The 275,441-nt window shown below is 42.1% G+C and overlaps 18 protein-coding genes and 3 long non-coding RNA genes across 35 annotated transcripts in view; 9 read left to right on the forward strand and 12 right to left on the reverse strand.

The window, feature by feature from the left end:
• Window positions 1-440: 440 nt before the first annotated feature.
• On the reverse strand, window positions 441-24,038 carry mrc2 (mannose receptor, C type 2). Its single transcript, XM_018660633.2, is given in 30 exon segments — window positions 441-3,005; window positions 3,137-3,160; window positions 3,322-3,501; window positions 4,003-4,116; window positions 4,391-4,540; window positions 4,691-4,853; window positions 4,956-5,045; window positions 5,047-5,195; window positions 5,314-5,422; window positions 5,513-5,679; window positions 5,921-6,029; window positions 6,243-6,385; window positions 6,479-6,647; window positions 6,956-7,122; window positions 7,230-7,262; window positions 7,396-7,525; window positions 7,612-7,708; window positions 7,789-7,931; window positions 8,364-8,581; window positions 9,924-10,072; window positions 10,175-10,290; window positions 12,772-12,876; window positions 13,036-13,190; window positions 14,085-14,276; window positions 14,392-14,535; window positions 14,772-14,885; window positions 15,883-16,047; window positions 16,199-16,372; window positions 18,005-18,409; window positions 23,703-24,038. Coding segments are annotated over 30 exon segments (4,422 nt in total). The 5' UTR covers window positions 23,830-24,038; the 3' UTR covers window positions 441-2,784.
• Window positions 24,039-25,617: 1,579 nt separating this feature from the next.
• Window positions 25,618-37,021, reverse strand: tlk2 (tousled-like kinase 2). Of its 2 annotated transcripts, XM_018660622.2 has the most exons (21): window positions 36,322-37,021; window positions 35,106-35,188; window positions 33,542-33,619; window positions 33,373-33,442; window positions 33,245-33,288; window positions 32,973-33,071; window positions 32,192-32,293; window positions 31,916-32,008; window positions 31,609-31,719; window positions 31,327-31,463; window positions 30,927-31,079; window positions 30,760-30,826; window positions 30,561-30,658; window positions 30,377-30,458; window positions 29,849-29,940; window positions 29,649-29,738; window positions 29,343-29,512; window positions 28,717-28,855; window positions 27,405-27,516; window positions 27,135-27,242; window positions 25,618-26,891 (listed from the first exon to the last, which is right to left on the reverse strand). In XM_018660622.2, the coding sequence occupies exons 2-21, from the start codon at window positions 35,184-35,186 to the stop codon at window positions 26,718-26,720; spliced, it is 2,100 nt and encodes a 699-aa protein (XP_018516138.1). In that variant the 5' UTR covers window positions 35,187-35,188; window positions 36,322-37,021; the 3' UTR covers window positions 25,618-26,717. The 2 variants fall into 2 exon arrangements, with proteins under 2 accessions (XP_018516138.1, XP_018516139.1); XM_018660623.2 differs by lacking the exon at window positions 32,973-33,071.
• A 280-nt stretch (window positions 37,022-37,301) lies between these two features.
• mettl2a (methyltransferase 2A, methylcytidine) lies at window positions 37,302-40,909 on the reverse strand. Its single transcript, XM_018660641.2, has 9 exons — window positions 40,742-40,909; window positions 39,898-39,986; window positions 39,397-39,665; window positions 39,067-39,116; window positions 38,899-38,959; window positions 38,660-38,799; window positions 38,448-38,554; window positions 38,000-38,065; window positions 37,302-37,905 (listed from the first exon to the last, which is right to left on the reverse strand). The coding sequence occupies exons 1-9, from the start codon at window positions 40,891-40,893 to the stop codon at window positions 37,742-37,744; spliced, it is 1,098 nt and encodes a 365-aa protein (XP_018516157.1). The 5' UTR covers window positions 40,894-40,909; the 3' UTR covers window positions 37,302-37,741.
• Window positions 40,910-42,823: 1,914 nt separating this feature from the next.
• On the reverse strand, window positions 42,824-54,381 carry LOC108872765 (integrin beta-3). Its single transcript, XM_018660621.2, has 15 exons — window positions 54,135-54,381; window positions 53,018-53,103; window positions 52,492-52,696; window positions 52,063-52,315; window positions 51,767-51,929; window positions 51,486-51,647; window positions 51,276-51,371; window positions 51,090-51,179; window positions 50,856-50,990; window positions 50,341-50,770; window positions 46,653-46,875; window positions 45,594-45,694; window positions 45,223-45,342; window positions 44,671-44,837; window positions 42,824-44,556 (listed from the first exon to the last, which is right to left on the reverse strand). The coding sequence occupies exons 1-15, from the start codon at window positions 54,229-54,231 to the stop codon at window positions 44,491-44,493; spliced, it is 2,394 nt and encodes a 797-aa protein (XP_018516137.1). The 5' UTR covers window positions 54,232-54,381; the 3' UTR covers window positions 42,824-44,490.
• A 6,092-nt stretch (window positions 54,382-60,473) lies between these two features.
• rprml (reprimo-like) lies at window positions 60,474-61,994 on the forward strand. The gene has a single exon (XM_018660568.2). It carries the CDS (start codon window positions 60,841-60,843, stop codon window positions 61,174-61,176), a length of 336 nt encoding a protein of 111 aa, XP_018516084.1. The 5' UTR covers window positions 60,474-60,840; the 3' UTR covers window positions 61,177-61,994.
• A 10,776-nt stretch (window positions 61,995-72,770) lies between these two features.
• LOC108872736 (proline-rich protein 29-like) lies at window positions 72,771-77,897 on the forward strand. 2 transcript variants are annotated; one of them, XM_018660567.2, is made up of 6 exons: window positions 72,771-72,911; window positions 73,370-73,469; window positions 75,541-75,662; window positions 76,163-76,335; window positions 77,347-77,426; window positions 77,682-77,897. In XM_018660567.2, the coding sequence occupies exons 3-6, from the start codon at window positions 75,576-75,578 to the stop codon at window positions 77,735-77,737; spliced, it is 396 nt and encodes a 131-aa protein (XP_018516083.1). In that variant the 5' UTR covers window positions 72,771-72,911; window positions 73,370-73,469; window positions 75,541-75,575; the 3' UTR covers window positions 77,738-77,897. The 2 variants fall into 2 exon arrangements, with proteins under 2 accessions (XP_018516083.1, XP_018516082.1); XM_018660566.2 differs by having other exon boundaries at window positions 72,843-73,034.
• A 1,668-nt stretch (window positions 77,898-79,565) lies between these two features.
• tcap (titin-cap (telethonin)) lies at window positions 79,566-81,570 on the reverse strand. Its single transcript, XM_018660642.2, has 2 exons — window positions 81,237-81,570; window positions 79,566-81,009 (listed from the first exon to the last, which is right to left on the reverse strand). The coding sequence occupies exons 1-2, from the start codon at window positions 81,383-81,385 to the stop codon at window positions 80,619-80,621; spliced, it is 540 nt and encodes a 179-aa protein (XP_018516158.1). The 5' UTR covers window positions 81,386-81,570; the 3' UTR covers window positions 79,566-80,618.
• A 1,386-nt stretch (window positions 81,571-82,956) lies between these two features.
• Window positions 82,957-89,902, forward strand: LOC127142967 (uncharacterized). Its single transcript, XR_007814105.1, has 3 exons — window positions 82,957-83,080; window positions 83,197-83,372; window positions 87,129-89,902. It is a non-coding gene; the product is annotated as an uncharacterized LOC127142967 (long non-coding RNA).
• mreg (melanoregulin) lies at window positions 84,130-87,214 on the reverse strand. The gene is made up of 6 exons (XM_018660631.2): window positions 87,103-87,214; window positions 86,568-86,922; window positions 86,209-86,371; window positions 85,943-86,033; window positions 85,694-85,857; window positions 84,130-85,036 (listed from the first exon to the last, which is right to left on the reverse strand). The coding sequence occupies exons 2-6, from the start codon at window positions 86,660-86,662 to the stop codon at window positions 84,827-84,829; spliced, it is 723 nt and encodes a 240-aa protein (XP_018516147.1). The 5' UTR covers window positions 86,663-86,922; window positions 87,103-87,214; the 3' UTR covers window positions 84,130-84,826.
• On the reverse strand, window positions 87,910-97,338 carry stard3 (StAR-related lipid transfer (START) domain containing 3). Its single transcript, XM_051073839.1, is given in 16 exon segments — window positions 87,910-90,080; window positions 90,416-90,509; window positions 90,660-90,739; window positions 90,741-90,765; window positions 90,886-90,965; window positions 91,080-91,175; window positions 92,576-92,638; window positions 93,857-93,949; window positions 94,046-94,101; window positions 94,226-94,327; window positions 94,419-94,536; window positions 94,789-94,842; window positions 94,949-95,026; window positions 95,302-95,379; window positions 95,459-95,697; window positions 97,226-97,338. Coding segments are annotated over 15 exon segments (1,353 nt in total). The 5' UTR covers window positions 95,672-95,697; window positions 97,226-97,338; the 3' UTR covers window positions 87,910-89,957.
• Window positions 97,339-98,879: 1,541 nt separating this feature from the next.
• ppp1r1b (protein phosphatase 1, regulatory (inhibitor) subunit 1B) lies at window positions 98,880-118,311 on the reverse strand. Its single transcript, XM_018660603.2, is given in 6 exon segments — window positions 98,880-101,303; window positions 102,936-103,064; window positions 104,351-104,426; window positions 105,277-105,360; window positions 117,838-117,873; window positions 117,875-118,311. Coding segments are annotated over 6 exon segments (636 nt in total). The 5' UTR covers window positions 117,953-118,311; the 3' UTR covers window positions 98,880-101,070.
• A 5,572-nt stretch (window positions 118,312-123,883) lies between these two features.
• cdk12 (cyclin-dependent kinase 12) lies at window positions 123,884-174,145 on the reverse strand. Of its 9 annotated transcripts, XR_007814163.1 has the most exons (19): window positions 172,179-174,145; window positions 170,133-170,840; window positions 168,992-169,171; window positions 168,762-168,901; window positions 168,490-168,660; window positions 167,270-167,459; window positions 166,301-166,357; window positions 165,891-165,992; window positions 165,075-165,152; window positions 164,851-164,967; window positions 164,630-164,761; window positions 164,154-164,377; window positions 162,877-163,299; window positions 160,674-161,190; window positions 159,170-159,228; window positions 125,411-125,627; window positions 124,827-125,001; window positions 124,402-124,507; window positions 123,884-124,023 (listed from the first exon to the last, which is right to left on the reverse strand). XR_007814163.1 is itself a non-coding variant. In XM_018660555.2 (14 exons), the coding sequence occupies exons 1-14, from the start codon at window positions 173,351-173,353 to the stop codon at window positions 160,766-160,768; spliced, it is 4,122 nt and encodes a 1,373-aa protein (XP_018516071.1). In that variant the 5' UTR covers window positions 173,354-174,145; the 3' UTR covers window positions 159,445-160,765. The 9 variants fall into 9 exon arrangements, 1 of the variants encoding a protein (XP_018516071.1); XR_007814164.1 differs by lacking the exon at window positions 124,402-124,507 and having other exon boundaries at window positions 123,936-124,023; XR_007814167.1 differs by having other exon boundaries at window positions 124,022-124,507; window positions 162,907-163,299.
• LOC108872754 (neurogenic differentiation factor 2) lies at window positions 123,943-133,692 on the forward strand. 3 transcript variants are annotated; one of them, XM_018660602.1, is made up of 2 exons: window positions 123,943-124,031; window positions 131,310-133,692. In XM_018660602.1, exon 2 carries the CDS (start codon window positions 131,317-131,319, stop codon window positions 132,385-132,387), a length of 1,071 nt encoding a protein of 356 aa, XP_018516118.1. In that variant the 5' UTR covers window positions 123,943-124,031; window positions 131,310-131,316; the 3' UTR covers window positions 132,388-133,692. The 3 variants fall into 3 exon arrangements, with proteins under 3 accessions (XP_018516118.1, XP_018516116.1, XP_018516117.1); XM_018660600.2 differs by lacking the exon at window positions 123,943-124,031 and adding an exon at window positions 128,297-128,862; XM_018660601.2 differs by lacking the exon at window positions 123,943-124,031 and adding an exon at window positions 128,879-130,386.
• Window positions 174,146-176,602: 2,457 nt separating the features above from the next.
• On the forward strand, window positions 176,603-190,141 carry fbxl20 (F-box and leucine-rich repeat protein 20). 3 transcript variants are annotated; one of them, XM_051073857.1, is made up of 15 exons: window positions 176,603-176,707; window positions 176,986-177,175; window positions 180,995-181,056; window positions 181,967-182,021; window positions 182,184-182,258; window positions 182,409-182,503; window positions 182,637-182,705; window positions 182,793-182,888; window positions 183,118-183,244; window positions 183,917-183,991; window positions 184,654-184,784; window positions 185,248-185,308; window positions 185,535-185,579; window positions 185,693-186,061; window positions 187,665-190,141. In XM_051073857.1, the coding sequence occupies exons 2-15, from the start codon at window positions 177,134-177,136 to the stop codon at window positions 187,770-187,772; spliced, it is 1,410 nt and encodes a 469-aa protein (XP_050929814.1). In that variant the 5' UTR covers window positions 176,603-176,707; window positions 176,986-177,133; the 3' UTR covers window positions 187,773-190,141. The 3 variants fall into 3 exon arrangements, with proteins under 3 accessions (XP_050929814.1, XP_050929813.1, XP_018516076.1); XM_018660560.2 differs by lacking the exon at window positions 176,603-176,707 and having other exon boundaries at window positions 176,835-177,175; window positions 185,693-185,749; window positions 185,849-186,061; XM_051073856.1 differs by lacking the exon at window positions 176,603-176,707 and having other exon boundaries at window positions 176,833-177,175.
• A 3,396-nt stretch (window positions 190,142-193,537) lies between these two features.
• LOC108872735 (SH3 and cysteine-rich domain-containing protein 2) lies at window positions 193,538-217,146 on the forward strand. Its single transcript, XM_018660564.2, has 11 exons — window positions 193,538-194,561; window positions 203,221-203,569; window positions 204,899-204,993; window positions 207,880-207,964; window positions 210,269-210,384; window positions 211,269-211,338; window positions 211,559-211,647; window positions 211,762-211,850; window positions 214,543-214,594; window positions 215,766-215,903; window positions 216,725-217,146. The coding sequence occupies exons 1-11, from the start codon at window positions 194,475-194,477 to the stop codon at window positions 216,821-216,823; spliced, it is 1,269 nt and encodes a 422-aa protein (XP_018516080.1). The 5' UTR covers window positions 193,538-194,474; the 3' UTR covers window positions 216,824-217,146.
• A 15,212-nt stretch (window positions 217,147-232,358) lies between these two features.
• Window positions 232,359-235,304, reverse strand: 42sp43 (P43 5S RNA-binding protein). Its single transcript, XM_018660554.2, has 9 exons — window positions 235,101-235,304; window positions 234,915-235,015; window positions 234,745-234,841; window positions 234,512-234,600; window positions 234,137-234,210; window positions 233,829-233,909; window positions 233,461-233,690; window positions 233,158-233,211; window positions 232,359-232,908 (listed from the first exon to the last, which is right to left on the reverse strand). Exons 1-9 carry the CDS (start codon window positions 235,233-235,235, stop codon window positions 232,645-232,647), a joined length of 1,125 nt encoding a protein of 374 aa, XP_018516070.1. The 5' UTR covers window positions 235,236-235,304; the 3' UTR covers window positions 232,359-232,644.
• Window positions 235,305-237,219: 1,915 nt separating this feature from the next.
• Window positions 237,220-254,696, forward strand: LOC108872731 (disintegrin and metalloproteinase domain-containing protein 11-like). Its single transcript, XM_018660561.2, is given in 27 exon segments — window positions 237,220-238,480; window positions 239,238-239,428; window positions 242,187-242,263; window positions 242,644-242,710; window positions 244,518-244,600; window positions 244,731-244,794; window positions 244,877-244,937; window positions 245,340-245,521; window positions 246,696-246,767; window positions 246,976-247,142; window positions 247,250-247,334; window positions 247,850-247,940; window positions 248,470-248,521; window positions 249,104-249,203; window positions 249,478-249,549; window positions 249,672-249,764; window positions 250,201-250,281; window positions 250,369-250,419; window positions 250,501-250,564; window positions 250,691-250,796; window positions 250,979-251,098; window positions 251,229-251,386; window positions 251,389-251,396; window positions 251,592-251,703; window positions 252,508-252,598; window positions 253,903-253,920; window positions 254,239-254,696. Coding segments are annotated over 27 exon segments (2,484 nt in total). The 5' UTR covers window positions 237,220-238,278; the 3' UTR covers window positions 254,255-254,696.
• A 1,952-nt stretch (window positions 254,697-256,648) lies between these two features.
• On the reverse strand, window positions 256,649-262,004 carry p3h4 (prolyl 3-hydroxylase family member 4 (inactive)). The gene is made up of 7 exons (XM_018660563.2): window positions 261,432-262,004; window positions 260,106-260,255; window positions 259,849-260,020; window positions 259,612-259,740; window positions 259,378-259,523; window positions 258,760-258,843; window positions 256,649-257,258 (listed from the first exon to the last, which is right to left on the reverse strand). Exons 1-7 carry the CDS (start codon window positions 261,876-261,878, stop codon window positions 257,109-257,111), a joined length of 1,278 nt encoding a protein of 425 aa, XP_018516079.1. The 5' UTR covers window positions 261,879-262,004; the 3' UTR covers window positions 256,649-257,108.
• Window positions 262,005-264,146: 2,142 nt separating this feature from the next.
• Window positions 264,147-268,430, forward strand: fkbp10a (FKBP prolyl isomerase 10a). Its single transcript, XM_018660562.1, is given in 11 exon segments — window positions 264,147-264,449; window positions 265,269-265,414; window positions 265,510-265,699; window positions 265,795-265,940; window positions 266,045-266,234; window positions 266,316-266,461; window positions 266,573-266,762; window positions 266,967-267,063; window positions 267,065-267,110; window positions 267,202-267,365; window positions 267,485-268,430. Coding segments are annotated over 11 exon segments (1,701 nt in total). The 5' UTR covers window positions 264,147-264,252; the 3' UTR covers window positions 267,674-268,430.
• A 157-nt stretch (window positions 268,431-268,587) lies between these two features.
• On the forward strand, window positions 268,588-274,264 carry LOC127142945 (uncharacterized). The gene is made up of 5 exons (XR_007814058.1): window positions 268,588-268,839; window positions 269,706-269,769; window positions 270,384-270,460; window positions 271,983-272,044; window positions 273,851-274,264. It is a non-coding gene; the product is annotated as an uncharacterized LOC127142945 (long non-coding RNA).
• Window positions 273,522-275,441, reverse strand: part of LOC127142946 (uncharacterized) — a 6,470-nt gene continuing 4,550 nt past the window's right edge. Inside the window, exon 3 of the long non-coding RNA XR_007814059.1 lies at window positions 273,522-273,877. This is a non-coding gene — a long non-coding RNA (uncharacterized LOC127142946). The remainder of the gene's footprint in view (window positions 273,878-275,441) is intronic.

Consider the following 275,441-nt stretch of genomic DNA (forward strand, 5'->3'; position numbering starts at 1 on the left):
AGCAGCAGCCTATTATCAGGCAAAATCACACGTGACCTGCATAAAACAGCTGAAAGCATAGAGCATAAAAACCTGAAACAGAAAGTAGGAGAGAGTCTGTACAATTTTACAATATAAAAGTGGTAGCTGTAGGTTGGTTGTGTACCGAGAGACTTGGTGCAATAGAAAACACACAATCAGACGTTGACATGAGCAGGAGGAGACTCTCACAAAGCAGGCGCCGAGTGCCCTCTTGTGGAAAAACATCAACATCGCAGTCACAATTTACACATCAGTTCCTTAATTAATTTCCCAGCTCACTGCCTTGGAAAACTCAGGGAAAAAGAGGGAAAAACTCACCACTAAGTTATAAACACATGGGGAGGAAACTGGACAGTTTACTGTCTTCACATAAGCTCAGTAATGCATAATAATCTATAAATAACTATAAAAGCAAAAGCTCTGAGAACATAGACTTTATTCATTTCATATAAAAATGACACAAAAACTTTCAAAAAAAAGTTGAACAGGTGCTTCAGGTAACCTTCGCCGGGACACGAGCCAGCCTGCATCGCAGACACCATCTCACTGGGGAACACACCAAAGGGCCGTCGCACCTTCTCATCACCACCTCAGTAAGTTCACCTCTCCTGCACACAGAAGCAGACCTGTACAGTTCACCACCAGCAGAGGCCGGGGTAAGCCTGGGACAAACTGCTGCACCCCTTTTAGCACTCCTCCTCCTTCCCTACTCTCCTCTCTTCCTACGTCCCCAACTCCTCCTTTTTTCCCCCCTTTTCTCCTTCATCTGGTTTTTCCTTTTTTTTCAGTCTTCTCTCTGACCCCTCATGTCCCTGAGCCCTCCTTCTCTGATTGGTTCCAGACGTGCCACTGAGCTCTTCTTGCCGACTCAACATTCCACAGCTGGAGACTGCACACACACATACACACACTCTCTCTCTCTCTCTCTCACACACACACACAGTCCTATTTACTCCCTCTCTTCCTACCTTCCCCCTCTATCTTAGTCCAACTCACGGAGCAAAAAAAAAAAAAAAAAAAGGCTGTTTTTTTTCACAGCAGCTCAGTGAAACACCAAAAGCCTCAGACTGAAACGGCTCCAAAGCATTCCTCCGAGCAGGAAGACAGAAATGCACTCAGAGGCAAGAGCTGAAAGAAAAAAGAAAAATGTTTGAGGAGACAAATGAACTCTGAAAATCTGGTCATTACAATGCACAACTCTTAAAATGATGACTTCTTCTCATACGAAAGAGTGAATTCAGCTTTAAAACAATCTTTGGCTCTCATATGTACAACACTGTCATTCACATGAGGGATGTTTTCCTTTGTGGGGCAATGAGAGGTTCAAGTGTTGGCAATTATCCCGTAGAAAGTAGGAGAGCTTCCAAATGTCTTTACCAGTTGTACTCAAGTCAAAAACACACAATGAAACCTGCCTAATTAAAAAGACAAAATGAGAGAAAAATATCTGACAGATAAAAGATATCGAGAAATGAATCATGGTCCAAAAAAATGATGAATCAGACAAATATCAAATTGCAAACCCTTTTTCATGGCGCATACAAAGAAAATTACTGTCCTTAAAAAATGCTGAGTCAGCTCCAGATGGTGGCACGAGGAGCCAAAACAAACAAAAGTTAAGAATCACAGAGCAGCAACTGAGTCTTAAGGATAATGACTAAAGGCAAGCGGATGACTAAGATTGATTTAGATCAAGATAATAGTAGAAAGTGCCAAAACGTAGACAGAGCCTAATCATACGATGACAACCTTAATTCCTGCTGTACCAAAAAACGACAATGCAGTCTATTTAAAGACCACCTTTCAATACTAAGTTCTACTTATGTGCACAATTTTAGTGTACTGCCCTCAGACGGTTTGAGGTCACTGGTCCCTGTCACCTTCCACACATTCACATTTGGACTTCTTCCCCCTCCGCTCGTCTGACAGCTGGTGCCGACGTGTCAGACCCGAAAGGAGGAGAGAGGCAGGCTCACAAAAAAAAAACAAAACCAAAAAAACCCAACACATGCATCATCAGTAACAGTTCTCTGCAGCTGCACAGATAATGACAAATCAATGGGAAGGACACAAACAATAAAACAACAAAAAAACATAGCTCAAGTTCAGGTAAATACTGTCATGGCAAAGACAATTATGAAACTGAAAAATGAATTTGGTCCTGAAGAAGACTGACTGCGTATTTAAAGGACAGAGACAAATGGTTTTAGTTAGGAGTTGATCTGTGGCTGTGATTGTCCTTTTTTTCCCTTTGCTTTATGAGTCTTTCAATCAAAATGGGAACAAGAGAGGACATATACACCAAGCAAAAATGTACTTTGGCATCAGGGAAGACAGCAAGGAGTCATTTCATAAAACTGATTTTACGTTGAACTTTTCCAGCTGCAATAAAAACTAAACTCCCAGTAGATCCATTTACGGCCTTCATGGATGCTTTTAGGGAGAAACTGTACACATGGAATGATCTGATTTGTCTGGAGAAAAATTGCTCGAACTGTTAAGTCTTGGCAAGAGAGGATTGAAAAGGCCGGGGATTCAATTTAAAAACTAAATTATCTGCTGCGCTCTACACAGCCCTTCAGAACTTTAAAATCTTTTTTGGTTTTAAAAGAGACAACAGCAAAAAAACATAAATGCCACAATGTGTTTCTGAGTCAGCACATTGCAATCAGCCTCTCCTGTGGTCAGGTTGGGTTCAGTCTTGGGTTGGTCAGTTAGTCGGGTCCAGCAGCAGCAGCAGCAGTAGCGGCGGTGGCGGCCCTGCTACTCGGGCTGCTCGTTCAGCTCCATGTCGGATACCAGGATGTTCTTCTCAACCTGCTCGCCAAGGCTGGAGTTGGTGCGGCTGTAGCGGGCCCCTTCGTAGGACCCACGGGACCCAACTGTTCGTCGACGGTACAGGTAGATCACGCCGACGATCAGCACCACCAACACCAGGCCCGTCACCATGACAACAATCAGAGTGGGCAGATGGTCGCTATCCACTAGATAGAAGATGGAAATATGAGTTAGCATATATGCTGCTAATTCACTCTCTGGCAAACACAACATATATACAGATATTTGTCATGTTTCAGTTGAACACAATAACATGGCAGCTGATAATCATACTTACATATTACAGCTGAGGTTTCAGCACCTGCAAATGACAGAAGAGATATTAAGGATATTGAACAGACTCCTGATCATCATCCTCAGTGAATGTTTTCAGCTTAATGAAACCTTATATAACTTCATTATTCTGTAGTTTTGTTGTAACTAATTAGCATGCAAACTTTCTGCTTGTGTGTGTGTGCTTACTGCGTGGCCGTTTGCAGATGACTCCGTGCGTGCGATTTCTGCAGGAGCCCGGCTTCCACAGGCCGCTGTTGCTCTGGATCCAGAAGCAGGAGTTGGGAGACAGAACAGAGAAGGCGAGATCGTGCGCCTCCCAGTTGGTGTATGACATCTCTGTGTCCTCGCTCCACACTAAACCTCTACCTGCAGCAGGAACACAAACACACACACACACTCAGAGATGTAAACACTCTCAAGCCTCTTTAGTTTTATCTTGAGGAAAGCTAAGTCGTCATAATATGTCTCTGTTGAGTCATAGAGGTTTCCTGTATAAGATTTAGTTCTTAGCTTACCAAGCATGTTTCAGGGCATTTCTCTCAAATTATCTAATTGAGTGATAATAATGCTGTTTAAATAAATTAACTTTTCAGAGATAATGCACCTCGCTTTATCACATTTATTTGACACGAGAGAAACAGTCTTAATCAGGTTTCTTCTACTTAATTAATTCTTTCAAGATTATTCTATAAAAGAAATCATAGTCAATCGGGTAAAACACATTAAATTAGGAGAATTATCTGCAAGCAGAGCAAGATAATTTGACTACAAGTAGCGTAAAATTAATAAGATTGGATTTAAACTTTTTGCTGAAGGTTAATAAGTCTGCTGCTGTGGAGGGAGATGGAAGGCTGTCTGAGGCTGGACCTTTCACGCTGATGCCCAGCCAAGCTCCATGTGCCTGTTCTGCATAGCTCTGGATGTGTTCCCACACAAATCCGTTCTCCATCTCGTCCAAGATAGAGAGAAGTTCTGCTCCCACTAGAAGAGAGAAAAAGAAAGAAATAGACAGAGATGGAACAAAACAGAATTGATCATGTAGGGAGATTTAACAATGGTGCAGCAGGCTCGATGAATCACTTCTATATTTAGACGTATTGATGCATTTGGTCAATCGTGTTGGCAGTGGAGAAGGTCAGAAGTGTTGTGCTTAATTGGTTTTCGGTTCAGTGTCATGAGCTGTACAGACGGCACAGCGGGGAGCCTGAGCTGTGACTGGTGTAGGTTTGGGGGATCTCTTGCAACTCTTCCCTACCTTTTTTACAGGACATTCGTGCATCCTGCTGCAGTTTAAGACTTTGTAGGTTGAAGGCGTAACAGTGGTTTCTGAAAGGGACCCACGCCCACTCTCCCAGAGAGCGGGGGCAAATGCCAGGGTAGACCCACTGGTGACTCACAGGCTCATCTGGCAGGGAGAAAAACACCAGGGATTAACTCATTTTAACCTAACTGAATGATGTAATACTATGAGGGAAAATGAATGCCAAGTGAAGGGGTTTTCTGTTAAGGGCAACATGTAAACTGTTGTATACTGTTATTGTATTAACACACATACCACTAATTTGACAGATAGCAGCCTCCAGTTTAGCATCACAGGGAGTCATAATCCATTGTCCAGTAGTGGTCATGTGACCGCATCCAAACATGTGATTGGGCTCTCCATCTTTCCAGTTTGAGTATGTTCCCTCTTCTTCACCCAGCCAGGTGAAGCTTCGTCCCTAGAGAAAAAAAAAAGCAGATCACTACAAGTCTCCTGCAAAGCCTGGAAAACTCTAGTGATGAATTAAAAAGTAAGTTATTCTGTAAGTTTTTAGGCTCACTCCGTAGTTGTAGAGACCAATCCAAGCTGGCCGGCGCAGGCTGTTGATCAGCAGGGTGAGGTAACCCTGCTGGTAGGGATCCTTCACCTGTGGCCAGGGTGCCATTCAACGATTCGCACAGGTGCAGAGCGCCGGTCCAGTCCAGTCGTTTCTCCACCACCCGGTATGTCACACCCCCGAGCTCCACAGGCTTTGACAGGGAGGCAGGAATCAGCGCAGGTGCTGGAGGGAGACCTTGGTCTGAGGAAACAACAAAGTCAAACAAGATTTTACTGAAAGTCAACACACTTCTGTTTGTGGTGCAAGTCATCCCGACTCTTAAAGCACACATTGTTGTGGCTATAATTGAATGTCACACCTTGATGCCTTTGACAAATGAAGCCATTGCTTTCCATCTCACAGGCCCGGGAAGCCCACATGCCAGTGTTCTTCTGTGGGTTCCCATGAATCATCACCACGCAGTTTCCCTGAGAGGTGACAGTGAAATCATCAGAACAGGAACAGACCGAGGACAAACCGTGACATGAGTGGTGATTGGTGGGTGTTGTGAGTTGTACCCGGGTCTTGTTCTGGTGTGGCCCGCTGTTGTCAAGCGGCTCTCCGGGAGCCCAGTTGGTGTAGCTGAGCAGGCCGGCCTTGGACCACTGGAAATGACCTTTGGAGTCTGAGGTCAAACCCACCCAAAGGTCAACACTGGCATTGTTCAGCAGGGTGGTGACAAAGGCTGTGAGGATTGTGCATGAACAGACGTGTATGAGAAACTTATGAACAGATTCTTAAAATGTAGTGTACCACATTACATCCATTTGATGTTGCTCACAATGACAGATGATACAAATTTACCCTCTAAAATAATTAGACCTAAAAAAAATCTCTCCACATTCAAGCAGAAAAGTAACTTCCCACCGTCACCCCCCACCCTCTCTGCCTGTGACAGCATGCCAGCTGTATTTTGCTGTAATTACCTTGCTCCAAGTGATTGGACACCACTGCCAGTACGCCTCCTTGCGTCTCGCATTTCAACTTGGATGCAGACCATGTGACGCGGTATGACTGATCAAACACCCTGAAACACTGCAGAAACAGCAGCACAAAAAAGACAGCTCAGCTTAGGTTTACTCAGGTTGAGTTAGACAGTAAAAGGTGCATGAAATACAACATTAAGTACTTACTGTCTAATTGCTCTGCTTTCACTGCCTTGGATCTGTATATTTTATGTATTCTTCACATCCCTCATCCTTTATACAGCTAACATGGTAAATACGCCATGAAATCCTGGTGCTCTACCTTATGCTGATAGGAAGCCCATCCATCAGGACAGCCTGCAGGTGGGTGGGGGGATGATGGAGTAGGAGGAATGGTCCCTGTGACATTCACTCTCTTACAGATGTAGGGCAGGTCAGAGTGGCATTTTTGATCAGACCAGTCCGCTGTTAGGAAGTGAAAAACACATTAAGAACATGTAAGTGCACTGCATTTGATTAAGCCTCTTGAGATATCTTATCCCGCCTGTTTGTTTTTACCTTTGGTGGCGGACAAGTGGACACATCTGCGATCGCGGCTAAGTGGGTGCGGCCTCCCAAGAGCCCACGACACGTAATTGAGCACAGAATGGTCGGACCAGCGGAAACGCCCGTCGTTTTCGTAGGTGTGAAGCCCCAGCCACCAGTTGTCACCCTCTACTTTCACCATCTAAACATGAGAGAAAAAACGTGTTGAGACTACAGTGACCTGCAAGGCTTGTCTACAGAAAAAGAATGCAGCACATTTATAGAGTGTTACTGTAAATACACAGTTATATAATCTTGAACTGTAGTTACATGGTGTGGTTGCTATGCAGATTATAGACACCATAATTAGTGGGGACTTTCACAAACAGATTTGTGTTTGTGAGGTATATCTCATGGTTTTGTCCAGATCATCGCAGTCAATTGTATTTTCAATTGGATCAAATCAACTCCTATGAATGATGATAAACGTTTTGATAAAGTGTCCAGTGCCTTGCGTAAAGTGTTGGCCAGGAAAGCCTGCTCTTCAGCTGAGTGGACGGAGGCCAGCGAGGAATCAAACCAGGAGCAAATCCTCTGGGCCTGGTCCCAAGTGGTGCGGTGGTCAAAAAATTTATACTCAGCCTCCTGGAAGCCAATCCACTCTGGTGAACTTGTGCCTGATAGACGAGAGATAAGAAAAGGAAGGAAGAACCATAACAGGAAGGTTTTTAAATAAACACACAGAATGATGGGAGAAAATGAGAGATGAGGAAATAAGACTGACCTTCAGAGACTTCTGGCTCCTTCTCAACACTACCTAAAAACACATAAATAATGGAAAGGTGTTTTAATGAAATACAAACACAGCCAACATGAACTGTAGGTAGAAAACAGCAGTTATTAAAGATTTATTTAAATAGACCCATAAAAGAGCTCCAGTGCAGTTGTACCTCTAGGGATCTTGCAGATCCAGTCTAACTCAGAGTCACAGTGCATGGCCAGCCAGGTCATAGTGCCCAGGTCTGCTGCAGCACACTGCCGAATGTTGTAGTAGTAGCGGCCAAAGTTCTGGTACGTGAACTGAGACACAAACAACAATAAACAGATCCTGTTGGTACACAACTAAGCTCCAACTTTTTGGAGCAGGTACCGTTGTCATTACTCACAGCCAGTCCATCACTCCACTTCCAGCTGCCGTTGTCCATGGGGTTCCTGCGGTTCAGTCCAATCCAAAACCAATGCTGCTCGTGGTCCTCAGATTCCCTGTGGACCATACCATCATCATCATCATCATCATCATCATCAGTACCATCCCCATCAGCTGGTCAGAGGTGCACACCCACCCAAAGGCTTCGTGGAGAACCTGTAGAACAAAGTGCTCCTCGTCAGGGCCGCTGATGCTCAGCAGGTTGGCTCCATGTCTCCGGCAGAACAGGTGAGCCTGCAGCCAGCTCATCTTCTGCTCCAGCTGGGAGGAATGAAACACCTGCACACAGGTAGTAAAGATGTAGTTTAATTACTAATGGTGTTCTTGCCATTAGGAATAAAAATAAGCATTCATACTTAAAGCTGAGAATATTCCTTGTACTTTTTGAGTACTGACTAAATTGTGTCCACAGTACTAGACAGAAATAAATTGTCAAGAACTAAAATTTGGCATTATATAGTTGGGCAGATTCTTAGTGCTGAGAAAGTTCCTCTATTTATTAAGCCAAATAAAACATGAAAATACCCACTGATTATCTGAAAAAATTCACTGCAACAACGCTGAAAACAGAGCTCTTAAGTGATAAAAAAATTGCCACAAGGAAATGCATGGTTTTCACAGGACAGCAAAGTAATGAAAACTTAAGTGTGACTTTAATTACAAGACACTTCCAGCAGAGTTGTGATGGTGTCAAACATTTCTGGGACGAACCTTGTAACAGTAGCGCAGGTTACTGTTGCTCTTCCAGCCGGTGGGACAGGAGCCGCTGAGGCTCGGGGTGGGCTGAGGGACGGGGGGCTCGGGGCTCAGAGACGTGTCCTGGTTCTGTCGGCAGATGAATTTCGCCTTCGCTGACGCACACTCCTTCACCTCCCACAGACCTGTAGCAAAGCCTGTCGCCATGGAGACACAGCCGCCGCGGATGTTGACTGAAATAGATACAGGGTGAAACGTAGGTGAGCGGAGAGGAAAAGAGGCTGCTCTGATGAAACGTGTGGAAATGGAGGAATGATGTGGAGTCAAAGAAATGTGTGGAGAATGTGATTACATATTTCTTATAAGAAAATTATGAGTGTTCGATCTTGTATTTAACTTTTCACAAAACAAGGGCAACATCTCCAGTAAACACTGACTCCCCAGGCTCTATTCCTCTAAACTTCAGTATTGATCATCATTATGAATCATATTTTTAAAGCTGGTGTGTAAAGAAAGCTGATCTTGTAGGTGATGGACTTGTTTACTGATGAGATTTATATAATGCTGCATGTGTTTCAGACTTCACAGTAGAGGACTTGGGATTATAGTGAGTCTTTCTGCTACTACTCAACATCAGCTGTTAGATTTTGGAGGTTATGAATAAAGCCTTCCTATGAGTACTAACAAGTGTCAATAGTTAAAATATTGTCATGACAAAAACCTTCAGAGAAAGTTGAAGTTTTTTAATCTTAAATTTGCTAACTGAAGTAGCAAACTAGGGCCATAATCCTTGCAGAGGTCAGACAGTCTGTATCTTTGGATCTATCAGTGACTCTAAAGCCAGAGGACGCGCCCACAAATGGTTTTGACTACGTCTGAAGGTCTGCTTTAGAAATTACGGGCATTGTGAATCCAAAATACGCTTTACAAAGAGAATCCTCCCCCGTTTGCTGCCTCATTCCTGTGCTGCTGCCACGACAGTTTGCTGGAAGACAACACAGCAAAACACTTTACAATTTCCTGAACAAACTGGACCAATTTTGATTCATTGAATTGAAATCAGAACATACCCCTGCTGGCTGGTTTTGACTGCTGACTGATAATTTTCTTAGATAAACAAGATTGTCAGCTAATCAAAGTTGCCATAGAGCCAAATCAGAACATCAGGATGTAGCTCTGAATCTGTATTTTGGCAAAAGAACCTGGGAAACAACCCAGGTCCTTCTTCTTTGTAGATTAAATCCAAAACTGGCTCTGCTTCAGAATGGACCTCATGATTTGGGCAATTGAAAATCTCCAGCTATATATTAGATAAAACTTTAATAATCCCCTCAGGGAAGTGAACTCATCATAGCAACAGGGATAAAGAAATGAATAGGCGGTGGGTGGGGAAGATGGTGTAACAACCAATAAATAGAACACACTGAAAACATTACAGCAGACATAAAAGATTAGAGCTGAATCTGGTAGACCAATGAAAAACTTACAAATATTTAAACATGTTTTGACAGCTGAACTGATTAAAGCTCAGTCTGAAAACACAGACTCATTTCAACATGACATGTTGTGGCCTACCTGGCTGGTCTCGATTCCAGTTGGTGTAGGACACCTCATCCCCGCTAAGCCAGTGGAAAGAGCCAGGGCTGCTCTGGTCATGGAGGCCGATCCAGAAAGAATCTCCAGAACGGCCGAACAACAGGCTGTTGGCGAATGCCTGCTCGAACCTTTGAAGATTTAAAGGGTCTTTTAGGTGGGCAACATTGCCAAAACGGACTGTGATGTCCTTTAATTGCTGAATGGGAGTGTGTCAAGGTATGTGTGTGCACCTGTTGGTAATGGTAACAAGGGCAGCTCCATGGTCCTCACAGGATTTCCTGGCCTCACTAAAGGTGAGAAGATCTTCTCCCACCCAGTAACAAGCTGGACTGTGCCATTTCCAGCCCTGAGAGGAGAGGAGAGGAGAGATTTGTGAATTCATTTAAAATACTTTTTACATAGAGGGATAATGCAACCTTTCAAGTGAGTGAGACTCATGACCTCTGAGCTAGGTGCACTGATTGTGTTTCAGCAGCACCACTTAGGAAAAATAAGAAACTATGGCATTCAGAAGCCAACAACAAATTGGTAGAGTTACAGGAAAACAGAGTGGGGCAGCGGGGGTATTTGCTCCACTTCAAACAGTAATCACTTAATTCCTTCCACTAAATTTCACTCACTTCTGTTAAGTACTTTTAAACATGCCCTGCTTACTAACAGAGAGACAAACAAACAGGACCTAAAACATATCCTCCTTTGCAGAGGTCAAAAAACATCAACGGTCCCTCAGAAAACAATTTACTTTATCACTCAACACAAATAAGTTCACTTACACAAGCCGACTGTATTCCAAATGCAGAATAAAAAAAAGGACAAGTCTGTGCATGCAGAAATAACTTTTGCCTGGCCTCAATCCCTCCTGCCAGCTCATGTACTGTAGTTGTGGACGTGTACAGACACTGAGCGCAGCCAACACACAGGAGGTCACGAGGGGAGAGATACTGAGCGAGAATGATAGTGAGAGACAGTTTGTATATAGCTTTGTGTGAATAAGCTCAACCTCTGGCTTTTTTTGCACAACCGCATTTGGCATCCAGACAGAAACCTCAGAGATTACACTTGGAAAGGAGAGGCTTGATCTGTTGAAATTCACATCTCCTTGACATTCTCCCACTCTTTCCTGTCCTTATTTTCTGTGTCTTACAGTCAAAACATCAAGTCTCTAATGCTGACTGATAGCTTCCACCTGTAACATGTAGCAATAATGGAAGTATTTTTCTTTGTGTGGTAGTAATGTTATGAAATATTACACCCGATTTCACCAGTATGACTGTTATCTGTCAAGAAAATAATTTACTTCTCTTGTCAGGCTTGAGCTTAAACTATATATTACATTACAACTACATACCCTCAATCTGCTTTTGTCAGTAGCATTTGAAAAGTAGCAAAACACCACTGTCTTTTTTTCTGGAAATTGCCTGCAAAATGTGTAATTTCCAATCCAAATATATTCAAATCCTGGAGGACATTTGGCGCACTGTATCTTTTAACAGTCAAATTATCAAAAAATGAACACAGGGAACACAGAGAGTTCACATTTTCAATTAATTTAAGGCCCCCCTTGTGGCTGAAAGGCCTAAGCAGCTGCTTACACCCCAGGCTGCCTCTAACATTAGCAATCATTGCTTTAAAATCTCACTGTTAATTCAAACATGGAGCAAATGAGTTACTCTCATAATAAAAATGACTATCTTTGGAAGTAGAGAGCAGGAAAGAAATAGTATAAGGACTTACTGCTCCAGCAAGTAAAATGACAGCATTACGGTAATGAGCAATCCATTAGATTTCTTGAGAAATGAGCTCAGCGCTGGATGGGGTAAATGGTTTTGGGGATTGTGCGGTGTAATGTTGCTGAAACGGTCAGCGGGCTTTCTGTCATTGTTGTTTCACATGTTGCGCGAAGTGAGATCATCTGCTCGAAAACAAAAACTGTGCTGCCACAGGGGCCCCCCCGTGGCGCGTGCCATGCCAAATGACCCCCATCACATTACCACCCATGATGCCGTGCTCCCCGGGGGCAGAGGGGGAGGGTAAAGATTCCTTACACCAAACAAATGGTCCGTCCATACAGAGATGTTTGTTGACTGTAACAGCTGAGAACCAGCACCACCATCCACTTCATCATCTGCATCATAAATCAACACACGTACACAAAAATATAAAACTGCTGAGGGGCAGGGAGATACACAGAAACACACTATGGATTCTTTTCTCACCACAATGATCCCCTGTGTCACACATTACTAAAAAAAAACCCACACACATAGCACTTGGACTTTTCAGCAATGGCCAGGTAGGGACAAATCAGGTATGAGAGGCTGTGTAGTCTCATATGGAGAGAATTATGAAGTGTGAAATCAGAGACAGATGTAGATGGATTGTCCAGATGTGATTCAACTCACCGTCTAGTGGTCATGATAGCATAAATGAATGTTGTATGAACTGTGTGCACTTGTTATTTGAAGATAAAATCATCTTTCCTTGATTTGATTTCCTTAAAAATATAATATATTTTGTGTTTAAATCTTGTTTGTTAACCTCCCAAGTCTTAAAGGAGTGATTTATGTTACAGTAACAGACTGGGGGCGGACTAGTGGACCAGTGGAGGGGTGCAGGGGGAGCTCTGGGAAAAGGGGTCATAGGTGAAGAAATGACTGAAATATTTAGAATAATAATTATGCTCCCTGTAACACTACAGTCTGTCAGCAGCTGGAATGTGAACAATGAAATGTTGCTGGAGATCTGAATAGAGTCTTTATGGTGTAAAATGTTGAGGGGAAAATGAAGTATGTAGCACAAAAATGCAAAGAGAGAAAAAGAGTCATACTTGTTTGCAGTCTTGGTGCTGTGGTTTCCCGTCACTCTTTGTTCCTGGTTTCTTACAGATGGAGGGCAGGGTCATATTACAAGGGCTGTCGTCCCAGCGGCCGTCCTGCACATGCAAGCAAGACACAAACAGAGAGGGAGAGAGAACAGCTGTTAAATATATACAAACGAAGGAGAATCGCTGACAGTGAGAGTCCTTTTTACTGTGAGGTGATCAAGACCCCAGTCATCAGGGGTCAGCGTGAGGGTACAGGAGGTCACTCACAGCGCCCCAGATGGAGACGCAATCTTCTTGGGTGTTGCGGAAGTTATTGGGTTCAAAGGGGTGCCAGTAGGTGAAGATGACGGGTGTGTGGTCCGTCCATTGGAAGTCCATTTGCATGTCAGTGTCATGGAGCCCTATCCATAGTTGGTCAACGTCTGAAAGAAGACACAGATAAGAGAATCGGGTTAGGAAGACAATTATAGAAGAAAGAAATAGTCTTAAAACAGGATTAGGTTTCCAACTATGACCTTAATATAAAATTCTCACATTTTCCATGAGGTTCCATAATTAGATTGGAGAACTTCCCTGACCTAAAAATTTGATTCCTCACTTTATGTGCTGTTATTCAGCTCAAGAAAGACGACAGGGGGAGAAGGGATGTCTGGTTTCCACTATATTTGAGCTTCATATGAAGATATGTGCAGATAATTCAATGTAGGAAAACAGCTGGAAGCAATCACTTCATACAGTTAACATATATTTTCTATTTAATTATTTTAATTTTGTACCAGAAAATATATCCAACTCTATCAGGAATTATTTTATTTGGAGCTTGCACAGCTGAAACATTGGTGTGTTTGTTCCACTGTGCTTTAAATAGAAACTGAAAAACAGAATTTAAGGAGCGTCGCCATAGATTTGAGTGTGTGAAGTCTTTGTGAGCCCACTTTCTTCAATATCTGTTACATGCGCTCCTGTTCTTTCTTTTTGCCCTTGGTTGAGTATGATGTTTTATTCTTCTACATTAATACAGAAAATATTAAAATCTCTGACGTCGCCTGTCTAGATTATATCTGTCAAAATGCATATTTTATTTCTGTAATTGAAAGACCAGTGGGAACTTTTGTGGCACAGGCACACAACTCTGAAAACTTGATACAGAGGAGGCCAGTTTAAGACTGAAACACAAGTTGGATGTGTCAGAAACAGTCAATAAACAAAGATAAAGTGAAGGATGAATAAGATCTGTGAGGGTTTTGTTTCATTTCTGGCTCTTGACAGCTATGCAGATCAGAGGGAAAGGTCCATATAAAACATGAACAAATCACCTTTTTTCAGGTTGCGCAGGATGAACTCCAGCTCTGGTAGGGTGTGGATGCTGACAAGGTTGGCCTCCATCTTCTGGCAGGTTTTTTGAGCTGTATCCCAGTCAGTCTTCTCTGAAGTGAGTTTGTAGCAGCCAGCCTGGAAGGCCTGCCAGCCCACATCACACTCATATTTCTCATCATCTGCCCACGAGTCTGTGGGAGCAAAAAGTTAAAACCCATCGAGTTCTTGGACTTTGGCACCGTGGCATGAGTGTAACTGCTGTAGTTTGCTTTTAAAATGAACTGATACAAATTAATATACACTGACCAGTAGTGAAGGGGTCCAGGGTGGCATTCGGTCTCTTCTTACAGACATACGGCAGAGCAACAGAACAATCACGGTTCTGCCAACGACCCGATGACTCAGTTCTGATCACAGCGCAGTTCTCCTCCTCGGCATGGTTTGGTTGGTCTGAGGATGAGAGCAAGAAATATTAAACACAACAGAACATCACTAATGCTTAAGTGCCCTTGTTCAAGGCACTTAACCCCCTAAATACTCCAGTAAAAGACTGTGGTTGCACTGGAGGGCTGCCAAGTGAGTGTTTGAACTCAGAGCTAAGTGTTGCTAAAAATGAAAAAGTAAGTATTTTAAAAAATATCAAGCTTCAAAACTAAAAAAGGCAGATTTGGTTTTTACAGGCTAACCTTGCTCCCAGTTGAGATATTTAAGCGGTGAGGAGTCGGCCCACTGCCAGCCTCCATTGATGTCCAGGTCATTGAGGCCGATCCACAAAGCAGCGCTGTAGCCGGTCAGTAAACCTGAAACAGCAGGACAACACCTTTCAATATGACAGGAGCAAATACCATCTGATTGCTCTGTGTACTTTGGTGAAGGAAGACACAATACAAAGAGACACTCAATACTTAGGTCTGAAATACTCTCCAGTCAGCCATGATTTTAACTGTCAGCACAGCACTGGGTAAATGACAGAGCAGTTATGTAAGAATAGCCGAAGAGCTGCCTAATATTGGCAGCAGGGTCACAACACCCCAAAAATCAATTATTCCTTTTGGGAGAGTGAATGAGCAAAACAAATAGTCAGTGTTTGCGAGTCAGGGACATTATGCTGCACAGCAAATTTCATTGCTATTGATTTTTGAATTGTTTTGTTTGTCACAGACAAGCTAAATACACAAAAAACCAAAGTTCTTATCTGTGCCCCTGACAACATTGTGCCCATGGTGACTGACAATCCAGGACCCATTTCATCCTCAGTTCTCCTGACTGTTAGAAATGGTGGTGTTATATCTGATCGGGCGCTCAGTCTTGATAAACATGTTGGTTGTCTTGTACGATCTTGTTTTTCTCATTTACAGAACATTGCCAGCCTTTAATATGTGGTGTCTCAGCCTGAAATGGAGATGATCATGCATGCTTTTATTGCATCACAACTTGACTGTTGCGATTCGTTATTCTTCTGTCTGAACAAAACCACCCATGGATCGCCTACTTACTGTTTTTTAAATTTTGAGATAAACATGAAAATCCTCAAATTCCAAATAGCTCTTTTTTGTGTATCAGTCTGTAAATCTGTGTTAATTGTTTAACTGTTAGCTCACTGTTAATTGATTTGTGCTTGCTGCATGTTTCTAAGGCTGATGCTGATGTACTGTGTTCAGATAAAGAGTGTAAATGATTTGATGAAATAGGTTCAGGCTCTATCACTACTGTGTCACAGACGTTGGTGGCAGAGAAAGAAACAAACAGCTTCAACAGGAGTGGAGACCTCTTCACATAAATGCACATCGACTTTACCATTGATGTAGGTCTGCTCATGCAGCTTGGTGATGCTTAGCAGGTCTGCTCCCTGCTGCTGGCAACTGATCCGAGCCTCGCTCCACGACAGTGTAGCCTGGAAGTTAAACTGGTAACAGCTGTCTGTCAGGGGGTCAGTATCCCAGAATGTCTCACAGCCACTGCCTGACAGCGATGGAAAAAGATGAGAAGTCAGTCGGACCGGAGGGGAAAGCAGGAGGAAATAAGAGTCAAGTGAAGCGAAGCTCACTGAGTTTCTGGCAGTGAGCTGAGAAATGCAACAACACACTCCTAAACTTGAAAAGTGATAACTCACTCTTGACGGGGCAAAACCCCCAACGCTCGTCCTTGCCGTAGTCATAGGTGGTGGCACACCAGAGGTGGCCATCCTCACGCCCGATGCTAGTGCAGCTGTGGAACCACTGGCCATCATACAGGAAGGGTAGGTAGCAGGGGCGGCCGTGAGAGTTCCCCTGGATTGTGTAGATCTCTGCAGAGAGCAAAGAGAGAGAAGACTTTAAATCTCTACATGTGGCAGCAGAGATGGGCCTCGCATGTGTTGTCTAAAAGTTACGACCACAAACCGCGCTGAACTGAAATACCTTATCTGTTTTCTCAGCAACTTGTATAATCAAACAGAGGATGATGTTCCAGTCAAAACAGTAAAGTCAAACAGTGGTCAGCAGAAGGAAGAGTAAACAAATAAAAACAGGAAGGTTGTTGATGAAACTCTCTCTCTTTTCTAATGAATTTCATGTGAAAACAGAGTGGATTTAGAAAAAAGACTAGATCTGAATATTTATGTTCCAAAGCAGGGTCGTTACAGGATTACATTAAGTGTTTTAGGTTAGTTATCTGATTTGAGTTTGACAAAATACCCTGAGGTTGCCATTCTTCAGGACTCTCTACATTCCACCACATAGTATGGTGTGAGGAAAAGGGCAACAGTGAGAGAGAGAGAGGGAAAGGCTGGATCTGTCATGTTACCAAAACACGTTAGGCCAATGGAAAGTAGGGCAGACATGTTAAACGAGGGAGGAAAGATTTCTGAAGCTCCCTCCCTGACTTCTCTTTCTGCTCCACCGCTGGCTGGCTGTCTGGCTGCAGTGGAGCTGCTCCTCGACTGACTAATGTCAGAGGTATTCCTCTCCAGCAGAGAGCTGACTTCACAAAGAAACTTGTGAAGATCGGCACTTGAAAGTTAACAAACGTCAATGCACCCGATTCCCTTGCCACAAAAAAGTAAAAGAGACCTAGGAGAGGAAGAATAAAGAGGAAAGTAAAGAGAGATTTTCTGGTGTTATATTTATGGCAGATCTGGTTTTAATTCCCGTCAAGCAGAGCCTGTTAACTACAGACTCGTACGGCTGACTGAGCATCACAGTATAGTTTGTCAACGAGCAAGCGTGACATTTGATATCGGTAAGAATGGCACTGCCAGCGGAAATGAGGCTTAACAGCAAACCACCATGGTTAGATTTAATTTGGACAGAAAACTATATATATATAAATACAAATATACTTGAGGCAAAGGACAACTCTGTGTGTTTACTGGAGTTTACAAACACCGGGAATGTTTTCCTTGGCTCTCTGACTGGCAGCCGGCCACTTGTCCTAAAAGATTCCCTAAAAGCAATGTTTTGCTGTATCCATCTGATTAGATACAGCTGTGGCATCCACCACAGTGACTCTGTCTGCCACACTGAGGCAGCAAAACATGCAAGTGGAGGAGCAGCTCACTGGGTCACTACAGCTGGGGAGGTCAGAGCCTTTGGCCCTTTTAAATGAGAATGGTTTGCAGACTCTTTGAATGGGTGCAGTATGTGTGTGTGGCATTATCACTTTTTAAAATTTGTTTTATCTACAAATACATATACTATATTCAATCACTTTCCTATTTTCTTGTCCAAATTTAATTGAAAAATTATCACAAAATAATTTAAAGACTTAATTATATAAGCATGCTATGTAGAGCATGTGTATCTGTTTTCTATATTATAATAATAATCAATGTTACTCTGTAATAATGGTCTAAAAAGTGAAGGTATTTCAGTCAAGAATCTGGAAACTTTTTGGATCAAAAAGATAAGGACTGTACACCAGTGTTTTAAATTATGCTTACCGCGATATATTTTAGCACACAGGTCCTGCACACCACCATGCAAAGTCCATTTGAGCTTGGAAGAGGGGGCCGTTGAGGAGGAGTTCCAAATCGAGGGCGAGGGAAGATAATTGTTGAGGTTGTCCAGCACCTGGCCACAATTCCAGGTCCAACGTACCCTGGGGGGCTCGCGGTCGCAGGTGTACACGCCCAGAGGAGACCTGTCCGATCTGGAGGTGATGTTACCAGTGGTCACGCCCAGGCAAAGCGAGGAGCCCAGGTTGAACAGGCGTCCGCGGGTCACCCACTTCCAGCGCTGGTTGTCTTCCTCGCAGGAGGTCGATAGGATGAGGGAGTGATCCCGCACCCCCAGGCACCCCTGGGCGCCCTCATGGAAGAAAGCAAAGTCGTCAGAGTCCGGTGGCACTGTGCAGAGAGAGGAAAACAATGGCGTCAGTCGATCCTGCTGATGAAAACAGAATCCCATGTTAGCAGCTAGTGTGGCAAGAAGTCAGGGCACTGGATCTATATCTGCACTGACGGATGCAGTGCTGGGTTAGAACTAATTTCAGTCATGAACTCTGATAACCCTGTGTAATACACTTCAGTGGTATTAATTCTCTAATAATCCTGTAATAACCCTAAAATCCTTTATACACATAATATGACAGAGGTCTCAGCAGGAAGTAATTGAAATGTCATGCAATAAACTGAAAAGTGGTTGCACATGTTTTAAATGCAAGGTTAGCGATCACGGCTGAAGTAATTCACCGTGCATCAGGTCTCAAGAATTCACCCCATTTCCCCAGTTTAACCTGGAATAGCTTCTCTCCCTGTTCACTACAGTTTGTGGTGTCTATTTCTTTTGGTTTTGACTGTGAAGAGAGCAGCAGTTGATGGATTTGGAGGATAAATATATAATGATACTTATCATGGGAATCTGCAGTGACACATACATGCATTTGACTCATGTAAGTGAATATGTTAACAGGTCTGAATTTGATTAATCTGATGAAACTGTAATGATCCTCAGGGGTGAAATGGGTCACTGTTTCAGTCTGCAGACTTCTCACTCCTGTACACTAATGTCTTTATAGGTATGACTCTCTGAGGAGCTATATCTGCCTGCAAGGTGTTACCCACAGAGCCCTCCAGTATTCTCATATACATTTCCAATATCCAAAATAAATAAAATGTTAACAAAAAATAAAGAGTTGCTGAAAAATGTGTTGAACTTAACACATCCAGAGCAGTGGCCGGACGCCAGCCGCAGTGACTGGAATTTCGGGAACAAAACCCAACACCCCTTCTCCAAAAAAATATGTGGTTTTCCTTCACTCCTGTTTTTTTTTCTTTTTTTTTCTTCTTGAAGGGTTTAGCGATTGGTAACCAAGAAGCCAGGACTGTGAATGTACTGGTAGTGAATGTGTGTGAAGGTGGGAGAAAGAAAGCAAAAAAGAAACACATGTCAGGAGTGTAGGAGTGACTCTAAATTAGAACTACTTCAAAAAAAAAAAAAAAAACATATTCCCAAAATAAACGTAAATCTCTCCTCTGTCAGGCCTGAGATTCAGAGGAAAGACAGTGAGACCCTCAGCATTCCTACTCGGCGGGCTCCTGTGAGAGGCCAGGAAGTGGGGTAGGTGGGAAAAGATCAGTGGGCATTTGGTTGAAAAACACAACTCTCATGTGTGGGTACTTTAGTCTGCTCAGTCTGCCGCAATCCCTTGTTTCCTACCTCTCACGGCTAAAACGCTCTAAACCTCCTGCACTGATTTTATGGACACAGAGACAATGGAGTCTCATCAAGAGCTCCATAAAAAGCCCTGTAATCTGGAGGAGACGACCGCCACGCCCCTCTCCTTGCACTCAGGCTCTGCGGTTGAGTTTCTCAGAAGCAGTGTTAGCCCATTTGGTCGGTAGCAAACACAGTAACAGGGCGCAGTGGCAGGGCGTAAGTTTGAAAGCGCTCTGCGTGTAATCAGATATAATCACCACCCTGCTCTTTTTATAAAGCCATCCATCTCACAGTAACACCCAGCTGTTGGGCTTGCTGTACTGACAGTTTATTGTTTACATCATGATAAATTCTAATCAGAGCGAGTGTGATCCCTGACAATGATACTAAAACTTTTAAATCCTTTAAAAAAAGTCATATTCATACTGTATCCAAACACTGGTCCAATTAACACAAAACATCTCAGTTGCTCCTTTTGCAAAAGTATTTTTCCATGAGCCTGTTATTCTAGTCACTTCTATTAATGCAACACAATCCAGAGCTGGATGAAGTATAAAAAATGCAAGCGAAGACCTGTTTCTGTGGAAAATCACTGTCTGGTGTATCCATTGAGTCAAACGTTTGAAGGCAAAGACATCGCTGACCTCTGCCAGACCAACACTTTCTCAACAGCTGATTAAAAAACTAACGCTAACCTCAATTAGCTGATTAATCGTCATAAAATTGCAAAAATGTCCATCACAATGTCCCAAATCCCAAGTCGACTCACACATCTTGTCTGTCCAGCAATCAAAACATAATATATATCTAGTCTACCATCATTGGATACAAAGAAAAACAAATCGATTGACTAACTGATTGATCAACTAATCGTTTCAGCTCTTAAATCACACAGAATATTTTGCATTGGATCCTCACTATAGTTGATATAAAACCCTCTGTGTTCTACTTCACTCTGTTCTGCAATTACAGAGTGATGTGTGCCACAACAAACAATAAAATGTTGATATGCTATAATCTCAGCTCAGGATTTAGTAAACCATACTTGATTGGGTAGAGTTACACAATGCTGACTTGTTCACAATGCGAGGCACACATGTCAGTAAATCACTCTGATGCCATTTTCTCATTTTCTCAATGGGAATTAAAGCCATTTTTAGAAATAGACCACAGAGTCTGCTCCGATGGTGCCTTTGGGAAGATTTTCACACCAGAACCGTCCCAGTAAAAATCAGCATTACATCATGTTGAATCCACTTCAGTGTGTGAATATAAGCTCTGTATTAAAACTGTGACAATATGAGAAGTTCCTGGCAAAAGCAGCTACTGAAGCACTAGAAGACAACCTGAGGCTGAAGTTCCAGACAGCAAGAAGCAAATTTCAAAAAGAAGTTTTTAATTCCAGTCTGGAGGGGACACGACGGGATGTTTGATGTGAGAAAACTCGCGGGCAATCAGAGAGAGTGCAGAATTCCAGATTAACTTTAAGCCATTGAGCCCTGTGAAAGCTAAGCCACAACAGCTCTCCTGCTGTGATCTCATCCTCTTCTTTGCCCTGTCGCCCCCTTTTTTTCTTTTGTCGACGCCAAAGACAGTTTCCTGCTGAAGAGAGAGGCTGAAACCCACGGCCAAGAACAACCAGCAACACTCACCAAGAGAGGCAGATATTCCCAGAACCTCCACCTCCTCAGTACGGTCATGTGTTGGACCAGATTTGAGGACAATATTTGGGAATGTGGGTGATCAATCGTTTGTTTTTTTTCTTGTGATGTTATGAGTGAAACAAACTTCTCAATATCACACTGTTTGGTGGGTGAGTGTGAGTCACTGCAGCTGCCAGATAATTAAAGTGGATTGTTTTTTTCCCATTCATTTGCTTTATATATTTATTGTATATCTGATCTAAACTGAAATATGAGTGAAAGGCTGTTTCTGTAACCTTTTATTATTTTGACAGATGTCCGAGATAAAAAAAAAAAACAAACTGTTCCTCAGCTGGTCAGTGTGATAAAATGGCAACCAACAAATAGGCAGGAAATTCCACGCCTGCTGTGTTTGTTTCTTTGGTGTTTTACGGTGGTCTGGCCTCTCAGGCAACCCCAAACTGTGGATAGGTTTTACCTCATTCAAGAGGCATGGGAGAGAAGAGAGAGAGAGAGAGGGGGGACTGTTGGAGAAAAGGCCATATTTGCATTTTGCAGCCACACTCAGAAACAGAGCTAACTGGAACCTTTGGGAAAGCACACATTAAATTTAGAAAGCAGAGTGAGAGTGAGTGCACACTGTCAAAACTTTCCATCACTCCCACACTTATGCTCGGTATAATGGAGATAACGACTTATCACTGCGCAGTTTTAAGTTTACATCATAAACTTAGAGTGGTCAGAGTTTCATGCAATTCAGCCGTGCTCAATGAGAGCAGCGTGAAATAATGAACAACTTACTGTCTGAGCAGCACAGATCTGGAGCTGCTGGAAACTAACTGTCATCCCACAGAATTTTAATTTTAACTCTCATGCACAAATAAACTCCATCCCATTACAGCTCTGCCAGTCATGAAAAATAGCTGAATTTCCTATAAATCATCCTGGGTTTCATCATTGTCCAGTGATTGCTACAAATACATCAAGGTGACAACACATGGCGCAGGACAAGACTAACGTTAAACTCTGGTGGATGGGAAATGAAAAACAATTCCCATAACAAATACCAAAGAGACAACATTTCATAAACCAAATCAACAAACCCCTTCTATCCTTTTGCAACTCAGCCATTTGGTCTTAGAGTGATTGAAAAGGGATTCGCAACTTCAGCAACAGGGGAGTATGATGGCAGATGGGTGCAAGTCATTTTTAAAATTAAGAAACTAGGCCTTGGCAAAAAAAAAAGGCTCCAGATTATTTTAGGGGATGTGTATCTAGCTGTATATTCTTAGTGAGAGAGTAAACTGCATGATCTCAGTATTTTAATCAAACTTTAAGATCAAACAAAAACTTACAAATTAACATATTAAGCAGCTGCACAGTGACCTGCACCTCATATATGGTGATAACTGACAATCCAATGTGGTTAATCAGTTTCTATATGACAGCTGTCTGTGTATTGATGGCCAGAGATGACCCACATTTCATAATATTCAGATTATTTGACATCGAAAGCATATATTCTTTCTCTATAGGTCATTTTCTGTGCCCAAAAATCATGCATCTTAATCCCTGTTTCAGTCCCACTTCATGATCTCATTCAATCACAGTGAGAAGTCGCTGTGAAGTTGGTAAACTCAGACTTCCAATTGACCAGAAAAAAACAGTGGAAAAATAATTATGTGGTCATAAAACAAAAGGTTAGTTAATTGTATGGTTAGAGAACAGAAAGTGCTGTAATTTACTAATCAGATTTTTACTGGAAAACATTGTTTGGGTGGGTTTACCCTCTGCACACCATCCCATAACATGTAATGGTCTAGTAGCTGCTCAGGACTGGACTGAATGTGTTAATTGCAGCCTGTAACAGGATGTAAAGGTCACATCTGCCCTCAGGTTGCCCAGTGAAGCGTCACTCCACGTCAAGTTTTTGCAGTGTTGACAAGAAAAAAAAAACACAGAACCAAAAGCAGAGCCAAAAGCAGAACCAAAGAGCTATAAAATGCGTCGCTTTTCGGTTTTAGATCAACTTTATCCATAAATACAAAACGCAACAGAGAAACTAAGCCTGCAGCACCCTTCCTCCCACCTCCTCCCCCCAGTTTTTCTCCACATCTGTTTCCACTCACGGCTCGGACTTTTGGTTCGTGGCATACCAAAGCACCAGAAACCAAAATACGCACAAAACAGCTTTCGGTAATTGCTTTCTAATGCATTTTCTGACTAGAAGTCGGTGCCAAAACAAAAGCAATGCACAATAAGCGCAATGCCTGCTCGGGTTTTTTCCACTTTTTTACATGAATGAAATTGAGCGAGAGTTGAGATTTTTTTTCCTCACCCGAAACGCTCCTCTTCAGTTCCAGACTAAAGATGAATAAATATAAAGTGCATTTGTAAAATATAAGTTGCCGATTTGTCCATGTTCCTCTTGATTCCTTGTTTCGGTGACGGTCGTTGCCTTGCATGCTCACAACTAGGCTACAACACACGCACGCACACACACATACACATACGCACACACACTCGCTGCAAAAAAATCCAAAGGAAGAAAAAAAGTGAAGCCGGAGAAGCAAACTGCCCGAGTGTTTTACTTTGAAGACGGAGGATGCAGAGTTGGTGGCGAGTTTGACCGCTAGAGCTCCGTCTGCCTCTGAGTCAGATGAGACTGAAATGAATGGAGCAGCGTCAACAGTGTGTGTGTGTGTGTGTGTGTGTGTGTGTTTGTATGGTTCCCACCATGAGGTCCGGGGACCTCCGGAGGCCTGTAGTTCAACTTTCGGGACTGTCTTTGGGTTACCGGGTTTCTAACGCTGGCTTTATTATAGACGAAGCGTTTGTTTCATTTTGTCTAATAATGAACAAACTATTATCAATGTGATGCACAAAAAATATTAAATTGATGTGAGACTGACAGTGCAGAAAAAGGTAGCGTGGTTAATGCCTGACAAAGTCAATCTGACAGAAATGTTGCATTCACGGCCATGAGAAATATTTAGCCCCCTGGTGATATACTGAGCTGCAGTCTTGGAATAATAGTGTAAAAGCATAAACGCTATCAGGAATTTTGGCTGGAATTAAATGATGTTTGCAGAGTTAAAATGCAGCTCTAATTACAGCCTTTAGTGTCATAAACTATTCCTACGTTTGTTTTAATGGCAGAGGAGATACATATGACTGGAACACTATTCTGCTGATCTATAAATCAAATGTTGTTCTTTATTGTAGAATTACTTTTATTCCCCTGTCAGGATCCTGGGGGAATGATGACTCCAAGTTTCCAGTGATCTGATTGGTGACTCACTGAAGTTAACTTGCTGGGTGTAGGTTAGCTGTGCAGCACAGGTTACCATGGTGATCTTACTCGGTTAAAAGTGAGCCAGCTTAGTGATGACTCAGGAGAATTTGAGTGAAGCCCAAAGAGAGGTGGATTTGTGCTCTTTAGACTCCCTCTGATTTGTTTTGTACAAACATGCTACTCCTGCTAAGTTTGCATTTACAAAGCATCAATTTTGTTACTCTCTGTCAAAAAGGTCGGTATAGTCGACCCATGAGAGTATCAATATGGTATTAAGAGTATAATTAAATCCAAAAAAATCCCAGAATTTTCCTGTAATATTCCAATATAGGACTTAAGTTCACTGCCTTTACAGTAACTTTATCATATTTTGTTTTTAATAGTTTTCCCTAAACACTGTGGAGACTTGAAACTTTGTCTTCTCTATCTCTACCAGTAAACATGTACAATGTGTGTCTTGTGAGAGCTGCTTGTTATCTACACAGGAAAATAGACGCACAAATGAATTTCTGAGGTCTGTTACCAGAGTATGTATAGGCCAGTTATATTCTATTGTGGTCAGATTTTAGATGCTTCACTAATTTGACTTGTACACTACACAAATATTGTATTCATCCATAAAGTCAGCTCGCTCCAGATCATTTATTGGAGCAGGCTACAGTCAATGTGAGAATACAATCTAGATACAGCTTGTTCCCTGACCCATTTGCTCTTATCAGAAAACAAAACTGGATTCTGAATATAAACACTGAAACCCATTGAGGAATTTTTAGCTCTCACTTGCACATCTTCTCCTGAATATAGCTTTGATTTATAGTCTGTGAAAACAATTTTATACTGAAAAACTGTGAACAAAAACTAATTACAGACGTAACACTCATGAATACATTGCGAGCTGTGTTGTAAACAGAAGTAAATCCTTCATAGAAAGCAGTAACAGTAAACCCAGAACAACAAACACATTTTAACCAATAGTATTTAATGGTTTATGCAACTGTCTGCTAAGGCCCAATCTCCCCCACAGTACTATAAGGTAAACCAGTCCCTTGCATTTTATTGGCCAAAAATAAATTCAAAACATACCTAAATAAATATGTGTTTATGGTAGGGGGTCAATCAAAACAATAACAGTTCTAATTAAAGGCAACTTGAAAAACACAACAGTTTTCTCCATAAAACTGGTTAAATTGAAAAGTTGTTTAAAAAAATGTAAAAGGGGTCGTTCCTCAACAGCTTCCACTCCATATCAAGTAACACGACTCTAAAACCATTCATTATAAAAACTTAGGTGGAACACTGCCACCAGCTGGAAGTTATAAGCTTTGGTCACAGGAGTTTGACGAGGAGATGGGAGGGGAGGATGTAGAGGGGATAGTAGCTTCTGTCCCTCCTCGTCACAAACTATCTGGGTCTGGAATTTAAGCGGGGCAGAGGATCCCAGAACAGCAAGGTGGATGACATAGTGCCATAGATATTTAGGGTTCAATACAGTAACAGGTCAGACTGGTTCTCTCAGTTAGGTTCAGGGAGATGAGAACAAACAAAATGTTTGAGCTTGGGGAGTTCAGACTACCTCGGACCAGAATGGCTCATGCATGGGTGTATGTGTGTGAGTGCGTATGGGTATGAGGCCTTCCGCAGTCCTTTCCATCTGGCCAAGCTGAAGCAGTTCTATACTTCTTTTTATTTTCTTTTTTTTAAGCAGAAAAGAAAAATCCCAAACACTGAACCCCACTTTTTAACCAACACAGTGCCAAACCTCGCCCCTTACTGTGTAAGTCGTCCAGGGCTTTGACCCCCAGAACAATGCCACCCTTTTGAGAAAGGAGGACAGGTGGGCTGGGGTGGGTGGACATGAGAGGGATGAAGGGTGACGTGGGTCTCCCTTCGCAACCCATCCATGACTTCTCACGCACCCCCTGCCATCGTCTGACCAGCTTCTCTTGGGACTCTTCATGGCAAGGTGGGATGCTGTTGGGAGGGGGGACACAGTATGGCGTCGCCCCCACCCACTCGACTCTTTCAAATGGTTCAGTCAGTCAGTTAAGGGGCATGGGCTCAGTTTGAGGCGCTGCTGTTGGAGGAACTGGATGTGGAGGCCACGGCCATGCCCAAGGTGCCCGAGGAGGCCACCGACTTGCGGATGTGGGGCATGAGGAAGGGGTCACTGGCCAGCTGGTGCACATCAATGCGGTCCTCTTTACGGTACACTAGACAGCGCCTTATAAAGGCCTGGAGAGAAAAAAAAAAAATGAGTGGAATGACTGACAAAAGGGCAGATATCAGCCTTTATAATACGGTTTCCAAATATATACATCCAAAAAAAATCCCTCCTAAAAACTATGTATGTGAGCATAATTAGTTGCAGTATAAAAAGAGAATGAAAGGAGGGTATTCTGGGAGTGGAAGATGCATAAATGTGATGCAAACACTGGATAGACTAAACAAAAGCCATGAGATGAGGGAGTTCAGTACCTTAGCTTCAGGTGTGACTACTGGTTTAGGAGGAAACTGCACATCTGTTGCCTTCAGTATGGTGTTCTCCTGTAGGATGTCCTGCTGGGACTGGTTATGACCGAAGGGCTGGAGAGCAAAGAGAACAAGTGTTAGAAGTGAACAGGAACAATTAGTGTGTTGGTCTTAACGATCGATCTTAACGATGTTTTTTTACTTTACTACAATAAATATATGACTTTAGAACTGAATAACAGCTCAAATTTTCTTGTTACAGCATTTTTCTCCTACCTTTCGGCCATACAAACACTGGTAGAAAATGACTCCCACGGACCACACATCCACCTTGTTGGAGATTTTGGGTGGCTCCTTCCCAACCACAAAGCACTCAGGGGGCAGATACCTAAAGGAGACCGTTAACATAAAATCAATTCCAACAGACCTAATTATACTGTCCCCATTTATGAAGTAACATTACAGTGATTTAGGTAAACACTGCACACTAGGCATCCCTCAATAAGCACCAGGCTCTGTGAGTGTATTTAATTGTTTGTGTGTGGGCACTTCATCTTGCTTAGGGGACCTTTGGGCGTGCACTTGTATACCAGGCAGCATGGTATAAGTCAAACAACTATCGACCAGATGGAAGCTGAAGCCCTGTACACCCACATATCAAGACACACCTCAGTAATATTTTAACTGCTGTGACAAGAGCGATTGATGACCCAAGTATCTTGTGGAGGAATGTCTTTTAGTGTTTTAGCTATAACTGCACTTTGCTTTTGGCAGGGAGTTTTTACGGTTACTGTTGCATTACACATGCATAATACCCAACCTCAACGTTAGTATCAGCGACAAAGAACTTAACTTACTGAACATATTACATACAGTGAAAACTGAAGTAGTGTACTATAAGTATAGTTGCATAGCACTTCATTTCATATCAATTCCATATTATTGGTATCTGCAGATACTGATAAAACTCACATACACATTTTTTTCTCTTTAATATCTACTAGAGTGTTCCTGTGTCAACGTGCATGTTCTTTGCATTATGTTGTGAAATGACACAGTCAAACTGGAATTCATCATCTCTTCCATTGCTGGTGCAATGAAATCCCCCTTGTATGAGCCATGAAATCATTAAGCCTGGAGCACTGCTTCTGGCAAAACTAGACTCAATCCACTGTGCTGTCAGATACAGTGACCATACAGGACTAAGTGCTAAGTGTCAAAACTCCCTTCTACACATTTTCCATGTGTTTTGAAGGGAATCCACTAACTTGCTAGTACAGATACAAGATACCCATCTCAGACTGAGGCGTTTTAGCTTCCCAGTAACTGCCTATAAAAACACTTAAACAGGACACACTGCATTCTGGCATATTCTTGCTTTGGTATAAAATGCCTCCACACAGCAAAATTATGACTTACGTCCTAATGGACTGTGGTGTGGGAAACACTCAAGCATAGAGAAATATGTCAGCCCTGACTATTTGACATAAATTTGACCCTTGAGCACCAAGGCTCAGTGGTAATAATGAAAAGAGCAATTTATTACACCACAGATGATGACACCCCTGCAGCACAGTGTAAATCTTACCAGTATGTCCCTGCTCCCTGTGACGTCAGCTCCATCCCGTCCACTGAGTTGTAGCTGTCATCATCCATGATTTTCGACAGGCCAAAGTCTGTGATCTTGATCTCCCCGCAGGCAGTGCCGTTCACTAGGAGGATGTTGCCTGAGCAGGATGAAGAGAGGATTCACAGAAAATGTCTGAATAGTTCAGTTTATATTCACATTTTGAGTCAAAAATGACAGTTATGGATCATACAGCTCTACTGAATGCACAATGACTGTTTTCCGACAAAATCCTAATTTAATAACAGGCAGCAACTAGATTAGAGGCCTAACCATCTAAATCTAAATCATTTGCTGTCAACAGAAACCAGGCCAGACTTTAATAGGCTTGATCCAACTTGGTTCAGTAAATCATGATGAAATCATAACTATCATCAGCAAAACAAATATACTTGTGCGTCTATGTCTTCAGCTTGAACCAGAACAAAAACTCTGTATCAACACTACAGTGGCCGCAGCAGTATCTCGAGCAGTTCATTTAAGTGACAGCAATACTACTAATTTAATTTGTACTAATTCTGTGCCAAAGAAATTGAAACAAGATCATGCAAGCTCTCAGAGAGTAACAGTGTGGTGTGCAGACGCACCAGGTTTAAGGTCGTAGTGGATAATGGGCGGTCTGATCTCATTGAGGTACTTGAGGGCGTTAACGATCTGCATGATGATGGAGCGGCCCTCTTTCTCTGACATCAACTTGTGCTGCTTCAGGTAGAAGTCCAAGTCGTTGCCTTCGCAGTACTCCAGGACTGTGCAGAACCTGCCCCACAACAAAGAAGACTAATATAACCACTTCAGCAGGATTTAGTACACCAAATGCAAACAAATTAATACAATCTGCATAAACATGAGTAGATCTTTTTGAGGGCACATATTTATTCAGAATGGAAACTTACGAGTCAGTGTCAAGTGAAAAGTAGTCGTACAGTTTAACTATTCGTGGGTGGTCCAGCTCTTTATGGATTCTATATTCTCTGCATGCATGTCTGAAACAAAGAGCATTTTCAACATTTACAGCATTCATTTTAAATATGGTTATTAAACACAGTTTAACAGTTAATATATTATTGTATTGCTTTAAAAACTGAACACTCACTTGTGATAATTTTCCTTCTTCTCATCCCTCCAGTTCTTGTTTAACTGGTGGATTTTGACCGCAACATACCTTTGCTCTGTTAGGTCAAAGGCCTGGAAAATAAATTTCTCCTGTTAGTTAAGGGGCTGCATTTGGCACGACTTTGTTTTAGCTGCAGTGAGATTCATTCATCACTTTTACTGAGGCGACAACAGATTCTTGGAACAACTCTCACATTCTGGCACAATCATTCACTTTGAAATGTTGATGATGTCAACTTAGTGTAATGTAATCGAAACATGCATCCTCAAATATTTTCCAAAGTATGCACTGCTCAGCCACTAAAGTCACTTTCAGAATTAAAGGTGTTTGTTTTCAACAGTACAATACACACAAGGTCTTTGATACTATCTAAGCAGCAGAAAACTGGTATTTATTGTAAGGCTATTACACAAGATTGCACCAAACATGTTGAGTCCTAACAGAATGTTTTGGCAAAGGTCTTGAAGTGCTTTTTCTTTTGCAGGAAAAGATGGAAGTTTCTCTCACCTTGTAAACTTCACTGAAACCCCCCCGTCCAAGTAAATGGAGTAGCAGGTATCTATCATTTAGCGTAGGGTGATCTTTGAATCTGCACAGGGTGAAAAACAATACAAGTTCAGGAATTAGACAGAGCATGTGGACACATTAGTACAGACTAAGTAGTAAGGGACCATATAAGAGGAAATCATACTGGGAATTATCCTCATTGTGGATCCTTTTCAGTTCACGAATGTGCAGGTTCCGCACTCGCTCCAACCTCTCCAGCTCCGCCTGGATCTCAGCCTCCTCCTGCAAAGGACAAGATAAATATCAAAAGTTAACAACTAAATAAGGTAAGACCGCAGTAAGTATGTAGAAATAAAAAACGTGTGATATATATTGGTCATTACCTTCTTAAGATGGCCTAGTCTTAGCTTGAAGATTTCCTCCTGCTCATGGTACTCTGCCTGTGATAACCTGCAAGAACACAGAACCAGCCTGAGTGTTACTTCAAACATGAATGAGGGGGGAAAACCATTGGTATGAAAGAGAAGATGAATAATCAAAAGCATCGTACGCTTCACTTTCTGTTCCATTGGTCTTGCTTTTACGTTTGTTTTGTTCCAGGCTCGGAGGTGGAGTCTGGGCCATGGAGGGCGGCTTACGTTTGGCCAGTAGCTTCCTCTGCCTTTCAATATCCTCTCGCTGGGAGTTGATCCTTTCTTGTTGTCTGGAAACAGACAGGACATTAGTTGACATATGTACCTAATTAATTTCTCTGTTTGTCTGTGTATGATCTATTCTAAGCTCTCTGGCTCCCTGATTTTTCTGTTAGGCGATGGGTCTTGATAATTAAGGATAACAAATGAATCATATGTAGAGAAGTAAGTAGTTCTTTCTGGTCTGATTTTACCTCTTGAACAAATACAATTACAACAAGAGCATGAAAGGAGAAGTTAAAACAAGGTGATCCTCACTTAATGAGGTTTTGAAAGGCATATCCATCCGTCCACTGCTCAGTGAAAGACGCTCCATGTCTCACTGTGGTGAAGTGACCCAGTCGAAGCCTGTCCTGCATGCTTTTGTCCCGACATGCCATCTTCTCCTGTTTGGACTGAGGGAAGAACAGAGAAATACAGGCATCAATCCAGCGCTGTTGATTTCACATGGCTTAAATTAGGGCTTCTTCTAGCTCATGTCAAAAACCCACAATGACCAATCATTTTATAATAGATGATAGTGCTATGCAACAAACATACTTTTTCAATCAGCAGCTTCTTAGACATGGTCACACACTTGTTTAAGCGCTCCTTGTATCGCTCTAGCATCCTCTGCTGCTCATCAATTTGTCTCCTCAGATCACAGTTTGCCTGGAGCAGAACATACAAACAGGCAGGGAAAAGGTCAGGCAAAAAAGAATTACCTTGTTTATACATGTAAAGGCAGAAGGAATGTATCAACTCTAACATGCCTTCAGTGAAAAATCAAGACAGAGAACATGATATTTTCAAAAACATTGAAAATGGCAAGCAGAGTAGCAGGGATGAAATGTAATGTGATTAGTACCCGGAGTAAATCGTCTATTCGGCCCTCCTTCTTCTCCAGGTCAGAGTTCTTGTTGTTCTCCATTGCTGTTAGTTTCTCTATAGTAAGGTCAGACTACAGGGTACAGTGAGCACAAAACAATGTTAAAGGTGCATCATTCTGTATCAGTGACAAAATGCAGTGCAACAAGTATTCCCACCTTACAATACTGTATACATTATACGTAAACTGCCTTTTGAGTTATACCAGAGTTAAATCAAGTAACAAGCCAGCCAGGCCCCATAGTGTGACAAGTACCTGTGTGGCTTTGTGGAGCATGTGAAGAGAAGCAGGCTTCAGTGAACACGACGAGTGCTCTGTGTTGGCCGAGCTGACGGAGGAGGGGCTTCCCTGCTGCACCTGGGAGGCAGACACATTCATCCACTAAAAACCATACACCTACAGAGCGTGCCTTAATGTGTCAATGTCGTCATATTACAGAATTTATCAAAATGTGGAGCTGCTGGTCATGATAAAACATGAAACCAGACTGGCACAAGAAATTCGCATAAAAACAATGACCAGAAACTGTAGACATTCAAATGAACTATCAGAAGCGTGACACTGTGTTAAATTCTCACAGAAAAATTCTCAAATTCATCCCAAGGCTTTTGAGCTATTCATTTTACTTGAGAAGATGTAAAGCCTCCAGTTTACAATAAAAACACCAAAAACACCAAAAGCTGCGCGACAGGTTTATTTAAACTCTTTTCTACTATGATTTGACTGCCTGTACGTATATGTGTGTTTGCACTGCAAATATTTTCATTTATATCACTATATGCCAGTTCTACAGTATATTGCTCCTTATGATTCCTTTCTTTGGTTTTAGCTTTTGCAGGAACTTGGGTCAATAATGACAGATGATGATGACAAACTTAAAACACACTTTATGACTAAACGTTACTACAAAGACCACGTCAGATTCTTCCTACCTGTAATTTATGTTAATAACAAGCACGGACGAGAGAATGGCAAGAAAAAGTGTTAAGAGATAAAAAAGAAAGCATGAGACAGACCATAGAGCAGACATGCTCACCGTGACAGGAGGGTTGGAGAGGGAGTGTTGTGGGGAAGAGCGGACCACTGGTGGAATTCCCCTGGCAGGGCTGGTACCAGGACCGCTACCTCCCGCAAACTGATAGACATGTAAAAGAGAGAAGAATAGGAAAGCAGTTCAATGGAAAGACCAAGATGGCTAAAACAAGGGGTTAGAAAGTAAGTATGAAAAGTTAGGCACCCAGTAATAAAGAATCTTAGAGGACATGAGCTCTGCTGGACACACACTCGGTGCAATTTTCTGCTACTCACCTCAAAATAATCACTAATTTTATGCCCCCTTGTTCCTGCTTTGCCTGGAGGAGAGAGGCAGGGAGTTCAGAGAGAGGCTGATATTTGGGACACACAATGAGAGGATCAAAGCAGAGGGACAAACTTACCTTGGCTGCTGTCAAAGTGGTCTGCTTTCCGTTTTCTCACTCTCTGGTCATTTGCCTTTTTCTCGGGCGTCTGTCGGGAGAGCAGTGTGATTCAACCGGATGTACAAAAAAGTAACACAGAGAGATGGTTGGCGTAAAAAAATCTTGACAACACGTGATACAAACTAACCTCTAGCTCTTTGTCACTGAGCGAGCCCACACTGCATAGACTCTGATTGGATGACTCATTTTGATTCTGACCCGAGCCCTGTTAAAATGAGGTAAAAATACATGAAAATAAAGCAGAAGGAGTAATCAAATTCAGAGAAAACTGCATCTTCAAAATACGTGCACATGTACTTGTGTGTGCGTGCACTTGTTAGAGAGAGCAGACACAGAGTTAGAAAACACAAAGTAAAATGGGTGTCAAACTGAGGGAGGGGATGCGGAGGTTTGGCTAAACACTGTCGCCATTAACTTCCCACTGAATCTAGACCTGCATCAGTCCTAATGCCGGTTCCCTAGGTGATGCCTGTCAGTCAAATGAATCACATCAGAATTCAGCAGGCACTGTCCAATCAGGGAGAGATACTTAGTCATTCAGAGCACACCAGAGCTCTCTCACTGAACCCTCCTAAAATGGCTGAACATTAGGCATGCTGATGGGGATGTATTCCTCCCTCTGTCTGTCACCTTTAGATAATGTCATCCATTTTTCTCCTGTTCACCACGGTCTTAACCATTCTTTTCTGCGCTCACTGGAGAAAGCGGGTGAAAGATGCTCTGCTTGATCTAAGAATGACAGCTTGTTTTTACACCCCTCCCCCCTCCCCTTCCCCCCAAAATCTTGGTCGTTTGATCAGACTTGTTCAAAAGGAAATGCACTTTCCAATAATTTTAGTAGGCCCTCTCTGTTCCATTACCAAAAGGTGTGCTAGCTCTTTGTCCTCAAAGGGTAACAATTTTCCTTTCTTTTATGCCAACTCAGAGATGACAGAGAGTGCAGCAGAGACACAGAGCTGCTCAAGGTCAAGAAAAAAAACTCTAAGCTGCTCTATGACATTGAAGGGCTTTTAGACCACCTAACCATATTTCTTCATAGCCATTTGTTGACACATGTCTCCCTCACTGCCCCCCACACACATTGCATCTCTTGTCATACAGGGTGGCTATGGCATGATGCCTTAGCAAGAGCCGCCATTTTCTCTGCGGCAGCAGCCATGCCATGCTCTGGGCTCAGCTCTGCCTATGGCTGGCACAGGGCCCACTCCTGGCGCTGACTCTCACTCCCTAACTGTTCCAAGATCACCTTCCACAAAGACAGCTCCATCCATGTCATGAGAGAGAGGGTGGAGGGCTAAATGCTGCCTCCACTCACACCTGGTCAAGAACTATTTCTGCATTCCTCCTCTGCCTTCACTCCTCCTCCCCCTACCACCCCTGTCCCGTCTGTGGCCTTTTTGGCAGGCATCGCCACTTGCATATACAGCCACTACATCATGAGCCAGGGAGAGATGCCATATCACACCAGCCAAAAAACACAGACACGGCTCAACCTTCTCCAGAGACAGACAAAGACAAGGAGTGGGGCCAAGCTTGTCCAGGCCAAACAGCAGAATGATACTGAGGCGGACTGAGACAAAGGAGGGGAGAGATTCACAAAAATGTGTAATCAATAAAATCTGTGATTATAAGCACTTTGACAGGAGAGAGTTCCCATACTCCATCACTGCGACATCTGCTGTAACACAAACCTTAGCCACACCAACCCCTGTGAAGCGAGCCTCCAACAGCTCCTGTCGCCGGGGGTCCAGGCTATGCAGTTCTTCCATCATGGCTGCAGAGACAAGAACACAGATTAAGGAAGGCATTGTAAGGTCTGGTATATTCAAATGGGAGTGACGACGATCACTGTTTCAAAAGGCATTGGTTGTGATGAGTCATGGCTGTTTTTAGCTATATGGATGTGGAAAATTCCTGTTCTGAGTCATCAATAAGCCTGACAATAATGTTTTCCACTATCATGTGTGTTAAGCAAGCACCAGCCATGCAATTTGAGTACTCAGTAAAATAGTCCCAGCACTAAAAAGCTAAATCTATATCAAAGATATAGGCAATAACTTGTATTGAATATGCATCAAAGACGTAGGCCAGATGTGTAGAGTCACTGCCTGGAAAATTATAGCATCATGTGATAACGCCCTGGCATTATAGGCCTAAGTTACATGGCGCTGGAGTTATGAAAGGTCACTAATGGAGGGACTGCCAAGTATACTCACAGCAATGGAAAAGGCCACAATAGACAATAAGTGCCCAGCTTGCTAGCTTGTGCAAAGGTTAACGTTTAAGTTACACGCCCAACACTGACTACTATGTCTGTGGCTTGCATACAATAAATGATTGATGTAACCAGCAGCATTCGTGTCCATTTTAAGATGTGTTTTAAACACTTATTCTAGTATAACTTTAATCGGGAGTGAGTTTTCTGGCTCAGATAACGTTGAAAAGACCAGTATAACGATATGAAACATCATCAGTTAATGACAAGCGAGGTAGCTAGCTTACACTGAATACACGAGCTAACAAGTCAACCGATGTTGGCCATCACTTAGCATTGCATTCTAGGAGCTAACGGTTAACGTTAGCCAGTAACATTACATCTGATTTTCTCAAGTTACGTACCCAAACGAAGCATATGTTGATTTATGTTGGCCCAGTCATAGTTATCTGGTTAGATAACGACTCTAAAAAATAATTACAACTTCAGTTCGCGACGGTAAATTATTTTACAACCACACACAAGATAGCTAACGTTAGGTAGCCAACATGCTAACGTTAACTCGTCTGTCAAAAAGAAGCATCTTCTCAGGTTTGTGTTGTCAGGTGCTCGGGCCACGACGCCTGGACATACTCTAACAAGAGACCTGTGCCGATATATTCTTTTGTTCGACACCCTAACGAGATACTTACTGTAATTTAATATTTTTTCGGTCCTCCGGAGGGCCTGTTGTTAACCCTAAAACCGTCCCCGTTGTTTCCCCGGTGCTCGGCAGACCCTCCCAGGCTAGGCCGCATCCACAGCCGCGTCCCTCGCGTGCTGATTGTTAACGATCAAGACACGGGAGCGCGCGGTGAAGCTCAAGGTAGACGACGGAGGATTCCCTCGGAGGCCTCGACAACTCCGGGTATCCCAAACCCGCCTTTCAGTACTCCTTAGGCGGGGATCCCCATCACATCCCTCTCCCAGAGGACCATGCCGTGCCTATGTCGGGTACCTTCCTTCCACACAATGGCGACCCTCGAGATTCTGCGGTTTTCACCAGATATAGATGATGTCTTTAAGCCAGCGTTAGTTACCCCCTATCTTCTTCTACCCCGGTGGTGAGATGAATTTCGGGTCCTGGCTTTTCAGGTCGATCAAAACAAAGTTCGGCTCCAGTCGTCTTCCTCGCTGCAGGGGAGAAACCAATCTGTTTCGGAAGTTGTGCTGCTGCAAGCCGTTTCAGTTGAATCCGGATCGATTCGGTTCGGTTCTCATGTTTTTGCAATGTAAACAATAATCAGTAAAATCTCATATTTTCTCGTGAGATTGTTCAAGTATTTTCACCTTCGTTCAGTCCACGCCTGCCCCAAATCTCTTGTCTGGACCAATGGCAAATCCCTCCGTACACAACACAATTTAGCAGCGCCCACCCACACAACCACCAAAATGATCACTTATCAGAAAGTTGCCATTCCAGTGATGTTCACACCCACATACAGTACTTACATAATATCAATAAACTGCAAAATAATGCTTTTCATTAAGTAGCCATTCAAGCATAAATAAGGATTTAGCCAGTCAAGATGCTGTGATGGCAAACGTAATAGTAAGGACCAGTATCATGAAATTGCCTGATTCCTTTGTTAAAAAAAAACAGCTTTGATATACCAAATAAATAACCCACAGATTACAGTTTAGATTTTTATTCATTTTGCATATACAAAAAGGCTATTAAGTGTTCTTTAAAACCATGCAATTTATATCAAAACATCAGCTCATTAAAAACAACCTCTGGCAGAATAGAAACATTTGTTTCAGGTAACCAGCCCTTTCTCAGATCACTTAACTCATCAGCAGAAAATGGGAAATCATCACTCTACTAGCTATGACTGCAGCACCATCAGGAACACTTGCTATAAAACAAGTCCACCAGCATCACAGTGGCTGAGACAGTATAGGTCTTTACAGGATATACTGTAACTATCCAGTTGCGTTTCCTTTATCACAATCACAATAGAGCTTCTCAATTCCATACATCCTCAGAAAAGAGGCCAGCACCGCCTTGATTTCTGCTCCTAGATTCAGTTGTGGTTGAAGGTCAGGCCCAGGTGGGTTCTCTCCTCTGTCTCAGTCCAGCGTCTCAGGTGGCTGAACCGGAGCCTTGCGGTACTTGCATTGGATCCACACCCTGTACATGGTGAGCTGTTTCCCTCTGTTCACCTGTAGCCTCCTGTCCACAAGATTCTGTACTTTCTCAAGCCCTGCGTCAGTGAACAGATCATGAAGCTCATCTGAAATAGCAAGAAGCACAGGAATATTTGTATATACATTACTAAAGAACAATTAATCATGATAAAATATTTATTAAGAGGTGCTTATTTTTACCTTGGGTAAAGAAGTATACTCTTGTTCCATCACCTCGGACATAAAAGTTTTCTGACAGGCACCTTCCTAAAAGAAGTAAAGGGTCACAATGTACCTGTTATTATACTACAAATTGCAAACATTAAATAAAGATTTGGTCATTATATGCAGTGGCATTTACTTTGTAGTGTGCCATTTGAAGTACTGCAAGTAGACCCCATATTTGACAGGTCTTGTGCAGCCAGACTTGCTGTTACTATCTGTATCTGTGGTCTATAATATTCTTTTATATCTTTAAGTGCAGAATACTTTGACTGTTAAGTGTGGTGTGTCATCATGTAGTGGTCAGTTCTGAAACAGTGAAACCAGAAAAATAGGCCTAAGGGAAACACATTTTCAAGGATCAGCACAAGTAATTGACCTCTTTAAATACGGAGGTTCTTAACAGCTGGACTTAGGCCTGACTAACCTTTCTTGAAGCGGAGCTGTGCCATATCATACCGTCCATAGTCCCGGAGCAGCATCACTCCACCTGGCTTAAGGAGCCGTGCTAACCTACTGATGGACGCCTGCATCCTGAGACGGGGTGAAACGTTACGACAGGCAGTGCGATATTTATTGACTCACACTGAGTGAAAACAAAAAGGGAGAGGAGGACGAAGGCAGAGAAAAAGTTCATACTTGTCAGGATGTAATGCTGATAGCACAAAGATTAGCACTATAACATCAAGGGTTCCATCGGGGACAGGGTAATCAGATTCCACATCACTCAAGTCGTGAACAAAGGCGAAGCAGCGCCCAGGGTCATATTCTGGATTAGTCTGATGACAAGAAGGCAATTTTAATACATCAGTTAGCTCATGTCCTTAGAGAGGAGTCCCTATCAACACATCATCCTTATATTAACCCAGTCATCTCACCTTGACTAGCTCCACAGCAGTGCTGGAGAAATCACAGCAGTAAACAAAGAGTCCTGGGTCACTGCAACAAGCAAAGCTGCAGTTACATACATTTTTCAGTCTGTGTTATACTTCACTGTTCAAACACGGCCTGAAACCTCAAAATGTCAATATCTTGTCTGCACTTACTTGTTGGTCTTCAGTATTGGAAAAACTGTGTTCCCCACACCGCAGCCAACCTGCACATCAATACATATTGCATTTGGAATGTTTTTTTCAAGGTAATGAATCCTGACAAGAAATACAGATTGCTACAGCTACAAGAAAACCTGTACCTCTAAACATAATAACTTACTGAGTTTATTGATAATTTATCGAGTGCAACCTGTCAATTTTCTTGTAGAAATCATGGAACACAAACCAGCTTGTTTTATTCTTTCAGGTTAGTGCACTAGTTGCTTTGCCATTAAATGTCTATGGTCAACATTTAAGTAAGTTGCTTTCAAATTCATCTCTCACCTCCAGAATGCGATATGTGGCAGAGGAGCCGGGAAAGTCACCGTCAGTGTGAGGCGGCACAGCGACTTCTCTGCTTTGTTCTTGATCCAGGGTGTCCTGCTGACCGGCATCTGTGACAGACGCTTCAGAATGGGATTCATGGTTCAGGCTACACTGTGGGGCCAATTCTGGGAACTCTGTGAAGAGCCAGTGACGGTCTTTGAAGAAACGATTCTCATGGATTGTGTAAAAATCGTTCCAGTATTCATTGGCCCGGTTGTCATACTCCTCTGCAAGAAAAGGTAAGACAGTAAAGACAGCGTTAAAGTGATAGTCTAACACATGTTGCCATTACAAAGAGGATTAATACAGCTTAATAAGACAAATACACATATACAACACTGGTGTATGCTGTCCTCCTTTTAGAAGCAGTATTTGTTCTGTTACTGATCCCTAATGCCATAATGTCATATTGTGTGGTTTATGTGTATGAGCCATGAGCCTCGGCAACAACAATGCAACCTTGTTTCTCTGGAGGCAGTGGCTGACTGTTTTCCAAGACTTTCTTCTTAGCAGCTGCTTCTTGTTCCTCAGTCCACTCCACATTGTCCCTGTTGACAACAGAAAACTATTATCCAGTGTGGGTGAAGTGATGTGGTGAATAAACACTTGGCAATACTTCAGCACAAAAGATGAAGGTTTTCAAGTGACATTCAGATGAAGCTGGGAAATTTCCCAGCCCTACCAGAACAGTGATGCATTATATCAGAGCTGATATAATCAAATATGCAAATGTATAAACTTATGTATCCTTCAGATTTCATTTTGTGGTATTTAGATACAGCTCTTACCCAGTGTAACTCATACAGTTAATTCAGACAATAGAATACATTATTGCATTGAAAACTGAAAGGCAATTAGTCAACTGAATCTATTTTCTCTTTTTTAAAGAAAAATCCTCTTTGATAGTAAAGTTAGTAGTAGCAAGTTTCTTTAGGTTTTGGACTGTTGGTCATGTAACAACTTCACCTTGGGTTTTGGGATATTCTGACTTTTCTCTGACATTTTATCAACCAATGGATCAATTGAGAAATGTATCTGTCAATCGACAATGAAAACAGTATTTATTAATGAATCACAGCGTAATTTACTTGAAATTACAGGCTGTTTAATTTAGCATTTAACACCCAGTTCTTCTCTGTGTTCAGGTGACACTATGAACTGAGATTTTTTAAGAGCTTCATTATACGATAATAATAAGACATGTTATTTGCTAAATCTCCAATCAAAACAAAAAGAAACAAAAATCATAATCAGTGACAAGTCATAGCATTTACATCCTGGATTTCTTGTATAAAACACCGACCATGCGTTGTGCTGGAAAACCTGCCGCGGGTCTGTGAGGAAACGTGTCCCGAACTGAGGTCTCTTCACATCCCCGGAGGACGAATCTGACAGAATCAGCCCTGTTTCACTGCTGCCTCCTTCCACTCCTGCCACGGCATGGGGCGCCGCCATGTTGGAACTGACGCGGCGGAAGCAGGGCCGTACATTTAAGTGTGCTGCGTTCAAATAATAACGGAAATATTACAATCAAGACTGATAATAGACACACAACTCGATAAGTCGGATTTAGTTAATAAAAGTTGTAGGGGATTGATGCAGTGCATTAAACACTAGCGAGGATGCCCCTAACGAATTATATTGTTTATATGGCTCTAAATATCTGCTACCGAAATGTATCCATTTTTTAAAACTATTCACACTCATAATTGGGAACATTTCTCCCTGTTATAATTTCCTCTAGTTTTGTATTTCTGCATCATATAGTAGCTGTATTATTCTATGTCGCCAGAGTCCAATGGACTAACTCTATCTCTCCCCTCCTTTTCCCCTTTGCCTTATTTCTCCTTCTATATACAGTAGCCATAATTGGTCGTGAATTACAGATGTCCCATGCTGTGGAAGAAACGTGAAGAGCACTTGCTTCTTTGTCCAGATATCAATGGATGCATAACTACGATAACACTGGCCCCACTGATAATTCACAACCAGACCGTCAACCAGCTCTCTACACTCTACTAAATGCTGCTTGACAATAACATTATCTGCACGAGATTACCAGGCTGTGTATGCTGCAACATTTGATCAGTGCAGTGTTTATACACTAGAGGGAGACAGATGCCAGGATTATCTTTGCTTAGGCCCACTGGTGTCACTCTGACCCACATGTATGAGGAGAATGTTGGGCCTGAAATTGCTCAGGTCAACAGAGAACTCATAGGCTGAGCTTAAATGCTGATCATTATGCATTTCTGGATCGATTTTTGTAAACACCCATATTTCCTCCCAAGGACATTCTCTGTTTTCTTGCTTTCCAGGAGTCTATGTATATAGCCTACAGCAGCTAATTGCTGGCTTCCTATTTTTTGCCTAGAGAAAGAGATTTACTGATAAAGACCAGAATAGTCATATATACGGAAGTGTGACTGTAAAAAACAACAAAGTTGTTTTTATTTTTGTCACTGTTTTATTTTTGTTTTGTTTTGTTTTTTGTACAGTTTGATGCACTTGTTAAATCATAGCTGTGGCATGCACTGCAACAGCAACCCTAAAATGTTGTTTACTAGATTGAGATCTTGACCTGGTTGTTGTGATGACTTGTGAGTTGTGAGTCAGGAAGTAGTCAACATCTGGATTGAGGTATTAGATTTACAAAGACAGCAGATTGTGACACTCACCATTTACAACAGTGATGTACTGTGAGGTTCAGCAGAGGACAGGAGAGATGCCACATACCAATGAGCATGAACATGTTAGGTTACAGTATGTATTAGTGAAACCTACATCACCTGTAATAGCCATTAAACATATATGGTTATTTTCCCAATATCCACTTTAATATTAACCATAACAGATAATGTACATGAAAACAGTAGAATATGAGCATATTTGATGCATAGTACACATAACCAAAAGAAAGGCAGTGCCTGGTTGTGATGGCTAATAGGAAGATTAGTAATATCAGGGTGATGTGAGCAGGATGTGGTAACATGGATATGCTGACATATGTGTGATTAAGTGCAGGAAATATGCTATAACTTGATAAGGTAGACAGTAACAGGCAGAAATTCTCAACTGACATCTTTCACACACCCATATCATACCGGATTTGTTTGAATTGAATACAAGAACTTATAAAACTAATCCTTTATAGTTTCTTTACTATGATACTTCTGTGACATTGTGAATCAAAGACATAAATTAAGAATGTCTGAGAATGCACAAATATCATCAACATTTAACACACTGATGTGTCTCTCTACTTTGTGTGATGATTTTTAATATTTACATTAAGATATTTTCATCAAAGTATTTCTCATAGTACTTTGTGTAAGAGCTTGCCATTTGTGTGAATGGAGTTGGGAGGCGGAATGAAACACTGAAATCACATGGGGCATCAGTGATATTTATTTGAATGGTCACTCGAGATTGAATGCACATTCTGGGGCCTCTTTTTGTGAGCCTGGCGGCACAGTACAGAACTCAGTCAAATGGTGCTGTCACACTAGAATTTGTTTCACATTAATGTCCATGTGAGATGTGGCGAGATGGTCGAACTGACCCCCGTCTTTCGCTTCATGCAGAGTTCAATCTGATAGAACCTGAAGATCTTATGATCACTGTGTTTTTCTTGGTAATAGGACACCAATTTATTTATGATCCATTACCCTCTGCAGTTAAACAGTGAAGGGGTTTAATATGTGGTCTAGTTTATTATGTTGTATTTCTTTATTTTAAACACATATTGCTTTGGAGTTGAAATGTGAATCTAAAACACTTGTCCTTTAGGCTTTTGCAAGTCTGAAATTAATAAAGAGTAAAATCAGCTCTGCTCTCATTTGTTGAAAGGAAACCAAATGTCAGGCATCACAGAAAGACTGGTGAAGTCAGATATAATGAATCTTTATGCATTCCCCCACTGTGAAGAACTAAAGGATTCTTTAAAAAAGTGTGCAAAAATAAACCAACAAACAAGTAAAACAAACAAACAAACAAAACAGTTTTCTGACCATGTCCTGAGAGAGGATTAGAGCTGTACAACCAGAATTCATCTCACACTGTACTAATATTTCCCATACAGAGGTTTCAAACAAGCAAGAGGGATTTCCAAATTAACAAATGCATGGCATTTTGGCCATGTGCAATAAAATCTGCTCAAATACACAAATAAAGAGTATGGTATTTCAGTGTAACACAATGCTGGTCAGTAGGAAATTGAAACATTTCAAACAATTTATAGCTCAGCAGTGACAGGACAGATCACCATTTTTTGAAATACTTTTACAAATAAAATGAACAATTAAACAGCCCAACAAACACAAAAACAGGTGATGATGCAGTGATAAAGAAACATGTCATAGCACTCATAAAGCTACCATTGATGGTAAGCATTTCAAAAACAATATAGACCACAATCTTCACTGTAAACCAAATCAGCCTAGAGGCTGCAGTTAACTGCTCCACAGAGTGCTGCATTCTTGACAAAATAATTACTATAAATGATTTTGTTAAAAATAATGTTTATTAAAAATAAAGGAGATGCTAATGTGTATAGAAGCCCTTGAAGCATGTTTTAATAATGTATAAAAATTCCACAGTGCACATTTTGGGTATACTGATGAACTTTGTTGTGATTAATCTGAAATTGCCTTTTTCAATTTAGTGAAAAGGAAACTGCGAAATAGGCTGCAGCTGCACTCTGAAAGACAAAATTATAACAAGGAAACCACAGTCCGACAGCAGCAGCAGCAGTTCCCTTAACCGTACCTTGACAATATAATCCAATCTGACTGCATGGGCAGCACTGAGAGAATGTCACAGACATGGCACAGCAGAAAACGGACGAGCATGCAACTGCCTGTGACTTATATTAACAGTTCTAGTCATTTTTACAATGTGTACAATTATTTCATCACGATGTTGACAGCAATAACTACTTTTCAGCTACAGTAGCTAGTCACATGACAGTGTAGGCTTCTTCCCATCCATTTCTGTGCTACTACATTCCATCTTTGTCATTGTCCCCTGAGTTTTTCTTGTTCCATTTAGTCGTTAGTTGCCTCTGTACGCTACATTGGTGAAGGTGGAGGTTGCTCCTTTATACAAAGGATTGTTAGCCTGGGAAATGAAAACAGAGGTAACGCTGTTTAATTCAACCTCACACTAATATCCAAAAATGGTAGCCATATTCTGTTAAAGCTCCTATTTTACTTAATTACAAATATTTCTCACCGTATCCCATTTGGCTTTGGTTCTTTCCTCCTCAAATTTGGCATACTCTCTGCGATCATGGATGGTGACCAGCAGCTTCCAGATTAACAGACCAACAAGGCCCAGCAGCAGAATGGCTCCAGCCACTGCCATGAGCACAACCAAGATATCTGGACCCTCAGGGCACTCTGAGAGATGAGAGACAGAGGGGTGCAGAGAGAGTTAATTCAAAAGAGTTAATTTCTGGTGCTGGTTTGTTAGCAGTGGAGCACACTCATGAGGTTAAGCAACCACCGCAGCAGTCCACTGTCAGGCACTCCACTGCGCAACAACTCAGTACACTGATGTATTTGGGTTTCTGTGGTGTGGCAGAGTATAGCTGTGGTCAACAGGCTGATGATGTGTTCTTTAAAGAATAGCATATTACTAGATGCACACACTGTTCCCCAGCTTGCCAGACACAGGCTGAAATGGCATCCAAGAACACACTATTCTGTCTTAATAATGTGCCCAAAATATAACCCCCAGTTCTCTCTTAAATGTCTCAAACATGTACAGAAACTCTTACAGTACCTGGCTCTTTTACCACAAACAGATTGGATTTGCCACTGTCATCTTCATGATACTGGAAGTGCACCACGCAGTCATTTTCATCTTTGTATGAGCAATTCACTGCATTTCTGTCATTGAAAACTGTGGGATAAAGATGTCAAGAAGAAGAAAGGGTGATATAAATGATTTTAAAGTATCATAAGTTGTCTTTAAAAACATTTAATATTTATCAGTCCATAATACCCTATGATCTCAATGCATGTATTAAGGCTCTTACTGCTTTCAAGCTTTACTGTTGTTTTCCACCAGCAGCAAAACAACAGTAAAGCTTTTCCACAAAAGGGTCACTATTACATTATGTAGTAAGAAGATTGGAGATGAGGGTATCTCACCCAGTTCAGCCACTTCCGTGATTTCATCTTTGCAGATTCTATTGCAGCTGTTGTCTTCGATGTACTGTCCTCTCTTGAAGTGCTGACACTCAACACACGCCCTGCAAACAGGGTCCTACTCTGTTACTTTTATACACAGTACACAGTGTGCAGTACATACTACTGACTCTCTTAAGTAGCAGTGTGTGGTTCAATTTGATATACAGGGAATGGACAAAAGAATAGAAACACAAAAAGCTTGTCAAGCAAGTCAAGTTCGAACCTGTGTTAATATCTGCTGACTGTCAAGGCCAAGGGAGAAGGTTGACTTTTTTCTGCTGTATGTGAAACCACACCTGAAGTTGTTAAAAATGTGTGTGGGAGTAGTTTGTTATCATCCTGGAATGTCAGAACATCATGGTGGAACAAAATCAAAATCTTGGCTGTGGATTATTTTCCTGGTGAGCAGCAGGGTCTGAAGATGGCAAAGTCAGTTATTTAGTTGGTGGGAGAATTTGTTAAAGTGGTAGTGGTGTGATGGTCACATGCCAAGAGCTTCAGCCATTATTGCGTTTACAATACAAGAGGTAAGAATACATCTTCTGAGAATGAGCTGCTATCAGAAAGTGACAAGATGGGTCGGCTAGCCCAGGGCTAAGTGGTTAGTCTGCTAACTTCAGTAGAAGGAAAACAGTGATAGAGCTAGAAGCAAAACATTGCAGTTGCTTTACACTGCTGGATACAGCTCTTGGTGAGTAAAGGAATGAAGTTTTATGCTGAACTCACATTTGTTAAGTAAACAGTTGTTAATGCTTGGCTATGTATAGAAAAACTTACAGATAGCTCCCTTAAGGAGAAACAGGGTAATAAAAAATGATTTTAGGGTATAGTAAGTTTTCTTTGAAAACAAATATTCCATTGCTCAATAGAACATGATAGCTCACCAACTACTAACCTAGTTGCCATGAGTATAGATATTAATGGGTCCTCAGAATGATTTCTAATTATTTGATTGACCCCTTGAGCTTTCATCTGATGCCACCATCAGGCCAGTGTATGTTTTTTGTGTGATGAACTTACTTTTTAATAGTGCAGGAATCAGGACAGGTGGGGCATTTCTCACAGGTAGCTCCATAGGCACCAGGCTGAGTGCACTGACAAACCCCACACTCACAGTTACCCCGGCCGCTGCACAGCAGGCCAATGCTGGACGAGCAGCTGTCTGTGCGTGTGGAGCAGTTACAGTTTTCTCCTGTCCAGCCAGCATCGCATTGGCAGTAGCCACAGTTGCACTTCCCATGATCTGAAAGAATAAAAAAAAGATCAGGATGTTAATCTTATAATAGTCCTTCAAAATATTAATTCTTTCGCCTCAGATATGTGCGGTTCAAACATTACATCTATCTGTCAGCGCTCATAATCCTGTGGGTGGGGTCAGGCAAACAATACCATGCAATAACAATTACGCAATTAAGAAATTAATCACAGTGTGTGTGTATGTGTGTGTTTTATTGTTTTAGATCTATAGGCGTCTGTGGGTTGTCAGTTGTTGCCTATCAACCTGTGTGTTTTTTAAACACTGAAACATGTTGCATGCTTAGGCAAGTGCACCTCTGGGTGCATTTGTAGATTCTGCATGTAATTACTAGTTAGGTGTAAAGTGTTACTGTGCTGTTGTAAGTGTTGTTTGTGTACTCATCTGTTACTTGTTACTTTTTAAAATTAAAATGTTGCCTTTGGTTTATTAAAAAACAAAGCACTAACCTATGCTATATCAAGTGGGTAATGCAAAAGTACTTTAATGAGTTACTTTTAATTATGAGTATGAGTAAGAATTGTGTACTGCTCCGTTTGTCTTTACTCAACATCTATTCTTTGGAACAATGCTAGGTAACAACTTAACTTTTAAAATGAACTGTTTTTAAATCCCATCTTACTCAGTATGGACATTGCACATAGCTCTTAATCATCCCTATTCTAACAAAGGCGTGAAATGTTGTTTCCTCTTCTCCTCAGAAAGGAACACACACACACAGAGAGAGAGAGAGAGAGAGAGAGAGAGAGAGAGAGAGAGAGAGAGAGAGAGAGGAGAGAGAGAGAGAGAGAGAGAGAGAGAGAGAGAGAGAGAGAGAAATCCTCAAACTCTAAGGAAGTGTTGAAAGAACAAAAGGCAGGTCATTCTAGGAACAGTGGTACAGTGTGGTACACAGCCATTTACTGACAGAATCTGGAGGCAAGCTTTTCTCCCTGGATTACAGAGAACCACCCTACATCAGCACATTAGGCTACCTTAGAAACAGAGGCAGAACCCCAGAGACTACAGTGTTCTTAGCGAGAAACCAAACAGGATTTGGCACTGGATGACTAATAGTGAAGTGGGTGAGTCACAGCCCAGCTGGATCAGACTGGAAGAGTGACTGGTCATGAAATATCACAGAAGGTCCAAGGGTCCCTAATTCCTGGGCTCAAAACAAATCATCCAATGTTGTAAACTCACGGAAACAAGTCCCCTGTCTCCGCCCTGTCTACCACAGCTTCTCTTTTGGATTGCATTAATAGCAGCGATAAGAACAGACATGGGTGCTGGTGGTGTTGTCACTGGTTAATGGTTAACACTCACATATAATGCTTTGCGCGTTGAGTGTGCCAACAAGATAGCAGCTAAGACATGGAGAAAAAAAATCTACAATATTTCTTGTTAAAAAAATAAGACAACCACATCACTGTAAGAATGGATGTTTTTGCAGTGTAGAGCACTTAACAAAAGTAAGTAGCTGTCTTGTTCTCATTATTTGTAAAGTTGATTTACACATAAAAGGGAAGTTTTAGGTTTACATCATCCTACTCTCTCTGTGAGACTGCACAGTAATCCAGCCCATTAATCACATGCCTGGGCTTTAGAGGAGGCTAATGTGGGGGGACATGATAAAAGGACAAAAACAAGGATAAAGACAGAACAGTTAAACAGAATAGTACACAGCTAGCTGAAGAGAGCCAACAGTGGAGACAGACATACTGGAGAGAGAAGAGGTTCGGCAAATTGCCAGCAGAGGAATGCAAACTTTCCTGTTCTTTCTGTCCTCATATTTATGGGCCCTGGGTCTGTGCTTGCTGACTGCTGCTCCCTGGCCTTTCCCCAGTCCCTCAGCCCCTCAGCAGTGGAGGAAATACACAGCCACAGGGAAAATCACAGAGATGGAGCTTTTTGTAGCTCCAATTGAGCTGGGGCCGAGGGACGCTTGTTCTTTAAAGACAACGTCATGACTGTACTGACACACAGCAACTTAGTGGTCCTGAATTGAGCTCTGTGGACTGTCTCACACCAATTATGGCTTTATGTGTGTGTGTGTGTGTGTGTGTGTGTAGGTGTTTGGGTTGGGTGAGTGTGCACCCAGGCCCTTGCTGTCATCGCTGAATGCCTTAATACCTGTCTCTCAGAAAAACAACCTCTCTTGGGAAATACTCCAAACTCCTCCTTGCCATATTCCTGGAAAATTTCAAAGCTTTCCAACACAGACATTACCCTGAATATTATCCTTCATGACGCACCCACAAGGGGCCCTCTGTGAGTACATGCTGTATACACCAATTTGATCATTCGTGTCAGATTAAAGTCATTTCCTGAATGTTGCACTTTCAGTTAAGATAACTGGAAACTGCATCACAGTAGAAGAGTATAGAACTTTTAATTCATAATGAAGTCAAATGTTTGTTCCAGTGATTAATTATTGGCATGGTATGGCATCTTTTAGACCCTCCCTGTATTGTAATCATCCACAAAGCTCTGTCAGGTAACACACAACTTTGTTCATAGGCCAAGTATTATCCCAAATTGGTGGTTGAGGCCCCCTTTAAATAAGCAGGGTATGTCAAACATGAGACTTTCCATTTGAATCAGAGCTGGTATGCATAGCTGGAGTTTGCTCTGCTTAATATACGTAAAGATAAAGGATCAGTTTTCCTATTCTGTTACTCCCATGCCTCCATTCTTACAATCACACACCAAAACTGCTTTTACATGAAATTACCCAGTGACAAAGCCTATTAAAATTTTATCACTGTGATTGAGTAACTGTGCACTGAGCTGTGCAGACTTGTAATGGGGAGTGATAGAGAATCGTGCCACACTGCCGTGAATAGTAAGAACACCGGTCAAACTCAGGCAGCAGTAATTGGGTGTGTTCTCAGACTAGCCTTTAATAGCGTACACACAGCAAGTTTACAGGCCTGACAGAGAACTGGTCATTTGTAAGCTTTACTGTTTATGTTTGGCAGTTAAATGATGCAATAATTTACGTGTCTTTGACAAAGATGGTCATGATAATGGAGCATTAGTTTTGAATAAGCTGTGGATTTTTCATTTGTCATGCTTCCTAAGTAAACTGACTAAGGTGTGTTTACAGACGGAGAGAGACTTGAAACAACTGAAGTATGTTCTAGTAATTTGAAGGGATGAGGCCTCGGAACAGGGAAAAGGAAGGGAAGGACGACCTCATCTTTCCTGCTAACAATGAAAGGGAATGTCTTACACCGTGGAATACCAGTGAGTGACGTCAATACAATATGTTGGTCTTGTTTTTAATAATTTAGCCACTATAATAAGGGTTTTTTAACCTCTGTACCACGATGAATCAGGGTGCTTTGACGTTTTTGGGTAGATACTGGTTACCTACCTATCACTGTCAGATCCATTAATAACACACTGGTGTTGGTAAACCTGCAGAGAAGACTAAGACTGATCATGACAGAAAGACGTGCATCTACTCACCAGAGCAAAGTGCCCCTTTAAACCGCAAGCAGTTGAAGTCGTCACACTCGCAGTACTGTCCCCAAACCTGACCATGCTCACTCGTGTGGCAAGAGCACTGTCCGCATAAGCAGTCTCCTCTCCTATTGCAGACTGGGCTGTCTTGCTTTGGCATGCAGTTGGCATCATCAGTCGGACTGTAGTCCTCCACTGAACACTCGCATCGGGGGCCCAGGCGACCCTGGTGACACTGACACACGCCGCACTCGTAGGTCCCATTGCCGTTGCTACAGAGGGGACTGTCAACTTCCTTGTTTGCCTCACAGTTGCAAGTGCACGCAAACTCCACCGTGACCTCCAGGGAGTCCTTGAAGCCCCGCGGTTTGATGGTAAAAGTGCGGCTCTTCTCCTTGGGGCAGCCGCGCAATTGAGCCTCCACGCTGAATGACACCTGAGGAGGAGGAGATGTTTGTGTGATAATCTGGGTGTGTAGATACCACATGTGGGACATTTTCAGTGTCTCAGCTGATACATACCGTGTCTCCAACTTTGAGGCCTGAACAGGACTTGAGTCCACGGATGATCTCTCCATTTAGGCAGGAGGCATTGAAGGAGAGATTCAACTCCTCTGGGACTTCCAGCAGCTCCAGCTCCACTTTAGAGCGGATTTTCTGCTCAACAAAAGTTATCAATCGCACCTTATTTATTGTACATATGAAATAACGAACATCAATTTGCATGTTGACTTTATTGTCCTCAGGAAACCTTACCGCATAAGCCTCCTCAATGAGCTGAATAACATTCCCAGAGTCATCGGATAGGGTTCCTACTACCGTGCCTGGAATGAGCCTACTGTACTCCTGGGAAGACAGACATGACAGCAAGAGTTTTTGTATTTCTCTTATCAAAAGCTAAAATAAATTCATGCTGTGGAAGAAGCAGTACAGTCTGCTTACCTGGTAGAGTGGCACCACGTAGCTCGTCACGGCAAAAATCAAATTGATGTTATTTTCAGACATTTTTTCAGTCATGAGTGCCAAGGAGGGGTAGTCCTGGAAGACACAGGATGCAAATAGTTTTCAGCAGAGGCAGAGTCTGTCCAGTGCCTCAAATAACTCTCATAAACCATTGTGAATGAATGAAATGGCTTAAATTTCTGTCTTTACCAGCACAGTGGTTTTGTTGTAAACATTGTCATCATCAAGGTGACACTGTCCATCGTTGGGCTGGACAATGCCAGCTATACGCCCATCCAGGGCGATGTGAGTTTTGGCATCAGTGGTGAACACCAGTAGATGTGAGGCGTCTGGACGCCAGCCGATTTTGTCCTAATGATGACAAAGAAAAAATAAAGTAAGCAAAGGAAAGGCTAATCTGTACATATGCACACACATGCACGTGACTGAATGTGTGTACGTGTAGCTCTGTGTGATTACAATTTTTATACCTTGCACACCACAGCCTGCATGATGGCATCAAATCCACCCTCTGGAGCGTCTCTATTTCTAGACACCTCCTGTTTCTCCACCTCCTCCGTGAAGCGTGCCACCTTCTCCGTCAGCTGCAGCACATGCTTAAACCCGAACTGAGCCTGGCATGTTTGACTAATTCTGTGTATATTGAATAGGTGAAAGGGGGGATAAGAAATCAGCGAGGGAGAAAAATCTGTTTTAACTTGTTTACAACTGGATGGGTTTTCTCAAAATATTAGCTCCTCACACCAACCAAAACCTCCTCACCTACCCATAGCAAGGGTTTTTCACTGCCTCTGGAGGATAGGTGTACATGTAAGGGGATGTGGTCTTGTCCACAAAGGCTCCAAACCCCATGCGCAGGTTGCTTGTTGTGCGGCCCATGGTCACGGCAAGCTCACTGCCCAAAGTGCGAAGGCGAGCCAAGTCATCCTTCATTGAAAATGAAAGATCCATCAGGTAGTAGAGGTCCACTGGGTAATCCTCCACCTGTTTCACTGACACAGTGAAACGCTTGGTATCGCCTGAAAGGCAAAGAGTAGAGGGCCGCAGAAGGAGAGATGAAACAGATTCAGTTTTCATTACATGAGCTTAAGAGGTGTTTCTCAACCTTGTCTTTCAGATGAAGTGCATGTATCTGGTAGTTCATGTCTGGTCCTTTAGCATTTTTATGGGTGATGTCCAGTGTGTGTAAAAGTACCTGGTCTTAGTACCATGTGAACTTTCTGAGGCTTTATCTGAGTGACATCCTCAGCTGTACCCGAGGCCTTGTCGCTGAGTGGTACATCCTTCTGAATAGTCAATATGCTGGAGGGAAACTCCAGAGATGTCGCACTGCACCCTCCATCCAGCAGATTCTGTTTCAGGTCGCAGCGGGACACACTGGATCCCTTTTTCCCAAACACCTTAAACAAACAAGGAACTGACAAGTTACTAAAGTACCATTACATAACAGAAAATTAGGAAAAAGCTTTTTTAGGTTTGTTGGTTTATCCACTAAGTAGCAGGCTTAGCCATCTCCCAAATACAGGAGCCCCAAGGACTGCAATAACTCCTCTCTGCTCAGAGACAGTATAACCATGTTGAAGAATCAGCATGAACAAACAACAGAGGATGACAACAAGAAGAATGCTGTTGGGAAATTAGGTTTGTGTTACAACTTGCTGAGCTGAGCAGAGAATAAGAGAAGTGCACTAGACACTGTGTGGATATGTAGGTGTTTTTACCTCCTGAGAGCACCAAGCACAGCTGGGGTGGACAGCCAAGCACTGTTGACACGTAGTGACACCTCGTGATGTGCAGATGTTAGAACCTGTGACACCGACATCACCACATATGTGGTCCAGGAAAAGACACACATACTGTAAATAACACTGCTGACCACATTTAAAAAATAAATAAATAAATCGGCAGCATTAGGCAACTGATATCACCGCCATTAGATTCAGTCTTTTACAAGAGTACTGAATTTTTGTACTTTGGCTATCTCAGCAAACTGCACTTGTGACTGAGCTTGTCATTTGATGAAAGTCAACAATTTTTTTTCTCCATACTCTTTTCTGTTATCTGGTGTAGTCTATGGGTGCGGCTCACTAGAGTAAAACACAGGAGCACAGTCACTAATGTTAATTTACCTCTGATAACCTTTGGTAAAAATCAGTAATCTGACAGAATATACATGGAAACAAACTTAATGTAACTTTTGAATAGGTGCCTGAAATCATATAATTAGTCAAATCAAGCTGCTTCAATGGCCCATGAAGTAAATATACACAACTTAAGGACCTGATAAGGCTGAGTTAAAAGCACCACAGCTTTTTTTTTCAGTACCTGGGGATTATAGAAACTACAGAACTTTGCAGAGACTTTACAGAAAAGTCTGACAGTTTTTTTTTAAGGAAAAGTAAAGCCATAAAGCACACATACATGTATACATTCTCAGTTAGTTAGTCTGTTAATTTAACAAACAAACAAAATCCTAGATGACTGTGGACCCCCCCCGGGGTGACTGTGGTGAACCCCTGGCTATTGCGCTCTGAGAAACACATCCTGACTATTTTCACTCCCTTATAAGGTAAGGTGGCGATAAACTCCAGCGGTTCAGCGCAATTACAACAGTGTGGCTAAACACATGTCAGGAAACAGTGAATTATCCCGTCTTCCCTTTGAGAACTTTATATGAAACAACTGATCGATCTGATCATCAGAACATGTACTGTAAACACACCTTCAGAGATGCCCTACAACTCGGGCGGAAACACCCCCAGGGCGCCTAAGCAGGTGAAAGATTTAAAAGTAGCCTAAAGAATTTGAAAAAACAAAACAAAACAAAACACGTCTTACCGAAAACTTGTGATGCCGATGACAAAAAGAGAAATAGAATGACTAGACGGTTTAAAAAAGTTCCCATGGCTGAGGAGTAACGGAGCCGACCTGACATAAGTCGTGTGTGTTCCCTCTGGGTTTCCTCACTCCGCAACTTCAACGCTTTTCCTCATTCTTGACTTGACTGAACGCATGTTGGGTACTGCTTTACCTCATACATGAAGCTCTCTCTTCACTCAGTCTGAGAACAGCTATGGGTATGGACTAGCTGAGACTCGTCCCTTAATGTGCATGATATCCTTTCCTGATGTTTTTCAAATTACCAAAGAACAACCATGACGAATAATCAGAAATTACTCAAAGCCTACCTCATTGTCTGTGGACTAAGTGACTGTACATTTACTTACTTTACTAACAACAGACTACTTTAATGGTTCTTCCTGACAAGAAACACCTGGACAGTTTTTAAAGTCTCCACAAGAAATGAATGTATTTTAGTTTTAGTTAAATATTTTTAATGCCACATTAGAAATATCTAATTTGAATAAATAAATAAGTGATTTATTAAAGTTTTTCTTTAACTTCTACACTGTCAATAGACAATTCTTACCTTTTTCCATCTTATCTCTGTCTCCACTGTGAGTTGCATTGTGTAAAAACAGTGAACATCAACACTAACACTGGACATTAAAGTATATTATTTTGAACTGGACATTAAAGTTTATTATTTTGTCATTTGTGATTGTGAACCTACCACAAACTGAAGACTTGGTTAGAACTAGTGTGGAAGTAGGTCTGTGAAGGTGGGGTGAATATTTAACTTACAGATACAGTTCACTTGAAACCAGAGTGCTTCTGGCACTATTCAAAAACAGTCTACAGTGACTTTCTATTAAATATAAACCACTTTGCATGTCACCCTGCCCTCTACTGGTTTGGAAAGAGAACAACATAACAGTTAAAAGATAAAAAGCACAAAATGCTGTTTCAAATGATGTGTGTGTAATTGGAAAACCACTGAATATCCATTTAGAACTCTGGACTCAAAAATAAATGAATTGCCACAAATACTTGAAGCACCCGACATAAAACTGTGGAGTTGTGATAAAAGGACCCCTAGTGGGAAAAATAATATATGATAGGATATACACAGGGCTCATCATAAGTAGGTGATTGTGATCAGCAGCCAGTTGCTTCCTGACCGATTTTGTCACAAGCTACTGCCGTGTAATACGTATTCCCTAGATACAGTGGGGCCAAGCTCTCTGTCCTACTCACTAAAATGTATGATTCCGATAAGTGCCTGCCACAGAAAACCCTCTTGCCATTTCAGTGAATGATGGAGCATGCGGAAATTTGCCAGCTTCTAAAACAAGGGGAGAAAAAAAGAAATAAAAAGAAAATGAGGCAGAAAATGGGATAAAAGCTAAGATTGCCCTATAGAAATGAACTTTGGGAAGTGTGTTGTGGTGGTGGTGTGTGTGTGTGTGTGTGTGTGTGTGTGTGTGTGTGGTGGGGCTCGTAGAGGCAGACAATGCTTCTTATCGCTGCACTTGTCCATTTATTGAATCTTTATCCCTTTGCCCTGCTCTTATTCTCCGGCTGGTTGCTAAGTTACTGCCACCCGTGTCCAAGAATTGCCGCTAGAAGAAATGACAGAAATAGAGAAATAAGTAGAAAAGCTATAATAGTCAACTGTTCTGCTGGCATTAAGCTCTCAGTGTGGGTGGTGCAGGTAATACACTGTGGGCAATCAAACCCCCTCTCCAGTATTGACTGATTTGGATCTATTCGTTCCAAACGCCTTCTGTGGCAACCACCGCCACAGACGAATGGCATTTTGTGAGGAGCATAGCACCAGTTGCCCTGTGTAAAAAGCCAGAGACTGGGTCAGATGGCAGCCAATTAAGACTGAACAAGTAGCGAGAAAGTGGGGGTGGGGGCTGGAGGAGGAATGGGTGTGGAGGGGTCCTGACCTATGTTACAGATCTATCCAGAGCCCTTTAGGCTTTTCACTGAGTCTGAGAACACTGTCGCAGAAAGCCAATATCAAAACGCAATTGCTCTCAGACAAAATCAGTGTTTGGTTAACTACGACCGGCTTACCCTTTCCAGCTTTGTGGGATTTAACTGGCAGGTGGGAGGGTCAAGTGGGGAGATATGAGTTTTTCTGAGGTGAAGGGTCGACTGGCTTATATGAAATGTGCCCCTGGAGTCACTGACGTCGGACAATGTGTATTTGTGTTGTGATGCTTTTTTATCTGATCTGCTTCCTCCTCCTGCTCTAGCCCCTGAGGACTTGCAGCTTCAATTCCTTCTCAGGGGACAATAGCTTATATGTGGAGAAAGTAAAAATGAAATAAATAAATAAGCATACAACTCAGACACAAGGGGTGGAGAAATAGAAAGAGTGCAAGAGGGCATTTGTGTGCTTGCAGTTTTTTAAAGAACATCCAGACTTCAGCGCTGCAAGAGGTCTAATGTAGCCTGCTGTCAAATATAAGAGAGACAGCTGGAAAGAAAGAAGTTGAAGGAAAGAAGGAGACAAACTGGCCAAACGTAGCGAATGAAGGAGCAGTAAAGACAAGGCAGATCATGGCAGCCGGAGTTACTGTGATGTGGAGATGTGTCTAAATGGAAATGAGGTTAATGGGTAGTGGCTGAGTGCGTGAGATGTCTGCACTGCAGAGACGGAGCGAGGGTTTCTTCAATTAGATTCATGAGGTCTGTAATCTGTTTCTCAAACAAACAGATTTTCGGCAACCATTCAGACGGACAGGCTGCAGCAGTGGGTGCAGCACGCACTCTCAGGGAGTCTAATATCCCCCCTGCAAATCAAAGCAATGAAGTCATTACCTCCTTAAAATAACTTTAATGACTGATGGTTGCTTAGTGTGGGGTTGATGTGGGGCACCACTCCGCTGTGCCACTGCATCCCTGCAATCTGCATCAGTGTGTAATTAATGACTGTATTTACATCTACATGATTAAAAGTCTCAAAGGTGGCAAATCCTTCAGATCATAACATGGCCTCTAACACTTTCTCTCACTTACTCATATTTAATGGCTAAAACACACTTTCACCTTCAATGTACACTTCCTACTCTGCCTTGTGTTTCTTTGCGTGTAACTCTGCACACACACTGATTTTCCAGCACACACACAGTGACACAGCGACTCCCTCACAGTCCTGTGTGCGCTTTGATGAGTTAACGGCGTCACATCTTCATGGGGGGAATCTGTTAATTGAAAAGAGGGAAGTTGTGAGGGAAGTCTGTTCACTCTGGGGTAAAGGGACTCCAAAGGGCGTGTCCATTCTGAGTCCTGAGTCATTTCAGGTGCTGTGGCAGCAGCGCCACGAGCAAAGCTGATGTAGGGGTAGGGAGCAGAGGGGAGGTGGGTGGGGTCAAACACCACCTCCTTGTTGCTAGGGATGTCTTCACTTAGTTTGTGTTGCTAGGCTGCCAATTCCCTCATGTTAAGTGGAAACGTCCCCCCCCCACTCTCCCCCTTCCTCCGTCCAGGCACCTCATCACTCCCTCCCTCTCCCTTCTCCTCTAAACCAAAATAACTTCACCAACCATCTGTCACTGGGCTCACAGGTCTACTGTTGCTTAGGAACAAGTCAGACACTCACATTTGCGTCTATATGCATCCTCATATGAATATATCTTCATATACAGCTAGGTTAACAATAACCACGAGTTAGAAACACACAGTATCTCCACCAGTGACCGGCACATCAGTGAAATGTGTAGCATTCATAACACATCCTCAGTCTGACGCTCCAGAGAGTTTGAAGTCATAAATCAGCAACAGGTTCTTCAGTTTATGAAGGTTTCAAAGAGCAAAACTTCTTCAGAGAGATTTAGTGGAGACGTGACAAATTTTCTAAAGACTTTCATTATTAGTTCGAAAGAGAAGAATGCTCGTTATGGTTTCCTCCTCCTTAACTTTGCAGTCACTTTCTCCTCATTTGCAAATTCTTTGTAGTTTTTTTGTAGTTTTAAGCCTCAAAGACGCATTGTTTGTTTTTAACTGTAGCACAGGATTTACATGTTGACAGAGAGATGAAGTGTAAGTACAAGCTGCTTTGCATAATCACATTGCAATGAATACTAGAGTGGAATCAAATTGCATCGCATTGATTCACATGCTGCCAATTAATTTGCGTCAACCAAATCCAAAAGCTAATGAGATTATTTTGATCTTATTGTACACGCAACAAAAAAACCTTGTTTTTCCTGTTGTCAGCCATTAATAAATGATCTGAAAGTAAACTACCTCCAGGCTTATGAAAGGTATTTGTGGATGGAGTTAATCATTGTTTGTACACATGCTTGTCAGTTGGTGACTGAAAGCTGCTTACCCAGGCATCAGGAGCATCCCAAATTGAATTTCATGGCCTTTGTTTTTAGAAAACAGCACATTAATCTGACAAGCTCCACTGACAAGTCTAGTCTTGAGGAGGCAGTTTTTTTATTAACCTGTTGAAATTCATTGCTTCAGGTGTTACATTTCCTCCAAATACAAGTGGGGTGTTAAAATAAAATAGGAAAAGACACATTTGAGTGTGTTTATGTGTGGTATAATTACATGACATTAGCAGTTAGGGGGCATTACAGCAGCTGTAATCCTTTGGCGTTGTAATTAGATAAGAAATATTACGTGTAATAGGTTTTAATTTTGTTATACTACCTATTTTCAGAGATTTTAAGTTTCTCCCTCCTTGCATCACTTACGACTCCATAAAAATCTGCACAGATAGTTTCATAAATTTGAACGGTTTGAAATTTCAGAGCACAAACTAAATGGAAATCACATCTCTCAGATCATTTTCCTGCAGCACAAAATGGTCTCTTGGGTAACTTTCAAACCTAGTGGGCAAGTTTCCATCAGTCAAGAATAAAACTGTCTTTATGCCTAATTGTGTGAAACAGACCCAACATATGCAAACACGACAGTCAGGATTTTCAGCCTTAATATTTGTAATACTAGTCATACAAATATTACAAATTGGACTTAATCGTGATAGATTACCTGCTAACCTCATGAGGGACAGCTATTTTTGAGCAAATAATCTAAACCCACTGCTAATTCATGCAGCCTGTCAAAGTATTGACCTCATAAAATGAAACCTCACATTATGCAGGAGGCGGGGGGGAGTGGTGAGGGAGAATAATATAGGTAGAAGAATTCTCTGTTTTTGGACTAAGAATCGATACGGATTTGAAACCATTTTCTCTTTACTCATCAAATGGTTTATTTGCACTGAAAAGTGCTTTGAGGCTGGTTCGCCTTTACCCATCAGGGTGGAGGGGTTTTATCTCCACCTTCGTAAGCTGGTGTCTCAGACAGCTGCAGTAGTTACACACAACACCTGAAAGACAAAGTGATAATTTGAATAACACAGTCCAATAAACACAGAGCTGTCTGCTGTTTTTTTGGGGGGGTTCATTTCAGCTGCTGCCTCAGAAAGGAAACAGCAGACGCAGTGAAAGCAGGGAAGCCAATATTTCTGATAAATATTTGCCATGGTTCAATCATAGTTTATTAATTCATGCCTTCATTTCTAAGTTATAGTCGTGCTGTGTCCATATTGGTTCATCGCTCAAGGCTCACAAGTCACACCGACAGTTTCCTCAGCAACAGGCATAAAACTCTATAAATACCTCACAAAGTTATAATTGTTTCTCAGGACTGCTTCTCATACTGATTCTAATTGAACTGGGTGTTTTCAGGTTTTAAATGATTTTGAGCACTTTCATGAGAAGCCTTTAAAGCTAATGTATGTCTGAGTCAATATTGGTGACGCTTTCAGGCATTACTGATGTGTATAAAATGAGTGCTAAGTGGGTTTCAGAAGAGCACACTTCAGAATATCCATGTGTTATGAGTCATTTAACCTCATTCTCTCTTGAAAACTAATATTCTTGAACAAATAGACTGAAAAGAAGTACCACTTGTTGAAATACATTCACTTGTTGTGGGTTTTTGGGAAAACATCTAAAGAGAATAGTTACACTACTCCAGACAAATTAAAAAAGAAACAAATCCCTGAGGGTAAATTGTATTTAATGGTGATTTAGTGCTCTTCTTGCATTAGAAATAGATCTCATTGTACTTCAGTGGTCGTTGCTCACATAGGAAAATAATGACTGAATGCCAGATTAGGACTTTAAATTAAGATTTTCTTCTCTATTTCTTTGTACATCAGAGGAGCAGCGCATTATCTGAGGCCACCTGACTACCTCCCCTGGTGATGAGTGGTGGTGTGGTCCACGGGGAGCTCATCATCACTTTAAAACGCACCAGAGACTTGGCACAAAAGAAGCGCTCGCAGGCGAGCACAGGGACTGTCTCTTATTACACCAAAGGGAAACACGTTTTGCACCTTGCGTACCTTTAGAAGACTAAAAGTCAGGGAAAACGCGGAATTTGAGTTGAACAAACTTACTTTTGTTTGCACCTGATGCGACCCTCTGACTGCAGGAAAAAGCCTGGTGATGTGGATGTGGTCTTTACGCGCTGGAGCTGTGCAAAACTCGACGTTTAACAGTAAACCGGGACTTTAAAACCATATTGTATTTTCGTTTATTTCCTTATATTTTTGTCTGAACAGTCACATGACGCAAAGTTTCGCTTGGAGTCCAGGTTTTGTGGTGAGACCGTGTGCCTGCCAAGTGGAGTCGCGTGTCTATTTGCTGCTAACCCACAAGGAAACATGAACGTCTCCTTCTTCGACGTGACCCAAGGTGCACTGTTTAACGGGAGTCAGACCCTCGCCGGAACTCTGGCGACATACACCGGCAATGGCACAGATAACGTGGTGACCGGCGACGGCGGAGGGTCCCTGGTGCTGCTGCAAGAAGAGCGTAAGCTGTTCGTCATGCGTGTGGTGCAAATCGCAGTGCTGTGCGTGCTGTCACTCACCGTCGTGTTCGGTATATTTTTCCTCGGGTGCAACCTGATGATCAAGTCGGAGAGCATGATTAACTTCCTGGTGAAGGACCGGAGACCATCCAAAGACGTGGAGACGGTCATGATCGGGCTCAGCTAGAGGAGGGAGAGCAGGCAGGCACAGCTGAAAACTGGAGCGGGGGATCCGGTATGAGGATCTGGTGCGCATTCCCAACCGCAGGTCAAGATCTGCATCTGCATGTACTTCAAAGACGCTCTCTCTGTGTCCTAGTGAGGAAAGATATGCAAAAACTTCACATTTCCTTCCGAAAATGACCACAGGAAAGTAGTCCAACGACCAATGTTTGTGCGTAAAGTTCGTGCGTAACAGACAGTTGTTTACACGTGGGCCGATCTGTTGAATCTTTTGAGTGAATTTAATATTGCCAACTTGAACAGAGTGACGAAATGTTTACAAGCTGTTACCTCATTTTTTGTGTGGTTATTATTTTTTCTTTTTTGTAAATTTGAAATGATTGTTAATGAATGTTTTTAAAACTGTCAAAAGCATGATTGTGAATTCTTATAGTTCCACGTCTGCCAGTGTACTCCGTGGACTTGATGGATATGTGGGTATTCTCTATACGAAGTATTTTTCTTGGTCTCTTAGTTTGGTAAATACACTAAATACTGAAATCTTGCACGTTTTTCAACAAACTCCGTCACAGCTTTATGGAGTGATTCTGGTCCTGTTTGGCATGCTCGCTAATTGATCTGTAAAGTGATTTTTGGACCCGTTTTGCACTTTTGAAATCACTGATGCTGCATGATTTTGTAAAAAAAAAAAAAAAAAAAAAAAAAAAGAAAAAGAAAAAAGAAAAAAAAGAAGAAAACAAAAAAAGGAAAAAAAAGAAAACCAAATAACCTTTGAACTTGAAATTGCAGCATGCAATTAAAACATTGGAATTACCATATTAATCTCTGTCATCTGTTAATTAACTTGATATATTGTTATGTATTTAAATCTTTTGGGGAAATTGTGTTTCAGAAAATTGTGTTCGCAAAGATATTTTTCTTCCAATATTGTGTCATTAAATCTAGAATTCATTCCTTACATAAAACTTAACCAATCCTTTTCCATTTTAAATTTTAAACTTTAATCAGATCAGACTCGTGATATTTTCTCTTCCTTCATATCAAATGAGATCTGATCAGAAATGAATGAATGAAAGTGAATCCATTAATGCACGGATGGTCTTTTAAAAAATGACTGGATCATTTTTATAAATGTTAAAGGAAAAATACAGAAAAGATTATTTTACATGAAATGACATCCCCCAAAATTCAGATGCAGTAAGTTCACCTGCTCACAATCATACTTAATAGATAAGCAGTCAGTAAAAGCAGCCAGGCATTTACTGCTTTATATTGAGAGGTGATGAGAGGCCAGGCTGAGTGATCCATCTTGAGGACAACGGGCCGAGCTCACATTGACTTCATAGCATTTAATCTGATCTCTCTGAAGAGTGACCAGCTGCAATCAAGAGACATTCATGCTCACCCCTGACCACTTCACTTCCCAGCAGCCCTCACTTCACCTAAAGAGTTTAAGTATGGAATCCAGAGAGGTTCATGTTCTTCTTCTTTTGTTCCATCAGAAAGTGTGCAAGGGAGAGCACAAAGCTGAATGCAGTGATACCTCAATGCAACTTTAGATGGATTTCACACAAAGAGGACATATAAGGACGCTCATGAACTGTCATTGCACATTATGATAATGATCTTTCCTCTCAAGAAAAAAAAACTTTAACTAATTCTATTTCAGACAGAAAACCCACAGAAAGTTTCATCCTAGGTGTTGGATATTAGGTTTTGATTGTATCCAGCTCAGCATTTTGGTTCAGTTTCTCTTCTACACCCCCACCTCCATCTCTCTTATGTGCCCCACTCAGAAGCAACCAATGTTCTCATTATTATTTCAGTACTTGATAGAAGAGATGGGGTAGATGAATCTTTACAAACACAGCCATGCATTCACACATGTGCCCATTCACTATGCACACATAGGACACTGATGATCAACAGACCAGAAAATTCTGACATCAACCAAAAGTAGTTCAGAAAAACAACATGAATGAATAAAATTCATTAGATTAATAGACTTTAACAGCTGAGAACAACTCTGTGTCTGTTACAGACACAACACATAAAACATGCATAGAAATACTGTGGATTTAAACATAACATGTAAAGCACATCATTTTTCAGCTAATAGTAAGATTTATGAAAGCATAAATGATTAGCTCAGTATTTAAAGCTTCAGTGTCATATTTTCTTTTGAAGCAGGACATCATGGGCCTATGATTTCACACACTGAAATATGAACTGTACCATATTTTATATAGAGAGGAGGTCAAATGGTTTGGCTTTACTGCAGTGAATGCAATCATTTTGTTGGAGAGAACTGCTATTAAAATAATTTATTACGGTTCTTTGTAAACCTCATCCTTTCCTCCAAAGCCTGTAATGTAATCCTCCGGGAAAAGATAAACTAAATTGTTCTGGTATTGTTACCATGCACCAGTGAATGCTTGTTGGAAACAAGGAAGCATGCATGCTATTTTTAGAGAGAAGATAGCTAACTGTTCCCTTCTTAACTTGTTACACAGGAACTCAGGTTAAAAGGAAGGGGCTGAAGGATTTGAAGGGTCCACTGACAGAGGCCCTGGAACATGTCAGGGTATATAAATGTGTATTGTTTTGTTGTTATCATGCCCTACCTGGAGTCCAACTGGTTCCAGACCTCTGTAATGGTGCACACATTTTAGATTTTTTTTTCACATTTCTTTCCCTGGGTGTTTTTCCAATCAGAGCTTTGCAGGCAGGCATGTCAGAATATATGAGAATGAGAATGTCATCTTACTGTGCCAGAGTCAGAGGGATGGCAACAGAATAATGCCCCAGAAAAATGGTAACAGGCATGGACAGGGTCAACACAGCTGCTGGTTGTAGTTTGACTTACAGAAATAATAATATTCTAAAAGTTCTACAATTAACATGACAAATGTTAAGTGCTGGTAGCAGCTGCTACCACTGACCACATCTGTGTCAACTGAAAATGACAGAGCCTGATGGGATATGTCACTCCTGACAGTTCACTAAGACTGCAATCATAACACCCTTTCACAATGGGCAAAAAAAACAAAAAAAAAAACATTAACACCCACTATAATCAGACTTTTGTCCTTAGTGGGAAAGAACACAATCAGCATTCATTCCCAGGTCAAATGACTCTGCAGTTGTCACAGGCGTCTCTCAATGCTAGCTCAGAGTGGCAGTAATGGAAACATTACATCTGGGTGGACACAACCCATTTTTAATTGTTTTTCAATTGTTTTTTTTAAGAAATACTCGAACATTGTTTAGTTTGAAGAGACTAAAGGTAAAAGATATAGAAAAGTGAAAACCATAAAAAAAGTTATTGGCCTCCATGCTACTTTGTTTAATAACCTTGTTTCTGGCACATTCATGACATTGAACGTGGCACACCAGAAATAAAAACAGAAAGGCAAATTCGTCCACTGGCAAAGAGAAAGAAGTCAGTCGCCTTTCCTTGCATATAAGCGCTAATTTTGGTGTGAAAGTGTAACAGAAACATAGCAGCTAGCATCCATTCCTGGCATACACTTTAGCAGAACAGTAGGTACATCAATATAAACAAATCGTGCAACCTTGATATTTAGCTTTTAACAAGCAGTCAAACATTTTATGCTCAGAATAACCTCAGACTAAAACTATAGAGCCACTGATAAATTAGTGTTTGTATGCAGTAGCCAAGTTGCAAAGTGTTATTGGAAGTTTTGCCTGGACTAGTTACATGGTCTGCATGTGAAACAACCAACTTACAAATTCTGTTGCAACTACTTTGCATCAACTAAATGTGTGACAGAAACTCTGAAGCAAAATGCTGATATGCACAACCATCACATTCTCACTTTATACTGCACCAAACAAATATCACTTAACTATTATTAGCATTGGCACTGAATATTGCCTAACCCTAATATTAATTGCTAGTGCAAAATCACAGCACACAAATGCATTCTGTAAGTTTTGTCACTTTTTTTTTTTTTAAACACAAAAGTCCCTTTTCTTGACTTGGCTGAATATCTGTTAAATTACTCACCATCTTGCCTAGGATAGATAAGACTTAAAGGTCCAGTTTTCTCACATCGGAGGCACTACAAGTCGCCCACTACCACTGAGCATATGCTAAAGAGTTAACATGGAGCACCATCCATGTGTCCACAATCTGTTGTGGACACTAACTGAATGATCTGCAAAAATCAGTGTATTCTTTTGAACAGGAGGATATGTTCTGTTATGGGCTCACAAGTTGGACTGCTTGACAAAGGACCCATTGTTATGATGAGTATGATGGTGAAAGGGTGAAAAGGTTGAGGTGTAGTTAATTATGATAAGTGCATGAAGAAGATATTAATAGGCTAATGTTGCAGCAGCAGTGCAGGAGCAACATGTTAACATGTGAACCCCTCACCCAAATCCACATGTGTGCAGTTGTGCAGGGTTCAAGCTCTGTCCATAGAGCTACTGTACATTTGCATGTCAAGAAGTGTCACTGCTGACCTTTTACAACAGCGACCTCACAGAAAATAATGAACTGTGTAAATCTGTCCATGAACTCATAACAGAAATAATAGTGATTAAACTAGCAGTGGTATTCCATAACTAAGACACCTCTCCCATGCAGCTTGGCTTTGAGTGAAAATACCTAATACATCACAGTGAGGTTCTCTCGTGCTTCACTTTTCCACCGGAAATTCGTTGGCACAATACAGATTTGTCAGAGATACTATGGAGCACTTGTAATTCCCTCAGTATTTTTGATTAGAGGGCAAGATACACAAAAGATCTGTTTTCTATGCTGATGCGGGTCCCACATGGACCAAGTGGCCTTTCTCAGCCCCATTCAATCTGTTTCTAATGGGAAGTGTTGTATTCAAAGGAGGAAGCAATAACAATGCCTGGCAGTGAAGCTGAATGGAAACGGTATCTCATATCTCACACAGGTTAGTGGATGTAAACACCCTCTATTCTCTCTCTTCCTTTGATCCACTCATGTGCCTTGCACACTCACATTCACACATTCACACATTCACACACACACACACACACACACACACACACACACACACACACACACACACTAGAAAGTGACCTGACTTGCAAATCATTTCAGAAGGTGTCACATTATAACATATTTTCCTTTTATCTCACTTGAACACAGCCTCTTAAAGTTCACTTATGTTGCCACTAAAACACAATGGTCTCAAAAATGAATTATTTTCTTAAAGCAGTTCTATACATTTTTATCATTGTTCTGAAAAAAAAAAAAAAAGTAAAACTAAAAACACTGTAAACACTCAGGCATCCAGGCACAAATGCACACACACATACAGACAAAATACACACACACCTTTTCTCCACATCACCCCAGGCAAATGGTGCCACATCCAATTCAGCAGGGAACCAATAGTCCTTGCATTCAAACTCATGAAATTTTAAATAAATCTATTATATGCAGGCAAATGAACAACAAACAACAAAATTGCCTCATTCTTTCCATTACCCACAACACCATGAAGTTAAAAAGCTGGCAATTACGCACATACATACAAATGCACACACTCACACACACTTAACTCAATTAACGCATTTCAGACCATCCACAAAATGATACACCTACATCATTTCACACTCACAAATGTGTTTCTATGCTGCACATATTCACAGCGATGAACGTGAGCATTATCTGCCAGTGCGACTGCTGTTGGTTTCATAATACTGTGCTGTCAGCTACTACCCCAAGGCACTCCTCAGTTTTTGGGGTGATGTGATGTGTCACTGTGCTTTTTTACCTGCCCGGTCCTGAACTTCGCCTGTCAGTATGTCAGTGTGTTCTCACTCCAGCAGCTCTGTCCCATTCTCTCCTGGCGACTTTTTTATCTGTCTGCGGCTCTCTTAAAAAAATATTTCCACTTTCTCAGATGCTACAGATCAGCAATGCCACTGAATTCAGACAAACACATGTTTTCAAGTAATAATGGATGAAATTAGGAGATAATAAAGAACAACAACAAGCTGACTGTGATAATACCCCAATGTCTGGTTTAAAAAGAAGTGGAAATGTGGCTCATGGGACATAAAAGGACAAAGAATTGGCTAGTGGAAATAGGAAACAACAAAAGCCTTATAGTTAAAAGAAATTAATTATCCTCCTTCCTATTCACTTCTTTACAAATGTGGACACTTATTTTATTTGTGTGCTTTGAAAAGCACAATATTAATAGTAACCATAATCTCAAGGAAGTCACAGTTTTACGCTTTTAAAGAGGGGGTCTCTAAATCCAAACCCCAGTCTATTTTGTGTGAGTCAGTACAAACAATATGCAAATTAATACTTAGTATTCACAGGTTTAGCTCTCACATGTGCTATTTTGTGTAAAGTGCTTAATCATATTCAGAAGGAACAGATGTCTGCAATAAAATGAAACAAACAGAGAGAAAGCCAGTGGTAGTGTGATCCTTAGCAGCACAGGTGGCCTCACAATCTGAGTCTCCACTACAGCTTTTGTGCACTGAGAATAAAAAGAAGCAGAACAGGTACATCAGTCTGTGAGCTACTGTTATTGAGAATGACATGCTCTTTCCCATGTGCCCAATCTCTCATTGAGGAAATCATAAACTATTCTAAATTAAATTATCTAATGAGCCTCCAACCCGAAGGAAAGTTTTAGATGGAGCATAATTCTGCTAAGGCTCATTGTCTGTGCAGGCCTTCGGCAGTAAGGTTAAATCTAATTCTCATGAGGGATGGCGAGTCATACGTTGCACTGAACCATCTTTCATCTCTGCTTTCTGTATTTAACTGAGGATCACGTCTGGGTCAATTCTGCATCTGGATACAGGCACAGATCCAGTCAGGGCGAGGAGACAGCTTGGCACTGGGGATGTCGGATCAAAACAGGAGAGGGGAGCTTGGTGCAGGTTGTGTCTGATTAAGTCAGCATTCAGAGAGAGGCACTGGAGAGCGGGAGCTGAGACACAATGACACCAGCTTGGCTGCCTTAGATGGAGACGATCACCATGGGACTAATCAAGCCCACGATAAACAAAAAGCAAACATTCAACAGAATGGGAGCTCATTCTGTCTGAGGCAAATGGCATTAATATGCTTTTCTCTAATGGCCGCGTCCTCTCGGGGGGATGGTGGGTGTCTCATCCCATTGATTTCCACTGAAAATCACTTGTATTGACCATAAACTGCTGCACTGTTCTGCCGCATCATTACAAACCCCTTCCCATCGCCTACGACACACCTCCCCCGCCCACTTACATTTAAATGGCAAATGCAAGATAATTGGTGTCTGTGGCTAACTAGTTTATTATGTATTAATAAACTCAGAGTGTGCATAGAGACGTGTTAATTGGCTCGAGATGGTGGCAGGCACCATACAATGCTTGCCCACAGTCGAGAGAGGAGGTGGTGGTGGTGGTGTTCGTGGGGAGTGTCTGTCAGTCAGCCCCCCTCCTTAGGGAGAAGAGAAAAAGAAGAGAGTGAAAAGAGATATATTCAAAGCCTTATCTCACATTGCTTCTCTGGCTGTCTTTCTACTTCATCCATACACTCCAGACAGTGGACCGCCAAAGAGAGAATAACACTCAACCTCTCTGCCTCTGTCCTTCACTCTATTTCAGCTCTGTCATGTCACTCTTGTGCTCTAGTTGTCTCTAGATATTGTCTCTTTTCATCTCTTCCTTTTTCATTCACCATTGCAGAACACTGCCAGTGAGAAGGCTCAAAACTTCTGCCTCCCTGAAGGGATGGAGGCGACACTGCATGGCCCCCGATGAGAAAGCACAGAGCCTTTCTGACCTGTCCAGTCGCCCTAATCAGAGATTTACTAATCACCTGCCGCAGGGGTCCAATCAGTAGGAATTACAGCACAGCTGGAAACTTATTACAAACATACAAACATATACTGGACTGCAACATGTGAGCACTCATTTCCCAAAAACTTATAATAGCTATTGTTGAGTAGTGGCCTTTATTTGAGGCTGTGAGCAGCGTGCATTTATCAGTGACAGACAGCGAGAGGAAGAGGACGACATTAAACCTTAAAAAAAACTGATTGTACCCTTCGCTGACATTATCTAAACAAACCTCAGAGCACGATGCACATGCACACCCATCCACACGTGATCATGAACACACACATACACACACTGCTACCACCACATAAGGGCTGCAGGGTGGTGTTGCCATAGGAACGGGGAAAGGTAATGGCCATGTTCTTGAGCTGATGCCGCAGGGGGTGAGGGGCAAAAGAGGGGTGTGTGTGAGTGAGTGTGTGTGTGTGTGGGGGGGGGGGGGGGGGTGAAAGTGAGTCAGACTTATGAACTAATGATAAGAGCTTTAATTTCAAATTTGCCATCATACTGTCACCATCCGCTGAACGATAGCGGCGACAATTCCAGAGAACTTGAGCGTACTAATAGGATAACATTTAAAGAAATGCAATAAGTTCTAGACAGCAGTGATGTTATGCTATTTGCTTTTAATGCGTCCAGCTAATGTGGTTAATGCTTTTAGCTTTGATGCAGAGAGAACTGCTGTGCATCCTCGATGCACGGCCTTCCCTCACCACCCCTGGGGTATGAATAAATGATCTCTAATGCAGTGAGCTAACCCTTTAACCAACACTGATGGCCATTTGTGTGTGTGCATGTGCATGTGTGTGTGTGTGTGTGCGTGCATGAGTGTGATTAAATATTACTGAGAAGTGCAAATAATTTAATCATACCTCAGCAGCTGAGTCCCTATAGAGAGCTATTTAAGTGTCAGGAAGCTCCAGGGTCACATTCATATTTGACATATATCAGCTATGCCTTTGAGGCTCCTGAAATGTTCCAATCATATTCTATAGATACTTATAGATACAGATACAGGGAAGTTGTATTGTGTCTTTGTGTACCTCAGCGCAGGGCTGGGCAGTATGGATGAAATCAATATCATTATCAATAAGATTCAATATTTAAATTGGTACTTTTCCCATACCAATGTACATATAGCTATCAGTGTTGCAGTGCTCAAGTCCTGATTTTCAGGACTTGTGATCCAACTTGGACTTGATGCTGATGACTTATACTTGGACTTGGACTCGAGTAATGACTGCATTCAGAATCAGAAGTTGGAAATGAAAACTTAGACTTTTGTGTTAGTTTGTTTTGTAATACTCAAGACTTGATTCACACTCGAGGTTCTATATCATTCCAGTGAAATAATGAAAGATCATATTGAAATACTGCCCATCCCTACTTTATGGTCTTTAAGTTGTCTTTGATGACTTCATTAAACTCTTGGCACTGGGATGTGAATTATATTTCTTTGGTGGTATATGAACAGTACTTTTCTTTCTTCTTTTTTTGTTTCTATAAAAAAAAAAATCATCTGTTTTTCCAAGTAGCTGATGTGAGATGCGTGGGCTGCACTCGACAACAGGATGAGAATTATCTTTAGGCCACTCTGCCAATTAAAACAGTTTATTCGTCTCCTCATCCCTCACTGAGTTGGTCATCATCACCTGCTGCTGCAGTTGTTCCCATTTCCCCCCCTTCCTCCTTCTCCTCCTCCTCCTCCTCCGTCACCGCTTGATGCTTCCCTTTGTGTCACTTTGCCCACACGATGACAGGGGGCTTTTAAAAATAGAGACGATCCACCCAGATTACAGCGTTTTAATTACAGAGCTAGAGATGCGATGGGGGTGTGGAGGCCCCTTCCTCTGACAAGGGGTGGGGAGGGTTGAGGAGGGAGGGAGAGTTGGAAGGCAGAGTGGTACAGTGAATGTAAACTGTGTGCTAATTAGTGTCGTCTGCCATAGTGAAGCTCTTGGGCTGTAACCATCTATTACACGAGCATTGTTGGCTGTGTCGCATTCTGAGCACTCCTTAAATGCACACCTGTGGCCACATCACATTTTAAATATTAATGCTCAGGGATCACCTGTGGGGAGACTGGGAGCAATTTAAAACAAGGACAAACAATCAGAGGAAAACTAGAGTGATGACACTTATTCTGCATGAGCTCAATACTGTTTTCTGTCAACCTGAGAAAAAAAGACTTAATTTTAAACAAATACAGATTTTGAGATATTAAAGTTTTAGCAACATTTTATCTTAACTGTTTGGCTTTTATAAGCATTATAAACAGTAAATTAGGTTATAAAGGCCCTGATATGGGTCATGTGACATTTGACATTTACTTTTTGCCTTATGACAACTTTACAGTGTGTTATGAAATATTTATTTCACATGTTCCCATAATTCACAAGTGGCCTTTAAACGGTTTATAACGGTTAATTAAATATACTGAAGACACATCACAATACACTTTATATTTAACTATGTGTAACTGCTTTATCATCAAGTATTAATTAATAGTTTATACACCAGCTACTGGTGCCTCATAGGACTTACAGTTATCAAATATTAATAGAAAAACACACACACACACACACATAAAAACACAACCAAAACTTACATTGGTTTATAACTACAATAAACTGTTATAAACCTTGTATTCACGGTTTCCACTGAAATATTTTAGTGTATAACTGAGCCACCTACCATAATGTAATGTAAGCAGCACTTTCTCTGTTCACATAGTCAGACAGAAACAGATTGCTAAATTAAAAGCACCACGACCATGTTTCATTATCTCTGCTGCACGCTACTCGATAGTGGTGAGAAAAACGACAAAATGATATACACGCCAGAATGCAGGCTACAGTCACTCATCTTTTCAGTGTGTGTGGACACTATTGTCTGACAATTTACTGTAACAGATAATGATGGACAAGCTTGTGACAGCTGATGGGAAAAAACTGTGGGCAGCTTCAGCAACAGATCACAAAACAAAGATATAAACACTACTTTGAGAAACATTTCACTGTTTTCTTTAACTAGCTGTGTTTGAATGGCTTCTGCCCCCTTTTGTACCACTCTTGGTGGAAAAAAACAGCAACAGAGGCTTCTACACTCACTGTGACAGGATAGCATAGCACAGTATTTGTCATTGTACTAGTAAGGAATTTATTAGCACTCTTAGCAGCTCTTCAAAACAAGTGAGGATCCGTAATGTAATTTAAATAAACACGTGTTTACTTAGACATGTGCTCTATGTAACATACCTCAAAAAAGTGTATTTTTCTTTAAACTCCATATTTGTTCTTCATATTAAAGTGATTTGAGTGATCTTACTGTGTGTTACTCTGGATAAACATCTCATTAGCACAATAATCACTGGAACTTTTTAATTGGTCGCTGCTTGACTTGTACATATGAGCGGATTAAGTCTTACTTCATTTCAGACTATTAATATCTAGAATGCCTACACAGGGTTTTTAATTTAGATGAAAGTGTCACTATTTCTTTACTTTGACATTTAAGATTTCTTTTTCATTTGATCAGTGTCATAAAAAAAAATTAATTACATCCACTGTGATTCACTGTTGTAGAAACAGTAAAACATGAACAAAAAGTCTAAGCGGGTGGATACTTTTTATAGGAGAAGTATTATAGTTTTAGTTCTTTGACTTACCAGCTGCTCTGCTTCTAAAGTGAGCTTAATTACACAAACAGCCTGTGCTGCATACTGTAGGTCAATGCAGTGATCACAGACGGAGGGAGGGTGCGCTTGGTTTTCCGTGTGTATGTTTGTGCATTGTGTGGGTTGAGTGTGCGTGTGCAGACTATTACTTGTGTTCTGGCACCTTGGCAACCTGCTACCATGCGCCCCTGCACTTCAGCAAACAGGTTAGAATTACATACCGAGTATCTCGTAAACAGTATCAGCTGAAGCTCTCACTTATGGCGTGGACAGAAGATATTTATCCACAGTTTCAGCCGTATGATCCAAACGCTTTTCAGATACTTCCTGTAAGTGTGCAGTGTTTTCATTCACTTGTCTGTAGCTGGTGGTGTGATCAGCTAAAGCTCCTTATCATAGCAACAATTAACTTACTGCGCTTTGTGTAGCTCAGACACAAAGCCTGATTACTCATCTTGCATAATAACACAATCATTTCTAGTATTAGAAGGGGTGACATTTTTAATATTGATTGCATATGCGAAGATAATTCTTTGATCCCCCCTGCCTCCCTTCACCATGGAGTGGAGCTTTACCTCCTATACAGGTAGATACCTGCATTTTATTCTCAGCCACTGTGCCTCCAGGCAGAGAGCCTCATTACAGTCCCATCTCTCCTCCCCAGGCTCCTCAGCAGCCCACCGCTATCCTGCAGCAGCTCCCAGCGACCATGATGCCTCCCGGCTTGGCTCCCTCCATTAGGCCTGGCGGTCATGTCAAGGAAGGTATGGCAGACTGTCACCACACACAAACTAAATCTCAGGATTTCACACTCACAGCTGTTCTTCCCTGTCTGTCACATTACTGGCTTGCTAGCACGCACTCAGATATATTATTTATGGTTTTCTCTTGAGCTTGGACAATTTCAGAATATGTGTGTGCATGAAGTTTGTGTATGAACATATGTGTTATGCCCAAGTGCTGCAGCAGGTCTTAGTCAGACCTGTTTGCTACATCTGAAGGAAGCATTCAATTATTGAGAATTGCGTTTTATGGCACTACAGACCAGACCCCCCCCCCCAAAATGTTACTGTGCATATGGATTTTAGGAAACTGTTCTAATGGCTGCCTAAGCCCAGCCACTGTGTCTCTCTGAGTTTACTCAGATTATAAAACAATCCTGTGCTCCAACTTAGACTGACTTAATTTAAAGTCAAAACTTTTGGTTTAGCACATACTGTGAGCTTCACGAGGCAACTTTGCATTTGACTTACTGTATGGCACAATGCAAACATTCAGTAATTTGATGATTTGTTACCAGATTGCATACACAAAAAAAAAAATTAAAAAAAATATCAGTCTTTAATCTCAGTAAGTTTTCTCCTGACAATGTAGGTTACTTTTCATTTTTAATTTGTGCGAACAGAAAACAGCCTCACCAAACATCAAATTTAAAGTCTGTTATGGTTCAGGATTTCAGCACCCAAATGCAAACACACATTAACACAGAGAGGTGCGATGACAGTACTTTGATAAATGAACAAAGAGAGCAGGCTTACAAGCAGATGAGTAAGATGGCAGGAATGCTGGTAGGCAAAAACACACACAGGAAGCAGGAACACAAGGAAAACTCACAGGAAAAATCCAAAAGCAGCAGCACCAGGAAACTCAAGGAAACAGAGCAGACAAGGGCACTTGTTTATATAGTCCAGGTTGATTATGGAATGAGGTTCAGGTGTGGAGAGATCAGGTGACTGCAGGGTTGATTGGGGAAGTGGGAACAGGTGAGGAGATGAAACACTGGAGGGAAAAACAAGGAAAGTAATTTCAGAATAAAACAGGAGTCTCACAGGGGCAGATCATGACATTGGACACATTGTTAATAAAAGTGCCTTGATGGCTGTTTTATCTTTAACATTAATTGACTGCCAGTGTTCCCAGCACATTAGCTGACACACACGTGAATTTGTTTATCTCATTTACCTCAATTTGTGGAGTTAAAATTCTTGGTTTATTAATATGGAGCTGTTGTTCTGAGCATGTGCTGAATATCAAGAACATAATTACAATTTTGAGAAGATGGCAAAAAACAGAACATTGAATTTGCCAACTCAAATGGTTTTCTTTCTTTCTTTTTTTTAATGTGGATACAATCATTGAAGGTGGCAATCCTGACAAAACTATTTCACCAGAGAGGATACAATAACTGATGAATGTTATTTATAAGACATGTTGTCAGGCAAATCTAGCCCCACAAGCCATCACACGTTTCAATGAGTCACATGCTCTTTGCATGAATATTACACAGACTTACATTAGCTGACATTATTGCTATATTATTTATGAAATTGACTGAACCCCCTCAAGATGGTGAAATATCACAAAGTTTGTCAAGTTACAGAATGTTGCATCACTGAGCAAACAAACAGCTGGTTCCCAGAGATAACATTCATAGTGCCCGGAAAGCCTTTAATAATTAATCAGGGTGACAAAGGGTGCTTAAAACTACAACCACATAAACATCTAAAATAATCTTTTAAATGACAGTGGAATTATGATCATATGAATAGAGTTTCTTAAACCTTTGTATATTAGTACATTTATATTGCTGGGAACAAGTTGGTGTGAGTCATTACAAAATAAAAAAAACAAAACAAACAAACACTGAGTGAGAAGGAAGTGACAAAATTAATCTTGGAACTTCAGATTCACCTCTTCAGAGACAATGTGGGTTAATCACCCAGTCACCCCTGAGGGAAGAGGCCACAACAGCAGGCTGATGAATCAGATAAGACAATTAGAGGACCCTCAGACAGAGCTGAGAAAGTGTGTGTCTTTGCTATTCTCAATATGCAGACCTTGTAGAGCTGATGATGATCCAGAACGCCTAGATGCACCAGGTCATCATGAACAATATGACCATGTCAGCTCTCAGGTCATTTGGATGGTCATCTGACCCTCCGCTGCCGGGCCCTGAGGTGGGTACCAGACCAGGGTCAGGGTCAGTTCAGATAATAAATTTGATTAAAATGGGTTTGGATTTTGAACTTGAATTTTAAAAAAAATTAAACAGAAGATGAAAATTGTCATAACTTTTAATAAGAAAATGAGTCAGAATATAACACCCTTATCTTGGGTTAATTTAATTTACTCAGCTTCACTGCTAAATTAAAGTCTTTTACTCCACATTTGCATACCCAGCATGATTTTATTATAGATCCCAAAGAACCCAAAGTTTCTAGCCATCCCTATTTCCTCCCTATTTTTAAATTAGTGAATAAATCTACTTGGTGGGTTAAACAATTGAATCTTTTTTCATTTCATTTCAGACCTTTGTAAAGAATTTCCTGAGTCAAGAATCCACCCTGCCGTCATAGTGTTACTAAACTGAACTGAACTAAACTCGACCAGTGAAAACTTTGTAATGATCTTGCACTGAGAAATGCAGCTAAACTGATTTTCGTCCTTCACTGTGCAGGTTCCCAGAGATCTGGTTATAATTCAAGAGAATGAAGCTGACCCAGAGATATACCACTACTATTACCAGTCTGCCCCATACCTGTCCTGTCCTTCATGGCTCCTGCCTCAGGCCACGCTGGTCTGCCAAGAAGACCCCAACAAACCCACTTCTGCTCCGCCACACACAGACAGGTGATCAGAGCTCCCACATGTCCATCACATTTCACACGACGGCTCCTTACTGCTGGTGCAGAGAATTAACTGTCAGATTAAATAAAGAGTCAAAGGCACATCTACCACTTTGAAACAGCATGGATAATCCTGAAGAGGAATCAGATTTATTTTTGCAATTCGTATTAAATCGTCACCTGCTGGCAGGCTGTGACATTTTTATAGCAGAGGCACTGGAATTTAATTTGGACAGACAGTGCAAATCCATGAAATTTCAATTAAGGGGGAAGAGACATTTTATGTACCTAGGATCCACTGTGTGACGCAGATTCAATTGGTGTATTCTTCCCTGAAAATCATTCCCAAAATAGCTCAAACTTACTCATGCTTTGGTAACAATAATGGTTAAGGTAGCAGGTCCCCTTTTACAGATTTACCACCTTGATGAGATTCTGTCTTGATTTTGATCAGCCACTACTTTCCCAGTAATTTGTCAGCTGCATGAATAGAAAATTTGAGAGAGTGATTATTCTCGCCACTAAACTGAGGTCACAACTCAGATAAGGTGCAGCATTGTACATCCACAGTACACGAATAACACCACATCCATTGTCAGTACAGCTCAGCTAAAACTGTTTTTATGAGACATTTAAGGACGGTTTGGAGAGCAAGGGAGGGGATGCTTCACTGCTATTTGGCTGTACTCGAAGGACCTGTTCTCACCCTTTTTAGTAACTGTCAACACAGTTAGGACAGTAGAAAAAGTAGCTGGAACTGTTTCTCTGCCAAAGGAAAGAAGAATCAAGCTATTCAAAATCTTTACAGTAGGCCTAGAAATACTAACTATGCATCTGCCATTCTCTTATTAAATTCATATATCACATAATATACTAAACTCTATTTAGACTTTACATCATTTCACTTTTTATCATTGGGTTTTTGACTTTGCTTATTCATGCTATGAAGATAAAAAACATCCAGGTGATGTCACACACTCACACTGATGAATATTTTTGAATGTTGTGTGATCAGGCCTGCTGTCCCTCTTCCTCCTCCTCCTCCGCCGCCCGGCACCACTGCCACTGTGGGAGCCGGCGTCGCTCCTGCGGCAGGTAAAGCCAACCACACGCAGCAACATCCAATCCAACAGCCAATTACCATGGTCTGCTCCCATGATGTCAAAGTGGGGTCTCTGAAGTAGTGTGACAGGAGCAGTGACAACAGCAAGCCTCACAGTAATTGTGATGAGAATGGTGCTGATTGGGGACACTGCAAGTGATTATGGTGCTGTTGATTGTGAATGGTTGAAGAGATGAGTTCATCAGATGCTTTTGAGCTGTGTAATTTTGTCTTTTGTTTTTCCATAGAGAGCAACAGTGCTGGGGGAGAGGCAGAGGGAGAGGCAGAGAAGAAGAGATCCTGATAATTAATTCACTCACCAAATATGCTTTTAATGGGCACCAGTAGGAAAGAAAACTATCTTGAGTTAACCGCCACTCAAAGATCATGATTTCACACTTTTGTTTGTCATTTTCGTGCTTATTACAATTAAACATCTTTCACGTTAATTTACAATAAATGAAACAGACAAATAAATATGATATTGTGCTATGTTAATTGCAACACTATACCTTTTCTTTTCTGAATGTGCATTACCCAAATTATCCAGTAGGGAGCAGCAACAGATGGTGGTGGAGTGAGATGGTAAATAGGCCTCAAGCTGTGTTGACAAGCATTCACAGTGACTCCACATGCCATAGTGCGGGTGTAGCCATTACCTACCACTGTGGGCAACATAGCAAGAGTGTGACACCATATAAGATCTGTTTTTATGTAACACTGTATGACCTTGTCTTTAAATACACTGTGATGCCTGGATGGATATGAGGAGGAACACTACTTCCAGGTGATGACAATAAGAGCAAGTCAATCTTGAACAGTGCGTGGAAAGAACGCAATTCAAGGTATAGTTTGGATATTTCCAAGTCAGAAAAACAGTTAAGGTGTTTTTTCTTCTTGGTTCAAACTCAGGTAAAGGGAAAGGTTTTGAGTTAATGTTCAGTTTATGACCCAATTCTTAAGGTTTGCATTAAGTTGCTTGCAGTAGCAGATAGGTTGAGTTTGCCAAATGGGATAATACACTGTGCAGAGTGCAGCTGAGACAGCTGAGGCATAGGAAAGAATTTCAGTGTCAATTTAGTAGATTTGTCTGTGACAACACACACCATCTCAATTCCCGCATCCCATGGCATCCACTGAAAATAGTCTCAGGGTTTGGAAGTTCATTTGGAGTTTGAAAACTGGATTGTACTGTGGCAGTGCAGGGTGGGGAGCAAGGGATTTCAGCGGCAGTGTGGGAGGATAATTTTAAAGATAGGGAGTGAAGGCAGCACACCCAAATCTCTGATAAAACACTAGGATTAAGAGCTCAAATGAGAAGAACGTGCCGACACGGCTGTCTCTCCACTGTCTCCAGGGCAATGCCAGTGTTTACCCAGCTATTAATATCAAACCACCACACGCTGCCTATCACGGGGAGACAAGTGGGAGAGAGAGACAGAGGCACGGTAGGTCAGAAGGGGTTAAAGAGACAAATACAATTCTGAAGAGGAATGGGACTTCATTAGAGAAAGGCAGCTAATGGCAGAAGTAATAACTGATAAGTTAGACTGAGTAAATTGTAGATTTAGAGTGTGAGAGAAGAGGCGGTGATGCAGTGCATCCATTACCCCTCTGCACACTAACAGGGGAACAGTGCGTTCTGTGTCGAGAACAAACACGGGAGGCGGAACATGAAAGATAAATGAGGGATGTAAAGTGGTGATGTGGTGTTTGTTGAGAGGGTGGAGGACACAGTGGAAGTATGTATGTATCCAAATTATGGGAGACAGATATACTCAGCTATTTATATCAGCTTGTCTGGCAGATCCCACATAAAAAAATCATTTTCCATATTAATGTGTTTCTTTCAGTATTTTCATCAGTATGTTCTTCTGCTGTTTTTCAGAAATCCTTTTACTTATATAGATACATTTGTTATATTCATATATATTTAGATTTACTATCATATCGTATTCTTTACGTTGTAACTCCTGTTCATCTGCATTTCTTTGTTGTATCCCATTTTCTTCTTTCCATAACCCCATTATCCCAAGGGAACATGAGGTTTTCTATGTCTCAGTTAACCAGACCTTCACTGCAAAGTGTGTTCCTGTTGCATCATTGACAGAAAACATCACAACCAACAAGTGTTGAGCAACATAGCTTTTATTTGTAAAAATAATAAATATCTAGGATAAATATTTCAACATTATTGCACTCAATTTCAAATTCATTTACACCACTAGGTATTCTCAGCTACTACAGTGTCTGTTCCTCTATCAGATATGAACATGAGCTGCCACTCAACGAACAAGGCAGATCAGTTAATACACAGTAAATAACAGGTTATCAGTTTTCCTAAGTCCTCTTGATTAGAGGTGTCAGCTGGGGCACACACACACACACGGAGAAGGACACACACACACATATGTACAGCTGCAGTGTGTGATCACACTGGCGCATTCTGTACTCTTCACAGAGATCAGAGACTGTCAAGGGCTTCTGGAGGCCTGGATGCTGACCAAGGCATGTTCCCCGAGCCCTCACCCCTCCCCTTCCCCCCTGACTCCCTCTCCCTTTTTTCCATCCCTCTTTACAGTTTGCTACTTGCTTCTGCCTTTTGCATGTCATTTTCTATCTGTCACTTTCTGCATCATTGCACTCCTTCACCCCCTATTACAGGTAGAATCCACAAGTCAGGTGACCACAAGAACACTTTCATTTCCCTTACTGGCACATTTCAATACAGAAGAAAGTCCAATGGAAGTGCATGCAGCACGGCTAAGGTGCACCATTGCATGCAACAGTTGGGTCACAGTGTTTCCAGTGAGAGATCAGCAGATATGGTGAGCCCAGCCGGCCAGCACAGGCAGAGACTAACCCACGGCACAGCTGAGAACACACACCCTGACTCTCCATCACGATGCGAATGCCTTCATGTAACCATTTTTAATACCACTGACCACCCAAATGCCAACAGTGACAAAGCGTGACATTTACCTGGTGCTGTGCTCGCCAAGAAACACAGACAGTGCTAAAAATCTACAGTATGTAGGGTTTATGATGAATGTCACTAGAGATAAATCTATATACATCTTGTCATGCTCTTTCCTGACATGCTCTGCTCAATGACTATCCTTCTCCATCTCTCATCCTTCTCATCTCTCCCTAACATCCTCTCTCTCTTTTTGTCCTTTTGTTTTTCACCCTCTCTGAGCCTCCAGGGACATGGAGCGACCCAGGGCTTTGGGTGCTTTGGCGAATTCCATGAGGGTCGGCTTGACTGGGGGAAGATCTCTTGTGATCTCGTCCACGGTCCTCTTGCTGGGACAGACTCCATCTGGAGTGGGGAAGGGCTGCAGGTCCTCCTCGGTGTGCGGGGCCCCGCGCCCGAGCCTGACGCCCAGCTCTGTGGGGGTGAAGATGGGCAAGGGGAGGGTGTTTCTCTTCGGCAGCAGCTGGTGCTCCCTCACCCCTCTTTCAACGGTGCCCACTCTGAAGACACCAGAGGGGCAGGTCTGTATCAGCGAACGTGCCTGCCACTGTCGGGACAGAGTCTCCCTGCGAGAGTCATCGTTCATGTTCATTGTCTGCCTGCAGGCATCAGAGAACAGTTGAAGTTAGAAAGTGTGGGAGCACTCACTGTGATTTACCTACTTAATTAGACTACAATTGCCTTCCACTATGAGAATAGTTCAAGAACTTGCCAAGTAAATCAGCAAGTAGCTCTCAATCCATATCTTATAATGGTATAAAAGGTTTTAAATCACAGCTAGGACATTATTAGTAATGGGACCTGTGTTCGGTCTATGAGCTCTCACCTTTCCTGAGGTCGAGTCTTGAGACTGACACTGTTCCAGTCAGCACTGTAGCTCTCCCTCTGAGCCTTGTTCTCCTCCCGTACACTGCAGGTCAGCTCAGCTCCCACCACCACACCATTACACTTCTCCAGGACGTTACAGATTGGCATCTTCTCTGCTGTTTGGAAGATCTGTCTCAGGTTTATCGCCCCCAATGGAGTCTTGTCGATCAGTCCCAAGGTCTGGTCTTGCGTCCGAGATGTTTGTCCAAGGAAACAGGGATGCTTCAGCTGGCTGTATCTCCTGGCTTCCACTATCTCTCTCTCTCTCTCTCTTTGTGCGGTCTATGTCAGGGCTCGGGTCTGTCCTCGACTTTTATAGATGTTCTGTTTCTATTTCTGATCCATGTTGTCACTCTACAATCAGTGTGCTCTGACATCCGACACCAAGTGCTCCATGTCTCATTCCCTGAGAGCTGGAAGGCGCTCTGAGGAGGGGTTAAGGGTAATTGGGCTGAAAATCCCCTGATTCTCAAATTGTATGCCCAGTCACCTCTGTAATCACTCAGCCCAACATTTTCCACTTCAGCTGTGATCACAGTATCTTAGAGGGGGAAAGTATCACGGGGACACGCTGTATGGAGATTATATAAGTATGTAGACAGACATACACAACAGGTTTAGTCTTTGGAGAGGAATCTTAATAAGGTCTTGGGCTTGATGTACATGAAGCAGCACGAGACATCTCGCTAATGTGGAAAGACAACAGTTGAAGCAGCTGTTTTTAATACACAAAGGATCTTTCTGGCCTGTAGGTTAAGTATGTATGGACAAGGAATAAGACATCTGTCACTTGGAGATAAAAGGTGAGAAGCCAGAGAACTTTATGAAGTGGCTTCATCACATCCTGCTGACTTTTTATTCATGATACAACTCAGAAGGAGTTTATACAACAGCTGTGCTTTGTGACAACATCAAGCCCCCTCATTAGATGCCATTACAGTGCACTGCCTCACAGTAACAGTGAGCGCTCCATCCCTGGTGATTCATTACCTCAGTGACAGAGCGCCACGCAAGCCGTAATCAACTCAGGTTACCGACTGGGAAGCGCACACTCACACTCACACTCACACTCATACACACACACACACACAAGTAAATGGACTTTCACCTCTGACAGTTGCCTGCTGGTGTGATGTTACTACCAGTCAGTGTCTCTGACTCATTCATCCACATCAGGTACTGATATCATCCAACAGCATATATCAGATTTATCAGAATAAGAAGTGTGATAATCCCAGTGACAAGAGGTTTGATCACACTGTGGCATTAAATCGGTAGCCTATGGGTGCCTGCAGTAATTATAACTGCTGACATACATAATAAACACTTAAATCTACATATATTATAGTGGGTTATAAACCATTTATTAAATGTAATATAAAGGCTAAATAAAGTGTTCCTTTCCACTGACTATTCATGTCATGCAACAGTTCATGCTATTTTCCTTCTGCTTGTCAAGTGCAACAATATTTCATTTTTCCTCCTGCAATCTCTAACATTCCATATGTAAAATGTTGCTCAGTGTCAGAGAGAGAAAAGACAGCAAGAGCACCGTAGGCATCCCTGGGGTCACGCGTTCAGTCATGTTATGACACCATGACAACCATGAAATGCCATTTCAGAAACCTAGTAAGTCACAAAAGGTCCTTCACTGTTGAGATCATATCTTTTTAGAATCAACTTGACACTGAGCAATCAGTAACAACCAGTTCACTTTAAAATTTTTTTTGTTATAATTTTGGTGTTCACCTGCTACGACTGCAAGAGGGAATCAGATGGCTTTCACGTCTTAGCTGTTTTTGGGTGAGTCATGCTATGCTAATGAAGCCAGGGATGTGGAGGGTTTGTAAAGGTGAACAGTGATGAGGTGAGCCCTGTCACAGCGATCACACGCCCCCTTCGTCCTCTACCCTCCACAGGCACACCAGACCAGGCCCAGGCCAGGAACAACTTTGCGTTGCGTAACAATGCCGCCGCGCAGCTGCTGGGGAAGTGACATTTAAATGAGCTGTCACCGAGAAAGAGATGTGGAGTGGGAGGAAGAGAGGGAGGAGAAGGGCAATCGCAGGATAAAGCCCGGGCCTGTCAGGAGACGGTAAATAAAGCAAAATATTGTGAGAGTGCAAGTTTGAATGAGTCAGGTATTTCTTTTTCATGACAGATGAGTGAATTTGGGCGGACAGAGAGGAGCCTCCTACACAGGTCAACCTGACACACAGTGCTTACTCAGCAGAAAGAAGAATCTGAGGGAAAGTTAACTTTCTATTGATTCCTATTGATTCCTGTGTTTCATCCTAGCACCACAGAGTGGCACTAGTATTGTGTGTGTGTGTGTCAGTGTGCCAGCACGCTGGTGCCGTGTTCAAACATGTGCTTCCAGAGTGTCTCTCTTACATAACAACAACAATAATAACAACAACAACATCCAGCTGACCACCAGACACCATCCATTTGCAACCCGGTCTGGTCCCAGCGGGATGGTCAGATGCCGAACAGGCTGCACCAGGCCAGGATTTGTGTTATATCTGTGGATCAGAGCAGAAGCCAGCAATGGGTGCACAGGCGGCAGGCCACGTGAGGGCATAGGAACAGACCGAAGGAGATTCTTGTATTCCACTTCAGAGGAATGTTGCTCTCGTGCCACAGCTTCTGCCCTAAGCTCACTTAACTTCCACACAGCAAATTATATTTTAAATTTAATTTTATTTAAAGTTTCTAAGTTTCAGACTGCCAAAAGCCAAAGCAAATTCTTTTGTCATAAAATTTTGTCATTTGCGTAATTGTGGAAACTGATCTTACTTAAGCTGAGGCAGCTTTAGGGAAAGTATTAACACGTGACATTGTACAAATAACAGGCTTTAGGCTGCAAACTTTATTTCATCATGAACTGGACACCATAACACATGCACAAACTGCCACGAGTGTAGAAATCTTTCACATTATCAGCAAATCGCGGGAGGGAAAAAACACCCTCACACCTCCAGAAAGTCACAAGCACAATCATTTCAACATTCAGAACATACTACATTGTATATCCATCAGCTCTTTTCTAGTGTTTGAAGCCAATGCTGCAGACTTTAACTGGTTAAAATTATTACTTACTGGGCTATTTTTTCAGTGTTGTTACTGATCATGTGATTGGATGAAATGAGTGCTGATAATCATAGGACAAAATATAAAGAGGCTCTGCTCGAAGGAACATCGCTACCCTGAAGGTTTGCAACAGCTGAACAATAAACAGGCTTGGAACTTGATAAAACTCTTTGGCAGACAGAAGAAAAAACACACACAGAGTTAACAGCTCTGTAACATTCACCTGGAAACCTGCTAAACCCTTAGAGATTTGACCAGAGGACACAGAATAAGACTAAAGCTGTGCAGTGGGGGAGAAAAGAGAAATTCTTCAGCCTAAAACTTCCAAGAGGCAGCAGCAACACTGCATGAGGCAACAGACACTTGAAGAGAGGAGCAATGCAAGTCATCCAGGTCTCAAGGGTTGATGACTACTGCCCCCTGCTTTGTGTCTATTATTACTGCAGCTGGTAGACCTTAGGATCTGTCACTCAAGTTTCCATCGTCTCTGTCGCTCTCGTCCTCATCGTCGTCGCCTCCTCCGTTCATGGCCTCTACCCTGGCCAGAAGCAGCGGCAGGTTTATGTTAAGGCCTGGCATTTCCTCGTCTGAATCATCCTTCGGCGGATAGAAGCGCTTTGCCTTTGCCAGAAAATCTTCGGCTATATCTAAATACAGGAGACGATCCTGTGAGGAGGGGGAGAGGGAGAGGGAAACTGTCAATGTGATTATTGTCAGAAGGGTGTATAGTCTTAGCCACTGAGAAAATTGCAAAAAAATGAATTTAGTGGAAGCAGTTTTCATCTTTCCTACCCCATTAATCATCTCAAAGAGGGGCCTGACCCTCAGGTTGGAAAACACTAGACTGAACTACTGTATAATAAACATATTTCAACTATAGCTTAAACTGAAAAATCTGACTGTATTTTGTAGTTTAGGATGCTGTGGTGACTGCAAAATTCAGCCATGTTAATGACTTATTTTGTCATATTTGGAGTGAGACAGCCTTCTCAACATGTTGTGACATATTTGGTCTTACATGAGGCAGCCTTTGACATGGTTTTTCACTGGTGAATTCAGTCTGCCTGACCTACTTCACAGGACTCCTGCAGGGGTTGAGGAAAGCACCCCTGCTGCAGCCTGGAGCACAGGGACGGACAAATCACGTAATACTGGGCTAAGTTAGCATGATTAGCATGAGTGACATGTCTCACAACCACCCAAGGGTGTTTTTCTTTTTTAACCCCAAAGCTCCAGGTCATAGCAGGGATGCTCTCACTTGAGCTCTATGTAAGGTTCAGTTCAGTGTCGCTGCAGTTCTCTGTGACAGGCCCCTGCTCTCACCAGGATGAAGAGATATCTTTCTGGTGGTGGTTCTCTGCTGCTGAAGATGGAGGTCTCAGAGTGGAGTGTATGGAGAAGGGCACGTGCTGCTGGGGCGTTACGCATGCGGTCATGTGAGGCACCGGCAGACACTGTCAGCAGCGAGTCTGCCTCTGCCATGAAACCTAGGAAAAAAGGCAAATCATTGCTGGTACATTTCTGTTTATACAGTGTGACACTGCGCCTCACATCTCTTGTGTCCAGCCTTACCTAGGTTCTCCAGAATTGTCTTCCACTTGTCTCTGACCTCTCGGCGGGTATCTCTCATGGCCTCAATATCAACACTCAGACGGCGATAGCCCTTAAGAAGAAAAGGACAAAGCTTTGACACTCATTTGACACTTTTGAACCTCATCTGAACAAATTCAGACAGTTTTTCACCAGGTAGCATCAGCTGGAGTTCTCTATTGGTTTCTCTTTTTAGCCTCAGATTAATATGACTGAATTAAACCTCAAAACTCTCCTCCCTCACATACCGTAGAGCCCATGCGGGTCTTGTTCCTGGCCTGCAGCAGGGCGTAAAGGGCCCGGTCATCATCTCTCTCTGAGTGGCTGGGGTCTCCTGGTGTACTCCACAGGTTGGTCTCCTCATCACGACGCTTCTGGACTTCACGGTTAAAATACTCCAACGGATCCTGACTGTGTGGTCAGCCAACACACAAAAGCATCCAGAAACACAGTTAATGCACATTCATACAAAGACATTTTCAGTAGATTGTATCCTCCAGGTGTAAGATATTAACTAATATGTGTATGATAACAATGACAATACTCATGTATTTAAGTGAAATGTGGTGATAACTTTGCTGTTCTGGCCTGTCTAATATCTTCTTACGGTACTAATGGCTGCTTCTCATCCTCATCGTCTTCGTCGCCGGCGCAACAGCAGCAGCAGAACTGCATGCAGAACTTCGTAAAGGCTGAACCCATCTATTAAGAGCAGAGTCACCGTGCAGCAGGTGTTCACAATGTCAGATAATCCAGAGGGAAGTTGTGTTTCCCTTATTTGAGTGGCAGAGCAACTTTCTTGGGTCTTCAAGCAATAGTGACAGGGATTCCAGTGCTGAGTCTGGCCTGGTTTGCCTTAGCTCCACAATGCCACTGTCCCGGGAGATGATCTGAAGAAATGCAGCTCTGAAGGGATTCCTTAGAAAGGGGACCTTATTTGCAGCGTATATTTTAAAAAAGATCTGGCAAAGTAAGAAAAGGTAGCTGTCACAACATTTATCTGGTCCACTAGAATGAATCTTATTAATGAATCAGTCTCAGGAGATGAGCTTCTGGTAAAAAAAAAAAAAAAAAAAAAAAAAAAAGATCAGAAAGAACAGAACAAAAAAAAGTTATAAAGGTCATTCATCCCCAAACTCTACCTAATTTTCAGCTTCCCATTTTCCAGGGCCCCATGCGGCTCCACATCCAGTAGATGTTCGTCCTCCAGATCATTGGCCAGAACCTGTCCGGGGAGAGAAGTTCAGACAGAAGGCAGCCCACAGACTGGTACTTCTCTTTGCTTACTCTCTCATCGATTCACATATTCACACACCCATAGCCTCAGAAGACAGTCACAGCACAATCATGTGAGCTGTTCCATCTCTTATCCTTAGCATTGTGTTTTGCCCCGGGGACAACACATCTCCTCTTCAGCAGTAGGTCTGATTACACGCTCTGTATCCAATCCACCATGGCTGTATTGATTTAAGGATTTGTTAATGTCATAGTATGTGGTTCTTTAGATTACTGAATGATGAATCTTTATAAAAATGGTTGAATGGATTGCTGATGCTGTGAACAGTTGAAATGACTTTATGTCCGTGGTTTATTTAATTTTTGAGAGGTCTGTTAGAGAAGAAGCTGAATTTTGGTGAAGGATTGGGAACATTGTCATGCTGTCACACAATAATAAGGGTTGCTCAGCCTTCAGAAGCCAGCCTAATTCTGGAGAGTTCAGTTATGACCATTTTGCAATGGTAAGTCACGCATGTGACATAGGCTCAAGTCACAGGGTATTACTGCTATGACATAAAGAACTGTAGGATCCAGTGCTGGAAAGGGCAGAAACTACTGCGATAATTTGTTAAATAGGAGCCACACAGTCATTATGGAGATATCTGATGTTAATGGGACTCAGACTATATACAGCAAGAAGTTTCTAATAATGAGCAAATTCTATCTGTATCATCAGTTCATACATTTTATTAGACATAAGACACAGGTTAAGACTCAGTAAAAACTGTTGGTCAGTTGTGATGGCTTTAAATTAACATGTTTGATGAATAATCTATAGACATACATTAAAAATACTATTATTAAGGAAAACAGTAAGTACTCTAAGCAGGATTCATGTGTGTACAGTATACCTTTGCTGAAGGTATTAAATCTCAATTTAACAAAGTAAAATAAATGCGACGCAAAATAAAAGGCTGACATGTAATGTGATAAAGGCACCAATTGTTGATATCATTGATAACTTTTCATTTGACATTCCTTCTGTACAGTAAGTAGCTAAAAGTCAATCCCAACTAAATCTTAATAACCATGTGTTTTGGACTTCATGAAGAGGAAATATTTCCAACTGTGACTGCAGCTTCCACAAATACCTGGACTTTTAAAGTAAAATGCCTCAAGGCCGTAGCCATGTTGGTGAATGTGATGTGGTAAATGACCACATCACAGTCACAGTTAAACCTTAAATAAGCTCCTTCAAAAGTGTGAACAATTCAGCAAAGTTGTTTTACGCCCTATTCCTCAGGATTGAAAAGCACAGTCAATTTGCTCTCTTTGGTTCAACTCCACAGCAACTTGAACCAATGACCAGACCTCAGACCTTTGCCAGTTTTCATTACATACACAATTACAATTTTTTTTTTTCTGAGGTACATCATAACACTGAGATGCAGAGATTGAAAAAGAAAACTAAAATTTAATAAGCTGGAGGTGATATTTTTAAGTGATTAAACACAACATAATGCTTCATAATGAAAGAAATGACAAGAAAACTTCGTGCAGTGCCACATCTCATGGCCTGAGGGGAGGCCAGCACTGATGTCAATGGAAATCATATCAGTACAGTAATAACTTCTGATGGCAAATAATGAGTTCAGTTTTTTTTTTTTTTTTTTTTTTTTTTACCACAAGGCCACTTGAGGTTATTGGCACAAAAGATAGCTTTAGTAAGTGTACAGCATCCTAATTTATGAACATTATCATCATCATCATCTTCATTTGTTTTTAACTGAGCTTGATAATTCATTTTGCAACACAAACTAACATCCTCCTAATCTGATGCCTGGTTTGACCTCCTGGCCAATCTCATGGTGCAAAATAAAAGCAGTGTTTAAAAACCTCTCAGTAATATTTGAGTAAATTTTAGCTGATTAGCTAATATATTTTTGCACCCCGAGATTGGAGGATGATGTCAAACTAAGAGACGTTCACTGCCGTGGATCAGTGGTGCCCCCCTCTAGTGGTACTTAGACAGCAAATGACTTCTTTCCCCATCTATCACAGTGTAGCTAAGGAAAAATAAACTGTGTGGAAACAGCATTTACCCATTCAAATGATGTGTTTGTGTTTTAGGGCAGGTGCACCAGAGAAACATATTTAAGCCATCGCAGAGAAAACTAAACAAACAAATCAAAACAAACAAACAAACAAACAAAAAAAAAAAGTAATAAATCAATGGCTAACAACGTGTGCAGAAAGATAAGGCTCAGTCACGCCATTGCATCAGTTCTTTTGTAACAAGCCAGACGGGTGCACAGTAAGGATCACTTCCATCTTCATCTGAGTCTCCTTCTTTGAGTAAAGTCCACCCGTGTCACAAGATGCCTTCAGAAAACAGTTCTCATTGCATGGTGAGGGACGTGGCAAAACAATTACAGGTCCACTGAAAAATATGGATGTGATCACACTAAAAAAAAACAACAACATTTCTGAAGTTTAAGAGTAAGGTGGAACACCGTCTTTGACAGGCACATTACTCCTCTCCTCATGTGACTGAAATGTGGTGAACGTGCAGTCACATGTCTCACATCCTATGCTTAGAAGTGTGGTCATTGCAGTTACTGCAGCACGTCCCTTCAGCTTGGATGCATCACAAGTGTGCTGCTATGCCCATTTTTTGGGGGTTCACTGATAATGATAATAATTAAAAAAAAAAAAAAAAAAAAACACAAGTAGTGATACCTCCCAGCCAGCTGTGGTACAGTTAGATGTCTCTCCTGTTTTAAATGTGGTGGTGGGAGCGGTGAGAGGGCCGCAGATCAGCGATGCGTTGGCGTAAATGGGACATGAATTCAAACATGGTGGCGGCCAGACTCTGGTGGATGAGGTAGCGGGGCAGACGGCCCTGATGAGACAAAAAATGGGGGGAGTGTTAATTGATTTAATTGTTCTTACCTCTTTTTTTGCATATTTTTCTTTTGCTTTCTGTAATTCATAAGCTCATGCTTGTTATTTATATATTTCTGTTCATAGATTCTGGTATAATAACCCACTGAGTCATGTTTAAAACCCCCAATTTGTTTTTATCTTTGTTTTTTCTGCTTCCTGTTACTATTTGCAGCTGCAACAGCACATTTTCTGAATATAGACAATTCAAATTTCACTAATCTTGAAAAGGAAAGACCATGCCATTTCATCTCAACACCCCAGAAAATGTAAAAGCAGCATGCATGCTTTCACCTTCAAGTCTGTGTTGAGGATCCAGATGAAGGTGCAAACGGACGGGTTACTGCTGGACTTGAGGACCACAAATCCTCCTGGACCATTCTCTCCCCTGAGGCCGGCAATAAAAGCAGAGCAGGAGGAGAAGACGACAGAGAAGTTAAAGAAATCAAACCAATACGACCACAGTTTGGTTTATTCAATACAACGTCCTAATTTACTGGATCAGTGACAAGGAGTCCAGCTGGAGGCACGGTCTGACCTGACGTAGCGGGCGCTTGGAGGTTTGGTGTCGTGGTCGGTTGCCATGCCAGCAGACAGGTAGCAGTCTCGTTTGCGCTCCTACCCGTCGAACATTCACAAAGTCCCTAAAGGAAGAAAAATCTATCAGTCAATCAGAAAGAATCTAGAGACAGAAGATAGGAAGAGAAGATGACAAATAGGAATAAGCCACAAAGTGAAGCCTGCTGTATTCTGTGCTGATGTACCTCGCAGACACAACCCCCCCTGCTGCTCCAGCAGAGACGTCATATGATACTAGAGTGTTGTCGTCAACCCTCTGAAGGATCTGAAGGAGAGGGCAGGAAGAACTGTTGAGACTTTGGCACAGAATGGTCTGAACAATGAAAAGATGTTCACAAGGACAGAAAGATGAGTAAAGAGACAAAAGAAAAGTTGTCACCTGGCAGGCAGAAACTGTTTTGTTCCACTGCACCATCTTCTCTGGTTGCAGAATTACTTCCTGATACACAAGCTCAGCAGGACATTGCATAAAGGCCTGATTAAAAATAATAACACACATCAAATTCAAGTATGTGAACATAAAAACAGTGTTAAAAAAACATGACACAGCATATATCTGAACATCACTGGTCATATTTGGTTACACATCCTCCAGCCTACTTCCACCATTTCTGTCAGAACTGAAATAAATCAGACCACAGTCTCTGGTTTCCTGACACAGTCCTTTCTTTGTTGTTCACATGATCTCCTGAGGCGGAGGTCAGCACTATGGATTTCAAAAACCTAATTTTAGCCTGTAATAGCCATTTTGAAACTAGTTCTCATGAGTGTTTACGATCATTGTCCTGTTGGAAAACCCCATTATATCAAGGAGTCCACTGTTTTGAGACACACTGGACTCTTGGACAACTGTTTGAACAGATGATCTTGGAGGCAGCGATTTGCTAATTTGCAGAGCTTTTTAACTTGTGTAATACAACAATTCACTTCCTTAAACCACATCTTTATTACAATGACTGTAGCTCTACATATTATAGTCAGGTTGGCAAAATTTATGTTGAAACAGACAGAATGTGGTACCTTGTCAAGAAACAAAACAAGGTGATGAAGAAGACTTCTAACAAGTAAACAAATCATAATAATGTTTTATGAGGAAAGAAATGCACTAAAGACATTTGTTATCCTTCAAAGATACACACAATACGTTTTGGAAAGAAACACTAAATGTCAATGTAATTATTGTTTAAAAGAAAACCCCCTTCAAGTGCATGTAGGGCTGACAGTGGGAAGGTTCATTATACACTTTAAATATAATAATATATTGGTTTACACAGAAAACAATACAACAGATTATACAATAAGTCTGTAGGTCCGGCTGATCAATAACATATCAACACTCAGACCATTTAAACACAGCAGGAGTGTGTCAGTGTTTATCATTTACAGTAATAACTCCAGAGCGCCTCAAACAGCCTTGAGTTATGGAGCATCCGCAGGGTTCTTCTGAATTCCTCTATAAGAAATTAAACATGCTAAAAGAAATAGTTTGTAACATGACTCCAGTTCCTGTGAGGCTTCCATGACAGCACCAGGAAGTCTCTTTAATATCTGATTTAATTTGACATCCATTAGTCTCAATTATTTCCCCACTATGCCCTCTAGAGGTTGTCAATATACATACAGGCCTAATCAGCTGCAAAGTGTTAAAAAGGGTGTGAAAGCTGCACTGACAGCTACAATAATGGAGTACAGCAAATTCAGACTTATACATCAGAGGTCAGTGAGGCCAAATATATTAAAAGATTAATTACTATGACACGTAGATGTAAACATGATGACTATCCACAGTATTATGAGTCTAAATGTGATTCCTTTGGGTTACTACTGTTTTCATGAGACACAGACTAACAGTGAGTACACAAAGGGCTGCTGTACCTTGAGAATGAAAGTCTTTCCATGGAAGGGAATCTCCAGGGTGTAGACAGAGTCTCCCATGTCCTGACATGACCACAAAAGACAGTTAGTATCATTGTGCTTTTGCTTTCATTTCAAGGAAAAAGACAATTCATTTACTCAAAATGCCAAATTTCCTCTTTGGTGATGAAATACAGACTTGACATCTCAGATTCAGAGGAATCGAGCTGAACAACAAATGAACTGTTCTCTGGAATGAGCAGTGTGGTACGGCTAGAGCTGGGTTTGATAGGTGTTTAACTGTGCGTCAGTCAGATATCTTAATAAATCTTCTATCTTCCGTATGATGCGAAAACATTTTATTATCTAGCAAATAAGTGATATATCTGACAGAAAGTTGTACCTTCTCTGAATGTTCATTTTTGGCTTTTATTTCTTCTGACCAAACAAGCTACTAAACTAGATCTGTTTGTAAAAAAAGATTAATGTTCATCCATGTTTTTGAGGCCAATACTGATAAAGATATTTGAGTTAAAAAGATATTTTCAATATACACAACTAATCTTAATTTGGATCCCTGAGGGTTTTTTTTTAAGATGCATACTAAGCTGGACACCTTCAAGTTGAAGAAAAATGAACTTGTTTTGCTTTCTGGTGGGAAAATTGTTTCTCCATTACCTAAGACCAAGCCTGGCACGTCAGCACTGCAAACTCTTGCTACTTATCAGCCAACATACCAACTGACAAATGTATCTGCAGTTCCAGCTCTACTAGACAAATTCAATAATCAGATTCAGATTCATTAAACTTCTATCAAACCACAACATTTCATACGGCTTGTAGCAAAACACAAAAAAATTTTGGCTTCTATCACTTTGTCTACACAACATATGTGCATATGTAAAATGTTTGTGAGCCTCAAAACGACAGCTGAAGTGCATCAGGTGTAGACAACCTGTTAGAGCAAAGAGACTGGATCTTTATACCCCAGTTATTCCTGGTATTAAAAACTTAATGTTAATGCCAGATATAAATGCATGCAGGACACTGATATCAGAAAGCAATTAGATCAGCCAAACCACAGTTAGAGGCGGTCAAGCTTACATTGTGATTGGATCTCAGCCAGCTATAAATGCAAAGACTTGTGGATCTAATGTCACTATTCAGATACAGATTACATTCTAATACCAGAAGTAAATGGGGCTCAAGTCAAGTCAGTAAAATGTCCTTGAGCCTGGATACCAACCAGAGGAGGAGAGGAGACATGTCTCCTTTAGATAAATTAAATATGATGAAGCTTACGTTGTTTTTTTCAAACTTCCAGTTTTCCTCCTGGGTTAGGATCTGTTCTACCACAGACATGGCCTCACGACCCTGTCTGACATACTCCTTCTCCTGCAGGGAGAGAAATGAAGAATAACAGTCATTATCAGGTGAAGAAAGGCTAGTATAACAGCTGAGTATGAAGACTTATGAAACTCACGAAGGTACCTGAGTAGTGACAGCTCTGCGCCCAAGACCCTCCTCATCCAGATCTTCCTCAGAGCCTGCAGACACAAGTTCAGGGCTCAGTTTGTAGCTCACATGGGAAATGTACAAACATACTGGAAAGACTGAACCCACTGAAACAGACTGTGTTTGAGTCTGGCTTAACATTTAAGCACACATCACCTGCGACAGATTCAGGTGGAGAGTAGAACTGCCCATCTGAAACAGCACGGGGGTAGATCATGGGGGCGCGTTCACACGCTGCGTTCACTGCTGCTAGGTAGGCTGTGAAAGTAAAAGGGGATCATAGTTAAAAGTTTTTCGAGTCCTGTTCAAACTTGTCTGGAGTCTCTCACTCACTTTCTCACTCTCTCACCTCTTTCATCATCTGCCTCCTGTGTGAGCACCTTGAAGTCAAGAAACCAGGTCTCCAGCCAGGCCACCACAAAGGAGGTGATTGGCAAAACATAGCCAAATGCATTCTTGGACAGGAGCTGTGTAGAAGCAGAAACTACATCATCCTGAGGCTGCACAGTCAGAACTTCCTTAACAGAAGTGGCAGTTGTATTTTATGTTGGTTAAAGCTCACTGTGCCATTAAAAAAAGACTTGATTCTAAATTAGGTGAAAATCCAGATGATGACATGTCTCTGATTCTCTGTGGAGCAGTAAACTCATCAAAACTCTGGTCAGATAGTACATTAGAGGCAAAAAGCAGAAGTGAAAAAGCTGAAGTGTCACACTCACATCAGATATGATGACCTTAACAACAAGGAAGACACTGGTCACTAAAGTGGTTATCTGTGGAGGGGGGGGGGGTTGAGAGTTATAGTTCATTTCCAGCACTGAAAATATGAGATTTTACAGTATTACATCAGTGGGTGTGTGTGTCACTAAGCTCACTTACCGCAATAACCCACCAATGCTTTAACCGAAAGGCAGCGTAACCCACTTGTAAACACAGGAAACGAAATGCAGCAAGGAGCTGAGACAAGGAGGAAGAAACAGGAAAGAAAAACAGTCTCAGACATTTAATGTGATCATGTGATGCAGACATGTTTTTCATTTTCTCCTTTTGTGTCAACAAATGCAGTCATGTGGCCAACTTTTACAGCTGATTCGGTTACTGTAAATCAGGCTACATAATAATAAAAATAGCTTGTTATGACTGGTTGGTGAAGGGTGGAATATGATCAGGATTACACATAAACACTGATCTAATCAAATGAAATGCACACAGACTTAGATTGACCCACTTACAAAGATGTCAAAGAAGGAAGACTTGTAGTTATAACGGACAACCTCATTTTCTAAACTGTCCCAGATTGTGCTAGAGATCTGCAGGAGAACAGAGCAAAGTCCACATCAGAGTCAAACTGAGTCTTCACCAACGCTGGCAAATAAAGTCAACACTCACATTCAGCTCAATAATCCAGAGAAGTGAGATGAAGAGCAGGTCGAACGTCACAAAGAGACAGAAGGTGCGGCGGACGTCAGAAATGGCTTTGCGCTCTGCAGGCGGCACAAACAGGTACGGGGAAGGGAGGGACAGCGACGTAGAGTAGGAAGCGTTCAGGGAGGCGATGGCAGGGAGGCTGCCCCCGAGCTCCCCATACTCTCCACCCGGCATTCCTGCAGTGAGACAGGAAACTCGCCCTGCAACAAGGGAGATAAAGCTGGGTTATATTTAGTAGCACTGTCCCTCAGTATTCACCAAAAATAAGGAGATTATGCAAAAAAAGAGCTAAAAATCGCCCAATATTATATTGAACCCACTTATATCTGAGAATCATTACCTTCTTTTCAGTGCAAACAATGAAAAATAGATCAGTTGCTTTCCTAAATTGCTCAAAACATTTCTGTTCTGAAAATTAAGATATGACCTGTGATAGTCATAAGATTTTTAATTAGAGAAACAGAAAACAGGCAGCATGGAGCCAACTGGAAATCTTAAAGGTCCACGATATTATTCAGTGATAATGAAAACAATCAAGTGAAAAGCATGCATCATTGCCACTGTTGAATCTAGATAAAGACAGTACACACAAGTTTTCTGCTATTTTAGATTAACTTGAACTGAAGCTCACACACTGGTCTGTGCCTCGCTGTGAGTGTGTGAGTTTCCAAACTTAGTAACAGACAAGAGCGGCAAACACAGCAAAGCATAAATACCCTTCACTTCTCTCGCCGCTCTGCAAGCAGTCTTATGACTTCCACACCTCACCACAGGTCATTTCACCAGATTTAAGATGTAGAAATACACAAAGTACATGAAGACATGGCTGACCAAACACCATCTTTTATGTGTTTATATTTTATTTGTTCTCTGTGCAGCGTTGTTTTTATTTGATTGCAATTATCAATCAAACAACCCAATAATGTAAATTGTCTGTTAGTCAACATTTATTGTTTTTAAATGTGCTTTATAAATCAACTAACAAACATAGAAAGACTAAAATTGCTAACTGATGATGCAATGTTCCGATTAAACTGATGTTTCCTTATTGAAAATGTCGACTCCACGACTAGGGAGACTACAGTCTGGACTGTACAGAACATATTCAATCCTCTGTAAAGATAAATAAACATTAAATAAATATTTGCGCTGTCAACAATGGAAACCTGACTCTTAACTCAAAACTCACATTTCCAGAGGAAGCCCTATTTAACTCAAAGTAAACCTTAGCAGTGGAGCAGTTATTGAAGGATGCCTGCGCCATAACATCACATTCTTGGCACAACAACAGGTTCAACCATTGTTAACCCAGTGAATCACAACCAGTCAATGTTGAGTGAAACATGCGTAGGAAATGAACTTAATGTCAAGTATTGAGTCATCTCTTGTTGAATTAATTACCTCGCAAGGCTACATTCATCGGCGGTTGCAATGGGCATATTTTAAATGTTTAAAATTCAGATCAAATTTAGATTTAGTAGTTTCAGACCCCATGACCCCCCCCCCCACTTCCACTTATAAACAACTGTGAGACGGTGCTCGCCTCGCAGCTAACAGGCTAACTTCAGGTTGTCAGAAACAAAGACGACAGATAGAAAACATTAAACAGAGCGGCTGCCACACTCTTGTCCTTAACTGTTGTAAAGTAGCGCAGAAGAAACGATGGGGCAAACGAAGAACTAGACAGAATTGTTAGCTACCCTTGTTAGCTCCCACCGGCTAACTCACCTTCGTTTCTATGCAAGTTAGTTTCACTTGCTAAGTGTTACACCGTTAAACAGTGAAAGACACACATCATGTTTCAGGTGGACAACTACGGGAAGTAACGCTACGAAACAAGAAAATGCAGTTAGCTTAAACCTGCGATAAATAACTTCATAAAAACACAAATTTAAAGCATAAAACTCACTTGATTTACCGCATCATCATCACCGCCAGCAAGTCTTCCGGTTCTGAGCTTTCAAAGAAGAAGCATCGCAGCAAGATGAATCACTCCTTTTCAAAACGGCTAAAACAACCTGGCGTCGGTGGCCAGAGTTCGTAACTACACGTCTGCCTGTTTTAAATAGATTTTGAGTGAAACGCAGAGAGAAAAGGAAACTTAATACTTAATATACCTATTTAAAAAACAAAAAAACAAAAACAAAACAAAAACAAAATCTCAGACCAAAACAAAGTTACAATTAAAATGAATTAATCAAATTTATCTTTTAATTTCTTTTGTGCGTTTCTGATGATTTGTTTTCATGGGTCGAGTATACTATGTAATGTAGCTGTACAGTGTTTTTGTTTAATGAAAATGAAGTTGTAAAGTGTGCGTCGTGCGGTAACAAGTAAACCATTACATGTCCTTTTTCTCTCAGAAGTGATTATACTTGTAAACTTTGTAAAATCTGCTTCGGTATCTCCATTTAGATTTATGCTCATACGAATAAAAGTGTTTTCTTGGCCGATTTAGTCTCTCATAACGTCTCTGATCATGGATGCATTGTAATACGCTATTGTTTCTACCACTGACATTTAATAGAACAGTCTATGATAATCGTGGATATACAATTCCCCCTGGTGGCCACAATGCGTAACTACATCAAACATATAATGATATTTATTTTGAACGTATTATCGGAAGTATTACCCGTTAACGGGTGGTCTTCCTGTTGATTCTGGGTCATTCGGAGACCCTAGTCAGTTTTAATATTTATGTAAAACTATAAACTTTTACAACTGACAGAGCTGTAGTTACTCACTGTGACCACAGGGGGCAGTAACCTCATCAGCTGAAGACGTTCAAAATAAAGCTTTAAAAGTTGACACTTGTGTACTGCGCTGTTTTTCGTAAATAAAAATATTCATTTCGAAACAAAAGACTCGAAACTCTATCGTTATTCTAAAGCCGAAGTGCTGATGTATCGATCTCTCAGATCAAGACGTCAAAGAGCTGTCAACAAAGCAAGATAATCAACTGTAACGTACTTTCAGTTTCGTTAGAAAACAGAATATGACATTTAAAAGCCTTAAAACAAGTTTTTAGCAAGACAGTCTATCAAAAATATGATATTTCTTTGTATTTTATCACCGACATTAAAGAAAAACGCTGTATCCTTATCAGTGACCAGATGAAGCAACAACAAAAAGACCAAATGAAGAGTGGTTTTACATCTTTTATGGTAAACTGAATGTGATGACATTTTTGAACAGACCCTGTTTTGTATAATTAATCAGAAAATTAACTTTAATAGTTTACCCCCTTCTGTGGGCTATTAACTACATTGCAATACTCCAAGTCAGTGCGTGCTTTAGTGTTTGTGTTTTGTGGAGGAGTGTTTGGTATTTCACACCACACACACACACACACACACACACACAGTTAGTACAGATCAGGTTAAAGGAGAAAAGGAAAAACTGTTTATTTTGATATCATATTATTGCTCACTTTAAAACAACCACATCACATTGAGAAACAAGAGAATGGAAAAAAAAGAAAAATAAAGACAGAAATAAGCATTAAGAGTTCATACATGTCTTTCCATGGTTGTTTTCTTCTGACCCTGGGTGAAGAAGGGAGGTGAACAGAGAGCGGAGGAGGGAGGATAGCATCAGATGCACAGCCTCAGCACACACAACCTGCTCACCCAGTCAATCCAACAACTTGGGCAGGTCAGAGGTTAAAAAAGTTTCACACAGTTTTTATGTACAAACAGCCGCCCAGATGATACAAACAGCAAGTTATATTCATCCCGTGGCACAACTGGAAACCTTCTTATAATCAGAGCCTGTTTCTTTAGTTAAATTGGAAATTAAGTTAGACAGATGCTGAGTAGAAACATTTAAAATTGTTGCTGACTCCAATAAAAGAGAGAGACCAAGTGAATATCTGCGGTAAAAAGAGTAGAGAAAATTTGTGCAGAGACTATTTTCCTCAAGTGTCAGTCATACTGTACAGTGCCTGGTTTTAGGCTCTATGTGCTGCATGCTACGTGCAGACGTATTTGGAAACAGGCAGTAGAAACAGAACAGAGCTGAGCTACTCATACACCCCCGATTAGATTAGAAAAATAGCTCTTACAACAGATCCATGACTTACAAATCATGAGCGAGCGATTAAAAAGATGACAATAGAAAAGTGTTCACATACAAAAGGGAATCTGTGAGCACTGAGAAATCCCAAACGAGTCAACACCAATGGAAAAGATTTCAAATTACATTTTTTTTTATTCTTAACAGGGTGTCAGTTCACAATGAATCAAGTTCAAATGTGTGTGAGGAATGAAGGACATGGTAGGGTACTGTATTTCAAACAAATTAGAGGTAGCTTTGCCCTTTAAATATTCATTTTAAGTATGCTCAAAAATGAAAAGTATGGTATGAAATAACAAGACACATACACTCACTTGCTCATGAAATTTACCACAATTATAGACAAACATTTTGGTGTTTATTATTAAGTCATATGTAAAGTGATACTCCACCCCAGATATTTTTAGTATCTATCTTTTTATTATGGATTGACAGAATAGAAAGCTTGAGAAGTTCCTGTGGGTGTTTTTATACTTTTACTGTAGTCAGTTGTAACTGACATTAATTCAAGTTGACCACAGCTGCTGTTTTCTCTTGAATAAAACCTCCAACAACCACTGTTCAGGCCCGTCAGTCCTGGTTTATTTGACGACATATGTGGTAACGTAATACAACTCTGATACTATGTTAAGAGCATGAAAAATAAACTATGAGCATCAATGAGATAAAATAAAAAACAATATAGCTGGATTACATCCTGTATCATTTCCTGTAAATCCTTAATGGAAATGGCAGACTCTGCCACTAAGGTAATTCCTGAATGTGAATATATTAAATGACTAGAATAAAATCAAAAGCAGGGCTTGATTCTATGAAAACATTAAGGATTATAACTTTAGTAGCAGTGGATTTCAGTAGATTTTGGCTGGAGTATCACTTTAAAGCTGTCGTTCCTACCTTCTACCACAAGATGGCAGTATATGCACTCTTAATCAGAGGGCTAAACAATGAATATGCTGCAAATCATAAAGATGATTTAGGCTGTGGTTTCAAAATAAAGTGGCACATATACCAAACACATTTAAAGACCTTCAAGTACTTTTGAGAGGGTCATATAAGAGAAGGTCTTTGTTAAAGTTGCGCCCAATAAAGTTTCTATGTGTATTTATTGTGGTAATTATTACCCTGTTAAAAGGAACATTGAGCTCTGTGCAGAAGCATCAAGGTAGAGGGAGGACTGATCTTAGCAGGATATTTGGTCACATTGACCTTGGCCCCTCTACTCTCATCATAAACAAAGGGACATTGGGTGAAAGTGGCGTCTGTAGTCTGCTCTGTCAGTGGATCATTCCTCACCTGCTCATACAGGCTCACCTCTAAGATATAAACTCCCTCTCTGTCCTCTCTTTAATCCACCTGACCCTTTAGAGGTGAAGTACAGAAATCTTTACTCGCTCATGTGTTTGTATCTATCATTCAGTCGGCCCATCTCTCATCCTCACTCCACATTTTCAAAACATCCACAAAACACCCACTCCTTCATTTTTCTGAGTTCTTCAGATTTTAACCATTTGACAACAACACCTTCCCTCCAAACGTTTGCCCCACTCTCTCTCTCTCTCAGTTACTCCCCGACTATTCTCCTCTGTTGTTTCCCCGATTTTGTCCCCCACCTCCTCTTCCTCCTCCTCCTCCTCCTCTTCCTCTTGTGCTGCTTGGATCTGCTTGGCCGTCTCTCTCACGCTGGAAAACCTGTCTGACTGCTCAGTGGTCGCTGTCTCATGGTGATCTGAGGAGACAAAGACTGATGTCAAAAGAGACAGCAATACAATCATGATAATTTGTTTTGCTTTTGGTAATTGTAAACATTGATATCAGCAGATCATTAGTGTTATATGGAGTGTGTTTGGTTTTGATTAAGATACTTATAGAGTTAATTCTGGTGAAAAGGACACTTGCATTGACAGCAGAACTGAAACAAATAATCGATCCAGGTTTTCACCGGATATAGTTAACAGTTATGTGATTAGATCATTTTTGTTTTTGATAGCGTGGCCTGATCTTGAACTGTGTCCCTCAACTGAAAGAAGCAGATGAACTGCAATCAAAGGACCCAGTCAGGATCTCTCAGCATCCTGCTGCGGTACTTTGTGTTTCAGCAGGCTTCCACAAAGGGATTTGTTGAGAGAGCCTGTCATCTGGGCCAACAGAGCAATAATTCTGAATGAAATGCCACTGTTCTCATGTGATATAATGGAGATTAAAAACCTATAATTTTGCAGCATAAAACAAAATAAAACATAATAAGGGACTGTACATGCAAAAAAGTTCACTTCAACTCTTTGTAAACTATTAATTTAATGTTGTTCTTCTGGCAATCAAATTCGCACAGATATTTGCACAGACATAATTAATTCCCCAAACACTGTCAAACGGCTTTATATTCTGCACCAAAACATAACAGAAGAAGAGTTAACTCAGGGGGTTTCAGTGCACCCCCTGACAGATTTGGGCTGAGGCACAACATAATACGACTCTGGGTTTGTCTCTCATCACACAGAGCTTCACCTGTGCTGCTGGTCAGTGCTCAGAGGAGCAGTTACCCTGAAAACTACACAGGTCTCCTCCTCTGAGAACAGCAGCTCTGCTCTGCTGGCAACAAAAAGGCTTCTAACAGTTTCTAAGAGTGATATTTCATCTCTTGTTCATTTACTTCTGCCTGTGCCTTCTTTACTTTACCAACTTTGAAACCTGCTGCTGTTTATAGAATCGAACATTTTTGAGACAATAAAATTTGTTAAGCTCTAACATATCATGAGAGACAGCCAGGTGATAACCACGAAGCAGAGTGTAACATAATGTGCCTACCTAAAGGGAAAACACTCAAATTGGGCACAGTGAAATAACAATAAGACATAAACTTTGACTAAACAAATTAAGGCTCAAGTTTTGTTGTGATAGATCATTTATCTTGTACAAATTTTCAAGTCTGTAGAAATTATTTTTCACACTGTTCAAAGGCAACAGGACTATGGGAAATGTATGCAGACGCAATCAGGATAGGTATAAAGGAAAAGGGCAAACTCGACCGTTCTGATTTTATGGAGGACATGTGTTTGTCCGGCTCCAAAAAAAGATCCTGTGTGTCACTATAATGAGAAATGATGACTTAGTATCTCTAAAGTGATGACAAGATACAATGTCATTATTTCCTAATTGTTTATTATTATCATTTTCTCATTATAATGACTTTTTGGATTTTTCACATAATGTGGAAAATGGGCTTCCTTGTGTTTTAAACAGTATTCAAGTGCTGCAGGCTGTATTTTTCCTTAAAAGAGTATTGACAACAGTGTTATCCTTGGTGCCTCTGTGTGTAGTGTAGTGGTCCCAGCCAGTCGACAGAGAGCCTCCATCTCACCAGCAGCTTTGGTGGGAGATGTGTCCTCTCCCTCCCAGTTGTCCTCATCCTCCTCCCCTTCACAAGGGTCTTCCAAAGGAGGGTAGACACCTAGGTTCTGCATATGTGCTTCAGCCATCTTCTGCACAGCTACACACAGGTAAACACAGCACGCACACGCGCACACACACGCACACACAGGGAGACGTCCACACAAACACATGGACACAGACACAAGGATAGAGGGATATGTTGTTTTGGTTTTACCACGCTTCAACACTGTCAGTTTTTATCAAGCCTCACGGGGGTTTTTTGAATACATGCCAGGCAGGCAGGATGCCAATTAAACACATGCACTGACAGACAGACAGGCAGGCAACTGCAAAACGGTATCCCACACTGATTTTTTTTACAGTAGAGCCTTCACTGTTTTTTTCTATCCTTTCTCTCACCCTGTTCTTCCATCTGTTTGCTTGTACCCTCGTCTTTCCTCGACTCCCCGCCTTCCTCAGTGCTCTCGCCCGGCAATGCTGACTCACACTGTTCTCTCTCTCTTCCTCTCTCTCTTCTTATACACTCTCCTCTCTTTTGTGAGATTACCTCTACTCCCCCTCTCACTTCCTCTGGGTCACCTTGGCCTCTCTCCCTCTTTCACACCCTGAGATGTGCGGCACTGAGGCAGGTCACTTTTCCCTGGCTTAAGGTGGGTTATGTAATTAGAAATTATTCAGAGGTAACTCTCTCTTTCGCTCTCTGAGTCTGAACTGATGAAGGACAGATTTCTGATGCAGGAACGAGGCTTCCTGTCTCATTATATCATCACTCAACATGCAACACAAGCCCAGAAATCCCCAGTAAATGAAGCTCTAAAGACAAGCTCAGAAACGTAGATTTTTGATTATTTAACAAGCACATGCAACAAGCAAGAAGCCACATGCATTAAGACACAAAAGAAAATGCATGTTTGTGTTCATGGATGTTTTTCTGTCATATGTGTGTTCGTGTGTGTGTGTGTGTGTGTGTGTGTGCCACAGCTGTATACACAACTGACTGTAATCCTGGATGATCCAGACTTTCCTAGACTCACACTCAGTGTCTCACAGCTGTCACACTATAATCTCTCTCTTTCTCCCTTTCTCTCTCTGTCACACACAAATATACAGAACCTGCTGTTGAGTGTACAATAAGACCAGAGATACGTGTATGCATATCATACATGCGCATGCACACAATAAAAAAAGAAACACAGGCTTTCAGTGCATATCTACCCATCTGTCACATGCTTTTTTTTTCTTTGTCTGCTATTATGAAGCATGGAAAAGCAAGGAGAAGATTGACTGCAGCGAAGCACGGTAAAAACAAAAAGGATTTAAACACGAGGATGAATCACAACACGCACATCTACCACCTGTAGTATCAATACTGCTTGTACCGACCTTTGAGTGATGGAGGCTGATACACGTTTGGATTTACACGTTTTGGTTTGAGCACTCCGTTCTCTCCTACGACCCACTGCAAGCAGAAAGAGAGAAAAATAAATTAAATCTGTCTTTAAGATACCACCCCATGTACAACATAGTTTATTATAAGATCCATAAATGATGATTGATGTATACAAACTCATGCATGATTATGATTAGGATTAACTTTTATTGTGTCCCTTAAGGGAAATTTTTCTAAGGTGTCCGAGAAACACCACATCACAGCAATATACATACTGGTACATACTTGTCTTTGACTCAGTTTTAAAAGCGCTATATGTAAGTTTATGCTATCGCTACATAGCTAACATCAGCATTAATAGCTGTTTATTTTTTTTTTACCTCAGACATGAGGTTAGAATACGCTGTCTGGGCAGTGCTACTTCTTCATCCTCTCATGTTGGGCTGAGGGCACACTGGACGCTACAGTACACTACATATTACACTAGCTGGTTAGCATTCTAATTTCAGTAGGGCAAAAGAAGTGATAGAACTAGAAGCAAAATGGTGGTGTTGCTCTCTACTATTGGAGACAGCTCTTTGGTGAGTAAAGGACTGATGTTTGATGCTGAACTCGCAAAGTTGCCTCTAGATTGGTAAGTAAACAGCTGTTAATGCAAATGTTGCTATGTAGCGAAAATTTGGTGCCTTTAAAAGTTTAAATTAACAGTTACTCAGCTTGAACAATGGTTGACATCATCAAAAAAGTTCAAATCTTCGAGTCACAGACAGTAGATGATGCAAAATCACAGAATTCAACATATCACAACACCAAAATGGGACTTGGTGGATGAATGAATACAGGATGAATTTTTCTGAGGAGGGCAGATGAAGATACACAGACACTTAGAATTAAAAAAACGTTTTGACTTCACCTTTACCTGATGGGTGGACTGATCATCCTCAGGAGATGATTGGTCGGCTACTCTGAACAGCGTGGCAGGTGTGGGCCTCCTGCGCCGGATCTATAAACGAACACACAAACAAACGTAAAGGGCAGCCATAAATAAATGAATAATTACACCAACCAACACTGTATTATTAATAATGCTCAGCACAAAGCCATATCAATTAAAATGGAAAATGTTGACAGTTCATGCTGGTGAAGGGCATGCTGGGTGCTCACTGACTTCATTAGTGCTGCTGCCCAGTTGGTTGATGGGTCAACAGCCAAAAGCAAGTTTCAACGCTCAATACTGATCAGGTCAGAGCGAATGCCACAGTCAGTAGAGCACAGCAAGGCTCATTATGTAACTTTCTGATTTCATAGACAGATACAGCACACAGTGGAAGTAATGAGGTGTAGAACAGAAAACAAATAGATGTTTGTTGCACAAGTTTGAAATTAACCAGCATTTAATAAGTGTTAAATCTTTTGATACCGGATTTATTTGAAATGAATGACCTCCTCACATGACACACAACATCTTAAGTGCATTTGATTACTTGAATGTACCACATACCGGTCATGCACACCCTTACAAACAGAGGGACCATGGAAATAGGATTTTAGATGAAATGAGCCCCGGCGTTCGGCCCAGACACTCCCCTCCACTGTCCAGTCCTGCACACTGTTCCCTGGAGACTGAAGCCAGGTCGCTGATGGCCTGAGAGCAAAACCAGGGCTAGGCAGCAGACTGCAGGTCTGCGCTTTACCTCAGCACAAGTCACCATACACAGTGAACTCTCTGTCCTTATAAGAACAAATGCCCAGCTGTGCCCATACATCCAGCTAGCAGTATCGTGCCCTGCTGAAGGGAATGTGCTGCAGAGCAAAATATACAGGAGCTGATCTTCAGTGGGGTCAATTTAAAGAAACATTACCCCCAAAATGTATCTTTTGATCAAGCAGTATCCCTAAAGAGACCGTAAAAAGTTTTCTTGAAAGAGTTTGACGACTGGTGCAGAGGTTGTTTATTTAACTGCAATTTGGATCATTCTCAGTACCCAGAAATGAATCTTTAAGTTTAGGATCTTTGGAACTTGCTTTGGAAACTCTGATGTGCATTTTATGATTTTTATTCTTGACATTTTTTGGACTAAATGATACATGATGTCTTCAGATTAACTGGTGATTAAAATAATCATTAGTTGCCACCTTGTACAGGTTTGCAGCAGGAGTTTTACAGTGTTTTTTCATAGTGAAAACTGGTCTCAGTTGGAGTCCACTGCAGCCAACACCAGTTCACCAGAGTAAACTGCAACCTTTTTACAAGCCACCTTTCAAGCAAACAGGAAGTGAGCCTTTGATACTCAAAAGATTATTTTGTGGGGTGGAGTATCACTTTAATACTGAAATGCCCTGAGCAGAATGTGTGGGGCCTTTGCTTCATAAAGAGAGATTTATATGCAGAGCTCATTGCTCTAACTCACTTTCCAACAATTCTAAAGGATTAATATCTGACATCTGTAAAATTGCCTTTTGGGAAAATGTTGGATAAAAAAGAGTACAGAGAATAAACACTGTGCAGCTAAGTGGACTTGGCAGGTCAGACAAACAAGGTATTGAGAGTGTCCTCTGTGGAGCAAGCCAACCTTGACATGAACCTTGGCTCTGCTGTTTACAGCACCACATAACATCATAGGAAGCAAGTTAAGTAGCCTGGCTCTATTTTGTGCAAAACTGCTCCATACAGAGAGCTCTGTTTGTGTTCGGTTCCTCTCCATCTTGTTAAGCAAGGTCTGCGTCATCAGAGTGAGGCGCGTGTTGCCAAAGCAGAGGCTTGCCGGGAAGCGTTGTGGAAAGCTGCCGCTGTCAAACACGGCAACACGAGCGTGGATTTCACCCTTATTTATGACACCCGACACACATTTTAATCTCGTCACGCAACTTCCAGCTTTCCTGTCTCTGCTGATCTCCCATACTATCTGTCTCTCTCTCGTTCACCTCTCATTTCCATCTCACTTGATCCTCTGCTTCCTCTATCCTGTTTACTTCCATATCCATCCTTCATTCCTTGACAGTGACATTACCCTCATCCACTCCTCTTCGCCTCTCTTCTCCATCACCAGAGTGCGTCATAAGTGAAATCATAATTTAATCCTCTTGTTTGCTGACATGTCTGTCCTTTCCTCTCCTCAATTGATCTCTCTCTCTTTCCCTTTATTGGCAGGGAACAATCCACGGGGCTTCTTCTGACCCCCCTCTGTCTCTCCTGTCACTCTCCCCTGGCAAGGTGTGGAGGCCTGGGGCTCCATGCTGCTGTGAACCCTGCTGCCTCTGCCTGCCTGACACCTGCTCCCAGCCTTGCAGGGCAGCCTGAGGTAGCTCACACAGAGACCCACGAGAGTTAGCAGACACCAGATGTTGCCATGACCAAACCTATGGCAGAGTCCATGTGGCATTAAAGCGATTTTACTGGGGGAAAACCACTGGATTGTTCCTCTGCATTCTAGTCATGCAAACCTGTAAGTGTGTCAGTATTTTTTAAGTTACAAAATGTCACTTCCCCATTTTACATTTTGCTTTACTATAAATTTCAAAAAAGTACAAAACAGCTGCCACACCTCTTCTCAGTTTTTCTTCTGCTTTTTGAGATATTTTTAGGCTTATGTTGTTCTGGTTGAACTAACAATAGGGTTTGGGTCATTGCTCTTTTTCATGGAAAATACTTCCCTGGATAAATCAACAGGGCCTGCTCCTTGTAGTGAATATCTTGAGAAAAACATTTACCAGCTATGCATCAAGTGCAAACTTTCTAAAGTATTATGTATAATGTCCCAGGCGTTGTACATTTATCTATTATTTTTCCTAAAAATTACAAAACAGAAGCAAAAAATTCCAATTATTATACAGTCCATGACCCCCCCACCCCCACCCCACCTAAAGCAGTCAAAGCCATTTTTTCCCCTTTAATGAGGTGTCATTGAAACAAAGCCAGTTGTGCAACGAAAGCTGGGAAAGATTCAGAGGTGCAGAGTTGAGGCTCGTTTACTGAGATAAAGATAAAAATAGAGACAGTGAGACGAATGGAAGGTAAAATGACTGGGTGGCATAATTGAGGTCCCCATGAAGGATCATGTGATGATCTATTTGCCTGGATGTGTGCTCATATGCGGTGTGTGTGAATGTGTGTGTGTATACAGTAGGGTGATTGTCATCCCAATGTCATCTTGTGAAATGCCAAGACCTGACCTCCTACACAAGGAAAAGGACAGCAATCCATTTCTCAGATAAGCTGTAAAACAGGTTGTAAAGTACTCCAAGTGACATGAAAATATTAAAATCATAGACTCAATAAACACAACTGTAGTTGTAAAGCAAAGCAAACACAGGTATCTGTTTCTCTCTTTTATGTACATTTATAAACAGAGAGTGATGGTGGTGGATGACATTGGCAGTGCCAGATGACATAAACACATAGTGACTCTAGTAATTTTCCAGCTTTAAAACCATCCCACTCTGCCCAAGTTACATAATATCGTATGTGACTTCCTCATTTACGCCAACACTGGGCCACAGCGTGAGATTACTCCTGCTATGCTTTATCCCTAAACCCCTCCCTCCTCTACTTCTCTAACCCCCTCTGTTCCCAATCTCCCAAACATTCTCCTCCACTGGCAGCCATTATTTTTGTACCAAGATCAGTCAAGCTGCTGTGGACTTGCACTGTGGGGGGGGGGGGGGGGGGGGCTGCTGAGGCGGTCTTTCGGCAGCTCCACAGGTGTATGCCTGCAGGCTTCCCTGAGAGGCAGCAGCACCTCATTAGTTTTCACACAGAGCTTTGGTCTCAATAAAAATGTTGGCTCATCGGATCATAGCATAGATGGGAGATACATCAGTTTGTATGAAGCTCATGAGTGAATTTGAATAATATGCTGACTCCACAATGTGAGACAGAGGTAGAAAGAGATGGAGAAACCTCTAGATTCACTGAAGGATAGCATTGCAGGCTACAAACTCAGTTCATTAAAAAAACATCTGTAACAGCCAATTTCATTAATAACTATGCTTTTATATTCCTTATTCCTTATTTTCCTGTAAATCTATTTCAAAGTGTGTTTCAAGATTTGGCATAGAAACAAAAACCAGGCAAATATTTGTGTTTTTATAACTCTGTCAAATTTAATTGGAGGCAAAGAGGTCAAGTGACCAAGAATGACTCCAATATGAGACTCCAGTACCTCCCTCTGTGCTGTGTGGGGTACATGAGTCATTGGTAAATGTTGACTTTACACATGTGTGTGTGTGTGTGTGTGCACAGGTATGTGTGTTGGCTCAGCATCAGCCTTGCGTAGCAGCCTGGGTGCAGATCGGCTGATATGGGTCTGCTCCCTGGAGGCCTTCCTCTAAGCTGGTGCTGTCGTGGCCAGGCCTATAAAAAGCAGCAGCAGTAGGACAGCATAAACTAGATCGGAGGAGTCTCTGGGGGCTCTGTGGGATGAGACAGAAAGGTTCTAATACTCTGCCCTGCACCAGCGCTAAAAGTCGAGCATCTCTAGGGGAGTCAGCTGCATGGAGCCGGCCTCACCACAAAGAGAGAAACGCATCACAGATCTCCCTTCCTGTCAGCTACCATCCCTTGTGTCCAATAGCACTCTATTACATCAGGCCATCCTATCAAGCAGCATGTGTCAACTCTCTCTGATCGAGGTGAGAGCATCACTTAGGTCCATATGAAGCTCGCTCGCTCTCTCATGGCCCAGCTTTAACCCAGCAGATATGGATTTGCACAAGATTGATTAGCCGGTATAGCATCTGCCCACCAGCACATACCACTACATCATAGAAATAATCACATGTGTAGATATGTGCAGACAACATACAGTACACCAGTGGGAGTACACATAACTACAGAGCAGGACTGCAAACCAGCCAACAATAACCGCAACCCAAAACTGTTAACACGCACAAAAAGACAAAAAGCTGAATGTGAAACTGGAGGACATATGATTGGCATAAAAAAACTATATCATTGTGATACAATTGCTTGTCTTTTGGTTTTTCATCTTTATTTTTATTGGTCAGGGGATTCTGTGTGAATTATATCTGATGCCCTTCCCACTTTTAATTGATTGTTTTCTGATCCCTCATTTTTTTGTCTTTCTTTTACTCAATTTGACTCCTCACCAAGAATTTCTGTTCGTTTTTTTGTCCTCTCTCTCTTTCTGTAAGGAACAAGTCTCTAAACACCTCCTGCTTACAACCCCAGGTGCATCCACTGAATACAAATTTCCCTCTCTCTCCTCATGCGGCCATTCACCCCTCTGTCCATCACTGGCTTGAGAGGTGCTCTGCTGCAGTTTCATCCCTGCTGTCGTGATCTTTAGTCAGCTTGAACTCTGAATAGAGTGAACTGAATAGCGACTCAATTAAACAAAGTCGTGATGTTGCCCTTTTTATCTGAGCCATGCCCCCTCACCCCCACCGCCAACACCCCAGTGAGCCTTTTAAAATGAAGTGGCAGAACCCCATGTGGTGCTCTAAGTGCAATCAAGCAACAAGTTCGATAATACAATAAGGTGAAAAATGATCCCTCTTTGAATGAGCTGAGTGTTCTTTTCTGTTAATGTATTTCTAGAGTAGACAAGTTAAAAAAAAAAACACTTCCCAGGTTGCTTATGTTTTTTAAGTTCAGTTATAAATAGTGGAACAACATTGCATTGTATCGTCTGTGGGATACACTGCACGTTTAACCATTCCAAACACATTTAAACTCTAAGCTGTTAATGCACTTTTGCTAATAATGCAATCTGGTTACTGTGCATTGCTGTGTATGTAATTAGATTATCTTATTGGGAGGCTACAAAATAACACAGCAGACTGTTTTTGAGCTACAAGATGCAAAATATCAGCAGTTTCAACTGACATCATCATCTCCGTTTGCTGTTTTGTTTGTGAGCATATTTATAAAGGAATTTTAGGAGTTTGAGTTTCTAGTGGACACACTGTGCGCTGCTGTCAGGATTAAACCTAAATACCAGGTCAACGTGCCCCATCCTGACAAAGCTGTCCGACAAAATGTTTCCATAAGCATGACAAATAAACAACCAAAGGCCAGTAATCAGATCTATCATTTGACGAATCTCTCTGTCAGACACATTTGGGCTACACTCAGTCATCACTCACAGACTGTGCTGCCAGGCAGCTTCAACAAGGCTTCACTGAGTAAGTCCAGTTCCCAGCTGTTTCAAAGAGGGTCAAGGACGTGGCTCCACAAATTACAACCCTGACTGCAGCTCAATGAGGTCCGAGGTCTGTTGAATACGCGTTAAACATTCCTATTTAAATGAACAGCATTGCTTAATTCCCATAAGTCTGGTATGCTGCTGCATGTTGCCTCTCAACATTCACATAACACTTTTGTGGTGACCTTCGGCCCCACTACTGGCTAACTGAATAAACAGATGGTTGGAGATAGCATCTGGAGGGGCTCTCCAATGACCCCAAATAGGAAATGTAATTATGCTGCACCCACTGGCAGAATGATATCATACTCAGACAACCCACCCACCCCACCCCCTTCTCTCCTTCTCCTCTGTCTCAGAGTACCCCCCAGCATTTATGTAATTAGCTGCTGGTAGCTGTTTGGCCCGTTGTTCCAGCAGACTGTTGGAGGAAAGGTTTACCATCACAACACAACGGAGATAATGTGCCAATAGATGATGAGTGACAGGAAGCCACCTGCCAGGCCACGGCGCACGCTGGAGCAACACATAGGGCAAAGTAACAACAGGGGAGGTGCCAATCAAAGCTTTCACAGAGACGATGGCACGGCTAACAGCCTGCAAACACTGTGATAATTCTGTTTTTTCTTGCTCATGCACTTGAATTCAGTGGTGTCACATTGTGCAGCCAACAAAGACCAGCTCCAGAGGTCAACAAGGTACAAACAAAGTACAGAGTAGCTATAGTTACTCATTTGCTATGTCATATGTACCAAGAGGTGATAAATAAAGAAAAAGGTTACTGTTGATGGTTGCTATGCAGCTTACAGCTCATTGCTTGGATGCAAATGGTATGTATAAACTCACCTAAGAGCAGAATTTCACCATCACTTAAGATAATAACTAGATTTATAAGCATGAGGTTGAAAAATGTCTAAAAACTACTTAATTTATCACCAGATTGTATAATTTAAAAATAAAAAAGTCTCAGGCAGAGAAAACAACTGTTACTGAGAAATTTCTGCATAACCTTGTTTCAGCTTTGAGCCATTCCCTCCTGAACATATTGAAGATGACCCAGTGTGCCCTTGGCCAAGCTCATTAAGTTGCGAGCAGATAAACATGAAATAAAAGTCTCAACCACTGTGACCGAAAACCAGAGATTACAACAGGCACAGCAGCAATAACATAATGCCATGTCTTTTCTGTGTTGATGAAACAGGGATCGAGACCAATCCCATTTGTTTTGAGTCACGCCTCAGTGCTCCTCTCAATATGCCTACATCAGCGTGACCATCTTCAGCAAGAGAGGGGCACTCCCGGCTTCACCTCCTGACCCTGAAAGTGAAATCAGGAGGGAGGACAGCAGATGAGGGGTGCGGCTCAGTGTCCAAATTTTGACACAACTGCAATAAAGACACTGATGCCTAAAAAGTCAGTGCCAGATCCTGTCCAGCCCTTACCCCAACCCCTCCACCCCAATTTCTCTCCCTGCTGTGCCACTGCTGCCCTTCTAATCCTCTGCCTCTCCTCTCATCACAGATATGGCTGCTGCTGTTGTTGCTATGACCAGGGTTAAAAGATGACGTGCTTCAGACGCTCTGTGATTTCTCTGCACAATCACAGACAGAAAAAAAAAACATGGATGTGCAGATAGAAATGAATGAATGGACATTAGGGGGATGTTTTTCCTCATGCCCTGACTTGAGCCTGACTCGGTTTGATTAACGATGATCCCTGAAGCGATAAGTGAGTGACTGAGTGGGATAATGACACCAACTGACAAAAGGGGGGGGGGGCATGTTGGGGCATCGCAGGCCTCCATCAAGTTCTGTAGTGCGCATGGGCACACCTGAGGTGCAGCAGGCATTATTGCCTATGGTGCGTTTTCAACTCACTGTGTACACTGTCATCAGGCGACAAATCACTCTACCCGTGTACAATATTTATGTTTTTTTTAGCTGTTTGCACAGTACACACATCCATGCGCACATGAGCCAAGAGACGATGATAGATTGTTCAGTTAATGTCATCATTAAGAGAATATAGTTTTCAGAATGAAACACAAATGATTAAATGGGAAGTGCACAGAAGCTGCATTGCTAAAATAAAAGTGGAAAAAATGGGCATGAAAGGAAACTTTGTGCTAAACTGTTGCAGACAGATAGAGGCCACGAACATGTTGCTCCAGAGTCATTAACTAATCAAAACGCCTGGACTGTGAAAAATGGGGAGGAACAAACACATACGCAACCTACAGAAGACAGAGGCCCATTGACAGTGTCCAAACTGTAATTACAATCTGTGGTTTCCAGCGAGGGCAATTCATCTTTTTAAAGAAATTTCTTTCCCAATTAGTTTTTGCCACTACAAACATCAACAAACTGCTTTGGGCAAGCAACTTTGAAAGGAACATTAAAAATCATTTTCAGAAATCTGACAGACCGCGTCATTGGGCAGACTGAGTCAGAACCACTACAGTGACATTCCTGACTGTCCACATGCAGGGAAAGATCATTGCACCCTCTTGCCCAGTCCCAGCATGCTTTGTGCCATCCAACAAGATGTTCTTTCTGGGAGTGCATGTTGACAGTCCCCCAGACTGCTAATGTTTACCCACAAACACGAGCTGCATCAAAGGTCGCTGTTTGACGTTTAACCCAGAGACTGGAATGGGGAGGATGACGACAGGGAAGGCTGGTGGGTGGAGGGGTTGTGGTGGTGGTGGTGGGTTTAGGGTGGGGATAGTGGGCAGGGCAGGGGAATCCTAAATCATGCCTTCCATAATGCTGTTTAACATAGATTCAATAGTGGAAGTGTTTCGCATTGGAAAGTATTGGACTGATGCCCTTTATCATCCATTGATATTCTCTTTGATTTTCTGAGTTTCCTGTCTCTTCAAAGCTTCGACATGAGCTGACCAGATCAGGTCGAGAGAGGAGAAACATAGAGAGATGTCTGCTTGTTGAATCCACAGGGAGGCAGACTTGGAGGGAATCAGAAATGCAACGTCTGCAGCATGACCCTAATCTCTGTCCATTATGCACATTACCCTACATCACTAGCAAAGGACACAGGATTGGTGTGTGTGTGTGTGTGTGTGTGTGTGTGTGTGTGTGTGTGTGGGGTGGGGGTAGGGATGGTAAACACAGCCATGTGCTTTCTCTGTGTTGCCACAGACAATGATAACTTTGCTCCTGACCTTCTCAACATGAAGATTATCGAAAGAATGATAATCTTAAAAAGTCGTTAATTCTAGGAGGATTTCGATAAGCTACTCGGACGACAGAACATAGCTACAGACATCAAAGATGCATCAAAGATGCCAAGGATCGCCATGGAAAGCCAGGAAAGAAAAAGCAATGATGACAAACAAGTTTTTGGAATCCAAAAAAATTCCAGTATGGGCACTTTAGGTCTCTTTTGAGAATACCTTTAATCTGAGAGAAAAGGCTTACGCAATGATATAATCTAGCAGTGAGGCTCACAAATCTGAAAGTGAGATTCTCGAATAATGCACAGAAAATATTTTCCGCTCAGGATTCTGGCAACCTATCTAGTGAATCAGACCACATTTCCACCAGTTTTGAGCTGGTCTATTGCAATCAAGGATGTGTCCTCAGCGAATGGTGATCCATCCCCTGTTTCCAACCAGGTAGAACATGACACACCCACTGATGTTGTCATGGTTCGAAGGTTGGTTCCAGCTGGGAAACAACATTTTGGGTTCTGATTATTGTTTATTGTAAAAGAGGTTGCCCTTCGAAATTGTTGAATTGAGCACCACAAAAAACTATTCATCTTCAATGTACTGAAAAAGAAAAAAAACTAATATCTGAAAACTGACAATCTCCAGGGTTAAAAACCAAAAGGATTATTTGTTGTTATTTGGGTATTTTTATTGCAGACATTGCAGACATATAAAGTAGAATATATTCCTTCAGAGTAAACATTGAGAAACAGGTAACAAGTGTCCTGCAAGAATTTCTAACACCTTTGAAGGATGTACAAATAGTTGCTGTTTTCTCCAACAGGAGTGCAACATTTCACTGAGTGGGAGGTATGGAAGCGTCTCTCACATTAAAACCAAAGAGCATTCACACATACATATCTACAAACATGCAACAGCAACCAATGCTAAACAACCTATCCAGTCAGACAGAGTTGTCCATTAAAGTTGACCTTTTAGATGCCAACTGTGGGGGAGCTTTGGGCGACATAGTTGTGCAGCTCGTCTCCATAGTAACAAGGCTCTGGCAGTTCAGTCGATAGTGGTTTTGGGGTTTAAATGCCATTGGAAACAACAGTAAGGAGTTACCGGTTGTGTAACAAGTTCCGAAGAATGGTATAGTCATTAGCAACTCATTAGCAAAGATGGACTTCTGGGCGACAGTAATTGCTGTGGGAGGGGAAGGGAATGAAATGAGTGTCGTTAACCATTACCCCTGCCCACCCACACGTCCCTAGAGACTCCCATCCGCCCCTGGTAGATGCTATCTGCTTTTAAACACACATAAACAGATCCGCTCCTGAACGCCCATTCAGTGTCTCATACTCCCCTTCAGTGCATTTGTTGCTTTGTTGTGACAATCAGCATTCATCCACTTGCGCACATACTCACAAACACAAAACCAATTTCTCACAACTGAGTATCATCAACACTGAGCCAGAGGCTTTATATATTTTTTGCTCTTGAAACATCTACATCATGACATGGATGTTTGAATAAACTGGGGCACCAAACAGTAGCATCAAGCCAATACACGCAGAAGCTTATAGCACATGCAACCTTTCTGAAGTTAAAGGCCAAGGCCTGCCTATTGGAGGAAAGCCAGCCAACAAGCCTAAATATAGCTGATCACTGTTTGACCATAAGGTGATTGAGCAATAAGGTCCTCCCCAAACCAGAAGGAAGTGAGAGATTTTTTTAAATTGAGGGAGCAGATCACATATGGTACATTGATATCCTGTAGTTTCTTGGAAGACATGATAGAGATCAGAGCATGCTCACAGGACATGAGAGATAGAGAATATAAGAGGGGGGAGGAGGAGACCAAGCGTTTGAGTGTAAATGTGAGTGGAAGTTTTGCGACACATTGCAAAACATCTCAATTTTAGCAAGTCATTTCGTCTATACCGCCGTATTAGTTACTCAAAAGAAAACATGATATGATGAAACTTACAAAAGAATTTACTTAAAAGCTGATAGAATGAGGAAACAACATCACACATGATTCAAGAGGATTTGCTGAGGATAATGTGCAATTATCACACTTTCTTTGGTACCATGGAGAACACATTTTCTTAGCAAAAATTTGAGATGATGATCAGTTATGGGTAAGATGGAGCATTATTGCAGGCCACTCTAGTTCATTAAAAGCCTCTTTTAAGCGAGCTGTGAAACAGGGACAGTCACTGAGGGAGCTGACCTCAGACAGGTGAACCCAGAGTTCATGTTGTGTATCTTTCTCACTCTGCATTCCTTCATATGGCACATCTCTCTCTTGCTTTTCCTGCTCCATCTTTCCCCCAGCTCTCTGGAGGGATGAGCCATTGGCCTCGATCTACCTCGGCACCAAACGGTTCCTACTTTGGCCCACTTTTCCCTGCTCTAAAATAAGAGCCTCTCTCATTAGAGCCAAAAAGAAAGATCAGAGTTGTCCCCTCAAAAATGAGCGCATGATGCAGTCAACGCTGAGTCAGTTATCAGACACTTCTGCGTCAAAAAGCGGGATTGAAGGATCGTACTAACAAAAGCTCAGATGACAGATGTCGCTCACGTGCAGAGAGAGTGACAAGGAGCCAAAGACAAAAAAGAAAAGTAATTATTAACAGTGGCAGTTACGTGACAAACGAAATGTCAAGGGCTTGTTGCTGCTGCTGAAATTACAAGAGAGTGATTGGGCTCCGAAGACAAGATAGCGACTTTCGTGTCAATGTCACATTATTAAACAGGCCAAGATGAGACAGCAAGGCACTAATCTCATGAGGAAACAGAGAAAGGGAAATGTCATCAGAATTTCTCAACCGTGTGGCAGACAGAGCCAGCAAATCCAGCCCTGCATAAGAAACATGTCAAAAATGAAACAAAGCAGAGAGAAGAGATGATGCAGAAACAACGTGCTCTAAAGTGGTACAGCACTTAATACAACAATGCAGTCTCTTTCCTTGAATGACTAATGACAGTCAGGGTGTAACCTGGTCAATAAGAAACTCAGATTTAAACACTTTTACACAAAAATAAGTCAGAGCTAAACGCTAAAACTAAATACTCAGGGACACAAAACTGATTCCTCCTCATGGGTCAAACAGTAATCTGTCCACTGTATGCTCACCATCTCCACTTGTCGGGGGTCCAGGTTGGTGGGTGCAGGAGGCCGGCACGGCAAAGTGGATCTTCTTCCTCTCCTTGGGCTCCCCCTCGACCTCGGTCGACACGGAGGGCTCCATGACTCTGGATCCCGGGGGTCTGACTCCCAGTAGAGAGGAGGGGTCGCTGCCGAAGATCACTATAACCTCCCTTGGAAGAACCTCCCACTGCTGGGTAGTCCCACTCCTGAAAACTTGCCTTCTCTCTCCTGCCTCACTCCTTCACACCCCTGACTCCTGCTTCCTCTCTTAGAAAAACATCAAAGTCAACAGACTCTGGTTTCCACCACCTGCCCTCTGTCCTTCTCTAACAGCTGCTAATGCTCTCCCTCTCTCTCACTCTTTCTTCCCTCCCTCACAACCTGTGCAGCAGGAGTTGAATGAGGCACGTCCTTAGATCTGGCTGTGAGGGAGAGAAGTGGGTGGGGAGGTGATGGAGGGGAGGGACGGAGAGCTGAAAGAAGGTGGAGATATGAGGGGAGAGGGGAGGGGCCTGGGCAAATAGGGGAGGAGAGGAAAGAGGATGTTGCAAGTGGGTGGGGGGGGGGGGGGGGGGGGGTGTTTTTCTGCCTATCTAAGCTGAGGTTGATTTGTAATCAGAAAAAAAAATAATAATCTCATCACATCGGCTGAGCCTCTTTTGGCCTCTATTTGTGAATGAGAGATTTATGCTGAGCAGAGCGAGGGAGCAGGGAGTGCAAGGAGGGATAAACAAGAAGAGAGATGTGTGGAGTATGCAGGGAGGAATGTACATGGGCATCCAGCAGCTAAGCTCATGCTACTGACATCACTAGATTTATTAGGCTCGATGGTGTTACATGCGTGATGCTATGATTTCCAATGAAAGTCCCATCACAGTTGCAGTGAAATGATCGGGCTGTCCATTTGTTTTCCATCCTGCAGAGATTCATCAATAACAAATCCCATTAAAATGTTTTTTGACCAGTAAACAGCTGGACTAACTCTAATGACATACTTGATGGGGGGGAAGGGGGTTACAATAAAGCACAAATTATGTTGAAACCGAGCAACATGACAGAGGAGTCAGAGGAAACAGGACATCAAGATCTTTAAATGGAAAATAGGGACAGAGCATGGTAGGTGTAGGGGGAGGCAGATTGTTGATGGCGATGTAAAGGGAATGGAGAGAAGGGCAGTTCCAGTGCTATTTTCGGGGCCTTGCTGTTATTTCACTCACATGGCAGAGGGATTTGGACAGTGGAGAGCAGTGGATTTGGCCTCAGGGCAGAGTTTAGCTTTGGCATGGGCTGGAATGAAGGAGATATCTGTACTGATGGTGAAGGAAGAGGAGGAGGAGGAGGAAGAAGAGTATAGGTGGTTGGAGGGGCTTAAGGGGGCAGAACAGAGAGGAAGGTCAAAATGTATATGGCACTCTGCTGTCTACGGAGTCCAGAAACACATTAAACAGTCAACTGAGTGTTTATCCCTCCAGTCAGAGCGAGCTGAACATGCCAGCATGTTATTTATTCACTGTTTCCATGTGGGGGTGGACAAGTGGGGGGGTAGGGGATGGGGGTTGATTTTTTAAAGGTTTGTCCGGGTGTTTGACTTTGCCACAAAGCCACCAAAGCAAAGCACCATCTCCACACACCTGCAGGTGGCAACTCATTATTGCATCTCTTCATATGCATGAAGTGTGGAAGGTCATGGTTTAGGTGTATGACAAGCTTGACACACAAGACGAAATGCAGACTAAAGCAGTTTGCTGAATGTTTCTGAAGAAATTAAAGCTTTTTCAGTCACTTGCTGCCATTTGATTTTATTCCAGGCTGGTTGTGTAACTTGCAATGTGTCGGGGCAGGAATTGTGCAATATTTCATGAGGAATGTGTAATAGGCTCTGTTTAAGAGGCTGGCTCACAACAATCAGAACTCTATTGTTAAATGAAAGCAGTGACTTCATAACTTTTGTTAATTGATAAGGTGATGATTAAAGTGAGGATTTTTGTTTGTTTGTTTGTTTAAAAGGCTGGCCAATCGATGAGCGAGGATAAGCCTTTTTTATGTAGGCCTCAAGACTCTGTGGGGCCTCCATGTCTAAGCAAAAAATAATAAACACAAGCACCCCCCAGTGCCTTTGTACTCAAACAAATAAATAAATAAACTACAGAATCGGGGCTCAAACAGATCTCTGTACAAATGTGTTGAACACATGTTTGGTTAGAGGGCATTTAGAGAAGTGAGATATTAGCATCATAGGAAAGAGCTGATTAGCTGGTGTCAGATCAGCATTGTGGTCATTAATAACAACAAAACAAGGGTTGAATATCAATCAGAATAGCCACCCATCCTGGCAACACTGGCAACAAATTTAAACTAATTCAATGACATTTGGCTGGACACAACTGTAAATATTGAAAGTCTGGGCCACCATGTTTCCCGAATGTCCCCAAAATACCTGTGGGTGTGGTCAGATGTGTGTGCTCTGTTGTACCTGTAACCACACCTAACAGTAATGTCACATTGTCCCGGAGTACACTTGTACATCACTACAGCTGAAATGTGGGAAGTTGAACAGACTTTTCAGCAGGTGTTAAGTTTTTCAGTAAGGAAATCTGTTGTGCCATCTGCCATTTTCATACAGAATTCCTTTCCCGAATATGTTTAGCTATTTTATCCGCATATGCTGACCAGCATATAGCTTGTGTGTACTGTCTGTTTAAATTTCGAAGTTTGGACAATAAAGTTTCTACTCTATTCTGTTTAACTTTGTTTATATAACTAAATCGAGAGAGTTTGGTCTGCAACCCCAATGAGCAAATCTGGGAGGACAAGCCAAGATAAAACTGGAAAGAACATGAAAATAGTCAAACACAGGCTGAACAAGCAAGTGCAAGGCTGGCACAGTAAACATAAACAGGATGATCAGCTGTGATCTGAGACGCCAATGTAAGAAGAGGCATTTAATCTCCAAAAATAATCACAATTCCCTGGCAAAATAAAATGCGTCTTTCAGGCTTGGTTTGCAGATTTAGCAGGAAAAGGAATGGCACGTAAATATAAAGAAAACATAAAATCTGTTTTATAATATGTCCATAGAGGTTGCTCTTTATCCCTCAATAAACCTGAGGGATAAAGTTAACCTGCAGGTTGCATTGCACTGTGGTTTACAAACAGGAAATGAGCTCAGTTAAACCAAGTTTGCTGTGTATAAACTAATATATGGTAAAAGATTTTTTAATACTAACATAGCAAGTGACTTTAACCGTCGTAAAATTGTATTTTACTAAAAACTGACTGAAAACAGAAAGATCAGCATGCTGTATAAAACATACTGGCTGGATTAGAGCACCAGAAAAATCTGATTTAGGGCTCCAGTAAATCAGATTGTTTAAAATTCAGACGACACACTCTGTTCTTTAGGAAATCCAACAATATTTACTCCTGGGGGTTGTTCTGCCCCTTTTGCTCATCATCTACAGCTCCACGAGAGCAGTTAGGGTTAGGGTTGGATTAAAATGCGAGGCTGTTTGGCTTTCTGAAATGTAGAGAAGGTAAACACTTTTGACAAACAACACTGTAACGATGAAAATGTTTAACCACAAACAGGAGCAGGCTCCTCCTCTACCTGTATGGATTACTGGAGAGACAAATTGTCAGGTAAGCTTTCCAGTCTGCAAACACAGAGGTGTCAGAGCAGCCAGGCACAGTAAAATCCCAGTCTGTCATATTAACAAAATTACTCCACACTCCTGACACACTGACAAGTACAACAAATTGCTCTAATTGGAAACCAAATGGCTGGTTTTCAGAATATGAACTTATTTGTGCATAAAGAGATAAGAAAAGAAAATCACTTAAAAAACATGGTTCTGTGTGTACCTCAGCATGATGTTTCCAATGTCCTGATGCTGTGCCACTTTAATTCATTGGTTAATATTTGATCTGTTATTTGTACATTGTTATGTAATAGCCTCCCTACAATGTGTTTGTGGGTTTGAACACCCCTGGGGGGTGTCTGTGTTTGTTTGTACCTCTAATTAAGCCTGAGATGTCACTTGCTCTGCTCATGATGCTGCTCTGTGTATTTACAGACGCTGGTTAAACCACATCTATATGTAGGCCCACACGTGTCTGCCTCTTCTATTTTTATTGCGCTCCTCCGTGTTTATACATTTTGTTTCAGGCACGTCATTAAATCACTGCGTTGGCAGAACCAAAGGAAAAACTTCCTGAAGATAGATCACACTCACAGCCTGAGAACACCAAGCTTGATAATAACTCAGAAGCAGCAAGCGAGGACATGGTGTACAAAATGTGTGACGTGTGCACTATACAGCACACACACACACACACACACTGGACACACTCCAACCCAGCTCTAAAGACAAATTGGGAAAAAGTGTGTAATTCTATCTACTCCAAAACTGGGCATCTTGTACCATGTGACGGAGCAAGAGCTGACAAAAACCTCCCTGTTATGTCAGGCCTCTCAGACGCCCTACCGATGATACCTGATATACTATAAAGACCAAGAGTGTGTACTCTGAATAAAATATGGCTATAGGAAAAGGCAATGGGAAACATCTAATCTAACAAATATCGTTATTAGAATTCACTCACAAATCCCTCTCTTCACGCTAACTAATTCTCCCTATCTGGCCGGCGCTCTGGCTGTAATAAGCTGATACCTTCACAGGGGATTTCAGGGACAAACATCACTGTAAAAGGTGAAATATTCCATTAATCAGGATCACAGAGAGGCTTTGTGCTGTCATAGCAGGTGTCCTGGTAATTCTGTTGAGGGGCACGAAGAGGCACTGCCTCCCAGGCAACACCTCACTTGACTCCTCACTCATCCCCCCTCCATCTGGTTATATAACATACCATCACACAATAGGTATGTACTGCTCATATGAACGGCCATAGTCAGGTACACCTGGGAAGGTTCGGTGTAACCCATAGTTACTGTACCTTGCATTGTGTTGGTGATGAAGGACATGAATGCACCATCTGCTGTCTTGTTGGTGTAATTACAAGTTAGGATGGGCTGGCATGTAAATCATCCTGATGTTTTATTGTTTTTTTTGCTCTCTTCACTTCCAGCCAGAGGTCAGAGGTCACGCAGCTACAGAAGTTTTCTCAGAGGCATTTTATTGATCCATTTGTTTGCTTTGATTTGTTCTTTGCCTTTTTATTTAACATATTCTTGTGATGCATGTATTTAAACAACTCTTCTTTTCTGCATGTATTTTTAATAAATAATTTGAAATTGTGAAGAACTTTGCAAACAAGAGTTATTTGAATAAAATCCTGTAATCCTGCTGTTTCATTACACACGAGAAAGACATTTCTCCAAAATGGTGCACTGCGCACTGTACATGAAAACACAACAGAAAAACAAACAGAAAGGGGATTAGCTCCTCAGCTGGACTGTTATCATTGCAACATCAGACACCAAGGAACCAATATCCATCTGGAATGTGTTAGGACAACACAGCGCACGACCATCCCTGAAAAATCCGGGAGAGACTCACAGGAACAAGGAGAGAGGAGATATCAGAAAAGAGATCAAAGAGGACAAGAGATAAGAACTTAGTACAAGGTTTCCAGGAAAAATAATCTATTTGTGAAACAATAGGATCGCAAAGTGACAGAGGGTGAACAAGAAATATAAGTGTAAACTTCACAGGACCTTGTTGGGACACCAAAGGGGTCATCTGCAAAGTGACCAGCTAATAGTTGCATCTTACATGAAATTAAGTGTGAATATGTATAACTCTTCTGTTCAGGTTGCAGTCAGGTCAGTTTTATGTTAAAGAGCATCTCTGTCTACTCTAAAAAGGTGTGTTTTTGATAAAGTGTGACCACAAACAACCATTATTACCAGATGGTAAACATGACAGTTCCACATAAATTCCAGTAGATGGCAGCCTTCTGTTACATTTGGCTCTTTAAAAGGCTCATCCCATGTTGACTGGTGAAATCTTCCTTAGTGGAGCTGAAATTGAAACTGAGGTGCTCATTTAGGATGAAAGGAAATTTAAAATCCGTCTCTACTGAGGGACGATGAATAGGTGGACAAATCACTCTTAACAGGATGTGGCAGCACAAAAACTGAGATACCGTGGGGACAGAGAGAAAACCCAAGATCCATGGGGGAGAAGGAAATGCTGAACTGAAGTGAGACTCCTGAAAAGGTAAGGGAGAGACAGATATTCTTAAACTTAAACTAGGAGATTTTAGTAATGTAGGACAAGGGGGGAAATAAACGAGTGGACAGAATAACAAAGATAAATGTGAAAAATGACAATGGTGGATGAGTGTTTGTTTGACTGACTATATATATATGTGTGTGTGTGCATATATGTGTGGGTGGGTGCGAGGAGTAAAGTAGGGTGGGGTGTTGGAGATGTAGCAGGTGGAAGACATGGTGGAGGCAGAGACAGAGGAGGACGTGGCAGTAGGGCAGTGATTTAATTAGCACCCTCTACCCCCTCCAGCCCTTCACTCATAGCATCAATAATGCATGGCCCCTTGTTTCCACTGCCATAATTAATCCTCTCTTACTATAATTAAAAGCCAAAAATCCCACAAGATGGTTCAGCTTGGCCAGGCACGGGTTGGGTTGGCACGGGAACTGATGAAAAACTCCAGAGCCTCACACACACACACCCTGTGGACCGACAGATCGACAGATCGACAGACAGACAGACAGACAGACGTGTTGACAGAGAGATCAATAGTCAAGCAAACTCCAACACGAGCAGAGTGAATGAGGCATGAAGGCAAGCTATAATACACACAGAATGTGACACGCAGGCAAATTAAATGAATGAATTTGACAGACCAATGACAAGAACCACTCCTTGAAAATGTGCTTTCATGCGCCGTGTTTGTGAATGAGTGAGAAAGTGTGGGGAGAGCGAGCCAAGCACAAATCTACCAACCCCAGAAAGAAGGACGGATGTACACACACACCCACACATACTTACACAGGCATCCTGCTCCCCAGATGAGGTTTGTCTCCACTGCAGCCAAGCCAGACGAGAGGGAGAGGTGGAGCTTTCTGATGCTGCAATTAGGACCACACTGTCTGGGCGAGCAAACAAGAATGAATATTTCAGTCCGGAGATCTCCATGGGTACCTATGGTGGGGGCCTGGCACACCTACAGACACACACACGCACACACACACACATAGAGACACCCACACACACATAGACAGATACACAGCTTACCACGGCTGCCAGAATTATTCACCTCCCAATCACAGATGCCACAATTATCACATCAGTATCACTGCGTAAACGATGCCAACTGTTATGCTCATTGAACTATTGTACAAGGTTTACAATATCAGTATAAATATGCATCAGTAGGAGCAGTCATAGTATGTAGCTGATGGTTTCTCCTTTGTGAAAATAGGTGCAACGAGCATCCAAGTTTGGCCACACGCCAAGAAACAACACAGTTGGTATAGAGCAGAGGTCACATCTCATATGCAACCTAAATTTTTCCTCCTCTCTCTCTCTCTCTTTACTTTCCTCACCTCCTCTTCCAGACAGAAAGTACTCACCTCTCTCCGTCACCTCTCTGGGCTCTTCAGCGTTTTTAAACGGTGCTTCAGTTTCAGAAGCTCCAGAGTGCAGCATCCTCTTCACAGCACACTCCCAGTCACACACAGGACTTGTACAGTAGGAGCACTCCCTCTGGTGTGGGTTCATTGTCGATGCTCGGCGCAGCCCTCCTCCTGCCCCGCTGTCCTCGGCCCCATCTCCACTTGATTTATCGCTCTAAAATACCACTGCACTAATTAGTCAAGTAATTAATTAATAGGCATTTGCATTTGTGCATATGCAATTAGGGGGCTGGAGAGAGGAGAGTGCAGATGGGGTCCGGGAGTCTGGTGGGGGTGGGTGGGTCTGTGTGTGTGTATGTGTGTGTATGTGTGTGTGTGTGTGTGTGCATGTATGTGTGTGCTGTATTTCATATTTGTGCCAGCAGAAGTTTGCACTTCTTCCAGAAAGACAAGTGAAGTGCAGGTCATCACCTCACATGTCTGACAGAGAGAAAAGGAGAAAGGGAGGGGGAAGATGACAAAGGTACGGAGGTGTGGCTTGATGACTTTGAAAGGCTATTGGGTGTCATTTGACCATAGAGGAAAAAGAATGATGAGGATTTTGATATCTTAAAGGGAAAGCGCTTCAATTTAGCATTTTAATTACATGCATTTAGCCTATGAAAAAGCACAGCAGGTGGCCCTTACTTAAGACTAATCCGCATACAAACAGGATGCAAAGTCATTCTAAAATATCGTAATTCCAAACAAGCTCTCCTTCGGTGTTTCAATATCAGATCAAAGCCTCCCTGATTGGAGTTGCCTTGAGCCCAGTGCTGGCTAAAGCCACACTGTTGACATTTAGCATTTATTTTGGCAAGGTGACCTGAAGGTTGTTTGGGACTTGTTGAGAAGCATCAACCCCCCATGGCCGCAGTCCTCGGATCCCCCCCCATTCTCCCCCCACCTCTTGTCAGTGCAGCTGAGGTAGGATAGGGCACAGATTTGGCTGGCAGTGAAGCTTGATGCCTCTGTACTGTTCTTCCACACACACACACACACACACACACACACACACACACACACACACAAATACAAACACAAACACACACTAACACAATCACGCCACCATGGTTTGGGGAAGTGCCAGGTTACCATCCCCTCATCCCATAAGGGATGAGACACATTAGTGAATGTGCAGCATCACGGCTCCCTAGCCACAGCTGCCACACTACTGGTGACCCCAGGGATGACCCCCGCAACCCCCCCAAATGCTTCCTCAGTTGTGGCTGTGGAGGAGATGTAGGGGTGATCCAGGCCCAAGGACATGATGAGCTTCTATCAGCTATTTCTCAGCCTCCAGGTCCCTGTTCCCTCAGCCCGCTGGGTACCTTTGTGCCAAGTTGGACTTGGTGGTCATCGAGCTCATTTCTCCCACATTAACTCCACTAATGTCTGCTAAATAGAGAGATCTCTGAGCCTGGATGGACACAATGCAGGGAGGCAGACATACAGAGGGGACGTAGATGCTGGTGGTGAGGAATTCTTGCATCTACGCCACTGATGTGCCAGCATGCCTCCTAAATGTTGGGCACCTCTGCCAGCTCCTAGTAGCACCAATTCCCTGTCATCTACGGCTTCAACCCCCCCACCCCCTTTCCTCCTCATTTTTCATACATCCCTAGTGGGCCCGCACACCTGGGTCTCACTTGCTCTCTCTCTCACCCCTCTTTTCAGTGTGCCCCTATGTCTCTCTCCCTCTCTCACTCTCTCTGATGCTTGCCCCTGCAGGCACCCCTCACTCAGCACCGCACACTGGATACACCAGCAGCAGCACTGGCAAACCTCACACATTCAGACACAGCTACCAGTAAACATTTGATCTTCACACTTAACCACATGAGCACTAGCTCATCCACACACACACACACACCATGCACGCAGCAGAAGCCTATGTAATATTATATTTTTTAATATGACTAATTTGTGGCTTTGGCAAGAGGGGTGGGGGTGGGATGGGGGGTCATCTGTGCCCAGTGTTGTGCCCACAAGAGTCAGAACAAATCACAGTTGGTTTTGGTTGTCGCTCCTCTGAATACACTGACGCATAATTTGATCGAATTAGGTAAATAAATAAACAATATGCCTTCTGTTCCACGGCCTTAATGCACTTATAATGCATCCCCATCCCCCTACACCCACGCTGCTTCTGAACCAGAGATGTGGTGGAGGGTAAACCTTGCAACTGAACCCAGTTTACCCACCGTTCATTTGCCAGAGAGTTAATTAATGTAATTTTATGCTTTAAAATGATTATTATATTATCCTCTTAATCTGATCATTTGTATATGAGAATAGAGTCTTTGACAGAGGATAATTGATTTGTTTTTATAGCAGCACTTGCTTGGCTGGAGGTCACAGTTTATCTACTGTATTGTCACTTAATGCATATAAAACTACAGTATTTTATAGCTTATACACTTCATGGGTGACCCTCAGGAGTAATCACTACAGCACTCCTATAGGGAGTTGGAATGATTAAGATATACATCGACCTTATCATACTTAATTGTATATTTACCTCCCATAACATCACTATAATCGTCCTCATGGTGTCTTCTGGAATATCTGTACAGCCCCCCTCTAAATTGCATTAAACACTGACTAGTGAGTTTGGCAGGTGAATGAGAAAATTCACAGGTTTGACTAAAAAAAATTGCCAACATCCCTTGAAGCAGCAGCACAGGTCAACAATGATGAGTTTTGTTGTTCCACCATTTTATTTTCTCCCTCTCTCTTCTGTTTTTCCTCCTTTTTTCTGGCTGTGTGAGCGCTAGCGCGGTGACAGATGGCGAGGCCCTCCTCCTCCTCCTCCACCACCACCACCACCTCCTCCTCTACCTCCTCCTCCTCACTCTCTAACTCTCTCTCTCTCTTTCTCTCTCTCTCTCTCTCTCTCTCTCTGTGTCTCTCTTCCCCCGGGAGGGCAAATCTCTCCGAATGCGGGCGCATGTCAATCACCGGGCCCTCATGTGATGGCTCTTGCCGGTGACGTGCCAGCCATATGGGCGCTGGCATCACAGCCTTAGCTGGTATGTAACCCTGTCCCCGGTAGCTCGCGGTTGCCACACGCGCGCACTCTCACCCAACGCACACACACACAAACACACGTACATGTGCACACATGCATACATGCTCACTCACTCACTCACTCACACGTATACTACACACAGACACACCGAGACGCACGTTCGTTCACAAGCTCCGCTTATTCGAGTGCGCGCGCTGGGAGAGAAGCACCACTAAACAACCCATCACCAGCGCCAGTGAAAGAAAGCCGCGCGCTGCCTGCACCTATACACCTGATAGGGAGCGTTGCTTCGCTCGCTCGTGCGGTCCCTTAAGATGGTCTGAAACTCAAGCGCGTGTTTTTTTTTTCTTCCCATCCCCTGTGAAGAGCTCGAGCCGAGGTAAGTTGGAGCATAAACAACACTAGCTTAAAAAAAAAATCAGAATGCCGAAGTGTCCGTCCAAAATGGAGGATAAAATTAATCTAATAAACAGATGAACAGATGTGTGTTAATGCAAGGTGTTCATCTGCGTTTTATGTAGTTCTAATATACTTTTAACAGCGTGTTGTGGTGAATTTAAAGGACCTTTATTGTTTATAATTTGTAGGGTAAAAGGCTAATATACTGGCATGAGTCCGTTTGCATATCTAATGTATATTCGCCTTATGTCAGTGACTTTGCTCTGGTATGTTCGTATCGATCCATGAGACGTAGGGCTCTTTACAGTGTTTGTTCTGGCAAAGGCACGTTTTGAACCCCGTTCTGACCAAAATGTCATAAATGGAAAATACACGGCATTTTCCATGTTTGTCAGTTTATTAGATTTCCGTATGGGCGCGTTTTGCACAAATACCTCTTCAGTCCCTCAGTCCCTCGCTCCCTCCTTCTCTCTCTCCCTCTCTTCGCGTGCCCTTCAACTTTTGACATCCAAATCTACCTGGATTATAAAAGCTAAGATCAAATACCACACTCGAGTCAAAAAGGCAAGCGTCTCCCCCGGTTTCACTCCCTCCAGGATCATTTAACAGGAAGCAGTCCTGAAGATTTGGAGTAGCCCCTTACAGCAGCGCACAGGCTGTAAATAGATCATATCGGACACTAATTTGATCTAGAGATTCCTGCGTCTGGACCTCGAATCAGAGAAACAAAAGACGGCGAGCATGCAAGATAAGACTTTCTGTGGGAGATTTTTCCATCAGCTCCGTTGCCTCAACGAAGGACGTCCTCGGTCTTAATGGGGAGATTTATTGATGATTTTGTCGATGATTTGCACGTTCGATCTCGGAGAAAATGAAAGGGTGGGACAACGCCATTGACTGTGACAGGCAGCGTGCAGCATGATTTATCTCTGTGTGTCCAGTTTTATCTCCAGCAATCTATCTCGACATAAACACGGTTTAAACCACAGTCGTTGCTGTAACAGTGGAGTAAATGCAGGGAGGGCTATGCAAGCTCGGATATTCGTGTTGCACGAGTTGTGTTTTTATATTTAAAGAGGGCTAAAAGGATACAAGTGATTTCCATCTGTAAAGGGTTATCGCCGACTATGAAAAAAGTGCTTTGAAATCATGCACTCGTGCATACTGAATTATGTGTGAAATCTATTTCGTGTAAGCTGCACGGTCCGTTAATTAAACGTTGTTGTGTTTTTTTGCTTCTAATTGAGCAAACCTCCTGAGCCTGAGATTTAAAAACTAGATTTTGCCCCTGGCACACCCCCCGAGATAATTAACCAACCATCACAGCCTACCTTACCATTGGGCTGCAAGTCTATCTGCTGCTGCTGCTGCACTATAATAATAGATGGGAAGTGAAACATGTTAGGGAGGAAGCCAATGGAGGCTTATTGAAGCTGTCAGAGATCACCTCGTCTCTCTGTAACCTCTTTTTTTCTGGGATGCACTGCATTTTACTAATCAAGTGGTAGGCTGATCAATTAAGTTTATTTTTTTCAGATCTGTTAATTGGCATGTTTTATGTATTGGTTAACTGTTGATTGTTAATTGACTAATAACAGTTTTATTGTTTTATTTTTCTAAATATTGTACAAGTATTTTCGCATTATTATTATCATTATTATTATTACTATAGAGATAACATAAATAAAACTTCGATTTTTTTCAAGGTGTAAACGATCATTTCCTCTTGGCCGTGCTGCTCGCAGATATTACAACTGCTCTCCGAGCCCTTTTACAGCTTGAGTTAGGACGTGTCTATAAGCCTTAATTTAATAATCAGCGTGACTTTAAACCGAACTACAGCCTATCAATTAAATAAAAATCCCTTTCGCCTTCCTCTGAGGAGAGGTGTGTATGGTGTGTGTGTGTGTGTGGATGAATAGTGCTGGAATGCAGCCAGGAGTGTATATGGGCGTCAGGAGGAGTGAAAGTGGGGGCCCCCATGGGACCTGTAATGTGGCCCCTGCCGCTGGGACCCGCTGCGAGAGGACGCGACAGGGCACACGGATGACAGCAGGGAATTAAATGGGGATCCGTCTGGCTGTAACCCAGCGCTAAGCTTTAGGGGATGATTCCTATCTCTTTTTTTATTTTCCTCCAAATTTATACTTTTTTGTCCTTTAGACAAAAAATAACGACTCAAATATATTTTCTGACAAAAAGGACAAAAAGTCACTTTGTTAATAATGAGATTTATCGACCTTACACGATGAAATGAATATTCAGGTGTTTATGGTGACCTGCGTAATAGTAAGTTTAACCTCAAACCACAGTTTTTTTCTGCTATGGGGTCGATTTAATAGAAATGTCTTCGTTTTCACACACACCTTGTGTCCATGTTCTGACCTTATGAGGCCTAATTTTCGATTCCCTTTTCTCTCCCTCCAGAGCCACAATGTTGACGAGGCTTTTCAGTGACCCTTCGCTGCTTCCCGAAGTGCAGAAATACTCCGGCTGGGCGGAGGACAGCGAAAGCGAGGATTCTAAGCTCAAAGATGAAGAACAGGACAACCAGGACGACATGGACGCCTCTGAGCTGAGGGGAGGCAGCCGGACGCATTCGGAACACGCCGGGGAAGACGACGAGGACGACGAGGTGGAAGAAGAGGACGACGGAGAGGACACGGAGGGGGAGAGACCCAAGAAAAGAGGCCCCAAGAAGCGCAAAATGACCCAGGCCCGGATCGAGCGCTCCAAAATGCGACGGATAAAGGCCAACGCGCGAGAGCGGACCCGCATGCACGACCTGAACTCTGCGCTCGACAATCTGCGTAAAGTGGTGCCCTGCTACTCCAAAACGCAAAAACTGTCCAAAATCGAGACGCTGCGTTTGGCCAAAAACTATATCTGGGCCCTGTCGGAGATATTGCGCTCTGGAAAAAGGCCCGACCTCGTGTCCTACGTCCAGACCCTGTGCAAGGGACTCTCCCAGCCCACGACCAACCTAGTGGCGGGGTGCCTGCAGCTGAACTCCCGTAACTTCCTGACCGAGCAGCAGTGTCAGGACGGGGGCAGGTACGGATCCGGCTCCTTCTCCATGCATTCCTACCCCTACCAGTGCGCGCGACTGTCCAGCCCCCACTGCCAGCCGGGTTCGAACTCGCATCCGCTGAGGACGCACGGCTACTGCTCGGCTTACGACTCTCTGTACGGTGGTAGCGGATCCCCGGAGTATAACAGCCCCGAGTACGAGGGGCCCCTCAGCCCGCCCCTGTGCATCAATGGCAACTTTTCCCTGAAGCACCAAGGCTCCGCGTCCCCCGACAACGAGAAGGGGTACCACTACTCTATGCATTACTCCGGCCTGCCTGGCTCCAGACCCACCGGGGCCCACAACCTGGTGTTTGGCTCTTCGGGGTCCCGGAGCGGCATTCACTCTGAAAACGTCCTGCCTTACCACGACATGCACTTACACCACGAACGGGCCCCCGTGTATGACGAACTCAACGCGTTTTTTCACAATTAAAACGAGAAGCCTGTTGTGCGTCCCCTTGCAATCAACAATCTATCCACGGCACAATTTTTTTTGACAAGCTTACCCGCCAGGATTTAGGCATTCTGGGGAGATGTTTCACTCGTTGTCATTGGTGTTTTTCCTTTAATTTATTCAATATTAAACTTTTGGTTTGCTATAGTCAGGGATGTAGTGGAGGGCAACCCACCTAACCCACAATCCTATTTTGCGCAATAGAATTTATCCAGCTTTTTTAGGCTGATTTAAATCTCTGAGAGGAAATGTGACTAACAAATCATATCAAGAGCAGAGGATAAGGGAAATTCAAATTCTGAATGTTTTTCAAATGTGATTTGTGTTGTATTGGTGGTTGTTTGCATTTTAATGACAGGAAGTCAAAGTTTACCCACTTATTTATATTACCACTACATCACTGGCTACAGCTACACCCTGACATTGACGGTGATTTTCTACTCTTATGAAATTAGTAAATAAATCAACGAACAAGCTAATGCAAATCACATTTACTCGCCTGTACGTGCGAGACTTTTTGGGAGGTTGTGTGTGGGGAGGGGTGGGGGGTGGGAGTGAAATCTTAAAGAAATATCAGAGGGGAAATGCTGAACCGAGAGAAATGTGCTATGTTGGGTAGTTTTGAGAAGAATCTGTTTCCAGCAAATCAATCGTTTCGCATCTATGCAAAACCCAACGAGACCACAGAGCGAGGCAACAAGGCCCAGAAAGACACTGTATGTTTCATCAGCACTGTTGTTGCTGCACGCAAGAGTGCGCACAGACACACACACACACACACACACACACACACACACACACACACACACACACACACACACACACTCACTCTTACACACTTGCACACTTGAATTAACACCCAACGAATCTGACAATGGCTGGGCTGGCCAAAATGTTTTAACTTCTGAAGAAAAAAAAGTCATCTAAATACAATGAAAATCGAACATTTTTCTCATTTTCGTTTTCTACTCTTATTTATTCATATTAACCTTATTCTTCTACTTGAGCCATTGCACTGTATTTTCATTTCAAATTACATTTTGATTCAATATTTTAATTTTGATTTACAATCTGCTGTTGAATAAGTTATTTATTATTATTATTATTATTATTATTATTATTATTATTGCACGTATTTATTGTGTTGTTTTTTGTAATTAATGTTAATAGTCCATGAAAATGAAGGGATCCCATGTGTTGCTGATCTTTTTTTTCATAAAATTCAAGTCTTTCAACTTTGTATTCAACCAACTGTGTGGTAAAATAAAATGACAATAAATGAGACTGTGCAACTCGATTTTTTTTACACCTATCGAACAGCCTATTAAACATGTACTTTCCAGAAAGTGTTTCTCTTCACACTCAGTGGAATATTGATAATACTTCTCTATATCGAATTTACTGTGAATGGCTCAGTCATTTGTATTTGTGCGACACTGGGATTATTCAAAACTGCAGCTTCAAGACAATGGAAGAACATCATCCTGCACCAGTCACTGTGTTACAGGATAATAAGAGGCTGACCAGGCCTGCTGCCACACAACCTGCAGGAGTTCCTCACAGAGCCTCGGGGCCTTTATCTTATAAACTGGGACAGGAGGGAGAGGGCAGTGTTGTCTTTCTTCCCGATGAAGCAAAATGGTGCCAATGCGTCATTTTTTCTGCTTGGCAGGCAGCTCAAACTCACAAAACAGTCTTTAAAAATATATGGAAATATTTTAATTGCACGAAAACAGATTTGGTGTAAATTTTGACTCACTGACTAAAGAATCTACAGACTACTCAGAGACCAGTCAGCCTAACAAATACAAATAATACACATTAAATGATGCCAAGCACTGCACTCAAGGTCATCGGGGTTATAATGATGGGCCCGCTTCGTATTTTCCTGACCATTAAAAGCGCGATGTGAAGAGGAAATGTGTTTCAGCACCGTGGAGAGCTCCTGCAGCTGCCGTTTGGTTTGAGTTTAAAATTTGGTAAAAATCCAAATAATCCGAACATACTGAAGGCGATATGATAACGCTGCAACACATTAATGGACCTGTCATTCACATCACAATGATTTAGAAGCCTAACACGTTTTAGGAGTTATTTTTAGATTTCCATCCCAACATCTCCAGAACACACACGTCCTGCAGGTCTGCTGGTTTCACACCAGGTTTCGTCAATGCATAAGAAATGACCGAGGCTTCAGACCACTGAAAAGAAAATGCAAACCAATACTACACCAGGACATAGAAATAATAAAAAATACACCTTCAGTGTTTTACTACACATTTTCTGGACGCCTAATATATTCCTGAGATGAGTGCTGATTTACTAGTATGCCTACTTGTTGAAAAATGTTGTTTCTGTCTTTATAATCCTGTAAATACAATTATGACACCACTGACTAAATCCAAATATTTACTATAATAAAACATGGTCCTCATCTTTGATTTCCATTCTTCGATATAGTAATGCATTAAACATCAGATATAAATTATGAAGTCGTCCTCCCTTTTCATGGTTTCACCTCTTGTAACTTTAAACATACATCTCATATTTATGTCATACATTTTAAATGTGGAGTTCTGTGGCACTATAAATATATGGATTTATCTGTTTCAATCAATTAAATCTGTGTGTTTGTTGAACAGAATGTAAACATCACACTAACACACACATTAACTTGCCACATATATAGGAAAGGTTAAATAATAACCTTTCTTCAATAGGGTATAGAAACAACTAATATTATAAAGAAAAAATGGTAACCACACACACACACAGAGAGAGAGAGAGAGAGAGAGAGAGAGAGAGAGAGAGAGAGAGCAAGGGGCAGCCGTTGCCACCCCGGCTGGGTTTGGAGCGCTGCCCCGGGACCCATATGTTCCCCAAAATGTCCTGGGTGCTCTCTGCTGTACGGACACACACGCGCGCTTTGGGTGGGTGGCGAGTGATGGTGACCAATATTAATACTAATATCAATATCAATACCTGCAACAGCTTCACTTGCCTTATTTAAAATAAAACTAGGTGGGCATCAGGTGTGGTTTTCGGCCTGGGGAGGTTCAATATCGTTCCTCATAGACTATCAATTTAATAACAATAATTTTAAAAAATACAGGAATGCAGTAAAACCCCACTGACCAAACTTTTTGCTAATAATTTCCTATCATTCATCAGCAACTGTCCCCAAGAATTGAATCTCTTAGAATATGCAGGGTTGAAGGTTTGGATGATAAAGAAAGGACTGTGCTGTTAAAGAACACAGCAAAAGCCATTTCATGTGTATGAGACATACACCTAATAGAAAATAACAATTGTAAAACTAGTTTTAACAAAAACTTTCAACAATATTTCAACACAGTCAGACTGCAAGCTGAAGTAAAGAACAGGCCAATTTTACAGCTCAATAACGTTTTAAATGTTTGGTCAGTCTTTGAAATTACTTTTAATTACGCAAAATACAGACTGTATCTGCGTCGTTTTTTAACGAAAAATATGTTTTAATGCCGGGTATCAAAACAATAAAAATAAAGAAAAATAATAAATTTAATGAAAAGAACATCTTAATTTTTAATGTTTAAAAAATAGGATTTGAAAAGGTTAAGTCTATAGCACTTGTGGCTGCATTAGTTTTTCGTTCTACACTTGTAAAATGTTATGCAAAAATATTAGCACAATATTTTATAGTTAATCGAAGGAGGCTTGACGGTGTAGTAGGTGAAATATTTTTTTATAATATTTTATTCTTAATTCTTGGTTTACCAGCAGTATTTCGTTTTTGTGGTTCTTGTTTTAGTTTAAAAAAAAACCCGGTTCAGTCCTTGAGGTTTAATATAAATCTACTGCCTTAGCCTATATAGGTGTGTGTGTATATATGTTCCACTTCTACCTGTGAGTGCATTCATTTAGTCTGAGTACCTGGTGGGAATCCAACCTGCAGTCCTGCAGTGTTGGCTCAGGTTGTGGGTTTCTAACCACTGAGGCCCACTGTGCTTACTGTGTTACACTTTCGTGTTAGTTGCAGGCCTCTATATTCTTTTTTGGCCTCATCAGCAAAGAAAAAAAGTTGCATGCATTTCTAGAGGAGCCAATCCAAAAGTGAAGCCAGCCAGCAGTGGGAGAGGGCATCTATCAAAATACTCCCCGACCCCCCCCACACCACCACCACCACCACCTTCTCTTCCTCCACAGTCCGGAGAGAGCGAGAGAGAGGGAGAGAGAGAGAGAGGGAGAGAAGACAGGGAGGCTGGCAGGCTGGCGGAGGAGAGCCGTGCCAAGTCCCTTAATGTTCCCCAGCAGCAGCACCAGGAGCTCCGGAGAGGACAACCCAGTGTGCGCGCCAGTGTGCCAGTTCACCGGGCCAAAGTGGCACTGCTGGGAGGAGTCGATGTTTCTTTCCTAATTTTTGCAGCATCTGTTCATTATCCAGGACGTTTAAAAACGAGAGCGCTCATCCCGAGTAACCCTTCGCCACACACACACTCACACACACAAGCACGCACAGATACACAGCCAGTAAGGCATTTTTGTGAAGAGTTGGCCCTATGAATATGCATATTTCCCCCTAATGTTATGTTGGACATGAGCTCATGCATTGAAAGAAGGCTGTGTTGCACCCTTAGAATTAACTGTGGTTTGTTAACAGTCCTTAGATGTGGTAACCTTGTAACATAACACATTAATGGCGCACACACACACACTCTCTCTCTCATACACACACACTCTCTCCAAATTTTAAAGAAAAAATGCCAGATTTCTGAATAAGTTTGATTAAAATCTTGCACTTATTAAAGCAGTTTGCAGTTTTTTTAGGTTTGATGGAAAGAAAAACTTTTGGGTCAAAATAAAACAGATTTGTTAACTGGAAAAACTCCAGTCTATTAACTTATCACTGTTAATAATTGTTAACATGCAATGAAAACATTTCGTTTTGGTTACATGGAGGATTACAAGGTCTTAGCTTCTATAACAGGCCTCTGCATGGACACAGAGCCTGTGTGTGTGTGTGTGTGTGTGTGTGTGTGTGTGCCATCAAATTAACTAGTATTTAAATTTTCAAACTGTGTAACAACACATAAAAATAATATAATAACACAAAACGACTCAATAATTATTGCTAATGTGTCCGGATTGTGCAAAATATGAAGGAATTCACAGGTGTTTTGTGAATCACATCTGCAGTTGGATTTTACACATTTCTACAAACATTTCCCTTTTGTGCGAATTAATCCTTTAATACTTTGTTTGCAGTAATTTTGCAAATAAAAGTCTTAACTTGCATTTGCAGTCACTCTTAGCCAGTCTTGCTTAAGAAAAAAAAACTTCCAATGACACTCTGTGCTGCACTCAGGATGAAAAGTGAGTGAATGAATCTCGCTGTTTAAATTATCATGTTCATGCCCACTCTTTTTCTCACTCAACTTGGTAGGGGAAAAAAATCAAGAGTGTTTGTCCGACATAACAGTCAATAGTGCGATTATCAAAATGTCACAAGTACTATGGTGTGAATTCCAATTAACGTCTAGCTAAAATAATAACCGAGTGTGTGTGTTTTTTTTTCTTCAAAAATGCAAATATGAGATGATCGTATATGGATATAAAATATGTGAGAAATTAAAGCATTTAGGATCCAATGCAGAGATAATCTGGTCAGGAGATTGTGAGTCAGTCTGTCAGCTGATATGGACACAGCTCTGATTTAAAAAAAAAAAAAAAAAAAACAAATACAACACACACACACACACACACACACACACACACACACACACACACACACACACACACATTGATCACACGTGCATTTGAATAATTTAGGTCTATCAAAAATCACTGGAATAAACACTCGGTGCTTTGTGAACTTATCTGGTACTTGCTCACCCAGTGAAAACTAAAATGTTCCACATGTGTACAGAGGAAACAATTGCGCAGACTTCGGCCAACCTCTTTGCCAGACTGTATATGCCAGTGCAGCCCCCCCCCCTCCTCCCTCCCTGCACTGCCAGACAAGGGAGCGGGCCTGTCACTGGCAGTCCATTCAGAGGAAATTCCACAACATCTGTTTGTTATCACACAATGGGGCACGGTGCAGCACGGGCAGTGGGGCAGAAGACGAGGCAGAAGCTAAACTGAGAGTGTGCTATACCGCTGGAGGTCCTGCCAAGGGAGAAACAAGGGCTCCAGGAGGAGGAGGAAGAAGTGGGGGTGTGGGGTGAGGGGGCAGGAGGTTTGGGGGTAAAAGGGGCAGGAAAGCACCGGATGGGGGGGGTGGGGGTGGGGGGGTTGAAAAGGCAGAGGTGGAGATCCGGTTGAGCGCCAGGTAGGTTTCATGCCTTTGGCGGGTGGCCAGATAGGCTTTTGCCGGGGTTTGGGTGGTGCCAGATGTTGGCGTGTGCGGGGGGAGAAGTGTTTGTTCAGAGACTCTGACTACAGAGTGTGAGCTCTAAGTCTTCTTGACCTGTCCGACAGACCTCCGTCATCCTCTCGGAAGATGCTCGGGAGGGTCCGGCGGCGGGGCGTGGCTGGCCCCTGTTTAGGAGGTTAAGTAGGAGCGTGCACAGGGACGCAACTGGATCAGAGATTGGGATGGGGGGGGGCGTAGGGGGTGGAGGGGTCGTTGCTGGTCTGCACAGATGGCATGTGCGCGTGCATGTGTGCGTGCGCGTGTGTTATGATAGGGTTGGATGATGCCCTGGTCACATGGGCAGCAGTAATTGGCCTCCATATTGACCAGTTTGCAGTGCTGGGGGGCGGGCAGTCTCCCAGCTGGACCTGTCAGATGGCATCGCATCCACCTCACTGATCACCCCCCGGACGACCTCAGAACCTCTCCCCCCTTTTCCTTTCATCTCTCCCTTCTTCTTCATCCCTTCATCTCACCATCTCTCCCTCACCTTTAATCTCCCGTTGCCCGCCTCCCCTGCCATCACAGGGATGACCTGCTCTGTCCATCAGTCTACTTTACTACACAGCTTCTCCAAACTTAAAGCAAGGACTCTGCACTTTAGAGTATGAGCCTAGAACAGACTCAGAATCTCCTCGCCTTCCTGATCAAGATGTTTTCTGTGCTTTGGTAATCAGGATTGGTTGATTAGGATGGGAGTACAGTCATTTCCATTTTTAATGGATGAATAAATTGAATCTTGAACCTTGATCTTGAACCAAGCCAAAGGATTTACCAGTGAGCTGGGATTATTTGTATTTTCCAAGTGTTCTCAAGGGTTTCCTGATTGACACTCACTGTTGCTGAAAAAGAGGTTAAAAAACACTTAAGGCATTTTTCTCCCCTGTGCAAAAAACTGAAACTAAAGAATTAAAAAAAAGGTCAAAGGATAGACTTGGGGGGCCAGAAAAAAATGAGGTCATGGGGTCATTTTAACCCTTCAATTGTGTTGGAAATAAATTACATCCCCTATTTAAATACACCCACAAAAAGGCAAAGAGCAAGTTTAAATCAGTTACACAGAATTCAGAAAAAAGAAAAATAAGAACATTTGTTACACTATATTCATCTAATGATAGAAAAACGTCGTGTCATTTCGTCTTGTCCTCTATCCTTTATATCAGTGTGTCACAAATCACACTCTTTACGGCAATATTTTTCATTATTTGGACGACCCTTTTCGGTCTTCCACATGGCACGGATGCAGGCGGGAAATTTGCGTGACAGCAACACAAACACGGAGGAGAGTGAAGGTGACACAGAATGGGGTAATTCCAAACAGGAAAAGGACTCCAACCATGCAGCCAAGACAGAATGAGGAGCTCGTACCTCAAAGAGGGGCTACTTCTGTCACACCAACGTGGTTTGAGTGTGAAAAGTCTGACACGGACCAGGAACCTGCACTTTGCAAATTATGCTGCAGACAGAAAATATGCTACATCTTGGTATGTATCATTATCTGGATATGAAATTACCTGTATCAGGATGTGGGCTTTTGGTCAAATCACATAGCCTCAACCAACAACCAACTAAAGTCACCTTGACCATCTTAAAATACAGGCAGATCATCCCAGAATATCAATAAAATGTCAATTAATTTCCAGAAAATTCTACTGCAAAAAATTAGCTTTCAATTAGCTCACCCAACTGGTGCACTTATTAAAAGGAATAGAAATATTTTAAGTGTACAGCAGGACTAATAGACATGCTAAAAGCGATTTTGTTTTTGCAGTGTTATGGTGTAAAACAGACCTCTGTGTATCTGACTGACTTTTAGCATGGTATCACCCTCCCACCCGGAGCAGCAATGGTGTGTGTTTTGCTGTGAGATGCCCGACTGTGAGGAGTTAGCGCTATAGAAAGGATTTCATCCCAGACTTGGCAGGGGAGGGTCTCTGGGTACGTAGAGAACAATCGTCTCTCCTTCGGTCCTGTCAGCCAGCAAACACAGAGAGCTGGCACACGCTCAGTGGGAAAAGAGCGGGAGTGACAAGGGGTGGGGGGGTGGCAGTGGTGGTGGACACACGCATACACTCTCGCACACTCACACACTGACATACACTTGTGCCCATCCCTTTCCTCACAGTACCAAAATGGGTTCTGATGATGCCGCCGGGGATTGTGGGATGACAGGCTGGTTCTGCGAAGTGGATGGGAGGACCTCATGAAAATAGTCTGTAAAATGACCACAGTGTTAGCCTGCTGTCAGACTAACAGACAGACAGACAGGGAGGGAGGGAGGGGAGGAGAGAGAGGAAAATAGAGACAGAGAAAGAGAGGAAGAGATTGGCAGAGCAACACAATGTCTGCCATGCCTGCCCCTCTGCCAGAGGAAGCTCACATGGGGATACATGTATAAGAGTTTCTGTGTATGTTCAATATACACTCGTGTGGACAAGTGTTTTGATCCTGCAGCTCCTTTGCTATCTGTGTTTCTGAATACATGTGAATGCAGGAGTCTAACTGCATGCTGTGTGTGCATGCATGTGCGCCTTTATGCGTGAGCAAGAATGAGGAGGAGGAGGAGAGGAGGGTGAAGTGTGTTTGTGTGTGTGGATGGGAGGTGGGGGGTGGGTGGGTGCGTGTGTGTGTGTGCACGTTTAAATTCTGTGACATCTGTTCATTACAACTAGAGTGTGTTTATTTTTATACAGCCAGCCACAAGCAGAGAGCTCGACTGGCACCGCTGGTTAATGTACCAGCCCGCTATGACGGCAAAGCAAATGAAATATTAACCGGCAGACAGAGAGAATGAGGAGAGGGAGCGAGGACAAAGGGAGAGAAAGAGGAAAAATGATAAGATAATATGTGACAAAAATGCGCACACACAGTGTCTTCACTCACGCACACAGAGTCCCCATTCTGATCTAATTAAGGAGAGAGACACGATCAACAGCTCGCCGTGGAAAGGCCTAGAAAACTGCACTCGCTATGTGCTGCTGTGAGGTAGAACAGGAACATGAAAGTGGTTCAGAACAGGTGATGCTTTACGAAAACAGGTTGCCATGTGCTCATCTACTTCAAACCGAAGAATCAGAGCATCCTAATGCAAATGTGCAACATATAGTGCAAATGATAACACTCAAAATGAGTCAGGAGAGACGCAAAAGGAGAGCTCAAACCACACTTCTTTATGAAGGTCACTCCCTGTTTGGTGTATTTAGTCACTTGAAAAGTATTGAGTAGCTGCTTTAAGCTGTCCAGATGCACCACAGAACATTTTAGAATGTCCACAGTTGTGAAGCTTATGAACAACATACAATGATTTTCTTTGCATTTTGACATCTTTTTTGTCTCATTTTATTAGTCCTGTCTAAAGAGCATGACTTGTAATTGTCCAGCCATCAGGTTATCAAGCGGTACCTAGTTTGTCTTTCATATGTGGCGCATTGTGACCTGTCTGCTTTGTTTTCTTCCTGTGCCTGGGTGTCTTTGGGGTTATCTATCTATGCAGTGGGACAAGAAATGTCTAGAAATGTAGCAGAGGTGTCTGGTACAACCAGTGCTGAGGACACAGCGTTTTAGTTCAGCTGAGGTCACTCCGTCCTGCCGCAAAGCCACAACTCCTGACCAAGAGGGCGAACGGTCGCAGGATAACACTTCTCCAATCATCCTAACAAACCAGACCTTTGCATCAACAAGCCCCCTGCACTCACCCCCACCCCGCCACCCCTCCCCTTCAAAACCGCCCGCAGACCCACCACTGCCCGGCCCCACTCCCATGCTCCCCTGGGACAGCCTGCTCTGGAATGCCGCTCATGGGGAAGAATCTCGCTACAGGCGCTCAATATGTCACATGTGTCTCAGAGAAAGGGAGAGAGGGAGACGGAGAGAGGTGTGGCAGGTATGGTGAAGTGCTTTTACAAGGCAGTGACAGGTTGTCTGTGTCTGTCTATGTGTGTGTGTTTGTGTGATAATGTGTGACTATGTGTGTGTGTGTGTGACAGATTCCCAGATTAAAGGTTTAAAGGGTTCAGATTAACAGGCTCAGGACACTGTGCCCTGCTCTGAGCAAAAGGGAATTAGGATGGCATTAACGTCTCCTCTGCACCAGCACATTAGCCATTCATTACCGTGTGGTTGCACAATCAGTACCAGGCCGCCCCTCATTCCCCTCTGTGTTAGTGCATTCATGACAATGTTAACATGTTGGGATGCTTTGTTATTCATAGTCCATTAGCAGGAGTATAATTTAATTATCAGTTATCATCAGGCAATTGTCACTTGTCCTTTATTTCTAAAACCTTTCAAGGAATTTAAAAATGCATCCAGTGCTTGGATAGACAGCAGCGCCAAATAATATAAACAAGACTGAAGATTTTCTGATTTCTGATACACACTGCTGTATCCTAAATTTTTTAAGTGGTATATGTGAAATTTCAGTTGAGCATTATAATATCAAATTTGAATGCATTCAACAAACACAGTCAAAGCCAAAAGGCTTATGAGCCACAGCTGGCCTCTACACCGCACTGAAATCTGTACACCAACATGTCAGAAATCTGCAGGATTGCTCTATGATTCCAAACACGTGTGATGGTATCCCAACACAAGTTGGTCAGGGTATGGTTGGGTCTGGAGGTTAGAGGGCCACCTGTATTAGGCTACGTGGGATGTGAAGTTATTTTTCCATGGTAAAAATTCACCAGAGCCAGATAAAAAAAAATCAGTGAATGTAATATGGCTCAGGACTTGTCTGGGCAAATATTTGTCATTATAAACATGAAAACTGGAATAGAACAAGTCATCGTTGCCAATAAAAAGAAGAAAAGAAAAACGGAATGAAAATTAAAGAGTGGCTCAGTGAGATATATATATATATATATATATATATATATATATATATATATATATATATACAGAGACAGAGAGAGGTGTGGCAGGTATGGTGAAGTGCTTTTACGAGGCTGTGACAGGTATCAGTGACAATGAAAAAACACTCCTAGTGGACTTTCCTAATAATGAACCTATAGCGAATCTGCAGCTTCCCACTGCTTTACAGATCTTTCCAACATGTTTCAGCTCATTGTTTAGCTGTATGGTCCACAGCTTTACTGTTGTGGTTCACTCTCATCACTGCAGGAGGCAGCTGCTTCAAGCAAAAAAGCTATCAAAAAACACGACTATACACTACCTCCTCAGCACCAGACACAGTTACCAGCTAATTGGTGAACATAGTGAAGCATCTAGCAAAAGCTAAAACTTTTTGTGCAAAACCACAACTCTTGACCAAGAGGGTGAGCAGGAGTAACCACCTGCAGACTCACCACTACTTTCCTGAATGCTGGAATAGACCAAACACAGAGCTAAAACTGGATTTACACTGGACAGAAACAAGACTCCAACTGAATGATAATGTTGCCCTGTTACTGCTACTACTGTTTGTTCGCAAATTAATCATATCAACAAGTTCCATACTGCTCTGCTCATTTATTGTAAATGCAACAATGGCTGTAAATCTTGGGAAGTGACCATCACCACTGCCTGCTCCTGTTGAGAAACCACGTTCAACAGCAAAGAAAACAGAAATAGCCCCTTTGAGAAGCAGTATCATTGGCCACAAGAAGCAACAGGGTATATTGGAAATTTGGTCTTAAATTTAAGAAATACTAATGATGTGAAATACAGGCTACAAATATTTCCAACCATTGCCTAATTTTATAATTATACTAAGGTGTCACAACAAATTTGGCATCGTTAAACTTATGTTTAAAAATGTAGATGAAATATCTTATACAGAATAACATGCCTAATTCATTAAGGCACGGCACAACTCTCAACTGCAAACTTTTCCATGTTTTCTGTATGCCTCAGTGTGCCAAGAGAGATGTGAAGACATGGATTGACACACCATCTCTCCTCCAAAGCCTTCCTCCTCAGCCTCGCCAGATTAAGGGATTACCAGGCAAGGCGAGCACTAAAGCTGGCTAATTCTCACCCAAGCACAGAGAGCTAAGGCTACCCAGAGCCCCGCGGAGCCCCTCTCTCCTCAGAGCAGCTGTGTGGTGGAGGGAGGGATGGAGCTGCTTCCCTCTGAGGAAACGGAGGAAAAGAGATCGAAATCAAAGCATTACTCATACGGCTTTCTCTCCATGGCACTGATGATTTTTTTGTTAATTAGCACAGACCGCTAATGGCTCAAACACAAACAAACTTCTTTGAATTTTCAAATATAAACTTTTCTCTCCATAAATCTCGCTGTTAATGTCACATATCAAGTTTTTTATTTCTACATTTTGGTGTTGTTCTGTGTTGCATAAAGCAAGCATGTTTTTATCACAAGATCTGCAGCATTTGCAGCATATGCATGCTGGTAAATAGAAGAGAATACAGCACAATCCCTCCCCTTAGTGATAATGTGATCTCCTCTTGCAGTTACAGTGATTGGAATCCATTCACACTGATCTGCTAACCACAGTAATGTCATCATGTGTTTTCTTGTTTTAGTGGAAATAAACTGATGGTGGTTTTTCTACCTGTTTTCATCTACCTGGCTGAGGGCGCTCCTACAAAAACAGCACACACACTCCAAGCAAAGCAAAGCTGTATCTGTCTCATCTTGGCCTTTCACACTGTGTTTTTCCACGATCTTTGCTATGCAAGACGCATGCAAAATGCAAGAATTAATCAATCACCATGAAAGTGATCCAAAAAAATGGAGGAGTCCTCCAACTAATCAATCAGTGGGGTATCTGATATGTATTTAGCAATCGGAGAGGTTGCTGGTTACTGATTATGGTGTAATTTTTGGCTTTTATTTGAAAGTGATCCAAGCTATCAACCATCTACACCAGAGCTTTACAACAATATTTACTACTTCAGTTGGACAAAGGTTGGAAACTTGGCGGGACACAAAGGCAGACAATGAGGCGCGGGAACAAGATTTCCCAACAGTGTTCCATCACAAACACACACCCATTCATCTTAAGTTTCGGTGCACTTCAGAGACCGAAAGCAAGCAAACGACATCCATCTCAGTTCATGTACGGTAAACAAGAGGAAAGGCAATGGAAGAAAGAGAGAGAGAGAGAGGGAGAGAGAGAGAGAGAGGGGGGATAAAGACAGAGGAGGAGAGGGGCCACGGTTTGGGCGCGTGCTCTCCAGCGGGCAGAGGACAATGCAGAGCTGGCAGAGTCGGTGCCTCGTGCCAGAGGGAATAGAGTGCCACATGGTGCCCCTTATGAGCAGGGCCAGCCTGGAGGGGGATGTGGGCCACAATGCATGTACGCGTGTGCGTTTGTGTCTGCTTTTTGTGCATGCACGTGTGCGTACATGTGTATACATGGCCGTCCATACACATATTACATCTAAAGGTGTAGTGACAAGAAAGATGTATCTTCAAGTTTTAGGAGTAATATATGTAGATTCATGTGTGTGTTAGAGTGTAGAACTGGTTGTGTGAGTGTGTGTGTATGTGGAGGGGGGGTACAGAGAGGTGGGGCACAGGGTGTGTGTGTGTGTGTGTGTGTGTGTGTTGGGGGGGGAGTCCCAGTTCCCTTTTGCATCTTAAATTCCTCAACATCTGTTCAACCCTTCTCCGTGGTAGCAGCAGCGGGTTGTGATGTGTGTGTGAATGTGTGCATGCGTGTTTGTGTGTGTTTATACGGGCTCATGTGTGTTTGTGTGTGTGTTTCTGTCTTTCTGCATATGTGCATGCTCTGCTGAAGGTGCTGGTTGTTACCCGCACCTTAATTAGAAGGAGACAGAGACTCATTTTCAACAATACTTGCAGGTAATGCGAAGCGCTCGCAGTGAATACAAAAAGAGACCCGTTCACCTCCAAAAGCTGTGACAATGCTGCATCTCGCTCCCAGGACTGTGACCCAAATTACATCTCAAGTTCAATACCTTTGATCAAAACCACAGCGCATGTTACAGGTCACAGTCAGAGATACAACAACATTAAAGTGTTCTCCTCATCACACACAGTGGACAGTGTGAAGCGGGCCAAAGTGCGAACCAACTAGGTCAACCCTGAATGGCCTGAGAGGCATGGGTAACGCCTGAGTGCATTCAGCACAGTCTTCTAGCACAGATTTGAAGAAGTCAGAGAGAGATGTGGGTTAGCGTTAGCATGCCATGTGTACGTATGAATGTGGAATGACAAAGATTTTTGAAATGAAATATTTAAGTCCTGTGTGCCACCTCCTGAGCGAGAGCGACAACAGTTTCAAAGCACAAACATATGCCGCTCTGGGGCCTGTATGCAGTGGTGGAAAGAATGTTCTCTCAATTACTGTACACATTTTGGGTGCTTATATCTTACTTTAGCATTTCCATTTCATGCTACTTTACTCTACCACTCCACTACACAAGGGAGAAAAACTGCACTTTTTATTTTGCTACATTCACTTGACACTGCAGTGAATCATTACTTTGCTGTGTAAAACAACATCGAATTTAAAATATGATGCATTGTTACAGATTAAATGACCAAACAGTATATGAATTAGATAAAATGAACTGACTCTCAACCCACTATCACGTTAAAACATGGCTTAGGCAGTTTTTCCTAATGGTATTTGTGCACTTTGATTCAGGTAAAACTTTAAATGCAAGAGTGATATCACAACTTTTACCTAAGGCAAGCAAAGTTTATTTAAGTAAAGGATGTAAACACCTCCTTCATCTCTTCCTGTCTGTGTCAAAGGTACATGAAGCAAAGAAACTGCACGCACCCATCCACGACCTCTTTGACAGACACTATCCATTCAGCACCCCTCACTAACCCGGTGCCAGTCTTATGCCACCTTGATGCCAAGCCTGCCAAACTTATGTCACATCAGAGCAGACCCTGTGTCAACTCCTCACAGTGCATATGCCAACCCGATGCCCTCCGCATGCCAACCTCATGCTACATCGGTGGCAATTCTCAGACAACAATATGCCAACGGAGGACCTCTGCTTGGCCCAGCACGCAAATCCCACAACGGTGGGCACCGGGCGACACTGTATGGAAGTGGAAAAGGTCAAAAGTCACTAGTGAATTAGGGTTCAAAGACAAATCTGTCGTTTTGGTTCTTCTTCAGTGGATGCAATTAGCAGCAAAATCCTGCTCCCAAGCCCCGCTTAAGCTCTAATCTCAGAGTCTGTGGGTTCCCCTCCAGTCTGCCTGTCTACCAGCCTGTCTCCCACCAAAGCCCCTCACCTCTGTCTCCCTCTCTCACTCCCTCTCTCCTGATGCCTGCTGGCACTTTGGGAGCAGTGCCCCTCCAATCCCTGTACCCCCCTCCAACTCTACCCCCCCCCTCCACCTCCACCATCACCCCCTTCCCATCCTCCCCCCTCCCTCCCTCCCTCCTCCTCTGGATGCCAGCCGACGGCCCTCACAGTGTGGCACGCCATCTGCTGCCGCCCGCCCCAGCAACCCATCCCACCCCTCCCCTGCTCGCTAACTCAGCCCCCCCCCCCACCTACCCCTGCAGACAGCAGCTACCCACAATCCCCCTCTGCCTCAGCCGCGCGGCGCACAGAACAGGAGGCTTTCGCACAGATCACTTCACCCCCTGATGCCCCCGCCAGAAAGGAGGAAGCTGGGGAAAGTGTGTGTTTGCGTGTGTGAGTGTGTGTGTGTGTGCATGGTGGAGGCAGCAGGGGCCCTTACAGACAAAGTAGTCAAGCTTTTGGGTTCTGTGTGTAAATAAAAACAACACACATGCTATACATGCATGCACACATGCACACTAGAAAACACATTGTGCTACTACACTTGATGTTTGGTTTCTTGCTGAATTTGCATCCAGAAGTTAGAGGTTCTAGTGCTCTCTCTCTCACTCTCTCTCTCTCATACACACACACACTCTCAGCGCAAAACACACTTTATAGATTTTAAGTTTTTTAGTTACACACTCACATTTCTCTCTTTCTCACATGCATACACAAGTACTACTCCTTGGCTTCCTTGTTAAAGGGTCAATCTTTTTTTTTTTAGATCATATCATTTAGAGATATTATGCCAACAACATAACGTAGATGTTGTCTATTAAAAGAGGCGTCAATGAATTTTGGAATGACAGCAGGTTCCTGTCTTGTGTGTTGAATTTTGTGTGAACCTTGTGTGTGTCTGTGACCTTTTTCCTTTACATTTACATCACAGATTGTGCCTTTAATTAAAAAACATTTTGGAAAAAGAAAAAAAAACATGTTCTCTCTCTCATGTACAATCAATACTTTGCTGAACACAGAAGACGCTTTGCCAAAGGAGTGACTGGCACGACGGTGAATCATAAAACATTTCTATAGATGCAAACACACATGCTACTGCTGCGCGTTTGGGATCTGACGGTGTCTTTGCGGCAGCGTTCTCTGATCACCGTTTAGCTTTGAGAAAGAGAGGGAAATAGGACGAGGGACATCAAACTATAGCAGGAACATGAGAGAGAGAGAGAGCACTGCTCCATCCATCTTGTGTGGGTATGGAGCCTCATGGCTGGCACTCTATCCATCAATGAGCGCAACATTAACTCTCTGGATCAGAACCAACATCCCCAGATCTCTCTCCATCTCTCTTCCCCTCCCCTCACTCTGCAAAATACACACACCAACACACTCACACACACATACACCATTAGTATTCCACTGCCATCCATGAAAAACCTCAACATCCACCTCTCTACCTTCCTCTCTCTCTCACACACACACACCAAGATCCTGTTGTTTTCTGTATTCATCCCAAAATCTCCCACTCTGTTGAAAATCAAAGAGATATTTTTATATTTTGCACAGTCGCTGAGTTTCTGTTTTCTCTCGCTCCATCTTTACACACACCTTCACCACCTAAACAGCTAACCTCCTCAGCCCCTCTGATGTCTGGCTTGTCTTGATTCACCTCCTCTTTTCTCCTCTCCAGATCTCCTCTCCGCTGAGCTGCCTGATCCGCTCCTCTCTTTGTCTCTCTCCCAGTTGGTGTTAATAATTTAACTACTGAGCTGCTGCAGAGCTGGCTCCCATCCAGGCCTCAGATTGGCACTGTCTGTCTATTTATGACACTGTGTGGCGGTGCACATGTGTGGGATGTGCAAGAGTGAGAGGAGGACTGCGTGTGTGTGTTTGTGTGTGTGTGTTTGTGTGTGAGGACGTGCATGTGTTTCCCTATTAGACTTCAGCCAATAGCAAATTAGCCTCCAAAGCCACAAGACTGTCGCTTGAATTGAAGTTAGAAAGAGAGACATGCGTTACGAACCCTGATTCTTCCTCCAGATTTCTCACTGTAAGACTGGATTATTTAACTTAATATTCACACAACGTGGTTTGTATTAGTGTGGTGAGTGGGAGACTTAGATGATAGCCAATCACAATGAATGATACTGTGTTGATAGCTAAAGGTTTCCTGGACTATTGGGTTATGTTTGGAGTGATGTAATGGTAGTATTAACAAACTTGCTACTATTATTTTACAATGCAAATATTCCTCTGAAAGTGATGTCATGGTTTTGGTGTGTTCAAATATCATGAAAATTATATTCTTATCTGTACACTCCCCCTCAACCTGGCAGATAAAAGACAATGGGGGGGGTGGCTTCAATTTTTAAGAGACATTCCTGGAATTATACATAGAAAAATGAGCTGCTATTATTTTGTTACAAATAAAACACTAAAATTCAAGGGCCGGTCGACACAGTGGCTCAAATTTGCAGCAAATTAGACAAAAATTGCAATCACAGATCAGGGAAAGGGATAGAAAGAGAGAAGAGAATGAGATAAATCTAAAGGAGAGAGGGACAAGTGGAGGACAAAGTCTTGAGATCAGGCTTTAAAGTACAGGGATTGAAATACTCAAAAATCTACAATCAGAGATATTTAAAACGATTGGAAAGAGGTTGTCATCATGTCTCAAGAAAATTATGAAGAAGCAGGGCAGAGAAGGAGCTGTGTGCTCTCCAGTGACGAATGATGTGTTTCAAACATGTGAAATCTAGTATTGCCATATGCAAAGGACAGTGGTGTAAATGGTTTTTAGTGGAAAAGGATGAAAGCAATTTGACTGTTTTTCATTGACTGATACAAATGAATATTTTAAACATTTTCACTTATGCAGAATAATGGGGCTTAATCATAAAAGGATATTGTCCGACTTCGTCTACAAAATTGTTCTTGCTCAGTCTGACTGCCTCAGACTGAGCAAAAGAGTTTGGAAAATTGTCTACAGGTGTAACTTGTTTCTAATTTTACCACAGAAATAATAACAAGGACCTATTTTAATTAAAAATTCATTGCTTCATTCTGTCAACACATGCTGCAATGATCTCCACCACAATTCTCCCCAAATCCATTCCCCACACTACCTGAAAACACTCCACAATGCTCGGATTCAGCCGATCTGAAAAAAAAGAAGAAGAGAGAAAAAAAAAGAGGTGACATTTCCGAAGCAAGTGTGTGACACGGTGTGAATCTCGATGCCACCTCCCACACCTCTCACCCTCCTACAATCGTGCCCACAAGAGATCTCTGCTGGGTAAAGAAAAAAAATCTGTGCAAGCAGCTCCTCACGACATCCATTTATTCATCCCCGGTATCATCAATCATCGTAAGAATCAGCAGTCATTCTTTTTTAAACAGTTACGTTATCAAATAATGAACAAGACTTGTAAATACATTTCCTCAGGCCCTTTTACTTCTGGATTCAACAGTAAACCCCAAAAGACTGAGAACTGCTTGGAGGTAATTGTCCTTGACCTTGCCTTATGTATTCTCATTGCTTTATACTTTTACATTTCATTTTGTCTTCTCTGTAGTCTCTAAAGTGTAACCAACAAATAAGGACAGTTTTCATTTATTTTGTTTACCACCAATGCTCTTGTCAAAGTCTTAAAATATCTGTTTAATTGCAGAGCTGGTGTGGTAAACCAACGGGTTGATGCGGCGTTAAGGCCCTCACTGGGATTCATAGTAAACAGACATATGCAAGGCCGCCCACTGCTCCACCTTAGCTAATTTGATATCTCATAAGGGCCTTTCACACTTGCCGGAAAACATAAACACACCACGTACGGCTGCATGCGCACGCCGAACCTGCACTGTCATTAATTTCAAAGATGGAGGGAGGTCACGTACCAGACGGTGTTTGTGTGTCGGTGTGCAAGCATTGTGTGCAGGCTCGCCATGGCAGTAGATGTGTGCTCACATGTATGTATGTATGTGAGTGTGCATGTCATTTGGGGGGGGGACATGCATGTGCACACACACACACACCACGAACGCACGCACAAACACACATACACACACCGTGTTGACAGTGGCTGTGTAAAGAGGTGGTCCCTGAGCTGGGGTCTGCCTGTCTCTGGCTGAGAGAGAGAGAGGAATAAAAAGCTCCCAGCAGCTGTCGCCTAATTCCTCTAAACACGGTGCTTGTGCTCTGATTAGAAAACAGATCTGGCCTCTAATTTACTCCTGACACCAACTAATGCTCTATATCTCAATCGCTCCGTCCCTGCCTCGCACTGGGCCTGCCCTAGCTGGACACACACACCTAGCGACTCAGAGGACTATAAGACGCACGCAGGTATAAAAGCACACATAGGTACAACAAAAACAAGCAGCTGAGCACGACCTAGAGAGACGTGGAGCACTCATCTGGTGTCACCTCGACATATTCACACCTCTGGTATTCAGATGTGAGACTATTGTTTTTTCTCCTCAGTTTGCAAAACAACCAACTATGCTTGAAGAGTCAAGTGTGTTTGCCTCATGACAGCTTGAAGTGCCAAAGTCCCTGTATGTAAACAATGTGTTGCAGAAAATGTGCAAACGTGATTTATCTTGATTTTATAATGACAGAAAATATTCCTGTGGAGTTATGGTTCATCACCTTTTTGGCTTGTAACCATGACTACACGTGAGCCTCATCACATATGCTGCATATATCTACAGGTTGTGAACAGCTTCAGCAGGAAGTGATTTTTTTTCTCCTTATCTTGTTTTATATTTAAAAAAATTTGAGGTCTGAAAATGAGTATTATCTATAAATTGTCAAAAAAGCAAAGATTAGCATTCTGGCATTTTTAGCTTGATGTGTGTTATTAATTAGAAGCCAAAAAGTGGAAGGTAAGGTTGTCAAACTTATGTTATGTCAGAGCATGTGCAGAGACAAAAAGGAGTCATGTCCAATTCATCCCAAGCTGTGTGCTGCTATAGGGCAGAGCTCTGGAAATAGTGTGATATGACAGTGGTAGTAACACCCTTGTTTTTATTCAGCAGTCTTGATCCATGCTGCCCTTCTGGGGGTCAGGTCCCCCTAAAAGATGAAAGGGCAAAAACTAAAAGATTAATAAATTGATAGAAGATAAATAGAGGATACACTGATAAAGTGCAAAAACCAAGAAAGTGAGAAAAATAGGCAGAATAACATAGCTGCCTATAGAAAAAGTTCAAGTGAATGAGTGAGAGAATTTAAAGTGATTTCAGCATTGCCAGTTTTTCATGCCAGCGGGAGGAGAGGCCGGCTGGGTGTCTGGGTGCCATGACGGGGTTGGCCCAGCAGGGGGCAGAGGTGTGATGCAGGGAGTGGGAGGTGACAGCTCAGTGTCACACTGCACACAGGGTGTCACCCTCACCAGGCTGAAAGTGAGAGGGAGGGAGAGGGAGAGGGAGAGAGATACAGAGACAGAGAGAGGGAGAGAGTGGACAGGCAGTCAGAGAAAAAGGTGAGAGATCAATCTCAATCTGCGTGTGTGTTCATTTTTTGGTACGCCTGAGTTTTAGACATTGAGAGTGAGGACATTTTGGTCTGGCCTGACTTCTTCATTAGGCTGTTGGAGGGCTCAGACCTGGTTTTAGGCTTAAGCTTAGTTTTGGGGAATGCATTATATTATTGTACCTCGAGATACAAGACGATATAACGAATGAAAAAAACATTTTCTTACATAAAACCTCATTGAGAAACCTCTCTTAATGTGTGTGAGTATTGCTTTGTAAGGGGCTACTACTAGGCTAGGTTTCTTTGTGTAAGTAACTGTGTGTGTGTGTGTGTGTGTGTGTGTGTGTGTGTGTGTGTGTGTGTGTGTGTGTGAAATCCTTTTTATTTCCTCTTTCTTCTCTCTCTGTCCCCTGTATCTGTCTCCAGGGACTCACTTGGCATCTCTCCCTACTTTTAATTCTCGCTCCGCAAACTGCTGCTGTCTGAACACAAGCTGGCAGCACATACACCCACACACACACACACACACACAAATGCACCGGTGCACCCCCCTCACCACCACCACTACTACCACCACCACCCTCAAATAAGCAATGAAAGACACCCACACATTCGCCCCTCATCCAGTTTAAATGCAACACACACGTTTCTCTTTCACATCACTGTCATCTGAAATATTGGAGATGAACTCACAAACACATACAAGGGACATCAGTGACACGGTACAAGTTGAATTCAAAGAGATAAACACAAATACACACACAGCGATGAAAGACTGAGATGCTTACAGCCTCCCAGGAAATACACACTCACTCCCCACACACACACATTTCATCACTGACAGTAGCTGAGAGACATCCCCGCTACTCAGAATACAAATCCGGCGTGAAAGAGAACACACATTATGAGCCCTTAAAACATAAACAGAAATCAAGGAAGTAAAAGGACATGAACATTTCTCATTTATTTGTTTATTTCAGTCCCTACTAGCAGCTCCTTTAGTTTCGAACCAGCATTAATAACATAACTGTCAGCGGCGCTCACACAACCAGCCGCACGCATTACAACTTCTCCAGCAAAACATACATACACTGACAGGCAGACGAGGCAAACTTCAAAAGCCAGAAATAAATAAATTAAAGACGAGTCTGATAGGGATGAATAAATAACATGAGGAGAGAGAGAGGCAAACAGGAAGGAGAGAGTGTGCAGCAGCTGAGAGAGGAAGCAGAGAGGGAGATGCAGTGATTTCTGGAAGGAGGCTGGAGGAGCAGGCAGCGAGAGCAAGTGTCACACACACTTCCAGTCTTGTTTAAGTTAAACTGGCATGCAGCAGCTCAACAGCAAAGATGGGAACACACTCCAGAGATAGATATCCCTGTGCAATATTGTGTATGCCATAGGTAGACACAGCGTGAGGCCGAGTGACTTGCTCATCTTTTGAGTTCCCTACACTCTGTGTCTTTTTTTTTTTTAATTATTTGGAGAAGGGTGTGAGTGTGAACGCAAATATGCAAATGAAACGGTTATTATTGCATTGCTCATCAAGCAGCGCGGAGCAGACATTAATAGGCTGATGAATATGCATGTGAATTTGTTAATTAAGTTAATTATTCTGCTGAAAATGCATTCGTCTTCCAAGGACATCTTCCCCAGGATTCCAACCTGCTCCACTCATTAGTCATGCGATATTTTACACTGGGCGCTGGGACAAGAGGTAGGGAAGGGAGGGGCAGGAGGGGCCACCGGGGTTGATATGTATACAATATAAGGGCAGCATGGTTTTCAAGTCCAGCAGTAAGAGCCTCAGAAAGAGATATAATAGTATTATAATGACACCTAATCATTCATCAGCTCTTCAAAAGTAAAGGGTCAGTGAAAGAGACAAAGCACTGCACCCAGCTACAGTAGGACGTACACACTCCTAGTGGCCAGACGTTCGCTCCATTTCTGCTTTTCTCTTTCCTCTCCAGTAATTCCCCCTCTTCACTGCTTTTCCTCTAATTGCTTATTAAAACCCTCTTAAATGAACTTTTTGTGCCAACTTTCCAACACATTAATTAATTGTTGTAGCCAATTAAGTGTCGCTGCGCAAATGAGCTTCAGCACAAATGGTCCTGCAGGGCCTGTCCACCCCCCTACACCCCCACCCTCCAACCCTCCACCACCCCCTTCACCACCCCCCTCCTCCTCCTCCTTTTCTACCACCCTCGCTGACTGCTTTCCCAGCAGCCCCTCTGCCCTTAAAGAGGCAGCATCAACACAGAAAGAGAGAGAGAGAGACAATAATCTCGCCTTGCTCATGAAGCTCTTTGAATGGAATCAGTAATGAGATGCTGAGACCTTGCAAAAGTACTTTGGTTCGCAGAAGTGCAGCATCATGCAGAGAGGGTGATGTGTCTTTGGCTGAAGTGGAGATAGCTGCAAAAAGGTCAGGGAAAGATTTTTTTTTTTTTTTAAGTTGGTGAGCTTTTTTCCATTATTGATTATCGATGGAGCAGGAAAAGCAAACACTTCAACGTGGGTGGAATTTACACTGAAGGAGTGATTATTCCGATTTCATGACCTGGCACCAGTGACTTTACATAAAATCAACACACGTCCACATCATCTGGGCTGGTCCAACAGTCTCCTAAAAACTCTTTAGTTGGTCTCACTGCTGTTGAGCAATCAAGAAATAACGAGTGTGTGTGACAGCAGTTTCTCACAAAACTATAAACTCAGAGGAAATGGAGATGGTGTTATGGCATCAATAAAGCACGCTGTTGCAGCAGTAAAGCATATATCACTGCTGGGGTAAAGTCAATCAATTTTCAAATATTTCATAAATAAAGATGTAGCCATAAACGAAATGACTAACATTAAATTTTGTTTGATAGAAGACAAAGAAGGGATCTGATGAAGACAGCACAATTTGCAGCACTACCCAAGATGCATTCATAATTAAATGTTTTTTTTCCTGAGTTGATAACTGGCTCAGACGTAAGAGTGAGAGAGTGTAAATATCAGGCCAAAAACAGGGATTTTTGAAAGTGTTAATATGACTTTTTACGATTCATGCTTTACATTAGCTGCTCTTTACTGATCACTGTGTGTGTGTGTGTGTGTGTGTGTGTGTGTGTGTGTGTGTGTGAGAGTGTCTTAGATGTGGGACTGTGGGGGTCCCAGTCTCCCCTCACCGAGTTTACACATAGTCACTGATCAAACAGCCTCAGTCATCAAACTCAACATCAAACCGTGGCATGGCTCAGAGAGACAACAGCGGCCCAGATTTACACCACACAAAGGAGCTACCACACACACACACACACACACACACACACACACACACACACACACACACTGGTAAAAAAGACAGACACACACACAATACCTGAGCATTTAGAGCAAGAGAAAAAAGAGTTAACTAAGAGACCACTACTCATGCTGATCCTTTTGTTTTACATTCAGACTGAATACAGAAATTTATCACAGTAACTAGTAAAAGGGATAAAAATGAGTGATGGAATTTATGGAGTGCTTCAGCTTCAGAACCATAGTTATGTTTTGCCTGCAGAAGCCTGCATGAGTCACATCTCATACTCAAACTGTGCAGTTTTGAATGTTAACATGGTCTTGAGTTAATAAATCTCAGTTTGAATACTGTATAAATGTGTAAAATATCCTTCACTGTTTGACTGACTCCAATGTTTCCCTACACTGGAAATTAAAATGCAGGATTAAATTGCCTACTTTTTTCCCTCAAAAGCCGCTCAGTGTTTGCCCTCCTTGCCTGTCCATCAATCTCTTCTTCTCCATCTCGGTTTCCATCCTGAGAGAGTTTGCTGCCAAATTAAAATGTAGCACCATTTGAGACAGACTGATCTGTCGGGCGTTTTAGACAGATTTCTACATTGTTCCCTGTGGCAACTTGAAAAATGATAATGAAAACTGCAGCTTAGAAAGTTTGAGCTTGAAAGAAGCATCTGAAAGGTCACTATCCACTTTCAGAGCGTTAACCCAGACTGAACAGAAAATAAACTTTAATTAACGGCAGCTAGTGGAATAGACATATTTCCTTTGCTTAAAATTCATCAGCATTTTGTCTAGTGGGTGGTGTGTATTTAAGCAGAAGGACACATTCCTAAGTGCTCTTTGTAGTCAGTCGGGGTCTAGGCTGATGTGTGATGTGAGAGCTGGGTTTGTCATTTACACAGTTTTAGACAGAGCTGCTATTTGTTCAAGGTTGCCAGATTTCACATCCTAGAGAAGGAGTATCCAACTGCTGAGATTATGGTTAAGTATATAGATTCCAAATTTGTGCTCTAACAATCAGCTTGCACAGGGGCTGAGATAATTGGACCAAGCAGCGATACAAAAATACACTTTCATGAATAACATTTGGCATAAATTGACTGAAACGGACTGTCAATCAATTCGCTGTTTGTCTGGAAGACCACCAAAATCACTGTAGCTGACAGTGAAGCGACGGCATCCAAAATGGAGGCTCCGCTTTGAATGCCGCCGTCGCCAGTCTCTGCCATGGCGAGTACGTGCCTCAGACTGGCAGCATGGCACATTTATGGGCATTCCCCATAAGGTGCCTTTCTGATTGATGGCACAGCCTCGTGCACCTCCCTCTCTTCACTCCTCAGTCCTGATTTATTCGTCTAGTCTCTGTGACTTGGCACTGGCATTGCCCACTACTTCTCGTGTGGAAACTCCCTGCGGGCACATTCACTATTATTTGGAGTCCCGATGGGCGAAAGCATCAGACAGAAACATACACGTACACATTCAGACAAACACACACACAAACATGCACACACACACACAGCAGCGTCTCATCTCACTCACACTGGGCCTGTGCTAGAGGGCAGGTGAGCCTCCCACTGCCTCCACTCTGAAAGGATCTCTCACCCAGAGGGCTCAGCTGCTTGGTGGGCCAGAGGGGTAAGCGGCTCTGTAAGCCTGCCAAGTGAGGAACTGGTCTGGGTATGCATGAGGCCAATCCTAGCACACACAAACACACACACACACGTGCAAGCTTACGCACGCACGCGCACACACACACACAGCCAGTCTGCATGAACCTTGCAGGCTTCTGCCTCTGCCAATCTGCAGTTTATGATTCTTGTCTGCCTGTCAGGATCTTCATAAAGAGATCAAACCAAGTGGTGAAGGAATCAACACATAAATAAGATTGATGCAAAGGGAGCACTTCATATTACTGTCTGACTGGGTCAAACTCATATACTTCATATATTAGGGAGTGTACAGGAAACAATTAATTATAAAAACCTACTGTATTTCACTGTGAAAATTAAACTGCCACACATATCTACAGTGTTTTAAATAAGCACCCAACCACGTGATCTTTTAAAATATTGTTGCCGCGCCTTTGTAACAACTGTTTACCCAGAACCATGAAATCAGGCAAATTACGATTCTGAAAACTGACACACGATGCATTGCATGTTACCAAAAATGTTATGGTCATATTCATAAACAACACAAACATTTCATCTCAAATAAGTAAAAAACATTTTAGAAACTATACAAAAGCATCAAAAAGGACTGAAAAAAAACACACACTCCAAAGTGTCTAACCTTATCAAACCTTTTTCATGTTTAAGACGTAATTATGCATTATTTTATTTCTTATTATGAATTATGAATTCTGTGTGCTTTTAGTTCAGTTTTAGTTATTTTACCTGTGTTTCTTGTATGATCAATGATTTTCCTTGCTCGTAATGTCGCTAGTCCAAGTAGCCTGTGAAATGAAAATGAGCAAACATGAGTTAAGAGATCACAAGAGTGGTAAGAAATACTAGAAAGCTAGAAACCTTATACTGGATTTCTCAACTTCACTCGGGCTTTGCAGAGGCCTAATTGTGTGGACTTGATGTAGTTTGAGCCACAGCATGAGTGAATGCCTACCATCTAGTGGCCAGTTTACAGAAACAGTCAGAAATGCCAGGAGAGACAATTCAACTGGTCGCATAACTTCCTTTAATAAACTGAACCAAGAATACACATATTACAAAATATTGTTTTTCCTTTTTACAGACACATGAAACCATCTTCTCCTTCCTTTCCTTTCCAAAGCAAAAAATGGAAACAGAACCACGGACCATTTTTTTTAAGCGTGTATCATTTTCTTTATGTAGAAAATAACTGCACCAAAAAAGAAAAAAAGAAAAAAAACTTTTGTTGCACAGGTTGGCAGGGAGGCGAGGGGCAGACATATCAGATGAGGCTTTCGGAGCTCACCAGGTAAAAGCTGGGAAAAGTCAGTTTCTGAGTGTGTATGTATGTTTCTAGGTTTATACTTCAACTAGCAGGGTAGCTTGTGTATTATGGAGCAGTCCATCAAAATGTAGTGATTTAATCCATATTTTAGACATTAACATGAGCACTACAGGCTTAGGTTTGTCACGACATAAAGGTTTGCTGTTTGTAAATGTAAGAAAATCTTTAGGTGGACTGAGAACCCGTTGCAGTTCAGCTGGGTTGATGACAGATGGAATATATCATGGAACAGCTTTAGGGTTAAAAAAAAAAAAAATGCAGTCCTGCAGATGTACACTGTCGGTGTCATCCAAAGCAGAAACTTAACCCAAAACTTCCCCACTAGGCCAAGATCATTCAGGGGTCGCAAGGGCCACAAAAAGGAGGCACAAGCTGAAAGCAGGAGAGCTAGCCAGCAAGTAAGGTTCAATGGGAAACTCAAGGTCCTCCAGTGTTCTTATCAGTGTGCTCACTGCCTCAAATCTAACCAAACACAGTCTTTTTTACCTTCATCTTATGTCACAGACATCACTCCATCACAGAGTGGAAGACAATGACTTGATTCCCCAAATCACTGATAACCTTATTAACAGTGGGCACTGCAGTGGACATGACAATCAATTATTTTAGGGGAGAAAAAGGAAATCACAGCTGCTTTCAAAGTTGAGTGTCAGCTGCATGGCACTCAATTTGGAAGCTAAACTTCATTCAAGTCAAGACCTTCAGTGGAGACAAAAAAGCAAGGGATTGCAGGTGGTGACTGTCTCTAACTGGATTGTCAGATCAACCCCAGGTCCAAACACTCCCACCAAAACAACACGACAACTTGTTCAGAGGGCAGTGATGTTCCCAACCATACCTGAAAAGGCCTTTAATCTCTTTCTTTCAGACATTCATTTTCAAAATCTTTGATTCAGCTTTCACTACCTGCTCACTCCCTCTGCCTTTCCCTTCAGGCCAGGATTGCTGCAGCCATCCATGATACCTGGGTCTATCTCATCTCATCGGGGGTCTGAGGGTCAGCGGGCAGCTCCGTGGGAAAAACGGAGATCCTGGTCCTTAGGGAACTGCGCTGCAGTGGTGGGAGCAGCAGTCACCAGTCCTGCTGGGGCCTCAGCTGCAGCTGAGGGTTTAGGCGGAGAGTCTGCAACCCAGGGTGGCGGGGGCTGTCCCCGGGCCATAGCGTCCACAGCCGGGGAGGGGTCCTTGCTGCGCTGAGAGGCCCCAGCTTCCGAGTCCTGCTGAGAGATGAGCTGGAGCAAGGCGGCTGCCACGGCAGGGCTGATGTCCTGGCCGGGTTGGGTTTCTGACCCAGCCTGCTGAGCGTTTCCAAGGAGAGGAGCTGACGGAGGTGGCCCTGGTGGAGAGGGTGGACGCTGCTCGCCAGATGGAGGCGCCTGGTTGGCACTGGCACTGGGCCGTTTCCTTTTCGACACTGCACCATCTGAAGAGGCCAAACAGGACAGAGGAAAACAAGTTAGGTACATAGGCATATCTATCATATGATGTTTAATGTCAACACATGGACTACCTTTAAATTCACCCTTAACCTAATTTGTCATAGTCTACATTTAACTTGCAATTAAGGGAAGTAAAAATGTATTTTTGCCCAACAGGCCGGACATGGAGTTACACAATGGTGACATTCCTACCTTCACCACAAGAGGGAGGGCAGAGCACTCTAAGTGCATCTTCACATGAAGTACAATTTAGTACAATTACATGGACTTACATTAATTAATCATCAGTATTGTTTCAATCAGTAGATTGTGTAAGTAATGAGCAATAAATGCCACAAACATTAAGACTTTAAAACATTACATCTAGCCTACAAAAAATATAAAACTGAGCCCCTATTCAGGTACAGTATATCTCAGTGTTGATAATGGGGAAAACACTGATTTTTAAATGACTGGTAATCACTGAGTTTGAGCATTTATTAAATATAGTACATTTTCACTGCTCTGATGCAATACTTAACCAGCCAAGAGTGCATCAATGTATGCACAACAGCTGCAGCTGCCTTAAATGAAAGGAAAAATGTGGGTAACTAAGTAAGATAACATTAGGAAGGTGCATACAGCTGGATAAACACAAAGGGTGACTTTTATAGGAGAATTTTAAGTATTACAAAGGGCGGGGCAAGATTACTCAACAAGGTGTTAGTCTTTTTTTTTTTTTTTCAAAACTACTGCGGGGCAAGACAAACTGAGGTTGCAGGGGTTTCAGAGGCCCTGGCAGGATAAATAACCAGAAGAAAACAGGACTGTTACCATTCCAGTGTCAGCAGCAGAGTGAACAGTTTTATTCAACTTGCTAATCACATTTTTGAACTAATATCTGAGTCAGAGTGAACAGTTGAAAAACAAAACAAAAAGAAAATGTGTGACAAACCAAAGTTAAAAGAAACACATGCAGGTGAGGTCTAAAGATTCAAAACATTTATTTTCACTTGATAATTTATTAGACTTTCTTCATAAAAAGGCTGACATTACAGACTGTTTAAAGCAACATCTTTTACTCTGAAGAATCCATGACACCTGCTTTTTGATGAGAATGAGGTGAGGAAGAAAAAACATGTGGAAATGGGACAGATACAGAAACAAAGACTGTGAGGAAACAAGGAAGAGGGAGAAACGTGGAAGGGAACAATACAGTGTGAACCTTTCTTTTCACTCATATGGATAATACTACACTTTCTTCTGGTTTATTGAGTACACCAGTGAGAGATGTCCATGTGCACCAAACCTTTGACTGGTTACCAGGGTCACATGAAGACAAACACCAGACAGACATTTTGCCGGGTTTTTCTTTCAGCGTGTTTTAGTATGTCAGGTGGTAAAAGGGACAGTGGTGAGTTCTTTTTAGGAATGTTGGGGATAAAGGAAGGGGAGGGAAATGCATAATAAATCTACGAGTCCAATTCATGTGGTTAATTTTTCATTTTTCTGACTTCATCAAGTAATCTAAAATAGAATTAATATGATAAAGTATATAGGAATCTTGAGTGCCAAACTCAGCTTCTGTTTGTTCTCAGCCCCGCTCTCCTCATTCTTGCTGTCCTCAGTGATTTCCACCTGACCCTGGTTCCCCCTTTTTCCTACCCTCTAAAGACTAAACCCAGACTTGCCCTTGCGATCAGTAGTAGAGGCGGACGAACCGCGCGTTAGTGCCTCCTCTGATTGGACGCCATTGCTCTCATCGCCTTCCTCCTCGGTTTGAGGCTTGATGATGTGACCCAAAATGAGAGCCAGCAGGCTGGCCTGGTCCTCGTGGCTGAGCGGCGGTTCTCCGGATGTCGGCGAGAGCTCCTGGGGTTCAGGGGGCGGCTCTGGCGGCTGGGACCTGGCAGCAGGCTGGGCCTGGTCCTCTTGAGCCCCCTGGTGGTCAGAGGCCTCACTGAGGGCAGACAACGACTGGCTGAGTGTCTCTGGATTGGAGAGGTTGAGGAGCTGGGCTACCTGGGGCAGGCTGAGGTCCGTCTGTCCCTGGAGGAGGTTCAGCAGCACAGCCAACTCTGTCTGGTTCAACTGCTCTGCAACAGCTCCCAGGCCTGAACACATACATTCACACAGCCAATATATAAAGTCTGTGGTTTACGCAAGCTTAAGACATTTTCATGTTTTATTCTACAACACAAAGTACAGCAGTAAATACCTCACTTGTGATATTTTTTTCAGCTTTTACATGTCTCAAAAAAGGTGGTTTCTAAAAAGTGGTGAAATGAGACTACAGAGGTTGTTGGGGACGTAAAACGTCATTATGCTGAATACAGAAACCGATCTACTCACCAGTCTGCCTTTACAGCCTCATTGTGATTATGCCTTACAAACTTTTTAAGAGGGAAGGCTTTTGTAGAGGAGGTACGCGCGCTAAATCAAATTACCAGTCAGAGGTTTAGTGGTTGTGATGTTTAAGTCATGCAACGGTGGTGTAGTTTGTTTCTAACCTAACATTAGCTTTTTACTATTTTAGCTTCAAAAATCATAAGTGGTGTTCATTTGTGAAAAATATCATGTAGGAACATGTAGGAATCATAAACTTCTGTTTGTCACAAAAAAAACCATAATTTCTGTCATGGAAAAATCCCATTTGTTTTCTGATGAGGTAACCAGGGTGATGTTAATTTCCAGATTGGCCTATAAAAATACATCATCCCTGCAACTGTATGATGGGTTGCCCCCATTGTTTAGAGGTTAGGATGTCGAGTATGAACCACAACCTTTCCAGTTCAAATCCAGCCAGGAGCCTTTGTTCTATGTCAATCCTCATTACTCTTCCCTTCATTTCCTGTCATCTCTCTACTCTTGCTCTCTAATAAAATGCCCAAAAAAGCAGAATATACAATTGTATCTCAAGCATATATGTTTTTTCCCTGTTAAAATACTTGTGCAAGGTATCTGTTACCTGACAACTCACTCTCTAAGTTGGCTGTGGAGGGTGGTTTTCCTGGCGGAGGCGGCGGGGCTCCAGCTGGGCTGGTCTGGGGCCGACTGTTCTCTCCGCTGGAGGTCCCGGTCGCATCTTTACGGGGCACTTTGGGCACAGGCACATCTTCGGGAAGCCCGCTCTGACGTGCACGCCTTCTCTTCTTACTCCACAGCTCATGGCAATCCTGATGGTGAGGAAGACTGAGGACAGAGTGGGCAGAATTGTTTTTATATACATACCATTTATTAATCAAACAACTGCAGAAATGACATATATAAGCAACAGTATTAATTTGTGTGCATTTTAAATATTTTTACACTATCTTCAAATCTCATATATACATATATCCAATACTATACAGATTAATAAAAGTCAGTATGTTATTTTTATGTGCTCTAGCATGTAGTTGTGATATTCTGATAATGTGAAGACAGGGGCCATGAGCTACTGACTCTGGTGGCGGCATCTTGCTGGGCTCCACGTCACACAGGAAGTCACTGTTGAGAGCCTGCTCTGATGTGCAGCGCCGTGCAGGGTCAAGGGTCAGCATTCGGTCCAGCAGGTCCAGGGCAGGAGTAGGTAAACTGTGCACAAGGGGAGAAATTGTTTAGCTGCAGAAACAGACAAAGAGTTGATCACAGCTACTCTGGGTAAGCGCAGCATGGCAACATACAAGGCAAACTCCTCCCGTAGTTGCCGCCTGTACTGCTTCTTGGGTTTCATGGTGTTGAAGAGGGGAAGTTTGATGACATCAGGCCAGACTGCCGGACAGGGACTCCCACACAGACGGCTGACGGAAAGGACAGAGATATGGGGTCACTGGTTAAGTAGTAGGGGTGTGACAGCTGCAACAGAAGTTATTACTTGAGATGTTGTGTTCAGGGAAGGGCAGCCTACCTGATGAGCTCCAGCTGTAGAAGTTCCTGGTTAGCCTGGAAGATGGGCTTCTTTTTAAAGAGTTCTCCTAAAATACACCTGATCCATGACAGATAATGGGTAGGGGTAATAAGAAAATGTACATTCCAAGCAATAAAAATATTACAATAAAAATTGTATAGCAGGAAATTTAAAAATAAGTTTAAAACACAATTATTCAAAGTGCAAATGTCTGCCTGAATCTCAGTCAGCGGAGATCGAATTTTCAGTAGACAAAGAGTGCATATAAACACAAAAGAGGAGTGTAGAAATGTGAGGGTATTGCAAATGTTAAGTGTTGATTTTCATCCTTATTATTTCTTACATACTGCTAAAACACAACAACAAACATTTTGCATAAAACTTCCTCTGCTGTAAACAAAGTTAAAATTTGGCAGCACAGCACACAGGTAAAAAGAACCAACTATATCATGCCTGACTGCGCTGAATTGCCTCTTGGCACTCACAGTGCATCAGGATTAAAAAAGTAACAAACTCAGTGTGCTGCAAACATCCAGCTTGCTAAAAATGATGCCAACACTCTTGCCTACATTGCAGACAGAAAGATATTTTCAATGCATCTGCTATTTATTTCTTATCCTCGCTTCCATAAAAAAATATCACCACCTAGAGTCATGTAATGAAAGTTGCTTCACCTGACTAAAAATATAATAAAAAAATATGTATCCATATAAATCTATTGTTGCCTGACTTATCAACTGGCAAACAATCCATAGGCTTAAAGACTACTTATGCTTGAGTTCATGACACACAGGTGTGCTTCACTGTCATACTCACCCACAGCTCCAAACATCAATGGCTGGAGAGTACCTCTCCTCTCCCAGCAGCAGTTCAGGAGGGCGGTACCATAGTGTGATTACTTTATTAGTGTACGGCCGACTGAGGGTGAGGAGAGGAGGGGGACAGTGAGACTCAGCATACATTCACAGAGCATTTATGCCCCTCAAGCACCCAACACGAAAATCTCAACTTTAACTAATGAAGTCTCTCTGAAGGAGAGACAGCACCACCTAGTGGGCAGAAAACCTAAGCTCATGATGAGGTGTAATTATTGCTTCAATCATCATAAACACTTTTAATCATATATTAAAATCAGATCTGATATTCACTATGAAGACTCAAGCTGATGAGGTCTCCTTATACTGCATATATTCACAAATAAGTACAAAGATGGTCAACACTCTTACCTTTCCTCTGAATTGTAAAGCCGAGCCAAACCAAAGTCAGCCAGTTTGATCTGACCTCTGAACAAAGATAATAAAAACCAGAGATTAGGAGCAACCCCACCATTTCTCACCAAGCATGAGAACAGGTTATTTTAAATAAGTAGTTTTTATTTAGACAACACAAAATTATAAAACCTGTTATTACTAGGAGATAATCATTGTCTGATTCAGGTTACTAAGCCCTGATACCACAATCAGTTCACTAAAACTCTAACTGATAGAAAAATGTTGTGTAAGGAAAGTAGAGAAGGTAAACGCCAAAACAATACAGTGTCTGGTCCACTCAGTTATATAATGCAAATGTCCAAACTCCAAGTGTCTGTTTACTGTTGTTTGTACAGTGCAGTTGCACAGTGGGACAGGAACTGCAAAAAAAGTCCACTGTGGCTCCAAATGCTCCATTAAGCAGCAAAACACACATTGTTTTTCTTTTTTTTTTATTAGCATCTTAGCTTTTGCAGCTCGTTTACTCATGCATCCTGTAATGTTTGCAGATTGGATGCAGAGTTGTACTAAGCAACCATCTGTGAGAACTCGCCGTACTCCTTTCATTGCTGTTATTTGAGGCGCTCGATTAAATTAGTAGCACTGTCATTAGCTTTGCTGCTGACGCACATCAAAACAATTGCAATCTGATCATTAAAGTTGGTGTTCGCTTGTTTACCGTATTTACTGACTGCAGCTGCATTTAAACTGTCTGCAGAAATGTTCATATTCAAAGTTGCTGAGGTGGAAAATGTTCCTTCAAAGCTGGTATTTGGAATGTCAATTTGCATGAGTGGAGTAGAGGTGCAAAAGTAAACAAACACACAAAGTAGATCAAACAACCTGTGGGAAATGATGAGACATTTTCTACAGCAAACGCACCACAATGCATTCTCCTCATGAAGCACATTACTTTATTTTACTCTTGTTGTCCATGTTCCTTACCTGTTGTTGAGCAGAATGTTGGAGCATTTGATGTCTCTGTGCAGGAAGTTGTTCTTGTGGCAGTAGTCCAGGCCTTCCATCAGCTGGCGCATGAAGCTGCGGATGTGCTCATGGGAGAACTGGACCAGGCCTGACTCCAGCAGGCCCATCAGGTCGTGGTCCATGTACTCAAACACCAGGTAGAAAGCACCTAAATCAGAGGGAAGATGTGTTCAGAACTCAGAAACACAATTGTACACACAGGGTTGCTATGTACTTTGACCAGCTCAGAAAGTTTAACCTTAATTCACATTTTCTTCAGAGTACTCTACAGTGGTTTTACTGAGGTTATTGACCTGTCACAGCTACAGTATTAATGTGATGTAAACTTAAGTTCAATTAAAAGGGTAAATCACATTAAGCAGAAAACCTATGCAGCACTGCAGCCACAGTGATTTCATCTGCTGCCAAAACCAACTGCAATAATCATATTCGTCCTAGTTTTTATATAAACTATATTAGCATATGCTATTAAGAGTAAGCTGAATAATTTTAAAAAAATCTTTACATCTTTCCTGCTTTTCTCTGTAAGACAGAAGGGCTCAACTTCTACCATCATTAATGTTTTATGACACTGCAAAATATATTTACATCTCACATACACGCTCAAATTCATTTCAGTTAGTTGCTCAGGTTTACTCTATTTTCAACTGTTCATGAATGTAACACTTTTTTGTTTCAACATACCAAAACACGTAGAAGTTTCATGTAGAATTCCCCATATAATGTGTACTATCAAATTAACAATAGTAAAAAAAAAATTGCGGGCAGCAACATGTAGGGTAGAGATGCACAAGGCACAGCAGTCATGTTTGTGGCTTTAACAACTGTAAAGTATTAGTTCTTTTGTCATTCAATCACTTTAATGTAATCATTCATCCTGTGGTTATAGCTGCAGCCCTGAGCTATGTGCACAACAGCAGTGGAAGAAGGTCCACACCATGACGGCTCTTCTTTCAGACATGTCACAGTTCTGGCTACAACTGAATAAGTGTTGTCACAGCTGGTGTTTCAGTTTTGACAGCTGATGGAAAACGTTTCCTGTGTGTCACAGATTATAGCTAGAGGTACAACATGCCTGAGTGTCTCAGAGAGACAGCAGTGGAAGCAGCAGCTTCTGTTCCATAGGCTTACTATAATTTTTACATATTACCCTTGCAGATAATTTCCAACCTTCTTACCTTTGTCCTTTTTAAAGTCAAGTGCATCCTGCTTGTCTGTGACAATCTCCTTCATGTTGACAACGCTGCGGTGTTTGAGCTGCCGCAAGATCTTGATCTCTCTGATGGCTGTGATTGGGAATCCCTCCTTTTCATTGTCTAAACGCACTTTCTTCAGCGCTACCAGCTCACCTGCACATTTAGAGAGCCAGTCAAATTAATAATTTAAAATATTCAAATATAAAACACATGTAAGTAGTGTAGTGACTAAATTCCAGATAATATTCCCTTACCAGTGTCTTTGTCCTTGGCCTTGTACACTTGGCCATAGGTGCCTTCCCCTATAATGCCAATTATGTCGAATTTATCTACACAGCGTTTGCCCCAGTCACTCTGGGTGTGTTTGCGCTCACCATATCGTGGGCAGCAAATCCTGGAAACCATCAACAAGAAAACCAGATTAGACTTAATGTGATTAACATAGAGGAGATTGGAAGTGGCTTGAGCAATACAAGAAACTGACTTTGGTCTCTTCTTAAGGGCTGGCTGGGGTAGCTGAGGAGCCTGGCGGATGGGAGACTGCGGGGGTGAGGAGTCGCCTCCAGCTAAGGTGGGCGGTAAAGGAAGGTCAATGAGTGACGGCCGGCTGCGAACTTCCTTCTCCTTCCTAGATGGCCTCTGAGGAGGGGTGGACTTCTTTGGACTAACAGTGCAAAATATAAAAGACAGAAGTATAATTGCGAGAGAAAGAGGAGAAGCAGAAGTAAAATATGTACTTAAAAAGGTGCACTCCTTGATTGTGTCCCCCAGGATCAACATACTATCGTCCAGCTCACTGTTTGTGGTAAAACAACTTAGCAGGGAAAACCATGCAACTCTAGGGGTAGGGCAGAGAAGAGTGTGAACCTTGGAGCTTGAATTCACAGGAGCTGTGTGCGGGTGATAGATAATCAATGTAATAGACACGCTGACAGAGTTATCTACATTGCTCATTTACCAGACTTCTCCAAAGTAGATTCAAAGTTATCAGATGTCTTTTACTCTCTTTAGTCATGTTGGCCATAGGGCTTTGCCACACAGGAGTTGAGGTACAGTAAGCACAAAGGAAAATTAGTGCCAATCACAGAATATAAGCAATATTAAACTCTTTTGAAATGTCTGATACACCATCATCATTCATTCTTGTACAAGAACTTAAATTAAATCCCAAATATGGCAGAAAAGTGAATGCTACTTTGTGCGCCACAGTCACACAAACAAAACAAAAAAAGTGTGTTTTTTCCTTCTGTTTTCAACCAGTACAGGGAACTGAAGACACAAAATAAGTGAACTTCTTTGATCGAGATGTGTGTTGTTATGTTTTTGTAGCATGACAGAGATCACAACTAAAAATGTCAGAAATAGTTACAATAGCTTAAAGTGATGTCATGAGACAGCTCTATTTCTTTCTTGGCATTAATGAATACTACAAAAACACAATGATTTAAGTAGTGTACGTAATGATGCATGCACTTGTACTGTTGGCTAGCAAATGTGGTGCTATTTTTAGAGTGTGCATTCAAGTTTTATGTGACTCTTTCTCCTTACATGAGATCACCATGTGTGGAGACCAGTGTGCACTGTGAGTCATACTGTATGTGTGTGTGCTAGCTGGGGGTCCTCACCTGTCCTGAGTGTTTCCCAGCAGTAAAGGCGGCAAAGGCAGGGGGGGCAGAGTCGACGTCTTGTGGAGTGGGGTCTGGCGGACGGGGCTGCACGTGGGAACTGGAGCTGGAGCTGTAGTTGGAGCTGGCGATTTGGCCTGGGATGTGTTGGAGGGTGCAGGAGGCTGAATACTTGTCTCTGCCTGAGGTGGTGGTGGTGGTATCTGGGTAGCTGAACTACATGGCACAGGAGGAGAGGGCTGAGGCAGAGGTGGTGCAGGAGAGGAGGTGGAAGAAGAGGGAAGAGGAGCCATAAGTTGATCTTCACTGCTGGGAACATCTTGGGGTAACTGCGCAGGCGGTGGGGGCTGAGGATCTACTGCTGCCGTCGAGTCTCTGTCTAGCTGCGGAGCCTCAGCTTTAGCGGGCCGCGAGGAGGACGAGGAGCCTGCAGATTTCCGTGCTGGCGGAGGAGGGGAAGCACCACCACTGGCACGAGCAGCCGCCTCAGCAGCCTGACGTTCCTTCTTCCTGCGGCTCAGCTCTGCTCCTAGGCTGGAGTTAAGTGGCAGGCGGGAGGAGGGAGGGGAGCGGCTAGCCGGCCGGCTGCTGTGAGAACTGGCCCCTGCTCCAGCTGAGGACGTATGCCTCTTAGTACGGGAACGAGAGGAGGAGCGACGAGAAGAAGAGTAGTGCAGGGGGGAGCGACTCCTGGAGCGGCCTGAGCGTCTAAATAAAACAAATACATTTTTTTATGTCTCAAACAATTGCATAAACATTTTAGATTCTACTGCATCTTCCTGAAATCAGAACAAGATAAAAATGTGTTGCTTGCTTTCTGAAAAAGTATAAAGAAGGAACAGAATGGGTTGTCAGCTCAAACAACCTCTTCCATCACAAGATAAAATCACATCAGGATGAAAACAAAACCATTTGGGCCTTTTGATCTGGAAAGTAATATAGACATACAGTAAATGAGCTAACGGCGAAACAACTGTTGCTCTCAAAACTGAAGGACAGATTGGATAGAAAAAACTTTACAGTTTGTTCCTTGTCTCATTTCCTAGTTTACATTTGCTTTGAGTCTATTCCAGACACAGACATATGCCACTGTTTTCCTCAAAATAAACAAGAAAAACTAAGCAGAAAAGTTAATTAAGAACATTTAAGCAATTTTGAAGACGTCTCCAGACTTCTTTGATTATTCTGCTGGTACAATTAATTATCTGTCAGCTGTACAGTAAAAGTCTAACATGCAGCTCTATTCCTTTAAGTAAATCTGGCAGCTGGAAATGATGACAGGCTTTGTATAATGTGGGGGAATATTAACATAGTGTTACACATGATAATCCAACACATCTTATCATCTATTATAAAATGTTAAGTGTTCTTACCAGCAGATGCCAGGTTTTTTAAAGCTGCCTTGAATTTGCTTTTGAAGAGAAAAGAGGCTTTTATCTACAGTACAACTTAAGTGCAATCATATCAAAAGTCTCTCATGAGTACATGAAAGGCATAGACCACGGTTGCTTTGTCCAAACCTCCTCAGTGTAACCAATGTTCATGGATTAGTAACATTTTGCACTGCAAGAAAAAATACCTGTCTCCTGCCTGTTTTGACACTGCCTCCATTCCTTTCATTTTCTCACCCTTTAGGCTTTGGTCTATGAGTTGTGAGCAAAACTTCCACATGGAAAGCTTATATTTGATCTTGACTCTTTCAGACAGCTTCCTTCTAACAGTAGGTAGTTTGCTGGAGGAAGAAGGGCTCTGCATGTTCAACAGGTGTTCATGATTTTAATCTTATAACGCAGGTTACTCGTGTTTGTTTAATAAGTAGTGATCCAGATGATAAAACGTCAATATTTTGACTCAGGACTATGCAAAAATTTTACAAGATATAGCTTGCTAGGTAAATTGATTTTCTGCTCCATTAAACACTCAACATGGCTTCTGATATTCTACTGTGTATGTGTGTGTCTGAGTGTGGGTGTAAGCTGTCCAACTTTTCAGAGCATATTCCCCTAAGGGTTTTTTCAAGAATTTAAGAGTGCAGCATATACTCACCGAGACATGGGGCTGGTGCTAGAGGACCTGCGGGTACCATAAGGGCTGATGGAGCGTCTCCTTGAGTAGGGGCTGCTGTCCCTCTCATAGCTGGAAGACCTGTGTCTGCTGCCATAGGGGCTGTCTGATCTTTGTCTGCTGTGGCGAGACATATCCCCATATGGACTGGGGCTTTGCTGGGCTACCCTCCGCCTGGAGTAGCTGTCATCTCCTTGCTGCCCATACCCACCGCCCAGTGGACTCTCACTGCCAGCCCCTCTCCTGGGACTGGGTGACAGAGCAGAGGTGGTGCCCTTCCTGCGAGGGCTACCCCTAACCGAAGACTTGCCCTTAGGACTTGACTTGTGGCTCTTAGAGGACTTGCGGTGGCTCCTCTCTGCCCGGCTCCTCTGGGAGGAGGTGCGGCTGCCCTCCCCTCGGCCTTCTCTCCTCTGCTGCCTGTCTTTGCGAGTCTTCCCTGAGCGGCTGCTCTCCTTGCTGCGAGATGAAGATGTGGAGGAAGTAGTGCTACCTACACTGGCTGCAGGCTGTACCTGGGAGGAGAGCATCAGCTCCCCACGTTTAGAGTCACCCTCTGGCTGGACCTGGCGTTTGGATGAGGAGCCTGATGGGGCAGCTTTCTCCTTGCTCTTCCCAGAACTCCCTTTCTCGCGGTCTTTGCTGCTCTTTTTCTTGTACCCACGTTCTCCATTCCCAGGTTCTGTGATTTTATTAGGGTCCTTGGGTTTTTTTCGGGAGTGTCTGTGCCCCCTGTTCTCTCTACCGCCACCTTCTCTTCCGATATCGTCCCTATCATAGTCTGGAGAGGGCTCCAGTCGGTCACCGCCCCCCCTCTCAGAAGGCCTGGAGGACGGTGGGTCCGAGAAAGTGTCCGAGTCGGAGCTGATATCATCGTACTCAACCAGAGGCTTCACCGTATTGACACCAGGAGGCGCCGTATCGCCGAGGGTAAAATCTTCGGGTCCCAGTGCCACCGAGTATTCCCGATTATGTTTGTTTGATTTATGCCGTTTGCGTTTAGAAGAGGACATTGAAGACTTTAACTGCACCTTGCCGTCCTTGCTCGTCATGTCTCCCGCAGAGGTATGAGTCGGGGCCTGGGTCTGGTGTGGCACACCGCTAATGCTAGATTCCGGCTTCCTCTTGGTCCCATGGTGTCGGTCCGACCCAGGCATCCCTCACGCCGGCGTCGGTGCCTCTCCTGCGACTGGGCCTCGGTGGTCCAGGCAATTCATTCACAGGAGAACAGACGCTACTCCAAATGCCAAAACAAAAAGTGTTACTAAGCAGAATCAGGGCAAGAAAATACACAAAATAAACACACCAGGCCGCTCGCGTCCAGTCCTCCTCAACGCCAGTTCATTCCATTGAGATCGCCAGCATAGTTCGTCAAAGCAGAAAAATGCCACCGCGGTTTTCCAGTGCTGTAGAGTTTGTACTTTAAATTAGTCAGTGAATGAAAAAGATCCCAACCAAACATCGGAGCATTGTGGTGTCGTCTCCGTCTCAATTTAGCTAGCACCGCTAGCTAATGCTCGGCAGCTAGCGAGCTGACTCGTAAAAAAAGAAAAAAGTCCCTTTGTGAAAGCTGTCCTTGTCCGGTGCCAAGTTAAGTAAAGGTGTTTTTATCCCACAGAATTACGGTCTTAGCATTCAGAAACAAGGAAGTGCCTTCATTAAAAGACGCTCGAACAAAATGAAAACTTGACCCGGTTGGTACTGTTTACATGTTCCCTTTAATGTAAGTTTTATCCCCTATAAATTCAATATTGATTAGAAATTATAATATTATCGTGTGCAGTAGATGTTCCAGTTTATTATCAATGGCTCTGGGAATCAACCAGGCCTATATTTAGGGCGATGCTAGTGGATTTAATATCACCCACAGCCCTATCTGAAGGAGACTACAAACGCCATTGTGGCTCCTGTGACTAGCAACTTCTGCGCACGGCGGAATGAACCGGAAGCCGGAGCGCTGTCAATCTCGGACGTATCACAGCAACGACCTATCACGACAAAGAGCCCGCCTACTGTATTCGTGGTGGCGCGACTGCGACGCAAAATGTAGGGGGAGAGATTTATAAATACGAGCAAGTGAAACATTTGTTTAACATGTCAAGTAATAGCGGATGACACGGTTGGTTTGATTTAAATCACACAGCATTTGGCTCACAGGAAAAGAAAGAAAATATGGTGAGTTTTATTTTTTAAGTAAGAAGGATGTAGCAATAAAGGAGGCGATATTTATGCAGGCAAGGTCGGATTGCAAACAGGCAAAACGGACTACTGTCTCAAGGCCCCAGAGCTACAGGGGCCCCAAAAATTATACACCAGGTGTACTGGAACTTAACTGATTTGTGCTTATGTAATTGAGAATACCTTTAGGGCCATGCAACAGTAAATCACATGATAAGGGACTTTACTGCTTACAAAATAATCTTAAGGACCCCCGTATCAGTTTTGTTTGGTATTATAACTTTCCTTATCTCGCTGGATATTCCAAAAATAGTGTGTTTAATTTACTCCACAGTATATTACAGCATATAAAGCACAGTAAACTATACACATTTCGCAGAGGAGTGGGAGGAGTGAGGGGTTAATAGGGGTCATGAATATAAACCCACAGCAGGTTAATGCAGCTATATATGGAGGCCTGTATTGCATGAGGAACTGCTTATTAAGTGACAAAAACATCTGTTAGATCAGTCTCAAATCTGTTGGGTCTAATGGAAAACAGTTGAGACAGACTGAGCGTTACTATAAAAAAAATACTAAGATGTTACATTTGAAATACATGTACAGTTCTGTGCTACAGTTTTAGGCATTAATATTTTTTATTTATCTATCTATCTATATACTTAACTTAAAGTGTAATAAACAGAATAAAACTATCAAATCACTCCTGCAATCTTCAAGGACATTTGCACACAATTTTTCATGGTATTAGGCAGGTAGCTTGTTCCAAGCATCTTGGAGAACTTGCCACAGTTCTTCAGTGGATTCAGACTGTCTCATTGTCTTCTGTCCCTGGAAGCTTAAGAAGCTTAAGTTGTTACTATAAAGAATGAATCCCATAAAGTTAGCACATGTTAAAACATTGATTAATTGAACAAAGACTATACAATAGCCAGCTAGAATATGGAATAATCAAAAGCCTCTTCATCAGAACTCACCACATACCTCATAAAATTCAAGGTAATACAATTATAACTGAAGTCAAACTTCAATTCAGGTCATATGTAACTAAGTCCCCATGCCTGTAGTGCTGATTTGTTCAGTAACACTTGGGCTCTACATTATATTACATAGACAAAAGCTATAGGCATCTCACTGTGTGCACTGAACTCCCAAAATAACTGCTGGCTATTGGGATACATATCCTAATGTATGTGGAACAAGCCTACAAATAAAAAGGATGACAACATATATATTTGGGTTGCTGGGTGAATTATAATAACAAGCTGAACCTGAACATGAAAATAAAATCTCAGTGTGTGATGAAACTTCAAAGTCCCCTTCCACTCAAACGTGTGTTTTGTTCATTGTAACGTCTCTTGTAATGTTTGACCTTCACTTACACAGGATGAATCAGTATATTCTGGATTTTCACTGAGAGAGGATGTCATTTTGAGAATTTTTAATCAGGTGATCAGACGCAGAATATTATTCACAGCAATGTATATTTCCTTTCATCTCTGAACATGCCTGGATGGTATGTTTAATACTGCACGTATTGTTCACGCAGCAGCAATTATTAGATAAATTAAATATTGTGAGAATTTTTAAAACACCTCAAATCTTCCTCAGATGGGTGTATAAACATGGGGAACGCATTAGAAAATGTAAAAAATAAAATAAAATAAAAAAAATGTCTCTTCAGACTTATTTTAATGTATTTTAATGTGGCGCTCCAGACGCAATGAACTGTTGTCAAGCGTGTGACGACATCAGTATGACGACCAGCCATCCTGGACGCTGATTGGATCCGTTGTCTAACTGAGGCGTGGCCAATGAGAAACGAGGAAGTGGCGTTTCCGACAGTAATAACAAAGTTGTTTGAGAAGAATAAATGTGACAAAATAGAGTTAATAAACATTTCAGTGGTTGATGTATTATAAAACGTCAAACCACCCGTTTCTATGGTCGTTTCTGTGCACTAAATTCATCATGTCAAAAAGAATGAACGCCTTGGCCCACACTTCAATGACACAGCCTTCCTGTGGAAATATTTATTATTATCAGACATACACTTAATATAGGCTATTTGTTATTTTAGGTGGGCTGTATGTGGTAAAGTATTAAGTGTATCTATTCTCACACGTCCGAATTGGCCTCCCTACCATCACCTGGGATCAAACTTTTTTTTTTTTTTAAATAATAGATTTTATATCTACACCTGAATATTATTGCATTCACCCAGGTAGGCATACTCGTGTTACAAAGTGGGCTGTCAAAAGGTTGACACCCCACTTTGTTGTTTTTCTTAGCACCTGAGTTTTTGCTGGGCCCGCACTGTGACCAGCCAACAAGTAAGTAAGGCAGTGTTTTCTGTTTGAGCAATAGCCTACATGCATCAAACCTTCTTTATATTTATTATTTCTAAGTAATGTAGGCGTTGTACAAGCTCCATTTTAGGCTGCCAGATCCTATTCTATTGTGTGGATGGATGGAAAGCTGTAGCTATAGGGGGGAGGAGGAGGTGCGGATGAACTGAGCAGATAAGAGAAGTGGCTCATTGGCTGGCTGCTGCCTGTACATAGCCCATATTTTTGTCAGAAACTAGAGGTCTCGCCGTTTGTGTTAACAGGTCGAAAAACAACGACATCGCACCCCGGGAGCTACCGAGAGGACGGTAGCATGATAGTCGTGGAGGGGAATCGGCAGGAAGAGGGCCCGTATCTGCATTTTACTGCGCCTACACCGAATTCATTGAGTCGGTATTATCAGCGTCCGACATGGGGAAGGAGGTAAATGGTGTTTCGCGGAGCCGGTTTGAGGTGAGTTGGCCATGAATATCAACTGACAGTCATTGACACACGTTCAAGTAGCTGTTATGAACGTTAGGATATGGGCCTACATGATGACTGTCGCTGTATTTATTGCAAAACTGCGCTTATGGTGAGGCTACTGATGCAGCTTCCGCAGTCAATGTTTGGGATTAGGTCAAACGCTGTTGTTTTGTTCAAACAACACACTACAGCCGAGGCCTGGCATGCCATTTCGTTTAGGACCACAGCTCGGTATTTTCCACTAAGCATGTCGTGCTGTTTGTCAATAAATTGAGTTTCGTTAAAGGTCCCCAAATGTTGTCCTCGTTTCCCTTTGCGCCGTCAAAACAAAGACAATGAGGCTACATGGAGCACGCCGAGGACAACTCCGGTTCACGTTAACATATTTTTCAGAGAAAAGGAATTTGCTGACTTCACTTTACTAAGAAGCCATTTTTATAACAGTCCTCATACCCGCGGGGGTGTGATTTTTTTGTACGACTTTTGCTGTGTTGTCTGACCAACCGGAGTGTTGTGCATATCCATGGCCGCTGCGGATGTGGGGGCCTCGGTTTGTGACTGCTAGATGTACCCCGTATTAGCACACAAGTATCAACAAACAGGCCCAAGCTGCCACAGTGTTAACCCACACCATAACCTATACTGATAGCAGAAGGGCCACCTGTACACACACACACACATACACACACACACACACACACGTAAGTTACAGTGTTGTTGCTCTAAAGCATTCGCCATAAACTTTGTGTCGCAGCCACGCGAGTGTATAGGTGAATATTTTGGTGAAAACTCGTACACAAATGCTATGTATTGCGGCCGGTGACATTGGCCCGTGTAGCCAGAGCACTTGGTGTTTGTTTAATCCCCAGCTAGCGTGGGATTTGTGTGTGGTTTTATTTATTTTTAACGGTGCAACAGCTGACGACTCAGAAGATTCAGGCCGTTACCTTCTGGCCCGACAGCTGCGGTAGCGCTGCCGTGTCAAAGTAACCGGACTAAAGACAGCAGAATACCGGAAGTGGCGCGACCGTGTCTTCAAAGTAAAAGTGAAGAATTATCAGTCATCATTTGAAGTTGTCTAGTGTTGGTTTTATGTGCAAAAAGATTCCACTATGTGTGTTGTGACATTTTAGAAGCATTTACAAAACTACATCCCTCTACACAACAACATTTTTAAGTAAAGATAAGTTAATAAAATATATCTAATAGCTTTTTCTTAATATTCAATGTGGAAGCTTATGTTAGGCCCAATTGGTGAGTATAATAAGTAGAATATGACAAAGATCCAATATAAATCAGCTGATTTTGTTATTTGCTTGAAACATTAATGTTGTTTAATCAACGTGATTAGCCAAGTTTTAGTGGTTAAGTGTTGCATCAATGCATGCACTTTGTTGCAGAAAATTTTCCCTGTACCAAAGAAGATGTAAATTTTAAACATGCCTGTAATGGACATGTTTCATTTTAATTTCTTAATGTATTTGTCAGTGACAGTGCTAATCAATTATTGGTTAATTATTGTTGATGAAACAAAATATAATTAATCTATGCAAGGTAGTAGTTATAATAGAGAGGATAATAGATAAAAACATAATACTGACTTATTTCAGTTGTTAATACACTAAAATCCAGGTTGAACTGTAAGAAGCCTGAGACCAGAGATAGAGCTGTTACTGTATGTCATTACAAACACCCAGTGGTCAAATGTCACTGATATGTGTGCCAGTGAGAGTTTTACTTTGAAAGGTCGGATAGCGTAATTTTTCTTACATTCTGTCTGACTTCACGGCTCTGCAGTAGATAGTGATCTGTTGTATACCAGCCTGAAACAAAAGACTACAGCAGTAGACAGGCTTTACTGCTTCAAAATGTACATCTCCAGTTAAAAGGAATGTGTAAATGGTTGTCACTATGATTCATATGACAACTACATCATGTATAATTGTGTATATTGATTGTAAGAGTTGTTAAAGTTTAAATTGAAGGCAACAAAACAATCTGTTTATTGCAGGGAGCTTGTCTCTTGGGAATATCATATTGGTCCCTAACTACATTCACAGATGTCATGGAAGATAAACTAAATGTCTGAATCCAGTCTAGCCACTGATTGATGTCAACTGTATGGTCTACACCACAGTTACGAGTGGCAAACAAATCTAAATTAAACCTGAGGATGGGGTCTTTTCAGGAAAACAACATGCATGTTTTTCTAAAAATATTATCACTTTTTGTTTTGCTCTACAATGATCTCTAGCTGGAGGTTAGAGCTCGCCCAGCTTTTTACCTCCTGCCAGGCCTGCATCACTGGCTATAGCTGACCAGTGGAGAAAACATAATGCTCACATTCATGCAGCATCAGGTTCATTTTATGTTAGATTACAAAAGGGGACAGTGTATGCCCGTTGACCATGCGCATCTGGTTCTTTGGAAATGGCCTTGGATTATTTGGCCAGAAAGTAGCGCTGTGGAAGGCGAGCTGTCAGAGTCAATTTGCCCCAAATCCAAACGGGAAATGTCTGTCCCTTCTTACTCCCTCAAAATTTTACACGTCTGCGCTGGCAGGCAGCCCCTGCATAGATAGCTGTGTGTGTATGTGGAGTTTGTATGTTTATCAGAGAGACATAGAGAGGCTTTGACCCAGAGCTGACTGGATTTTTAAAGATTGATTAATTAATTGATTGACTAGATTGATTAATAACAACGAGCAGACCTGTCAGTTTGTTTTTGTGAAGCTGATGAATAGGTTTGCTTAAGTGTGTAAGTCCCTCAAAATCTGGAGCTATTGTGAATGTGGTTTTAGGATAGACGCCCATAATCAAAATAGCGCACAGTATGTTCCTTTAGGACCTGTTAATTATCTCTTTTGTTTAAACACAATAAACAAACCTTTAATTAATTCTTGGATTGTGTGAGGCACCTGTAAGGAAGTGCAAATAAGGAGGACTTGCAAATTCCTTGTTGATCTTGTCACAGATGTTTGCCTCATGTAAATAATGCGCCTTCCTGCACTTTTTATTTACACACCAAAGTCCCCACCCCTCAATTACCCTGTCCCTGGTTTAGATTTATCTTTCTAAATCTATGGAGGAAAATGGATTGGGCCAGATGTTGCTTCATTTGCCTTGTTGTGATGAGTCGATGCTCCCAAACATGATTGTTTCAACATCTTGCATTTTACAATCAAGCAGAGTATGATTTACCACAGATTATGGGAACCCTCCAGTATCCTCAGTAAGTGGGTGTGTGTGTGTTTAGAAGTAGCTGGATTATAATAAATGCTAATTTATTGTCTCTTTTGTGTACTGTAGCCAATTTCTGTGGATTATAGGTTAGTATTTGTGCTCACACAACATGCAATTATTTGTGTGGAAATCCATTAGCTGTTTGCAGAAACAATTCATCTGAGAGTCACAAAAGATATATTGTAACTGATTCCAGTGTATGCTCTGAGTACACGCAGATATGGACACTGGTGTGAACAACACAGGAAGTGACAACAGACTATGCATGCAGGAAAGATAACAAGAAAGCAGAGGCCATTACTGCTCTGTAGTCGACAATACAGTCCTGTCCTGCTGTTCTTGTTTAGAAGACACAAAATCCTGTCTCCAGCGCTGCTTTATCTTCTGTCACCCTCTGTGTTTTCCAAGACTTGACATTGAATCTGTCTCAGCTGATGAGATTACTATCAGTTATCCTTGCTTATGTGTTGGGGCTGTCCTTGAGTGAGGTGAGTGGATGGAGGGTGGGCCCCAGCCATGCTGAAACAGGCTGCCAGGACTGATATCATCCTCTTTACACTTTCAGATGTTCACAAACAGTGATGAGGCGGTCATCAATAAGAAGCTGCCAAAGGAGCTGTTGCTGCGGTGAGTGACATTTTTGAAACACTTCAATCAGATACTCTACAGGGTTTTTTTTTTTTTGTTTTTTTTTTTTTTTTTGCAAAATGAAAATGGCATGTTGCGTGCTTCACACTCAACCTCCCTGACCTCACTCCCGATCAGCACATCAGTTCAAACACAAAGGCACAATTGGCCTTGCACCACCACCCTCCCTGTCCAACCCTAAAACACAGACACACTCACTCACACTCACACTCACACTCACACTCACACTCCACACTCACACGATCATATGGTGTATGCTCACTTGCCCTTTAGCAAATATTACAACTAAACTAACCACTAGTATGCAAATTTCCCCTCCCTCCTCACTCTTCACTGCACTCCCCAATACTAAAGATGTAATAAAAATTTATGCTTGAGGCTATACAAAATTAAAATTGATCTCGGACAGAAAAACTCAGGAGTCCCTGCGCAAACAGAAAATGAAGGCCATAACTCAAGCCTCGGCCTTGCCAGCCAAGCTGCCTGTGCTGCGGCTGCTGACTCTGTGCTGCTTGGCCAGGTGCGGCACCCTGATTTGTGAGGCTGGCAAGCTACTCTGGGACTCACTGCATCCCTGCTTCAACCCCAGTACAATTTTTTGCTGCATTGTAGGATGCTGTATTAAGTTTCTAGCTCTGTTCATTTGAAGCAGATTGCGTGCCTTCCTTGCCAGGGCCCCACTTAAGAGTAAACACATCTATCCTGCAAACAGGGTAAACACATCTATCCTGCTGACAGTCAAAGACAAATATTAGCTAAATTACTCACACCCCTGCTCTGTGAGTAGAAGCAGACGTAGGGGCTGAGTGGTGGGTAGGGTCTAGTGTATAAGAGGAAGCTTCTGGCAGCGGGGATCAGGGTCTCTAAACCGTCCCTGTCTGTCTTCCAGAATCTTCTCCTTTCTGGATGTGGTGACACTCTGTCGCTGTGCCCAGGTCTCACGGGTGAGTCTGTGTTCACAAGGTGTGTGTGTGTGTGTGTATGCATGTGTGCGTGACTGTGTGTATTTGTCTGTGTGTTGTTTAGTGTGCGTTCTGTGTGTGTATGTTTTACATTTGAAGGAAAAACTTGACCCTAAACGTCTGTTTCTCCCTCCCCGCCCTCAGTCCTGGAACGTTCTGGCCTTGGATGGCAGCAACTGGCAACGAATTGACCTCTTTGACTTTCAGAGAGACATTGAGGTGAGCAAGTCTGATCTGCCCGTTCATCTATCTTACTCTTTACTAGTAACTTCAGTCTTTGCTGTGCACTTTCCCCTCTCAGTGCTTTAAAATTGAGGTGTAGTAGTAAATACAGGAGGCTGAGTGGATTGTTTTTTTTTTTTTTTGCAGGGCCGGGTGGTGGAAAACATCTCAAAGCGATGTGGGGGGTTTCTTAGGAAGCTGAGCCTGCGGGGGTGCCTGGGTGTGGGTGACAGTGCCCTGAGGTGAGTTTGGCAAGGACATAGCCTGACAGAAATTCTAGTTCTAGCTCAGACCCTGGGGAGGGAGAGAAAGAGAGAGAGACACAGGCAAGTTCAGCTTGACTGCTGTCACATATATGTCTGTTTTTTTCTGTAGGACTTTCTCACAGAACTGCCGGAACATCGAGCTGCTTAGTCTGAATGGCTGCACCAAGATCACTGACAGGTGTGTGTGTAGTTCGTTTAACGTGGCAGCTAATGAGTCGTTATGTAGTTTCTCTTTCAAAACACTCATTGTCTTTCTCCTTTGCAGTACGTGTAATAGCCTCAGTAAGTTCTGTCCAAAGCTGAAGCACCTGGACCTTGCCTCCTGTACCTCAATCACCAATCTGTCACTCAAAGCTCTCAGGTATGTAGGGCCAACACTGTAATGTATACTTTCCTTGACTTTACAGTTTATTAAGGAGAGTTAATGTGCACCAGTATTGCCACACTACCACTGACAAAGGGAATGCGGGTGCATAGAGGCAGAGTTTGAGATTTTAAATATTTTAAACCTTTCATACAGTTCATACATGGGTTGTAGAAGACATGGATTAACTTCTCACTTGTACTTTTTGTCTTTTTCCTGCTCACAGTGAGGGTTGTCCCCTGCTGGAGCAGCTCAACATCTCCTGGTGTGATCAGGTCACCAAGGATGGCATCCAGGCCCTGGTGCGCTCCTGCCCTGGACTCAAGGGCCTTTTCCTCAAGGGCTGCACACAGGTACAGTTGGAGATAATAAAACCAGGGCTGATGATTTAGGTGTTTATTGCATATAGAGTTGAAGATACTTTAATTCAGTGTAAAAATTCATTGGATAAAACTGAAAGCAGCTAGATTTGTACAGCTTATTTAGTTCCATCAGAGACCTCTTAGGTACACTACTCTTACTGCTCAACAGTGAACTTAAATAGTTTTGCTGTTTTTTTGTTTGTTTGTTTGTTTTTTTTTTTGTAAGTTTCATCATAGTGGCATTCACTAATTCTGAGTACTGAGTTCCTCTTATTTGCATTCCAAATAGAAAATAGTTGCTGCCACTGCAAACATAAAATGCATCACTTCCTGCGCAACAGAGGATGTCTCTGAGGAAAGACACAGCAGACACTGTTTACAGCAAATGTAAAAGCCTTCATATAGCAACATCCTGTTATATCAACAGTCAGCAGTAGAGAGGAGAAGAAGAAACTACCACATATTTCTGTGAAAATGTCACAGGTTATTAATTTTTTAAGGACAAAACAAATCACAACATACAGTGTACGCTCAGTTTCCAGAGGTTTTGACTCAACTTTATGGTCATTTTAACAACAGTAGTCGTGCTGTGAATCGTTTTATCATGGGATGATCTTAGTATGCAGATGACTGATGGCTTTCCTCTGTCGACATCTTTCACAGCTAGAAGATGAGGCTCTGAAACATATTGGGGCTCACTGTCCAGAACTGGTCACACTCAACTTGCAGACATGTTCAGTAAGTACAGCTAACATGGCTAGAAGATGAATCACATTAATCCAGAATTCAGTGTAGCCACATTTTATTATATTCAACTGTCTCTTTGTAAAAGTTTATTAAACCCCCAAATAAAATGTATTCAGCTTAGTAGTTTCAAGGGAACGGGCTGCTGGTCACCACGTACAGCCTGTGCACTTTTACTCAAAGCTCATTGTAGGCAGATGATGGTTCCGTCTGGCCCATATAGCTAAAATTCTGTGAAACCTGCTCAGACAATCCATATATTTCTTTTTGACTGTAACCGTCCGTAACATTCCCCTTCTCCATCACCACCTGAAAGCTCTCCTCTTCCGCTTTCATCTCTTTCTCATGTCACACCTCAGGAACTCATCGTCTCACCTCGTCCCAGCGGTTCCTCCTCTTTGTTACCATCTGCTTTTCAGTCTTCTTCCTTTTCTCTTTCCCAGTTCATTTTCACCTCTTCTTCCTCTGTCTGATCTCTCTGCAATACTTCAAACAGCAATGCAGGGGAAAGCTACGGCTCTCCCTAGCTGCGTGTTAAGGTGTTGAGTGAATATATGCAATTTCCTACATTGCTTTTTATACATTACCACCAGTGAGCAGAGGAAAGTAAGTAACCCCCCCTCATGCAAATGCACACCTTCTCTTTCTGCGAGCAGCAGATCACAGATGAGGGCCTGATCACAATTTGTAGAGGCTGTCACCGCCTACAGTCTCTGTGTGTGTCAGGCTGTGCCAACATCACAGACGCCATACTTCACGCCCTGGGACAGAACTGCCCCCGACTCAGGTAAACTTTGACACATTACACACACACAGCTTTACTCGGAACTTAACTATGGACAACTTCCTAGACCCTGCAAAAAATTAACCCAGCTATTTAGTTTGAGAATTTGTCTCATTATCTTACTGTGGCACAAAATGACTAACTCTCTGCCATGCGCATCATGGATTATTTCACTTGAGTATAATGCATTAAATGAGGTTATAACTTGCTTTTTCTTAAATGGGTGGAACTAAGACTTAAAAGTAAACAAGTGTTTCTGGCTTACAAATGAGATAATAATGGAAATCATGTATAAATGAAATGAATTAATGGTTCTCTCTGTAATAAAGATATATCAAACCACTCTACTGTAGATCCAGTTACTTTTAAGTCCAATCTGCCCTCTCTGTGCAAGAACTCAGGAAATGGCAGACTGTAAATGATGCTGCCATTGTGCAACTCTCTTCTCCTCTTGTTCTCCTTTCAGAATATTAGAAGTGGCTCGCTGCTCTCAGCTTACAGATGTGGGTTTCACTACATTAGCAAGGGTGAGTGTGGTATCTGTCTTTTGGTTGCAAGCACACACACAGAGACCAGACTCTGGTCCTGGATTCAGATATTTAAAGTTGAGATGACATTTCAGTGTTGCTCCCTAAATTTCTGCAAAACAAAATATTTCAAGCATAATTTGTCCCCAAAAAGCTAAATATATGCAAATCCACAGTGGCTCATGCATCTTATCTCTGACTGATATGCTCTTTTTCTCTGCTGTAGAATTGTCATGAGCTTGAGAAAATGGATTTAGAAGAATGTGTTCAGGTAAATACACAATCTGAACAGCGTAAATACAGTTTCCAATGTTGTTGTTGTTGTTGTTGTTGTACTTGTAGTCTGCAGCTTGTGACATTTGTTGCTTTTCACCTTTGCATCAGATCACAGATGGAACACTCATCCAGCTGTCTATCCACTGCCCTCGTTTGCAAGTCCTGGTGAGTGTGTGTCTGCCACTTTTACGCCAAATCGCAGCTCATTTTAAGAGACGGTTGAGTAATAGAGGCTCCTGTGTTGGTACCACTGTGTTCCTGCAGAGTCTGTCACACTGTGAGCTTATCACCGATGATGGCATCAGACACCTCGGCAGTGGCCCCTGCGCTCATGACCGTCTGGAGGTGATCGAGCTGGACAACTGCCCCCTGATCACAGACGCCTCACTGGAGCACCTAAAGAGCTGCCATAGTCTTGATCGCATTGAGCTCTATGACTGCCAGCAGATCACCCGCGCTGGTATCAAGAGACTAAGGGTGAGTTGTGTGGGCTAACAGCAGAGGGTTGCTGTGATTCATATGCAGAATGTACTGTAAACCATTCACTCACCCAAGCAGTTTTATTTGTTTATGTATAGGAGACCTTTGCAGCAAAAACAGTTTCTCAGTCATAGATGATTAGTAGATGTGAACTCTTTGCCTTTGTAAAATCACACCAACACAAACACAATCCCTGTTATATGAGGCCTGTTATGTCACATATCACAGTCCAAGAGTTTCTGTCTGAGTGAACTCATTCATGCCATTCACTGGGTGTTTAATCTCTGCAATGGTGTATCACTGAAAATACAAATTCATTGTAGGGAAGATGAACTTAAAGGAGTAGTTAAACATTTTGAGAACTACACCTCTCCCCAAGACGTAGATAAGAAGTTCAATGCCACTCTCATGTCTTTATGGTAAATATGTAGCTGAGGCCAGGTGCTGGTTAGCTTAGTTTAGCATAAACACTGGAAAAAGGGAAACCGTTAGCCTGTCTCTGTTCAAAGGTGGCAAAATCAAGCTACCAGAACCTCTGAAGCTCACCAATTAACTTTTTTGTCCATACAAAAACATGTAAAAGCATCACATTGTGGTTTTATGGGGAGTTACTATGTACTGGACTATTTCTTTCCCAGGCACAGTCACTTCTCTTAATTAGGGAGCTGTGGAAGTTGCAGGTAGATTTTGGTTTTCCTTTTGATAGAATCAGGTTAGCAGGTATCGATCCTCTCATCTTAGTCTCAACAGCAAACAAGCGTGTTCCCTAAAATGTTGAACTATTCCTTTAAGGAGGAATTCTTTTAAAGTATCAAAAACACGACTTTCTGTGGAGTCTAAGTGATTTCAGTTGAATCTAGCATAAAATTCAAGATGGCAGATAATTTCAGCAACTGATTGCAAAATACAATATAACAATACTGATATCGGAGCATAGACTGGTGTAATGCAGGGTTTGGCTGCCAGTGACACCAGTGTGGATAATGCTATAGAGCACCACTACAGTTGTCAAGTGATGAAGAAAAAGTCCGATATCACAGTCATATGCAGTATGACAGTCCTGGATCCTCATATCCATTATGTTCTTGGGCTTGTTAGCTTAAACCTGCCTGAACAGCTTTTCATGAAAACATTTGTCTCTGTTGTCATCATACTATATCAGGTAGCAACAGGAACATCCTGTCCCCTCTTGCTGAGATGCCACAGATTTACTCTTTTTGTCCAAACTGAACTCTAATGTTTGAGTCACCACTCCACCCACAAGTGAGGAATCAAAACTAATGTATGAAAATACAAACTGTCTCCATGAGAGGAGTGAGCGAACACTCTGCTCAGATCAAGCTGCACCCATCATCATTAGATCTCATCCGTGGCTTTTATTTTGATCTAAATTATGCATAGCCTGACTGAGTTGGTAAACATAGGTTTGTTGTCAGTAAATTGCATTTACTGACACTTGATACAATTTCTGAGAATAGAAGTTTTCTGTAATTTAAGTGTCATAGAAAGCTGTAGCCACTGATGTATTAAGCAGCTTTCCAAGTATTTGTATGAACCATTAACACATTTCCATCTGTTTTTTTCTTCTTTTTCACCACAGACCCATCTGCCTAACATCAAAGTGCATGCATACTTTGCTCCCGTCACTCCGCCCCCCTCGGTCGGGGGCAGCCGTCAGAGGTTTTGCCGCTGCTGTGTCCTGCTATGATGTAAAGACAACAACCCCCTTCCCCTGTCCCTGTGTCCCCCGTACACGCTCCCCGCAGCCCGTCACTTGACCCCTGACCTGCTGTCCCCTTCCCAGCCCCCCCGTCATAGAGTACATGCTGGTGTGTCCCCTTTTGGAGCGGCAGAGAGAGGGAGAGAGCCAAACAACGCTACAGGGTCTTGGGTAACATTCCCAAAAAACATTCCCAACTCTCCCCACCACACACACACACACACACACACACACACACACACACACACACACACACACACACACACACACACACATACACACACACACACACACACACACACACACAGTCTTTTACACAAGTCAATATGCAGACATACGGATTAACTCTTAGAAGAATGTCAGAACATTCCTGGGCTGTGTTCAATGGACAAACCAGTATTACAAAGAGATTTATGTAAAAATCAAATGTGATCACCACCATTAAGGGATTTAACTCTTCATCTAGTGAAGTACAAAAAAAACTGTTTAAAGAATTACATGACAAGATCTTCACATCAGAAACCATTGTCCTGTATTTGCGAGCAGCCAGACTCTTCACTTAGCACTTTGAGACAAATTACAGTGACAGCTTTTAAACAGAATATTAAACGGGCTGAAAGATCCCACCTAACCTCTCGCACACACTTCCCTTTGTGTTGAAGGTCACTTAACCGCTACCTCTAGACGGGAACTGCACTTGAGTAAGACCTGTGTTAGTTTTGTTCTCCGGGCTGTTCATTAAAAAAAGGGGGGGGCAGCGATGCAAAGAGTTAACTGCCAACACCCCCAACACACACACACATACAGAAAGCAGCAGAAAGCCTGTTTTGTGATTTAAAAAAAAAAAAAAAGCATACTTGCAGCTATTTGCACTTACAGTAAAGCAATGATGAGACACTTTAAAAAAAGACGACCATCTCGAAATTTAAGACTGGCATTTTACTAACAACACACACCAATACAAATCTTCACTTGAATGCGTACACTGAGCTTGCTACACCTGTACCCTCGCCTCTCTCTGTCTCTCTGTTACAATCAGAAGCTTCAATATACTGAAGAGGAAAAAAAGACAAAGCAAGACAAAGTTTAATATTTTTCTAAAAATGGACACCAATTAAGACTTACAAGTGGGGACTCGAGAAGATGCCAAATGTTGCATGTAACACCTCTAGTTTTTTAAAATCTAATTGTACATATATGAGGACTGTGGGAGTTCGAAAGTCGAAGCCAGCTCACAGTAACAGATGACAATATGAGACGGGGCAGAGATTGCTGTCGACGAGTCTCTCTGAGGGAACTATCTCGAAGCTCACACATGCTTGTTTGAGTACAGATGTGTGTGAGGATATGTTCTGGAGATCTGGAGAGTAAAAAAAAAGGAGCCAGGACCCAATCTGGATTTTTGGCAAAAGAACTGCTGCTGGCCTATGAAAGCTCAACAACAGAAAAGATCTACAGATACTCTTTTGACAGAAGGAAAAAAACAAACTGACATCACTACATAAATTCACGCTGTCAGACCAAGACAATGGAAAGAAAAAGCCAACTGAAAACAATCAAAAGAACGTCTATTTTCATTTTAGTTTGATTTCATTTAGTTGCTCTTGTTTTTGCATCGGCGATGGTTCCTGACGACGGGGAACTGGTGAACCACGCGCACAGCGGTGAGAGGAACGTGCCCGACGTCTGGAGTTGCATCTGCGACTCCTCAACTCTGGTGAGGCCTTGCAAGGGACAGAGTGACAGCATTTTTACACCCACCTGTGACCTCCGCCCCCCCTCCTGTGTCTGTCTGACCAGTGATGCTGCCGGAGGCACCGACCCGATCAGACCAGAGTCACTAAAAGAGGAAGTCAACTGAATCTTGAGCGCACAATTCTGGCCTGCTGACAGATATGATGGAATGATTTTTGTCACAACAGAGGGCTATAATGGACTTCAGCCCCCCTGGCCCCCCACCCTATGAAGTATTGAAGCCTTTTCTTATGGAATATCTTCTCCTGCACTTGCACCTGCTTTATTCTGCGTCTCTTTTCTTCCCATTTCATTTATAAATGTGTCTTTTACTGCTTTTCTTTCTGATTTCCTCTGGAACTCCACCTTTTTTCTCTTTCTTTGCTTTTCTGTTTTGGTGTGGTTTGGATTGCGCCTGCTTTGTGTTTGAAGTCATGAGTTCAGTGTCTCCAAGATGAGTTTTGAGCCCTCTTCCAGCCCTCAGTTTTGATCTGAGGGAGTTTGTGTTTTTATTAAGAGTTTATTGTTACTAAATGTCCAGAGTGTAGCCTTTGTCCAGGGGGAGTGTTGGCACCAGTGCAATTGTAATAAATGTTAAATGTGAGTTGGATATTTTTATGTGAGTTGAGGAGGAGTTCATGATGACATGTATGTATGATGTAGGTTGTACTTAATGAATGTTTCCATCAAGGAGAAGTCCTCAGGATGGCTGTTCAGGCATTGTGTGCCGTAAGCGTGCTTTCCTCTCCTTTTAATTTTTATGGTTTGCTTTTCCAAAAAAACCCCCGCTTCCCATAATACACCCTGCCCAAATACATCAAGCAAGACAGAAATTGGTAAACCCAGTGTGGAATGTTGATCGCTCTCCTTGTTCTGGTTTTAAGATTCATGCCAACAGGCGAAACACTGAATGATGATTCTATTCAGTTTGTGATTTGACAGCTACAACAGGCAGGATAATACAAACTGAGATGAATCCAGTGTAATCCAGTCTGATCTGTTTTGTTTGAATGGGGGTTTACAGAAGGATTAGGGAACAACCAAGAGTCAAAATGGCGGAGATATCTAATGTACTCTGTCGCAGTGCTTTGGGGTTAAGACAGTTAACTGGAGGAAAAAGGAAAAGTTGCAGGATTTAGACTCTGAGCCTGGATGTAACACCTGTTTGTCCTGCTCATGCACCATATGTGGTGCAGGCTGAGTCATCAGTGCAGCTGACAACATGTGCTTTCAAGGCAAACACTTTGAATGGATTACAGGTAATAATACTCAACCTGCTCCTGATGGTTTTATCTAAAGAAATAACCCGTCATCGGCCTTTTCATGGTACAAAATACACTACAGGCTCTACAACGCAAAAAAAATGACTCATTTTTCCTCGCATTATCAAACACCTCTGTGTCCTTCTGTCATACCTTCCACCAGTTTACACAGAGGACGAGCTACTACGCTCCGGATCAGTTTGTTTCGTGCATGTTTGGTCCCAAACACTGGAGTAAGGTTGAAGATTAGGACCGAGGGAAAGAGGTGAATCTACAATGTGTGTTCATGGTAGATTGACACCAGAGAAATTTCAAGAATTTTGACAATGACTGTAGTTCATATAATTACTGTAAATCTTTTCCTTTTTTCTTTTCTTTTCTCTCTCTCTCTTTTTTTTTTTTTTTTTTTTTTTTACAATTAACCGATATAAATGAATATGTACGTATGAATAAATATATACCTATATTATTAAGACTTGTCTAGTTTTCTCTCTGCTGTTGAACTTGTCCTCATTTAAAACTCGTTGCTGCAGTAGATGGCAGCAGTGAGCCAGTTGTAATGACTCCCTCCACCTCTGCTGCTCTGGTTTCAGCTCTCAGCTGGTTGCAGGACTCATGATCAAATCAGCTATTCAATGAGTCTAATTGATTTGCTTTAGTTAGTAGCAAAATGGTGTAAACCACCTGCTTCCAGACAGGAATGTGCTGTTTTTCTAAAGGAAATCAGAAAAATGAAAATGTAAAGGAATCAGTAACCGTCACTTTAATAAGTAGGCATTATCAAACACAGTGTGCTGCACCTGTGCTGTAATTCCATACCCTCCTGAAAAAACAGAACTTAACAGGGTTCCTGTAGGAGTTCAGAAAGTTTTCATCACAGGTCCAACACTGGCTTTAAAACAGCCAGATGTGGCTCCACTGTGGCTGTTCCTTTGAATCTCTTCTAAAAATCTGCCTTTATAAATGAGCAGTTCAATTGTTTTCTGTCAGTACAGTTTTTATATTATATCTTATCATTGCTGCTTTGTGGTTTTTTTTTAGTTCTGTTTGTAATTGTAGCTATTCTTTAAAAACACTACTGTGCAAAGTAAGTGATGGGGGACGAAATAAAAAGTCCTTTCTCTTCAGCTTCTCAGTGAGACGGTTCAGGTGAATGTGTTCCAAAGCTTAACCTTCAAACTTGCTAACCACTAAGATAAGACAAGACAAGACTAAGACAAGTGTCACACAGCCTTTATCAGATGGCTGTCTGTGGTTGAAGATGTGACTCTTTGGGGGGTTGTGACATGACAGGCTTTTGGAGCTCATAGGACACTGCATGCAGAGTCAAGTCTCTATTTGTGTGTGCTTACGTACACACGTCTGAGGTGGAAGCACAGATGAACAATCAGTATCAATTTATCGCAGTGGAAAGAGCTGCAGCTCTGGCCCTGTGACTGCACCATGACGACCACTGTCACGGCTGGGATCTGTCTCCCGCCGCGTGGGACTCATTTTCGCTCCCCTCATCCTCTCATTGTTTCCCCAGTCTCAAAATCACTGAGAGATCAATGTGCTTTCACTCCTGTTTTAATGTTCATTTTTAGCAGCCGTGCTCTGGCACCTGGGGTATCACAGGGAGGATGAAAGGTGGGTGGCTCAGAGGGGAGAAATTTAAATGTGTGTGTGTGTGTGTGTGTGTGTTTCACTGCTTCAGTGACTCCCTCTGCCGCTCAGTGTTTTCTGGGTTTGAACACAGACGGATCAGATCACAGATCACTGCACACCACCCCACCAAGACATTGTGTTTCTGTTTATTTTTGACAGCAAAGCCCCTTCTACATGAAAACTTTTTTGACTTGGCTTTTGTTTAGTTTTTCTGTTATTGTTTTTTTCACACTGCTCCTTTCAGTAGTCAATCTGCTTTCTGCTGTGCCCTGGCACTGAGTGAAGCAGTAATTAATGTGATAACAGAGGCTCTCTCCCTTTGTCTTTCTTCTGTCTCTTCTCTCTAACACACCCACGCCTAAAGACTTTCTGACAGCTCAGAGCAAACTTTGATGTCAGGCTTAGGTACATTGCAGATAGAAAAAAACTTTAATCAACTTAAGAAGTTTTTCCTTGTATCACACTGTGGATGGCACCTCATTAGCACAGAACTCACTTGACAGTACTATTACTACCTTAACTTTCCCTGCTATTCACCTTCACCACAAAAATTAGCAGCTGTGTCCACAACCTTACTGCTTCATTCTCTTTCGTCTTAGGTTTAATACATGTGTCTCTAAAGGGGGCAATCAGTAGAAACCCCAGGAGGCTGCTAAAACCAGGTAAATGAGATTGCATTTAAAATCAGAGGTTCCAGTCGCCTGACTTTAATTCAGTTGCTTTCAACAAATGCACCGAACCAGATGAATCTCCAACTCTAAAGGGCAGCGCCTACATGGCAGTTGCAGTGTCTTTATTCTGTGCTTCAGAGGGGCACATGGAAAAATGACAAGGAATGAAGGATAACAGGAAAAGTGTGACCGAAAACCGTTTTCTCCATAACTCAGAGACCAGCTGAAAGTAGTCCAGCTCATCCCATATGGGTCATTTTTCTGCTGAAGGAGAAGATGACTGCTCTGACTCACAGCTTCATCAGATGAGCTGAACAAAGTTCTGCAGCAATGTCCTCCACCCACTTTTTCTTCTCCCTCTTTAACATTCCTCTGAAACTGATAATAATAATAAGATACTTGACTTTTAGATGATTGGTAATGGTGTGCTATGCACTGTTACATTTTTGTATGTGGTGTTGGTGATGGTGGCTTTACAATGATCTTAAGTCTTTATATAAGAAGGACCTGGAGAGATACTAGATTTTATGAGTATAGACTGGTACAGGGAGGCTTATATATAATGTGAAATGATATTATGACCTGTTAGAACGACACACAGTAGCTTAGACACACAAAAAATGCAGGAATCGAGCGGGAAAATGAAGGAGCAACACTCAGCATCTTTAAGAGATCATCAGTTCTATGGTTACAAATTGTGAGCTATTCCACATTTGGGTTTAAAATAAGTCCCCGCCCACGGCCGTGAATCCTGATGTAGTCTAAATGAATCCTGGCAGAGTTGTAAAAATTGCCCCAATCATGCGCCTCAGACGCACGGGAAGGCGTGCCTCAGGTTGCGCTTAAATTTAAGTCTGTGCAGCGGTGAAGGACGCAGTTTGCTTTGGATTTACACCAAGCCAGTGCTTCCCTGAGCTACAAGCTGATGTTTATTTGGATCGGAGCTTATTAAGTTGATATTTTCACGTCGTTGTTTTGCTATTTTAGACCCATTTTTTGCGACTGGAGGACGGGATTGTGCCACATTTGGAGTTTTCCGACGCGCGTCAAGGGACGATACAATAGGCTATCCACACGTGAGGTTCAGCCTTCTCCTGAATGCTTTCCTCTCGTGGCATGAGCGAAATATAAACAGCTGGTGTGTGTTTATGAATCGCTTTATCAGCCCATAGTGTTGCAGTTGGTGTGTGGAGAGCAAATGGCCATAAGGCGCCCTTCTCGCAGCGCGCACAAATCCCTTTGACGTGGATCTGTCACACTCTGTCCAGCTCTTGTATGGCTAAAGCCGGAGGTTTCCTACAGACAGGACCCAGTTTGCGGAGTTAAAAGTTGTGTATTGTTTGTTGTCTCGAGCGTCTCTTTCCATCACTACACCAATGATGACTGAGAACAATGAGGTGGAGAGCGACTCGCAGCTCCAGCGCTCTCCAAGCAGCATGTCCATCCAGCCGATGACATCCAAGGCAAGTACCAACAGCTCTGAGCTTTGTTGTGGAAAACTGAGCGCACGCTCACTTGTAATGATGTGCCCTCCAGTTCATACTCTAATCCCTGTCACGAGGAGAAACAAGACACCCAGATTCAACAAAGAACTTTACAGAGCAGTTTCCTCCACACACGGAGAGTAGAATGATCACAGGCTGAATAAGCGAAAGAGAGATTTTTTAAAAATGATTTTATAAAAGCTGTGATTTTATGTTATTTTTTAAAATTCACCTTCCTGTATTATTCCTCCAGTTTATGTAATATTGATGATAATATTCCACAAATGCAATTGTATTCATCATGACTGCGTCACTAGGTGTAACCTTATACGTAAGGTCTGATGTCACTGTCTCCCCCTTTCTCTCTCCCTGTCTCTCTCCAAACCCACTTCCTGCAGACACAGACACACACACACACACACACACAGGATTTATGCTCATAGAATTAATTCATAATGTAGATTTTGAATGAGTATTGGGCAATAGCAATTTACATACAAAAATGGTCATGATTAATACTGTTCAGAAATGATGTTTATTATTGGTTATTTTTTGCTTTTGGTGATTACTGACCCATTTATATTCCTGTTTTTGCACAATGCTTCAGCCACACATGCTTTGTCAAAGAACTGTTTCTTCCCTGCTGCAGTAAGCAGTTACTTACTGTATAAGTGTATTTTGCTCCAGATATGCAGAACTAATTCCCTTTACTGTACAGTGTGTAAGACTGTCTGAGCTTCAAGTGTCCTTACAAAGTGCCCTTACAGTTCCATTTAATTTGTTGACTTGACTATATAAACAAAGATTTCGAGGGCCAGCCTCCAAGAGCACGAGCTGTGAAAGCTTTCTCAGTGCCTGCTTTTTAATGCAAGGCCACTTGATTCATTAAGCACTTGATACAACATTCCCTCAGGCGAGTCTCAGTCTCCACCTTATGCCTTCCTACATTCGCCCACACACAAACACACACACACACACACACATGCTGTTGACATGTTTGAAGCAAAGTGACACAGTTAGATAGTTCTCCAGCTGACTGCCGCTGTGCTTCAGCTAAATATTTGATGTCCTCTGTGAGGAGCGTGAACGCTGCCATTGTTGCAAGACTTTTTTATCACCACTCACTCCAGCATGGCCTGCTTCAATTCCCCCAGCCCTCACCAGCTGCTACCAGGGAAAATTGGGCGCAACTCTGTGCCAAAGCAGGACCCGTCTGATTGGTATTCACACAGATTCCCTGACTCGCTTGCTCCAGCTTCACCACATCACAGCCATTTATGCCATAAACTCATCAGGCTGGGCGTTCAATCACAGATTCTGTTCCTCATCTGCCTCTGCTTTCCCAGTCGATTGAGGCTGTGCTGCTAGAATTCCAGATCTCTGTGTGTAATAGATTTCACTTTAACCTTCAGCCCTCGAGCTCCTGCACGGCTCATAGATGTTTGATGTTCAGGTGAAAGGTTAATTGTAACATCTTTGGAGCTTCTTTTAAATGCTCCAGATCCACTAGCTCCCTGCCACAGAGGGGGCAATGTGAAAAAGGTGTCTTGTGGGAGAATACTGAAGTTAATGTTGTGTAGCTTGGCTCTGATATGTACAGGTGTGGTCCCAGGAGATTTGCTCACATCAACATTCCACCAGTATCTATCTAATCAAGACTCAAGAATCAATAAAAATCAGTCACAGGGTATATTTTTGAAGGAATCTAATCAGACATAGCCACGATGTTTTTAATTAGATATGGATAACAGGAAGAGAGAGGGAGTGACTCCCTCTGATAGCAGATGCTCCCTGAAATCCACCAGCAGCAAATTTCCCACATAGATGGGTATCAAAATCAAGAACAGAAGGAAACAGTGCCAGAGGATTAAGAAGAAAGGAAGCATGGACTTTCTCCCTGGCTCTCAACAATGTAGTCTATGGCCTGTTGCCAAGGCTGGCAGAAATGTGTGGTGGAGGAGATGAGATGCCCGAGCAGCAATCATCAGCCACTATAGTGTTGCTTCGTGTTGAGAGTTCTCTCGGGGCTGTTGATGGTTTGGGAGCCTTTTCTATGATGGAAGTGCACAAGTAGACCTGCTTTTCTCCAAGATGGCTATACAGGACAATTCTCTGAGGGCAGAGATATAAAGACTTTAAAATAGTCTGCAACATGTTTTGAGGAGATTGGCCCGTTTGTCAGCCCGTCGACTTAGAGATGAGAACATAACAGTTCATCCATGTGTCCCCTTTGGATTCTTCACCCAATCTTCTTCACTCAGTGCAAACACTTAAGCACACACACAGCCGGCTGAGTGATAAAAGGTGGCGGGCATTGCCTACAGTGTGAAAATGAGAACTTGTCACAGCTCCAAAGCCAAATGACAAGTAATCTTAAACCATGCAGTCTGTGGCCAAGTCGAGCCTTTTCTCTTTTGTGAAAGAGATTTTTCACTGTGGTACTTCATGCTAACACTTGATAGTAGTTTAATTTCCTTCAGATTTGGTGGCTTCTATTCTTTCTTGCATTTTTATGTGATATCCAATAGTAGACAGCAGAGATGGGGGAGACAGGGAGGGGTCTTCTGCTGGAAATGGACCGTGGAGGTCACAATTATATGGTACTGGAGCATGGGACAATAATTCAGTATCATCATTTATCCTCTTTTTTGTGGATCATCTTGTGATGATATGAATATAATTCTTAGTAGTATTCACTATTTCTAAGAAATTAATTCCATCCATATCAACCAGGCTACACACTTTGTGGTCACTGGTAACAAATACATAAAGATCCCAATACTATATTGGTTATATCACATATTGAAAGAGTAACGAAGAACCACTGGCTGTTATTTATCAAAGCTGTCATCATGAATTGTGAGCAGCATGTCAACGCCAAATGTAAAAGACTAAGAGTTTGCAGTCATTCTAGCAGCTCTGTGAGTCTACACTTAGCAGCTGCAGTGGTTTAAGCTTAATGCTAATGTAAGCAAGCTAACATGTTCAAAAAGACAATGCTAACATGCAGATGTTTAGCAGGTGTAATTTTTACCATGTTCACCGTCTGAGCTTAGCGTGCTAGCATGTTAACATTTGCTAATTAGCACTAAACAAAAAGTGAAATTTAACCTCTGGAGGAAAAGTTAAGACATCTGTAAAGTTATTAGAGTTCATCCTGAGGGGGGCTTGTGAATGTTTGTGCTGATTTTCATGACAATCCATCCAATAGTTGTTGACATATTTCACTCAAAGCCACAAATGTCAACCTCATGGTGACACTACAGGAAAGGTCATTAGGACCTCATGGCAGTCTGTCCAATAGTTTTGAGATATTTCAGTCCAGGCCAAAGTAGTGAACTGACCGACCCAGTGACTGACAGACTTACATTACCACCCCTTCAGCCCTGTCACTACACACTCTGTGTGACGTGAGCAAGGGATTAAGTCGTAGAGGGAGGCTTAAGTGGTCCAAGGTCTTTATTAATTAATGTAACACCTTCACTGCTGTGATGTTTATTGATGTGACACTACAGGGAGAGGTGTGAGCTGCTGAAATACTGGACACTGGAAGGTTACAAATAGCTAAAAAGATAACTGGCTGTATCTGCTGTGTATTGCCGACAAGAGGAAGAAAACTGTTAGGGAGATTTGTTTGTCACAATCGATGCTCATTCAGAAATAGCATTCCCTCCCCTCTGTCTGAGACTGACAGCCATTGTGTTGTGCTCGGGGCAGCGTGTGTGGACTGTGATTGGGCGAGTGAAACACGGTGGATGATGAGTTGCCAGGGCAAAGCTGTGTGGCGGGGGTTGGCTGAATGTTGCACAGCAGGTGAGGAAAGTGGTTGTAATACCACCCTACTATTTCACCAGAGTTTGTCCTCCATTAAACAATCATAGAGAGGGGAGAGAAGTGTGTGGTGGAGCAAGTACGTGATCGGCCGTGCGCGCGCTGTGTGTGCACATGTATGTGTGATGTATCTGTGAAGCAGCCTGTGATTATTCATCTCTTATCTCGTATTCAAAGCGGGAATCTGCCAGGCTGCCACGCATAATGACAAACTTAATACTGGGACATGAAACTGGTTCACATTACCCTTCTTGTAAAGATAGAGCCCAAAGCTGTTTTGCGCACTTTGCACAGACATTTTATGACACAGTCTGTCATTTTATTGGTCTCTCCTTGTGATTTTTTGCAATGTTTTGTCACTCCAGAATAAAACTCCCTGGTTGTCTTGTTACTTCTGTTCAGTTACAGCTGTTTTCTGTCTCTGTCTTTCGGTCTTCTGCATTACCTTCCCAAAACTGAAGCCACACAGTAAAGGTGTTAATGATTACATCCCTGAAGACTCCATGTACCTGGTGCTTGAGGGTGATCATTTCCTCTGAAACCGCATATTCTGTTGATGACCTAGAATTGGATTGAGCCAGGAAACTGTGTCTTTCACAGCACAGTTACACCAGTGTTATCCTTCTTAAGGCTGAAATATCCTTACTTAAAACAAGGTCGGACAGTGTGACGTCTACCATGGAAAAAAAAAACTAATTGTGCATCCTTTTTTTTGTTAGAGAGACTAGCTGGGGATGGGACTAGGTGAGATGAGAAGCTGCAGAGAATGTAAAATGGAAATTACAGGTTAGGTGCTGCAGTGGTTATTTTTTTCCATTTTCTTCTGCACTTCTCCCTCCCTTCTGTAGCTGGCAACCCTGAGGTGATTGGCACAGTTCAAGAGTGAACACAGATAGTGGCAGAAGTAGAAATAAGTGAAATTTGATAAAAGATTGAGCAAACATTTATCAGTTTTAACACTCACGCACGCCCAGCCACTCTCTGTGTAAAGGATAACTCTGGTATTTTTTCTGTAATCCATTGGGTAATTGTCAAAGTACTTCCACTAAAGTGCATATTTTTGACACTGACAGCCTCAGGTTGTTATCACAAGTGTCTGACAACATCATTGATGGGATTCCTACAGAGATAGACCTTTTTATTAAAGTGTATCATTTTTCTTTGATCAGAGACATTGCTACATATCGCCACCAGACTGCAATTTTACCTTGCAGAACACAGGAACTGCCTCAATTGGTTAGTTAGTTTGTGTTATTTTGTCACACTTTTACTTAAGTAAAGGATCTGAAGACTTCTTCCAACACTGAAAGTCTCACAGATACTAGGTGTTGCAGACCCTGTCACCAAGACCTTTTCTCCAATTTTCAGACTGCTGAAACTGTGGAGAGAGTATGTATTTTGACCTTTACAGCTTCTAAAAGAAGACACAGCTGGAGTTACTGGATTAGCTCTTTTGTTTGAAATATTCTGTACTGGGTGAATCATTTAAAACAGTCCACACCAAAGGACGTTATGTCCACAAGCTGTATTTATCATCACATCCCCAGTGGGACCAAGCCTTTGTTGTTCAGTCTTGACCTCTGGACAGGCTGGAGCATCCCATATATATCTCAGTCTGGCCATGGGCCCCATTAAATCCTGATGGAGGAAGGAAGAGTCACATTTTCGAGTGAAATAAAAGCTTTATCATTGAATTATGACCTCTCAAACTCCGCTGTCCCCTCTGTGCAACATTGATTTTGGACATTTACATTACATGTGAAAACGGCTAGGGGTTGATATATAGATCGAAGATGTCAGAATTATGGGCTTCTACAGGTCTGCTGAGGCAGCTCGTCAAAATGTGGTCTGCAGCAGAGAGATTGGTGCTGCTTGAAGAATATTGACTGTGCAGGTTTGTGTAAATGTTATGAATTTTGCATGGCATTGTGAGTCATCATATGAATAATTTGTTGAGAGTGAGACATTACCAAGTAAGATTTCACTCAAATGTTTTTTTTGGGAGAGAAATGTGTTTTTTTTTTTTTTTTTGGTTTTTTTTTTTGCAGCTGGAAGGCTTCACTTGTCAGAAGTACAGTTATTGGAGAAATGAAAGAAGATTGAGGCAGTTCCATTTGCACTTGATAGGCATTGTCATGAAATTGCTGGGGATCAATAATACATATGGGGCCAGATCATACATCACAACCACTATATCATCAGTGGCAAAGCTTGCGTCACTCTGACTCATCTTGATCAACATCACCATCTCACCTGTCACAAAAAATTAATGTGAGCTGATGCACATGAACAGAGACTGTGTGCACTCGTGACCCAGATTGAACATGGTGTCACGCTGGCCTTGACTCAGAAGTATGACGCTAATGTTCAAATGAAAGCTAACGGGAATGCTTTTTAGGCTCGCACACTGACAGACGATTAGATTAGCTGTAATTGAGACGTGTGCTCTCGCTGGAGCCGTTATGCCAGTACTCATCTGCTCTGATTGAGAGAGCTCCACTCGAGACTGTGATGCTGTCAAAAAATCTTTGTACCATTAGTAAAGGTAATAAAACTATACCTTATAAGTTCACCAGGGTTTGAAAAGGAAGAGGAATGCATGGAATGAAAAGGACATATTTCTAGTTCTGCTGCATTGATTTTAACAGATACAAACAGACCTTGTGTTGGGATTGTTTTGGCAACTGCTGTTTCCGAGGTTGGATTAAAAAAAAAAAAAAACATACAGAGCAAACAAATCAACCACCAGAAATATGTACAAAATGTCTTAATACCACACACACACACACACACACACACACACACACAACACACTTAACAGGCCAAATATCTACTTTATACGCACAAGTAGCATTGAGACATGCTGTGCATCCCCTGCAAGTAACAACACTTTTTATGTTAACTGCCATGCATATTAAAGATGCTATATGTATCTTTTTGCTATCGCTACATTGCCAGTGTTAGCATTTACAGCTGTTTACTCACAAAGAGCTTCAGCCATTGTTGCGTTTAAAAGACAAGAGGTTAGAATAAGCCCTCTGGGCAGCAATACTTCTTCATCCTCTCATATTGGACTGAGGGCAGACTGGACTCCACTGTGACTCACAGTGGCAAAGTGGTATTAGGAGAGGGATGGGCCTTTGCCAACTGATTAGCATGCCAACTTCAGTTGGAAAAAAGTAATAGAAGTAGAAGCAAAATGCATGTTAACAATGGTGTTACTTTCCACAGCTGGAGACTAGACTGTAAACAACTGTTAATACTGATGATGGCTATGTAGCGACAGCAAAAACTTAAGTTTAATGAAAGCTGGTAGTGATTTGGATTAGACTGAAGAGTTATGAGTCTTCTACCAGACACAAACTGAAAATCAGAATCAAGGACATGAATCAGACTAACAATATACTCTCACCATGTTTGCAAAATATAGAGAGTAACACCACTCTGTGAGCCCATAGCTATAAAAGCAATATAATACATTGTATTAGTCCACCTTGCACCTTGTCTTCATCAGTGTAGTCTTATCAAGGGAAATTTCACAAATGGAAATTTACAGGAAGCATATGGAGCGTGTGCAAACTTGCACTCAGTTACACACATCCACTTTTATTTCTCTTGCTCTACCTCCATGTTTCTCTCTCTCTCACACACACACACAAACTCAAATAGACAAACTGTTTTCATATCTTATTCCCAGACACGCAGAGCTGTAAACAGCATGTCCCTGTAAAGTGATTATGTTTGGTGCTGAGCAGAATGGGCGCAGACAGGCAGACAGACAGAGCATGTGCACACAGAGTGTCTGTGGCCTACTGATTATCTGTCTGCTTGTCCTGTCTGTGTTGATCCTTTCTTTCCCCTGCGACACGACCACGCCCTCACACTGCTCTCCCGCTGCACGTCAGGGTGACAAATGGCCGCCCATCCTCCAGGAAACTAGCATCATCATCTGTACACAGAGCCAGAGGGAAATGTCAGGAAACATGCATTTATCTAGCCAATCACTGCTAGGTGGCTGCAGAGAGCAGAGCTTACAGACAGGATGGCCAATGATGTGACGTTTTGTCGTCTAATTGTTGGCCTTTTGAAAGGCAGCAGCCATCAGTCATTTACAACTGTTTGGTCAATACAGCTTGTAAGATACAAACACTGCTGGTTATGTCAGTATATATTGGCTCAGGCACATGTAATGTGATATGCCAGCACATTTTAGCCATGTGAGTTTGGCCCTTTGAGGAGGGATCCACTGGCTCTGTAAGCTTTGTGCAAGCCTGTAGAGCGATCAATAGGTCCAATGAGCAGGCTCCATCAGATTAAGGGCCCTGAGGATAGGCTGTTGATACATGATAAGGCTGTGTAAACTGTCTTGATTCATTTCATCACAATAGCCTTGCTGTCACTACTACCAAGGAAATGCCATTTAAACACAGCAGTCTTCAACATATGGCCATGGGTGTTCTCACAGAGAAACGACTTATCTTGTTTAACCATGGGCCAAATGCAGGAGCAGCCCTTTTGTGACTCTGCAAAGGATATGCTCGATCTCTTGGAGCATCCAGGTAGCTTTGCTATTAATGTGTTGTTTCCTTATGAGGTGATATTGCATTTCATGAGTCACCCTCTATCCCTGTGGTGTACAGATCAGAGCAGAGTGTTGTGTTTATGGATGCTGGGATATTGCCTGTGCTGTCCTGAGGGTGTATTGGACATTTGTTATTGCTCCCAAATGTGGTGCAGCATTCTTGCTTATCTTGTGTTTATTCTCAGTGTACCCTCTTTCTCTCTGTCTTTGTCAATGTGTGTGTAGCTCCAAAGGCTAAAGCGCTCGCTGTCCTTCAAGACCATGATGCGCAGTAAGAGCGTGGAGAACTTCTTCCAGAGGTCCTACAGTGACGCTCGCCTGCCCCCAGATTTCATCACCGACCCACCGCCTCCCTCTCCCCCTCTGCTGCCTGGCTCTCCACTCGTCGGCGACCGTTCACCGTCCATTTCGCCATCCCTCAGCCCCAACCCCTCCATCGCCTCCCACTCCCCCTCTCTCAGCCTTTCCCCATCACTGCCCACCAAGCCTCCCCGACCTCAGATTACCCACTCTTTTCAGGACCATGTCTTTCGCAAGCCCACCAACTGCCAGCACTGCAAGCACATGATAGTGGGTAAGGTGCTCAATTTACCCCCTGGACTCTCTTTTCCTTTTCTCAATCCAAGGTTTAACTGCAGTTTTCACAGGATCTCTGGCCTCTGTGTCTTTGTGAGACCAATTTATAGAGAGAACATCACCCATTGTGTCATAAAGACATAGGGACAATGGTTTATCACCACAGCTTGACTAGGCTGACACTTACCACTCTCACATCTATCCATCAAATATACGGCTACAAGCATATTTCCTAAAGTTAGTGTAGCATGAACATAACACTTGTTTGAAACAGATGAAGAAACTAAATTATCTCACCTCTCTGGCTGATTTTTTTTTCACTCCACTTAAGGAAAATGAGATTTAGAACTGGACTGTACGACTTAAATGCAGGTCTCACAGTGTTTATAGCTGGAAAAAAACCCCATTATATTATTAACAGGGACTGCTGTGGTGTAGATGTATGAGTGCTTTAATGCCTAATTTGCCGCTTGCATGAATTACTGGCCATTGCTAGTTTTTCTGCTAAATCTACTTCCTGTCACTATGATTGATTACAGACTCCAACGTGCACCTCTGCATTTGCGCCTGTGCTTTTTTTTTTTTTTTTTTTTTTTTGCACACATTGTGGGTTTATTTATGTAATGGATCACCTCGCGCTAGCTGTACTCCACTGCAGTCCCAAAACACAGTCCAGCCTCTGTCTCCTTGTTAAGCTGATGAAGTAGAATCCATTTTTTCTCTTCAAAGTAAAAGCAGTGTTTTCACAGAGCCATCCAATTTGTTTGATTGTTGTTTCTGCTCCATGACAGACCTGCCGGCACAGTTCTCTTGTACAACAAATCCAAAAGTCTGTTATCCTTGATTTGTAGGATAAAAAGGGACTCAACCACTTAATCCTTAAAAACATTTGGTAATCAACAGAGGAGTTCTCATAACATGACAATTATGGAGAAAACATCTCAATACTCAGAGGTTTTTCTGACTCATGCACTTGAAAACAGAGATGAAAAGGCGAGATGAGTCAATGCCAAATCGATTGTGATTGAAATATCTCCAGCTGGTTTCCAATCTCTCCAGGCTGTTCTGGAAGTGGGGCTGTTGATTATGAAGCTGTTAGTGTCAGCTCAGCAAGCAAGCAGTGCTGGCTGGTTAAAACTGGGACAGTGCTTGATTATACTGTCTACCTGAACAGAGAGAAACCTGTCCGTAGGATCTGATGGCCACTTTGTTTTGTTAGCACTTTCAGCCTGTTGCAGACTCACAACCTGCTGTGTTTCTCTTTTTGTGGCTGCCTCCATGTCTGCGTCCTGTGCTCTGATTCTCACATTTCTGTCCCTGTCTGCAGGAAACTCCAAACAAGCTCTGCGGTGTAAAACGTGCAAGTTGGCTGCACACCTGTGGTGTACCTCTGAACTATCACAGCAGCCATGTCATGGGAAGGTGCGAATACACGCACAAAATTATACTTACCCTTACATATGATGTTAGTTTTTCTCATCATAGTCACTGACTGAATGTCTTGGTTTATTTGACATTTTATCTGTCATCTGCAAATTGACTGTTTCTTTAATTTGGCAACATCTTTAGTGCTAAGCAGTCACTGCTGTGGTGTTTTTGCACTGTACTTCAAACAGTGTGGGTGATAGTTTGAATTCTTTTTTTCCATTTACTTCCTGTTTAGATTTCCTACCCATTCCTTCTTCTGTTAAATTATCCGTAAAGGATTGGTCCAACATCCAGCAGCTGGTTAGCTTAGCTTAGCTCAAAGATTGGAAAAAGGGGCAAACAGTTGATATAGCTCTTCCAAAGGAAACAAAGTCTGCATACAGCACCTCTAAAACTAATTATTTTACACATGATTATTTATATGTTCAATCTGCACAAAACCCAAAGTGCCAAAAAGACATTTTTCCTATTTTAGGGGGGTTATGTGCTGGACTGTTTTTTTTGGCTGGGAGCAGTCACTTCCTGGATTCTCTACTGGTTGCCAGGCAACTACTTCTAGCCAAAAAATAGTGCGGTAATAACCCCCATAAAACTAATCCCCAAACTAATCCTTTAAGAAATATCCTAAGACGATAAGATATGGTTTTAAGTGCATTTCGAGGCTACGAGGAGTAACTTAAATTTTATTGCAAAAAGTCAAAACTAGTGTTCTGAGACAGAGATGTACTCTCTGTTAGTGTGTTTCTTTTTCTTAGAGTTTCTCTTCTTCAGCTGAGTCTGACCTCCCGTTTCTTCAATTTTCCCCAAACATTTTAATGGCCACATTATAAAAACACAAACAACAATAACAGTTTGGATTCCAGCCATGATTGAATCACCTGAGCAGAATCTGTGTTACCATGGTAACTTTAACATAAGCCTGCATTGGTTGGATTTGAAACTGCAATTTTTGAAATTAATTTTTAGAAATTAATTTGGTATTTTGGAAGAAAAAATTGAGGCAGCTGAGGACAAATTTTCAGAGACAAATTAAAATGTTGAATCACTATTGTGTGTCATATCACTGAGGCAGTAACATGCAGTAGTATGAAAACTTTTTTTTTTTTTTTTTAAATCAACTCACAAACACTCTTGACCCGAGGGCAGAGTCGGTCCTACTCAATGTTTTAGCCATATGTGCAGCCAAAGGAAAAGTGCTGACAGAACACAGACACATATGGTAAAGGGCAGAATACCTGTTTTGAGTCTATGTGTATTAAGAGATGTAAAGTGCTGATGTGGACGAAACAAAGCCATTTATCATGTTACTCTCCTTTGGATGCAAAAAGACTAGAATATCCACATTTATAACCCAAATGATTTAAAATCGCTTTGTATTTCACTTATTTAGCATTGCCAAAATGATAAATACTTATTTGTTTACTATAGCCCTTCATCTATCATTTATATGTATATGTAAACTTACAATGAACATACAACACATTGTTTACAACACTTAAAGGTGCTGTACATTTGTTTTTGCTATTGCTACATAGCCAACATTAGCAAGAGCCTCTGCCATTATTGCGTTTACAAGATGGTTAGAATACGCCCTGTGAGCAGCGCTACTTCTTAATCCTCTCATGTTGGACTGAGGGCAGACTGGATGCTAAAGTGATTCACTATTGCAAAGTGGTATTATGAGATGTGACAGGACGAAGCTAGCTGGTTAGCATGCTAACTTCAGTCAAAGAAAAGAAGTGATAGAAATAGTAACAAAACGAGTTAAAATGGGTGTTGCTTTCCACTGCTGGCGAACAAAGGAATGAAGTTTGATGCTGAACTTGCAACATTTCTTGTAAACAGCTGTTAATGCTAACGTTGGCTATGTAGCAGTGGCAAAAACTTGCTTATAGCACCTTAAGGGGACCTCATATCTACTTACAGAACATTGTTTTATAAACCCTTTATTGAATTTGAGTCTTATTTGAAGTTGAGTGTTGATAGTTGATTGAAAACAAAAAGTAATGTTAATGGACACAGCATTAGTCATTTCATGGTGGAATTTATGCGTTTTGAATGTGGACTCTGGCTGAAGGGCAATGTTGGAAGGTGAGTATAGTGCAGTAGGCAGATAATTGGGAGTGATTTCAGACCCTGGTTTGTGTTTATCCTCCAGTGAAAGGCAGAGGACATTAGCATGCAGCAAGAGGCAAGACCTTCTGAGAGCCACTTGGAAAATTTTAAGAGCACTGTGTTCAAGACAGCTCAGTGCAGTTTGATAGAGGAGCAGAGAGAGAGAGAGAGAGAGAGAAGGGGGAATGATGAGGGGCAGCACAAGGTAAAATATCATCAGACCAGAGCCAGGCATCTTTAAAGGAACAAAGGTATCACTTATTAACGTTGATCTACAGAGTGTTTCTCTCTTCAACATAATACAGTATGACAAAGCGAGTGGCTCATTTGCAAGTCAAGGCAAAGACAAACCAATATCTCAGCTGAAACACTTACTGTGTTTAATTCAGTGTGAAATTACAGTCATGCAGACACACACACACAGACACACATACACAGAATCACATGTCCATGCCTGTGCGTAAGCCATGTGCAGACAAATAAGAAGTGGCTGAGTGAATTCATTGTTCATAATTAGCAGCAAAGAGAGCTAAAGCTTTGTGTCCATTTGTGACATGGCAGCACAAATGAGTTCTTTGGTTTCAGTGTCTGCACCTCTGTGTGTGCACTCACATGTCTGTCAGCGTGTCTTAATGTGTTTCTGATTCTGTAATTTCTACTCCATTAATGTCCTGAAATCACTACATAGAACCAGTTTCCCATCGACTCAGCCTATAAACAACTGAAGAAAAAAGAATCATTGTGCTTTCTGCTTTCCTCCATTAGTCTGGAGCATTCAAGCGAAACTTCAGCTCGCCGATGCTTGTCAATGACCAACTGGCTGTCGTCAAGGAAGTTCAACCAAGCCAAGGTGAGATTACTTTGAGCGCCTGTGTGTGTGCGTGTGTGTCTGGGTGTGTATGAACAAGTGCACATGTGCATCGGTTCGTTGGTGTCCCTGTGCTTTTGTTTTCGTCTTGTTGCTCTTGTCTAGCCTTTTGGTTTATTTTTAGATTTTTCGTGTGCTCGTGCGTGTACTGTAATAAAACCAGAACTGTCTCCATCTCACCTGACAACCGAGGAGCATGAAGTGGAAAAAGATAAAGAGGAAGAGCAAATTCAGCTTCTCTTGGAGGCTGATGGACGGTCTGCACCCTGAAAGTATGTGAATAAATATTTATAAGTTCTAATGTTTATGTTTTTATATCTTTGTTTATGATTTGCACTGTATATCCTTGGACCGATGGAGGTTATTAATTTATTGACTGGCTCTACAGCTTGCATGTTTAAAGCTTCATAAACATTGCAATGCTACCTATTTTCTGACCTAAGTAAGTCTTAACTGGCTCTCTGTATCATGACATCTAACTATATATATGTAAAAAATTAGAATGTTGAATACTATTTAACTTAATGTTATAGATTTATGGAAGCAAGACACAATAACTTTGACATTTCCCTAACCACTCTTTGTCATATATCCCTGCTTAATGCTAAGAACACACTGGTACAATCAGCTGTTTTTAGATCCACTTGCCTACATGTGTCTGAATTTGTTCTTCCTCTGAATGGGAGCCTGTTTTTCTTTGCCATACCTTTGGATGACAGCGTGTGTAGGTGATACAGTCCTTCATCTCACGTACTGTATGCCTCGCTGAATCAGGGTTAACGCCTCATGCTGTCACTTCCTTGTACTATCCATGAATCAGGGTACAATTAACCTACAGCTCCTTCATCACCCCGAGCTCAGTACCATGACGCCTGGGACTCTGCCAGGGCCTGCTGAGACTGCAACCTGCCAAACTCACAATCACACATTGCAAAGTGTCCTCGTAATTATGCGATAACAAAAGGCTTGGTAAAGCACCGAGCTCGTGTTTACATACATTGATGCCACATAGCAAATTTTAGGATGGATTTACCTAACCTGTAATAGACAGGGCAGGTGACTGAAGACCCCTTAATTTTCCCATCAACAGGAGTTTATTGTCCCATATTAAACCTCATTTATGAGGATGAGAGTCTAATAGCTGCAGGAGTGAAGTAAATAACACCTCATGCTCTAAGCTGCAATCTTGCAAAGACAATTAAAACCTGATTACCCACCGAGTGATATATTGTGCCATTTGTTTCTCTATTTATACAAGAACAGCAGCTGTGTTAGGTTAAAGTTAAGGTTGAAGAAGGAAAAGAGGAACTCGTCTGAGACTGTGGCTCTTCTACACTAGCTTAGCTCATTGTGTGGCAAAGGCAGCTTAAGTCACAGGAGATTATAGTTAAAAGTTTTTATGAAGACAAATATGAAGACCTATAGAATTCGCCTATCTGCACTGAAAATAAATTTGAAGGTCACAGACTTTGTACAGAGGAGAGGAATATAGAGTGTCTGAACATGATTTTCTACAGTTTCTCTCTTCCTCTGCAAGTAATTGCTCTTTGCAGAAATATCTCACTCACTGACAGCACTCCAATCAATTTAAAGCAAAAATGAGCTTTATCACAAATAAACACTTACATTAGTCGCACTGAACTACTACTGCTGAATTCCTTCATCCTTCATGCTTACAGACATAAACACACTCACAGCACATCTGACCCCTGCAGAAAAAATCACTCTCCCCTCCATCCAACTTGTGTTGAGTTGGATGGAAAAAGAAAATCTAATACCTAACATCACAAATACTCAGATAGCACAGAGCACCTCCATCTATGTGAAATGAGGCAATGAAGGCTTCCTGAGGATTTCCATATTTTAACTCTCATCTCTTATTCCCTTTCTACTCAGCTACAGCTCCAGATTACAGCTATTAAAACTAAGGCACATCTCTTGCCAATACATAAATAAATCAAAGCATGTAGATTTATTAGAATGTCTTGATGTCTCCTTAACTTTTGGCTGCTGTCCTCTCACAGATCTAAAGTGGGTCACTTTGGTCCAGGACCGACTGTGTTACTACAGTTATATTTAGACCCTCCGGTTCATCCAGATTGGCAACAGGCACAATAATCATGATGTGCAGTGTAATCTCAATGTGTAGTCATAATTGTAGTGTGTGTGTGTGTGTGTGTGTGGAGCTGTGGCGTTGTGTGATATGTGTGTTTGTAAATAAAGTGAACATACTATAAGTGTGTGTGTGTGCATTAGGCTTATGAATGTGTGTGTGTGTGGTTTCAGAGGCTGTGCGGACGCGTGTAGACCCCGTGTATGCGGCCTTGCGCTACGGGACATCCTTGGCACAGATGAGCCGCTCCAGTTTTGGCAGTTTGTCAGAGTCACCAACACGCAGCCTGGTATGACATCATCACCCTGAGGGTGGGGTGGGGGGTGGGGGGTAGACGACAGTCGGAAACTGTGTGATTGAGACACACACAGTTTGGGTCCATTTATTTTTACTGGTGAAGTATTGATAGCACAGAGTTTCAGCTCCACAAAACACTCCCTGGTTTGTTGTTTGTGTAAAGTCAAAATTGGCTGCGCACCTTTAGCATCACTTAGCATTTAGCTTGGAATTTAAAAAGTAACATGGCAGTCAGTATTTCACTGCCCTCTCTGGTTGAAAGTGTCCAGTCTGTTTCAATTCTGACCCCACCTAGCATCACTTTGTATGTTAGGGTGTCCTCAGAAGTGTGCTTTGTTGCACCCTGAACCATACCCATTGGTGGCGCTGCATTGTTCTGATGAGTATACCTGTATACCTGTATATAGTATGCTTAACTGCAACAAGGTGAAAAGTTAAACCCGGTCAGCAAAAATAAGATTTTCAGTGAGTTACTCTATAAACTCCTTGAATGTTTTCTCTCTTTCGAGGTCATGATAGTCCCCTGCTTAAACCCCCCTTATTTAAATCCACCCTCCACATATGGTGAAGTGTTATAATTGAGCACCAGGGTATCATTTATGAGGAGCATAATGGATGACACTGGAGTCTATGGTCCTCTTTTTAAACATTTAGTTGAACCAGTGTGCAAATTCTCCCTAAACCCCATAAACCTTTTTCATACATGAACAGTATGTAGGTCATGTATTTGGTTTCTTTTACAACACTGAGAGCTACTGATCTGTTTGGTGTGCATTCTGAATAATTCATAGCAAGAGTAGTGTTATTCCCTCTGTCAAATGCATCCTCTTTGACATCCTGGTGCTAACATTTAATTTTTTTTTGTTCTTTGATAAGGGGGAGGGAGGTGAGGAGAGGCAGCAGAGACAGTGCAGCATGGAGGAAGAGATAACTCAGGAGACAGGGGGTAAAAACACTGCTGTGTGTCTGTGTCTCCATGTTGGTGGATATGCATATGTGCTCCATGTCTGCGCTTATGTGTGTCTATGCATATGTTGTGTTTATATGTGTGTGTGTGTGTGTGTGAGATTTACTGTGTCTGCTTGTGAAGAATTACACGCCTGTTTGCATATGTGCAAGAGCGTGCGTGCCTGGCACCTTCTAAGAAAATTTCTCACCACCCCCAGACACCCCTGTCCCTGACACCGAGATCGAGAAGGAGGAAGACGAGAGCAGCGGCCAAGCTCAGACACCCGCAGAGGAGAGCAATGTGAAGGTACCACTATGTTTAATCCTGCCCATGCAGACTGTCACCACCCCTTGTTTTTTTCCTCTTCGAGCGTGTATCTCTGTCTCACGGCCTCCCCTCCCTGCATGTCTCTGTGTCCAGGTACCCAAGCGCATTGAAGTTCACTCCATCCACACCTATGTAGCACTCTACAAGTTTCTGCCTCAGGAACAGAATGACCTGGAACTACAGTGAGTAAAAGCCCAGCAGATTGCCTACGTGCAGGCATTTTCATAACAGGAGTGCTTGTTTGGCATTCTGTTTTTGCTATTGTGCATGAGTGCATTTGCTTTGTCTGTGTTTTTCTTTTTCTTTTTTTTTTTTGGTCCCTCCCTGTGTTTTTGCCCTGGCTGTTGCTCCTGCAGGATGAAAATGTCCCCACCATCTGCAGAGGACGGTGCTGGGGCGCCCTTAAGGACGACTAATTATAAACTCAGAGCCCATCACTGTCCCCACGTAGAGCTAGCGACTGAGCTGTGTTCCCAGCAGGGGAGAGGATAAAGACACTGAACAACTGAGAGATGAAAGGGCGGACAGGCATAAGGGGAGACGGCTCAGAATTGAAGATTATCAGAGGCAGGGAGAGAGAGAGGAAGGAGGAACCAGGCGGGGAAAGCAAAGTTCAAATATAGAAGTAAAAGCTCTATAAGATGAAGGAGGACGAGGATAGAGAAGACAGGAAGGACAGAGGAGTAAAATGAGGGCAAGATGTGTGTGTGTAGGTGTGCATGTGTGTGGATTAATAGAGGACAGATTTCACAATATAGATCCATGGGACTGTTAATAGCCATCTGTGCCGTGGCTCTGTGTGTGTGACTACACAATATATGTGAACTAATGAAAGTATAATATGTCTCTGGTCTCTATGTTCTTCTAATTAAACATGCTCTGTTGGAGTTTGGCCAGTATGGACTGCAGATGATAAAAAAATATAGAATATTTTGGACAGAAGTCAAGACCAGACAGCAGTTTGTGCAGTGAATAATTTTTATTTGAAAAAGTAAAAATTCTACTTTGTTTGTAATTTGGTCTACTGCACATGTTTAACAATAGATAAAACTCTGGACACATTATTATTTCTACAAAGAGAACTAACAAATTTGTGGGAAATGTGAGCACTTAAGTTTGAAGTTGGATTTAAAAGCCCTGCACACCCACACAGGTGTTTTCAGTTATATTGGTGGATGAAATGGAGTTAAGGCAGTAATTGAGGTCACCCAATCTCCACTGCTCTGTCCAAAATCACGCTTTATTTGCTCTACAGCACACTGCATTTATCCGCTGCCATTATGTTTGATTGATTGTGTGAAATTTATGCAACATGTAGTAGTGTTCATGTTGATGACATTCATACTGCTTTCTGTTAACAATTGATGACACAAAATAATGATGATTTATAAGTTCACTTAAGCCGGGAGGGAGATGTGCACTTCCAGAGTTTAATTAGGTAACATAAGTGACAACACCTGCTTTTACAGTTGGTAAGAGGGTACAATAGACCCTTTTCTCAGCAGACATTTTGGCTTGTCATGGCAGTAAAAGCAAAGATATAACTGATCATATTAAAAATAACTGCATTCCATGTAGGTGAGCTATTTCCAGAGCCCTAGTATTGTGCATGCAGGCTCACTCTCACGGCTTTACTGGGACACTCGAAATTTGTTTCACTTGTGCCTCTCCTGCTATAACATGTCAAAATGTCTGCTGGGAAAAAGGTGTGTGCAGTGGGGGTGGTGGGGCTTCTAGTGGATCAAATAGCACCTGCTCTCAAAAGTAGGGATGTTGAGGGTTTAATACTTTCTCTTTTGCCTTGTTAACAGTTTTCATTTTTACACCACACAAGAAAACACAGTCCAGACAATTACACTGTCAGCAGGAGCTACTGTGTCTGGTGCACACACACAGGAATTTCTGTAGTCGCAATATTTAATGTACAGTATTGAAATGTGAAAACAATGACAACACCCACCATCCATGTTTGGAGATTATAAAGGTGTATTTTCCTACCATCCAGCAAAGCTGCTGTACCCACAGTTAAACTAGGCTAATCCCACTGTTGCACATTCAACATAAACATTCAAAATGCATACAGAGACCTAAAAAAGAACAGAGTTTGTCTAACTCAGGGTAAGAACTTTAAATAAATTCCCAAAAACTAAATATGCATTTAAGTTTTAAGCTGTGCTCCTGGGAGAAATCTCAGTGAGCAGAGTAATTGTGCCAGTATCACCTGAGATATATGGGTCTCACCCTAGTTGGTAAGTCTGTTTAACTATGTGCAAAACTTAAATGTGTGTGTGTTTGTGGGTGATGATCATATAGGGCAGTAGTGAGAGCAGGCACCCAGGAGACACAACGTACAGAAGTGCAATTGGGACAGCAGTTTCTCCCCGTGTATCTAGGACAGTGGGTGCACTGTGTATGTATGTGTGTGTCTGAGTGTGTAGAAACGTCTCATCAAAAACTGGTAGCATGATTAGCATGCAGGCCAGGTCGTCTACAGATCAGGTCTAGCTTTCACCGCTGCAGTAGGTGCTACAGAGTTGTATTTCATGTAGACCTCATGACTTTGGTGTCAGCTGCTCTGTCACCTCCACAGCGGGACACAAAGACTCATCCACATTTTAACCTCCACAGCTCTGCGACCGCAGGCTCTACCACTCTCTCCTTCAGTTTGATAATGTTATCTTTTCTGCTCGTATTCAGCTCTCACTCTCTTTTTTTCTTTCCTCGCTCCTGCGCTCTCACTCTCTCACCCCCTTCATCTCCCCATCATGTATCCTGCTCTCGTCTCTCTCTCCTGTCCCCCTTTCTTCTCCCTCTCAATCACCTCCCCTTCATGCCTCCTCTTTTTCATCTTCTCTCTTGTCTTATCTCCTTTAGTCCTGGTGATCGGGTGCAGGTCACTGACGACTCTAATGAGGAGTGGTGGAAGGTGGGTAATAAATCATTGGCAAACATCTGTGTGTGTGTGTTTGTGTGTACTTGTTGGTTCGTACCTGTGTCCTCAAGTACATAATGTGTATTTGAATGTACAGAACTGTGTGTGTGTGTGTGTGTGTGTGTGTGTGTGTGTGTGTGTGTGTGTGTGTGTTAATTCAGGTCTTTAAATCAGGCCTTTAATGCACAACACCTGCTCTATTTTTGCCTGTTATAAACATACAGGCGGCCACAGACAGAAATAGAAGTAATTTCCTCTGAAAATTACCAAAAGAGTTTAACATAATGAACGTGACTGGTGTTGCAACCTCAAAGAGGTCCTCATTGAATCTGTAATGAGCTTTACTCAGTCCCAGTGGAAATGAATGTGCACCAGTGTGTACATGTGTGTTTCAGTCACAGAAAAAAGAAAGATGAACCCTATCTTAACCAAAGTGCAGAGGTCTGTGTGTCACCTATCAGCATCTATCTAGTGACCAGTATTCACTACAACTTATGTAGCCTGAAGAGAAACAGCAGTCATTTAACAGAGTTAATCAACACTGCTGTTCAGAGGAACCTCTAAATTATGCATAATTTGTGAATCATCTGTTCATTACTAATGTATAGAGTGTGAATCACTCCAATAAACACATCAACACCTGAGGCAGAGGGAGATAAACAATGAAATATTGCTGCATAATGAGGTTCGTCTGTTTTCAGCAGAAAACAAAGAAGCGTAATGTGCCATTCCAGTTTTTCTTTAAATAATGAGCAAAACAAATGTGACATTAAGCTGAAGTAATTTCTTGTTTGCATTTGAAAACAGTTATTACCTTAATTTGTGTCATTTTAGTGGTCTGACTTGTTCCTACACCTGCCTCTGCAGCTTCACTGATTCCCCGCTGCACAGACAGAATTGTGATACAAAGTGTTGTTTCTCTTGTTGCCCTTCACATTGGGATGGGAACAGAAACGCCTTCTCGATTCTACTACTGAACAACAGATGATAACAAGTCTGAAATGTGTCATTTAGCTCCAAAATGTTCAGCCACTACAGATGTATCTTTGTCAAAACAATTGTAAATCTGCTGGAGATTGACTCATTACAACAAGCGGCCAATCTTCACTGAAAAACAGCTCAAAACAAATGTTGATTACTTCTCTGTGCCCCTGTGTTTCTCCAGGGAAAGAGTGGTGACAGAGTCGGCTTCTTCCCCGCCAACTTTGTGCAGAGGGTGCGGCCAGGAGAGAGAGTGTGGCGGGTCGTCCAGGGCGTTTCCGGCAACAGAGAGAGAGGACACATGGCCGTCAGGGAATCCCAGGTACAGGAATATTACCATGCTGTTTTGTGACATATTCAGATCTTTTTTTTTTAAAACTCTGTGTTCTCTTCTGTTTTTTTTTCTTTTCCATAAATGCTTCTAAACCTTAAAGGACTATACTGAACCATTACACAGTATGTGATCATTGGATTCTATTTGTGGTACCCACTTTATCCTGTGTGGTCGCAGGGGGCTGGAGCCTATTCCAGCACACACTGGGTGAGAGGCAGGATAGATCCTGGACAGGTCGCATACAGGGTGTGATCAAAGGATTACCAACACAATCATCTCTGTTTCATCTCATATCACTTTATACCAATTTTCAATCAGCAATTTATGTCCCCTGGCAACCAAAAATTGATCCGATTATGCTCTAAAATCCCTCTAAGTCAGTTAAAATGAGGGGTTGTTATGTTTAAATCTCATAGTATAGTGTTTCTAAATTCAAGATTTTGTATTATCATTTATGTTTCAATAATTCAAGTCATTTTTATGTTCAAAATTCATTAATTAATGCTGATAAATTAACTGTTTTGTTTTTGAAAAATTAGAAGTGCAAGTGCCACTAACTGCCAGCATGTTGATTCATTCTGTTGGCAACATTCATTCACATGCACATTTAAGAGAAAGATTTAGTGCGCTTAGTCACTGAATTTTCTGCCAGATTTGATATGCGTGTTGGCAATTCCCTCAATACATGCTTATGTTCTTGAAAATCTATTAATGTATCACACTTTTTAAATTTAGAAATCGCTTTTTCAGCAGGTGAAACTGTTGTTATGCTCCAGTAAAAAAAGACTGATTCTGTCTCCTTCCCTCAGATCTGTGTGGGGAAGCGAGAAGACGGCGAGCTGTACCTGAAGCTGAGCAGTGGGAAGAAGAGAGGGCTGGTCCCAGCTGACTCCATAGAGGAGATCTGAGCCTCTGCGTGTACGCATCCCCGTCTTTCCACTCCTACTTTCCCCCAGGGACGCACACCCATCTTCAAAACTACTGCCACCACTCCTCTCCCCCTCTCACTCCCCCACCTCACCTCACCTCGGCAAAACGTCAGCCGCAGCCTCTCCAGCGAGTCCTGACTGACTTAAAGCGAACGCAGATACAACTGGACAGAAAACACACACTTCTGCAAAGATCTGGAACCATTACCCCACCCCAACCCCCAACCCCCAGTGAACACATGGTTTCCAGTTGAATTGGCTTGCTGTTAGTCCTTAATAAAGTGTACAGTTATGCAGTAGTCCTGCTCTTAGAAAGGGGCTGTGTCTCAGCAGTTTCACAGTAGGTTTATCTTTTCAAATACAAAAGTTGATGTTTAGTTAGACAAAGGGCGCACAAGTGAAAAATGCTTTGAATATATTTGCCAAATGCTAGTTCAGATTTTGTTTTTCCTTATCAAAAAGACGTCTACCAACGTGGGAGGAGGCTGTGTCTTGTCATGGGAACATGATGCTTCTGTCAGTGTCCTTTTCTTGTTTCTACCCACTCCGTATGTCTCATCCCTATCTGCTCATGTCAGGATCTCTGGCCCGGGGACTGATACCAGCTTCATGCAAACTGGTACACAACAGGAGGCACTCGCCAAGGACAAGTGCTGCCAGCCAGAGGAAGCTCCTGCCATTCAGACAGACAGGAGAATCAGATGAAAGGAGTACACACAATCCAACAAATCCTCAGCAGTGTCGGGCTGAGTTAGAACTGCACTTGCCAACTCAAGGGTGCCGAAATGAGGAGATTTTCAAAGGAAAATTGGAGGCTGTGAGGATTTCTTCACAAGAAACTCAAAAAACTTTTTACCCTGACTTTTTCAGTATAAAATTACAATGAAAATATAGTACAAAAACTGTATCAGCACCTTTTAATGTCTGGTAGGAAAACATAAATCTACAGAAAGATCAACTCGACACATTTTGAAAAACAAATTTTCCCTTTTCAACTCTCAGAGAGACAGGAACTGAAACTTCCAGGAATTTCTCAACAATGTATCTTTCCTTTTCTTTTTTGGCTAATAACACGACCATGGAGAAATAAACTCTGGTGCAACATATTGTGGATAATTCAGAAACAGCAGTGATTGTCTAAGGTTTACATTTTGTTGTCTTAATGTTTTGATGCAGGAGAAATCAAAAGGAGGAGCCTCTCTAGGAAAAGGGAGTGTGTTCCTCTCTTGTTTGTCTGGCGGTTGTGAGCACTGAGCAAGAAAAAAAATTGCCAACATCTTCCAAGTGTAGCAGTTACAAGTGGCAGGAGCCATTCTCCTATGTTCACATGAAGCGAGAGCTCAGCCAGCTTAAAAGGGTCGGTTTCTGCAGAGAGCCCGCTGAAGAGCCACAGTGGGTGTTGCAAGCATTGCACAGCATTTTAACGTGTTCACTAGAGCTGGAACAGCAGGAGATAAACTGAGGCCAGTCTGCCAGAAAAACAACAACACGACGGGGATCTTTCTGGCCATGACAAGGAGTCTAAGTTTTGCTGACAGCTCGGAGGAGGACACGGGGAAAACAGAGGGAGGAGGAGGTGCAGTGAGAGGAGAGAGAGGAATGACATGAGTGTTGAACCATTATGAGTCAGTGTGTGTGCAGTGCAGGTACTGTTGTACCCATGGGTGCACGAGTCATCACTGATCAAATGTCAGCCTGTCACCTCCATCTCACACTCCACGTTTTGGCCTCTCTTGTCTTCTTGTTATTGATGTGACTGGTCACTTTTGACTGAACATGAAGGCGTTTTTTTTTCTTGTATGTAGGTAGGTGCACTTTTGATGGCTTACACTTCTACTGATTCATAAATTCATGACTTATTTAATAAAGTTGATGCCTTTTTTTGAAAGAACATGTTTTTCCTGAGCAGATGCACACACTCTCTGCTTGTGGAGGATCATAAACATTAGGAAAATGTAGAATCGAAGCAGAGACTGTAACAGTAGAATGATTGCACTGCAAACGATGAAATAATTTGACTCATCTGTCTTCTTTCCAAGCACAGAGATCTAACATGATCGTTCTTTAGTCTACATTTCAATATATGTGAAACCCTTTAGAGACTATGACAAATAAGCTTCTCTTCTTGTAATAAGGACAATAGCACTTTGTTTTGTGTCATCTGAATAAGTTGTCCTTTTTGTTGAGGTATCTCCTTCATAGTGATCGCTGTCATATTCAGCAGTGCTTTACCTGCAGCTTAACTTCACCATGGAGCTCTCTAGTTGAAGGCTGATGGTTTGTCAGATGTTTCTAAGGTGGAAAAGACTAAGCATTTACACAGCAGCACAAACATCTTGGAGAAAAATGGTGTCAGAGCAAAACTGGATTTATGATTTTACCCATGTAAACACTTTGTTATCTTGCATTGCGCCTAGTTTTATGTAACATCACATGTTCACACCTTTGAGATTTCAAAATGTAAAGTATGTGTTTGGATGTGTCCTGAGTCTGGAGTCATTGGTTGGCCACATACCTCAATAAAAGATCTTTACAAAACACTAACTGCCCTTTTTATGTATGCAGTCTGTCACATGATATGCACACTGGCACAGCCGAGATACTCCTGCATGTGTGTTTTTTTTGCATCTGTAATCATTCACAGCCTCTTTACCCCAAAGATAGCAGGGGGCCTTTGAATAAGACCACTTTAATGGCAAGTTTCAGTGGCGTCCATGCATAATGCACCAGTCTCCATCCACAAACATACACTGCTGTGCACAGCCGAATACCAAAATGATGCTCTTAACAGCCACAATATAAATAGCACGCAATGACACTGCTAGAGGGAGAGCAATTCAGGCCTTTTTATTTAATGACACACAGCTACATACACCAGAGAAAAAATATTGACAATTCTAGTAAACAACCAACAGTCAAGGAAACCAACACTGATTGGTCTCACTGATTTGGTTTTTATACCAAGAATGAAAATTTAGTCCTTAATCATTAACTCACTGGATGAAATTTGTAAGCACAGAATGTTAGCTTAAAGCAGTCGATAGCTGAACAGCTGAGCACTTCTATCAGTTGTATCTGTGTGTGTTTGTGTTCAGCTCAGTCACCAGAGACTCCATTTCTTTCCATTATGTCAGTCTAGTCTCTCTCCTTGTTTCTCTCGTGTCTTTGCATTTATAAGGTGGATTCACAAAGCATTAATTTTCCACTCAAGGTGAAACATTTTTTAACAAACACAGACGCATCTTCATCCATCCGCACCACCCTGTCATTCCATTAACTTTACATGTAATCGTACCATGTCTAGAATTCACCTCATATTCTGTCTGAACACACAGTAACACTTGTTACCAACTAATACCAACATTTTACAGATAGTTGCTAATTGCCTGCATCACTGTCTCCTCTGAATCCTTTTATATAAAAGATTTAGTGGTACTCTGACCAGGTTTGCATTATAAGTTGGAGCAGACCACTGTTTCACATCATCTTAACCTCTGCTTTACAGAGTGAACACATTGTTTTGATGCCATTTACAGCAGTAATGCTTTGGATGCAATTAGAAACTCCTCTTAAAAACTGCTTGTAGACTCTGAACAATCATATACAGCCTCAGAAAACTTGGATCATGCTGCTGGCAGATGTTGAATTCAGTGATTGTTATTTTGGCCTTTTTTATGGCGTTCTGAAGAACCAGTTCACATTCTGTCATGGAGCTGCACTTGCTAACTGCTAGTGTTTACATTGGATAAACAACTGCAACATATTTATTTTTGGCTGCACGTTTTACTTTTAAGGTCATGTCTACTGGTGCGCATGTTTGATTTTTGGGTGTAAATCTGACACCAGTTAACTAAAACAATAGCTGGTGTCTTGACAGAAGGGATCTTCGGTTGGTTGATGAAGTGGGCTGAGCTTCACCACCAACAGCGGCTGCTACATACCTCTATTAACACTTGACAGTGCTGCCCCATCTGCTGTGACTCAGAGCACGGCGAGTCCTTTCAAGCTGATGAAACTTTGCCAGTGTGGGAGAGCGTTGTTGAACAGCCCCATCTTTCTCTTCATCCTCTAATCTTCTCATTTCATTTTTCTGGCTCAATCTTCCTCTCTCCTCCTGCCTCCTTCCTTACTGTCACTTTACAGACATTGACGCAGACCCAGTCACCCTCTCCCCTGTCTTTCACTGTCTCTCTTAATCTTCTGGCTCAGTCTCTCTTTCTGTCCCTCTCTCCCTATCAGTTCCTGACACTGACTTCATGCTGATGTCTCTCTTTCTTGCATCAGTCTGTCTCTGAGTTGCGCTAGCAAGAAGCAAATAAGGCAATGACTGTCTATTTCCTTTCCTCTTTCCTCCAGCTCCTGTTTTGACATTACTTATAATTAGAGTTATTGTAAGGAGCCTCTATCTGCACTCACCTCTCCTGATTGGATTAAGGAGAAAAATCTGAGGAGGTGGAGAAGCTGCTGAAAGTGAAATTGCCTATTAATAATGCTTCATTTCTGCTGGCTGCTCTGGCTAAGCTTGGCCATAACATTGACTTTCTAAGGTAGTAAAGCAACAGAGGGAGGGCAATTAAGGCCTGGTGTGGTTACGTGGTTATTTCCGAAATCTAGCCCAGTGTCATATCTGGCTGACCCTGCACACACCCTGCAGGGGTGTGCTTGTGCTCCTGTATAATAAATGTCCACTATCATTATTCAGAACATCCCCAGCTGTTATTATCACGTCTCGTGACCTTTCGAGGTTCCCCCCCAAGCAAGTGTCAGGACTAACAGCCTCTGCGCCTTCTGCCCCTGTTCAGGTGAACAAAGCGCTGTAACATCAATAGAGACCGACAGGAAGGAAGGAAGGAAAGAGAGATAGATAGAGAAAGAGGGAGAATCAGCTGCTGAACAGAACATCGCGTCCCTCGTCTTTTATTTCTCATCCATGTGGTTCTTTCTCGCTAACATCAAACTGTTTGCGGTTGCATTTTGCAGTAGGTTCCAGTCAGCGAGGTTTGGGTGTGGACCAAGCAAAAACAAACTAAATCTAGTTTTCCTTGACAGCTGTGAGCAAGTAGCTCAATGTCTCCATGCCATGAATGGCTTGGAATCAAGTTTTCTCACACACTTGTTTCATTTGGGTCCAGGCAGGGCAGGACTATGGCACTGACCCTGACTCACTCAGCCAAGCCAAACTTTGCTCAGTCGAACATCCACAGTAGCTGAATTTTTCTGGCTGAGCTTCTGAACTGGAAATGGATGGACTGTGACTCACTGGTCACGGAATGCCTGGTTATCATCAAAATACATGCCAAAACGCTTACTATAAGCAGCAACAGTGCAAACAAAGGATTAAATCCTCTTGGTATATAGAGTCTAGATTTCCAGTACTGTGGAAAAATAATACTGCTTGGCATTCTTAGTTGGAAATTACTGGTGAAATGCTCTTTTCAGTAATCATAATAACTCCCACTTGTTGTTATAATGTTCCAGAATCAACAAATTTGATATTTTTCCTTATTTTCTTATTTTAGAGCATCAACACTTTGTGATCCACGACAAATGACTATTCATGGGAGAAAAAGATTTGTCTTGCATGATTTGTTTCTTTTAACTCAAATAACGTGACAGTTGGTGTCTGATACATTTTGATACCCAAACCTAATCCCTCATCTACAAAAATAGCAGATATGTAAACCACAAAAAAACAAATCACAAATTTTCTCTTAAATACTGAGAAAAACATGTTTCATTCAACCATTCTTAGCCCACACCCTCGATACATACCCACTGAAATGCACACACACACAAAGGCTGTTCCCTCCTTACTGTTTCTTATTATAAATATGCAATTTTCACACTTTCTGTTTCTAGAGGGAGGAAGCGGGCGATTATCGAAGCAAAGCAAATAACTACAAAAGCAGCTGTCAGGGGAATCCAATTGCAAAAATAGAGCTGATTAAATGAATAGTTGTTCCAAGAATAGCAAGTAATCACAGGTTGGTAAAACACACACACACACACTCGCACACACACATATACATACATGATTGAGGCTGGCAGAAGAATAAAGAATTATTTCTTCAGCTGCAAGTACAACATAACATTAGCCTTTCAACTTCACCCACACAGGAACAGATGCAGTGTGACAATCTGTCTTCTACATCACAATACCACACACACAGAAATAAATATAATGTATGTGCAGACAGAGAGAAATAGAAACAAAAAGCAATTTATAATGCTGTCACATGTATGTTGTTTACAGATAGCACAAGGGCGGGGCTGAGGTTATTATCTCATTCCTGTTTTTTCTTCCCCACTGTTCCAGTTCTGTCCCTGTATCCTTTCCATTTATTGCACATAACAGAGGGGGAGAGCAAAAATGTCATTAAGGGGAGACAAATCACTGCACAGTCTTGTTTAATAAAACAAACCTCAGAGACACATATGACGACAGGCTCAAAGCTGAGGTGCATGCAGTCCAAAAAGAACAAATTTGGAAAAGAGACAAAATCCAGACCACCATAACCGAGACCACAGATCATCTTTTTTATCTCACTCACCACTTCACGACAAAGCTTGTGGAAGACATGATACCTTTTTCTTTCCAGCTACGTGGGCGTGTAAATCAGGGATTAAGGAGTACTGTGTGACAAAGCGCCAGAGAGCCATCAGACAGATAAACTAAGTTTTGGGGGAGATTAGACCACTGGTCAACTTCGCTTTTAAGAGAGAAAGAAGAATAAACATCATCATTCATGTGTCCTGTAGATTGTTTTGCTCTGGTGCTCACTGTGCTTACAGTTGAGCATACATCATGTTGAGCAACTACTGGTAACTATCTCAAAATGAAAAAATGAGATTTGATATTTAGCAGCTCTAAGGCTGGAGGATAAGACAATTTTCCAGGTCTGTTTTTTTTTTATTCTGCATAGACATTTCTGGCAGTGCAGTCTTGGATATTTCATTATTTGTTTCCTTACTTCTGAGGAGCCTGCACTAAGCAAATAAGAAGATTTATAAAGCAATATGAGTGTGCAGTTCGGTTATGTAATTTTAAGTCGAGCAGTTTTGAATAAAATGCAAAAACGACAATATGACAATTACCAGCTGCTGGGGAAACTGGGAGACTGTACATGGACAAATAGTTATACACTACAGTCTATTGAAAAATGTACAAACATTGATTCATTTCTGATTTTAAAAAAAATTGCTACATCCATGTCATGCAATGTCATTCTTTCACATATGCATGTTCTCTTAATGAAATGCATACCTATGTTAGCATGTAGCACTAATTAACCATAATCTAACTGCATCGCATGTATGATTTTGGAGTCTTAATAATTCAACAGGTGAGTGAAGGACCACTCACTGGCTGTGATTGTTTCTGAGCTGTGAGAAAGTAAAACCTGCAGCTGGACAGACAGGACAGACAGACAGACCTACAGGTGGCCGGGGAGGTCAGTCAATCCATGACCAGACAGGAGTCAGAGGTTATTACTGATAAGATGATTGGAAGCGACTGACAGGCGAGGAGGGAGTCAGGCAGGGGGGCTGATAGCTCCACCGTCTCCCTGTGGAAAATAATACCAGGAGACGTTGGTCTGACTGTGATTCAGCACTCAGTCAGTAATGATGACTGATGCTTCAAACAAGCTACTGACTCATCAGTCTTCCTCAGAGCCACATGCCATTAGCGGGGCTCAGCTCGCCCGGTGTGCTCTGCCCCCTGATCAGCGCTGATTAGAGGTAGACTAACATGGACGCCTCACTCCTGTGAATCAATGATTGCCCTACATTTGTTTAACACATTCTCCCTCTAATTAAAGTCAACTGTGACCCTGCATCCACCCATGCACACACACACTCTTTCACACACACAGAGATACACACTGCATGATATGCCCTATTAATGAAACATGAGCTTCACCCGCCCCTTTCAGCCCTCTCTCATTTTCTCTCTACTCTCTCTCTCCAAGAGTTAAAGCCAGGGGCATAGCTAGTGGTGGAGCTGCTGCAGCACACACACTCAAACACACACACACACGAACTGTTATGGTCCACTAACTCACGTCATCCTTCTCTACACAGCTGACCTTTACTTTAGTCAACAGATAGATGAAATGAAACTGTGAGAGCCTGGTGAAGAAGCACCACTCGGTTTCTCAGAGCAGTCTAAAAAGTATTTTATTTCTTTGTTGCATGTATCCACACGTATCACTTACATTAAGTGCATTGTATTAACAATGCAAGCCTCTATTTAGATAAAGCTACTGGGAACTGTCAATGACATTATATATCTTAATTAAATAATTAACATTAATTAGCTGGCCAACTGATCTCCCTATTTTCCATTTCAAGAATTGTTTAAAGTTATTAGCCAACGTTAGCATTAACCAGCATTTATCTTCACTCTTTTACTCACTAGGAGCTGCCTCCTCCGGTGGGAGGCAATGACTTCTTCTCTTCTACTGGAGTTAGCATGCTAACCAGCTAGCTTCGAGATAGCGCTGCTCAGAGCTTTTGGCAAGCAACTATCACCTCCACCTGCGTCCGAGAAGAAACCACGTCCGGCGACAGAGAAAACTTAAAGGTAGTCCCTTTTAAGGTAATGTTTCTTTGCTTTGTGATTGGAACAAGATGCCTTGAACTACAATAACATTAAATGAGTAGTTTAACACCACCAGAGTTTGAAATCACCCTCTTGTCTGTACGATAAACAAGCTAGCAGCTTGTTAGCTTAGTGTAGCATAAATACTGGACAATGGGGGCAAAAGCCTGGTTGTGTCCAAAGGTAGCCAAACTGGGCTAGCTGTTTCCAGTCTTTGTGCCAAACTAAGCTAACCTTTCATTAGCCTCATATTTAGCATACCAACATGAGAGTGGTATCCATCTCCTGATTTAACTCTGGCTAGGAAAGTGAATGTGTGTATTTTACAAAATGGCAAAACAAACTTCATTTTTGACAATGATGTTGTTTTATCAGCTACTTATTTGGTTTGAACTATACCAACATTTCTGTGTAGTAGTCCCATCTGAGCTCTCTTGTTTTCTCAACAAAAGGAAGTAAGCAATGCCATATTGACATAACAAGAAATTCCCTTTGATATAAAAGAGCTTTGGGAATTAAAAATAAACTTATTGGCCCCAAAAGTACAATCAGAGATAAGGTTACAGTTACTACCTTGTGTATCGTGTTTTTGCATTCATGCTCTGTGCTTAACTTCCTCTTCATTTGATCCCCGCTGAATTACATTTGCTACTATGATGACTCAATTTCCCCAAAGGGATCGATAAAGTTTCTTTCATCCCTAAAACTGCATATAAAACAGGCTTCTGTCAGACTGCTGGTTCATGATGTTGTAAACCGTTTCCTCCTGTCCCCTCATGTTGAGCTCATGTAAACTAATCATTCTAGATTACATGGCTGTTAATTGAACGCTGGCCCACCCGCTGCTCTGTGTGCATTCTCCTTTACGATGATTAAACTGCAGGTTAAAATCAATCTGTGACTCTTTGCATGTCTTGCACAGATGTAAGACACAGATACGTGATCTTCTGCTAATGAAAAATGAATGAAACCATAGTAGAGACATGGAGCATGTCAAGATCTCTTTAATCATTTCTCACTAATTGGCAGGTCTGATAAATGATTATAATGGGCAGAAATTTTGGCCGGTTATTTGAAGATGTTGTAAAACAAAGTAGCTGCTGCTTTTCCTGATGGCACCCTCGCAGCACTTTTAATTATTGGTGGAGCTTGACTGGAGCACAGGGCGCTCAGGGAAAGTCAGGTTTTGATTGATGAAGCAGCAAACAAGATGAATATGAGGAAATAAGGACAACGTTGGATGTTGTGATGTGGATGTCAACAAAAGGAAGTGTAATCAACCCTAAATTGTCGTCTCTGCTAATCAGGTCTCATCTCAGGCAGCACAGATCAGTGGCTAAGAAAATCACATCTAATCTTATCAGAATGACTGATAGTTTGTCAAGATAAATCATGTCAGTGTGTCTCATTTTGAGAGTCTCTGTTTGCATTTGTGACTGTATTATGCAAATCCTTGTCACTGTGAAGGAACAATATCGGTTTTCTTAACCTGCGCCATCAATCCATTGTCACCCTGTGGACATGTGACTCATTGCAATTCAGTTTGACTTGAATTTGGTGCTGCAGAGCTACTTACTATACTGTATAATCTGCACCATACCAAGACACAAAGTGATTTGTTACGCAAAAGAGATAAATAACCATTGTCACTGTCTCTTCCTGAGACAGAGAAATGCACTCACCTTATTATGCCCTCCTCTTGTTTGCACAATTTTTCATGAGGACAGAAAGGGAACCTGCGAGGACTACAAATTGCAGACGCAGACAAAGAAAGCACTGGAAAATTTGCAAGTGAATATTTTGCCATTAAAATAACACCAGCAGAAGCCAAAGAGAGACCATGAAGATAAACTGCACAGGAGCAAAGGAGAGCTTTGATGTATGGTGTGACATGATTTAATGATGGAGAAAAGATGATGAACAGCCTACTGCTAATGGTAGGCCATCAGGGGACATTTTACAATAAGAGGATGAGAGGAATAGCAGCATCCTTCTGTCATGCCAACACAATCAAATGTACTGGACAAAATATAGTCAATTGAGCAGTGGCCCAGCCAGGGGAAGAGCTTGTTCCCTGAATTCACAGCTGCCAACACAACGTCAAAGGAATCTTAAAACAAACACTATCAATCTGTGCCTTTTTGGATGACTTTCAGCGTCCTGGCCACTGCTGCGCCTGCTGCAGTTTTCTAGGAACGGGGACCTCCTGCTTGGATAACCAATTTTGTGAACCAGATGAATTTGTGTGGGTAAATTTTGCCAGCACAAATAAAAATACACTGTGTCTGTCTGGATGTGTCTGCTTCCTTTTGTTCAGTAGCTGATTTATGTGCGTGTCATGGATTTACGGCACCATTAACTATGACTGGAGGCAGGCAAGCAACAAGGTGGGGGGTAAAACTGGTCCCTTCAGACTGTTCAAACATTCATGAGGGAATAAACAGTGACTTGAAGTAAGAGGCAATGAAGTGAGCACACTCATGCTTTAAGTTTGCCCAAAGCTCAGTGTTGAGGATGGCAGAAAGTATAGGGTTAATTTCAAGAACTATAAGGTCATGTTCATCTCTTGGCAGGTTGGAGCAGATATCATTATAGAATATTGCAACAGGTAGAATGTATCTGATATCAATATTAACCAGATTCATTTCACTGTTCAAATAAAACCTGTGGTGTCGAGGTTAAAAGCTAAAATTTCATCCCTCTGGTGTTTTAGCCGTGGTGACGTTCGCATTAATACCACAAAGTGGATCTGTGAGGATATACGAGCATGGCTCTAGACTTTTAGTCTTTTGAATTTCCTGAATAAAATTTGTACCGTTTTATAATGATTATAAACCCATATTGTAGTATCAGCTCTGTTGCAACCCTCTTGTGAGTTACAGACAGAATGAGGCCTTTTTTTTCCTGTGGTAGTGGCCTTGCTACCATCCACTCTTTTTTTTTTCAAGGCAACACCTGAAAATACGAACACACTTGAGAAAATGAACTTTATAAAAAAAAAACATAATGTGCTTATAGAGTATCAAATGATCTTACGTCAAATCTGTCCATGTCATTTTAGAGAACTTTGTGCCCACTAGTGGGTAATACTTGCGTATTTTTGGCACAAGAGTTGCTTAAACCTCCTTACATTGTATAAATTGCTCAAGAGCTGCTGTGCTGCACTCTGTTGCAGGCAGAGGAGCTGAGCTTGTTTACACCTGTGCAGACGGCTCCCCATCTCATGGTTATTTTGTTAATCCTGTCAGTTTAGCAGGCATGTAGTTTTGTTACAGCTATGATTCACTCTCCTCAAACAGGGCCATGGGAAAAGGGAGAAAAGGGAGGGGAGAAGAGGTTTTGGGTCATCTATTCTGGAGGAAGCAGGCTAAATCAGGGTATGACGACTGTATGGTTAACCTACTTCAATTTATCTCCTTGTTTCGGGATTTTCTGAGGCTATATTTTTCTCTTTCTGTGACTCCCTGGTTTTTCTCCTGTATGTTCTGTGAATGAGACTGGAAAATAGAAATGTGGGTTACTGCTCAAATGAGAAAATTGTCAAAGGTTTTGATAAAGGGGTGAAAAACAAGAACACCAATATGGCAAACTACTTCACATATTAACCGAGAAATAGGCAGAGCTGAATTAGCACCTAAAAGCTTCAGAAATGTACAATTAATTGTTGTGCTCCTGTAATAAATTATGCATTTGCATATGTTTTCTTGCAATTAGAGTAATCAAACTAAAGCATCTTAGTTGTTTGTTTGGGAGGGTGGCACTCACAATTTTTGATGACCTCTACCTATCATTCTTATGGAGGTTGAATGCAGTTGCAACTTGTTGGCACAAAATTATCTACCAAATGAATGCAATGTAATGCTTCCTGGCAGATCTTTAGAAGCACTGCAGAGACAGAGCTCCTGTGTTAGTATTTATTATAATAGCGGTAAAAGCAAAAAATGCTGTTATTCACTGCATTTGAGACACTAGTTGAATCATTTTGTTGCTTTTGGAGACACTCAGCGAGTACTTATTTCTGTAGGTCACAGCAATTTTATCCAGAAGCTGTCGTCACCAGGATAAAAATGATTCACAACAGGATCAAGGTGATTCAGATGTTTTATTTGGTGCAATTTTGCCCTTGAGTGGGCAGAGCAATGTCAGGGAAATGTACACCACCTGTAATTAAAGCTGCAGACATACGATTTATGTAAACAGACGTGTTTTTTTCAGCCTGAGTCACAAAGTGGATACAGCAGAGACAAGTGTCCTGAAACCACAGATTCACCTCAGTCTGTGCCTCATTTGTTTAATAAGGTGTTTACTTCATTTTAGAAATAAGAGTATACATTCTTGTTTAAAAAGACAATGCCAACACGGGATAGATCAGCAGTTAAAACCCATGATGTTTGGATTGACAACCTTCAGCCCTGTTAGACTTTAGTTACAGTCCGAAACATAGTCCTTGATACAGGAGCCAAATAAACTGGATGACACCAGAATAAAAAATTAATTGACTGTGAAAAATGATTCTCTCCATGCCATTTACAGAGCATGCATTAATAAGACAATTGAAAATCCATCCATCACCTATTAGATGTTTCCTTAGAGCTAATCAGGCAATCATGAATGTGGAATGAGTGTCCCAGTCTCCCTTGCTGGTTTTATTGTGACTTTTCCTTTGTGCTGCTCTGTGATGCACATGTTGCAAAAATCAACCTCAGCCAAAGGTCACGCTCACTATGTGGATAATTGGCATGGCCTTTCTAGAGAGCCAAAGTGTGATGGCGAGGGTGTGGTTAACCATGTGTGATTCAGTTTTGATAGTGTTGCTTGTGTCAGTCCAAAGCTCAGCCCGTATGACACCAGGCAGCGTCATCACTCTCATGGGACTGTGTGGCACCGGTGGAAAACAATTATCAACTCTGCAGTCAACAAGGAACATCTAATCACTCAAGTATTTTCCACACCTGCTGAACACCTGCAAACACAGTCCCATTATTTTGTTCTTAAAAAAAACACTGACAAGACAAGAAACAGAGCACAGATTTAAGAAAACCTTGTTTACTGTGTTGCATCACCATAGAAACAAGACTAAATTCCTGCTCGGCTGAGATATGTGTTGACTTTGAAAGCCTTGCTACATGTCCAAAGCAATATCATGGTCTTAAGAGGCACTCAGTGTCTGACTGATGCTTTTATCTGCGCTTAAATGGCATTTTACAAAGAAATGATATATACAATAACTACAGGCTTGCAACTACAGGCAAGATAATTACAGATGTAACAGACACTGTCAGCTGGTATGGCATTTGTATTTGTTTTGTGAAGCCATGCTCAGTCCCTCCAGCTTGACTGAGCGTGCAGGTCAGCAGTTGTAGGATAGGTTAATGTATGGGACCTAAAGAGGTAATGCAGCAGCTACTGAGCGAGTAGCCTGAGGCTGGAAAGCAGAGAGAATGACCTTCGGCAGAGCAGAGAGAAACAAAGCAGTGAAGATACCATACGAACTCAAACTGACAGGCTGTTGCAGAGCTTAGCTGAAGCTTTGAAATGGACTCTAGCTTCGCTCCAGTGGACCAAGAATAAAAGGAATTGTTTAACACAAAAAGGAACTGTTAAACACCACTACTGAAACAAAAAGGAACCTTTTACATTCTGGACCCAATAATTTTATTTTATGTTGAATTTTCTGGCTAGTAAGCCAAGACTAGAGCACGTTATTACAAAATAAGCTACCAGTAATACAAAGGCTTCTATTAATACATTTTAGTTGCAGCAAAATGTGACATGTCTAACCTTGGTGCTGTTTTAAATGATCACAGCACAGTTTTTCCTGTCAACTACAGTTTTTATGGAGTTACTGATAAATAAAAACAATCAACGGCATTATTTTTGAAAGCATGCTTACTTTAATGGTAGTGCCTAAAACTTTTGCACAGTACCCTGCTAACCTTTCATTTCTTCTTCTATGGTCCCCACCAGGATTTCCTTTTGACCCCTTTACCTCTCAGCAGATGTCTGTTAAAGAAAGAGAAGAAGAAAGGTGAGTGTCGTTTACCTATTACCTTTTTTCCTTACAGTTTGTGTATTTTTTCCATTCAAAAATCACAAGGTGTGTCATTCCATGTAGATAGATTTCAGTGTTGATACCTTTAACAGATAAACGCTGTTACCTTCAAGTTCTAGTAAACTGCGGTACTAACTCCTGTTGTTTCCCATTGTTTCACTTATGTAGTAGATGGATTGACTATTTTTTCATTACATTATCTGTTTTGTCAGGTATGTTTTATTGCATGCAAGTTTGTAGTTTGTACAAGCCCTTTGTTAAATTCTCTGGGAAAGAAATTAGAATGACTCCAAATAGGTCCCTTACTTACCAACAAACAATGGAAACCCAACGATTAATTGAGGAAATAGGAAGATTAATTGGTTATGAAAACAGTGCTGCAAACCTAGAAACCCTGTTAGACTAAGCAGTCAGATTTACTCAACTTACACATACAAGTATAAAGGTTCACGAGGCCAAAATCTGAATTACAACATCTTAACCTCAGTTAAGCAGATCTGACAGTTGAGACTCATCTTTGTGTCCAAAGTCTCATCCACCCCCAAAGTGACATGCTGTGACTCAGCTCTTACTCATGTTCAGTCCTTTGTTCATATTTAATAAGCTCCAACATGTTCTGCAAAATGTCAACCAATATGTGAGGCCAAAGCAAGCACAAAGATGGATGCTGGGAGAGAACAGCTGTTTGAGTGTGCCAACAATGAGCTGCTCTTTCCATTGCAATTAAACGGAACTGAACCAACAACTCATGTTCCTGCAGATGATACCGCTCTCCAGCAGCTGCTACTGATAGGCAGACCTCCAGCAGTGTTCATCAAAACACTCAAATTGGAAAATGACAGCAATAAAATACCACTTTAATCAAAAGTAACTAATTTTATTGGGTCAACACACATCATGTTACAAGCATTCACAAAGTATTCAGTCTTTGAAATTCTCAAAAGCTTGACATCCTAATCAGTGTTTTAAGTGACATTTCAAATACCATCTTTGAAATTAAAATATTTTAATGTATCTCAGCTACATTAAACACAAAACAAAAGAGACCCAAATTTCCAATTTCTCAAATTTAAAGGAAACAGTCCAAAGCCTACAAAAGATCTCAGAACTTCAAACTTAAACTGTAAATGACCATGTTTTTTCCACTTAACATTTCAGTGATGCGACCTCAGGTTTCTCCTCCAAAGGACGAGACTGTTTGATGCCAAACAGGCTGCGCAGGTTGACTTCTGGATCAACATAATGAGGGATCTTGCGTTCATTGAAGAGGCCTGAGAGGTTAGTCTCCACTTTGGCACGTCTAGAGATTCGCATGCGCAGGGTGAAGAGGCGATGTAGGTTTTCCTCCACAATGGGCAGATGGTGCCCATTCAAACGCTTCTGCCAGGATTTCTTGGGCCGCTGACGTTTCTGTCGGGATTAAGGGAAAAAAAAATTAGTTTTAGGATAACACTGACGTTTTTGCAGTTTCTTGCCATTGTACTGACTGTGTAGCCACCTATGCTTTAAAAACCAAGTAGAAATTTGACATAGTTGAACATGGAGCACAAAGGAGTCTACTTTCAACAGGTAGAAATAGATCCAAAATCAATAGCCTCTGACCAGGTTGCTTTAGCCCACTGTTGTGTGGGTGGCTTTAGATACGGACATCAGACTTACCTTCAGAGTGATGGCACTTGGGTCATGGCGAAGCAGATGTCTGTTCATACTCTCCTGTTGAATAGAGCAGTCATAATGTAATACACAGGTAGAAACTTTGAAGGCTACAGCTAGAAATGGCAGTAAAATATGCAGAAATTGTGTCACTCATCAGTGCTGTTAATCAGTAGGAATACTTTAGGTTTGGATTTAGCCATGTCCTTTTACCAGTGTCCGAAATTAAATTAATCTGCTTGTTGTAAACAGTGTTCCAGTTGGAATATTAAAAATGGCATCTTTAAATTGTCACAACATGTTACATACCCGCATAGCAAACATGCGTGGACAGTCAGGAAAGGAGCATTTGTATTTGAGGAGCTCGAGGTGCACCTTGCGGATGTGGTGCTGCAGGTTAAAGGTTGTAGAGAAATAGGCCTGACAGTTGTCTCTGGGACAGACCAGCACTGGCTTATGGGAAGCGTGAATCCGTTTGTGCCTCCGCAGAGCATCCGTTTTCTTAAACACCTTCTTACACACCTGGCATGAGAATGTGGCTAGGACACAGACAGAAAGGACAGAAGGATTAGATGGCCACCAGACAAACTGAAAAACAATAGCAAACTGCATCCTTTCCTGAAAGACATTTTGGATGGATTTCAGCAGTTTTGTATACATATATCTAAAACATTAACCTTGGTGTTTGGTCATGTGCTTCTGAAGTTTCCCCCAGGTGTGTTCAAGCACCTGGCAATTAGCATGTGGGCAGTGGTATCCTGCAGGGAAAAGCAAACAAGGCCAGTGAGCACATCAGGAATTAAAGATCACCACCAGTTGGCTCCCTTTGAGGATCTACACACCATGCACATCATTTGTCCTGAAAGAATTATCTTGGATGCAAGAAAAGGTTACATGCAAATGTAGCCACAACCCTCTTTTAATGAAGGAATTTTACAAGGATGGATGATGAAAGGACCCCTACTAAGATGGAAATTAGACCAACCTGCATGCTTCTTCTCGTGGGCTTTGCGAGCAACATGGGAGTCAAACATGGCAGTACATCCGTCCTTCGAACACCTAAGTGCCCCATCAGGGACAGACAGGAGGTAAAAATAAATGTAACCAATTCACTTGGGCCACACCCACTCAGCCTGTAACCACTCATTTATCTCCTGCTAGAGCCTGTACTGCAGGGCATCAAAGATCTGATTAATTAAAATGGCAAGTGCATAATCTTTAACAGTCTGGACTGATCTCAGGAGTCTCATTAACCCATAGGACAAAGCTACAGTCTGATTTTTCACTACTGAATTTTACACCATAGGAAAATCCTGCCATGTTTTCTGTGAGGCTAAATATTTTTGTACTACAGACATACCTGAATTTAACAGTCGCTTCATGCTCCTTTAAGTGCAGCTTAAACAGTCTGCGCTTTTTGAAGGTCAAAGAGCAGTTTGGCTGGTTACACTGTGGGAGGAAAAAATAAAGTGGTTAAACTTGCACAAGAGACTTAAAAACTGGTTATTCATGAACATCAGGAGCAAAGAGCAGGTGGTTAAAATGCGTTTTAATGGCGCCATCTTGTGGATATATTGGATTAGTCATACAAACCTTAAAGTACTTATTTTTGTCTTCGTGGGCGTAAAGCAGGTGTCTTTTCAGTTTGCTTGAGTTGAAGAAACTCTTCGTACAGGTCGCAAACTTGCACCTGGAAAACGCAGTTAAAATGAGGTCGTGGCTGCGGGGAGCAACAGCAGGAAATGAGACTTGTACTGACTTACTTGAACTGCTTGACTCCTTTGTGCTGGAGCATGTGGCGGCTCAGGTGGGCTTTCCTCGAGAAACGGCGACCGCAGTCTGCGACTGTGCACTGACACGGGCGCTGATTTAAGTTTTAACGAGTTAAACTCTCATTCCTGAGCATGTATAGTTATGCGGTTTCTTATAAGTTCGAATATTTTCCTTACCGCGCCGGTGTGCACCGTCTCATGCTCCTTCAGCTTCCACTGCCTGGTAAAAGTCGCTTTACAGTCTGTGTGGGCGCAGTTGAACAGCTGCCGCGGCGGACCGCCGACAGGTTTCGCACTGCGAACACCATTCATTTTCAACCTTTATGTGAACACTTCTCCACGAAATTATGTAATGGAGAGCCCGCCGCTTTTGTCGGCCTGTCTTATAGCCTCTGGAACGCGTTTAATTGCTTAATTGGCAGCGTCAGGTCACCAGGCTGCGCCCGCAGCGGTGACTGATTCAACACGTTGTAATGCTCAAGAAGCAAAGCTGAAACTAATTAACATAATTGCTAAGATCAGCTGTGTGCAAACAAATGTGAAACATGGGCAAGTCAACACATGCTCCAACTATTCAGAGCCAGACAGTCGTTGCTTGTCAGTGTTAAATAACATTAGCACTTTTAGTGAAATGATACATGACATGAAATATCTCATACAAAATATCAAAATATGAAATTAAGTCAAAATAAAAACAGAATTTCTGATACCACTCTTCCACACATTACAGGCATTTATCACACTGGCAACACTTAAATATCATCTTACTGGAAAGACCCAGTCCTGGAAATTCCCCAGTCCTAATAAAAGCAGGATTACACCTGTGGCCTGTAGACTATACAGTGGGACATCTATTTTCATAAGTGGCCACCTGTAGTCTACAATCATGAAGGGAAGCTTTCCCACACTGTAGATGTATCCTTACTTTGGCTGAGTTGGTGTTGCAGACAACACTGATGTATCGATGTAGTTGTGATACAGCTATTTGCACAGTAGAGAGCAGTGTATCTCTATCTCACAAGGCTCTGGCATTGAGGTGCGCACACTGCCTGAGCAGCTTTTCACATTTGTTTTTAATAGATACATTGAAATGATCACAGTTGGTGATGTAGTTACTCTGCCTCTGTTTGAAATGACTAAATTAGAAAGACAAAATTAATCAAGAGTTTTTGAGGGCTGGTTCTCTAGTGTATAGGCAGAGAAAGTAGTGATACTTATGCAGTACTCATTTTTCTGTGGGACCTAAAATCATCAAGGTCCCCTGGAATTCTTTGGGCCCCATGGGATCCAAATAACCTTTATGTCCATGTGAAGCATAACCAGCACCCTCTCTGCAGCCCTGACTCCTCACAGTTCTCACTGCAGTTACTCAGCTGTACCACTGCTGAATACTTAATTGCCTGCATCAGTTACCCCTGTGCAATGAGTTACTGTTACTGTTAATACTACATTTATCAGATGAAAAACACTGTGAGGGACATTGGAGACGCTGATGATGATGTTGATGTTGTATGAATTCACATTAACAGCAGAAGAGCCGGTCCGTACTAAACTGATGTTTTGCATCATATTTTTTTGGGAAGAGGGGCAGGGGGTGCACATACTTGGCCCTTGATGCTGCACTCTTCCTGCTGCTCTCCCCCTCCATCTCTTCCCCACTGTCTCTCACTCCCTGTTAGTCTCAAAGGGGGGGTAGATGAAATATTTAGAGGGGACTGTCAGTGCACAATGTGCCTCCATTAGCGGGGATGTGTTGCGGGATGGCCGCTGGAAGACTTTAACTGCATCAAGGAGGCTAACTCTGCTCATAGACTCAGAGAGCACTGCAGGTCTTCAGTTTCACTGAATTTATGGTTGTCAATATGGAGCCTAATTGATTGTGAGCCGCTGTCTTTTAGAGAGATACAATTAAACTCATATATCACACAGGACATGTTTAACTCACTATCACACCAAGCGTTGCTAGTATAGATCAGTAATATGCCTCTATAGATCATGTTTTAGATATTTTTACTATTTTGTAACATTCCTAAAGGGATGTGTACAGCATTTCTATGAGAAGTGATATTGAAATTTTCATAGTCATTAAAGCAAGTAACAAATGGTTTTTAATTTCATTGCAGTGGTGTAAGAGTTAAGCTGACTTCTCTTGACACTGTTTGCTTCATCAGAACCTGTCCCACTAAACCTTATACGGTCTCCACATTTCTGAATTCACTCACAGAACAGAACATCAAGTATTTTACCTGAAATAGGCATCAAGTAACTTTTATTTTGCCAAGACATTTCAAACATTACAGCAAGAGGATCCTTAAAAGCTTTGGGTTAAGATTCTAAATGTCACATTCTTGCCTTAAGTGAAAACCGCTTCTATAAATATCAGATGGGGGAAATACCTGCAAGAAGTTTTTAGAAATGCAGCTACTTTTACTAACTTAATGAATTCTGCATTGGCTGTTGGCGGTTCTCACACTCAAACAGATTATGGAGATCTCTTGTGGAGATTATAATCATTTTGATCAGTCCTCAGTAACTGTATTTAGGCCTATAGGATTTTAGTTACTATTTTAAGTTACAGCAAAAATTACAAACTTGTGATAAAAATACGACAGACAAAAATATCCTAAACTGCTTCAGTTGGTTACCACAGAAACTGAGTATCTGTAGGAACATTAAGCAATGTGACAAAAAGGCCTGTACTGTATCTGTCAGGGTGATTTTTTTGTTCAGATGTAACGTGAGGATACACCTTCATCCTCTGCAGACCTGTGATTTTTATGTCAGAGCTCACCGAGACACTCCACCATTCCCTGCACTGAGAAAATGAATGAACTGTTATACTCTAAGCCCCCCATCATGACTTTTCTTCAGCCGTGCTCCACAGCAGCCGGGCTGTCGCATCCTCTCCCTTCGCAGAGCTGCATGGCAACGGGAGGAGGAGGCTGCTCGGGATGAGGGAGGGTACCACGGATCCCACGTGTCCTCCTCACCGCAGACCCAACGCATCTCTCTTCGCTTTCCCATCCCTTCGTTTCCGCATACCGCAGATTCGCATAGCCTATACACACATACAACACACACACACACACACAAGCTCGCCCATACACTCATACGCACCCGCGCAGCCTTGCGGAGCTATGCATCCGCGGTGCGCACTCTCCCGTTCCTCCCTATTTCCTCACTGATCAAACTATAGGCCTGTATCGATCATCTCTCCGCCATAGGCCTATAGGCTATGATTCATTTTTCATTATTCTGATATGCAAATCCAAATTCTCCGTAGCGGTGTTGGTCGGAGCTGAGAGAGAGAGAGGGGCATAGAGAGGGGGAGAGATGAGAGGACGCGCATCATCAGATGTTTAGCAGATTCACTTTGGATCCTCGCCATCATTTCTGCTGTGCGCTTTTTCGGTCTTTTTTCCTCCCCTCCGTCGGCCGGGTTCGTGACATTCTGCGGCTCTCTCGATGTTGTAATCCGGGGGAATATGTGAAGATCATGCTGGCGGTGTGGTGCTTCATGGTCTTTGCTGCAGTGGGCGAGAGGCTTGCGGTCTCAGGTAAGAGAGAGAGAGAGAGAAGAGGGAGAGAGGGGGGTTTGGATAAAGAGCGGGAGCACCCTTGTCGTTTCCTTTGAATCCACATTTTTTCCCCTTGCACCAGCACTTTTCCAACCCCTGGTGACGGCTGTGATTTTTATTGTAGCGGGAGATCTCGGTGCCAACCAGCCGTACTGGCCTGAAAGCACTCTCCGATGCGGTAGATTTGCTGCATCAACACATTTCCACCGCAGCCCCATTGCCTATATCCAACGTATCCATAACCATTGACAACGGCGTTTTATCCAATAAACATCTAAAAGCACTATGATATAACTTGTCACTAAGACAGTGTGTTTTGCAGCCTGATTGATGATTGATGAGATTTTAAGCTATTGTGTATAGGCCCTCTGTATATGTGTATAGGGCTCTACTACAGAACCTATATGGCAAATGTGTGCATTAATTATTTTTCATCAAAACCTAAAAACCTAATTATATCTAGTTCATTTCTTAAAATACAACAGTGACTTATAAAGCATTATCTTTTGGTCAGTGTGATAAATTAGGTCACCAAACCATCATCTTACAGAAAAAACCCTGACATGAATGCTTACACTGTGTGACTTGTTTTAAATGTATCAATTCACACCATTTGTTTTTGCCTACTGAAACACCACCTGATCGGACTTAAGCAGGTTCAGGTGTGTCTCTACCTAGCCAAGCCCACTGCACACCCACAAGCTTGTGTTCAGCTTCCTCTTTGTACCACATGCAGGTGCGGACAGGAGCCAGGTGCAGGATGGAGGCGCGTGGAGCTGGTTTACCCCGGTGGGGCGGCCAGACAGCAGGGACACTGCTACCGAGGTCACCTATCCAAAGCGGCTGGTGCAGCAGATTGAGTCGGAGGAGGAAATGGCTCACGACCACTTGGATACCCGGGTGAAGAACAGCACTGGGGACAACACAGTAAGTTGAAAGTCTGGATAATTCTGTTTAAGGCTGTTTATTTTCACACTGGACTATTCTCCTCTCTGTGAATTTTGAACCCCTGAGGACTTCATTTAGGGGCCGGGGCCACCCAGGGGTCCTTAACGAGGTTTCAGGAATTTCCCAGCAAAATAAGAAATCGATCAGTTTCATTATAATTTGGTTAAAAAGAAAGTATCCTTATTTGTAGGTAATTTTTTAAATCATATAAAATGGGGGCCTGTAGCTTAATGTTCAGGTAGGTTAATTCAACTCCTTTGGGAATTCAGGACTCAGCATGCCTCCTTACTGAAGAAGATTCACTGTTTGTGGAACTGTAGTTAGTCTTTGTGATATATATGCTGGTGTGACAGTTCCAAGAAAGACTGTTATCCTGCTGATGGGAACCTCATTTTTCCTGTGTCTATAAAACAGTGCAGCACTCAGCTCTCTGCCGCTCATGCAGCTCCTGCTACACAGGGATGACAGTGCAGGGTGGTGTCTTGCAGCAGTCTTCGCTCCTCATGATTTTGACCTAGTTTAATCTCTGAAAATCCCTTTGAATGCCCACAGTGAAGTCACGTCACCTGGACGAACCCAACACAGACAAGTTGTTGTTTTTACAGCCATTTACTCTCAGCTGAGCTCTCTGGTATTCCAGTTGTAACATCTGGCAACAAGTTCTGAAACCAAAGCCTTCTGACCTGCTTTGCATGCTGAGCAAGCACAGTAGTAAAATCCACAGTTAATTCAAAGAGCGACTTAAATGTTTGCGTGCATGTTTGTAGTGGCCCTCATCTCCACATGACAAAGCTTAGCCTCCTCCTGAAATATTCAGTCATCACGTCCGATCATCCGGCTGCCGCGCTGAGCCCCCGACTTCTTCATTATTCAGTGGTGTGTTGAAGTATGTCCCCATTAATTATGAAACAGGCCTGTGTGAGAAGTGCTGCATGGTCCAAGAGGCTTGAGCCCTCCCCAACCCCTCTCTCTCTCTCTCTCTCTCTTTGCCTATCTCCCTCTGTATCTCTCTCTCTCTCTCTGTCATGCTGATATGATGTAGTTCATCAACTGTGATGAGAGAATACATTAGACTCCTTACACACACCAGAGTCACATGTTTGAAGACTTATAGTTAAGATGAATGTTGTTGTCCCTGGAGGAATGGCTGTCTTTAAACAAGGTGGATACTGTATCATTAAAAAGCAACAACAGTTAACATAAAATCCTTTTGTTATGTACTAATGATGACACCATTCAAGTATATGAGGTCTCAGAAATCTCTGTTTCTGCTGCTGTACCAGTCTAGACCTGCTGTGTGTTGTTTTGTAAAATATTGAAGACACTCAGAATGAGGGACAAGATAAATTTAGAAGCAGGGGATGGGTTGAACTTCTTCTGTTTTTTTCTGTCACATCATGCTGCGTTGAAAATAGATGAGGCAGCATTTTTGCTTTACTGATTTGGTTATTTTACACTACCAGTTACAAGCTAAGTGTTGTTCATGTTTGTTTGTTCACGACTGGATCACAGTTGTCTTCCAGTTTAGGTGGATATACCTTTCTGGGGTTGTGCCTGATGTTAATGACAATGTTTACACATGTCACATTATTTAAAGTTTTTTAATGTTAGTAATGCCATTAAAGTTTTATGGCATTACTATCTTTATATGAAATGGATATTGCTAAAAAAAAAACAATAATAATAAATAAATAAATAAGTAATTTACATTTTAATATAATATATTGTGAAGATCTGTAGCAGCTTGGATCCATCTAAAGGAAAAATATGATATGATATGATCAAAAGCTCCAGAACAGCTACTAAAAGGATCTTGTGGCGAGATTGTTGTCAAGAATAAACTTCCAATCGCAGCTTTGAGGCTAACATGGACGAGAAGTCCTTAAACTACACAGAAAAGTTTATTTTGAACCATCAGATTCATGACAACTGGGCAAACTCCATTCGTAAAGTCCAAGAGCAGGTACTGTGTGATGAGTTGCTTTGTCAGCCACCGAGAGAACAGTCGCACATAATCATCCAACTGAATGCAGTTGAAGTATAGCAGTGAAACAGTGTTGCTGAGAGAAACAGAGCACTTGTGGACATTGTGCTCGAGCCTCTCCAAGACAGTAGTAAGAAATCTGTTTTCTGTACTCACTGCAGGGAATAATTCCTGGATAGTGATGCATTTTATTGTAAAAGCCCAATGATTCACTGCAGCCTGGTTCCTCCAGACTGAGATCAAAGCCACGCTGGCACAGTCGGAGCTGCCGAAGTGACACACTGTTTAGTCTGCAATAAATTTCTCTTTCTCTCTCTCTCCCCTGGCCCTGCTGTCTCCTCATCACCTCCGCAGCTCTGGCAGCTGTCCATTAGGGACATTGGCACAGCTTGGCCGAATACAGACGATACCAATAAAGTTTTCTCGTCCTCCTCCCCTCCTTCTGTCAAGCCCCTCTCCATCCATCTCTATCACAAAACTCCAGCTTAGCTGTTAAACAGCCATCGTTCTCTGCAGTCGTGCTTGCCTGAATGCTGGCAGCCAATGTTGATCAATGAGGACTTTATCAATCATATTATTTCAGCTGCTGAGTGTACACACTATTGATTCGGATGACTTATTCATGAGACTCTTTCAAAATTACTCTGTGGCTTTTACAGAGCAACACACTTAGCCACAATTGTTTTCTTACTCTTTAATATATCAACTGTCAAATCTGTTTTTGTTACTGTTTTTTTTTTTTTTCCTTTTCAGCCCGTCCACTTGGCCCGGAGCTGTTTCCAAGTGGAAGCCTTTGGACACACTTTCACTCTGGACCTAGAGTTAAACCAGTGTGTATCACCATCCCAAATCATTAGATCTGCCTTTTTTGTACGCACTTGTATCAGTGGGTGCTCTTAATTTACTGCAGCTGTTCTCATTAGCATTTCCCCACACTTAAGCAAATGCACTTAGCGCCTTTATTATGTTACATGACAAGATAGGGGAATACCAATGGGGCACACACACACATACAGACACGCACAGCTAGTTGTTTATGAGGTTCCACTGATTTTATTAACACCACATTGTTAATATGTTCACTTATTCTTTGTGAAATTTGAATGGAGTGTAAGTGGTGGAAAATAACCCAGATCAAAGCAGTTTTAATTACATGGTGATAGAAATCATGCTGTTAGAAATATTCATGGTATCTCTCCTCTATTTGCAGTCACCTCCTGTCTTCAGAATATGTGGAGCGGCACTTTAACCAGGATGGCAGACCCTCGCAGTCTGTGGTAAGATTTTCTTTGCGTGGGGTGGGGATTCACACTGACAGGAACTTGTTTTTTTGGCACATAGAAAGCAGCATATTAATGAGATGACCAGAGTTGCTGTGCAGCATTTGGTTCTTTGGCTGTAGAAACCTGCACTGGTGCTGTTGCCAGTGACTTTTTGTTTAAGTTTTGTTTGTTGGATGCGATGCCTCTCATGGTGTAGAGCTCATTATTATTGATTAAAGTCTCATTTAATCTTTTAAGATGATTCCTTTATGTAATTGTGATGTCGAACTTTCTACAGTTAGGTCTCATGTGTCTGTTTTATCTATTTATGGAAACTGCCTCGTATGCTGTCTACTACAAAAGTAGGCTGCCATGTAACCATTAGGATTATGTATGTTACAGTCCCGTACATACAGTCCGTGGGTTTGCCTGTTAGTGGCATTTATGGGTGCCTCTCTGCTGTGGCCATTCTCAGACAGCAAAGAAAAAAGGCAGCGAATGCCTGTGGTGTAAAACCACGAGCTCAGAGAGAGAATCATCGAGAGATAATGGGGAGAATGATGAAAGCCTTGACATCTAATGTGATGTGTGCTTGTCAGGGCAGACCAGAGGAATGTCACTGCATTCTGCCAGCCAGGAGGGATGGCTATTTTTTTTCCTGTACAAATGTGCCACTCACTGCCCCCCCAACACCCACCCACCCACCCAACTAGCACTCCGTGTCCCCACCCACAATCGTTCCAAACTCTCCCTCGGTCCTCCTGACCAATCACAAGCCTGTCTCCATAGCAACCAGTTTGCTCAGTAGTGTCATTAAGTTCTTGGCAGCGAAGAGAATGAAAGAAGACCAAGAGGGAGGGAAGAGCAAAACCGGTGAGAGGAGGAGGAGGGAAAATGACGTGTAAAATGCCAGTTAATACAAAGGAAAGATGAGGCTTGGAATCAGGGGGGAAGTAATTTATGTATGTGTGTTCATAGACAAACGGTTTGTTCCCAGAGTGGTTGGAGGGGGGAGAAGAGGCTTGCAGAGTCGGGGATGGAGACCTGTAGTCAGGACAGATTGTCACTCAGCTGGATGGAGGCCTCACGTGATGCCTCTGGTGCTGCTGCTGGACATGGCAGGCATAATGCAGTCAGGGCAGCGTGTCACCAGTCCGATCTCTGTCGTCAAAGCCTTTATATTTTCACCAGATTACTAAAACATTGTTTGCCTGCGGTGCTGTTGCGAGGCTGAGACACCCTGCTGAACTCAATTTGACCCAGGTGAATCAGTGTTTTCACTTTTCTCACCTCTACCGGTGGTTCATCTTCACCACTGTGACCTCGTGAAGCAGTTCGCCCACTTCTGGGGAGTGCTAGCAGGAGGAGATGAAAGCTACAGCTCTGTTGTGGTAGTCAAGGTTGTTAAAAGGACAAAAAAGAGCAGAGCAGAATTTCCTTTTCACTTTCATCTTGTGTCTTTCAGTTGCAGCTTGCCTGCTGTACAGTTACTCCATGTTAAATCCTCAGATCTACTGTAACTGTGTGGGCAACATGAGTGTTGATTTATTGAAGAGATCCTTGTGCTTGGTCTACCTCCACCTCTGTTGTCAGTGGAGCAGAGTGGAGTGGAGTAGAGCGCAGGACACAAGTAGGTCACAAACCGTTCTATAAACGCCATAGTGGGATAAGAGGGAAAGGGAAGTCGCATATGCAGAGGTTGTGAGAGGTTTTTTCCTCAGAGCTGACCTATCACGATATCCACTGAAGTATAAACGCCTGTAAAGCCTGAAGTGTGTCAGTAGTGGCTGTACAGTGAAACAGGGGCATGTTGTGTCCACAGGGAGGGGAGCACTGCTACTACCAGGGAAGGCTAAGAGGTTTACCAGAGTCCTGGGCGGCTGTTTCCACCTGCCACGGCCTGTGGTGAGCCTGATTATAAACCTTTATTTGTAACGTCAAATACTTGTTACCTGTGCATGCTGACCAGGCTATGTAAGATCGGCCTGATTGTTGTTTTGTTTTTTCTCACTGTCTTTCTCTTGTTGGTCCTCAGCGGCATGTTCTCTGATGGCTTCTTCTCTTATGGGATTGAGCCTGTTTACAATGGGACCAATCAGGCAAGGACTCCTTGGATCACAGTTGATCATACTTGAGTCTGGATGCTGGTTTTGTTGTTTACCTGGATGTATTCTGTTATAGGATGGTGGCGCTCACTTAATCCACAGGATGCCTGATATCAGACTGTCCCCCCACTGCCCAGGTACATACGTGCAGAATAACCACTAATTACTACTGACACTCATATCTCAACAGAATAATTTTGCCCTCAGTTAAGAAGTAGACCTAACCTTCTGTCCACTGTAATTTCAAAATAAATGTTACTTAATATTCCATAGCTACTGCTTAAGATACTGTCCAATAAACATCTAACACAGGCAGTTGTAGTCGAGGAATTGTTCACAATAGTGAGAGAGGACAATTCAAACAAAACAAATGTGATAATTAAATGGGATGTAATTTTTAGTTACAGTCACAGCTTTGTTAAATTGGAAACTGTAAGATTGTACTGAAATTGAGATAGTAATTTGTTGCTCTGTAATTTACTTGAGGAATAAGAAATATTGCCCTAACTGCCTGCAGCTCTGCTTCTCTGTGTGTCCAGACTGTACAGAGGACAGTGAGTGGGATAGCAGAGGAGGTGACGGTGGTGACGAAAGGCCAGACCAAATGAGGGAGCAGCAGGTGTCTGGGGGGCTGAGGCGATCCAAGAGATTTGTTCGCAAACCCTCTGTCCAGACTGAGACCAAATATATTGAGTTGATGGTGGTCAACGACAATGACATGGTGAGTTAAAAGCATATTTGGCTGCCAGTTACGCGGAGAAATTACGAGACATCCAGGTCAGAGAGGCTGTGCAGCAGTGCCAAGGTCTGCCAGCATGGTTTGTGTGGTTAACCATACACCAGCCCAGTGTGGGGATTAAACATGTTTTTACTTCTCTGACATAGACACATGAAAATAAAGGCTGCATTTGGGTTTCTGGAAAAGGGCAAGTTAAAGACACTACAGTGAAAACCTTTAGCTGTCAAAGCTACACTGTAGATTTGACGGTATAAACTTTTCCTTGAATTATGTAACCATAGCAGCTGAGCGTGGTGCAGTCAGTGCAGCGTCATGTTACCTGCTCCACTCCTCACTAAACATCTATAGTAAAAACTATATCTGTCATCATTTGTCCCCTAAAATATTTTCTTACAGAGGTGGCTTCGGGTATATTTTCAGCACAGACAGCACTGAATGATAATAAAAATACTGAAGTGAAGAGTATTATAGGAATACTACAGGCAGTAGTGTGTCTCTATGATCCCCCTGGTCTTCTGCGACTACACGTTGCTACTTGTCACTTTGATGACTACTGTAGAGATTATATGGGCTACAATGTAGTATAGAATGGAGTGTTTATGGTATGGTTATATATATGGTTAGTATGATAGATCTGAGATGAAACCAAGTGAAAGGTGGGCCTGAGAATTCGTCTGCTATTTCAGCACCATGGACAGTGCCATGGATTTGTAGCACAGTTAGGCTACTGATATTTCAGAGCCACGGTCAGGGCCAATGTTTCCAACTTGAATCAACCTCAGTCAGATGAAGGATCAATGAGCCAGGCAGACTAGACTTACATGTTCAATGAAACAACCTCTCTGCCCCTCTACTCTGTCTGCTACTAGAGGGCATAGCATCACCCCCCCCCTATAAATCGCTGAGTGAGTATAGTGCATAGATTTTCCTCTGTTATGTAACCCTATTATGAAGAAAGTTGCCTTCAGACTTAGGCCAAAATCGTGGGCTGCTGATGTGAGTAACACATAGAAATAAAATCAATGAAGCATTCTTCAAACTTATACCCTATATTGATGAGGGTCCTTACAAGTATAGAGGTACAAACGTGTGTCTCCGTGTTTGTATGAGTGTGATCCATCTCTTACGCCATCTGTGTATCTTTGTCTCTCCACAGTTTGTACAGCTGCGTCGCTCAAGCAGCCAAACCAAGAACTTTGCCAAAGCAGTGGTCAACATGGCAGATGCGGTAAGAGCTTTGTTTGTAGGATTATAATCCTCCTACCGCTAAAGTCTGCATACACACACCGCCACCTGTCAGAAAGTATGTGTGTGTGCTCATTTCCACATTTGGACATAATTCATCCCAGATAGCGCTCAGCTCTCCATGTACAGTATTCACAGCACAGGTGCCAGGCCAACAAAGCAGTAGACTGACGGGCATTTTTGGTCCCCAGATCTACAAGGAACAGCTGAACACGAGGATCGTGCTGGTTGCCATGGATACCTGGACCTCTAAAAATATGATGCCAGTGGTCGAAGACCCATTGATAACACTGCAGAACTTCATGAAGTACAGGAAGGACAACATCAAAGATCAGAGTGATGTTGTCCATCTTTTCTCGTAAGACAGCTGCAACAGAAAATCAAATTTCTTCAGAATAAAAACTCTTGTTTGAATGCTAGTTGAGGTTTTACTTTACCATATGTTTTCTTTCCTGCACACCTCAGAGGGCGTACATTTCACAGTAGCCGCAGTGGGACAGCCTACACAGGAGGAGTGTGCTCCTTAACGAGGGGAGGAGGAATCAATGAGGTGAGGACCACCTGATTAAGGAATTCATTTAAAGAAAAATTATGGTTAATCATAGTTCATTTTATTTTATTTTTTTTTTATCTCTGTTGCAATAAAACCCCTCATTAGCCAAACCAAGTTTAATTACATAAACCAGAGTTGCATATAAGATAAGTTAAAATGCCTCAACTGTTATTTTAAAATTGAGATCAGAGTTAAAATCAAAAATTAAAAGTCTGGACGTTTTGGAGAAGGACTGGTTCATTACACCTGTGTAATTATTTCAAATATTAAAGTGTTCATCTTTTGTTGCCACAGAACTGATACCACTCTCATATCTGACTACTAAATATGAAGATGGTTCCATTAGCTTAGCATAAAGCCTGGAATCACAGGGAAGCAGCTATTCTAGCTCGGTCTGTATTTTGCTGGTCCTAACAAGGAATAGTCCTGCACATAACCCCTGCAAACTTCTATTGTTCTTCCCATCTCACAATAAAGCTCTCATGTATGGATTCTGTATGCATTTATTGCAGTATGGGAATGTTGGCGCAATGGCTATTACTTTGTGTCAGAGTCTCGGCCAGAACATCGGGATGAGGTGGAACAACGCCCGTAACTCTGCAGGTAAATGAAGTGGAAAGCTTTATAATGCAGGTTAGAAGGATGGAGAGATCTATAAAGCTGGTGAATAAATCAGCAGAGCAGGGAGAGGTAGATGAGTCTGGGAAGGATTGAGGCAGAGCACGACAGCAAGGAGGGGGATTGATAGCTGGGTGTGGGGGGTGGGGGTGTTGGCTAAGAGCTTTGGCTATGCATTGGTATCCCTGTCCAGCAGTTCTTTTTTGTAATTAGACTTCTCCATTAGGTGATTAGTCACCTGCGTCCAAGGAGGGGGTGGTGGTTAGAGCATCGCTGCCACTGAACAATGGGCCGTGTGATTAATGTTGAAGAGCCATCAGGTCCATTATTCAATGCCAGGACAAGAGCTCAGTGCACACACTATAACTCCCATACCTCTGTCACTAGAATAGATATCAGGTCTTTCTTCTCTGTCAATCATAAATCTGTTTCTTAACATTCTTTCCCCTGATTTACATGCATCACTTTTACACACTCTCAGCTGCGTTCTTCTTCCTTCTGCTCGTCTTCACAGGAGACTGCAGGTGCCCAGATGCCTGGCTGGGCTGCATCATGGAAGACACGGGGTAAAGATCCACCTCATGCTGACATTAACAACAAAAAACCATAACACACCTGTAAAACTCTTCTCCCCCCGCTTTGTTGACACGACAGCAGGGCTGTTTTCTTGTCACGCTCCCTCTAAGCTGTGATTTGTTCCATTCATTTCACTCAATTAGACAATTAAACACCTGTAACAGAGGGATGCTTTGACTTTTTACTCAGGCTTCAGTGTGCCAAACTGGTGATGATCACGGCTTTTATTTTATGTGTTAAGCAAATTTGATGAAATATCAGACATCAGTGCACCAACCACAGTAAAAGAATTACAAATGGTGAATTAAAGGTATTTACTATATGAGTGATTTGGATTTGGCTCCCCTTACCAGATGGAACAACAAAGATTTCATTTATTCATTTGACTAATATCTTACTACAGATGGTAACATTTCTGTCAGATTGCAAAGTGATGGCACAGACACCCACAGTAGATCTGGCATTAACGCATTGTGCTGTTTTTTATTTTATTTTTTATTTTTTTGTCATGTCCTGGTCTTGATCTTTGCATGTGTATGTGTGTGTATGTGTGTATGTGTTTGTGAACACAGATATTATCTGCCCAGAAAGTTTTCTCGCTGCAGCGTTGATGAGTACATCCAGTTCTTGCTCCAGGGGGGCGGGAGCTGCCTCTTCAACAAGCCCAACAAGGTGAGGAGCCATGCGGGGATGTAGGATGTGGTGACAGGAGCCGCCTCTGAGTATCATTTATTTATAGACTAATGAATTATCCCTATTACTATCAGAACACATATACACTTACAAGACTGAAGCTTTTTTGTTTTATTTTCTATATGTAATGTCCCTCTTGTCACATCCTCCAGCTAACAACCTCCCTATTACTGCCACATTGCATCTCTCGTCCTTCTGTCGCCCACTCATATATGTGCTCATATACATGTATGTCCCTCTCTTTCTCTCTCAGCTGTTTGATCCTCCGGAGTGTGGGAATGGCTTTGTGGAGCCAGGGGAGGAGTGTGATTGCGGATCCCAGGTGGTGAGTAGCCAGCTTTTAAAGCTGCTGCAGATGGGCAGCACCTCCACACATTGTCTCTATATGAGCACTGGTGTTTTCTGAAGCAGAGCTGATGGCTTGTTTTTCATGTCTTGCGGCTGCAGGAGTGTGCCCGTAGCGGAGGCACCTGCTGTAAAAAGTGCACGCTTACCCATGATGCCATGTGCAGTAATGGACTCTGCTGCAGTAGCTGCAAGGTGAGTCAAAAAATAGACACAAAGAAGTAGGATTTTCAAACTCTCTTTATATGTAACAATAAAGCAACTTAACAGTGAAAGACTGCTGAGACAAAACTGAAAATCTGTTTCACTTTGAAATTTCCAAAAAGAAAATAAAAAGCTGCATCTTTTTTTTTTCATCAACACATTTGGCATCCAACTTCTTCATTTTCACTGCCATATACAGTACAGTACTTTATCCACAGCATGATCATCAAAACTATTTAAGAGAGGTCATATTATAAAACAGCCTGGCGCTTTAAACCAAGGCAGAAATAAGAAAAGTCATATCTTTATCACTACATTTTCAGACAGCATTCGTGGTGTATTGCCATGCATTACAAATACAAATACACCTGTTTGATAACTGTTAAAGTACTGGACTTACTTGATGCCTTTTGATGCTGTGCTTTAGTATGAGCGGAGAGGCGTGGTGTGTCGAGACGCGGTGAACGACTGTGATATCCCAGAGACCTGCACCGGAGACTCCAGCCAGGTAGAGCTGACTGAATGTAACAGTGGACAAAAACGGTCAAGATCAACACGAGCGTCCGGCACATTATGTACTTTTCTTCTTTTGCAGTGCCCTCATAATGTCCACAAGCTGGATGGCTACATGTGTGATAGCAGTCAGGTAAGAGCTGCTCTGTGGCATACTCTCTAGTCCGCAGCTCTCTCTGAGATATACTTGATTATTGTTGTCTCACGTCTTCAGGGCCGATGTTATGGTGGACGATGCAGGACCCGTGATGGACAGTGTAGGGGACTCTGGGGCTATAGTGAGTATAGAACACATTAACAGCACAGCCATCCCTTTCACCAGGTTTTATAGTCTTAGTCTCCAGTGTGGTTGTGGTCTTATTCTTCTTGCTACAATCTAAAAATGTGTTTGTTTGTCCTCCCAGATTCAGCAGACAGGTTTTGTTATGAGAAGCTGAATGCTGAGGGGACAGAAAAAGGCAACTGTGGTCCAGGTCCTGATGGCCAGGGCTGGCTGCAGTGCAACAAGCCGTGAGTGATGATCCCTTGTTGCTAACACTAGTCTCTGTGAAATCCGTAGTTATAACTGGTTGATCATATGTCCTTGGCTTGAAAGTTAAAGCTTTTTCAACAAACAAAAAGAACTGGAATATTGTGAACACAGCCCGAGTTTGATTTACATTCTCCTGTCATTCACCTTTTTTCTGTCTTAGGGATGTTTTATGCGGCTTCTTGTTCTGTGCCAATGTGACGATGAAGCCAAAGTTTGGAGACCTACAGGGTGAGGTGACCAGCTTCACCCTCTACCATCAGAACAAGTACCTGGACTGCAGGTAAGTGTGTCACATCCATCTAATCTTGCAACAAACCAGCAGAGTATAAAAATTAGAATACCATGTCCCTAAAAGTCTAGCTCGGCACCTCCTCTCCCACCTGTCTGACATATTTGTATGCTTCACTCAGAGGTGGCCATGCTCTGCTGGAGGATGGCTCCGATCTGGGCTATGTGGAGGACGGCACTCCCTGCGGTCCCAACATGATGTGTTTGGAGCGACGCTGCCTCCCTGTGGCGGCATTCAACCTCAGCAGCTGTCCAGGATCCAACTTTGGCCGCATCTGTTCGACCACGGGGTAAAAAAAAAAATATATTAACCTGTATCTTATCAGTGCAGTGATGGTCAAAGACAGTTAAAACCAGGCTTAACATGTTACCAAATCCATGCCAACTGGCTACATAAAAAGGCTGAACTTATTTCTTTGCTTGACTTTTTCTATTAGCAGGTATTGCACTTGGTTTTCATCTCTCTCTCTCTCTCTTTCTCACAGACCTGCAGTAACGAGGTGAAGTGTATCTGTGACAGGGACTACACAGGGAAGGACTGCAGCGTCTTTGATCCCATCCCTGAGCCCACAGTCCCAACAGGCCCAGAGAAGAAAGGTCCATAGCAGCTCTGAAACTACCCATGCCTCTCTTTTCTGTCTGCCTCTCATATCCCCCTCATAGTCTCTACCCATCATCACTGTAGCTTCTCTATGTACTGAGGCAGAGCACAGTATCTTTTCCTCAAACACAAAGAATAGTTCACCTGATTATTATGAGAAAGTTAACATCAATATTTAGACCACACAGTGTTTTCTCTTCCTGCTGCGTCTTGATTTCAATGTTTGGAAAGTGTGGGTGTGTGTCGAGACACGTTTATCCATTAGAGCATATGTGCATGTATAGTGAGTGTGTGTGTGTGTGTAGTGGTAATGTATGTCTTGCAGGCACTGCCATCTTCAAGTGTCTTCCTTACTTTCTTGCAGTCTGCCAATGACACAGAGATATTGAGCAGCTGCTCTCATAGGGCCAAAAAAGCCAAAGCCACCCTGAGCAAGAGGGTGTCCAGCTGAAAGAGCAGGAGAGGGGGAATGAGAACAAAGTAATAAAACATTCTCTCCTTTTTTTTTTTTTTTTAACTGTTGTCTCCCTGACCTCCCTCGCTCACCCGCCCGTTCTCCCACCTCCACCCCACGTGCTGGTTTCCTCCTCTTACCCTTCATCCCTCTTTCTCTGTCTGCAGGTATCCTACCATCTGCCTCTCTCTCTCTTTTTTCTTTCTCTAGTTGATGTTGTTGTTGATGTACCTGTGTTGATGCTGTCCTCTGACGTGTGTTTTTTAGTGGTGTTGTTTTGTTTCTGCCCCTCCTCTTCCTCCCCCTCCTCCTCCGCACCCTTCCTCCCCCCCCTTCCTCTGTGCAGGTCCCAGTGGCACCAATATCATAATAGGGTCCATCGCAGGTGCTATTCTCCTGGCAGCTATAGTCCTAGGGGGAACAGGATGGGGATTTAAGTAAGAGTTCTGGCATGCCTTTGTGTACCTGTCTGCTTCTACCTAAAGGACCCCCCCTGCCCCTCCCACTCTCACCCCTCTAAATTAGATGCCCCATGTGCAAGTCATCGCCCGACACAGGGAGGGGAAATGGGGAGTCAAGTCTGAGACGTGCTAATGCTTGAACTGCTTTTGGCGTTTAACTCCGTATGAAACATCACACCAGTTGTTTTATTTACTTTGATCAAATCTGTAATTAACTCTGAGCTCCATCCTGCACCTTTCCTTTCCCTCCCTCCCTCCCCTTATACTAGCACAGCTTTTTGTAGTGATGACAGGGCAGGACCGAGATGTTTTTCTGCCAGGAAACATTGCAGTACTTCTCTCAAGATCACTAGAGCTGATGTGACTTACTCCACTGGTGCCACATCTGGAAGTTCCCCTAAACCATCTCCAACCCTCAGTCTCTGTGTAGTAATGAAGAATTTAATAGTTACGGTGGATTAACTGAAGCAGTCTTTTTTAGTGTTTAACTTATGGTGCTATTTTAGCCTGCATTTTTCTCCAGTAGGCAACATCCCTAAATGCCCGCGCTGCAGTGCTGCTTCTGCACTGTTCCTCCTGTGCATGCTGGCTATTGTTCACTCCTTATACTCTGACCTAAAAGGACTGCTCCCACTTCACTCTCACATAGATTTATTAGATAGCCACGGTTGATGAAAAGCCTGGTTAACTGAAGCTTAATGTTAATGACTTAAAACATGCAGTCAGTCCTTTCAGGGTCCGAGGTAAGTGTCTGTGCATGTGTGCATGAGCTGTTAGCAGGAAGTTTTCTCTTCCTAGTCAGGCCTCTGGCTTACAGGGACGGTGTAATAGTAACTCTATGGGACTAAGAGAGTCAGTGCCATGGCTACTGTAGACCTGCTGCATGTGAGGTCATCACTAAAATCTGACAAGAAAGATTTTGGAAAGGACCAGTAGATGAATTAATGGATGGAATGACTGGCTGAGTCATTGTTTGATTCATGTTTGACAGTGTTATGGTATAACAGCCAGTCCAACATGAAAGAAAATTATTCAAACATTGATTCATGTTTTATGTCCACATTTCATATTATATCCTGTTTATGCTTTAATTAATTCAAACTGCAGAATGAATTATCTTTTTCTCGCACAGCTATACTGTTAATGTGTGTCTGTCTTTTAAAATTTCTGCAAGTTCTAATGCAAGATAATCAGCCTTTTAACATGCTTCTAAAATAGTATTTTTTCCTGTTGTCATTGACATTTTGTCTTTTCTCTCCGTGTGTGCTCATGGGATGCAGGAACATTCGAAGAGGAAGGTATAAACTTCTAAGACAGTGACCATGTGATGACCATTCCCTCCTCCTCTCACCCTGGCTACTTCCTCATTCATTCATTCATTCATCTGTTAATCCCTACAGACCACCAACGCTCCTCTTTCTATGCTTGAATGCTTCATCATATATCAGTTCAAGCTACAAACAAACTCCCCATCTTTGTCCCTGATCTCATAAAATTCTCTTTCTCATTGTAAAGCAGAATAGCTTCTAACATTTTTCAACCATCTTCATCTTGTGCAGCCATCAGTGTCTGTTTTTCCCCCTGTTAACGATCTCTCTGTTTTTCACTTCTTTCAGATCTGGTGGCGGATAAGACGTCTGTCTGTGTTTCTGTCTCTCTGTCCTGTCTACTTCCCGTCTTCCTCCTCGCACTGTGTCATTTCCACATCGGAGAAGAGGGGAACACACACACACAAAAAAAGTCTTCCACTCCTGTCCCAAGAATCTCTCCAAAACCTCTTCCGATTATCGTTTCCTCCACACTCCTGTCTCGCTCCTTTCGTCTATCCTCCTGCCAGGCTCCGCGGAGCTCCTCTCACCTCTCACCAGCCAAATCATACTCATGTGGCTGCTGCCAGCAGGCCACTGAAGATTGTGTCCGGGCCACGCCTAGAGTGAGCAGGTGGCTCTCCCTGTGGGAGACACCGGGGTCTTCCTCCAGTCTGGTGGCTCTAAGAATGTGCTTTGGTGTCTGTGTACCTCCTTCCCTGACATTTCGGACAGTCTGATAAAGAACATATCAATGGCGGACCAATTTAATATGAGACTTGTCTTTCCAATGCCTGCCTGCCTGCCTGCACACACTCTTAATCTGGCCATCACTTGAGTCCCGGTGAAATGCTGGACTAGAGCACAGACTGGCCATCTAACAGACTGAAATAATGTAACAGGAACTGAATCGTTTCCTATTTTTCTTAAAGGAGAGGGACCTGAGGTGCAGCTCCCCCAAGGCCAGGCCTTGAGTAGGTGCATCTCAAAGTAGATGTTGATCTGTTTTTTGTTTGGCAACATGGACATTAACTGAAAAAAAAAAATTCCACACTGGACTGTTGTTAGCATGTTTTCCAAAGAGAGACTGAGGAAGGACTTGCGATCATAGAAGATGACAGCGTTTACATTCATTGTTATTTGTGCTTAACTTGAGGCATTCTGCCTGCCCTCCCTCCCCTCAAGTTTTCAGGTACAAAAAGGGAAGCTAGGTGTTATGGTTTTGGGATCATTTTCAAACACTTAACTTTGAAGCAGCAGAGACCGTAACTTAGTGTTTCCTACCACAGACCGACCAACATACATTCCACAATATCCGTCTGTGTGCGTGCTCACCACTTTTAGGCCCAAAGTTTGTACGCTTTAGGAGGTTTAACCTGTATGTTTGTTGCATGAGTGAATGTACGGGTGCAAGAGATTTTTAAAGAAAGGGAGAATGTACGTGTGTTTACATTAGTGTTAGGGGCAGTTGTGTCCATGTACACCTTAACACTCCTCCTATCACAGGTAGATAGGCAGGTTTTTACCTCTAGAAGACCATTTCTTTCTACAAACTGTTGTGCGCTGCAGCCATGGCACCATAAAGGCAGCACGTTAATAAAGAATTCAAAAGTTTTTATGTCATGTATCTACAGAAGACGAGCACTAGCCAAGTGTATGCACACCTATTTGTAAATATGTGCAAGATATACTGAATGTTAAATGCACTGTATGAAGATTTATTTAAAGCTATGTTAAAAGTGAGTTTTATCTGTTTCAGCAAACATATAGCTATCAGTCTCTTGACACAACCTGCATTTGCAAATCTCTCCTGTAGTCAGCGCCGTCCATGCATCTTTTAAATGTGGCGTTAGCAGCTAAGCCGGCTGTCTCGCCATCTCTCTTATCATTCCAGCTATCACTGAAATGTCATGAATCTTTTGTACATTTGTTGATAGCCCCCGAGCCCTGGGTGAACACCACAGCCCAGAGACTTTGTAATGACACCCCACCCCCCCACCCCCAGCTGTAAATGAGATTAAAGAGATCTAGGATGGGGTCCAGGAGGCAGCTTGTCTGGCACTATATGCGTGTATGAGGTCAGTTTGGTGTTTGGGCTTTGCACTATGGCAGATGCACTATTGTTATTACAATATGTACAGAGTTGGTATCAAATACAATCTGTTTGATAAGCTTGAAGTCGATGGGAACAAAAGGAGAAAATGAGATGCATCTTACCCCATATTTTTAGACACTATCTTTTTGAATTGAGACAAATGAACTAAGGCTTGTAGATGGATTGAAATGAAGGGAAAATAAAATACTAAAACATTAAAACACACCTCCTATGTTCACATCTCACTGCCTTTCTGTGTTGGTATTTAGTTATATGGTTTTAATAGATGGTTAGACTTGGGAGATTTATACTTCAGTTTTCTGCTTCTGAAAAACATTTAAAAAATAATCATATTTATGATAAATCACAGTGGGAATGGGACAAACTAATACATCAATACTGATTCCTTGAATTAATTATTACTGTAACTCATTTTTTTTTGTATCAATCAATGCGTCTTATTTTTTTCCCACCAGTCAAAATGCTAGCAAAAATCACTATCACAGTTTCTTAGAGCCAAAATTAACATCTTCAAATTGCTTGTTTTGTCTGGCTATAAGTCTCAAACCTTTCGCTATAATAATCAATGTGTTGGATTTTACTGACAATGACAAAACAGTAAAATATATTAAAATATTATTTTAATTATGACCAAATTATTATAACAACAACAACAACCCAATTGGTCGTTGACAAATCGTTCAGCATAAGAAAAGCTACATGTCAGATTCCTTATACTGCTGCACAGAGGCATTCAGCTTTCATTAAATAAAAACTGTAGAAAAGCCATTGACAAGTACTGGCAAACAGGCCAATGACTCATTATAAAAATAACAGTTTTAAAAGGCTGATGACAGCCAAGACAGAATATGTCAATCTCTTGATCTTGATCAACATGATGGATAAATTTGTCCTTTTATTCTTCAGCTGGGTGAAAGAGAGCAGCTGAGTTGTGCTTTTTCTGCTAAATACTGATGGGAGAGTCAGTCTGTCTGTATGGAGGTCAGCATTCTTTGGTATGTTGTCATGACAGGTGGGACAGAGCTGGGCGAGGAGGCGTTCCACACGTGGACGACGTCAGATGTCACTCTACGATGTCTCCAGTGTCCCACTTAGTTTTGGGTTCCTGCCACCATTCAGCCAGGAATGACTCCTCATAGTCTCCCATCCCCTCAAACTCAGCATCAGGGTTCTCTGAGTGAGAGGCGCCTATTTCCTCTGGACTTACCACGTCCTGAAAGTTAAATAAAACACTTTTAGGCAAGCATTTTATTATCTTAATTCAATTCAATCTGGCAAAACAGATACTTTTCCTTCCTGTGTCTATAAATCTGTCACTTGTGCTCCCATTAATCCAGCCTAAACAGTCCTCCTCCCCCGTCTCAGGTCCAGGCAGTGTGCTGAGCTGGGAGGGGCTGACCTGAGTTAAATAGATGTGGCACAGCCTCAGTGGCCAACACCTCCCAGCCACATACCACACACTGCTGGCGGAAAACAACCCCCCACCCCCGATTTCCCTTCCTTACACACTCTTTCTCTCCCTTTCATTCTCAAGAGACTTTCCTCTTGTGCTCTCCTTCCCATAACCTGAGCAGCAGCTTGCATTTGGCCTGCTAGTCTGCTCCTCCAAAGTCAGTATACCCCCAAACACCTCTCAGGATATTGTGATAAACAAGGACACAAACTCCAGCTTGATCAGTCATGTCAGTTGTTGTTGAGTCAAGTTAAAGTGTCAGATCACAAAAACATATTTTCATACTTGTGCACCCATAGGATTGTCTGGTCATGCAGACAGCTTGGGTTTTATCTGCTGAGGTTTTGAGATCTCTGAAATCTCTGCTGCCACCCCAGCACAATGGAGGGTTGATGGAATTTTGATTGTGCAGTTTAAAAAAAACTCAGGGATGGATATCTGAGGATCTCTACGATAAAATTAGCATAGCTAGATTCCAGTTAGAACAAGGAATTTAGGCAATTTAGATCATTTAATCTGCCAAAATTTTTCATTTTTCTAACCAGCAGATTATAACAATAATAAACCTTTTAAAGCACTATATAACTTTTAAAAAATTATAAATAAATTAATCCTCAATCCTCCAAATAAAAAGTTCAATTCACACACTGTAAATTTAATCCCTCCTCAGCTCTGGTGCACTCAACAGTTTTGCTGCTATAGCCTGATTTGGTCTGGTATGACCAGTAACTTACGGTGGTTAATGTTAGTTATTACTACAGTTATTACTGTGTCAGATCACTGATTTTAGGATTATTCTGATCCTATATACTGTTGCCATATATTTAGGTTTTAACATTATTTCATGACTGTCACTTTTGCCACAGTGATGCCAAATTCTGCTACAGCACACATATCTGCTCTGTAAATTACATGTCCTGTGTTCTCCTTTCAGAAAAGTTTATATTTCCTCTGTATACAATGGCAACCTCTATTTTTTTTTTATCAGTTTTTCAGAACACTGTCAGTCCTCCACCTACATGGATTGAGACATTGTTGCTAAACAGCCAATCTAATTCCAGCTGCTGTCAATCGAACACAGACACCAAGTCACTCCTCCAGGAGCATTTCAGGTAAGACCATTTTTTCTTGCTTTTAATAGTAAAAAACTAATTACATTGTGTTTGATTGCAAAAAAGGACAACTAAACGTGATTTCAGTAGGACTTTAAGCGTGGTTACTGTGCTCACAGTATCACCATGCTGCCCAAAAACAATCATACCTCGTCCTCTGTTTGTAGGTAGTTCAGTGCAAACTCCAGCATCTCCTTCTGCTTGGTCGTCTGGTTAAAATACCTCAGGGCCTCCTGAAAAACAAACGTGACATCAGTGTGGGTTCGACCTGAGCAGCAGCAGCAGCCAGGAGCAAACCAGCTTGTAGCAGTTTTATGACACTGCACTGAGCAGCAACAATTTGGCCTGTTTGCTTTTTGTTTACAGTCTTTTTGCCCCTCCATCTGGAAGGTTTGAAGTATCTGCTGCGCTACCAAATTTACTTGAAACTGGGGCAGCTTCAGTGGGGGAAGAAGTTTATTGGCCAGTTCAGCTCCGCACAAAAACTGGTACACTGCAGCTGCTGCCAACTCTACACCAAGCAAACAAAATTGGAGAACAAGTCTGTGTTTACGCCAGTATATGAGTTTCTAATTACCACCCTGAGATTGTGTGAATGATCACGCCAAAACCACTTTATGCTATAGGCTGTTCTGCTTTGGTTTAGTACAGCTGGTGTGAACTTTGCTGACACTTTCTGCTGCCTCTAAACAATCCAAACTACATCAGCTGAACCTGGTTCAACCACCAAAGACCTAGAAGTGCAAATGGATGAAAAGGAAACTCACAGGCCGCGGCTGGAAGTCGATATCCTCGAGGCCCCACTGCTCCCGGTAGAAACGATAGTACGCTACATTTTGCTGCATCACCTGGTCTTTGGGGTCAAACAGCATGTAACTGGCTGCACACGGAGCAGCGTTCTTCACATCGTTCACTAGAAAGGAAATGTGTAAATGCGTAAATGTGTCACAAACATGCTCTCAAAAACCCAAAAAAGCCAGAGTCGTTGTCATTGTCCTTACATTTATAATAGGAAAACTGGAGGTAGTGATACATCGTGGCGACAAACTTCTCCACAAAGAAGCCTCCAACGCTGGGTGTCAGGTGCTCCTCGCAGTTTACCTTACATTTCAGCACATCACTGTAGAGATCTGGGGGAGGCAGGGGGGAGAAAGCAACAACAACAACAACAAAACATATTACTTTTTTATCTAAATCGTGCTGAACTGTAACTCTAGTTTAAACTGCTCTCTACTCACCTGCCAGTGTGGGGTAGAAGTCTTTGAACTCTAAGATCTCGTATGAGCCCTCGCAGCCCGCTGAGCAGAGGCTGTATATTTCAAAGTACTGCGTGATGGCCTGCTCCATGTTTCGGGCGCTGTTGCTGAAGTCTCCGCTGTTGTAGAGTGTCACACTCTTCAGGAACACACTCTGGATAACAAAGGAAAAGTGAGTATTTGACTAGCATGTCTTCAGTAGGCAAACTGGAGAAGGATGACAGCGTTAGGCTTCAGACCTCATACGGCTGCTCCTCGTGGTCAATGAGATATTCTTCCACATCAAACAGCGTCTTGTAGTAGTTCATGTTCTTGGTCAAATGGGGATCATTTGGATTCTTCTTCAGGAAGGTGTGAGCTGCTGCCACGGCCTTCTCCACATTATTGAGCTGTGTAAAGAACAGATATTGTTATCTACTGTCTCTCACTGGCTTTTGAAAACAGCAGCTCCTGTAATTACCACTGCTTGCTTGGAAAACATGACCTCTGACCCCATAGCTCCAACAATTACTCTACCAGATGTCTATCACTAATGCAAGGGTTCCTGGCTACACACAGACACACTGTAGTCTGTCATACTGTCACAGACAAATATGTGGGATAAATCATAGGTAAAGAAAATACACACGGCAGTTTTGGTCAAAAGGATGAATGAACTCTGGCACCTCAGTGAAACACAGTCAACTCTCTCCTTAAAGAACTGATCTGATCCACTTTTTGATGCTTGAGTTGCTGCTTAAAATCATGTTTTATGATGTGGATGGCTGTTTGATCAACAGATGGAGAGTTTTTAATTTAGCAAACAGGTTAAACAAGACAAAATGATAAACTACTCTAAGTTAAGGTTTCAGCAAAGCAAAGTTTTGAAGTTGTGAGTCTCATAACACACCTGGGATCTAAAGGATCACAGTCAGAGTTAAAGGGTTTCAGAGCTTGATTGTTTCCTCTATGATGAATCTTGTCTGGCGAGAATAACCTGGAGCTTACTATGCACTAGATATGACCAAAAACTGTTTGAGGCACACGTTTAAGAGAAAGCAAAATCGGCCTTTTTTGCCTCGTGAGCACACCTAGTCCTCATCACTCTGTGTCTGGCACAGAAGAATAAGGGGATTGTTTTCAGCGGAACACTGGAAGAGACGTGGCACATGCTCAACTGCTGCTCGGTCAGCAGGGGGGCGCAACAAAGCAGCTGAGGGTTTAATACTCCACATGTCGCCTACTAGAAATTTCCTCTCCGTCACTCTAACGGAGTCAATCTGGCTCGAGGAAACGACTTCAGATACTTTTGTTGAGTGATCGCGCCCGTTGCGCACAGTTATCCACATTAACACCACGTTCCTGTGCTTATTATCGTTCTCTAATGAGTTTATAACGGGCAAGTCGCACTTACTTGTCTCTACAATAACCTTATACTACAATGTGTCGGGAGTTTACAGTCAAAGTGTTGCATTAAATTGTTCTGTTTGTATGTGGTGTATCCTCACACTCCAGTGTTGGGCCTACTTTTATTTTGAATCCAAGTCTTGGACACAAAACTCCACACGTCAAGCCTTTGGTCTCACCTGAAAGTATGCATACTGTATGTACCGATACGGTATCCTTTTCTCGAAAGTTTCCAGTAAATCCCTTTGTGGGTAAGCGAGAGTAAAGACTGGAAACCCCGCCTTGCACTTTTTAAGGCACGCAGCTCTCAGAAGGATGTGGCGCACGACGCGGAGGCTGCTGTCGGCGAACAGGGTGTCATTGTCCCGGCTCACGGAGCTGCAGTTGCGGCTGCAGAACGCCTCGCTGTCCCGCAGCAGCCGGTGGAGCCGCAGGCTCAGCTCCAGGAACTTGATGCTCTCTCTCCAGTTCTCCGCCGAGTACTGCTCCAGCGCGTAGCCGTACGCGGAGTCCAGCGGCATGATGTCCTTCTGAGGGAAACTTTTAAAGCTGTACTTCTCATACTGAGCCTCCACCAGGGCCGGGGTGAGAAGGGCCACGAGGCACAAGCTTTTCAGGAGCATCATCACCTCCACCGGCTCCGGCAGGAGTCTGTTCTTGTTTTGAATGGATCAGGGAGCTTCCTCCTCTTTCTTTACCAGGGATTGCTCATGTCTGTCTGCACGTAGGCTGTTAAAGCCGTGTGGAGCCTGTTGCAGAAAATGAGAATTTCTTGCCACGACTTTCAAAATAAAAGCCCCACGTATAAACCTGTAATCTGAGCTGTATTGCTTCTGGACACTATTGCAATAAAATCCAAAGACAAAGATATTTCATCTCAGGGGAAATCGTGTCTGCATTTGTTTTTCCTCTTATCAATTCAATGCATCATCATGATTTGGATGTTTGACCTAAAGTAAATGCATGCATTGTGTTTGATGCTGAATAATTCAAACGAGTTTCATGTGTGTGTGCTAAAATAATTTATCCCAGTAGTGAAAAAAGAAAGAGGTATGAGGTATACATTCAGTGGCCTACACTAAATTGTAAATAAAATAGAAACTGTCCAGATCAGCTTGCTTCCCTTGTCTATTACAATTATGAAAATAATATTTTGTCTGCAGATAGGTCTGACGAAACTACAACTCTGGAATCTCTGAGCATTTTTCATTTATAAAAAGTTTCAAAATATAATAATATTAATCGACTGCAGCCCTACAGCTGACAAACGCACCTCTTGACAATTACCTTGGAAGTCTTAAGTCTGAACTTCCGGTATAAATGGCGATAACTCCGGGTCGCTTCACACAGACGTCACAGTCTTTGAGTTTGGGACCTCAATAAAGAGAGTCCAGTTTTCCTCAGTGTTTCCGTTGTCATAACACCCAACAGACCCACGAACCAAAAGTTAACTCATTGTCTTTAAGTTATTGTTTTGATTTTTCACAATTTTAGAATTTTTACTTCCAATTCTCAGACTGTATGTTTTCATCAAATATATTGTTTGTTTAAAGAGCTCTTGTATTTATCAGTATGTATCAGCCTGGTTATCATTCTACATTCCACGGAAACAAGACAGACTGAGACATGGGTTGGTGATCCATTTGCATAGATGACATATCACTTCTGGGCAAAACTCATCCCTAATCTCTGCGATATGTGTAGAATCTGACATTTCACGTTGGAGGCCCTGCAGGCTCTTTGAGTTGGATGGTTATTAGGACCCAGAGCACGATTTTCTGAAGCAGATAGATGTGTTCAAAAAGGAATTTATCCCTGTCATCACCGTCTCAAATGTAGAATATGAAGAAGTTGAGTCTTGCCGTGCCATAACGGTGACACCCAAGGATAACGTTAGATTATGGTGAGGCACATTATAATTTTCGGCTCATCTCTTACGTGGTTGAAGTCATGACGCCAGGCCTCTGGGCCAGGCTTTACACGTTTGCAGAATTCCATTAAAAAGTGGGTGGGGGCCCAGGGGCCGCTCCTCCTCCTCTTCCTCCTGCTGTCTGGAGTTAATGACCTGAAAAAGATGCGTTAAGTAAGCCAGAGAGGGACGGGACAGGGCCGGAAGTATGAGCACAAAATAAAAGCATAGTCCTTTCAGTTATAGAAATATCCATTCACACATTACATCAGGTGTCTGTATAACTAATGTCAGCTTGTGCAACACACCGAGTTTTCTCAGACCGCTACCTAAAGCTTAGGGTGACAAACAGAGGTGGGATCACCTACTGTTGGAGCTATTTAACTGTAGCCTACTGTTTGACCGCTAGGGGAAGTATTGTTTTTGTCGTTTGCACCAGGTGTATCGATTAGACCAAAGAAGAGTTAGCAGATGGTTGCGAAAACTCGGTTGTTGTCGTAATCCACGACCACAAGCAAGGTCGTGTAATGTAAGTCAGACTTTATTCACCCTCTTTTTAAAAAAAAAATGAGAACAGCACGACAGAGGAAAAATTGCTCCAATCTCTAATTTCATTGCCTCAAAATCCGATAGATACTCGTGATGAACACACACCCAAACAGACATTACTACGGTGGCCGACACGGCTTAATTTTACTATCGTAGAAATAGTACTTATTTATGCATTTCTTGTACCTTTGTGACTGTAATATCTCAATTTTCCTGCATGAGATCAAGAAAGTTTGTCTTTGCCTGCTGACTACCAAGAAAATTGACAGATAAAACATATAACTTGACTCTGAAATTGGATCACAGATCAGAATAGCCTTTTTTGATCGCATTCAATATCTGCAACTTTTTTCATACTCCCAAGTTCTTTGAGAAAGCACTTATTTTGTAATCTGTAACCGGAAGTAGTATATCTTATTCCAGCTAATTTGATTTAGCCTGAACGCCCCAAACTTCTTGCGGTACTCCTCTCTCAATTCAACCGCATCAGGCCGCTGGCAGACGGACCTTCTGCTGAGCGAGCTTCCGTCGTAACTTTCAAAATGGACCTGATAACATCTTCAGTTTTATTTTTCCTTCATGTAGTCACCGTGAGGTGTAACCCCGGGCCGTTCGTGGATGTTGTTGTCGACCGGTACGAAATACCGAAAGTTTGTCCTCGAGAAGTGCAAACAGAGGATTTCATCCGCTATCATTTCAACGGCACCTTCTTTGAAGACGGGAAGAAGTTTGACTCCAGGTGAAGTTACAGCGAACTGCGCCGTTTAATGTCAGTTAGTTTAGACTGCGTTCATTCAGACATTCAAACCAGGGGTCCGTCTTTTTACGAGAAAGTCAGACTTTATGTAAGAACGAGCCAGAACAACGCACTTCACGTGTCCGCAAGAGTAGAACTTCGAATAGTGAGCGCTCTTAGAATATATGTTACCGTATTGCCACTGCGTTTAAAAAAGCAAAGTGCAGAGGATGGTGCTTCTAAACGTTATTTAGCATCATTGAGACAAAACAGTGAGAATAGAAATGATATGAATCCTACACCCTACACCCTTTTCTGTGATTGTCACTGAGGCTCAGAGACAATTAACTGCGGCTGAGAGAATAACTGCAGACGTGTCAATAACGTGGACACTTACCTGTGCAATAGTCTAATGAGATATATAACGCTCATTACTGATAAAAACTGTATCACCACGAAGTTTATTTAAGAATGCATGCTTTGTCTTTGCAGTGATTTAGTGTCTATAAATGAACAGTAGGTATAAACAAAGATTCGTTTTTCTTTGTTAAGGTCGTGGAAGCAATCCTCTAGGTTTTCAAAATTTAATGTAAATACCTGACTAATCATAACATAGTCAAGAGAGAGCTAAAATCCCTTCAAATAGGATTGCTGAGGTAGACGGAACACTGGATGCTGACTTTATAGCACCATAAAATGTTCTTGGCATGATCCATTGATCCTGAAAGACAAAATTTTCTGTGCAAGTTTTTCTTTTCCCCATGTTACATACTGTTTTTACATTTCTGTATTCTCATTCACCCACTCTCTTCTCATCTGCAGTCATGACCGAGGCAAAGCCTTTGTCAGCCAGGTCGGCCTGGGCAGACTCATCATGGGGATGGACCGTGGTCTTCAGGGCATGTGTGTCAACGAACGCAGGAGGATCACTGTCCCCCCACACTTGGCCTATGGAAGCATAGGAACAGGTGTGATGAAAATAGACAGTACATGTCGTCCCTTCACCTAATTGGTGTTACTGTCTGTGCTAGTTTAACTGACAGTCCTCTGCTTATCTTGACAGGTGGTGTAATTCCTGCTGACGCTGTGTTGGTGTATGATGTCCTCCTGTTGGACATATGGAATCCCGAGGACAAGGTCCAGATCCGCACCATCAGCAAACCTGAAAGCTGCAACCGCACGACCGTGGCATCAGATTTTGTTCGTTACCACTATAACGGCACTCTGCTGTCCGGTGAAGCCTTTGACTCCAGGTGAGATCAAACACCACTGAGGCTGAAGTGTAGTCCAGCGTTGTCTGGTGTAGGAACTATAGAGTATCACCTGTCTGTTTCTGTCATTAATGCAGTTACTCGAGGAACAACACCTACAACACCTACTTGGGACAGGGTGACCTCATCAAAGGCATGGACGAGGGTCTTCTGGGCATGTGTGTCGGAGAGAGACGGATCATCATTGTCCCACCTTTCCTGGCATATGGAGAGGATGGATACGGTACTAAATAATGATATTCAACATGGCTGTGGCTTGTGTCAGAACATTTTTAACTTATTTCCCAAGAAGGCAAAAATAACTGTAGTATTTGCCCCCCCCAACAGGAACACTGGTCCCTCCTCAGGCCACGCTGGTGTTTGAGGTGCTGCTGGTTGACATGTTCAACCCCAAGGACGATCTGATTGTGGAGGTGAAGGAAGTGCCTGAAGGCTGCACTCGTAGGACGGTGACTGGAGACTATATCCGCTACCACTACAATGGCACCTTCCAGGATGGCACGGCCTTTGACTCGAGGTAAACCTGAGATTGCTCTGTTTTCAGAGAGAGATAAAGTGTGGGCAAAATGAATTCTGACTGTCACACTTCCCCTGACAGCTACCAGCGAAACAGCACCTACAACACTTACATTGGGATGGGATATGTGATCCAAGGGGTGGACAAAGCTCTGTTGGGGTTGTGTATAGGAGAGAAAAGGAGGATTACAGTTCCTCCTCACATGGCGTATGGTGAAGACGGAGTTGGTGAGTTTGCTTAATGGAGAGTTTAGAAGACATTTGGAATGGAACAACAAACCACCAAGTTGTTGTTTAGGTTTGTCACGCTGCCCTGTTTATTTCTCTCCTTGGCCGTAGGAGACCTTATTCCTGGCTCTGCTGTGCTGGTCTTTGACATTCACGTCATTGATTTCCACAACCCGAAAGACCCGGTCGAGATTAAAGTTACCCACAAGCCTCAGGAATGCAACATGACCAGCGAAACTGATGATCTGATTCAGTACCGTTACAACTGCTCCCTGATGGACGGCACCCTGCTGTACTCCTCGTGAGCGCCATCTGCTGTTCACTCTGCTGCACTGCATCTGACCAGCTCCTGGTTCATGCATGTAATCATTGTCGGCTCCTCGACTGAGAGTGGATACATATGCTAGCATGGCTCAATGTTCTGATACGAGGAGAAGTTTTATTTCTTTGGATTTGATTAATTCCTGCTATTAAGAGTGGTAACACGTTATGTGTCACTTTCCAGGGACCATTATGCCTCACCCTCCACCACGACTCTCGGAGCAAACAAGGTGATCCTGGGTCTGGAGGAAGGCTTTAGTGGCATGTGTGTGGGTGAAAAGGAGAGAGGTGATCGTTCCTCCGCACCAGGGGCACGGTGAAAATGGAGGTCAGTCATTGGAACTGTGCAGATCACACCCTGCATATACTTTCTTTTCACCCTAAACCATGTTTTCTCTGCTCTGTGTTGGTGTTCCCAGCTGGAATAGTCCCCAGGAGTGCCGTGCTCTTCTTTGAGCTGGAGTTGGTGGATCTGCAGAAGGGAGTGCCTGACGGCTACATGTTTGTGTGGCTAGGAGACAGCCCAGACCCCCTCTTTCCTGCTATGGACCTTAATGGTGACAAAGAGGTACCTTTAGAGGAGGTAAGCAGACAAGCAAAGTTTAATCCAACTAATTTAGCTGTTATATTTATATTAAAAAAAAAAAAAAAAAAAAAAAAAAATCATTTTAACAGTTTGGTTTATCCCCCGTTTTCTCCTAGTTTTCATCCTTCATCATGATCCAAGTTAGAGAGGGCAAAGGCCGTCTCCGGCCAGGGCTCGAAGCTGACTTCATCATCAAGGACATGTTCAATAACCAGGACCGCAATACAGATGGGAAGATTGTAGAGGATGAACTGAAACTTAAGGTGGATGAGGAGCCTGAACAAGTGAGACGAGATGAGTTGTAAAGGGGACATGCAGTGTTTCAGTGGTGGTAAGAAACAGCTATGCACTAGCTGAGGCTATACTGTTGTCTTAGCAACTGTCGTGCCACTATTTTGCAAATGTTTCAGATACTGAAACATTGTTTAGCCTTTATTTAAGGTATACAGACAGTTTGCCTTACTAGGTTCTATCAAGATATTAATGACCGCTCTTGCAGTAGAACCACGTTGGCAGCACAAGAAAACATCTACATTTGAGCGGTTAGGAAACAGGTGTTGAAAATGTGAAAGAAAAAATTATATCTGTACAGAAAATCTCTTCCCCTCAAAGATTTAACTCAAGCATTGATGTCAAACTACCTTACAAATATTTAATCTAAATTAGTCAAATGGCGAAGTATGGATGCAAAGGAAATTATTGTGCAATCATTATGTCAGACATACTGTATATTCCATGAACTGTGAGATTTTACAGTGTGTATTGTGCTACTCATTGCCTCAGCATATTATTTTATTTGTGACCAAAGACTGTATCTTCATCTTGTGTTTTAGTGTTCTCCAAAGTTTTATCAGCCAAAAATAGCTCTTCTGAAAACACATACAGCATTTACAAAAGACACATGTCCTGATGTGCAGTGCTGGTCATGTTGTCTTGTTTGTGTCTTTGATGTTGTGTTATGTTCAGACCTGTGGGACAGAACCTCACCATTTTATTACAACTGTAATGTGTGATGTGAAAATATTAATTATTATGTCCGTAAATAAAAGAGTTTCACCCTCAGATTTTGTGCACTGATAATCAGTCTGGCGCATGGCTGTACAGATCTTATAATGTGTCTAAGGCTTCTCTCCGTCTTTGCCGTGGATGAATCAGAGGCGGTTGCTAGGCGGACCAGATTCAGCCGGCCAATCAGCGTTTTACTGCCAGTTAGCTGACGTATGTCAGCATTGGCTGCAACGTGTCTCCTCATTGGCTATTGCCTTCAGGAGGAGCGCAGAGAGGCGGAGTCTCTGAGGAGTTCCATGGTATCAGAAAACACTTAAACCAAGTTTGAAGCGTTGCTTCGGTTTGCCAGTACCAGTGAGAAAATATCGTTACCGAAGAGGTCTGGATGCTAAAGCAAACCCTGGAGCTGCTTTTTTGTCGAACGGAAGTGAGAGTGGACGCTGAACGCACCTGCGGCGCGAAGGTAAGGCAAACAGCACGTGGGGGTTAGTATTAGCATTAGCATCGAGCGTTAGCATTATCTTTATCGTTTAAAGATTCCTTTGTAACTTTTCCTTTTTGGGGTTGTTTGCGTGGGTTAAAGTGTGTTTGTATTTCTGTGATTAAAGCGTCCCAGACATGAGTTGTGGTGGGTGGTAGCTGTTTAGTAGTCAGTTTGTCTGTTTACAGTTCCACTAGCATCTCTTTAGCATTACTTTGCATATATTTTACTGCGTCTTTGTAATGTTGTGCTCCAGCACGGTCAGTTTAAGTCAGTTTATAGCTGATTATCATGTCGATGTGATCATTTTGTCTCTATTTGTCGTGGTATTGGATCGTTTTGCGTCTCTAGCTGGCTGTTTTACCTCTATTTGTGGTCAGCTTCTTTGAGGTTGTTTTGCATGGTATTGTGTCTTTGTAGGTTAGTGTCTATTCTTGGCCATTTAACGTTTCTTCGTGGCCGTTTTGTGTTTCGGTGTGGCAGTTTAGAGTCTCATTTGTGTGTCTTTATAGCTTTGTGGTAGTAATCTGTCCATAAACATCCATTGATCCCCTCTTGTGTATATTATTGATTAGGAATCTCTTTGCGGTGACTTATGACCTTTATTGGGCGCAGTTTTGAGTTAAATACAAGCTTGAAAACTAGATTTTAACTCTGCTCCTCCACAAGTTTTAAGCCTCAAGAGTATGTCGCAATGTACGAGCTGAGATTACTATTATTATTAGCAAAACTATTTTAAAAACGCTTTTCTCTCTGAGATCAATAAAGACATATTCTGGTAACATCAGGTCAATTATTCTTTATTATTTGGCTATTTGTTTTTCAAGTGTTGTACTTGTGTTTTCCAGGTTTACTCGTTCAACTGCTGCAACCTGGACAGGAACACCAGCTCTCACCTTACAAATCAAACAGGTATGTGTCCTAAAGATTTACCCAGTCTGAAAAAAAATTTGTTGATGAGCTGAATTATTAATGATAATAACAGTGTTATTGTTTAAATCCTTGGTATTTAATTAGTTTAGTATTCAATATTATAATAATGCATTCATTGTGTCTATAAATTGTCATAAAACAATAATAGTTATAATAATTTAAAAATAATAACTTAAAAACTCAACATAGTTGTCAGTTAATTTTCTGCCTGTGGACGTCAGTATAATTAAAAATACTATACAAAAATTTAGTCAGGTGAAAGTTTTTATTATGCCGTTCACACTAATATATGTGATGCTTCCAGTGATTAGTTGACAGATGACTCATATAGAAATTTAAGATTTAAGATAATCATTTAAGTAAATTTTTCCCAGATATTTATTGTTATTGATTCTTAAAGATGTGATACTTTTTCTTGTCATGTGTGACAGTACACAGCCCATTTTCTGAGACACTCCTCTAATGTTTGGAAAATGTTCTGGTTCAGCTGTAATGTTGAATATTTATGTTATTCATGGTTAAAGTGTTGATAAGGAATAGGTAGTAGTGTATTGAAGTTTTTCCTTCATATATTTCTCTTTTATTTCCTCCAGGTGTCACCATTTTGTCCATGATTGCGGAGTCTTTGTACAATGAAGAAGTTCTTTGAGACCAGGACTGAGGCCTTCAGGTAATTCACAAACACCTCTACATCAACTGTCCAACTCAGAACACTGACATTAAACTGCTTATGTTCAGTATTTGATCTTCAGTCTGAATAGTTTGATTTGTCACAAAAAGACCTTATGTATTATTAATGTTTATTTGCATAGTTCATGAATGTACAGTTGAAAGAAAATGAAGAATTTAAACATCAGGTCTCTCCCTCCCTCCCTCCCTGTCTCCCTCTCCTTTGCTCTTGCTCCTTTTCACTCTTTCTTCCTCTGTCTCGCTCTCCGTCTTTCTCCCTAGTTCTCTTAAGCCTGGCACACACTAACAGATTTTTAAAATCTTACTAGATGTAGAAAATGTGAGAGACTACACACATGACAACAAATAATGTCAGATTTCACAGTTTTGATCTTATAGTGTGTGGTGTGACCAACACAGCACACCACCCCCTAACAGATTCACCACCTACAACCAAAGTCTGGACTCTCAAAACTCCAAATCTCACACGGTCAAAGGAGACTCTAGAGTAAACAAACATGGTGGACAACAAAGTCTCTTGTTTGTTGTGCTTTCATCTTCAGTCAGCTTGCTTCCTGATTGGCTATCGTTCCGTTCCATGTGACAATCCACAGAGTGCATGCTCAGTGTTAATATTAAACAGAAATATTAAACATGTTTAATATTTATCGAGGCGGCTCTGATCGTCTTTAGAGCAGATCAGCGAGGGTAAAATCACTCTGAACACACCTCACACCACAGGATAATCTGACAAGATCATCTTTAGAACCATCAGATAATCAGACCTTTGCTGAGTTTGATTGTGAGGGGAGGTTCTGGGCCAATAATTGGCCCGATTATCTTTTGGTGGGTCCCCTGCTTCACTATTTCTTTCTAATTCTTTCTTTCTGCCTCCTCCTCTCGCTCTTTCTCTCTTCCTTGCTCTCTCACTCATTTTCATGCTTTGTATCTCCGTCTCCCCTCTCTCTCACACTTTCTCCCTCTGTGTCTCATTCTCTCCCTTTCCCTCTTTCTCCCTCTGTGTCTCATTCTCGCTCTCTCTGTCCTCCCCCCGTGTGTCTCATTCTCTCTCCCTCTCTGTCTCTCATTCTCTTCCTCATTCTGTCTTTCCCTCTCTTTGTCTCTCTCTCTCTCTTTCAGTTTCAGTACAGTTCAGTTTCACACTAGAAACACTCATTTTGCTTTATTTTGGCTTCTATCAACCAAATTTAGTTAAAATTTTAACTGACTTTGGAGAAAAAACATTTCCATCCACTGCTGCTGCTGTGAATATCAGGAGCTGGTGGAGTCAGTTCTCCAGTCAGAGCAGCTTCTTCTGTCTTTGTGTATAAAGCAAATTTAACTCTTGGACTGATTCTGATTAGTCCAGAACCAGTTAGTCCACACTCTGGTTTCTTTGTAGATTTACTGTCTTTTACTTTTTGAACTTGTTTGAAGTTTAATACCTAGAAATGCTGTGCTTTTATTTTGATGTGTTAAAAGTCACATATTTCTATTAATGTTTGTTGTGTTTTTCTCCACAGGATTCAAACTTCAACCATTAAAGCACAGAGAGAGGAGACAGATGTGAAGACATTTCCAAAAGGTCAGTGTTAGTTAAGCCTTTCAGTCAGACACTGTCATTATCTCAGCTGCAGTTTGACACAAATAGCAACAAATTAAAGCTGCTGTAACTTATCAGTTCCAATTGGTATTTTACAATAATGTACCTGCAAACAATAAGTTTTAAATATATATACACAAATCTTTAGAATAGGATAGAATATAATAGAAAGCATTTTAATAAATAGGTTAAAAAAATAGGTATAAAACTTTTAAATAAATTGATAAATTGAAAACCTTTAAATATTAAATATAAAACCAACCTTCAAAAAATTGGTCTTAAAGAAATAGTTCTATAAAAGTATAAAATCATTTAAAAATACATTTCAAACCCTAAAGGAATAGGTCTAAAAATAAAAATAAAACATTTAGAAAACCTCATAAAACAGGTTTGAAAATAAGGTTAAAACCTTTCAGTGTTTGACCTTTTAAAGTCTGTGTAAAGCAACTTTAGACACTTGTCTATAAAAACATTATTAATGTTAGAAAATACTGGTTAGAGTGAGGCAGTAACATATTTGTTGCCATCAACAACACACTAGTTATCACAAAGTGAGTTTATTATTAGTGTAACATCATTATACTTTGTTTTCAGTAATATCACTGCCTACACAATGCAACATGTCCATAACAAGATGCTAACTGTCACTGTGCTGCACTGAGTGGGTGTGGTTTCAGCGCCTTCAGTGGACACGCCTCCAGTGTCTCAGAGCACTCCTTAATTTTTCAAGATTTTGAAACCTAATTTTATAAATTTGCCAATTTTTTTAACCATTCAAATTTAGCTGGATGATTATTAGTACATTTTTCTGTGGCTTCTGTGACTAACTCACAATTACTACAGAAATACTAATGGCAGTAGTATTTACACAGACTTTAAAGGTACATATAGATATAAAACCTTTAAAATAGGTCTAAGAATTAAGTATGAACCTTTAAGAAAATGTCAAAACAATAAGTATTAAATCCATAAGTTAAGTACTAAATGTTAACCAATAGGTCTAAAAAAACAAGTATAAAGCCTAGCCTTTAAATATATAGTTAGAACCTGTATTACTATATGTCTGAACAGTGAGTGTGAAACCTTTTAAAAGTAAAGTATAAAACCATAAAAAATAAATGAGGGGGCTTCAAAACGTTTGTGGAAAAAGGACAGTTGGAAAAAACAGTTTGTTACGATGATTATTTTTGCGTTGCAACATGCATTTAGGGGTTCATGTTAGAACGAGAACATGCAGGTGCATTGAGATCAAAATCCCTGCATATGATTTTTAGCTATGTACTTTTTCCACAAACTTTTTGAAGCCCCTCTCGTATAAAACCTTAAATATATTTTCAGAATGTTTAAAAATAGGTCTAAAATTTTAAATATGAAATGCAGTAAAATGATTTATATAACCTCAGTTACAATGAAATGCAACTCAAAAGTTTAGAAAAACATTGAATGATTTTATTCCAGACATTTAACAAATCACAGCAAAGATAATGACAGACATTTGAGCACAAGGAAACACTTGTTAGAGCTGGTTAGAGTGAGGGTTAATTTAGTTATGAGCGCATTTTCCAAAGATGAGCATATCTACGAAGTAACTTTGTGATGATTTAACTATTTGTGATAGAATTATTAAATAGTTGTATCATAAGCCCATGACTACATTACAGATGACAGAGAAAAACTGTGTTCAATTGAACAACAGGAAACCAACACTGTTTACAGCAGTTAGATGGTAGAGGTCTTTTATCTAATTAACAGCCTCATACCACTTCTGTTTTCTTTCATCCACTTCAGGTCTTCAGCTGCTGTCGTCTTCTCCTCCTGCAGAGACAAGAACACGTGTTAATCACAGAAAATGATCAGTAAATCAAAATATTTTTGCAACATACTATTCTGACATTTGTTGATGTTTTTATGTCTTAACATACTATGACGGAGGAACTATCTTAAAGTAGCCATCTTACCTTTGTGTAGAGGTGTGAGCGTGTGGAAAACAGTGTTTGTTGGTTAGGTTAGATTTTCAATTTGCTATTTCAAACAGTGCAATATCAGTATTCAATCTATTACTGTGTACATAGTTCTGTTCATATTGTTTATTATTTTTATATATTATCTTGTTATATATATATATATATTTTTTTTTTTTGCTGTTGCAACACTGAATTTTCCCACTGAGACTGATAAAAAATTATCTTACTCAAATAAATACTTGTGAACACTGAATATTTTGCCACTGTTTAATATTGTATGGAAGTGATTAATTTGACAATAGAGTAACTCAACTCAAAAGTTATACTATGATGATTTTTTAACCGTTTCTGACACCTTACTATACTATATTTTTTTGACCATTTATCATGTCTTATTATTCTATTACATTTTTTGACCAGTTTTGAAGCCATACTGTACTATGACTTTTTTTTCACACTTTTGACACCTTACTGTACTATGACTTTTTTGGATGGTTTTTGAAACTTTACTATACTATGACTTTTTGGGCAATTTTTGATGCCATACTATTCTGACTTTTTTTTTTTTTTTTTACCATTTTTCGTGCCTTATTATACTATGACTTTTTTGACATTTTTTCAGGCCATACTATACTGTGACTTTTTTTAGACCAGTTTTTAATCCATACTGTACTATGACTTTTTTGATGGTTTTTAACGCATTACTATACTGACATTTTTTGAAGCCTTACTATTTTTTTCCACATTTTACATGCCTTACTATACTATGACTTTTTTGATGGTTTTTGACGCATTACTATGACATTTTTTGAAGCCTTACTAATTTTTTTTCACATTTTCTGACTCCTTACTATACTATGATAATGTTTAACCATTTTTGACACCTTACTGTACATTTTTTGAAGCCTTACTATTTTTTTCCACATTTTACATGCCTTACTATACTATGACATTTTTTGATGGTTTTTGATGCCTTGCTATTTTATGACTTTTTTGACCAATTTTAAAGCCATACTGTACTATGACATTTTTTTATGCCTTACCATACTACGACTTTTTGAGACCGTTTTTGAAGCCTTAGTATACTATGACTTTTTGTGACCGTTTTTGAAGCCATACTCTACTATGACATTTTTTGAAGCCTTACCACACTATGACGTTTTTTCACACTTTTGATGCCTTACTGTACTATGACTTTTTTGGATGGTTTTTGACACCTTACTATACTAATTTTTTTGACCATTTATCATGCCTTACTATTCTATTACATTTTTTGACCAGTTTTGAAGCCATACTGTACTATGAATTTTTTGGATGGTTTTTGAAACTTTACTATACTATGACCTTTTTTGACATTTTTGACCAATACATGTTTTTGACAATTTTTGATGCCATACTATACTATGAGTTTTTTT

Source organism: Lates calcarifer, linkage group LG11, assembly GCF_001640805.2.
Source record: "Lates calcarifer isolate ASB-BC8 linkage group LG11, TLL_Latcal_v3, whole genome shotgun sequence".
NCBI classification, from domain to species: domain Eukaryota; kingdom Metazoa; phylum Chordata; class Actinopteri; family Centropomidae; genus Lates; species Lates calcarifer.

Excerpts from the sequence above, each read along its gene's own strand:
- LOC108872754 (XM_018660602.1), top strand. The coding sequence starts at position 131,317 with ATGTTGACGAGGCTTTTCAGTGACCCTTCGCTGCTTCCCGAAGTGCAG.
- LOC108872735 (XM_018660564.2), top strand. The coding sequence starts at position 194,475 with ATGATGACTGAGAACAATGAGGTGGAGAGCGACTCGCAGCTCCAGCGC. Across the intron at positions 211,339-211,558 it reads GATAACTCAGGAGACAGGGG|ACACCCCTGTCCCTGACACC; the intron begins GTAAAAACACTG and ends CACCACCCCCAG. Across the intron at positions 215,904-216,724 it reads TGGCCGTCAGGGAATCCCAG|ATCTGTGTGGGGAAGCGAGA; the intron begins GTACAGGAATAT and ends TCCTTCCCTCAG.
- LOC108872765 (XM_018660621.2), bottom strand. The coding sequence starts at position 54,231 with ATGTCAGGTCGGCTCCGTTACTCCTCAGCCATGGGAACTTTTTTAAAC. Across the intron at positions 53,104-54,134 it reads ATCGGCATCACAAGTTTTCG|GTTCTAACATCTGCACATCA; the intron begins GTAAGACGTGTT and ends TCGGTGTCACAG. Across the intron at positions 45,343-45,593 it reads CACGGAAGTGGCTGAACTGG|TTTTCAATGACAGAAATGCA; the intron begins GTGAGATACCCT and ends TTTATCCCACAG.
- fbxl20 (XM_051073857.1), top strand. The coding sequence starts at position 177,134 with ATGGGGAAGGAGGTAAATGGTGTTTCGCGGAGCCGGTTTGAG. Across the intron at positions 181,057-181,966 it reads CCAAAGGAGCTGTTGCTGCG|AATCTTCTCCTTTCTGGATG; the intron begins GTGAGTGACATT and ends TCTGTCTTCCAG. Across the intron at positions 183,992-184,653 it reads TCAACTTGCAGACATGTTCA|CAGATCACAGATGAGGGCCT; the intron begins GTAAGTACAGCT and ends TTCTGCGAGCAG.
- tcap (XM_018660642.2), bottom strand. The coding sequence starts at position 81,385 with ATGCCAATCTGTAACGTCCTGGAGAAGTGTAATGGTGTGGTGGTGGGA. Across the intron at positions 81,010-81,236 it reads AAGACTCGACCTCAGGAAAG|GCAGACAATGAACATGAACG; the intron begins GTGAGAGCTCAT and ends TGATGCCTGCAG.
- cdk12 (XM_018660555.2), bottom strand. The coding sequence starts at position 173,353 with ATGCCTGGGTCGGACCGACACCATGGGACCAAGAGGAAGCCGGAATCT. Across the intron at positions 168,661-168,761 it reads GGCCAAGGACAAAGACACTG|GTGAGCTGGTAGCGCTGAAG; the intron begins GTAAGGGAATAT and ends CTAAATGTGCAG. Across the intron at positions 167,460-168,489 it reads TGACTTTAAAAAGGACAAAG|GTGCTTTCTACCTGGTGTTT; the intron begins GTAAGAAGGTTG and ends CCTCTGATTTAG.
- p3h4 (XM_018660563.2), bottom strand. The coding sequence starts at position 261,878 with ATGATGCTCCTGAAAAGCTTGTGCCTCGTGGCCCTTCTCACCCCGGCC. Across the intron at positions 260,256-261,431 it reads TACAGTATGCATACTTTCAG|CTCAATAATGTGGAGAAGGC; the intron begins GTGAGACCAAAG and ends TTCTTTACACAG. Across the intron at positions 258,844-259,377 it reads TCGACTTCCAGCCGCGGCCT|GAGGCCCTGAGGTATTTTAA; the intron begins GTGAGTTTCCTT and ends TTTGTTTTTCAG.
- LOC108872736 (XM_018660567.2), top strand. The coding sequence starts at position 75,576 with ATGCACCAGGTCATCATGAACAATATGACCATGTCAGCTCTCAGGTCA. Across the intron at positions 75,663-76,162 it reads CTCCGCTGCCGGGCCCTGAG|GTTCCCAGAGATCTGGTTAT; the intron begins GTGGGTACCAGA and ends TTCACTGTGCAG. Across the intron at positions 76,336-77,346 it reads GCTCCGCCACACACAGACAG|GCCTGCTGTCCCTCTTCCTC; the intron begins GTGATCAGAGCT and ends TTGTGTGATCAG.
- mreg (XM_018660631.2), bottom strand. The coding sequence starts at position 86,662 with ATGGGTTCAGCCTTTACGAAGTTCTGCATGCAGTTCTGCTGCTGCTGT. Across the intron at positions 86,034-86,208 it reads AGACCCGCATGGGCTCTACG|GGCTATCGCCGTCTGAGTGT; the intron begins GTATGTGAGGGA and ends TTTCTTCTTAAG. Across the intron at positions 85,858-85,942 it reads GACAATTCTGGAGAACCTAG|GTTTCATGGCAGAGGCAGAC; the intron begins GTAAGGCTGGAC and ends CTTTTTTCCTAG.
- mettl2a (XM_018660641.2), bottom strand. The coding sequence starts at position 40,893 with ATGGCGGCGCCCCATGCCGTGGCAGGAGTGGAAGGAGGCAGCAGTGAA. Across the intron at positions 38,066-38,447 it reads ACAGCTCCGCTTCAAGAAAG|GAAGGTGCCTGTCAGAAAAC; the intron begins GTTAGTCAGGCC and ends TACTTCTTTTAG. Across the intron at positions 37,906-37,999 it reads AGTATACTTCTTTACCCAAG|ATGAGCTTCATGATCTGTTC; the intron begins GTAAAAATAAGC and ends TTGCTATTTCAG.
- 42sp43 (XM_018660554.2), bottom strand. The coding sequence starts at position 235,235 with ATGAATGGTGTTCGCAGTGCGAAACCTGTCGGCGGTCCGCCGCGGCAG. Across the intron at positions 234,601-234,744 it reads ACAAAAATAAGTACTTTAAG|TGTAACCAGCCAAACTGCTC; the intron begins GTTTGTATGACT and ends TTCCTCCCACAG. Across the intron at positions 232,909-233,157 it reads CAAGTGCCATCACTCTGAAG|AAACGTCAGCGGCCCAAGAA; the intron begins GTAAGTCTGATG and ends TAATCCCGACAG.
- rprml (XM_018660568.2), top strand. The coding sequence starts at position 60,841 with ATGAACGTCTCCTTCTTCGACGTGACCCAAGGTGCACTGTTTAACGGG.
- tlk2 (XM_018660622.2), bottom strand. The coding sequence starts at position 35,186 with ATGATGGAAGAACTGCATAGCCTGGACCCCCGGCGACAGGAGCTGTTG. Across the intron at positions 33,620-35,105 it reads CAGGGGTTGGTGTGGCTAAG|GGCTCGGGTCAGAATCAAAA; the intron begins GTTTGTGTTACA and ends TCATTTTAACAG. Across the intron at positions 29,513-29,648 it reads TTTTCACTTGACACTGACTC|GTTCTGCACAGTCCTGGAGT; the intron begins GTAAGTTTCCAT and ends GTTGTGGGGCAG.